Genomic DNA, 241,798 nt, shown 5'->3' with positions numbered 1-241,798 from the left:
ATACTGGAGTAGGTTGCCATGCCCCGCTCCAGGGGATTTTCCTGACTCAGGTATCAAATCCGTGTCTCTTGCATTTCCCACTTTGGCAGGTGGATTCTTTACCACTAAGCCACCTGGGAAGCCTTGGAGATCACGGTAACTTTCTCCAAATCCCTGTAGTTTTTCATTTCTTCATTCCTTCATTTGTTGAACATTTCTGGAGCTTCCATTAAAAAAAAATAATAATATTACAAAGGGACTTCTCTGGTGGTCCAGTGGTTAAGAATCCCCCTGCCAAAGCAGGGGACATGGGGTCAATCCCTGGTCTGGAAAGATTCCACATACAACTAAGGGCAACTAAGCCCCAGTGTCTCAACTACTGAGTCCATGCTCTAGAACCCCTGTGAAGCAACAAGAGAAATTATCGCAATGAGAAGCATGAACACAACTAGAGACTTGCCTATGCACAGCCACGAAGACCCAGCACAACCAAAAATACATAAACTTTAAAAAATAATAATCAAGGAAAAATAGGAAACGGCTCCTTCCCTCAAGGAGACACATCACTACCAGCAGCAGCAGCACCGCCACTGCTACTACTAAGCCTCACACAGGAAGTGTCCTCTGAACTGAATTTCAAAGACTAGGTAGTAGTTCACAGGTGAAGAAGGAGGAGCCAAGGCATTCCAGGCAGAGGGAATAAACTTGGAGGCATAAAGAAGTGTGGATTGAATGTTTGGTATATATAGAGTAACAATAAAGTAATTTGAAGATAGGAAACGATGAGGGAATTTGAAGACAGGTTGTGAAGAACTTTTTATCATGCTTAGGATATTGGAATTTTGTCTTCAAAACAGTGGAAACCTAGATTTTTTTTCTTGTTCAACTATTTATATGTTAATATATTACTATTATATAATAATGTTACAGGCAAAAACCAATTCTGACTCCATGTTGGAACTGTTTCTTTGACTTGCTTTTGTTGATTTTGTTTTTGTTTTTAATTAATTAATTAATTAATTTTAATTGGAGGCTAATTACTTTATATTGTAGTGGTTTTTGCCTTACATTGACATGAATCAGCCATGGTGTACATGTGTTCTGCATCCTGAGTGATTTTGTTATTGTAATTATACCTGATTGTCTGCCTTAGAGAACCATGCCCCTCTACCGGACTGTTAAAGTGCCTTTGTTTAGAACCCTGTCCAACTGTAGATGGCAGGAAGGAAGAAATTAATATACCCCCTGACAGAGGCTTAGGGCTTCCCTTATGGCTCAGATGCTAAAATATCTGCCTGCAATGCAGGAGACCTGGGTTCCATTCCTGGGTCAGGAAGATGCCCTGGAGGAGGGTACAGCGGTATAGCAATCCACTCTAGTATTTTTGCCAGGAGAATTTTATGGACAGAGAAGGCTACTGTCCATGGGATTGCAAACAGTCAGATACAACTTACGGTGTTTTTACTTTGTTTCCTCACCTCCCCACATCTCGGATCTATAAAAGAACCTTTAATCTAGACCCCGACAAGATGGTTATTTTGAGATATTAGCTGTGAAAAGAAGAGAAGCGAAAAGCCAAGGAGAAAAGGAAAGATATAAACATCTGAATGCAGAGTTCCAAAGAATAGCAAGAAGAGATAAGAAAGCCTTCTTCAGCGATCAATGCAAAAAAATAGAGGAAAACAACAGAATGAGAAAGACTAGGGATCTCTTCAAGAAAATCAGAGATACCAAAGGAACATTTCATGCAAAGATGAGCTCGATAAAGGACAGAAATGGTATGGACCTAACATACCATGCCTAACATACCAGGCAGAAGATGTTAAGAAGAGATGGCAAGAATACACAGAAGAACTGTACAAAAAAGATCTTCACGACCCAGATAATCATGATGGTGTGATCACTGACCTAGAGCCAGACATCCTGGAATGTGAAGTCAAGTGGGCCTTAGAAAGCATCACTACGAACAAAGCTAGTGGAGGTGATGGAATTCCAGTTGAGCTATTCCAAATGCTGAAAGATGATGCTGTGAAAGTGCTGCACTCAATATGCCAGCAAATTTGGAAAACTCAGCAGTGGCCAAAGGACTGGAAAAGGTCAGTTTTCATTCCAATCCCTAAGAAAGGCAATGCCAAAGAATGCTCAAACTACCACACAATTGCACTCATCTCACATGCTAGTAAAGTAATGCTCAAAATTCTCCAAGCCAGGCTTCAGCAATATGTGAACCGTGAACTTCCTAATTGCCAACATCCACTGGATCATGGAAAAAGCAAGAGAGTTCCAGAAAAACATCTATTTCTGCTTTATTGACTATGCCAAAGCCTTTGACTGTGTGGATGACAATAAACTGTGAGAAATTCTGAAAGAGATGGGAATACCAGACCACCTGACCTGCCTCTTGAGAAATTTGTATGCAGGTCAGGAAGCAACAGTTAGAACTGGACATGGAACAACAGACTGGTTCCAAATAGGAAAAGGAGTTCGTCAAGGCTGTATATTGTCACCCTGCTTATTTAACTTCTATGCAGAGTACATCATGAGAAACGCTGGACTGGAAGAAACACAAGCTGGAATCAAGATTGCTGGGAGAAATATCAATCACCTCAGATACGCAGATGACACCACCCTTATGGCAGAAAGTGAAAAGGAACTAAAAAGCCTCTTGATGAGAGTGAAAGTGGAGAGTGAAAAAGTTGGCTTAAAGCTCAACATTCAGAAAACGAAGATCATGGCATCTGGTCCCATCACTTCATGGGAAATAGATGGGGAAACAGTGGAAACAGTGTCAGACTTTATTTTTCTGGGCTCCAAAATCACTGCAGATGGTGACTGCAGCCATGAAATTAAAAGACGCTTACTCCTTGGAAGGAAATGACCAATCTAGATAGCATATTCAAAAGCATCTAGATAGCATCCTTATGACCAATCTAGATAGCATATTCAAAAGCATCTAGATAGCATCCTTATGACCAATCTAGATAGCATATTCAAAAGCAGAGACATTACTTTGCCAACAAAGGTTCGTCTAGTCAAGGCTATGGTTTTTCCTGTGGTCATGTATGGATGTGAGAGTTGGACTGTGAAGAAGGCTGAGTGCCGAAGAATTGATGCTTTTGAACTGTGGTGTTGGAGAAGACTCTTGAGAGTCCCTTGGACTGCAAGGAGATCCAACCAGTCCATTCTGAAGGAGATCAGCCCTGGGGTTTCTTTGGAAGGAATGATGCTAAAGCTGAAACTCCAGTACTTTGGCCACCTCATGCGAAGAGTTGACTCATTGGAAAAGACTCTGATGCTGGGAGGGACTGGGGGCAGGAGGAGAAGGTGAAGACAGAGGATGAGATGGCTGGATGGCATCACTGACTCGATGGACGTGAGTCTGAGTGAACTCCGGGAGTTGGTGATGGACAGGGAGGCCTGGCGTGCTGCAATTCATGGGGTCGCAAAGAGCTGGACATGACTGAGCGACTGATCTGATCTGATCTGAGCCTGCCATTTTCTTGCTCAGCCAGATTTCCCAAGTAAAGTCGTATTCCTTGCCTCAACATCTCATCTCTGGGATTTATTGGCCTACCATGCAGGAAGAAGAGCAGGCTTGGACTTGGTAACAATAATCCAAATATAAAAAATAATATTTTGTATGATCCTATATAATAATGTGATAAATTATATAAATATTTAATAATATATTTGTGTAACATTATTATATGAATTTTTTGGTAGTTTGTTATAAAACAAGAAGGAAAATATCTACATACTACTTTTCTGGCCTAAGAAGTATTTTTCATGGAATCGAGCTCTTTGGTTTAGAAATCATGACTCCCTTGAAAACAACGTGTTGAACAAAAGCAGCACAAACTCAGCTCAGTCATTTCAGTAACTGCTTGTTTTTGGAATGCTGCTCAGAACACTTCAAGGAGAGATGGCTCTAACAAGACCTCCTGTATGCACAATGGCAAGACATAGGCAAAATGCTTTTTACTTAGTAAAGTTCATGAAAAAAAATTTTCTTTTTCAGAGGAATGTTCAGTATTTCAAGTCCATTGGTACCATGTTTTGTAGATTTACTTGAACCTTAAACCATTGTTTTATTTTCTTTATTTAAAAATTAAAAAACAATTTATTTGGCTGTGTTGAGTTGGTTGCAGCACAGGTGATCTTTGTTGTGTCATACAGGATCTCCTGTTGAGGAGGTGCAGGGACTTTCTAGTTGTTACTCTCAGGCTTGGTTGCTCCACAGCAGGTGGCATCTTAGTTCCCTGACCAGGGATCGAACCTGTGTCCCCTGCATTGCTTCCCTGGTCGCTTAGATGGTGACGAAATCTGCCTGCAGTTCGGGAGACAGGGTTCAATCCCTGGGTTAGGAAGATCCCTGGAGAAGGAAATGGCAACCCACTCCAGTATTCTTGCCTGGAGAATGAGGAGCCTGGCAGGCTTTCATGGGGTGTTGCAAAGAGTCGGACATGACTGAGCAACCATCACTTCCTCCCTGCATTGCAAGGTGGATTCTTAACCACTGGACCACCAGGGAAGTCCCAAACTGTTCTTTTAAAATACTGTTATTAGAGTCAGGTTTTGTTATTATTTATTTTTAATTAAAGGCTAATTGCTTTACAATATTGTGTTGGTTTCTGCCATACATCATGTTTTTATTTTTATTCAGCTGGCTTCCCAAGCATTGCTCTTGAGAATCCTGCACCTTCATTAGACAATTATTCCCTGGAGTATGCACATAAAGTTGTCTGTGCAAGAAATATCTCAATGGAAAAGTCCACCCCTGGAATTTGGAAGATCTATCCTTGTGACTTTTGACTTGGGTGACCATTTGGAACCATCGTGAACACTTTGAGGGGCTCACACTGTCTAAATTGGGAGGGTATTTCTTGCCAGGCTTTCCCTGCTCGTCTGTCTGCACCTCAGTTTCAGCTGCTTTCAGAAATACTTGTCTCTCTTTTTGATATTCTCCCTAGGGCCATCCAAAGTAAATTTTAGGGTTGCCACATATTTCAAGTCAGGCTTACTCCAGACAAACCTCCCAAATTTGGCAAAAATCAACTCAACCATAGTTGCTCAGTAACAGAAAAGTAGAAGCATGAGTTATAAATTTATTTTCACTAATAAAAAAGAACAACAATAATATAAATTTACCTTCCTTAACAACTGGTAACAGAAGAACAACAACAACGAAAAGACAAAGAGAAACCTGAAAACAGAAGAGGGGCAGGGTAGAAGGGGAGACAGCTACGGCAATGGTGTGAGAGATGCTCAGGCCCGAAGGACGGTGATTTGGATGGGTTTGTGTTCTTGTTACAGAGTGAGATGAGCACAGCCCTTAGCAGGCAACCACTGCTGGCCGCATTACTTCGCACCCTGTTACTAGGCAACAAGCCTTGCTCAGCGCCACAGTGGACCCTGTCCACAAGCAACCAGCTGTCAGTGAGTGACCGTTAGTTGTCCTGCTCAGCTATTGGTCAGTGCTGCAGTGGGCCCTGTCAACAAGTAATGAGGGACCATCAGGGAAGTGCTTCAGCCAAGGGTCAGTGGTGTGGTGGTCATCAGGTGGAGAGTGAGGTAAGAGGCAGATTCAGGCCTTCTCCTGGAGGCCCTCCAGCTCACGCAGTCTTGGGCCAGCAGAAGAACTGGAGGGCCCAGGGATCAGACTAGGGCTACATCCTGCAGGCCTGCAGGGCCCTCACTAAGGCCTTCCTCTAGCTTTGGCCTACGCCTTGAGGAGTGGTGAACCTCTCCCCCATCCCTGTCTCTTTGACCTAGTAGCAATGGCCGACTGCCTGAGTTGCAGTCTGTGAGACCTGGTCTCTCCCATTTAGGTGGCCTGAGGAGACTGAGGGACAGTTGGGTTGGATGCCTGGCTCCCTCAGGGATAACAGCTGGGCAGGGTGTGGGAACCTGCCCCTGAAGGAGCTGCCTCCTCTTAACCAGGACTGCGACCTCGGAGGGGGAAAGTTGGGCCTTGGACCTTTGCCCTTTCTTTTCAGGACACAGAATAACAGGCAGAGATTTGCAGGAACATTGTTACCTGACCATGACCCAACCTCAAGAGCAAAGGATCTGACACCAAGAAGGCTGCAACAACTAACCACACGCCTCCCTTAGCTTCTGCTTTTAAAGAGGCTTGCTGAAAGCTTTCAGTAACTTTCAGATGGGAGCGCATGAGCCTCCCATCTCCTGTATGAACCTGTAATAAACCTTTCTCTGTCCAAAACGCTAATGTTTTAGTATTGATTGGCCTCAACTGTGCGTCGGGCACATGGACTTGCAATTTGGTAACATTCCCAAATTGGTCCTATAGACCTCAACTTGGGCTCTGGCCCAGCCAAAGTCCCTTGCCTTAGTGGGGAGGGTTCTTTTTCTATTTGGATTCACATGACTAATAACAAAACTGATGCTGAGACTGAAACAGCACATGCTTTAATCAATGGCCAGAGAATGAGAAACAGGAACTTGGCTTGAGACTCAGCTTCTCAATCTACCTGAGATACCATATATATAGGAGGGTTGAGGTCAAAGGAGGGGACTGAGTAAAGAAGAATAGGAGGATTTCGCTGGTGGTCCTGTGGTTAAGACTCCCCCCTTACACTGCATTGGGTATGGGTTGTTGGGATCTAAGGTCCTGCAAGCATGGCCAGAAAAAAAAAAAAAAAAAGAGAGGGAAGAATATTTATGACGTATCTGAGAACAGGGATGTGCTATGCTTGGGAAGACAGCAGTCTTTTTATAACACTGGATTTCAGTCCTTCAGTGGGCTTGCTTGGCTGTTGCCACAGCAACTGTCAACTGTTGGATGTGTTATCAGGCAAATATATTACCATGAACATAATAAGGAGGGTCTACTGGAGGCTTTCTACCATCTTGGACCTAGTTGGTTCTAACAGATTTTGGTGGGCTCTTCTTCTTTTCTGGTGGCTTCCTGTAAGATAACACTTCCCTGCAGCTTAGTTCTCTCAGTGAAGGGGGAGGATTATAGGTGAAGGCTAACAGCCTTGGTAACATTTGGAGAGGGGAAAGGGCAGATGTGTAGGAAATATAGGGTGCAGAACTGGCAAGTTAAATGACTTATTAGTTATCAGAAAGAAAAAAAAGAGGGAAGAGATTATTAATAGTAAGCACTTAGCTATGCTGGGCATTGAAGTAGCCTCTTTATATACATAAACACATTTAATGCGCCCACAGATCTCTTACTTGGCCTCTCTGTACACTGATGCTGAATCAAATCTTGGAAGACAGTTTTGGGTGAAGTAGAAAGTTATAGTTGCTCAGTTGTGTCTGAATCTTTGCAACCCCATGAACTTTAGTAAGTCACTCCCCTGTCCATGGAATCCTCCAGGCAAGAATATTGGAGTGGGCTGCCATTTCCTCCTCCAGGGATCTTCCTGATTCAGGGATCGAACCTGGGTCTCCTGCACTGCAGGCAGATTCTTTACCATCTGAGCCACCAGAAAAACCCAAGAAGAAAAGGATAGCTTTATTACTTTGTAGGCAAAGGGAGATACTCCAGGTTTTTGACTTGAAAAACTATGTTTCAACCCCAGAGAACTTAATGAGGCTTTTTATAAAAGTGGGTCAAAGGTGGGGTCTCGAGACTTCCCTGGTGTTCCAGTGGTTAAGAATCTGCCTGGCAATGCAGGAGACATGGGTTCAATCCCAGACTGGGGAACTAAGATCCCACATGCCTCGAAGCAACTAAGCCTGCTCACTCTGGAGCTCACCTGCCACAACTAGAGATCCCACATGACAATGACGCATGATGTCAAGATCCCGCATGCTGCAACTAAGACCTAATACAGCCAAATAAATATTAACCCCTCTGGCGGCCACCACCTGCTTCCCCCCCCCCCCCCCCACCCCGTCTCTGACAAGATTATAGTCTTCCCTGGTGGCTCAGCAGCAAAGAATCCTCCTATAGTGCAGGAGATACAGGAGATGAGGGTTTGATCCCTGGATCTGGAAGATCCCCTGAAGAGGGAAATGGCTACCCACTCCATTCTTGCCTGGGAAATCCTATTGACAGAGGAGCCTGGCAGGCTATAGTTCTTGGGGCAAAACTTTGAGCCTAAACCACCTGACAAGATTGGGGTGTGAACAGGGCTCCCTATGCCCTTAATCTTCAGGTGGTTTGTTTCCTAATCTTGAAGATCTTCTCTAGGCTCTTTAGTCTTGCCTCAGGTGATTTCTTGGCTGCCCCTCCCTTGATTGGCAACTGCTCTAATCTGCCCTTTGGATCTCAGGGAAGGTCATAATGGCTGGAGTCTGCCTACCAGAAATGAGAAACAGAAAGGCCTCTATCCCTGGGAGATCCACAGGGCCCTACTTGGTTTCAGATCTGAGAGACAGACACTCTATTTTACAGTTGGGGAAGTAGGTGTAGGTAGGGCCTGGTGCTATTTCCCTACATGAGGGAGGCCGAGCCATTTGCAGTTAATGTGAGCAAATTTTGTGATAAAATCTAGGACACAAAAGCTGTACTTGCTTTCAGCATAATAAGGCCAAAGTTATTAGATGAATTGAATAAGATCAAAGTCACATTGGGCTTCCCAGGTGGCACAGGGGTAAAGAATCCACCTGCCAATGCAGGAGACACAAGAGATGCAGGTTCTATCCCTGGGTCGGGAAGATCCCCTGGAGGAGGAAATGGCAACCCACCCCAGTATTCTTGCCTAGGAAATCCTATTGACAGAGGAGCCTGGCAGGCTATAGGAGTTGCAAAGAGTTGGACATGACAGAGCGACTAAGCACACATGCAAAGTCACAGTATCAGAAGGGCATGTTTTCCTTGAGTGCCAGAGGAGTTGGTCTGCAGAAGGAAATTAATTTTCAGGGTAGTGAATTATGGTAGACATTAGGCACATCAGGCCCAAACCAACAATATCTCATCTTTGGGCTCCTATCCATGTCCATGACATGGCCCAGACCTCTGTTCTGACAGGGGTCAGCAGAAACAAAGTTGAGACGAAATCTTTTAACACTCGGAGCAGGCTGGCAAAGGGAAAAATTTGCAAGCCTAAAGAATGGATTAGAGGGCTGGGTCTTCATTGTTCTGGGAGGGGAGGTAGGGTTTGCGGAAGGCGGGGGAGGGGCCATGGAAAGACGTGAAGGAGAGGATCTCCGCTGGAGGAACAGGTCTTTTTAGAAAACTAGGGTAACCAGTTAGGAAACCTTAGGAAATCTTAAGCAATGCGGTTGAGCTCCTCTGATGGTCCACGGGTGCACATTATCCAAACCAAGGGCAGAAATGTCAGTATCTTCATTACTGCATGTGATTTTGGGCTTCTCCTCTGGGCCTCCGGTGAAGAGTTGCTGGGTCTGGAAATGGCTGCGGCAGTGGTGGACTTGGGGTTAAGGATAACCCCCCTCCTTGGTCAGTGGATGGGCAGTGGTCCAGACCTCTACTGTGGACAGCAGGACATCGAAGGCACCGACCGGCAGATGAGACCCAGACGGAAGCGACTGTAAGGCTCAGTCCCTTTTCTCCATTTCCAAGAGTGGCTAGAGAAGTAGACGGACACAAGGGGCTGTAGGTTTGGGGAAGGGCTGGCAGAGTTACTATTTGCTGATGAGGTCCTGAGATTCTGACTAGAGTTTGTAATTTCACAGCCTTCCCACTGTTTCTGGCGGGTGACTGACATTTCAGAATTGGGTTTGCGAGGGTGCAGGGAAGGAGGCGGGAAAAGAAAAAAAAATTGTGTCGTGGTGATGTACTACACTGTTCTGAGACTTGATGCCAATGTTTCTCTAATCTTGGTGGCCAGAACCTGGGAGAAGCTGCTATTCTAAAGCGGCTTGCAATTTTCTGACTTGTGTTTTAATGAAGACCGCTCTTTGGTGTTGGAGAATTCCTTCCCTGAACTTGAGGGGGTCTTTTTGGTTTGGCAATAGTAAAGACCAACTTCTTTAGTGGAATGTACAGTTGGGACACAGCTGAACTGCCCTGCAGAATAATGCCGATGGTAATCTCCTTTTAAGTTAACTTGAGAGTCCCCCTGAAATGAGTTGGGGTAGAAGGGCAATTATCTTTTGTTGGTGACATGTAGAAATTGCTGAGAAGAGTGGAGAGATGAAATTTTGGGAGACAGTAGGCTTTAGATGCTGTACTTTTTTTTTTTTTACTGCACCGTGGGGCGTGCAAGATCTTAGTTCCCCAACTAGGTAAGAAATCTGTGCCCCCCTGCACTGGAAGCAGAGTCTTGATCTCTGGATGGGGAAGTCCCTAAATGTTGTACCTTGTAATGCTGCTACTGCTGCTGCTAAGTCGCTTCAGTTGTGTCCGACTCTGTGCGACCCCATAGACGGCAGCCCACGAGGCTCCCCCATCCCTGGGATTCTCCAGGCAAGAACACTGGAGTGGGTTGCCATTTCCTTCTCCATAGCCATTTCTAAATCTTTTCAGCTTTGCAATTCTCCTTTTATTCCCACATTATCTGTAACAGCCAGGTGTTAGCTATATTTTAGGGCATTGAAGGAGGAGCCCATGTTCACACTTAGAATTTGCTTCTAGCCTCTAGAAACTGCCTCCATCTCCCCTGACCAGTGTGAAGGTAGCCACTGGAGGGTACCTGGGACTCTAGGGGGTGGCTTGCAGCAGAATCCAGGAACAGTGTTTATCGAGCAAAGGATGAAGCTGTACTGAGGAGTGCCTGTGTTGAAGTTCAAGCAAGTTTGAAGTATGACCTTAATTGAGGATGAGATTAAGGATCAGGTGCATACAGAGAGGATTTTTGTAGGGCATAAAAACTTTTGAGGATTCTCAGGAGTGTTGGGGGAGGGGACTGGATTTGGGACTGGATTTTCCATTAAAAAGGATGGGTCATTTTCTGTTGTAGATAATTAACCAGAACTAGGACCTCTAAAAAAGAGAGGGAGAGTAATTAGCACTCCCTGCCAGCTCTAGGCGGAGAAGGCAATGGCACCCCACTTCAGTACTCTTGCCTGGCAAATCCCATGGACGGAGGAGCCTGGTAGGCTTCAGTCCATGGAGTCGCTAGGAGTCGGACACTACTGAAGCGACTTAGCAGCAGCAGCAGCAGCCAGCTCTAGGGAGACTAGCAGGCCGCAGGTAACTTTTCATCCTTAAGTTTCTGTGAAGCCTTCCTTGAGTTCTGTCCTTCACTTCCCTAGCCGACTGTTTTCCTTTCTCTGGTTCCTACTGCACTTTGTACCCACCTTTATTACAGCAGCCAATTATCTTTTTAAAAATTAATTGAAGTGTAGTTTACTTACACCCAATTAGCCTGTATTGTAATTTGTAATCATATCTCTCCCAGTAGACCTCAAGGGCGAGGGACTGGCGCTGGTACACAGATCGCGGTTCAAATTCCAGCTATGCCACTAGCTACCTCTTTGACTTTAGGTAATTACTTAATCGCTGTATGCCTCGATTTCCTTATTATTTAGGCACAAAAAGTAAAAAATTGAAACGGGCACAAAGCTCCGCATCGCCTGCGGTTGCTGGGAGAAATGAAGGTGACTGCGTGTAAAATACCAGGCACAAAGTATGTGCAAAACAAAGGGCGCCTAGTAGGGTAAATTAGAAAGGGAAAGGCTACCCACTCCAGTATTCTGGCCTAGAGAATTCCGTGGACTGTATAGTCCATGGGGTCACAAAGAGCCGGACACGACTGAACGACTTTCACTTTCAGTAGGGTAAACATTTGTTAATTAACGTGCACTCAAATATTTACTGATAAACCACCCAGGTTTCAGGCCTGGAAGCACTCCCTCTCTCTTGGAGAGCCCTCACGTGCGGTCTGTGGGCCTTGTCCCGCGGGCAGCCTCAGGACTGGCTCTGCGGAAGAGAAAACCCCTCCCACAGCCCTTACGGTCTCGTGAGCCATTGGGCCAGGACCAGGCTTTCAGGTTGCTAGGCTAGGGAGGTGGAGATCTAGACTGCGCCTGCGCAGACTGAGGGCTAAGATGCTTTCCGGTCGGGCGGGAGGAGGTGACGTCAGAAGCGGGGGCCCGCGGGGGCCGCCTGTAGCCCTGGGGACGTTGTATCTCTGGGCCCTAGGATCGCGTCACAAGTCGGCGACTGAGCTTTGGCGGCGGTGGCCGAGGCAGCGAAGGCGGCAGCGGCGGCGACAGCTCTGGGGTTTGCGTCTCGGGGTGTGTCGGCCGCCGCTGCTGCTTGGGCCTGGTATGTACAAATGGCTGATTAGGATTCTCGGCACCATTTTCCGTTTCTGTGACCGGCCGGTGCCCTCTGCCAGGGCCCTCCTGAAGAGGCGGCGCTCGAACAGGTGAGAGGAGAGGGGGCCGAGCCACGGCCTGGCTCTCCCCCTCCCCCACCCCGGATTCGGCTGGCGTAGCGTGATCCAGCCAGGCAGGCCCCGCTCGGCAGAAACAGGTAGCTGGGCGGAGGCGTTAGAGGTGCGGGTCGCGGGTGTCCCGGTGACGTAGTCGCTCCTCGGCGCTGTGCAGATGCGACTCCTGATGATGAAAGGGACTAGTGGTCGGTGATGTGAATATCTTCATTTTTAGAGTCCAAGCTGGTTTCTATCAACAAATGGGGTTTTTTAAATCATATTTTGCTGCTCTTAGGATGAAAACTTAAAATTGAAGGAATACTGTGTTTGTGTGGCTCATTGTTTACAAAACACACTCCCAAGTGTCATCTCTGCGCAATAAGTGTAGTTAAGGGAAGTGAACTTCATAGTTTGCGCAAAGCTGTTTTGACTACACTTTCTGTTCTCTTAGCACCAAGACGCAGTAGCTGTCTTGTTTGGAAGGCAGCTGTCAAACTTTGCGTTTGTGTGTGTGTGTGTGTGTGTGTTTTGCTGGGGAGGGAGGGAGAGTGATCCTGTGCTTTAGCATTGCTGCTGCTGCTGCGAAGTCGCTTCAGTGTTGTCCGACTCTGTGCGACCCCAGAGACGGCAGCCCACCAGGCTCCCCCGTCCCTGGGATTCTCCAGGCAAGAACACTGGAATGGGTTGCCATTTCCTTCTAAAAGATCACTAATCTGTACTCTAAAATTAAGTTAAAATTTGGGGGAAACTAAAAGTTGTTCTTAGCATTTGCCTGTTGGTTTGTCCAGTTTCCTAGTGTCTACCACCTTCTTTAAGAATTAATCTAGAGAATAAAATACCATACCAATTCTATACATAATCCCCCCAACTTTTAATGATCAAATGTTAATTTCATTTATTAAGCCTCAAGATCGTCAGAGGGTGGTTTCTTGGAGCTTGAGAGAGCAAGGTGATTATTTACTATGTGAGTCTAAGAATGCAGGTCATTGATGAATTAGTTGTGGACTAAAAATTCCATCATGTGTTCCGGAGAGGGCAAGGTTTCAACATATTCTTTCTACCTTTCTGCAGGGTTGATATAGGCATCATTTGAGAACAAGTTGTAAAGTGCCTAAAATGATGCTTAGGGTGTGTAAGGGTAGTGTTTATGTATTTTGTCCCAAGGGCCTTGTGCAGAGGCTCATGTGGATAGGCACTTGCTACTTATTTATTGAATAGAGAAATGTTAATTTCCTCTCCCTCGTCCTTTATTATTTTTACTATGAACCTCTACTGGTCAGGAAAACAGTGGTTTGTATATCAAAATCCTGTTCTTTACCACACATCCTTAATCTCAAATAACTTTTAAATGTAGACCATTTTTAGGTCCATCTTTAGAAAGATGATTATACCATGAACTTTTAACTTTCTTGAAGCATAGGCCCCAAAATTTTCTTGGATTTCCAAATTCTTGTTATCACTAGTAATATAGTTTCCATGATAAAAATGTAGTTAAATATAACACCTTTTTCTGGCTGAGAACTATCTTTTACGGCGTCCTGTCATCTTGTGTTTCCTATTTCTATGTGAAGTAGAAAATGACTTTCTCTTGTGGGGAGTGTCATCTTTCAAAAGGAAATTATTCTTAAGTCATTTCTGTAAAGAAAAGAAATAACATACTCCTAAGCTTTTACGTGTATTCCTTTACTAGGTAAGTGATATCTGGTTGGTTTCATGTTTGTATTTTAGCCAGACTACAGGTTATTATATAATAGGGAGTTTTGGATCTCTCTCATGTAGTTGAACCATAGTGTTACATCCTCAAATACTAGAGGCCTACTATATTGTAAACATCAGTTGGATCTCTTGACAAAGTGAATGGAAGATGGTGTATTGTATGAATAGTAAGCTTACTTATAGAAATGCATATGTGTGGATATGCATATATACATATAAATCTCTCTTTTCTCTTTTTTTCAGCACTCTGTTTTCTACAGTGGACGCTGATGAAATACCAGCCAAAAGACCAAGATTAGGTATTAAATATTAATTTTAAAAGTTAGTTTTTTAAGTAAGAAAAATATATGTGTGGACAAATTCAAAAGATAAAAAGTACATACAGTGAAATGTAAGTCTCTTTCCTCTCCCTCTTCTACTCAGTTATCCTCTCTAGAGGTAACCAGCATTACCAGAGACTTAAGTATCTTTCCAGATAAATCTGTGTGTTGAAAGTACGCTTCAAAATTCCTAATCTTCCTATAAAGTAAAGGTGCTGAGATAGCTGAATGAGTCAGTCTAAGCTGCTGCCTCAAATTGTTTCCTTCTCTATGTCTGAAGGACTAGACATCATTTGGTAAATGATGTAGATAAGAGGGAAAAGGCATAGGGGACCTACTATAGTAATATTTTCCTCTTTCTCAAAAATGCATGTTAATTGAATCTACCTCCAGATGAGGTAAAGAGTGGCCCTGTCTGTGTTAAGATTTCATTTAAATCCAATGAGTGGTTATTGAGCCTGTCTTACTGTTAAGCAATGTGTTGGGTTCCACAGGAAATATAAAAATGAGTATGACAGGGTCTCTATTTTATGGACCTTAAAATTGTAGGAGGTGTCTGATTATTTAGTGGGGGGTTTTAAGACAAGTGTTATAAATAATACTAATGTCCATGAGGATATGATAAATGATAACAAGAAAGGAAGTAACGAAATACTGTCCAGTTTTCTTCTGGTTAAGAGTCTCAATAAATATTTGATGAAGGAGCTAATATGTGAGATGAGTCTTGAAGGAAAGATGGGATATCAACAGAGAACAATAGGAAGGAAAAGCATTCTAGGCAGAGGGAACAGTATGGGAAAGTTGTGCAATTCAGGAAATAGCAAATAAAACTTAGGGAAAAAGTTGACAAAAGAGAGAGTTCAAAATATAGAGGGACTTTGACAGGAATTTATACTGAATTCATTAGGACAGTATTCCCAAAACATAGGATAGCTAATAATTCACAAAATGATTGTAGGAGATCCAACATTCATAGCATTAAGTAACATCTGAATTATGTTATAAACTATTCATATTAATAAAAATATTGCATCTTTTTTCAGTTATTTTAATTTCTGATTATTTTAAGCAGAAAACATGTTAATTTAATGCTACCATGTATTTAAAACTTGGGTAATACATGTTGCATGCGTGCCAAGTTGCTTGAGTCATATCTGACTCTTTTTGACCCTATATCTGTAGCCCACCAGGCTTTTCTGTCCAAGGGATTTTCCAGGCAAGAATACTGGAGTGGGTTGCCAAGACTTCCTCCAGGGGATCTTCCCCTCAGGGGTCTCCTGCATTGGCAGGCGAGTTCTTTACCACTGCTGCTGCTGCTGCTGCTAAGTCGCTTCAGTCCTTGTCCGTCTCTGTGCGACCCCATAGACAGCAGCCCACCAGGCTCCCCCGTCTCTGGGATTCTAGCGCCACCTAATTGTCTCTTTTTTAACAGGCCCATCTAGAACTTAATATTGTGTTTTCATTTCCTCATAAGGCAAGTGAGGTTTCTTTACATTAATGGTAGCAATATAAAGTAACCTTTTATAAATATATTTGTTTAGCCAAAGAAAAGAAAGAATCAGTTTTGTTTAGCCAAAAAAAAAAAGTCAATTTTATAGAAAAATATAAATAAACAACTGTATATGGTTAAAGATTTGATAGTGATATAGAGAAGGTTCCTGCAATAATTTTGGCAGTTATCTTGGACTTCTATGTTAAAGTTCCCTCCTTCCTTGATTTCCACAAAATATAAAGATTTCTAACTAGAAACTATAGAAGGGAACTTCCCAAGGGGGAAGCAGTGGATAACAGAGACAATACTTACTGGCACAGCTTGGAAAGGTCTCTAGCAGTCCTGGCCACTCTCTGCATTGATGGCTATTAAGCACCTCAAGTGGGGCTATGCAACTGAGGAACTGACTCAGTTTTAATTGAATTTAAACTTAGGTAGCCACTTGTGGATACTGGCTACTATATCAGACAGTATGAATCTATTGGTTGCTTTGGAGAGAAGAAAAGGAAGGATGAAAATAAGGAGGAGCTTAGAATTGCAGACTCGATCTTACAGTTGAAAGGGATTCAAAGAGGTCTATGTAGTGTAGTCTCAGCAAAATAAGATGGTCTCATCTTCATTTTACAGATGAAGTGGACCTTCTAACCTTGTTCTCTTTTTTTTTAATATATGAAATCTTTTGATATAATTTTGGAGTACATTCAGATTTTGACAAAATTTGTAGGAAAATACAACAGTACATTTTGTGCCCACTATTTATGTTAAGAGTACCTCCTGCCCTTTGAGGTCTGGATGGTAAGTGCCAATTCCTGAAGTCCTTTTTCTCCCACTTAAAGCTCAGGAGAGTGTGTTATCCCTCAACATTATTAGAGGGTTAACCTGAAATTCTTTCCTATTCCTAAAATGAGAAGACATTTGCAAAATTTGGTACTTCTAACTATTCTGTAGTGACAGATTACTTAAAATTGGATTCTGCTTTACCCATTTAGCACACCTTTCCTGTTGTTTAAATTATTCATTTATTTTTCTGGAAAGTGTTTTATATCTTGTATGTTCTGGAGTGCTTGATGCTTAAAAGCCACCGTTTCACTTTCAGGCTGTTTTCCTGTGAAGCAGAATGTGGTTCTAAAGCACTCAGGCTAGTGCTTTAGAACACCATTAATTAGGAAATAGAAAAGGAACTGTAAAAAACAAGTCAGCAGTGTAGGAGGTGAGAAAGGGATAGTGAGCTAAAGGGAGGAAGTGGGGAAAGCATTGAAATCTATCCCCTCCACCCTTATTTATTTACTTAGTTTGTAATCTTTATTTTTGGTGACAAGGAGGGATGAGTCTGAGGTCTTTCAACACATCTTCTCCAGTATAGGCTAGCCTTGTTTCCATCATGGATGTCTAGGAACCACATATCTTATACTTCACTAAGTTCTATCCTGAATGTAGCCAAGATAAAATAGGCACTAGGTAAGTTGTTGTTTAGGTCAGCTGTATTGGTACTTGCCTGAAAAGTAAGGACAAATCAGTGAGTTAATGGTAGTGCTTCCTGTAGAATTCTGCTATACCTAGTAGCTATATGCTCCACCTTGTCTAACTTAGACCCTTATCTCTCTAGGAAAGATTTATTTTACAGTATATATTCTGGGGAACTCATTGCTTGAAAGTTGTCATTTATGGCCTTTATTGTGTGTGTGAATTGGTATGTAATTTGCTAGGTGGTGATTTCATGCTTTTGTAGCCTCCCAGATACTTTACTTAAAAACTCCAAAGTCACAATGCTGAAATTGCAGATATTCAGATATGAGAAAAATTATTTTTGCAGTTACTTTTTTCTCTCAGTGGTTGAAGACAGGACTACTAATAAAAATTGAGAGAGGCCTTTTCTAAGATATAATTTTTCTTTTGCTTGAAGCTTAATTACTCTATAGTTACATGTATATGTAATCTATATTACACTTTCCAGATTGCTTTATTCATCAAGTGAAAACCAGTCTGTACAATGCTGCCAGCTTGTTTGGATTTCCATTCCAGCTGACCACAAAGCCCATGGTAACTTCTGCTTGTAATGGAACACGGAATGTGGTCCCTTCAGGAGAGGTCAGTGAGGATAAGGTTTCATTGGAGCTACTAGTCTTTGTACTTAATCATTGAAGTTAAATTTTAGAAATATTCTCTTTTTAGGAATTAATGTGTAGAATGACTTCTTTCTGAAATGTTCATGTCTTAATTAGCCTTTATATAGAAATGAAATAATTAAAGGTTAAGAGATTATAGATCTAAAAAATATTTATAAAGAGCCTAATTACTAATAGAGTTGACCCCTGAAGAATGCTTGGGTTATGGGCCCCACCTCTCCACATAGTCAAAAATTCAGTAGTTGGCCTTCCAGATCCATGGTTCTGCCATATCTAAAGTCTCGCATCCATGGATTACCAACTGGTAATCATGTAATGCTTTAGTATTTACTATTGAAAAAATCCGCATTTAATTGTATCCACACAGTTCAGACTCTGTTGACCAAGGGTCAACTCTACATCTGCTTTTTCATTTAAGTATGTGTGAAGAATCTTCAGTTGTTAGTTTTTATGTCATTTTGTGAGTCTTGACAAATTAAACTTTTGGTATAATTGATGAAATTTCTTCTGTGAGGTAACTAAATCATTACCAGCAGAGTGATTTTTTTTTTTCATATGAAAACTTATTTAAATTCTAAGAGTTATTACAGAGGTGATTTTTTTGATTTCAAGGTGTTTTCAAACTCTTCATCTTCTGAACTGAACGATTCTGGATCCTGGAACAACATGCTAAAACTGGGTAAGGTGGTCAAAAATATTTCTGTTTCCCCTTCCTCCTCCCACTTCTTTTCTCTGAGTTTTGGGAATATGAAAGGAAAACACTGATTTGGCTTTGGATGAAAGCATAGACATAGTCTCTACCATTCTAAAAAGCCAATAGCTTTCCTTTAGTATTGTCTTTGAATTTACTGTTATGATTCCTATTTGCTTTATCAGTGTCTTTAATGTGACTTAGATCAGGGCTTATTCATTAAAAAGAAAAAACAAAACAAAAACAATGTTACCTGAGCGCTTACTTTATGTTAGGCACTCTGCTAAATTATCAGGAATAACAAAATAATAAAACCTTTAGTAACAAAATAACAATAGTAAAACTTTAATAGCAAAGTAACAAAACAACAATAAAATAGCAAAATAATAAAACCTTGCCTTTGAGGGACATCATCTGATTGGGGAGTAACCTGAGGTTCCCAGTTCTCATAGTTTTGTGGATTAGGAATCTCTGTATCATTCTGAGACCCCCAAACTGAATTGTAATTATTTTATATATGATATAAAATTCCCTGACAGGAAAAAATAGGAAGACAGAGTCCTGAAGATGACTGTGATCTGTGCTACACAGATAGGCTTGAACAGTTTGAAAGAAAGAGGGAAAAAGCTTTTAGAGAAATTGTGCATTCAGAAAATTGACATATAGAGGAGATACCAGATTTACCTCGTGTCTGAAGTACTAGCACTATGTTTCTGTGGGTATGCAGAGCCTATTGAGAGAAGCACAGGTATTCCTAGAGCAGATTTCTTTCGTAAAGAAATCCACAGTCTCTAATCTGTAACTCTTGGACGTGTTTTTGGGAATTTTTTCTTTTTCTTTTTTTTCTTTTTATTTTTTCTTTGTTTATTTAATATTTAAAGAATCCCAACAACTCCGCCTACAATGCGGGACATCTGGGTTGGATCCCTGGGTTGGGAAGATCCCCTGGAGGAGGGCATGGCAACCCACTCCAGTGTTCTTGCCTGGTGAATCCTGAGCCCGGCAGGCTATAGTCCATGGGGTCACAAAGAGTCAGACATGCCTGAGCCACTAAGCACACACACAGAACCCCACAGGATTGAACACCGATTCAAGTCAGGCTTTCCAAACAAATGAATGCAGGTCAGTTTAAGTTTTGCTGCTACTGACTTAAACAAGTTCAGCTTTAATCTCTTTGCACTCCAAGGCCCTGTAGTAGCTCCAGCAGAAAATGTGGCTGAAGTATAGTGACCATCGCACAGGTATTGGAAACTTCTGGTAAATGTAGTAACATAGCAGATTTTCATTTAAAAATACTTCTGTTTTCTTGAGAAGAAGAAACAATTTAAAAAATTTACTCAATTTGACTAGATTACAAAGAGTTTATAATCTTTAAGTTCCTCATGCCTCTTGTTAGCCCCAGCAAGCAAAACTAGTAAAGCTTTCCTGTGAATTATTACTGCCTACCTGAGAGCAAAGACAGATTAAACGCTATTGCTTTTCCTTTAACTTTTACAGAATTTGTGCTAGATAATAACAGAATTTGAAAAAAAAAATTATTTAGTTCTACTGTATAGACTGCTTATGGATTTTCTTTTCTAATGCATACTGTTCACAGGTTTCTTTGTGTTTTTCTTTTACAATTACAAATGGTTTTTAAAAATAGGTAATAAATCTCCTAATGGAATAAGTGACTATCCAAAGATCAGAGTGACAGTAACTCGAGATCAGCCACGCAGAGTCCTGCCTTCCTTAGGGTAAGCATTAATTCTGCCCTTCTGTAAATGGAAACTTGGTAATTTTTAAGTGCTCATTCTTGCTGGGCATTTTCGCTTTTATTCTATTGTGTAATCTTAGTAAATAAGTACTTTGTGGTTAGTAACTTGCCAAATAATCATATAGCTGATGAGAGACTTGTACTCAAGTACAGGTTACTCTTTTCTACTGTATCATATGCTTATATACTTTTGAAAAACTTTTTTTTTAAATTATTTTAATTTTTATTTGTGGGCATGCTGTGCAGCTTGTGGGACCTTAGTTCCCCAACCAGGGCTCAAACCCAGGCCCTCGACAGTGAAAGCACGGCATCTTAATCACTGGACTGTCAGGGAATTCCCCTTTTAAAAAGAATTGTCACTCATAAACTTTTTTTGAAGAATAATAAGCATACAGAACAGTGCAGAAATCATGTATGCTATGAACTATTATTATTTTATTAGTAATTTTCTTCTCCTTTTTATGTTCTGACTTTCTAGAATTTCTGTTGCTTGGATATTGGACCTCCTGGATTGATATAATTTTTCTATATATTCTCTTTTGTTGTTATCCTTGCCCTTTTAAAAAAGATCTTTTATTTAAAAATATATACATATGTATATACATATACATATATGCGTATATATATTTTTGGCTTCATAGTTTTTAATTTGTAAGCATCCTCCCCCTCCGTACTCCCCATGACTTTTTCTTTCTCCAAGCATTGGGTTCTTATTACAGAGATGCAGTAACTTTTATCTTTTTAAGCTGTTCATTATTTTACAATTACTTCTCCTTGTTTTGCCTGCTTCCTTTGAATTCCTCCTTTGGTTTATTTTGGTCTTACCTTTTCTTATTCAAATACTTGATAATCCCTGGCTATCCACTCATGTTTGAAAATGAGACACTAACTTTAAAAAGTAAGGCTCCCTGGACTTGGATAAATGGCTAATTATAGGGTTAGGAGGCTTCCCTAGTGGCTCAGATGGTAAAGCATCTGCCTGCAGTGAAGGAGACCCAGGTTTGATACCTGGGTCTGTTAGGAAAGATAGTAAAAAATGATCATGGAACATCTTGTGCTAGCAATTAAAGGATGCTTCAAAATTTAGGGACAGTTAAACATCAAATTTTATTCATTTCATCTTTATTCGACAGGAATATAGATGTGTTAATAAATAAATACATAATGTGAGAGGAAAAGACCTTTAAGTTGGATGCTAACTATTAAGGATAGAAGGAATGATGGAATTAGAAAATCACCATCTTGTAACTATCACAGTAATAACTGATTTATACAGGGATCATCAGTTGAGCTGGAAGTAGTAAGTAAAAGTTCGATGGAGAAACCTGCCTGACACCACAACCAAAAGAACAAAGTTTAAATCACCTACTGTGGGCAGACTGACGTCTTGGCCTCCAGATACATTGCACTGAGCAAGACATCATCACCTACTGTAGTATTCCTGCAAAGATCAATAATCTGAATGTAATTACAAGAAAACTGGTTAAGCTGAAATTAAAGTTAATTCTACAAAACAGCAGGCCTATACTCCTCATTTTACTCTTCATTTGTACTCTTCCTCTTTAACCTGTGATTATTTAGAAGTTTAAAAGTTTAATTATTTAGAATTGTTTAATTTCCACATGTTTGGGCCTTTTCAGATATTTTCTGTTATTGATTTCTAGCATAATTTCATATGGTCAGAGAATATACTTAGTATGATGTCAGTTCTCTTAAATGTTTTAACATTTGGGACTTCCCTGACAGTCCAGTGATTAAAACTCTGTACTTCCACTGCAGGCGGCATGGGTTCAATCCCTGGTTGGGAAACTAAGATCCTGCATGCTGTACAGTGCAGCCAAAATATGAACAATAAAAATAAATTTGTTAACATTTGTTTATGTACAAGAGTATGTAGTTTGGGTGTTATTCAGTGTGCATTGAGAAGAATGTGTATTGTGCTACTGTTGGTGGAGTGTTCTATAAATATCAGTTATTTGCTGATAATGTTTACTGATTTTCTGTCTACTTTTTTGATGATTGATGAATATAGTGTTGATGTTTTGTGCTGTAATTGTGGACTTGATTATTTCTCCTATCCAGTTATGTTAGTTTTAGCTTCATGTATTCTGAAACTCTGTAGGTGAATAGATTTGACCTAGACCCACCAGTTGTTACCATTCTGCCAGTTTGCTTTATCATTCTGTGTTATATGTACATAATGTTTTTTGCTGATTCATTTGAGAGTACATCTTAGACTCACACCCCTTTAATCATAAGTACTTGACTGTTTATTTCTAAGAATGAGGACATTCACTTATATAATCCTAGATTACCAAAATCAGAAAATTTAACATTGATGTAATACTATTATATAATCTTATTTAAATTTCTCTATTACAGAGATTATTTTTTCTGGCCCACAATTCAGGGCAGGATCATGTATTATATTTAATTTTCATGTCTCTTTGATCTCCTTTAATCTAGAACAACCCCTCGTCTCACTTTGTAATAGCATGAATATTTTTAAAGTGTACAAAGCGACATTTTCTCATGATTTGTTTAAGATCATGCAAATTTTTTTGGTAAAGATACTGCCTACGTGATATAGTGTCCTTTCTTTTTTTTTGGCCCTGCCATCAAGCATGTGGGATCTTAGTTCCCCATCCAGGGATCAAGCCTACGCCCCTTGCAGTGGGAGCTCGGTGTCTTAACCATTGGACTGCCAAGGAGGTCCTTGTGTCCTTTGTTAAATACCATATCAGGAGTGACATGATGTCAGTTTGTTCCGTTATTGGTAATGTCAGGAGAGGCAAGCAGCAACAGTGACTAGGTGGGGGTTTCATGGCTTCTGATTCTTTAGCATTTATTAATTTATTGTTCATTAGTTTGCTATTCAGCAGACACTGATGGAGTGCCTTTTGACTTAGCTCAGGTACCAGGATACAGTGGTGAAAGGATGAAATCTCTGTCTTCATGGAGTTTAAACTTGAGTGTGGGTTGCAGACATTAAACAATCACACCAATACTTAATTGCAGTGGTGCCAAATGACTATAGGAAAAGTGCAGTACCAGAGGAGGGTAGTGTAATAGGGAGCTGAAGCCAGATTTGGAGTTGGAAAACTGGGCATGAGGAAGAGGGCAGAGGCTTTCATGTGGCAGCCCTGGTGGTTCATCTTAGTTTTAGTAGACATTTACATTTAATAGATATTCTATCACAGAATTTTGTGGTGCCCTCTACTCCAGAGACCTGATTTTTGTGAATGGTAGTTGTCAGGAGCAAGCTTAACCTGAGTCAGCTTAATCACAGGATGGCCTGGAGCTTAAACTCCAGTAATTTAAGCAGCTTGGGAGTAACTGTTTTTTCTTTTCTTATTTTTCTCAGTTTTGCTTTGAGCTCAGAAGGCTATACTAGAAGACCAGGTGGCCGTCGCCACAACAAAGGCAATCCAGAGAGTTCTTTAATGTGGAGGCCTCAGGAGCAGGTTGTAACAGAGATGATTTCTGAAGAGGGTGGCAAGGGTCTGAGGCGTCCTCATTGTACTGTGGAGGAGGTAAGCCCTTTTAGCGTGATCTCGCTAAAGTAATTTTAGGAATTGGGGGTCGGTGGCAATAAATAATATATATTCTGTGGTACAAAATTCAAAAGATAATAAGGATCCATTCAAAAGGATGTACAGGGACTGTAAATTTCCCACTCTCCCTCCTGTATCTGGCTTCTGTTTGATACTTCTATGTATCTTTCTAGAGATATTCTATACGTATTGTAATTTAGTCAGTTTTCAGGTAAAAGAAAGGAAAAGTAATCATGTTAGGAAAAGATATGATTATAGATTTCTTTGTTTTAGATGCCTGAATTATTCTAACTTGTTTCTTTCATAAGCTGTAATAACTGTGATTAAGTAAGGAATGTAAATGGTGTACATGTCTGTTTTGTCCTTAGGTTTTCAGGGCACTTAGTGTGATGTGTTCATCAGCAATCTTCCTTTCCTTCTCGAAGTCTTCACTTACTTTGGGAGAATTTAGAACTATTCCTGTCTCTGGCATTTCCCCTAGACCATTACCTATTGTAATTTGCTAAATGGTTTTCTCAACCACTTAATTTAGTTCATCAAAGAAATACTTACTTGGGTCCCAGCAGTTCAAAATTGAATAAAATATTGTCTCTGTTCTCTAGGAGCTTATACATTAAATTGTATAATGTAGTCAGAAAAAATGTAGGCAGCAAAAGCAATGGACTGCAGCCCTGGAGGGGGTTTTAAGGAAAGGTATTAAAGTGCTTTAATATCTCCTCCTGGTGGGCTGCCGTCTGTGGGGTCGCACAGAGTCAGACACGATTGAAGCGATGCAGCAGCAGCAGCAGCAGATGAGAATTCGGGGACTGAGAAGATATATATGGGGATATACAGGCTGTATTCTAGAAATATTGCGAGGTAATATTATCAAGAACTTATTTACTGGTTAAGTGTGATATAAGTTTAGATGGAAGAACCTGAGTCCCAGATTTCAATCTTGGATAAGTTTATGCCAAGATACCCTAGGTATTTAGGGGAAGATGATCACTTCAGTTTTGGAAGTTTAAAGTGCTTGTGAAACATGCAAGCAGACATATCCCTTAGACTCCTGGATATGCGTGATGGGAGTTTTGAGAAGGCGGCAGGGCTAGGGACACATTTATGAATCTTCTGCATATTGGTGTTGGATAAATCAAGGGAGTTGAAGAGATTACTCAGAGAATGTAGTGTGAGAAGAGATAATCTGCAGAACCATCAACAGTTAAAGGCAGGAAGAAGAAATAATCTTTACTGGAGACTGAAAAGATAGTCTTCAAGAGATCAGGAGAATTTATTGTCCAGGAAGGCAAGGTGAGGGTGGCAAGGTGAAGAGCTGGAGAGGTCAAGTGACAGAAGGGCTGAAAGAGTGTCTGTTAGATCTGGCCATAGAGGGTCAGTGGTGTCTTTGGTAAGACCAGTTCCATTTTGGAAGTTGAATGTTCTGAATGTGCAAGTGGATTATTTGTGCTGAGTTTTTTTTTATGGTTAACCTAGTTCCACTGTCAAAAACTCACATGCTATCAGGGTCCAGCAAATAATATAAATGAGTGAAATGGGCTGAAGTGAATAGCTCACCAACAGTTCCCATTTGTTAATACAGTGTTTCAAAAGGGGCCAGATTTTGGGGGGCTTTCTCTTTTCAAGTTATAAAATTGGTAAGTAAAATCAAAGGAGTTAAAAGAACACTGAGATAAAAAAAGGAATGTGCTGGTGAATGAAACATTCATAAGCTGTGTTTGACCTCTTAGTCTTTGTTTATGATTTAATTATAGGTTTGATGTGCTAGTAGTTACCTAAATGCTTTGTTTTACTTAGGGTGTTCAAAAAGAAGAAAGAGAGAAATACCAGAGGTTATTGGAGCGACTTAAAGAAGGTGGTCATGGAAATTGTGTTTCTCCTATAACTTCAACTCATCAAAGGTAAAGATGAGCTAACAAGATAAATGCTTTGCCAGACAACTTTTTTTCTTATTTTTGTAGAGGGGATTGTTGGGAAAGGCTTGTTGAAAAAAGAGATTAATACTGAAAGCAGGAGCCCTATAATTTGAACATTGTATCTAGTGATGGATTATATAGAACAGTGGTTTTACAAAATATAATTTTCTGTTTCCTTTAGAGTCCTTTGTTCAAGTGAACTGTTACATGAAACTCTGATATAGAAAAGTGAAATCATTGGTTGAAGTTGGATTCCCAGGGAGCAGAGTGTTTTTTCAGCCTCCCTAACACACACATTTCTCACAATCTCTGTCTTCCTTTCTCCTCCTCTTCTCCCCTGCCTTTTCCTCCCTTACCTCCCCTTATTCCTCCCACCACTGCCTCTAAAGACACATTGTCCCTAAGGCATCTTAGTGGATGGATCTTAGCACAGTTGGAAACTCTCTACTCTACAGATAAGATTAAAGTCACCCCAAGTCATAAGAAATGTTCCTTGTAAGACTACATGTTACTTAAATGTGCTGAGTCCACAAAATAGTTGAGAATGGTACAAGGAATTGATGTCTGGCCTTTTATTTCTCTGTAGAAAGGGGACAAAGATTATGTGAGCTCAGGATTGAGGTCTACTTGATAATTCTAGTAAGTGGTGTGAGAATACACAGAGGGGGATCCCAGAGATTATGTAACAATAAGTTGAAAAAGTCACAAGACTATCTAGCTTGTTGATTGCAGAAATAACAAGGGATTATTTGGAAATTTTAACTTTAGTTGTGAACTTCAAAACAATGCTCAGTTTAGTCAGTCAAAATGTTCCTGTTTTTTTCCATTTTGACTACCCACTGTTGGAAGCAGCAGGATGAACTATTGGTTTTGTCATTCGGCTTTTAATGTGTTGTTTTGGGATGCATTTCAGTATATCATTTAAAATCTTTCATTTTTTAACTTGGGTATTATCATTCTGAGATTTTTCAGTCAAGGTGGCTTTGGGAATTGAAAACATCCAGTTTTATGGTAGAGAAACTGGAGGTTAGGTATCTTGGCTGGAATATTAGAATCAGGATCAGACTCCTTTTATCCTGGTCTCAGATGATACTATATTGTGATCTCTCTCTTGTGAGTTGACATTTCAGGGTAATCAGTAACTCTTGTCTAGAGAAGTTTGCCAGGTAGAGACAGTGAATACTTACGATAGATTTTCCTTTTATATCTGATCTTCACTTTTTGTGTTTCTAAGTTCTCAAAGAAGTCAGATGGACACATTAAAGACCAAAGGCTGGGGGGAAGAGCAAAGTCATGGAGTCAAAACAACTCAGTTTGTTCCAAAGCAATGTGAGTTCCCAGATTTAGCCCTATCTTAATACCCTTAATATGTTGAACTTAGTTCAAAAGCATATAAAATTGAAAAATGTAATACTATTGAAAGATGGTGTACCAAACTTTAAAACATTGTCAGACCCCAGGCTGTTGACTTACCCAGTACTAGTAATTTAGTAAGAAAACTATTTCAAGTTAAAGCTGATCTATAAAATAACCTCTTATTTTTCCTAGCTCCTATATTGTAGCATATATTTTGTGAGCCTAAAATTAGTTTTGTTGTATTCCTATATTAATATCCTTGTTTTTTTCCACTTGCTATTCACTAAATAACACTAAGTGATAGCTTACTAAATAAGCAGATGTTAGCCGGTTTACACTAAAGATTATATGTAAAGGAGAAAGAGATTTATGCAGCATTTTTTAGCAACTTAATTTGTATAAACACTAATCTCTTTGGAATCCATTTTAGCATTTCAGTGTAAATGAGTATTTTCATACTTTGGAGACTAAGGTGAAATGCTAGCTATATGATTGATTAACAAAGGAAACACTTTTTTTTTTTTTACCATTCTCACAGATAGAGTTGTTGAAACAAGGGGACCTCTGTGTTCAGTGAGAAGTGAAAAGAGGTACACCGTTCGGTTTATTCTAACTTCTCTTTTGACATATTTTCTTTCTTTCTTTTTTTGGCCGCACTGCTCGGCTTGTGGGATCTTACTTCCCCACCCAGGTATTGAACCCGTGACCCCTTCAGTGGAAGCGTGGAGTCTTAACCACTGGACTGCAAGGAAAGTCCCTGACATTATTTTCTTACTTTATAAACTGTATTTAAGAGTAACCACATCTGTGAAACTGTGAACTCTCCTCAGCTCTGGCAATCAGTCAGCATATGTGGGTATATAGGTAGCTCTTGTGTAAGATGCCCACCCTAGCTTGGGAGGGTGCCCTTCTCTCCTAGACGTTAGGGGTTGGGAGGCATCAGTGAGTGCTGCTGAGATAAGACTGTGAGTGTGGTGGGTAGTTCTAGTGACCTAGTGATCAGCATCTCAAGTATATGAACAGTGAAGGCAGTTCTCTGTGCCTTAGGATTTTAGTTGCTGGTCCATTTATAGCAGAGTATGGTAAACTGTGGCCCATGGACCAAATCTGGTCTACCTGTTTGTAAGTACATTTTTATTGGACACAGTCATGCTCATTCATTTACATGCTACGTAGGGCTGCTTGAAAACAACAAAGTTGAGATGATATGACAGAAACCAAAAGACCTGCAAAGCCTAAGATACTTATGAGCTGATCCTTTTTAGAAAAATTTTGCTAACTTTTGGTTTAGAGGACTGTATAAACTCAAGGCAATATTTGTTACTAATTATTAAATCTTATTTCTAAAACTAGTTTAATGTGTACCAGATTAAAATCATCCAGTCTGTAATTTCTCAGTTTTTTTCCTCAGGTGTTCAAAGGGGAAAATTTCTGATACAGAAAAGACAGTTGGAATCAGACTAGAAAATGAATGTGTAAGTAGAAACCTCAGTTAAATTTTATGCCTTTGCTTCTTTCACGTGACTTACATTAAAATTTTGGTGCCCATGAAAAATAAGAAAGATGATATTTGTTACTTTAATTTCTAATTCCATTATTTTGCTTGAAAAAGCAGCAAGCATTGAAGATACACACCTTTGGCTTTCTTCTAAGTTGCCAGATTTTTATCTCTGTGCAGTAGCCACCTTTGTGAGAGAGACCAGCTTGGCTCCATCTCAGCCCTTATCTGTGTTGCCTGGCTTCTTTTGGAGATTTTTTTTAAAACCGTACATCTTTGTGCTGTGTGCACTAAGTTGCTTCAGTCATGTCCGCGTCTTTGCGACCCCATGGACTGTAGCCCACCAGGCTCCCCTGTTCATGGGATTCTCCAGGCAGGAATACTGGAGTGGGTTGTCATGCCCTCCTCCAGGGGATCTTCTGGACCCAGGGATTGAATCTGCGTCTCTTATGTCTCCTGCATGGCAGGCAAGTTCTTTATCACTAGCGCCACCTGGGAGGGAAGCCCATACATCTTTAGGGAAAATATTTGTTTAGGACTTTTCAGATTCAAGATTTCATATTTACTTGAAACTATTACAAATCTTCTTACAAATGTTGAGTTTTAAGCCAGCTTTTTCACTCTGCTCTTTCACCTTCAAGAGGCTCTTCAGTTCCTCCTCACTTTCTGCCATAAGGGTGGTGTCATCTGCATAACTGAGGTTATTGATATTTCTCCCTGCAAAAACTTGATTCCAGCTTATGCTTCATCGAGCCCAGCATTTCACACGTACTCTGCATATAAGTTAAATAAGCAGGGTGACAATATACAGCCTTAACATACTCCTTTCCCAGTTTTGAACCAGTCCACTGTTTTTATACTAAGAACAAGTTTACCTAGTATAAAAATAGCAGTGGTTTATTTTTATTTATTTATTTATTTTAATATACAATTTTTATTATTTATTTTTAGCTGTGCTATGTCTTCATTGCTGTGTGTGGGCTTTCTCTAGATGTAATGAGCGGGGCCTACTCTAGTTCTGGTGCTCTGGTGTGCAGGCTTCTTATTGTGGTGGCTTCTCTGTTGCCGAGCAAGGCTCTAGGGTGCTTGGGCTTCAGTAGTTGTGGCTCACAGGCTCTGGAGCATGGGCTCAGTAGTTGTGGCACAGGGGCTTAGCTGCCCTGAGGTATGTGGGATCTTCCTGAACCAGAATTCGAACCCATGTCCCACGCATTGGCAGATGGATTCTTAAAACCACTGGATCACCACGGAAGTCCACCCGTGGTTTATTTTGAGTGATAGGATTAAGGGTCATATATTTTGCTTTTTTAAAGTTTTTCAATATATCTTTTGACTATATTATTTTTAGTTGAGATAAGTGAAAATAATTTTCTTGCTGCTGCTGTGGCTAAGGTGCTTCAGTCGTATCTGACTCTGCGACCCCATAGACAGCAGCCCACCAGGCTCCTCTGTCCCTGGAATTCTCTAGGCAAGAACACTGGAGTGGGTTGCCATTTCCTTCTCCAGTGCATGAAAGTGAAAAGTGAAAGTGAAGTCTCTCAGTTGTGTCCGACTCTTAGCGACCCCATGGACTGCAGCCTACCAGGCTCCTCCATCCATGAGATTTTCCAGGCAAGAGTACTGGAGTGGTTGCCATTGCCTTCTCCAAATTTTCTTGCTACCTCCTGGGAAAATGATGAATGTTCTGTTTCATGGTTTATAATTGAGGTGTCTTGTTTGTGAACCTTAGGTCTTGAAGTTTTTATTTCCTCTTGTAGGGACAGGCAGATAACGCTTTTTGTACTTTACTCATTTGGGGATTTACTAATTCTCTTTTCTTTCAAAATAATGGTGCTGTTTTATATTTCATGTTTTATGTATGTGTATATATACAAATATCAAACATGTCAGTAGAATATGGGAATTTTTTTTAACCAGAGGAGGGGACTTCAGCTGGAACCCGACCTGTCTGAAGAAGTGTCAGCCCGACTCCGCCTGGGTAGTGGAAGCAATGGCTTACTCAGGAGGAAAATGTCAATACTTGAGACAAAAGAAAAAAATTGCTCAAACAAAGAGAGGGATAAAAGGACAGATGATCTTCTTGAACTTACAGAGGTAGTGTTTCTTATGTTAATCAAATAAGAGGCATGTTTTTAAATAACCTTAGTTATTCAAGGCTTGAGTGCATGTTTTGTTTTGAGGAGTTTCTCCAGGCTAGGGAATGTATGTGTGAAGGAAATCAGGCCCAAGGGCAGGTCGATACACTGATCATTCAGTTCAGTTCAGTCGCTCAGTCGTGTCCGACTCTTTGGGACCCCGTGAATCGCAGCACGCCAGGCCTCTCTGTCCATCACCAACTCCCGGAGTTCACTCAGACTCATGTCCATCGAGTCACTGATGCCACCCAGCCATCTCATCCTCTGTCGTCTCCCCTTCTCCTCCTGCCCCCAATCCCTCCCAGCATCAGAGTCTTTTCCAATGAGTCAACTCTTCGCATGACGTGGCCAAAGTACTGGAGTTTCAGCTTTAGCATCTTGATCTGTAAAAGTGGCCTAAGGGATTAGATTAATTTCAGCAAATGTGAGTGGACAGAATTATCACATATCTTGGAATATAATGGATTCTTTGTAGATTCTTTTTCTAAGCTTAAAGTATTTTGAGTTATGTAGTATGAGTTTGACATTACAAAGAGATTTGTTGCAGTTTTTTTGTTTTTGTCTTTTTAACATTTTATTTTATTTACTTATTTTTGGCCGTGCTGCACAGCTTATGGGATACCAGTTCCCCAACCAGGGTTGGAACTGAGACTCTGGTAGTTAAAGTGCTGAGTTCAAACCACTGGACTGCCAGGGAACTCCCCTTCATTGCAATGTTTGCTAAGTGATTATGGTTCTCTAAAATGCCCCTTTGATTGATCATTGTACAACAAATAAGTAAAAACTTGTAGAAAACAAGGAAATGAAGGTAGTTAAAAATTCTCATTTTAAAAGTGAGCCCATATTTTGTCTCCTCCATTGTTGTCTTAGCATATGTCCAATTAGGTGATTATCTATTGAGCACTTTTTATGTATTGGGCATGCAGGTGGAGAGAAAGATCCATAAAGTTGCAAAATTGTGTAGAGTGGTAGAGAAAGCAGAAGTGAAAATATTTGGATGAAAGTTTCTAGTTGGTTTGTAGATTCAGGCTTATAGCATAAATTTATGTTTATCTGTGTAGTTCTTTAGAAAAATGATGCCATCTATTCAATAAGGACTCAGTTGCCAGACTGCTGCCTAGTTTTCTAGTTTCTGCTTATTCTCTTCACATCAGAAATGGATAGAATGATCTCTTTGATGCCCTAATTTTATTACTTTGATTTTTTAAAATCAAGGTTCAGGAGATAGTTAGGGAAAGTATGAAAATGCTTTTATAGTGTTGTGAAATGAGAACAAAGTTCAGGAGTTAGACACTTCCTGGTTCAAATCTTGGCTCTGTTTTTTAATCATCATATGACTCTGCATGTAACCAAAATTCTCTGAGGTTTACCTCTTCTATAATGGTAATGGTGACATTACCAAATGGTGACATTACTATTATTGGTGTCACCAATAATGGTGATAGTACTTTCCCCACAGATAGGGATCAATGATGCACTTCAAGCATCTGGTACGTGCTTGGCTCATGGTGCTCAATAAATGGTAGTAGGATAACTGAGACTATACTTCAAACACTTTTACCCAATAACTTTTTCTAGCAGCTAATAATTGGGCTAGCATTTCTTATAACCATTAGTAAGACTGCTTTGTGGTCCTGAATTAAAATCTTTTTATCCTTTAATTTAGTAGGTCTTCGATAGTTTTTCTTAAGGGTCAAGTATTACAGAGATGAAAAGCTTTTTTCAATCTCAGACTTTCAGAATCTGATAATGGTTCTTTATTAAAGTAACAACCTCTGGACTTTATAATTCAGGACATGGAAAAGGAAATCAGTAATGCTCTAGGGCATGGCCCACAGGATGAGATCCTAAGTAGTGCTTTCAAATTACGAATCACTCGAGGAGATATCCAGACCTTGAGGAACTATCACTGGCTCAATGATGAAGTAAGTTGTCTTTTTTTTTTTTAACCCCTTGGACTATCATTATGCTTAACTCTTTTCTACCTGCAACATCGTGGTTTCTACACAGAAGGGATTGGTAAGGCAGCTTTAGTTTACCTAAAACAAACACATCTTAAACCTTGAAAAGATAGTTAATTCTGATTGTTTGCTGCCTTTAATTAGCAATGTTTCCCTCTTCTGCCTCTGCTTTGTTTCATCTACATCTTCATTTATTAGTGACATTTTTATGAACCCTGGGTGCAACTGATAAATGGAAGGAAGCAGACAAGTGATCATTTATTTTAGATGAATTCTTACACGAGCCATATGTGTTTCTTTATTTCATTTGAGTGATAAGTATAAAAATTTGCCTAATTGTCTTGTATTGTTACATCTTCACCTAAAGCTAGGTGTTAGTTCTTACCAGTTTTCTGGTTGATCCTTTACCCAGCTGTGCAGCCCCCTGCATTTTCTCCCTTTGCCTTCCTTTCCTCTTGCCATGACTCATGGCATATAAACACATTCTTGTAGAAGTAGAACATTTCTGTTTCATATTATAAATGCAATATGTTTATTATAAAAAATTTAGAAAATATAGGAAAAGTGAAGGAACAATATTATCATTCAAAAGTGGCACAGCTCTCTTGTAATAATCTATAATGGAAAAGAATCTGAAAAAGAATATATGTAGAATTGAATCACTTTGCTATACATCTGAAATATTGTAAATCAACTATATTTCAATTAAAAATGATTAAAAGTACATATTTCTATGAAAACAAAAAATGGCACAACTCAAAAGCAAACAAAATAACTATTGTTTTGGTGTATTTCTTTCCAATGAGTTTTTAAAAATTGAGGTATAATTTATGTAAAATTCACTTTCAGTTAATATTTCTGCATGTTTTATGTGTGGTGTAGTTACATACACCTTTTAGTTGTTGCAGAATTTCTCCTTGAGTTCTTTCTCTTGGCTCTCTTACTCATATGCCTCAGAAGTACAATCTCATTCCTTCTTAATCCATCCCATTTTACACTGATCATTTTTTGCTTTCCATCTTCTGTCATAGATAGCCCTTTTATCTTCTGTCCCTTCCCTTAGTGTCTTATTTCTAATTCATCCTACTCAGGTAGAAATCGAGTTTTGATAATATACTTGCCATATTCCAATGTTTACTCTCTTCGTATTATAGGTCATTAATTTTTACATGAATCTCCTGGTGGAAAGAAATAAAAGGCAAGGGTATCCAGCACTTTATGCATTCAGTACTTTCTTCTATCCGAAATTAAAGTCTGGGGGTTACCAAGCAGTGAAAAGATGGACCAAAGGGGTCAGTCTCTTTGAACAGGAACTAATTCTGGTGCCTATTCATCGGAAGGTACATTGGAGCCTGGTGGTAAGTTGAGAGGCTTAACTGTTGGAGTTTGGATAATGACTGTTTTGTTAAAAGCAGGAATACCTCAGTAATATTCCAGTCTTGGTTACGGGCCACCACTGTAAAGTAAATATCTCAGTAAAGTGAGTCACATCAATTTCTTGGTTTCCCAGTGCTTATAAAAGTTAAGTTTACACTGTAGTCTGTTAAGTCTGCAGTAGGATCGTATCTAAAAACCAATGCATATAGCTTAATTAAAAAATACTTTATCAATTAATACTTTTTATGCTAACCATCACCTGAGCCTTCAGTGAGTTGTAATCCTTTCACAATAGTAGCATCAAAGACCACTGTTCACAGATCACTGTAACAAGTATAGCAGTGATGAAAAGTTTGAAATATTTTGAAGAATTACCACGATATGACACACAGACGTGAAGTGAGCAAATAAACACTTCCTGTTAACACTTCAGTGTTAGAAAAATGACACTGATAGACTCGCTCAATGCAGGATTGCCACCAGCCTTCAATTTGTGAGAACTACAGTATCTGCCAAATACAATAAAATGAAGTGTGCCCGTAATGAAGGTGACTCTTTTCTGTCCACTGAGAGTCCAGTAGTATATGTTAAAGGCATACTCTGTAGAGTCGTATCTTAGTTCTTTAATTGAACAGTTTTGAAAGCTAGAAGAGTCTGTGTAGTGGAGGAGCTTTCAGTTTTAGTAGAAAAGAGTGTGAGTACACATGGGTTATTTTGTTACTTTTGTTTAGAAGATGATAACAGGTTTATTGTACAAGTATAAAGAAAAAGGCAAAAAACCCTAAAAACCCCAGAATGCAGCTCATCACTCTGAGAGGACCACTAATGTTTTGGGGAATAAGTTTCTAGGCCTTTCTGTAGGAATAGAAAAATATAATTTTATATGCCTGGAGCTCATGTCATCTGTGATGTTTTATGAACAATGTGTCTTAGAAATCCACTCATGTTGGTACATATATTGATGTTTAAAAGATGCTTTTCTTTTTAGAAATAAAATTCTCCTTGTTATGGTTGTTTCTGGATGTTGCATTTTTCCGTTATAGGCTATAGACCTAAGAAAAAGGTGTCTTAAATATCTGGATTCTATGGGACAAAAAGGCCACAGGATCTGTGAGATTCTCCTGTAAGTAAAGGCTGAAAGCTTCACTGTTGCCTCAGTATACCCTTCGTTATGTGGTCTTTCTTCTGTTTAATCCTTGGAAGCTCTGGTGTACTGTAGTCTAATGTGTAGTGAGGGCTGTCTTCTCCGTTGTTCAGGACTTGACTTGTATCTGTCTTTTTGTCTAAAAATAACCCCCAAATCAGATCTTTACTGAGAAATCTTATATAATTGCATCATTGAAAACAAATTTGTCATATGTAAAATGTATCCTGTTAGAATCCTGTGATTTGAATTAGATTTCTCTGGGGTTCATACACTATTCTGAATGTTGTAAAGAGCTGTCAGCTGGGGAGAATTAGTTCTGTCAATTTCTTAAGCCCATTCATTCATGTCCCTGTGCTTTCCATGAAAGTTGGGTTCATCTCTTAGAATCTGGAGGTAATTTTTAAGTTAAACATATGGTTTGTAGGCAGCTATTTCAATAATAATTGCTAGAAACCTGCCTTTAAAGCATAGCCACCTATTAGCTGTGTAAAGAAGAAGATAAGAATTTCACAGGGAGGAGGCAAAGCAGTGAAATGAGTCTATTTTGAACCCCTTATGGTCACTGGAAGCAAATGCAGGTTCCAGGTTTTAATTTTAATAAGGATACTTGAGTAGGGAACTTGTTAAATGAATGATATGAAGAAAAGTTGTTAACAGTAATCAGTTCTTGGTTATATTATTTAGTATAAAGATCCTTGTTATATATGGGTGTTGAATAAAATACCCATAAGAATAAAAAATGTAGGGAAGTTTAAAAAATTTTTTAAATCGTAAGATACACCAAATTGTCTATAAAGCAGTTATTTCCTTCTAGTCTTTTCTGCTTAAGATGTATGTAAATTGTGTATACATACATACATGTGCACATACATGTACACACATATTATCACATACTTAAAAATGTTTTCATTGGATTCATATGCAGAATTTTATATGTTGCTTATAACAGGATACAAAAAAGACCTTTCTTTTATAACATTCATACTTTTGTTTCCCCTCTGTCTTTTTTTTAATATATAAAGAGTTTAGCTTCTTTGGGCATCTGAAGCCCTCTCCCTTTCCTGATGCCTTTAGTCCAACTTCTCTATTTTTTTCATTAACACCTCCCCACTCCAAATTTTTAAAAAATTTTTCCATGACAATAGAAAATAATGAATAGCCTTTTTTGGTTTTTGGGTTAAGCTTTAGATTGCTACCTTCTCAGAACCAGTTTCCACCTCTTTGGGAGTGATATTGGTGCTCCCATGTAGAGCACATGCCCTGTTAGCACTTACCTCTTAGATGCAGGTTAGCATGAGAACAGAGATGCCTAGGTTAAATTTGATATCCCTTTGGCGATTTGGATAAAATTAATTACTCTCAGTACTTAAGTGTATAGTCACCTAGGAATGAGGAAATTCTCTTACATAACCGCATGCCATTATCACACTTCAGAAGATTGACAATCACTAACGTGTAATATGAACTCCCAGGTGGCGCAGTGGTAAAGAAGCTGCCCGCCAGTGCAAGAGATGCGGAACATGCGGATTTGATTCCTGGGTTGGGAAGATCCCCTGGAGAAGGAAATTAGCAACCCACTCCAGTATTCTTGCCTGGAAAAATCCCATGGACAGGGATTTTTCCTGTCCACGGGGCCACAGAAAGTTGGGCATGACTGAGCTGGGGGGCTTTGGTCCTTGGGGTCACAGAGGGTTGGACATGACTGAGCACACATGCACACACACATGCACACACATGATGTGTAACATAGATTCATGCTGTGACACCATCAGATACTACAGCTTTTGCCCCATAATCCAGGAAGTCAGTCAGGATTCATGCCCATACTTAATGTCTCTTTAGTCTCCTTTAGTTTAGCCTTCCTTTTTTTTTTTCCCTATGGCAGTGCCCTTTTTTTTTTTCTTTTAAAGCCTCCAGGCTAGTTGTTTTAATGTATCTATTATTAGTGAGTAAAAATAAATGAAGTACTTTTTTCTTTCATTAGAATAAAATGTGTGCTTTAAAACGGAGTGGAGGAGAGAACTAGAAGACAAACAGCAAATCATTAATAAAAAATATTTCCAGAGTGGTTATTATGAGGTCTTTTACATTTTACACACTTTGTTTTAACTTTTAAAATATAACCTTGTATAATTTTTATAATCAGAAACAAAGTAAAATGTAAAAAGCCAAAAACAATCATATTTTAAAAATCTAACAGGTGGATTTGAGAATGGCACTCTGTTAAACATCACAGTGTCTTTATAATTAGAATACTAAGTGTCCACAGGGATTCATCAATATATGTCTTTGCTGTTTTTTCAGTCAGTATTTACAGGATGAAAGTAAGACCAAAAGAAATATTGACCTGAATCTTTTAGAGTGGACCCACTACAGCATGAAGCCACAGGTGAATGATGATCTTTGTATTTCAAATACTTTGTTGCATTTCCTGTCAGTAACATATTATTTTGACTTGGCTTTCTTCCTCCCCTTATTCATCCTTATGCATTCATTCTCCTGGGGTGTATGTCCTAAAAATGATCTAAATCTTTAGAAATTCACTTAACCAAGATGTTTGCTTTTAAGCCTTGATCTTGTTTCTTAAATTATAAAGGTTAAATATCTGCTAGCATGACTCAAAAATTGAAGAAGATAAAAAAAAAGATTCAAGTCAGATACTTTTCTTGGTTGGCATTAATGGGATCTTCAAGTTCTTGTTCAAAACTTATCTGAGAAATTTGTATATTTATATCTTAAGGGTTCCATTCTGTGAGTCCTCAACAATCAGGCGTGTTTTTTGTGAATGTGCTTTGAATCTTGTCAGATTTGAATCTCATTCCAGGTTTAAAACTGCATACGTTGTTCAGTCCTAATGGCTCCTTTTTAAAGGAAGCTACATGAGTTCAATTTTAGCCCTAATCTATGTGAAATGGCTCAGTTCTTTTTATCCAAAAGCAGTTTCATTTCTAAGTTGAATAATTAGAAGAGTAAGTACTGAAATTTCCTGAGGAGAGCACAGAAAAGAGTTTGTTAGGATGAATAATTGTGTTCTGGAATGGAAAATGTAATAAAACAAATGCTCTGTAGTGGAATCTATAGTTCTCTGCATTTGGATAGTGGAATCTGTAGTTCTCTGCATTCTGTGAGAGATGCTGGGCTCAGGAGAAAAGTTTGAGGTACCTACCATATGTATGCATTTTCAGTCTTTTCCTTTTTACAATAATAATTTGTGTTTCTTTAAATCTAAATTGAGTTGTCATCTAATATGTTTTCCCGCAGTGGAATTAGACTCACTTATACTCTTATTCTTCTTATGCTTATACTCTTGTGCTCCTTATAATTGACAAAGTGTGTAAGGGGCTGGCCAGCATTAGGGCAACACGAATTTGGGAATGTGTGAGTTTGCTTCACCTGGCTTGGAATCCAGCACCTTTGGTTTATGATGCCCTTGAGTTGTGCTTGCAAGCAGTAAGCTCTTTTGTTTTTTCAGGACAGAACTGTGCTCTTAAGACAAGATTTCCTGATTGGTTAAAGCCTTTCAAGAGGCTTTTTCTTTCTCCTGCTTGCAGCTGTGGGGGTCCAAAGCAGTTCAGTTCAGTTCGGTCACTCAGTCATGTTCGACTCTTTGCAACACCATGGACTGCAGCACGCCAGGCCTCCTTGTCCATCACCAACTCCCAGGGTTTACTCAAGCTCATGTCCATTGAGTCGGTGATGCCATCCAACCATCTCATCCTCTGTCGCCCCCGTCTCCTACCTTTAATCTTTCCCAGCATCAGGCTCTTTTCTAGTGAGGCAGCTCTTCGCATCAGGTGGCCAAAGTATTGGAGTTTCAGCTTCAACATCAGTCCTTCCAATGAATATTAAGGGCTCATTTCCTTTAGAATGGACTGGTTGGATCTCCTTGCAGTCCAAGGGACTCTCAAGAGTCTTCTCCAACACCACAGTTCAAAAGCATCAATTCTTTGGCGCTCAGCTTTCTTTATAGTCCAACTCTCACATCATACATGACTACTGGAAAAACCATAGCCTTGACTAGACAGACCTTTGTTGACAAAGTAACATCTCTGCTTTTTAATATGTTGTCTAGGTTGGTCATAACTTTCCGTCCAAGGAGTAAGCATCTTTTAACTTCATAGCTGCAGTCACCATCTGCAGTGATTTTGGAGCCCCCCAAAATAAAGTCTGCCACTGTTTCCACTGTTTCCCCATCTATTTGCCATGAAGTGATGGGACCAGATGCCATGATCTTTGTTTTCTGAATGTTTAGGTTTAAGACAACTTTTTCACTCTCCTCTTTCACTTTGATCAAGAGGCTCTTTAGTTCTTCACTTTCTGCCATAAGGGTGGTGTCATCTGCATATCTGAGGTTATTGATATTTCTCGTGGCAATCTTGATTCCAGCTTGTGCTTCTTCCAGCCCAGCGTTTCTCATGATGTACTCTGCATAGAAGTTAAGTAAGCACGGTGATGATATACAGCCTTGACATACTCCTTTTCCTATTTGGAACCAGTCTGTTGTTCCATGTCCAGTTCTAACTGTTGCTTCCTGACCTGCATACAAATTTCTCAAGAGGCAGGTCAGGTGGTCTGGTATTCCCATCTCCTTCAGAATTTTCCACAGTTTATTGTAATCCACACAGTCAAAGGCTTTGGCATAGTCAGGAAAGCAGAAATAGATGCTTTTCTGGAAATTTCTTGCTTTTTCCATGATCCAGCGGATGTTGGCAATTTGGTCTCTGGTTCCTCTGCCTTTTCTAAATCCAGCTTGAACATCTGGGAGTTCATAGTTGACATACTGTTGGAGCCTGGCTTGGAGAATTTTGAGCATTACTTAACTAGTGTGTGAGATGAGTGCAATTGTGTGGTAGTTTGAGCATTCTTTGGCATTGCCTTTCTTAGGGATTGGAATGAAAACTATGTTTTCCAGTCCTGTGACCACTGCTGAGTTTTCCAAATTTGCTGGTATACTGAGTGCAGCACTTTCACAGCATCATCTTTTAGGGTTTGAAAGAGCTCAACTGGAATTCCATCACCTCCACTAGCTTTGTTTGTAGTGATGCTTCCTAAGGCCCACTTGACTTTACATTCCGGGATGTCTGGCTCTAAGTGAGTAATCACACCATTGTGATTATTTGTGTCATTAAGATCCTTTTTTATATAGTTCTTCTGTGTATTCCTGCTACTCTTCTTAATATCTTCTGCTTCTGTTAGGTCCATACCATTTCTGTCCTTTATTGAGCCCATCTTTGCATAAAATGTCCCTTGGTATCTCTAATTTTCTTGAAGAGATCTCTAGTCTTTCTCATTCTATTGTTTTCCTCTATTTCTTTGCACCGATCACTGAGGAAGTCTTTCTTAATCTCTCCTTGCTATTCTTTGGAACTCTGCATTCAAATGGGTGTATCTTTCCTTTTCTGCTTTGCTTTTTGCTTCTCTTTTTTTCACAGCTATTTGTAAGACCTCCTCAGACAGCCATTTTGCTTTTTTGCATTTCTTTTCCATGGGGATGGTCTTGCTCCCTGTCTCCTGTACAGTGTCATGAACCTCCATCCATAGTTCATCAGGCACTCTGTGTATCAGATCTAGTCCCTGAAATCTATTTCTCACTTCCACTGTATAAACATTAGGGGTTTGATTTAGGTCATACCTGAATGGTCTTGTGGTTTTCCCTACTTTCGTCAATTTAAGTCTGAATTTGGCAGTACGAGTTCATGATCTGAGCCACAGTCAGCTCCCAGTCTTGTTTTTGTTGACTGTATAGAGCTTTTCCATCTTTGGCTGCAAAGAATATAATCAGTCTGATTTCGGTGTTGACCATCTGGTGATGTCCATGTGTAGAGTCTTCTCCTGTGTTGTTGGAAGAGGGTGTTTGCTATATCCAGTGTGTTCTCTTGGCAAAACTGTATTAGCCTTTGCCCTGCTTCATTCTGTACTCCAAGGCCAAATTTGCCTGTTACTCCAGGTGTTTCTTGACTTTCTACTTTTGCATTCCAGTCCTGTATAATAAAAAGGACATCTTTTTTGGATGTTAGTTCTAGAAGGTCTTGTAGGTCTTCATAGAACTGTTTAACTTCAGCTTCTTCAGCATTACTGGTTGGGGCATAGACTTGGATTACTGTGATATTGAATGGTTTGCTATAGAAACAAAGAGATCATTCTGTCATTTTTGAGATCGCATCCAAGTACTGCATTTCGGACTCTTGTTGACCATGATGGCTACTCCATTTCTTATAAGGGATTCCTGCCCACACTAGTAGATATAATGGTCATCTGAGTTAAATTCACCCATTCCAGTCCATTTTAGTTTGCTGATTCCTAAAATGTTGATGTTCATTCTTGCCATCTCCTGTTTGATCACTTCCAATTTGCCTTGATTTAGGGACCTAACATTCTAGGTTCCTATGCAGTATTGCTCTTTACTGCATCAGACCTTGCTTCCATGACCAGTCACATCCACAACTGGGTGTTGTTTTTGCTTTGACTCTGTCTCTTCATTCTTTCTGGAGTTATTTTTCCACTGATCTCCAGTAGCATTATTGGGCACCTACCGATCTGGGGAGTTCCTCTTTCAGTGTCCTGCCTTTCTGCCTTTTCATACTGTTCATGGGGTTCTCAAGGCAAGAATACTGAAGTGGTTTGCCATTCCCTTCTCCAGTGGACCACATTTTGTCAGAACTCTCCACTATGACCTGTCCATCTTGGGTGGCCCCACACAGCATGACTCATAGTTTCATTGAGTTGGACAAGGCTGTGGTCCATGTGATCAGATTGGTTAGTTTTCTGTGATTGTGGTTTTCAGTCTGTCTGTAAACATTCTCCCTCTGATGGAGAAGGATAAGAGGCTTATGGAGGCTTCCTGATGGGATAGACTGACTGAGTAGTAGTCTTAGTTTTCTGGCTAGGAAAGAAAAGTCAAACTCTGCAGTGTTGAAATAGGTTAGTTGTATTGTAAGCATATTTCAGCAGTGGCCACAGGACTGGAAAAGGTCAGTTTTCATTCTAATCCCAAAGAAAGGCAATGCCAAAGAATGCTCAAACTACCGCACAATTGCACTCATCTCACACGCTAGTAAAGTGATGCTCAAAATTCTCCAAGCCAGGCTTCAGCAATATGTGAACCGTGAACTTTCAGATGTTCAGACTGTTTTTAGAAAAGGCAGAAGAACCAGAGATCAAATTGCCAACATCCACTGGATCATGGAAAAAACAAGAGAGTTCCAGAAAAACATCTATTTCTGCTTTATTGACTATGCCAAAGCCTTTGACTGTGTGGATCACAATAAACTGTGGAAAATTCTTCAAGAGATGGGAATACCAGACCACCTGATCTGCCTCTTGAGAAATCTGTATGCAGGTCAGGAAGCAACAGTTAGAACTGGACATGGAACAACAGACTGGTTCCAAATAGGAAAAGGAGTACATCAAGGCTGTATATTGTCACCCTGCTTATTTAACTTATATGCAGAGTACATCATGAGAAACGCTGGACTGGAAGAAACACAAGCTGGAATCAAGATTGCCGGGAGAAATCTCAATAACCTCAGATATGCAGATGACACCACCCTTATGGCAGAAAGTGAAGAGGAACTCAAAAGCCTCTTGATGAAAGTGAAAGTGGAGAGTGAAAAAGTTGGCTTAAAGCTCAACATTCAGAAAACAAAGATCATGGCATCTGGTCCCATCACTTCATGGGAAATAGATGGGGAAACAGTGGAAACAGTGTTATTTTGGGGGGCTCCAAAATCACTACAGATAGTGACTGTAGCCATGAAATTAAAAGACGCTTACTCCTTGGAAGGAAAGTTATGACCAACTTAGATAGCATATTCAAAAGCAGAGACATTACTTTGCCAACAAAGGTTCATCTAGTCAAGGCTATGGTTTTTCCTGTGGTCATGTATGGATGTGAGAGTTGGACTGTGAAGAAGGCTGAGCGCCGAAGAATTGATGCTTTTGAACTGTGGTGTTGGAGAAGACTCTTGAGAGTCCCTTGGACTGCAAGGAGATCCAACCAGTGCATTCTGAAGGAAATAAGCCCTGGGTTTTCTTTGGAAGGAATGATGCTAAAGCTGAAACTCCAGTACTTTGGCCACCTCATGCGAAGAGTTGACTCATTGGAAAAGACTCTGATGCTGGGAGGGATTGGGGGCAAGAGGAGAAGGGGACGACAGAGGATGAGATGGCTGGATGGCATCACTGACTCAATGGGCGTGAGTCTGAGTGAACTCCGGGAGTTGGTGATGGACAGGGAGGCCTGGCGTGCTGCAATTCATGGGGTCGCAAAGAGTCGGACACGACTGAGCGACTGATCTGATCTGATCTGATTTGAAGCATATTTCTAGTTGAGCCACCCTTAGCTCTTTTCAATATTTATAAATTCCCCTGAAACAGTTCTGACTAGAATTCCTATTCCTGGTAATAAACCTTCTTTCACTTCAGTTTATATGAGAGGTGAGAGATGGAAATCTCACTTTGCTTTTCTCTTTCCTTCTAAAAAAACATTTTCTATGTGGGTCACATACACCATGTTGTGGGTTGAGTTTTTATACCACATAAAGACTAATTGTGTTTCTGTGTGTGTCTTTGTGTTTGTATAATAGCAGATTGAACATTTACCTTTATAATACTGTTTATCCACAGTAATGTTTTGGAAAAGTCAAAGGAGTCTGATGAAATTTCACCCCTTTCTCTCTTCTTTTTTTGTAATTATAGGAGATTCCTCAACAGTTGAATGGGAGTGATTGTGGAATGTTTACTTGTAAATATGCAGATTATATCTCCAGGGATAAACCTATCACATTTACTCAGGTAAGTGAAGCCCCCTCCTTATCCATTTACTTATTACTAAACAAGGTAAACTCAGAGCATGTTACCTATGCTTGGCTTACATTAAACTCTTAATCATGGTAGCTGTGCTGCTATTCTTGCTGTAAACCTTGGCCGTAGTCCTGCTCTTGCTAACATCAGGTTTGTCACTGTATGTTTTCTCTTTTATCCTAGTCGTTGGTGACCGTTGGGACAATTTTCATATCTCTGAACTCCAGTGTTGACTGGTTCTTGAGTATTACTGATAGTTTTACCCAAAGAAGGAGGCATGTTAGAATATTTAATAGCATGGAGAAATCAGGCCTCATGAGAACCTAAGTTGCAGGTGTAAGACAGAGCTATGAATGCTTATTTTCCCTTCTGTTCTGATAATTTTTGGTTCTCCATAAATTATGGAGAACTCTGCATTTGAGTGGAAATTCAAATATGTTGGGAACTGTTGAGAATTTATGTTAGTAATAGTGGATTCTCAGTCTTTTTCCAACTAAGGGTAACCTCCTTTAAAAAATAGCTTGCTTTAACAGACCTCATTTTGATAGCTACCACATTGTACATATTGGATAATAGGACTAATATTAATCCCATTCCAGTTTTTTGAACAGAATGCACTAAGGATCCCATGCTGAATTGATAAAATTGGTTAACGTCAGCAGTTTTACTACGAATAAATGTGCAATATTTTTACTACATGTTTTGAGCTATTACAATAATTTTCAAATCCATGTGTTAAGACTTTTTAGGCCTCTCCATACTATTTTATAGGAAAATGGTATATCCAGATACTTAAAATGAAACACTGGGAGTACCTCAAGGGTATAGACTTCTGATTTCATCAGAAGAGTCATAGGTGATTTTGGATTTGTTTTGCTTGTTTTTGCTTTGAAAGTTGGCCCATGTGATGATTATCAGTTAAAGCAGAATATTAAGCAAAGGATTTCATTTTTTGATGCTTCTAAAGAGATCTTCCCGACCCAGGGATTGAACCCGGGTCTCCCTCATTGTAGGCAGACACTTTACCATCTGAGCTACCAGGAAGTCCTCTAAGTAACAAGGAGTTATTTATTATTTGACTTAAGATTTGAAGGAGAGAAGTTGCTATTTGAACAGAATTTGCAATGGAAAACATTTGATATAGCAGAAACTTGTAGGCTTATTTTTTCTGTATTTAAATAGAGTTCATGTTTTTCTCATAAGAAAGCAAAAAACGTCCATTTTAGAATGGTTTGAAAATACAGATAAGTAAAGAAGTTACTTTTTGTGCTACCACTTAGCTGTTTCCCTTTTTGGTACACATTTTTGTTACAAAGCTGTTATTGGACTCTTATATAATTCTGCATCCTGCTTTGATTTTCCTTAACATGTAAAAATGCTTATGATGCATACAATAGTACATATTATAAACATTCTTTTTTTATGGCTTTATAAATCTGTACCATGGGGTAGCATAGTCAAGGCTTACATAAAGAACACAGTCATCCTACTTTATTTACATGCTACACCTAATGGTTGTTGATGCCCTGGCACTTTCACATGTGATGGATATGTTGCTTGTGGATTGTCTGCAGCACCAGATGCCTCTGTTCCGGAAGAAAATGGTGTGGGAAATCCTTCATCAGCAGTTGCTGTGAGAATGCCCCGCCCCGCCTCTCCAGCTGCTGGTGGTTCTTTCATGGACGGACGTTTCCATATACCTCATGCATTGTGGGTTAAGAAGTCCCTGCATCACCTCTGTTCTCTCACAGGTACTGAGCTGTCAGAAGTGCATGAAGGCCTCTCTCTGCACCCTGGTCCTGACTTGGTGTGCAGCGGGCTACTTGGAACCCTGTTTATAAGGCTGTGCCTGCTCAGAGCCCTGGACTATCAACCCACACAAGAACATATGCTAATTAATACTTTTTTTTTTTTTTTGAGATTTTTTTTTTCCCTATGAACGTGGGAAGTGCAGAATTTATTTTATGATTTTTCTTTGTGTTTGTTCACGTATATTCATTCACTCATTTGCAAACATGATGGGCAGTGGCTGTTTTCTGCTGTTCTTTTTAAAGTTAACTCTAAATTACTTGTTTGAACTATTTATTTCTGAAAGGAATGTTGATCAAGCTGCCGTTCCCTGCTAAAGATCCTGAGGGAAGTCAGTGGGGGGAGGAAAGAAGAGTTAATTAACCTCTACCGGCTAGACAGTAACTGCCGACTTGAAGCAGAAGGTCTTCTTTCTTTTGAGGCTTGACAGTGCCAGGAGAGGCGCCGTGGTGTAGGGCTCTGGTTGCCTTTCAGAGGAAGTCCACACTACAGCATTGACATGGTGTCGTGGAAAAGTGGAACTATGGCCCAGGAACTCTGGCTATCTAAGTGTCTTCAGAAGAATATTGGAGTCATCCTAAAGAGACTTCCCTTTCTGGAAATGAGGTGACTTGGCTACTCTTAAAACTGGATTTGAAGTAACTGTAAACCCTAAATCTTCATTTTGATCCCAAATCTGGTTGTATATTAACCTCAGATATGTAAGGGCTGGCCTGAGCTGTTGATTTCAAAGATACTATTCAATTTAAAGCTGTTTTTTCTCAACGTTTTTTTTTTTTCCTTTATATGAAGTTGAAATTAAGTTTTATACTCATTAGCATTTACATCTCCCCATTCCACCCCTACGGATTTCTGTGCGAGAAAATTTAGTACTTGGTTCAGAGGTTGCCAGTTCTACAGTAATCTATTTTGCATATGAAAGTTTGTATTTAACTGTTTTGTTCATTAAAAACCTTACAGTGGTTATGCATATTTAATTTCAGGAAATTTAGAGTTGGTCAGAACATATTTTGCAAAATCTAGTGCCTAGTGTTGCTTTTTTGATGTAATAAAAGGTTGTCTGGCAGAACCTGGAAAGTATACGCTGAAATGATTTCTAACCCTTTCCCTACTTCCCACATTTGACCTAGTTCACAAAAGGAAGAGGTCAAACCGGAAAAATTGGGTGCCAGTTGTCGCAGAGGCAGACTCTTGCAGGTCGTTTACCCTGAGATGTGTAAAAGTCTTGGTATAGGACGTGGGGCCGGTGGTACGGATTGAAACTGCTGTGCCTACCTGGTGGTCAAACTAGAGGATGTGTGCTTAGGGGATGATGAAAGAGGAAGCCAGTTGGGCTGTCTCTCTCAAGCTGTGGCTGTTCAGAGAAACCTTCTTGCAGCCTCCATTCCTTTCCTGAGGCTGCTGGAACTGTGTCAGTGAGAATTAGGATCAGGCAGCTGACACAGCGAAAAAAGGCCAGGGAGGTACTGGGTGAGCAATACGCTGAACACTTGGTTCCCACTTGACACTAGTAGGTTTCACCTGGGAATTTAGAGCCTTGGTTAAGATTTGCTCCATGTGGGGTAAATCCTGTTAGGAATGGCAGCCCAAATGAGTGATGCTGGGGGCTAATGTATTTGTATTACAAGTATTTGGAGTGGCTTCTTAGAGCAATATTCACTGATATTTCCATTAATATGATTCTTGAGGATAGCTCTTAATCTCCCAGGACATAAAGAAATTGATGAGAACAGAGTCAAGTTGAAGAATGCCATTCTACTTAACCCTGAGTTTCTGAATTTAATAGGAGATACCACAAGCCATGCCCCTCTAGACACTGACATTTCTCTCAGTATGGAAACTTGTAGGTAATAGAATTCTGTTATTTTCTTTTCTTTTTTGGCTGCACCGTGCATTATGTGGTACCTTACTTAGTTCCCCAACCACGGATCAAATCTGTATCCCCTGCGTTGCAAGTGTGGAGTTTTAACTATTGGACTCCAGGGAAGTCCTGGGAATAATATCTAAACAGTTTGAGGAAAGCAGCCAGCTAATTATCAGTACCACATTATTAGCATTAAAATCAGTGAGATGGATATATATGTGTGTGTGTGTGTGTGTGTGTGTGTATTTATTTATTTATTCCAGCAGCTTGGGGGTCTGAAAGAAAGGTGGAGTGAAACATTGTTTTTGTTTTGGCATGCCATGTGGCTTGCAGGATCTTAGTTTCCCAACCAGGGGTTGAATCCGTGCCCCCTGCAGTGGAAGCATGGAATTATAATCACTGGATCACCAGGGAATTCCCACGGTTGTTCTTTTTTTAGTAGGCAGTCTCTCCTAAAGATTAATAAACAAGGGAAAAAAACAACCACTGGTGAACAAATGTCTTTGACCTTTGACCTAAAAGGAGAGTGGGGACATGTGGAAGATGTTTGGAAAGCCCCATATTCTACCTCAATTACCTGAGGATATTAGAGCTCATCTTTCTGTCCTCAGATCCTAAGCACAATGTGGGGGAAGCCATGTTGAATGGTGGATGTTTGCCTGCACTGTGAGGAGTTATTTTGTGCTCAGACCAAGGTGTGGGTGCAGGGAGAATGTATCCTTGGAGTTACACTGAACCTCAGATACAAATAAATACGATGGAGAAATTTAGGTTTGTAATAACCTTAGTACTATAGTTAAGCTACTGTTTAAACTGGCTTTTGTGAACTAGTTGGGAACTTAATCTCTTTAGGATAGTTTAAGAAAAGCGCTGCTGCTGCTGCTGCTGCTGCTAAGTCGCTTCAGTCTTGTCCGACTCTGTGTGACCCCATAGATGGCAGCCCACCAGGCTCCCCCGTCCCTGGGATTCTCCAGGCAAGAACACTGGAGTGGGTTGCCATTTCCTTCTCCAATGCATGAAAGTGAAAAGTGAAAGTGAAGTCGCTCAGTCGTGTCCGACTCTTAGCGACCCCATGGACTGCAGCCTACCAGGCTCCTCCGTCCATGGGATTTTCTAGGCAAAAGTACTGGAGTGGGGCGCCATTGCCTTCTCTGAAGAAAAGCTCTAGGTACCCAGTATTCAAACGGATTTTTGGTACTTGTTTGTAAGTTGGGGATCTATGTGGCAGTATTGCTTTGATTTTTTAAAAATTTACCTAATATATACAAGAAGGGTTTGGGTGTTTGAAATATGTTCTGACTTTATCTGTTTATCAATAAGTTCATCTCATTAATTCAGTGAGTTTCAAAATATTTTGATTGCAACCCATAGCAATAAATGTATTTTATATTGTGACCAATACACACATGCATATATTTTGTGTGGTTATATATGGACACAAAAGTTTTATAAAAAATATTATCTTTACTACATGATAGTTTTCTTTTTTATTAGTTTGTTAATTTATTTTTTGCTGCACTGGGTCTTTGTTGCTGTGCATAAGTTGCAGCAAGTGGGGACTACTCTCGAGCTGTCGCGCACGGGCTTCTCATTGTGGTGGCTTCTCTTGTAGAGCATAGGCTCTAAGGCATGTGGGCTTCAGTAGTTGTCACGTGGGCTCCACAGTGAGGGATCTTCCTGGACCAGGGGTCCAACGCATGTCCCCTACATTAGCAGTCAGATTCTTGACCAGTAGACAACCAGGGAAGTCCCTGATAGTTTTCTTTAAAAATTAAAAAAAAACAAAACTTTTTTTAATGTGGGTTGTATCTATCACATTGATTTCTCAATCCATTAGTGAATAGAAATCCAGTTTGAAAAACACTGCTGTAAAATGAACTGACAGCAAGATGCAAATTATATTTAAAACTATAAAGCTTGAGACCACAAAAAATACGAAAAATATGGGGTAGTTTTGAGATGAATCCATCTAAATCTAGGGAAACAGGCTAGTTTTCAGACTCTCAGTGGAAATATGTGGTGTAAGCAATCCTTGTTCGTCCAAGTTTTTACATTGGAATTCATAAAATACTTTTCAGTAGACGTCCTATTGAGTCTATGTAGGTTGTTAAACAAAGGTTCTATGGCTCAGTGAATGAGTGTGCCATATCTTTTTCTCCTGGGGATGCAGAGCAAATGTAACAAAGTAAGATCTTAACCTAGTGTGTCTGAAAACTTAGACATTGATCCTTCTCTGTGTGACACTTGTGGAACTCTCTTGTGGAATACAGTTTGGCAACTGCCAGAGAAGCGACGTAGAGTTCTTGGAATCACATGCTTCAGATGTGCACCCAGTACCCCATCTCCCCATTGCACCCCCCAGCCCCATGCCCCTACCAAGCACCCAAGTTTGTGTGTGCTTCCTTAAGGGCATGTGGTGATCATAGTCTGTGGTACCACTTACAGTTTTCTTTATCTGTCATAGGTGTTCATAGTAGAAAAATAAGCTGCTGATAAAAGGTAAAGAATAAGAGTTCTGCAAACTCACCACCCAGAGTGAGTAACTCTTAACATCTGGTGTATATAACATTTGGTATATACTCCTTCATGTTTGTATGAATAAATGTGTGTTGAACACGCTTGTGCAAGTAGATTTTTTTTGGTTGTTAACAAATACGGAATCATACTATATACGTGGCTATATAACCCCCTTTCCATAGTTGCTGTGTAGTGTTCCAGTAAATGGTTATAACATAATCTATTTAATTGGTATTGTTAGATATACCATCTTGCAGTGTTTTGATTATTCTCTAAAGAGAAATTCTTTGAATTCTAAATTAAAATTGCATATATTTTTTAAAAAATCAGAGATAAAAATTACCCATTGGTATTTTGACTTTTTTTCTAGCATAGGCTGATAACTTGTATCTGCATTGATTTTAATTTTGTAATATTTTTTATTGTGTAGGTCTGGCTAAGTTCATTCTGAGGGATTTCATGTCTCATTTTAGTGGACAATTTTATCTTTTTTCAACTGGTTTACAAAAAAAAATTTATTATGAAAATTTTAAGACACAATCATCACCACTTTTCAGCAGTTAATAAAATGTGTGGCTAATCTTGATTTACTTTTTTTTTTCCCATGGAAGGGGGAGGGTCTTTAAAGCAAACATGTCTTTCTACCAAAATACTGATGTCTCCCTAACATATAATAACTTAAAAAAAACCTTTGTAATTTTCACATCTAACAAAATTAGTAAGAATTTGCTAATAGCATTAATAGTTCATATTCAAGTTTCCCTGATGATTAAAACTGTTTCATTATATTCTTCTAATCAGGACATATAGTTGGATGAATGTGACCTCCCCAAAACATTTGTCCACATCCTTATTCTGGGAACCTGTGAATATTACCTTCTGTAGCAAAAGATGTGATTAAAGATCTTGAGAAAAAGAGTTTATCCTGGATTGTCTGAATAGACCCTAAGTGCAATCACTTGCCTTATAGGAAAGAAGTAGGCAGTTTTGAGATGAATAAGGGAGGCATTGAAATGGGCCTTGGCGGTGTTCATTTTTATACCTATTTTTAGGTGTAAACAAAATCTAGAAAAAGATACCTGAGACTTAATGGTTGGCTGGACAGGCTATGTTGTTTTCTAATTTATAAACTTGTGTTTGGAGTGTTTTTTTGTTTTTTTTTTAAAAGAAGAAACAGTAACACTACAGAACAGAGACTGGAGTGGTGCTCCTGCAAGCCTAGGAAGCCTGGAGCCACCACAGCGGGAAGAGCCTTCAGAGGGAACCTGGCCCTGATGACACCTTCACTTCAGACTTCTGGCTCCAAAACTGAGAGAATCAATTTCTGCTGTTTAATCATCCATCAAATCTTTGGTAGTTAGAGCAGTCTCAGAGCACTAATATGGGATCCAGTAAAAAGTACACATTGCCGTTGGTTATTCTCTCTCTTGAGTCTTTTTCAGTCAGTAGTAATCCCTTTCCTTGTGCTGTTAGTTATTAGAGAAACTGAGTGTTTCTGTGGAAAATTCCACTTCTAGATTTGGCTTATAGCGCCTTGGTGGTGGTTAACGGTTTCCTCTGTCTCTTGTATTTCATATCAACTGGTAGGCTTGATCTAGAGGCTTGATCAGCTTCAGGTTGAATTTATTTCGCAAGGGTCCTTCATTATTTGTCTTACTGTCTTGCATCACATGCATCCACTTACTGGTGCTAAGGTCTCTAATTCAGGCTATAAGAGTGCCTATTCATCTTTCTCCTCTTGGTCTTAAGTTTTTTTTAAACATAATTGATGCTCTTTTATTAACAGGTACAAAATGGTGATTTTCTAATTCTGACATCCCTCTATGGTTAATTACTTTGAATTCTTCTATAAAGTAAAATCTAATCAGCTAATTTGGTTACCCTGAAATGTACTTCATCTAGGAAAAATATGGTTTTAAAACATTTCTTTATTAATATAAAATATTAGCTATATTCCCTGTGCTATACAATGTATCTATTCATTAGGTTGTCTTTTTTTTTTTTAAGGCTTTTTTGTTGTTATTGATGGTTTCCTTTGCTGTTTTTAATGTTTTAAGTTTAGTTAGATCCTATTTGTTTATTTTTGCTTTTGTTTCCTTTGCTTTAGGAGGCAGATCCAAAATAACGTTGGCTCTGTTTTATGTCCAAGAGTGTTCTGTCTATATTTTCTTTTAGGAGTTTATGGTTTCTAGTTTTACATGTAGGGCTTGAGTTAATTTTTAGTTTATTTTTATATATCATTTGAGAAAATGTTCTAATTTCATGCTTTTACATACAACTGTCCAGTTTTCTCAGCACCACTTATTGAAGAGATCATCTTTTCTCCATTGTGTATTCTTGCCTCCTTTGTTGTAAACTAACTATAGGTGTGTAGATTTATTTCTGGGCTCTTTTTGTTCCACTGATCTATGTGTCTGTTGTATCAATACATTCCCTGGTAGCTCAGATGGTAAAGAATCTGCCTGCAGTGCAGGAGACCTGGGTTTGATTCCTGGGTTGGGAAGATCCTCTAGAGAAGGGAATGGCAACCCACTCCAGTATTCTTGCCTGGAAAATCCTATGGACAGAGGAACCTGGTGGGCTGTAATCCATGAGGTCACAAAGAGTCAGACATGACTGAGTGACTAACAACTTGATTACTGTAGCTTTGTGTATAGTCTGAAGTCAAGGAGCAAGATACCTCTGACTCTGTTCTTCCTTTTCAAGATTGGTAGGGATTGCACTGAATCCATGGATTGTCTTGGATACTATGGTCATTTTGACAATACAGTAAGTCCACTGCATACGAACCTTCAAGTGCGAGCTTTCGAAGTTGTGAACATGGGTTCTCGGCCATCAGGCGTGAGTGAGATTGCAGCTTGCCCTCCACCGTCTATTGCTGACCGGCCCTCAGCTCTACTGTCTCCCGCCTCCTCCCTGTCCTCCAGTCTTGACTGTTTACTCAGTGCCAGCTCCTGTGTGCCAGCTGTTGTACTGCACTACTGTACTTTTCAAGGTACTGTACTGTCAGATTAAAAAGGTTTAGTTTTGTATTTTTATGTACATTTTGTTTAAAACTTCTGACGTTTTTGGAGGGGGTGGGGTGGACTGCACAGCCTGTTGGATCTTAGTTCCCTGACCAGGGATCGAACCCAAGCCCCAGCAGTGATGGTGTCAAGTCTTAACCACTGGACCACCAGGGAATTCCCCAAAACGTCTAACTTCTCCCTTTGTTCATCCATTCTTCTCCTTTGATCATCTTTGGTAGGGCCATGTCATGTGGCTGGCTACAGAACCCCGAGGAGCCCTGGGCTAGTGGTGGCTCTTGGGCAGAGCCGGGTTTAGCAGGGTTGGTTGCAGAGTCAGTGTTCCTAAATATCGTGCTGGCTGGTGGGTGGAGCCAGTCCCTTGGCTTGTTTTGGGTTCTGGGGTGTCTCAGGGCTAGTGCTGACCCACTAGGGTGCAGGATTGGATTCTAGAGTAGCTGGCTGAGTAGTCCATGGTGTCTCAGAGGTGGTGTTGGCCATCTGATGGAAAGGGCTAGTGCTTGGGCCTCCTGGGCCTGTGCTCCCTGCTGGTGTGTTGTCTCGTTCCTGACAAGGCAGGCTGTGGGGCCCTGTGGTTCTGATCCTGCCGTCCACCCACTGGTGGTGGGGTCAGGATCCCAGAGATACTGTGCTGGTGCCCACCCACCAGGGCATGAAACTGGATCCTGGAGTTAGTGTTGGCCCACTGGTGGGCAGAGCTGGGTCCCGTGTCTCTGCCTGCAGGGTCTTGAGTCTCGTACCTGTGTACTGGGTGTCCGGGGCCAGGTCCTGGGTCCTCTGGTGGACAGGGCTGTGTCCAGGGGCAACTGTGGGCTAAGGGGGTCTTAAGGCAGCCTGGCTGCCCGTGGGTGGGGCTGTGTCCCCACCTGGCTAGTCACTTGACCTGAAGTGTCCCAGTACTTGTGTCTACAGACTGGTGGGCGGGGGTGGGGCTGGCTCCTGAGGCTGATAAGCTAGAATGAGGATTCCAAAATGGCACTTGCCAGCACCAGTGACCCCATGGTAGAAGGCACATGCAAAGACGGCTGCTGCCAGTGTCTGTCCCCAGGGTGAGCTGCCGTTGCTCCTGGCGTCTCCAGGAGACTCCAGGTTCAGCAGATGGGTGTGACCCAGGCTCCTTTTTAGATTACTGCTTCTGCCCTGGGTCTTGGAGCGTGTGATTTTGTGTGTGCCCTTCAAGAGTGTAGAGCTCCCCAAAGTAAGCCCCACTAACCTTCAGTGCCAGACATCCTGGGGGCTCATCTCAGTGTACCAGTGTTGTTGAGCTTGATGTGGGGCTCAGACCTCTTGCTCCTTGGGGAGAACCTCTGCAGTTGTAATTAACCTCCCATTTGTGCATCACCTGCCCAGGGGTATGGGTCTTGATATATTGCAGCTCTGCTCCTCCTGTCTCGTGGTTCCTTCCTTGTATCCTTAGTTGTAAATCTTTTCTGCTAGACTTCTGGTTCTTGTCATTCATAATTGCTCTGTAAATTGTAATTTTGCAGTGCCGGTGAGAGGAGGTGAGCCCAGTCTTCCTAGTCCTCCTTGGCCAAGCCCTATGATGTTTTGATTCATTTTATTCTCTTTGATGTTCAAATTACCCCATTTTAAGTTACAGTGTCCCTTTGACAGAACCCCACAAGTCTGATTTTGAACACTTCCTGCTTAATTGGTATGATAAAGGCCCATCTTACACATTTCCTGTCCTAGACCTGGAGCTGGCCATTTAGTAAAGGGTTTATTTTAGTGAGAAATTTTAGAGATCAGAATTTGGGCACTATTAATGCTGATTATCATTGGATTATTGGTCTTTCTAGGCCTTTACAACAGATTAGGGAATACTTGTTTTACTGATTTTAAGTTCATATTAAGATTTTAAGGTTTTTTATTTTACATTGTAACATTAAAAGTTTTGTTAACATCAACATAATTATTCATTTTACCCTGTGAAATACAATAATTCAAAACATTAATACCAGGATAACAAATAATAAGGCCACTAAATACAATTTGTTTCCTTTGTAATTCTTTTTAAACAATATTCCACTAGAGAATCACAGTGAAAATCACTCTAATTTTTAAGATCACTTGACAGTTTTCTCCTGAGGGATTATGCCATCAAGTTGATACACAGTTGGATTTATTTGCTTTTGCTGTTTATGGATTTGCTTCTTGCTTATGTTTTAAAATTATGTAAGATGTAAACATTAGTCCAAGAGCAAAAGTGTGGAATAAAGAACGTTCAGTTTTGCCTTTCTCTTTCTCTATGTAGATAATTTTATTTTAGCTTCTAACTGTCCCCTTTTAGGGGGAAAAATACATATACATACATACATACACACACACACACATATTTCTTTTTTAACACTAAAAATAGCATATTAAAACTACTTAGGCTTCTTGATTTTTTAAAAAAATTTATTCCTGATGTTACTCCTCATTCTTCTGCTCCTTTTACAACTTCCTAATAATCCATTGTTTGAGGGTGCTATGGTTCATTACTGGTCCCCTCACGATGGATGTTGAGGCTCTCAGTCTGCTACACGTAATGCTGCATTGCATGTGCCTTGTTCATGTCACTTTCTGTTTCTGCTAACACGTCATCTTTGGGATAGCTTCCTAGAAGTGGGACTGCTGGGACAAATATCTAACATATGTAGTTTGCCAAATTTTCCTCCCCAGGAGTAGCATCATTTTATATCACGCAAAGCCTAAAATATTTACTCTTACTGTTGATAGAAAAGGGTTGTCAACCCCTGCCTGACAGCATTACACTCCTTAGCGTCCAGCCACTGTCTGGAGAGCATGGAAAGGGCAATGGGCTGGGCCAGGAGCGGCAGAGGCCACTTCAGCTCCCGTCCCTTTGGCCAGAACTCAGCCTCACGTACCGCTTGGGTAAAGCGGGACACAGTCCGGGTGGGGCTCAGTAAAGGGGACGGGTTTCTGCTGGCTGCTAGCACAGCGCTCCTGGTAGCAGCTTTTGTTGTGTTTATGACTCTTCATTCTCCCCTCCCCACCCCCGCCGCCCCCCAACAGTGTCCTCATATACATTTCACACGTTTGATCTTTGTTAACAAAATATGTATTTTGGAACTTTATGATGATAACTATTTTGCTTCCTCTCCAAGGATAATTTTTGGTATTTAAATTCAGTTTTAAATGGAGTTGTAATTCAGCTCTAAATTTATATTTACAACAACTTAAATATTTAATTGGTTTCATTGCTCACATCTAGTTTAAACATGAGTTTTATTTGGCTTCATTTTTAGTTAGAAACATTTTCATATACTTATTTACAAGAGAAATACAGAGTACTCTTATCTGAATCCTTGCATATAGGAATTCTTCTGAAGTTTTCACACATGGAGAACTTGACTGGGTATAAAAATTCTTGAGTCATGGCCCTTTTTCTCCTCAAAACTTGCTCTCTGGCTTTTGGTAGTGGAACAGAGATATATGAAACTAGCTTTATTTCTGTTTGTTGTTTTGTAAGTAACTTTTTGGGAGGGAAGGGGGTCTGTATCCAATTAGAATTTTAGTTCTATCCAAAAGATATGCCAAATCTAGATCTTTAGTTTTTGCATGGTTGTATTAAGAGGTTAGTTTGTTGCTATAACAAAGGCCATATTAACAGTGGCTTAAGAAAGATCAGATTTTCTGTCTCACGTACATGATTATGAGAACTTTCCTTGGCACTTGGCTTTTGTGTCTTGAGATGCTGTCCCAGCTCCAGCATGGCTCTCACCTCCACATCTGCATCCATCCAGTGGGAAGGGGAAGTGGTGGTGCATCTTGGAGATGGCAAATATGCATTTTCCTGTCGTTTTAAAAAGTGATTCTGTCAAACTAGACCATGCTGTGTATTGAAGGTTTCCCATTCTAATTCTGTAAAGCTTATAATTATTGTTGATTTCCCTTGCTTTTTGGTGTTCAGTTGTTTTTGTTGAGTCTGTTTTATTCTTTCTTGATGTTTAATGAGAAATAGAGGCCATTTTTGACTTGGAAGTCTATTCTTATACATCAGTTAGAATCAGAGACTTTGTTGTGTTCAAACATTTATTTTAGATGAGGAGACAGGCCTCCAAGAGGCTATGAGGTGTACAAAGTTATGTAGCTAGTGTACTGGGCAAGCAGGGAGCAAATATCTGGGCCTGGGCTCTCTTTCTCCTGATGAGAAGGTGAGACCTGTAAAGATCAGGTACAAGGTAAGGGGCACCCATTTCTGCTTCAGTCTGCCCCAGAGCAGAGCCGAGCTGCACCCTAGTTAGCTTTCTTCACAGCCTCTTGCTCTGTTTGCTGAGCAAGGCCTACCATGCTAATCGGCAGTTGCTGTGGCTTTCGAGGGCGTAGGATGAAGGAGCTGGGGGCTGTATTCCTTCACATGATTTTTCAGAGCTGAGAAAGCAAGTCCTAGAGATGAAGGATGACTGAAGGAAGTGAGAGAAGGGAGGGCAAGGCAGCTGTCTCCAGGCATTAGGGGGCTGTCCTAAGCAATGTGGAGCAGGTTCGGCACGTGATGGTTGTAGGGTGAGATTTCCTACCAGGAGAAGACAGATCTACGAAGCTAGGCTGTGTGGCGACGTAACTGTCTGCCTTAGAAGTCATGGTTCCCCTCACTGGTGGGTGACTGAGCACTGCAAAGAGTTTAAAGGACACTACTCCTTATTAGGAAAGTGGATCAAATTACCCCAATAGTCCTTTCCCAGTACTGCTGTGCTGTGAATGTAGAGTTGAGAATAGGTTTTGCCAGATTCAGTGAGGGTGACTGGAAGTAGTTTTATGGCTGTTGGAGGGTCAGGGACATTCAGGAGTCACAGAAGTCAGGCAATCTTTCATATTGGAAATGGTTGAACTGGGATAGGGATCAGATTGAGTTTGGTTTTATGGAGTTTGCCCTGATCATCAGAAGTTTTTGGAGGCAAATGGGGATATTCTTCACTGTTTATTGTCAGCCACATCCCAGAGAGAAGATTAGATCCTAAAATGGGAGCAAACCAAGGACCCTGGATCCCTGCTTTTACAAGAGAATACCAGAAGGATCAAGGTCAAGTTAGAATATTGTTTTGTTCCATGAGATTTCAATCCTTGCCGGCCACATCAGTCAGAACAAGAGCACTCGTTGCTTCTAGAAAGACAGTGACTTTATGTGGCTGATGTGAACTAGAAGAGAAAATTAACTCGCATATGGTAAAGTCTCAAGTTTTTAATTCACCAACACTTTAAGGGGAATGTAGAGAGGAAATAAAAGGCAGCAACTGACAGTAAACATCAGGGGACTCAGTGGCAGTGTTGTTAAATATTAGCAGGTCAAAGAAATCTCCATTAGGCTTTAAGACAGTGAAAGATTTCCATGCATGTACAGTTTAGGTTCTGGGCTTCTCGCATCATCGTTCACATGAATGTCCCTCCCCAGGGTGCATGAATAAGACTATGCCAAATGCTTTCCATACTCCTTAAGTCCTTACCCAACCTCTGTCTACTCAGTCACCGAGTCATTTACATCCTAGTTGATGCCAGGTTATCCGCTTTCCCTGCTTCCCTTAGAAGTCCAGTGTTTCCACCCTTGCTTCCTGTCCTGTCAAAATGCCTTGTCTATAGCATATCATTTCCTTTGTTGAAACCTCTCCAAACATCTAACTATTCTACTGATCCTTTTTCCTATATTCTTAAGCTCTCCCTCTGTGCTGGAGTCCTCTTCTAATTTGCAAACAGCCTCTGCCATCCTTCCTTTCCATGGCTCCGTGTTGGAGGAAGCGAGATTCTCCAGAGAGAATAGGCAGAGTAGGAGAGAAGCTGAGCAGGATGGAAGGGATGTTCAGGCCTACACACCCCATCTCCTGAAATCCGTAACACGGGGCTTCTGTGGAGGGGTGGGGTGAAGCAAGTACCTTGTCCTTTCCGTTGCCAGGCATGTTGTCTCTCTTCTTTTCCCTCACACAAAAATAAGCTCTTTGCCTGGCCAGGCTTAAAAGTTTCTTTAAGATAGGAGTTGGCCTTACATAGTTACTACACAGTCAGTATCCAGCCCTCTAGTCCTGTGGTTCTCAAACTTCAGTGCACACTGGAGTCACCCAGAGAGCTCCCTGAAACACCCACTGTCCACCCTCAGAATTTCTGGCTCAAGGTGGACCCCGAGAGTCTGCATTTCCAAGTTCCCAGGTGAGACTGATGCTGCTGGCCTGAGGAGCACAGTCTGACCACCACTGACCTCGTGTAGCTGCTCCCTGAGACAGGCCCGGAGAAGCCGGCCTCCCCAGTGCAGTTTCCCTGGCCTGACGGCACATGCGCCCCCCCCCCCCCCCCCCCGTTTCCCCACAGTCCCCTCAGGCAGGACTCAGCTGATGCCTAGGGGTGGGCGATACTTAGTAAAATAAGAGACTGAGACACCAGGATCTGGTTAGCTGGATATATTTCTTTTTTTTTGTTTTTGTTTTTGTCACAGAACACTGTTTGCAGTAGAGGAAACTGGCATTGCAGTCTGGTGGTAAAATGGCTTGTTCACATAAACCAGTACATGTTCATCCTTTAGCGCAAAAAGCCCTAATGGCGCGTACCCTATTGAAATTCAGGACATCTCCAATATTTTCTCTCTCTGTTTTTCTTTGTCATCTATTTTTTTTTTTTTAATAAACAATTTCAAGGTTTGTCCAAAAGAAGGCCATATAGGTTCTTGGCTAGCGGAAGACAATTCAGAACAGTTGTTGCACACTTGGACTGTCACCTTCTCCAGGCTGGCAGTTGATTTTTTTTTTCCAACTCATTTTTATTAAAAAAATAAAAAAATGCTCCAACTATCAGTTTTACAAAATCTCTAAGGGAAACACAAGAGCAAGGTGCTGAGGTAAAAAACACCTGAGGTAGCTTTTTTTGTGTGTTTTTCTCGTTAAAAAAATCTGTAAATTTAACGCCCTGGGCCAACGACCTCGTGTAAATTGCTATTTTCCTCCATACTTTTTTTAAAAAGAAAGAAATCATTTCGCTGAATATTGATGGCTTATACACCAAAATGTAAAAAGACAAAATACATTCTTTCTTTGTGGAATTTTTCTTTTGTTTGGTTGGTTGGTTTGATGGGTTCCTGTTTTCCTCTTCCAAAATGCTAGGACAAGTACCATTGACTCTTGTTCTTTTGAGTAACCAAGTGTAAGTTGAGGCTGGTTTGTGTGTTTCGCTTTTGTTCCTTTGTGTGATGTGATACTCAGAGCACTGCTTTGCCTGGGGGGTGCGTAGATATGGGAATTGAGACAGAGGGATGAGGGAATTAAAAAGAATGGGGATGGAGAAGACAGGGAGGGAGAGGGGACGGGGGGAGAGATAAACAGAGAGAGACAGAATTATATAGCAGTATGCAAAAACCAGTTTAAAACCTGTGAAGCAAAGAGAAATGGGTGTGAGAGTTAGGGATGAAGAGAGACAGAGTTTCCTCTTCAGTGAGACGGTATCCCTTCTGTTGACATACACAGGTGATCCAGAACTGCTGTGAGTGTCCTTTCAGTGAGATTTCCCTCCAGGTGAATTTTGTGTGGGTGGCCTTGAAGTTCCTTACTAAACCATTAGACCTCCCAAAGGATGACTTTATTCTTTAAAGTCTAGAAAAGCCTGCTTTCTCTTGAAAAAGAAAAAAGAATTAATAATTGATTTTAAAAAATTGGAGTTAGTTGAGTTATTTGATATATTATTTCTAAAATATATTAACGCCGCAGGCACCCTGTGTAACCCACAGGCCACATATCTTAACATCTTTCCCTTCTAATATGTACATACATGTACAGAGACAATTTTCCACAAAAGAAAAGGGTGTGAATTTTGCTTTGATTTGAACGCGTTCACCTATGTTAGTTCAACTAAAAGGGATAGCGTGGTGGGCGTTGAGATCCGAGTGGATGGTGAAGTGGATGGCTGCGAAGCCTGCAGAGGCCCCGGGGGAGGCGGGAGGCTGGGCCTCGACACAGTGCCCTCCCGCCTCCCTTCCTGCCCCCCGGATCCTCAGGGCCTCTGCAGAGCCCCTGGCGCCTCCGCAGACTTCTCATTCCTCAGGATGGTCTTTGGTTTGCTCCCGATCTGGCTGGCTGTGTTTGGTCTCATTCTGTCAGGTGTTGGAAGGGCTACATTCATCCGTTGTTTGCTGGTGCCTGTGGGAGCCTCACTTGCTGCGCTGTGAGGCGACTCCCTGAGGATATTTCTGCTCCTGCTGCTTCACCTGCTGTACAATTTCCCTGATCTTGCGCTGTGCAGTCTGCAGCAAGGGAGAGGAAGGGGATGGGGGGAGAAAAGGAACCCAGATCTGAGGACAGGCAGAGGGGAGTGGGGGAGTGGGCTTGGGACTTGGGGGGAGGAGGTGGTAACCTCAGAGAAGTGTCATCTGGACTCTATTTCAGTAAAATGGCAGAGTTCCCCACCCCTACTCCAAGGCTGCTAGGTGGAAGGTAAGAAAATGGGATCCCAGGAACCACAACCAGGGCATCAGTGACTCAGGACCCTGCAGAGGTCAGACAGCATCGTCTCTCCCAGCTACACTCACTCCAGTGTCCAATGCTGCCCCCCCAACATCCCCCCCGCCTTCCTAGAGTGTGGTATATAGTGGGGATATGACAGTCAGTGGCATGGGGAGAAAGTGAGAAACTGGCCCAGATACTAACTCCACCCTGAACAAGTGGAGAAAACACATGAACCCACACCTGCCCCCTCACCCACCCCGGTGCTCCTTTTGCAAGGAGAGCCCTGCCATTGAGACCTGTGCCCAGGGCTGGGAGGGGACAGCCACAGGGGTGGCGTGGCCGGGCTCTGACTGTAGGGAGTCTCAGGGTGCCTGTGGGTCATGGGGCTGCAGCAGCATCACAGGGCCTGGCAAAGCATGGCGTTGGGAACGTGGGCTAACAACCCAGACACACCTGCCGTGTCAGTGGAGACCGCCTCTGCTCCTTCAGGATTGGGACTGGACGGCTTTATCCCACCCCCACCCCATCCATAACAAAGCATTAGAAAGAACCAGGTCACGTGATGCTGAGGGGCTGGCCCTTCTGCCTGGACGAGCAGCAGCTGTGTGGAGCTCTGAGTCCTAATGAGGGGTGTCGTGCAGCAGAGGAGAGGAAAGAGAAACACGGGTCTCCTGGGATGAGTGTTTAACCTGTAATAGTGTCATTGTGGCACCCAGGCTGGTCCTCAGGGTCCAAGGGTGACCTTGGACTTCCTGGTAAGTGACTCCAGGCAGGGAAAGGCTGTGACTGAGGCCTGGTCAGGAGGATGAGGGAACGCAAGAGCTCGCAGTCCAGCATTTGAGAGGCTGAACTGTACTCGCTTGATTCCAAAGCTCTGCGCCCTTCCTCAGCCTGCTCTAGCAGAGCTAGGAGAGCAGCAGTAAGCTGAGGAGTGGTCGCCCCTGCCCCGTTCCATCTGTGCATGGGGGTCAGGGCAGGGGCGTGCGCAGGGCCTGGGGCCACCCGACAGGTCACCAAGAGCTTAGAGACTTGAAAAGAGATTAGCAGGAGAGACTGGACGCTCACAGCACAGGTACCTGACTGGCAAAGAAATGCCCGATAATTCTGACAATCACTTCCTCATTTTCATCTGGTGTTTGGTCACGAGGCACGATGACTTCTGCACTGGTTAAGTTCTGCAGTTCATTCACCTGTGGAGGAAGACGTGTGACTCACTTCATTGCAGTCTCCAAGGCATGTCCGAGGACCTGGGTGGAACTCTGCTCCCTACTCTTTCCCGCTGCTGTGTGTGTGGGTTTACAGGGGCAGGAGGTGGCTCCCTGTCTTCACTTCCCAGCGTGTAGCCTAGATGCAGCGTGTCTGGACTCAGGACCCTGGTTTCTCGGGGTCTGGCTCAGCACTGTGGATCTGAGGCCCTCAGCTTGGGATGATGCAGATTACATTTTTGTCCCAGGAGAGTCAGGGGTGCCAGTCTGAGGGAAGTCAGGCCAGGAGATGAAGCCAGCTCAGAGCACACTCACGGTTTTGCCGCCCTTGCCGATCACACGGCCGGCTGTAGAGGAGGGCACTCGGATGTGGGCTTCCAGCTTCACCTCCTCTTTGGGGTTAAAGAAGTTTTCTTCTTTTAGTTTCCCAAAGATCCGCCCCTGGGCCTGAGAGAGCAAGACATGTCAACCTGCTTTAGCAGCACTGCTGTGGGAACTGGTGAGTCCAAGGCATGGCACAACCCCGGCCCCATGCTCACCAGGGCCCGCTCTGCTGGCTCAGACCCGGTGGGCACATGCCTTCCACACCCAACAAGTGCACCCTGCAGACATGCATAGACACTCCTGTGTCTTCAGGTTTGCACACGATCGCACAGGGAGCTTTCTGTGTGCAGGGACAGGGTGGAACTACCTGTAGTCTTTGTATCCTGAGCACCTATAAATATTTGCTTGAATGAATTTGTTCAGGGAATTGTTAACTTCCTCCCACCCATAGTATGTTCATAAGTCTGTTATTAAAGGATGGAGGCAAGGGTGGTGGTGACAGGATTTGCTTTCTGATACCTAACTCCAGAGGTAGTGTAGCCAAGAGCTTATTGTTCTGGTTAAAATTTGAAGAACTTAAAAAGTATTTATTTATTTAATGGCTGCACTGCTCAGCATATGAGATTTGTTTCCTGACCAGGGGTCAAACCTGTGCCCCATGCAGTGGTAACACAGAGTCTTAACCATTGGACTGCCAGGGAAACCCCTAAAAGGATTTAAAAAAAAAAACTGAGATAGAACTTACATAACCTAAAATTCTGCCCTTTCAAGTGTACACTCCAGTGGTTTTTAGGACGTTCATTACGTTGTGCAACCACCACCACTATTCAGAATGTTTCTATCCCATTCCCCCAGATAAAACTCGTGCCTATTGGCAGACAGTCCCAGTTCCTCCTCTCTAGTCCCTGGCAACCATTAAAGTACTTCTATCTGCACGGATTTGCCTTTTCTGATGTTTCACATAAATGGAATATACCATATGTGGCCCGCTGTGTCTTCCTTCTCTCACTGGATGGAATGTTTTCTAGGCTCACCTATGATGTAGTGCGCATCAGAATTTCACTCTTTTCATGGCTGACTGATATCCTATTACGTCGTTATACCACATTTTGTTTATCCATTATGAGTTGAAGGACTATTGTTCTTGAACATTTATACATGTGTTAATTTTTTTCTCAGACACATTTTAAATATTTTTAATATGAATTATATTTTATAAATATGTTTCTTTTAGAAAACTCAATTTGTAATTTTTCTAGGGGTGAAAAGGTAAAAACAAAATACTGCAGGAGAAGGGAGACAGCTGAGAGAGTAGTAACAGAAGGACTTGAGCTCACCTCCTCTCACGAAAACACCAAAATCACAACCAACTGCTGAACAACCATCAACAAAAAGACTGGAACCTTTCCAAAAAGATAATCTGCATCCGAAAACAAAGAAGCCACAACAAGATGGCAGGAAGGGTGCTGTCACGATATAACCAAATCCCATACCCACCAGGCCACCCACAAACTGGAAACTCATTATACTGCAGAGGTTCTCCCAGAGGAGTGAGAGTTCTGAGCCCCACGCCAGGCTCCCCAGATGGGCGTCTGGCATCCTGAGGAGGAGTCTCGAGAGCATTTGGCTTTGAAGGGCCAGAGGCACTTGAGTGCAGGAGCTCCACAGGACTGAGGGAAGCAGAGACTCCACTCTTGGAGGGTGCACACGAGGCTTCATGTGCCCTGGGACCCAAGGCAAAGCAGTGACTCCACAGGAGCCCCAGTTAGACCTACCTGTAGGTTTTGGAGAGTCTCCTGGAGAGGCAGGGATTGGCTGTGGCCCACTGTGGGGCAAGGACACTGGTAGTGGAGGCCCCAGGGAATATTCCTCAATGTGAGCTCTCCTGGAGGTCACCATTTGGTACTGAGACCTGGCCGCACCCAATAGCCTGCAAGCTCCAGTGCTTCAGGCCAACCAACAGGCTGGGAACACAGCCTCAGCAATCAACCGACACAATGCCTAAAGCTGTCCTGAGTCCACAGGCACCTCAAGACATGCCCTTTGACATGGCCCTGCCCACAAGAGGGACAAGAGCCAGCCCCATCCCCCAGCTGGCAGGCACCAGTCACTACCACCAGGAAGCCTGTACAAACCCCTGAACCAACCTCACCCGTCAGGGGGCAGACATGAGAAGCAAGAACTACAATCCAGCAGCCTACAGAAGGGAGACCACAAATACACAATGAGACAGCAGAGAAGTATGTTCCAGAAGAAGGAACAAGATAAAACCCAAGAACAACAACTAAATGAAATCGAGACAGGCAATCTACCTGAAGGTAGAGAAGACTCTCCACATGGACATCACCACATGGTCAATACCGAAATCAGATTGATAGTATTCTTTGTAGCCAAAGGTGGAGAAACTATATACAGTCAGCAAAAACAAACTGACTGTGGCTCAGATCCTGAACGTATTGCCAAGTTCAGACTTAAATTGAAGAAAGTAGGGAAAACCACCAGACCATTCAGGTAACTAAATCAGATCCCTTGTGACTATACGGTGTAAATGAGAAATAGATTCAAGAGATTAGATCTGATAGAGTGCCTGAAGAACTATGGACAGAGGTTCATAACATTGTACAGGAGGCAGGGATCAAGACCATCCCCAAGAAAAAGAAGTGCAAAAAGGCAAAATGGTTGTCTGAGGAGGACTTAAAAATAGCTGTGAAAAGAAGAGAAGTGAAAGGCAAAGGAGAAAAGGAAAGATATACCCATTTGAATGCAGAGTTCCAAAGAATAGCAAGGAGAGATAAGAAAGCCTTCCTCAGTAATCAGTGCAAATAAATAGAGGAAAACAACAGAATGAGAAAGACTAGAGATCTCTTCAAGAAAATCAGAGATACCAAGGGAACATTTCATGCAAAGATTGGCTCGATAAAGGACAGAAATGGTATGGACCTAACAGAAGCAGAAGATATTAAGAAGAGGTGGCAGGAATACACAGAAGAACTATACGAAAAAGATCTTCATGACCCAGATAACCACAATGATGTGATCACTCACCTAGAGCCAGATAGCCTGGAATGTGAAGTCAAGTGGGCCTTAGGAAGCATCACTATGAACAAAGCTAGTGGAGGTGATAGAATTCCAGTTGAGCTATTTCAAACCCTAAAAGATGATGCTGTGAAAGTGCTGCACTCAATATGCCAGCAAATTTGGAAAATTCAACAGTGGCTACAGGACTGGAAAAGGTCAATTTTCATTCCAATCCCTAAGAAAGGCAATGCCAAAGAATGCTCAAACTACCACACAATTGCCCTCATCTCACACACTAGTAAAGTAATGCTCAAAATTCTCCAAGCAAGGCTTCAACAGTATGAGAACTGTGAACTTCCAAATGTTCAAGCTGGATTTAGAAAAGGCAGAGGAACCAGAGATCAAATTGTCAACATCCGTTGGATCATTAAAAAAGCGAGAGAGTTCCAGAAAAACATCTATTTCTGCTTCATTGTCTATGCCAAAGCCTTTGACTGTGTGGATCACAACAAACTGTGGAAAATTCTGAAAGAGATGGGAATACCAGACTGCCTGACCTGCCTCCTGAGAAATCTGTATGCAGATCAAGAAGCAACAGTTAGACTTGGACATGGAACAACAGACTGGTTCCAAATTGGGAAAGGAGTACATCAAGGCTGTATATTGTCACCCTGCTTATTTAACTTATATGCAGAGTACATCATGAGAAACGCTGGACTGGATGAAGCACAGCTGGAATCAAGATTGCTGGGAGGAATATCAATAACCTCATATGCAGATGACACTACACTCATGGCAGAAAGTGAAGAACTAAAGAGTCTCTTGATGAAAGTGAAAGAGAAGATTGAAAAAGTTGGCTTAAAACTCAACATTCAGAAAACTAAGATCATGGCATCTGGTCTGATCATTTTATGGCAAATAGATGGGGAGATAATGGAAATAGTGACAGGCTTTATTTTGAGGGGCTCCAAAATCACTGCAGATGGTGACTGCAGCCATGAAATTAAAAGACACTTTCTCCTTGGAAGAAAAGTTATGACCAACTTAGACAGCATATTAAAAAGCAGAGACATTACTTTGCCAACAAAGGTCCATTTAGTCAAAGCTTTGGTTTTTCCAGTGGTCATGTATGGATGTGAGGCCTGGACTATAAAAAAAAGCTGAGCACCAAAGAATTGATTCTTTTGAACTGTGGTGTTGGAGAAGACTCTTGAGAGTCCCTTGGACTGCAAGGAGATCCAGCCAGTCCATCCTAAAGGAAATCAGTCCTGAATATTCATTGGAAGGACTGATGCTGAAGAATGAATAAGTGAGTTGGGAGACTGGTGAAAATCACACTGTGGAACAGAATAAAGAATGAAAAGAAATGAGCAAGCCTAAGAGACCTCTGAGGCAACGCTAAGTGTACCAGCATTCACTTTATAGGGGTTCTAGAAGAAGATGAGAGAGAGAAAGGGCCTGAGAAAATGAAGTGATGAAAGGGAAAAACCTACAACAAAGGATAGCCAGCAAGGCTCTCATTCAGAATCAATGAATAAGTCAAAAGCTTTACAGATAAGCAAAAGCTAAAAGAATTCACTACTTTATAACAAATGCTAAAGGAACTTCTTTAGGTGGAAAAGCCCACAACTAGAAACAAGAAAATTATGAATGGGCAAGTTCACCAGTAAAGACAAACATAGAGTAAAGGTGGGAAACCATTCATACACAAATACAGCATCAAAAGCAGTCATCACGAGGAGAGCACAAATGCAGGACATTGGAAAGGCATTTGAAATTAGATCAGCAACTTTATTAAACAGTGTTGTGTATATAAAGACTGCTATGTAAAAACCAAAAAATCTATAATAGATACACAAAAAAGAAAAAGCAGTCCAAACGCAACACTAAAGATAGTCATCAATTGTGAGAGAACAAAAGAGGAAGGGAAGAAAAAAGACTTACAGAAACAAACCCGAAACAATTAACAAAATGGCAATAAGAACATACATATTGATAATTACCTTAAATGTAGAAGGATTAAATGCTCCAACCAAAAGTGATGCACATACACACACACACACAGTGGGATGTTACTCAGCCCATTTACAAAAGAATAAATACCACTGGCAGTAACATGGATGGACCTAGAGATGATCATATTAAGTGAAGTAAACCAGAGACAAATATATGATATCACTTATATGTGGAATCTAAAAAAGTGATACAAGTAAACTTATTTACAAAACAAGGAAACAGGCTCACGGACAACAAACATGGTTACCAAGGGAGGAATTAGGGGTGGGGAGATAAATTAGGAGTTTGGGATTATCATATGTCAACAAAGACCTACTGTATAGCACAAGGAACTCTGCTCAACATTATGTAATAACCTACGTGGGAAAACCACCTGAGAAAGAATGGATACATGCATGTGTGTAACTGAACACCTGAGACTAACACAGCATTGGAAAACTGTCCTCCAGTATGAAATAAAGGAACGCACGCCTCCACACACTTCCAACAAGCTGCTGTTTCCCCTCACACCCTGTGTTTATGCTCCATCTTCAAAACCATGGCCAAGGGATCAGAGATGTTCCTGCGGGGGTGCTATCTGAACTGGGCACTAACAGTCCACTTTTCACAGGAGAGAAGGGAAGGAGGGCTCCATGTAGAGGGCACAGCCTGGAGGCGGGGAAGACAGGGTGGGTCAGAGACTACTGCAGGAAGGGAAATGAAGATAGGATGGAGCCTCCAAAGAAGAGCCTGAAGCTGCCTCTGGGGCAGCTGCACTTGCTAAAGGTCCTCAGCGCCCCTAACAGGCAGCCCTGCGCTAAGGACTGAGGGGGTTCTTGGCACTGACCTTGAACTGAGCTTCAGGTGGGCCGGTGATGATGACCATCCTTTCACTGACGTCTGGGCCTTCTGCTGGGGCGATCTGCAGTTCACAAAGCAAGAGGGAGATGCTGCTGCTTGGTGCTGTTCCCTGCGCCCCTTCTCCTCGTTTAAGTGGGTGGCACCCCTACTAGCAAGAGATTACGGGACTCCTGCCTTTGCACCCGGGACTCTGAGCCTGCTGCTTCCACCCTGGGTCTTAGGAGAAATGACATTAGTACCCAGGATCAAATTCAGGTGGGAAGCAGGTTACTAGTTACTGCCTATCCCTGCCCCCAACCCCAGCAGTGACCAACCTCTTCAACAAGAAGCCCTCTAGCCCACCCAGGGCCCAGAGGCGAGGAAGGGCTGGTCAACAGAGTTGTTCAGTCGAGCCAGTCTGCAGGAAAGGGCCTCTTGGCTCTCTTTCTTGGCTGCTGGTGGCAACTGAACTAGAGCAGGCGTGCCTAGGACTGTGATGGTGCCTGAGCAAGCATGAGGACACCCGGGTCCAGGGTGCTCTGCACACCCACCTCTCCCCACAGGTGGAACCTGGTTGAACCTGGCAAGCTGGAAACCTAGCGCTCTGTCTCAGTCTGACATTAACACAACTCAAGATGGACCAAGTACACATTTTTTGGTTATAACCTCTTTATATATTCCCCATTGTAGCAAAATTAGTTACTTTTATTTATTTAGGTCATACTGCATAGTTTTCAGATCTCAGTTCCCCATCAGGGGCCGAACACATGTCCCTTGCAGTAGAAGCTTAGGATCCTAACCACTGGACCACCAGGGAACTCCTGTAAAGTTACTTTAAACTGAGTTAAAAGTACACTGGGTGTTTAGGATGAGCCAGGTTAGTACACAAATGCACCTCATGAGGTTGTATGCACGGTCCAGAGACACCATCCCCAAGACTGACCTGAACTGTTCAGCATGAATGTGATGCACCACTAACGGGGTGTGTCTGAAGTCACCGTCTCTGAACCACTGTGTCTGAGTCTCAAGCTGCCTTCAAAAGACCTCCGCCTCCACAGGGTTTAATTTACTTTTCTCTCTACACGTCCTAAGCCAGGCTGCATCTGCAGGCCTCAGGGTCCCGTGTCACTTTTCCAGCTTTGCTGTGAAGACAGAGCCAAGGCCTGCTCTGACCTGTGCCCACTCTGGAAGGGGAGACCCTTCTCGAGGCCTCAAGGAGGATCTGGCCCTGACTACTTAGTGGTATGAGGGTGAACGTGAGACACTCGTCACCCATCAGAGCTTCTTGGAGGATCTTCCCTCTGCTGCGGGCAGACTGCCTGCCAGCCTCCAACCTCAGGGCTGCAGCCTCAGCTAAAAAACGCAGATGTGTCCAGGGGACTGAGAGCTTCCAGCAGGCCGTAGCACAGATCACTGGTGAGGGGGCAGTCCAGTGGTTAAGATTTCACCTTCCAGTGCAGGGGTGCAGGTTCAGTCCCTGGTCAGGGAGCTGATCCCACATGCCTTGTGGTCAAAAGACCAAAACATAAAGCAGAAGCAACATTGGAACAAGTTCAATAAAGGCTTTAAAAATGGTCCACATCAAAAAAAGAAAAAAAATCTTAAAAAAAAAAAAAAAAGATCACTGGCAGGAACCCGTGTCTCTACTTCTAGATCCACAGTGGAGTGAAGTCGCTCAGTTGTGTCCGACTCTTTGTGACCCTGTGGACTGTAACCTACCAGGCTCCTCTGTCCATGGGATTCTCCAGGCAAGAATACTGGAGTGGGTTGCCATTTCGTTTTCCAGGGGATCTTCCCGACCCAGGGATTGAACCCAGGTCTCCCGCCTTGCAGGCAGACGCTTTAACCTCTGAGCCACCAGGGAAGCCCATAGATCCATAGGTGGCATTAAATCCGCTCCTTGTGTGCAAGGGTGAATGAGAGTGACAAAGCATGGGCACAGTGGTTCCCAGCTCTTATCCACCCAAACTGAGAAAGGCTAATTCCCCCATCGTGTTGACCCGATCAGTTCTCACAGCCACCTTGCTCCAATTCTGAAAGAAAGTCATCTGTCCTCTATCCGGCATTCCCAGCCCAGCCTGGCACTGAGAGCCACACGTGTGCAGCTGCACTTCTGGAATGGCACTCTGCAGGCAAACACCCCAGAGGCTCTGTGATGAGGACCCCATTCTATGACTGAAGCAGATGAGACACAGAAAGATGGGGTGATCATCAAGATCACGGGTGAGCAGGGCTGGAGTGGGGACTGGGAGTTGTGTGTGACATTCTTAAACCCGCCATCAAGAGGCTCCGCAGGCTGTGCAGGTGATGAGGTCTCCGCTCTCGCCTGTGACGGAAGCATCTCTTACGTGTACCACACGGTCCCAACTCAGCCCACCACCTTCCAGCACTGTGCTCCCACACGTTAGTGTAAGGCTGGCCCCTGCCCCGGCAGCATCGATGTGCCTCTAGGCGTGGCCTCAAGACCAGCAGGGCAGGATGGGAGTGGTTCTCCAGAGCAGGCGAGATCATCACCTTTAGAGACATGCTGTCAGAGACCCGTCAAGATAAAACTAGCAAAAACCAGATCAATTTTAAGAAGTAGGAAATATGTCTCGCAAATGCTTGGCTTCCCTGGTTTCTTCTCTCTCCTGCTGCTCTAGAGAGCCAGAGCCCATTCTGTTCCTGGCCCAGCCCCGTGGTCTCTGTCCAGCACAGAAGTCACACTACCACTCAATGCTGCTGGGATACCGAGCGACTATGGGGAGGCTCAGGGGAAGTCCAAGGGGTCGATCCTTCTCTACTTTCCTGAAGGCTTGCTGGAATGACTGATCGAGCATTCAGAGTGCTATAGTGAGAAAACACTGGACCAGAGACAGGAGAGCCTGGTCCAATCTCGGCTCTCATAGGCTTTAGCTTTGTGGCCGTCGACATGTCAACCAAACACTGGGCCCTGGTTCCTTAGGGGCAAGGGCAAGTGGAGAGTCATTGCTGCAGTCAGCCCCAGGAGGTGCCCCGTAGCCTACAAGTCAGCAGAGCTGCTATCTAAGCCTTGCTGTGGCCTGTTCCCTCTTTCCAACTCACTTTTCTCAGTGGAAATAGGATTTAATGAGACAGTTCTTCAAGTCCCTTCTAGTTGAAATTGTTTCTGTCTCTTGCACTGCATCTCAGACCACAGGGCCCGACCTCTCAGTATGCAGCCAGCACAGTGGCTGTCCACACCCTACCTGTCCCACATGGAGGGTGGGCCCAGCACAGCCTGTGCTACCTGGGCTGGGTCTCACCTGCAACAAGCCTGCTGGGTGCAAAGGCTCTAGCTGCTCTGCTACTGGTCACCCCCCACCCTCGGGCTGTCCTCCAGTCTGTGCACTTCGTGGGTGAGACCGACAGGGCCGTGAGGGAAAATGCTTTACCTACATAACATTCTGTCACAGTCTCACTGCAGTCCTTGTTCTGTACCACTCAAGGTTTTTTCTTCCTTCAGCACACTTGCTGTGGGAGAAATTCCAGCTCTTCTTGGGGAGAAAGTGTAAGCATTCTTTCTCTCCAAGTCATGAGACTTCTTGTTCGGAATTCCGGGTTGTCCCATGGCAGCGAATTATTTTACGTAACAACGGAAACTCTGTTTCCGAAAGTGTTTCATGAGGCTTGGGACGTGCTCAGCATTCTGCCCGTGAGTCAGCGCTGATAGCCGGGCTTGGAGCAGGACCAGGGCCGAATAATCCTCCCCTTTCAGTTTCTCTGACGACTCTTCCCGTTATGCTCTGGGAGGCAGGATGTGGGTATGGAACTGCAGCGACCTCGGAGCTCGGGCGCTGCGTGAATCAAGGGGCCTTCCTCCCTGACCCCTCTGCTCAGTGTCCAGGCTGCATCTCAGGCTTTGTCACCAGCTTTTGTCTATGGTTTCATCACTGCTTTTCAAAGAGCTTTTCATTCAAACTGTTTTGTTTCAAAGTTCAGGGGTTTCTGAAGTGGAGACTAACTAAGGCATCAAAGCACTGACTGCTGCTGCTGCTAAGTGGCCTCAGTCGTGTCCGACTCTGTGCGACCCCAGAGACGGCAGCCCACCAGGCTCCCCCGTCCCTGGGATTCTCCAGGCAAGAACACTGGAGTGGGTTGCCATTGCCTTCTCCAATGCACGAAAGTGAAAAGTGAAAGTGAAGTTGCTCAGTTGTGTCCGACTCTTAACGACCCCATGGACTGCAGCCTTCCAGGCTCCTCCGTCCATGGGATTTTCCAGGCAAGAGTACTGGAGTGGGGTGCCAATGCCAAGCAATGACAACTGCTGAGTATAAATGATCATTTCCCTCAGGCCCACAGTCCCTTCAATTGGGAGAATCCTCTGCTTCATCTTGAGGAGAGGAGGACAGTGGTAGCCCAAGGAAGACTAGGTTGGCTTATGTATTACTAGTATTTTTTTTTCCTAATTCATTTGTTAGTTGAACAAAAAAAGGAGAGAGGAAAACATGAGTACATATGGAAACAGTGCTGCAGGCAGGTTCCAGGATTCTGCAGATGGTGCAAGAGTTCCCCAGGACGGACAGAAGGAATAAGGGACATGGAGTAGGTGGTGGTAGGGGGAGGGGTGGAAGACGGTGGGACACAGACGGCTGTTCAAGAGCAGCTTTACCTTAATGGAGGCCCCGGCGAATCTGGCCAGCTGTTTAATGTGCGCTCCTTTCTTCCCGATAATGGCCCCCACGGCCTGGGTTGGGATGAACAGATTGACAATCTCCTGCTCCGGATACTGGAAGGACAAGACAAGACAGATGCCATCATTCCCCTGTGGGCTGCCTCCCCAGACCAGTGGCGGGGTGCAACATGGGATTCTTTGTTGCCTGGGGCACTGCAGGTGGGAAGCTGGAGGGATGAACCTGAACAGTGGCCGTACTATTAATAACTACCCTACAACCAGAGTGCAAGTTTCTTTCGAGCATCTCTGAATTTGCTGGTCCCAGCAAGCTGCCTGTTCACAGGCTTTCTGTGAAGTTCAAACGTGAGTATCCCTTCTGTGTCTTCTTCCAAGGAATCAACAGCTCATAAGCATACCGCGCCTGAGGCACTTTGTGGGTGGGAATGCAGAGCTGCCCTCCCCATCCTTGGCAGGAGCAGATGTTGCAGGGGCGATGGTTCACAATGAGACTGATTAAACCTGTTCTGACTGGGCTGCACAGGACAACCTAGAGAGACATGGGCAAGGGCGTTGGGGGCCCTTGCAGTCCCTGTCCTTGGAGGCCTGTGGGAATGACACAGCCCACCTGCTAGACTTTGTTAAAGAACTTTGGAGACTGTTCTTTAGCCCAGCCTCACCTCCTAATGGGACTGCTGATCACCTCCCCGCCCTTCCCCACACCAGCTTCCAGCCACCTGTGGGGTCTGTGAGCACAAACGGGATGCTGACGGGGCATCCTCCCGTGCGCTCAAGTGCCGGGTCGTCCTGTGCTGGTACTCTGTGACGTGTCGCTCCCAGGACAGCCTGCAACCGCGGGGCACAGCATGTGCACCGTGAGCATGCCTGGTCAGTCTGCCAAGGACTGCGTGGCACTGGCTACAGGAGAGGGACGAGTGGCGGATGGAACTAAACTGTGGGCACTTACAGAGTGATGATGCGGGAACGGGCCAAACTGGTGAGGGGGGTACAAGCTGGAGAAATATCCGGAGTGGGTCTGCAGCAGGAGAGAAACATTCAGTCAGTGGGGCCCGCGAGGCCGCTCACCAAACTCAGGGAGGCAAGACGCCCACACGTACCCTGGCTCCCAGCACACCGCTGCGCAGCCCTGAAGGCACATCCCTCTGCAGCTCAGATCTCTGCTGCTTTCCCTGGCGGAGCCAAGCTCTGGGCTTCCCAGGAACCCACCAGGGTAGGGAGCATGCACTCACACTTTCTAACCTAACCTCAGGCAGAGAGGGAGGGCCAGTGGCTTCTCTTTGCTGAGGAATTATGAACCGTGGATTAAAGGCCTAGAGGGTGCCAGGCCAAGTCCAAGAGTTAGTCCAAACAAGCAAAGGTGTTCCTGGGGAAGTCAGATCACTGAGCTCCCAGAGAATCTTAGAAGGAATGGAGTGATGGAGAATAGAGGAGTTAAAACAAAATTAAGACAGGAGAGAAAATGAATGAATATATATATATATATATTGGGGGAGGGGGAAGCAGGGAACAGGAAGGCAGATGTGGTAGAAAAACAGAGTTGTTAAGAAAACAGCATTCATTTTAAAAGTAGCTGCTTTTTATTCAAGGCCTGTGTCCCAGGCATTGTGGTAGATCCTTTATTCATAAACTCTCTCAATCCTCCTAATAGTCCTGCGAGACAGGAATGCATCTGCTTTTATATATTTTATGGGTAGAACGTTAAGCAGAGTCAGCAGAGTCTAGTTCACTGTGCTTTACACATAAGGCCAAGTATAATAAATGCTGACCTGCCTGGTACAGGAAGGAAGGTGGACACATGGCCCTGACAGGAAGGGAGATGGACAGCTCTGGGACCAACCCTCAAGAGCCTGTCTGTCTGGCAGTTGTCAGACACGATGAGGCTTGGAGTTAGTGGACCTAACTTCCATTTGAGGACCCTTGAACAGATCTCCTGGTGTTCTCTGTTCCCTGAATATCCAACTGGCTTCTCTGTTCCAGAGCACAGCACTGCCTTAGGAATCAAAATGCAGCTATTCCTCTTTTTGAGTTTGGGCAGTGGACTTCTGACCTCAGGGGAAAAAGAGATATGAACACGGTGGGGAGCTTCCTCCAAGGGTGTTTGGGGTGTCCACAGCACCTGCAGGAGACAGAAGCTCTGCCAAAGGAAGGGAGTTCAGTTCAGTCGCTCGGTCATGGCCGACTCTTTGTGACCCCATGAATCGCAGCACGCCAGGCCTCCCTGTCCATCACCAACTCCCAGAGTTTACTCAAACTCATGTCCGTTGTGTTGGTGAGCCATCCAACCATCTCATCCTTTGTCGTCCCCTTCTCCTCCTGCCTTCAATCTTTCCCAGCATCAGGGTCTTTTCCAATGAGTCAGTTCTTTGCATCAGGTGGCGAAAGTATTGGAGTTTCAGCTTCAGCATCAGTCCTTCCAATGAATATTCAGGACTGATTTCCTTTAGGATGGACTGGTTGGATCTCCTTGCTGTCCAAGGGACACTCAAGAGTCTTCTCCAACACCACAGTTCAAAAGCATAAATTCTTCAGGATTCAGCTTTCTTTATAGTCCAACTCTCACATCCATACATGACCACTGGAAAAACCATAGCTTTGACTAGACGGACCTTTGTTGGCAACCATGCTGTAAAAGCCAGCCTCTACTTTCATAACGTGGAAAGAGGCTGCAGTGACACCTCATGGCCACAAGAGGGGGCTATGAGATCAGTGTTCTCCTGGCAAACTCCACTTTTGAAAGGAAGCGTTGAGTGAAGATACTTGGCTTACTTGGTCCTGCCTCTTTCTTGAAGAACACCAACTCCAGACTCTACTCAGCGCAGGTCCCAGTTCTGGGCCATGGAGGGTCAGGAGAGAATTCCAGCAGCTTTTCTGCCCAGACAAATCCTTGGGGAAAGGATGCGTCTGTCCTCCTCTCACCTGGAAAGTTTTTCCTTCAGCCCTCAGCAGAAATAATTCTTTTGAATTGTGATTTGACCCCAAAAGAAACAAACCACAAGGGTAGCTCTGTTTTAGGTTTAAATACTCCCAAGACAAATACGGTATCATATTTAGATCTACCACTTGGGCTGGGGAGGGAATGAACTGTAAAAGGCTAAAGAGAACGGATTCCTCAGTCCCCTTTTTGTTCATGAGTTACAGCTGGAAAACCACTGTGGAGAAAGAGCCCTGAACACAGCAATCAGGAGCCTACTTCTGGCTGAGGCTCTGTCATTAGCTTCTGTGTCTGTAGGATGGTTTTTGGAGTCAGAAGGCCCCGAAGACTTGAGTCTCAATCACTAGCTGTATACAACTGGGGATAATTTACTCAACTTTTCTGAACCTCATCCACAAAAGGATTTAAAAAGTATCTAGAGCTTATAATACTATTGTGGGAGTTCATTCAACTGTTTATTCATTCATGCATAAGATATTTGAGCAAAAGCACTGTTCTAGGTGCTGGGGACACAGATACTAAGAGAGAAAAGGGTCACTGCCACCATGGAACTTAGGTTCTACTGGGGGGGCAGACAGTATATGAAAAAAATGAACAGGAGGACACGAGGAGGGGTAGCTGCTGAGATAAGCAGTGGGCTGGTGGTTTCACCTGGAGGGGTCTGGGAGGACTCGGAGGAGGTAACTTATGAGTGGGGACCCACAGAGGATATGGAGCCCCGCGTAAGGCGCTAGATAGGAAACATTCTAAAGAGAGTTCTTTGAGATACAGAGCTAGGAAAGGGCTTGGCCTGTTTGGAAAACAGGAGAGGCCAGGATGGCAAAAATAACTGAGACAGAATGAGATACGATGGAGAGGCAGGCAGTGTGAGGTCACGCAGAGCTGGGCCTGGGTCTGGACGTGGGTTTGACCCTACGTACGAGAGATGCCCCTGAAGTACACCACGTGGCACTCAATGAGGTCACCGGCATGGAGACTCCATCACTGGGGACCGTATGGCCTTTACTATTGGTAAATGAGCACTCATTTATCACACTTCCCATTCCCTCTACCCTTACACTTACAGGAGAGGCCACAACCTCAAATGGAAGAGGTGCTTACGCTTAATGATCAAAAAGTAACCTGTTGAATAAATGTTCTCTTTAATGGGAAAGCAGGGTGTAGCCATCTGACAAACTGGGGCCCCAGAGTGGGACAGGTGGTATGGAACCCTAACTCTAAAATGGCAGTTGAGCTTACTGTCTCAGTTTGAAGGTCCTCAGCTATTTCATTGGAGAAGGCAATGGCAACCCACTCCAGTACTCCTGCCTGGAAAATCCCAAGGGAGGAGCCTGGTAGGCTACAGTCCATGGGGTCGCTAAGAGTCGGACACGACTGAGCGGCTTCACTTTCACTTTCCTGCATTGGAGAAGGAAATGGCAACCCACTCCAGTGTTCTTGCCTGGAGAATCCCAGGGACGGGGGAGCCTGGTGGGCTGCCGTCTATGGGGTCGCACAGAGTCGGACACGACTGAAGCGACTTAGCAGAGCAGCAGCTATTTCATGAGGGAGAAGCTACTTTACTTTAGATGTTTCAGAAGAATTACAATTTCAGATATGGGGGGGGAAGAGATAATGCTGAAGGTGCTCCTGAAAGATGTGACCCCCAAAAAGAGAGGCCACAAGGGTGGGGGCATCACTATTATCCACTGGTTAATTTCAAATTCTCGGTTTGAGGGAAATTAGTGTCATCTTCTATGCTTGACCATGCTGGGGTAGTAGTGGGGTAGATATCAAACTTTGGCCACCGGATGTGAAGACGTGACTCATTGGAAAATAAAAGACCCTGATGCTGGGAGAGACTGAAGACAAAAGAAGCGGGTGGCAGAGGATGAGACGGTTGGATGGCATCACTGATTCAATGGACATGAGTTTTAGCAAATTCCGAGAGAGAGTGAAGGACAGGGAAGCTTGAGGTACTGCAGTTCATGGGGTCACAAAGAGTTGGACATGACTTAGTGACTGACCACCAACAAAAACATATCAAACACACTCAAGAACATTTAGAATGAAATTAAAGCTGGGTCTGCTTTTCCTAGAAGAACTACAGGGTCCTTAGTTCCAAGCTGTTGGGTATGACCATTTGATGCATCATTTAGGTGATATTCTGAATCATAAAGAAATCACGGAGCAGGAAGAGAGAGGAGTGTGCAAGGGTCGTAAAAAGGCAAGGGTCAGGCATACAAAATATTTTCAGATATATAAATAGCTTTAGTGTGATGACAGAGTGCTGTTACAAAGATGGCAGGTGCTCCTCCCTGGAACCAGGGACATGGACGTGGGGCAAGGGAATGGACTTAGGCAGAGGGGTCAGAGTCATGGGTAGAGCTGTTCAAGGTTCAGAAGGCACACATGCTACCCCGGCTTGTCCAGTGCCTCCTACCAGAGGCAGAGGGGTCAGAGTCATGGGTAGAGCTGTTCAAGGTTCAGAAGGCACACATGCTACCCCGGCTTGTCCAGTGCCTCCTACCAGCCTTGTGTGCTCTCAGAGGACCACCTCAGGAGCTGATGGGGACCAGAAGTTGGTAAGCTAGAAAGAAGTGGAGCCAAGATTCGAGCACAGATCCTCTGTCTGACTCTGTGTCTCTAGATCTTAACCCAATGCTGCCCTCACATGGAACATTCCAAATTCACTGGTTTATAGGTGGGACCCACAGTGTATGTTATGATAAGGCTGCCCAAAGGGTTCTAATATGCCTTTTGCTGAGTTTAAGTACATGAATGAACAATTAAAACTCACTGGACATATGCAGAGAACCAGCAGCATGAAAGAGAGAAGCAAAGCTAAGCAAGGCAAGCACATGACCTTGGTAAATTAATTTAGCAAAGAGGGAGAACTTTTTTAAAAAGTCTGCTTTGATTTCTCAGTGAGATTCAAGAGGGCAGTGCTTTAATGTGAGTAGACTGCTATGAGGAAAGCCAATCAGAGAACTGGATCATCAATCTTAGAAATTAAAAATGAGCAGAGTAAAAACTCAATGGAAACCACGTAAATAGAAGCATGGACACTCTTGAAAAGGCAGTCAGTGCACAAGAAGGTTAACTCACACAAAACAAAAGGAGGGACTCAGAAAGACATGGCAAGTAGAGGGAAAGGACTGCTCTCTCTCCAGAAAGTATAAACTCCAGAAGCCAAAAACAGAGGGAAGAGAAACATACCAAAATTAATAATACAGACCCAGAAGGTTTCCTGAACCAGTGAAAAACCTTCTGAACAGTCAGACTGAAGGGCTGACTTACATTTCTGATTTCCCAGGGTGAAGGTGAAACGCTACAAAAAGCAAAAAACTTACAGGAAAATGAAAAAAAAAAAAGTTTCTTACTGGTAGCAACTTATCTGAAAAGCAAAATGCTACAAGTATTGCTTTAAGAGTTCTAAAGGAACTATGACCCTAGAATCTCTAACCATCCAGTTGAACTTTCATTCATGTGTGAAAGGCAAAAAAGGCATTTTCAGATAAACAAAGGCTTAGAAATTATACTATTTATGTGCTATTCCTGAAAAAAAAGTTATTTAAGGAAGTACTCCAGAAAAAGAAACAAAAACAAATAACTCAAGAAATGAGAAGATATGGAACACAAGGAACCACTTACAGTGAGCAGAGACCAGTAAAATTTAGCTAATTCTAAATAACTCTGAATTACGAGATTATGTACTAAGAAAGAAAATTTAATAATTTGGACTAAAGTTCCAGATTATTTCTAGAGTAATTATAAAAATACATTAAACAAATATTAGAAATAAAGAATTTTAAAAAGTCATAATCATAGTGAGAACAGTAAACTGCTCTCAAAATGTAATGTCATAGAGATAAAAAATAATTATATAGAGGATACAAGTCATCAATTAAAGTTTGATTTTACAGTCGTCAACACAACTTTTAGTCCATTAGAGAAGGTATATCTTTCCAAGATCCATGGTTTCCAAAATTTGATCATGCATGAGCAAGACCACAAAACCCAGAACTGTTTCAATAACATTCTCTGAGAGGAAAGTACAGGAAACTGTTGTAAGATAACAAAAAGGGAACCCTGAACTACTAAAAAATTAAAAGAAAACTCCCTAATAACTTTGATTAAGGAAAGAGAAAACACAGTATGTGATGTTAGGAATGAAAAGAGACATTCTAATAGATTGCTTTGTACCACTTTGTGTCACTAAGTATGAAAAGAGAGATGAACACTTTTACAGGAGAACATAAATCAACAAAACCAGCTCAGGAACAGGTAAGAACTGGAAAGGTATAAATGATCTTTCTCCAAACACAAGTGCTAGGCCCAGAGGTTTTATGGATGGATTGCATTAAATCTTCAAGGGACAGAAAATTCCTATATATTCTCAATTTTCCCAAGTATAGTATAAGTTGACTATCCTTTCAATTCAGTCTTTTGAGGAAAAAAATAACCCTGGTGTTGACACTGTCAAAGATAGTATAAAACTATAGTAACTGCAGTGTAGACAGAAAGATGAACAGAACAGAGCCCAGGAACAAGATTCAGTGGGAGTCCGGCATACAACAAAGCTGACATTTCAAACTGAGTGATGCAGTGGGAAAAAAATAACACTGGATCCCTAGCTCAACGTACAAGTCAAGATAAACTGCCTATGAATTATAAGCAATAGTCCCCCCAAACCAACAACTAAGAATGACGTAAGAAAACCTGGAAGGATATTCTATACTCTTAGATAGCAGGCAGCTTTTTCTTAGCATAACATCAAAGGCCAGAAGTCCATAAAGGAAAACAACACTGATCTAACTATCTTAATTCTTAAAATTTCTGCATTAATTCTGTTGAAGGAAAATGTGAAAATTTTAAAGAAAAACGCATTCCCTTTTGATGTAATAATTGCAGTCTTAGAATTTACTTCTAGATCTGCTCACACTCTTATGTTTAAGGACATTCATTTTGACACTATTGGTAGCAGAGAAAGCCTAGAGAAAACCCAAATGTTGAAAAACAGCATGCTCAGTAGAAAAATTATAGTAATTTCATACAATGGAATTAAAAAGCCATTAAAGAGAATCAACTCTAGATATGGAAAGATGCTCATAATAAGTGAAAAATAAAACAACAGTAATTCACTATATGTGGCATGATTCCATTTGCTTTTGAATAAAATCTATATATGCTCATAAAACATTTTAAAACATAACAATACTATACTTCTGGGGAGTGGTAGTTGGGTAAAATTTGGGTAAGAGAAGGAAGGCTAAAGGGAAACATTTCCTATTTACTTCATATAGTAGTTCACTTGTTCAAAAAAACCCTATTTTAAATTACTATGGCACAAGACACCACAAATAAAGCAAAGAGAAATGACAAGCTAGTGAAACATATTTTCAACATGACAAATGGTTAACAGCCTTAATATGTAATTAGCTGTTACAAATCATTAAGAAAAAGATGGGGGGAAATGACAATAGCAACTAAGATTTATATGGCAATTACTGTGTACGGATTTTTACTTATTTAATTACCCTGACAACAACTGCATGAAACAGAGGACATGGAAATGCAAAGAGGCTAAGTCTCTTGCCCAAGTTTGCTAAAAATAACAAGTGATATAGTGCAGAGATTCAAACACAGGTTGTTTGACTCCAGAATCTATACTGCCTCTCCACAGATTGATAGGCAAGGGATATAAAAAGACAATTAATTAGAGAGGGAGAAAAATGTCCAGTAAGCCCCAAAGTGCTTATTACAAGTAAAAGATACTCATAATAGTATCTTTTAAAGGATCAGACTGCAGGGCTTCCTTGGTGGCTCAGTGGTAAAGAATCTGCCTCCCAATGCAGGAGACACAGGTTAGGTCCCTGATCCAGAAGATCCCACATGTCGTTGCGCAACTAGGCTCATGCGCCAGAACTATCGAGCCTGAGCTCTGGAGCCTGGAAGCTGCAGCTACTGAGCCCACACGCTCCAAGTACTGAAGCCCGTGTGCCCCAGAGACTGCTCTGCAACAAAGAAGTCACCACAACGAGAAGCCCACACAGCAACGAAGACCCAGCACAGCCCAAAATAAACCAATAAAAAAAGTTATTGTTAAGAAAGTACCAGATTGCAAGGAATAATTACATTGGTAGTGAGAGTACAGAAGGAAAAAAAAGCCTCTGTGTCACATATCAGATAAGAAGGAATAACAGTACATTCTTTATGTATCAAAATTTATATGCTAATAAATATAAAAATATCAACATTTATATTTTTATATACTTATACATTCTTTGGCTCAGCAATTCTATTTCTAGGAATTTATTCTGAGAAAATAACTGGATAAAAGAATCATGATATATATACAGGAATTTCCATTGTAGAGTGAAGATTTGGAATATATATCATCTATATACTTAATATATACCCACACACAAATAAATAGAAACACTAGTTATTTCGAGATTAAGAAAAAACTTGCACTTGTACCATTTGCTTCTTAAATACTATGCATGTATTACTTTTATAACCAGAAAATGAAAAAATGGTAATTTTCATATATACATGCATACATAAAAAGCTTCCAGCATTGGTACCCCAATTCATGCATGTGTGAGCCACCTATAAACAGATGCACAGATCTCCTGACCCTCGGATGTTGACAGCAAAAGCACTAGAGGTTTGTGACGTATAAAAGCAACCAAGAGATACCCTAATTCCTTGAAATTTGAATGTCTAAGTGACAGGAAAGCAGTAATATTTTATGAATGAAGGCTCCCCACCACTCCACCCTCCTCTGTCCTTCTCAGGAGGCGTGGGTCCACCTGGGAAGCCCTCAAGCCTCCAATTCAGGGCCTAGACCCTGCACAGGTGGGTAGCGATGCCCACCTCTATGCCCTCCCTGTCTTCTGTAGCTGTCAGAGAGAGAGGTCTGCAGGAGCTGTACTGTTGCAGAGTTGGGGCAACTGTGTGTTTTAGATTAGAAACTAATCTTGATCTAAGGGCTCAAGATCAGAACTACATGGCTTTTAACTTGAAAATATTTTATTTAAAAGCTGTTTTATAGAGAACAGAAACTATTTTTGTAAAAATCATTATTCTACTGTTTTAGTAAAAAAATCTCAGATGTACAGGATGTAAAGGAAGCTTCCCAACTAGCAAAACCTATTTTCAAGTTTAGAAATATTCTGTTATCATATGAAAAGTTCTCATTTTTCAGTTCAGGGATCTGCAAATTTTTCTGCACAGAGCCAAATAAATATTTTAGGCTTTGCATATCTCAGGGCTCTACTACATCTACGCAACTCTGCCATCACAGCAGAAAAGCAGACAGACAATGCGTTTAATAAACATTCATAGCTGTATATATACACAAAAATAAGTGGTGGGCTGGATCTGGCCTCAGACGGTCATTTGCTGAGTTCTCTTTTAGATGATCAATTTTAGAAGAATTTTATACTGTATTACATCTTTTTTCTCCCACCATTTATGTTACTTAGATTGACAGAGTAGCGTGACTTTCAAAGTTATCATTGGTGGAGCAGTACCTATAATCTTTCTTTCAAGAAATGCCACATGTCTAAGGCCAGTTCACCATCCTGGGCTCAGTCATTCTCACATCTCAGCAAAGATGGGGACACACACTTCTCAAAGCTGTTCTCCCCGCTTAGAGTACCTACATGACTGTGACAGCTGCCAGTTCCCTCCTGCCATATTCCCAGCTCCCTCTAACACTAAGACAGACAGACAGACACACACACACACAGCTCAATATTGGACGCTATCCTTTAAAGGAAAATGTATATAATTCTAAAGAAATGGTATGGAGAGAAGCTGTATATAAACACCATGACAGAATGTGCATGTCCTTGTGACTAAAGATGTGGGTGTCAGTTCATTTCCCTATTTTTTTTGGCAAAACAGCACACTGAGTTCACCCTGTCTCTACAGCTAACCCAAAGAGTTACTCAGAATTCTGACACTGTGAAGCCTACGATACCAGAGACCACCTCTCAAAAGAAAGAGGTGGTTAAGCTAATGTTCTCCAACCTGATTCTTCCCATTTAAACAATATGAACATTGGGAGAAAATTAGTTTTCTTAAAAAATAAGTAGTATGTGTGGAGAATTAGGAATGAATTAAAAAAAAAAAAGCTGTCAAGTATCCTGAGCCCTAATTTGGTAACATGTTGATCTTGAATGATGCTTGTGGATGGGGACAAGTAGAAAACACATAACGTTCATGTTTCTTCTGCTGCTATTAATTATGATTCAAACAATAAATACTTACTGAGAATCTACTAAATGCCAGGCATTGTGCTAAGTGTCTAGGAATAAACACTGTGTGTGCTATTTTCTTTTAAAGAACTATTAATAAAATATAATGTACTTGAATCGTAGACCCAGGTTAGAATTTTATACATGAGTCATCTAGGTACGAAAATATATTTTAGTAAGTGAACAACACTCATGAAGGTTCTTATTTGCGCTAACAAATCCTTTTTCACATTGAACAGGCTTCTAGCTAATGAATTTGCTAGCAGTCTCTTTCTTTCCCAGATATGATATATACTATGTTTAAGAGCACATATTTAGAGGATGGTTTTAATCTGTCCATTAGGAAGAAGTCCTAAGAACTGTTGAATTCAGCCCTTATGAGCACGGCCTCCAAATGAAAGCTTTGGCTCTGATTCAACACAGCGAGAAATGCCGCTGCCTAGAGGAGTATGAGCGAACCCCTGAAAGCTGAGCTACTTACAGCGAAAGGGTGGTAGGGGGGAGCGGGGGGAGCTCCTCGGGGCCCTGCTGGTGGAGGCAGCACGGAAAGTCCTGTTGAAAAGATGCCAAGTGCGCTCAGGTTCAACCCCGGGATCAGATTGGCTTGTTGCTGAGAATAAAAATGGAGAAAAAGTTGAGGGGAGGAGACCAGAGAGGCCCAGCTTGCCTGGGTCAACCTCCATCTCTTGTCTGGATGGCATCAGCGTCTCCTACTCAGCTCACTCAGGCCCCGTGGACCTCTTCCTCACCCTGCTGCCGGGGCGGGCTCTCCAGGCCTCAACCTGATGGTGGCGCTCCTTTCAGAGCTTCTCTGCTGCTTCGAGTGTCTACACATCTTAACACAGCAATGAGGCTCTTCCTGGGGGCCCAGGCCACCTTGCCAGCCTCTCCTGCTAACCTTCACTCACACCCTGCCCAGTCCTGCTCCTCTCTCCCCTCTGGATCCCCCGCATACACTGTCTGCTTTGCGAGAACTGTTGCTTGTCTCCGTCCTTGGCTGGCTACACCCTACTCATCGTGCGGGTTTCACCTGACCTTAGGTGTCCGCTCCTCAAGGAACCTTCTTTCATCCCAAAGGCCTCAGCTCAGGTGCCCTTTCTGTGCCCTAACACACTCATGTTCCCCTAAAACAGCAGGCATCACATAGTATTTGAATGGCCTGTGTAGCTGCCTCTTCGCCTTTCAGACAACAATTTCCTCATGGACAGAAACTGTCTTGTTTAGTGCTGTGAGCTCAGTGCCTGGTACATAGTAAGTACTCAATAAATATTTGCTGAATGAATATGATTAAAACATGTTGGCTGAATAGTTCTTCCTAACTCTATCCAGGGAAAAATCAGACCCCTCATTAAGATACCACATGTGTAAACTCTTATCCATGTTTGGAATGGTCCACAACTTTGGCTTGTTTACCATTTAGCTGACAGTTTTGTGATCATCTCGCTTGCTTATTTCACATTTAAACACGGGGATGCTCACACAGGCTGCCCTTCAGAGGCAGAGGGATAATGTATCTCCCACCCTGGTCTGTAACCAACCTGCCTCCTGGTCCTACCACTGCCTCCCCGACCACTGAGCAAATCTCTAACATTTTCTCTTTGCTCATCTGTGGCTCTAGGGTCACCCAGTAGCTTGCCTTCTTTTAGAAGGTCTGGAACGGGAGAGTTAGGATCTTAGCCTTTATCCCATTCATGTGTGAGATCTAGTGATTTTGTTATTCACCTATCAATGCATGACTTCAGCACAGACATGAATGAACCTAAGTGATGCACATGCTCAGGGGAAGATGTTTGGAACACCCAGAGCCTTTGCAGCATTTCTGGGTGTTCAGAGAAAGAGTTTATCATAGGACATCAAGATCCCCAAAGAAGAAAACGAGATCAGTGGATGATACTTTGACAGACAAATACACACAAATGGGGGGAGGGAAGGTCACACTGCAGTTGTCTCCTCACCATGCTCACCATGTCCCATGTAATTATCATGTGGGCCGCTAAGGTGGGACTTGGGGTGAGGCAGGAAGGCAGTACTGACCTGACTAAGAAGGTCCTATGCCAAGTGCTGCAGTGAGGGAGCTGGGGCTGCATTTCACCCACCTAGTCCCTTCTCAACATTTAGTCCTCTGTGAAATGTTACAAAGTCTGGGATTTTCTTCCAAGTCATCCAAGTGGGAGTGGGGACGTGGATGAAGGTTCAAATGAAGCAGAACAGGCCATGAACGGATAACTGCTGAAGCCAGATTAGGGCATGAGAGCTTATCATAGTATCCTTTCCTGTTTTGTGTACGTTAAAAAGATCATTATCATAAAAAAATGAAAAAAATTTACTCCTCTGAGCTGAGTTTGTGCTTTTGATTAAAAGGACAAATATTTTTAAGATTTCTGAATGAATTTCAGGATGGTGTCTCCCCATTATCAAGTTGAAACCAGGTAGTAATAACAGGAAGGACAAACCCAAATCAGTCTGCTAGAATTATTAGAGTCGAGGTGGATGACAACAGTTATCGGACAATCTGAAAGGACAGATCAGTGAGAGGTGAACATCAGAAATTTTTTTAAAACTGGAAAGTAGAGGGGGGAAAAAATCTCACTTTTCTAACATAACAGCTGTCTTGATTTTTATATGCAGCCTTCTAGTCATTTTGACTCATATTTTATGTAATTAAAACCTTAGTTACATACACTTTTATATTAATATATTTTCTTAATTAACAATATATCATAAGCAATTTGATTTAAAAATCTTCCAAGCTGTGATTTTAATGACTTCACACTATTTGTCGAGTGTACTTAGCATATTTTACTAGTTCGTCTCCTGATTATTCTAATGCCCTTGCCCCCAAGGAGAAAGGTGTAACTCTGTACTCCTAAAGTGCTTCTTTACTTTCCGAACGACAATTATTCTTAGAGAGGCTTGGGTCCTGCCTGACAACATATGTGAAAACCAGTGGAGAAGAAAGCAGTCAGCACTTACATTAACAGCCAGCATATCATTTTCAAAGGCCTCACGCAGCTTCTTCATAATCTCTATTTCGGCATTGGCACAGGCCTCAACTGTGCCCTTCACAGTGATGGTTCTTTCAGGGTTGTATATGCTCAAATCCTGCAAGCTGGCCACCAGGAAAAAGAGAAAAATTTCCTTTTTTCAAAAGGAAAAATAAAATCCCAGAAGGGTCACACTCACGTCTTGGTGGAAGAGGCAGGGATGGATACCCTCACCTCACACTGTGGCAGAGAACATCTGCCATCTTATCTCAACTCTTTGCAGTGACTTAGATGATATCAGTAGAGAAGGTCTGAGTGGGAACTACTTATGCATCTGTTTTGACAGTGCTGAAGATAATTATATGATTATCTTATGATTACATTCCCATTATAAGGAAAAGCAGATGAACGAGCTGGACATATCACAATGCTCACAGTCTCCATTACTGGGCACAGTTAATTGGAACAAGTGGCTTACGATGAGATTGTTATCTTGGTCCCTGTCTCATGTTCAATTTTCTTCAAATTTCTGCCTTCTTTTCCAATCAGTCTTCCAACCAAGCCATTGTGGGCCAAGATCTTCAGAGGAATCTCTTCAGCTCTGAAAGAGACCAGCAACAATTTGACATTTAAGTTGAACACAGTGATTGACTTAAGAGCTATAGTTGTTGTTTAGTAGCTAAGTCATGTCCAACTCTTTTGCAACCCCACAGACTGTAGCCCGCCAGGTTTCTCTGTCCATGGGATTAAGAGCTATTACCCTCCTTATTTCTTACAAATAGAAGCTGTTTCTGTTCAGCTACCAAGTGGCCACGGGCTTTAGGAGAAGCGGGGTTTCTCACTAACCCTAGTGCATGAATTCTGATGAACACAAGCCAAATCATGTTAATTTTACTCCCTTGTTGTGACTGGTTGGAAATAGGTCCATGAGAAAGACTGACCAACGAGGTATCAGAAGAGGTCTGTAGGGTGGCTTTAGGAAGGTTTTCCTTGCTCTTAAAAAAAGCACAAGGGATAATGACATCAGTCAGATGGTAGACTAGGAACAACAGGCCCTCCTATCCCTACAGAGACACCAAGTTGACAACAAAAGATAGGCTAAAATCTCTGAGAACTCTAGAGGTCAGGGGAGAAGCTATACCACCCAGGCTTTTATAAAACTGAAAAGGGATTCCAGCAAAAGGAGTAAGAAGTTTTGTGGCATCTGGCATGCCTTTCCTGCTCCTTCCCCTACACAACATAGCAAGGGCACACTGGGAGGAAATCCTCCTCACCAAGGCCCCTCCCCGGGACAGAAACAAAGGCCTGGACAATGAGTCCAACGTTCTATTCTGGCTTGCCTGGGGGCTGCCTGAGAGAGAAGTTTCTGTCTCTCCTAACTTAGGGAGCTGCCAAGCCTGGTGCCCGGGTCTGGAAGCTGCTGAAAACAGAGGTGTATAGTATGTTAGAGCTGCAGTTCCACAGTCAGAAGCCAGGAGGAGAAAGAAATCAGAAATGGTTTGAGAGGTCCTAAAACCTCCAGCCAGGCTGACTAGTGAAGGTCTTCCCCTGAATAAAGCCAGTATGCAAAGATTCTGAGAGGTGATTGCTTTTTCTGATGCCCAAATTCCAGCAAAAAAATTATAAGCCATAGAAAGAAATAGAAACATGGTCTAATCAAAAGATCAAAATAAAACTCCAGAAACTGACCCTAAAGAAATACAGATCTATGAGCTACTTGACAGACTTTAAAATAATGATCACAGAGATGCTCAATGACCTAAATGAGAATACAAACAACTAAATGAAATCAGGAAGGTGATGCATGAACAAAGTGAGAATACCAACAAAGAAAAAGAAACTATTCAAAAACAACCTAACAGAAATAATAGAGCTGAAAAATACAACTGAAATATTAAAGGGATTCAAAAGCAGATATGATCAGGCAGAAGACAGATTCAGAAAACTTGAATATCAGTCATGTGAAATCATCAAGTGAAGGGAGAAAACAGAATTTTAAAAAAAGTACAGACAGGATAATGGGCTTTTGGAACACTATCAAATCAATCAAGAAACATGTCATTGGAATCACAGAAGGATAGAGAAAGAAACAAGGGAAAGAGCTTATTCAAAGAAAATAGGCAGAAAACTTGCCAAATCTGAGAAAAGAAATGGACACACAGATTTAAGAAGCTCCAAGAATATCCAGCTGGGATAAACCAAGAGAGAATCACACTGAGACACATTATAACCCAGGTGTCTAAACTCAAAGAGAAAATCTTGAAAGCAGCATGAGCAAAGTGATTAGTAACATACAAGAAAGTTTTCCTAAGATTACAGATGGATTTCTAAGCAGAAATCTGCAGGACAGAAGGGAATGGGATGACATACTCAAAGCACAGAAAGAAAAAACTACCAACCAAGAATACTGTATCTAGCAAAACTGTCTGTGAAAATGATAGGAAAATTAAGACTATTCCAGATAAACAAAAGTCAAAGGAGTTCATTACTCCTAGACCAGTTCTACCAGAAATGCTAAAGGAGTCTTTTAAGTTGAAATGAAAAGATGGTTCAACATACAAAAATTAATATAATATACTATATTAACAGAATGAAGGGCAAAACCCACATGATCACCTCAATTGATAAAAGAAAAGGCATATCAGATACACTGAAGAAAGTAAAACAGAAAGAAAAGTCATGGGCCTTTAAGGCTATGATTCAACTGACCCTGCAGTCATTCTCACAGAGTAAGGACTTCTAATTATGTGACATCAAAACTGTTTCTTATTACTTAAGCCATTTGCCACGTTTTCTGTTACTTGAGACCAAAACCATCTAACAGATGCACTACAACAGCCTCAAAATAAAGGGATGTTTGAAGAAGCTCCGTTAGAATGTGACTTACAGAGGGCAGGATTTTTCGTCTGCTTTGTTCACTGAGACACAGAACAGTGTCTGGCACATAGTACGTACTCAATGAATATTTGGTAAATGAATGGCTAAGTGGCAAAGAATCTGGCCGCAATGCAGGAGACGTGGGTTCAATCTCTGGGTCAGGAAGATCCTCTGGAGGAGGAAATGGCAACCTACTCCAGTATGCCTGCTGGAAAAATCCATGAACAGAGAGGAGGCTGGCAGGCTATAGTCCATGGGGTTGCAGAGAGTCAGACAAGACCAAACATGCACATAAATGAATAAAAGGAAAGTTTAGGATCTCTCTTCTCCATCCTCCACCTCCTACTCATCTTCCTCAGGGATCAGATGAAATGTCACTTACATAGGAAAGCTTTCTCTGAAATCCCTACATCTCTTTCTGTCTCTCTAGAGCCTTGATTATGGCCTTCAGTTACCTGCAGTTGTTTTCCACTATAGCACGTATCATAGCCGTGCTTAATTACTTACTGGTGTAACTGTTTGTTTAGCAGATGTCTCACACTGGATTAAAAGAAAAAGGAACTGGACCTTGTTCAGAGTTGTAGCCTAAGCCCCTAGCACAGTGCTCAGCATGGTGCCTCATTTAAAAAAAAAACATATTTCAAAGATATTCAAACTCTATCTTGGCTCTACATAAATACTTTAAAAATCCAATTTATTTAGCAGTCTTTTTGATTCTTTAAAATATTGTAAGATGATGACACCTAATTCAAAGGGCCAAGGAGGGTAACATTTATAAAGTTCTCAATAATTTGGATGAGAGAGGGGCTTCTTTAAATTAAGTCACAGCATTTGGGGGATTCCAAAAGTCCCAAATAGTAAGTAATTCGTAAGTAAAATGTTAGAGTTCCTCATGAAGCCTAAGAATTTGCAATGTTTTTCTTTTAAGAACTACTCTCATCTCCTTGGTTTTGGAACACTATTATTTGACACTGTTTGAATATAAATTAGTTTTATATTCAATTCATCCCTCACTGCTTCTTTATAAAACTGCCACAATCCATGCTTATAAGTGGATTTTGCCAGACTTACATAGAGCCTTTTTTATTATATTATCTATTCTATTACCATTAATTTGTTTATAATACAAATTAATAAATTTGTATTACTAAATTATACAAGTTACTATGAACTGTATTTGTCATTCAAATTGGTACAACAGGAATCCTAAGCAATATTTTGTGAAAGAAACGGACAAAGGAGATAAAAGAAAAAAGAATAAAATAGCCACTCAGATACCAGTTTCTACTATTTAAGGAAACATAATCCAAGCTTAAGAGTCCAAGGGGCTTAGGAGCAAAACCCGTTTGATGGTTTTGGTGCAAATGTACTTTTTGAATCTGCCCCGTCCAATATGATGGCCACTAGCCATACACGTGACTACTTAAATCTGAATGGATCAAGTTAAAATATTCAGTACCTCCACTGCACTTGTCACATTTCAAGCACTCAACAGCAACATTTGGCTAGTGGTTATTATAGTGAACAGTGCAAATATAGAACATTTCCATTAGCACACACGTTGGACAACACGGTTATGTTCCCATCAATAATTATTGCCAATGAGTGACGGAAGCATTAGGATCACCAAGAGAAACGTGCAAGTAGAGAAATAGCCACGTTGTAAACATAAAAGATCTATTTCCCATTGTAGTCTCTATGGAACAAATACCTGAAAATTAATCCTTCCCCCGCTCCCTTTAACTGAGAAATAGATTTACAGCTCTTTGAAAACTTTCCTGGGTTAAATGAATGAGAACCTAATCTTCTTTTCTGTTGAGCGGTCTGTGCATTGCATGCAAACTTACAGTTTGGTCTCATCAGCCTCTTTCTGCATGATTTCAAGAATCATGCGGCATGCTTCAGAGGTTCCCTCTGGGGTGGCATGGATGGTGACGGGCTTCTCTGCAGCCCCAGAGTTCTCCTTTCTATGGATGTCTACCCTGCAGGAAAAGAATCAGGAGCCATAGCACAACGTCATCTGGCACTGGACCCTAGTCCAAGGAAGTGTTGCGCTGGCCAATGTACAGCAAGGACACAGACAGACAATAAGTGTCATTAGCACATTTGCAACCAATGCCATTCTCCAAGAAGGCAGCAAGCAGTGCAGAAGGTCTTGGGCCAAACCTGAATTCTTTGCAGCTCCACTTAGAAAGGAATATTTCTTACAGGAGTGCTATTGGACAAAGGCACCAAGCCAATGTGGTAATGAAGCCAGTTTGGTAAATGAAGTATTTTGTGTAGTCTTTCAAATGATCTTACAAGTGAGCAGGATAATACTGCACATTGGCACAGTGCCAGTCTCTGAACTGATTGCAGCTTTTAAAAGCCATATGTTAATCCAACTCTAAACACCAAATTCAAGCAAGCTTTATATATCTGAGTGTGGATAGAAAACAGAGGCATGCCCTTTCTCTGCCTAAGTTTTTGGTTTCCTTGCCACTGGCAGCCTGCCTTCTTCCAGACTCTTAAAACTAATGGCTCCAAAGCTTGATGACTTTATCAGACTTCTTTGGGTAGTTGTGGCTCTACTTGTTTTTGTTAACTTTCAAAATCACATAATTAATTGTATCCCTTTTTACTTTGGTTGTTAGAAGTCCAAATCCAAGTTTGGGGCCTATTTCTAAAAAAGTAGGCACACACTTTGAGAATTAACTTCACTTCTATTTAAACTTGCTACATTTATAAAGCCACTTCAAATAATATTTGGAACAAAAAGACATACAAATAAAAATCACTTTCTCAGGGAAGCAGACTTACAGGAATAAAAGGGGACTGATTTTAAAACAAAAGAAACATCAATAGTACTTCCTCTGACTACTATCTTATCACTTCACTCCTATGATTATAAACCCTGGGATTCACATAATTGTCCACTTTTTGGAAATAACTCAGACACTTTGAAGAAAACAGTTTTTCCTCTTTCAGGTTATAAAACCCTCAATAACCTGAGAAAAATGCATTAGGAATATAAATAACTAATACTTGTAATTTGGTGCTTTGTAATTTAAGTGCTTTCACAATAATTATTTCATTCAATCTGTCTGACTGTCCTAATTCTCACACTACTCCTAGAGTATAGAAGAATCTGTTGATGCTCAGAAAGCTTAAATTTTTCTAAGCTTATATAGCTATTAAGTGGGAAAATGTGAACAAGGGTCTTTGTTTTCAAGTCCTGTGCTTTGTTCATTTTATCATGCTGTGGTCTTAGGAACATACAAAAATCAACAACCTCACAAGTTACTTTATCCACTACAACTCCTACTACCAAGTCAGTCTCCTTAAGCAGACAGAAGACTAAACATAAGGCTAATAATGTACTTTCTTTCTTACTCAATGTAGCAGTGACTCACCCGTTGCCTTTATGAAGCTGTTTCTGAGACTCCCTAGGTGGTCTCAAAGAATGACTATCACCCTGGGCTCTGACTCAGGAGAGGAGGCGAGAGCTAAGGTAAGTGGGTTCTAGGATCCCATAAAGTTCAGCCCCATACCTCTGTTGTTTTAAAAATATGTAGATGTATTCACAGGCATCAGAGAGCTTAGGAGAACAATTCATGACTGTGAGGTCATTAGTACCTTTTTTTATGAATTATTAGTGTTTCAGGTATGACCTTTAGGACACTGGCACAAAAGCTCATGAAGGCCCTGGGTTCTGTGTTAGTCTGTTAGTAGTTCTGTTTAAAGAAGCCACTGTCCCATCCAGCACAGCCCCCCACTGCTGATGCAAGCAATAGCAACCTGGGAATGGCCGGGACCCACCAGCACTCAGGGGACCCCTCAGAAGGAAGCAAAGGAAGCCCCGGAGGCACGTACCGGGACTGGGTCTGCTTAGTGATGTTCTTTATGGTCAAGCCCTCCTTTCCGATGATGGCACCAACAAACTGGGTGGGGACCAGGATCCGCAGCGGGAAATCAATCTGTCTGGCCTGAGAAGAGCCCCCAGGGGCATGGCCTTGCTCCCGGGAAGAGTGGTCCCCACGCTGGGCTCGCTGAGGGGGCGAAGGGGAGCTCACCTCTTCATCCGGGATGTAGGAAATCTTGAAGGAGTAGTTCTCAAACTGATGCCCGCTTAGCTTCTCGATGGCTCTGAAATGCAGCAGGGGATTTGTTAGAGACCCACAGTCCAGGGTCAGTGGACCAGTTCACTCACCCTCCTTTGCTAACTGCCTACGAGGGTGCCATCCTCAGCACTGAGGATGCAGCGTGAGCAAAACACACACCATCTCTGCTCTTTCACAGAGGGTGGTTAGCAAGTAATCACCAAGTATAGGTCTGGCCTGATATACAATGTGTTGTCCTGCTTTCTTTTTTAACCACTTAAGGCTGTATCAGAAACTCTGTAAATATCGGCATAAAATTGACTCAAAAATTTTAACTGTAATATAGTTATTGCTGAAAATCCAGCAGTAGATAAGCACAAATGAGAAAACCATCCTAGTCCATCCTATGTCTTTCTTAAATATATTATTATTTATACAAATGGATTAATACCAAACATACTACTTTATAACCTTTAAAAATAGTTAATACTCTAGTTTTCTAAGTGATTAAATATCCTGAAATTTAATTTTTACTGGTTAACATTCTATTGATTTGCCATCATTTTTGCAACATATTCTCTATTGTTTTATATATATATATACACACACTCCTAATCGTTTACTATTCCAATAGTGTTGTTATGGGTATCTCTGCAACTACAACTTTACACACAGGACAAATTCCTAATGGAATTTCCTAATGGAGAGCAGGCAGAATTCTAACATCTTAAGTACTGCTCAGAGTCCTTCTGGAAAGGTTTCAACATTTACTATCCCATAGCAGTTCAGAGAGCATTTGTTTCCTTGATGTCTCAGAAATACAACTTATTATTTTAAAAGATTTATCAATTTGATAAACAGTTATCTTAAAAACGATACGTGAAGCGGAGCAATTTTTTCCACGTTTTGGGCAGTATGTGAAAAAAATTAACCATATTCTGTAAGGTTAATATTTAGGGTTTGCAATTTTTTAAATATTTATTTATTTGCACCAGGTCCTGGTTGAGGCATGTAGGATCTTGAGTCTTTAGTTGCTGCATGTGAACTCTTAGTTGTGGCGTGCAAACCCTCAGTTGTGACATGTGAGATCTAGTTCCTTGACCAGGGACAGAACCTGGGCCCCCTGTATTAGGAGTGCGGCGTCCTAGCCACTGGGCCACCAGAGAGTCCATAGGGTTTGCAAATTTATTACAAAGCAGCACTTTGTGAATTCAATAAAAGCAGCAAAGTAGTATCATGTACAGAGAAGGCAATGGCACCCCATTCCAGTACTCTTGCCTGGAAAATCCCATGGATGGAGGAGCCTGGTAGGCTGCAGTCCATGGGGTCGCTAAGAGTTAGACACAACTGAGCGATTTCACTTTCATGCATTGGAGAAGGAAATGGCAACCCACTCCAGTGTTCTAGCCTGGAGAATCCCAGGGATGGGGGAGCCTGTTGGGCTGCCGTCTCTGGGGTCGCACAGAGTCGGACACGACTGAAGCGACTTAGCAGTAGCAGCATCATGTACAAAAGTCCTACCTAAGTAGCAGCTGGACAAAAACTGTAAAGGTGAGTTGTTAGTAAATGTGTCCTGCTTAAATCCATGTGCAAAAGTCAATAGCAGGGCTTCCCTGGTGGCTCAGAGGTAAAGAATCTGCCTGCCAATGCAGGAGACATGGGTTTGAGCCCTGATTGGGGAAGACCCACATGCTGCGGAGCAACTAAACCCAGGCACCACAACTACTGAACCTGTGATTTAGAGCCTGGGAGCCACAACTACTGAAGCTTGAGTGCCCTAGTGTCTGTGCTCTGCAACAAAAGAAGCCACTGCAAAAAGAAGCTGGCACACCACAACTATAGAGCAGCCCCCACTTGCCACAACTAGAGGGAAAAAATTGTGCAGCAATGAAGACCTAGCACAGCCAAAAGAATATATAAAATAAAATTTTAAAATGTTTAAAAAGTCAACAGCAAATGACTGTTGCCTTTTTCAATGCAAAATTAACATTTTGAAAACCAGTGGTACGAGAACGGGTTAAATACGTATTCATGGATGTGGAAACCCTGGAAAAAAACACTAATTCTGGGATGTATAACCAATATGAATATTATGCCACCTCCATTAAGCATGACCACGTGTGACCATAATTCTAGTTATGATGACCTGACAGGCACTTCATGGGCCTTCTACAAAAAGGAACTTGTTTTTGTTGTTGTTTTTAAAATATTCAATCCCATGTGTGTTAATAGCCAAGCTCACAATTAACCATCACTGAAGCAATGTCGCCATGAGTGGGGTCAGGAGGTGAATGTGAACAGGAAGAAGAGCCGGAGCCAGGCACTCTTTGATGAACCACTCCAAGATGACAGTGCTCCCTTGGGCTGATGTCACAGAGGTGAACCCCTCCCCCCTTCTAATATTCATAGAGGGAAAAGGAAGTTTCAGCATTCATCCAATGAGTGTGGACAGAAACAGGCTTGGGTTTCTTCCTCATGGTGCATGGAGAAAGCTCCAGATGAAAGTGGCTTCCAGTTGTCAAAGCAGACTCTAGGGGACACAGTGTCAGAGACATGGCATCCTCTACTCCTGACTGTTTCAAGATACAGCTCCCACCTTGGTTTTGATGCCAAGGCTCAACATTTTTCAAGATAAAAAATCTCTGTACAGTCAACAAACAGATACCCTGGTATAAATTCCCTGGGGCTGTATGGATATGTCAAAGATCTGCATTCCCTGGTGGCTCAGATGGTAAAGAATCCACCTGCAACGTGAGAGACCTGGGTTCAATCCCTGTGTCGGGAAGATCCCCTGGAGAAGGGAATGGCAATCCACTCCAGTATCCTTGCCTGGAGAATCCCAAGGACAGAGGAGCCTAGCGGGCTACAGCCCATGGGGTCGCATGGAGTTGGACGTGGCTCAGCGACTACACTACTACTACTGATGCATCAACGATCTGCATCTTTTCAGAAAAGGTTTATAAACACAGGATTCAATGGAATCCAAAGACAAGCTCCCTTGGCATTCCCCAGCCCAGATTTAAAGGGAAATAAGCTAAATCCACTTACGTTTTAGCTTCTTCTCTTGTTGCATATGTGACGTTGACAACGGCAGTTTCTGTGTCTGTGTTGACTAGGAAAGAAGCAAAAACTACATTGTCACAGAAAAAAAAAAAGTCGTAGCCCTCTGGCTCAATGTAAATAGACTTAGAGAAAAATGCACAAAAATCTCATTGTTCAAACTTAAGAGTTATTTGAATTCTATCTTTATTCATGTGCACTCACAGTAATTTACAATCAGTTGTATATACATATTTGTAGTCAATTGTATATATAATTCAAAGCAGTATTTTCCATATTTTATCAACACTTCTGCATGTGTATATGTATATGCACAGTTTCTTTGGATTTTCATTTTTAATGTCTACATAAAATTGCAGCAAGCAAATGGGCCATGATTTTTGCCTAACCATTCCTTAATTGTTGACAAATGGTTGTTCTCAGTATTTGCTACCCTGAAGACTGTTGATAAAAAATCACTACTGTTGCAAATGCCACTTGATTTGTGTTCTTCTGAATTATTTTTAGTGTCATTTAGAAGAAAAATAATTGGGTCAAAAGAACATAACGCTTTTTAATGATTGTTTTCAAATTACTCTCCAAGAAGTTTGCATTAATTTACTGTACCACTATCAGTTTTATCTGCTATAATTTTTGGATAATTGGATATATATATATAAAATAATAAGAAAGCATTTTAATTTTAATTGTTTGTTCATGGATAAGGTTGAACTATTACAACATTTGTTCCGCTTTGACTGAATTCGGCTGTGTGAGTTAAATCTAGTAACAGTGTACAATGAATCAAGAAAACTGGCAATTCCAACCCACTTGGCCAAAGAGGAGAACATATAAACTCTAAGAGTGGCTAACAAGGTATCACTGTTGTGAGTTGGCTTATCTTGATTAATAATTGATACATCTTCTTCCAAAGTCAGGTGTTAAAAATGAATTCAAAAGACAGGACAAAACTTTCTCCATCCAAGTCAGTAAACTTAGACCAAAAGTATATTGGTTTCCCCAAAACCAACAGACATGACTAACTCAAAATCTTCTCCATTAAAACATTTAAGCTATTAGGAGACTTGGAAGTAACGGCATTAAGCAGAGCATAATTCAAGAAAACCACACTAGAGCTGCTTTCCAAAGTAATAGTAAAAGCCTCTAGTGCAAGGATTTTTAATTTTGAACCCATGTTAGAGCTTCAGGAATTCTATACTCACCCTCCCCACTTCCCTGAAAATATTCAAATCTGTGGGGACATGGATTTTTCTAATAATTTCCATACGATTTCCCAAAACGTTAATGGTCACTGTTATCCAATAACTTCAAAGCAGCTGTGGCCCTTATGGGGAGGGGTGCATACTCCTCAGGAAGGAACTGCCATTGAGACATACAGGCCACCAACACTGAAGCCAGTCCTGGCCTCGGCCTCGGAGTGTTCGTGTTGCTCTCTAACACAGAGGTCCTCACAGGACTGCACCTCTCAGTGCAAAATAGGGCGTGTGCACCCACAACCACCCTCTCTCAGTGCTGATACCCTGAATGCTACTAGGTCTCATAGTTACACTTTGGAGTGCAACAGATGAGGCTGTAGACCCAAAAAAGAAGAAGGGGCTGGGTTTGAACCTCCTGAATAAAGCTACCCACTAAAAGTCTCAGATTCATTCTTATTTATATTCTTTGTTCTTCAAAGACATCTGTCTTCAGGAAATCAGACCTGTGATTCTAGGAGGAACTGAACTAACTCCATTCAAATACTTTATTTCATTGGACATGAACACTCTATAAAGATTCTTAAAATTCTCCTGCAGAATGCTTTCCTGCTGAATCAGGAATTACCTATGAAACAGAACAAAACAACAGCCCAACACTTATACCCTACAGTCATGAGGCAGCTAGAAACTGGGTGCTTTCAAGGGCACAGGTGCTCCTGGAGCTGTGGACTGCCCCAGGGGCCTGGAGTATTGCTTCCTTGCATGGCACTGTCCTGAGTTTATAACATGGTCTTAGCCAGTAACTTGTACAGGTTCATGTCTGAAAAGTCATCTTGCCTACAACAGCCAATTCTTACTAAAATGTCTTGCATTTGAGGGAAATAACAAGAACTGAGAAAACAGAATCCTTATAAATCATGTCTTCTTTCCAGGCTCTTTCCCTTTACCTTGGTGGGCCTACCTCCCAACTTGGGGATGGGCAGTCAGCAGCATGAAACTGAATAATAATATTTTTAATATTCATGGAGTATAGAGCATCTGAATAGTTACTGCTTTAAAAACTATTACATTAACTATACTAGCAGATAGACTGCATATGAGAAAATGCATTTTCTGTGATTTTTTCCTAAGTGAATATTAAGTTATGTATGACTTCACAGTCTGTAAAGGTAAATGTTTTAGAAGGTAAAAATAAAGTGGCAGGAAAAAGAATATACATTTTCTGGGGATTTACAACACTGTTCCCAGGACAGAGGCTCTCAAATGAGTACACAGAAAAATCACTTGGAAGTGACTGTTTAAAATACAGTTTCATGACTTCTTCCCCCAGAGAGTCCTACTTTGTAAATCTGTCTATGGTGAGCCCCAGGAAACTGCATTTTCCCAAGTGCTCCAGGTGATAATGGTGTAGGAGTCCTACACCTTGAGAAACAGTCCAAGATATCAGGGATATGTTGTTCTTAATCAGGAAGAGGAAAGTTGTCACGATATAAATACAGTTACTTCCAAATGAATTAAGCTTCCCCCATCCTGACAGCAATTTGTCCAGTGCTTGAGTACATTACAGAGTATAAGAAAAATAGTCTGAAAACCATTCTTTGAAAAAATAGATATGGATAGACAGATACAGACATTTCTTACATACATGCAGATATACAAACATATACTCTAGGAAGCTTGCTTCAATGGAATTTAAACTTGTTATTTGTCCTTGGATTTGACCCAACCTTCAGAAGTAACAGGCAATATTCCTCTCAAAATTCAACAGGCTAATTTCAGCACTTATTACCTTGCTCCACGTTCTCCACTGTCCCACACTGAGCCAAAAGTCCATCCAACACCTGAAAAAGAAGCTTCACTGTCAGAATTTCAGGTCTTCATAAAAACAGCTAGAAATGAATAGATACACAGAGCTTTCATTTGCTTATTGGCTCCCGAGTAGTCTGTTCACTGAGGAAGCACAGCAGTGTTCTTAGTAATTGTTAACAATCATGTTCATGATGGTTGGAGCCCATTTGCTTTTGAAATGAGAAGCAGACTAATGTACAAAAAGCACTTCTCCTTTCTGAAAGATTTAACCATTCTTCCATCAGATTTCCTTTAGGGATCTCCTTATTTTATGAAGCAATGAGATATGTATATGCTCAAAGTTTTCCACAATAAAAAGTGTTTTTTTTCCCCTTAAAGTAACAAAAATGTTAGCCAAAACATTCTATTTCCTTTAAGTCTATTTTGATTCCATTTGAGTTGGGGAACATGGGGCAGTGTGTCTTTGAGGCAATAAGGCTACTCCTCATATTCTATCTTATTTCAATGTAACAATCTTGTAAGAAGTTTTACAACTCTGAAAATATGTCTTAACTGTTATTCACAACAATTAATTCAAAATAAACAAAACACTTGCCCAAACTAACAGAGAACCTTAGATTCTTATTGATTTTCAATTTATTTTATTTCCTCCCACATCATAATTTAGAAAGGTAAAAATCTTTTCTAAAATCATGGAATAAAAATCACAAGCAAGGCATTTATTTTGTTTAGTTTGTCTGCTGGTGCTTGGTTCCCGAGAAGACAGAACATAAGGGATCAAAGTGTATATCCAGCACAACAAAAGGGACGACTCTGACCCCAAACTCAGGGCAGATCATTCCCATTAGGGTGCTGAAGAAGGTGAAGTCTGAGGACCTCTAATTCCTAAACGTGAAAGGGAACTATAACAAAGGGACAAAATGCCCTGTTACTCCATCAGCAAGTGAAGACAGAGAGCAGGAAGATAATAAATACAGAAATGACATTGGCCTACCTCCCACTGCAGGTGAGGAGGGATGTTTCGAATCTGAATTTTCCTGCTCCTGTAGAAAATAAAAGCAAAGACATAACAAACAGGCTTAATACCACACTTTCTCATGTGTTAACCAAGGCCTCGGCAAGGGGTTTTGATTGTGAATCAAGAACATCTTGTTTTAAGCTAATCATCAATTTTGCCCTTTATGTTTGTTAGTATTTGCTTTATATATTTAGGTGATCCTATATTGGGAGCATGTATGTTAATAAGTATGATATCCTCTTGTTTTAGTCCCTTTATCATTATATAATGTTCTACTGTATAGCATAGGGAATCATACCTGACATCTTGTAATAAGCTACAATGGAAAATAATCTGAAAAAAAACTCACATGCAAAAAAACTGAATCACTATGCTGTACACCTGAAACTAATGTAATATTGTAAATCAGCTATAGTTCATTAAAAATTAAAAAACAAAAAAAAGAGCATCTTGTTTTAAAGTTTTCAATTACTTTGAAGAAAAAAATTAAGAACAAACCTAAGAAGTCTGAACAAGCTAAAGAAATAGTTTAGATGCAAATCTACCATTTCAATTTCCTATCAAAATAGGTAGAATTTAAATTGCCATATGTGTTATAATTACAGATTATTCCCCTTCTTCTCAAAATACATGGTCCTGCAACTGACCCTACCCTAAAAGGTACCTATGAGAAGTAAAGTCACATATACAGTGGGTTCAAACAAGATCTTTGCTAACACCTCAGAATTTCCTTTTAAAAAATTATTTTTTATTTCTGAGTAGGTAATACAGTCCTAATTCAAAAATTAGGACACTTTAAAGAGGCATTCCACGAACAGTCTTACTCATTGCTTGTGTAACCTTCAGTTTCCTTATGCAAATACTAGTAAATCCAAATATACATTCCTGTTTTCCCCTTTTCTTGGAGAAATATTTGCATATTCTACACACTCACTGCATCTTGGTTTTTTTTTTCACCCAACAGTAATATCTTTCTATTGATACACTGGCAAGAGAGAGCATGCTCATTCTATTTTACACAAGTTGGACCCACCAAAGTGCACTCGTGTGTGTGATAAGTTGCTTTAGTCATGTCTGACTCTTTGCGACCCTATGGACTGTAGCCTGCCAGGCTCCTCTGTCCGTGGGATTCTCCAGGCAAGAAGAGTGGAGTGGGTTGCCATGCCCTCCTCCAAGGGATCTTCCCAACCCAGGGATCAAACCCTCATCTCTTATGTCTCCTGTATTGGCAGGTGGGTTGTTTACCACTAGCGCCACCTAGCCCAACCCTATTGGACCTTCTGCCTTTTTTTTTTAGGCCTTGATGCATGTGGGATCTTAGTTCTCTGACTAGAGTTTGAACCCACACCCCCTGCACTGGAAACACTGGACCACCAGGGAAATCCTTCTCCTGCCTTTTTATTCAGAAGATCTTTCTCTTTTTCCAAGACATCTTACTGGTCTAATAACTCTGATTTAGATCATTTCTTATTTTTACCTAAGCTTTAAAATTAGATAGAAAAAAGAAAAGAAACAAGAAGATAAGAATTTTTCTGTCTTTGAACTACACGTTAGATCTTGGAAGGAAAACACAAATCACATTTCAATATTGGCGAGGTCATTTCACTGGAAGGATTTGGCATTGAGATCCCATAAAAATCCCCTTTGGGGGCTGCAAGAGTGGAGATGCAGCAGCCAAAGCATGCCCCCGTTACTTTTCCTCTCCTTTGTATCAGAGGTACCAAATAGTTGCTCTATGAAGTCATAAATTTCTCCACCGCTTTAATCTGGGCAACAGCCACAGAAAGCAATGTTACAATTCACGCAGAGAGAAAAAGGAGAGAGAGAGAGAAGTACATAGGCAGAGGAAATAAGAAACAAACAATAAAAGATCTGAGGGGCTCCTGTTTTCTCAGATTGTTTTTATTAAATTAAGGGAGGGCCATCCCTCTCTTCCAGATCCCATATCCTAATTCCATCTTATTTTTTAAAAATAAGAATGCATTCATGCTTTACCAGAGCTGCTTAAATGACTATACTATATAAGCCACTCTGTAGAATCTCTATAATCTTGTGTCAGGATAGGAAGGAGAAAAAAGAATCAAGAACTAATTTCTACTTCTGTGTTATGAAGGCTCATTTCTGACACTGCCTTTGGCAAGAGTTTATAATAAAATTGCTGACACCATCCCATACAGTGGCTCCATGGAATGCTCCACAAAGGATGTCACAAGCCTAACTATTTATAGAAAAGGCAGCATAATTTGCAGGAAAAATTGAGTATTTCTAAGAAAAATACTTTTGTTATCTCCAAGTATAAATAAACATTGACTCCAACTACTAACCAAGAATTCAACAGAAATCCTATTGGAAGAAACTTGTGCACAGACACAAAGATTTGAATAAAGACAGATACTAATGCTTTGTTCTGACAAAGAATGAAAATCATCTGAATATCCACCATTAGGGAGATAAATAAGTAAATCGTAGTACAGCTATAATATGGAACATTATACAGCTGTCCAAAAGAATGAAGTAGACATATGTTTGTGGTCATAGGACACTCATCTTAGAATACTGTAAGATGAGAGCTAGTTACAGATTAGGCTGATCCTATTTTACAAGAGTGCAAAACAAAACTACATGTCATTAGATGTGTGTATATGTAAAGAAAAAGGTAGCTACAAACATTTAGTTGGCAAAATGAGACATGTACTTTTTATTTTAGTTCTGGTTTGTTCACTTTTTGTAAAAATGAGAATACGTTCCTGTCTTATTGGTTTAAAAAATTAACAATTAAAAAAAATAAAATAAAATAAAGAAAATAAAAATAAAAAATTAACAATTAAAACTTCTACTAGGGCTGCTTTCATGAATTGACAAGATTCATTTTTTTTAAAGTATCCTGGAATCTGATTAAAAAATAAAGAAAACCCAAACACCTTACTTTCTACATGATTACATTAGGCATCCTTCTTGGAATCTTATTTAACAGAGGATTAATTTATCTGGCAAACTCCTTTGTTCACAGTGTATAAATAATCAAATTCCACCCAGTCCAGATGATCCCAAATCCTAACTGAATGGGTCTAAAATAATGACACTTCATAATATGTCACGTCAGGACTGCACATCAGGCAATCAGCTGAGTAAGTGGAATGTTCATTAAGCAGGGTTCTGGGAGAAAGCATCTCTAAAAAGTTAGTGCGTCTCATCTCTAACCTTAGACCAGGATGGAAAGAAGAAGAACTGAGAATTGATAAGGGGAAATGGAGCTCACTGTAGTAGAACCTGCTCACCTGGAGCTCAGTCAGGTCACCTGGGAAAACACCCTGAGAGACTGTTTCCAGATCAGGAGTGACCAGGATCTTTGGGATCCGCTAACTCCCATGGCATCATCTAGACACTGGTCATCTCGTCAGGGTACCTGGAATGCCCTACTCCTTTTCCCTTGGGAGGGATTTCTGTGTGCCCTTCAAAACCCAGCTCACATCTGCAGACAATTCCAGGGCATCTCCAGAAAAGAGTGGTTTCCATGCACTTTTAAGTTTTTATAACAGTTCCCTCTATGCTGTAATTACTTATCTGCTGGCACTGTCCCCTCTCTGGACTGGAGATTTCCTCAAGGACAGGCTTCTTGTTTACTGGTCTCCTGTCCAGCCAGGGGCCAAGCACACAGCAGAGAAGGAGGACAGGGAGCTCCAGGGGCTGTGAAAGCACTGCTGTTGCTGGTTGTAGTCTACTTACGATGCTGTGGGCCTTCCAGCCCCACAGGTTCTTTCCTTCATTGTCAGGGAGTAAAGAGGAGAGGGAAGACCTCATTCCCCTCTTTTCTTTAGAGAAGAAACCCAGCATTTGGCTCCATCTTGAACAACATACGTGGATCTTTCTCCCTTGAAATCCATAAAAACGTGCCCTGCTCGCAAACAAGCCAAATTTATACAATAACTTAGGAAAGTGATTGAAGAACAAAGTTTTTTAATCCTTTTTTCAAAAAAGGAATAATATCATAGTTCCATTATACTATAAATCAAGCTTCTCTACATATACATAATTGACATATCTTCTCATCCTCGCCACCCCCCAGAACACTTACAGCCAGCTACTAGCTGCCTGCTGGCCATCTCACGTTTCTCTCCTCTCCCGTCCACCCCACATTCGGCCACCAGTGACTTTCTGAAACAGAAACAGGACTGGTTGCTTCTGTCTTCTTTGAACGACTGTCACCATGTCCAAATTCCCACTCATGACCCTGTTCCTGCCCTGTTCTCCATCTCCGTATCTTTAAAATCTCTTGCCCCAGGAAATGCTCTAACTTTGGGCTCTTACCCTTCCACCCAAAATAATTTGTCACACCTGTAGTTTATATGTGTGCCAGGTCTGAGTCTTCAACACGCCCAGTCTTCCTTAAAAACAAGAGTAAACAAAGGCGGTAAGGAACATGAGTTTGATTTTTTAAAAATTTTAACTGAAAGCAGAATAAGACCTGCAGGTAAACCATCAATACAGACAAACAGGCTCTTTCCCCAAGGCTTTAGGATTCAGGAACTCAGCATTTCCCACTTTTATATTCAAGTAAGTCAAGTGTCTTACGTGCTTCTATTTTTTCTTCTCTACTCAGGCAAGAAGCTCAGCCTCTACAACATCCAGGAAAAGAATAATATCGCCCTACAACGCTCCTGTTTGGCCAGGGAACTGTCCACTTTGATGGATTCTATATTCTAGGTGATTGGTGACAACAGTAAAAACACAAGTAGACAATCAAATCTTAACTAAACAAAGAAACTTAAATGCAGCTCTTCTAAGGCTCTTCAACATATAAGTGAAGCAGGATACTTTTTATGAATATGTTATTATCTTTGTGCTGTAGATGCCTAGAGGAAATAGAAAGCTCTGAGTGAATTTGAGATAAAACTAGATGTCCATTATTACAAATTTCAAGGACCTGTCAGGAATTATTTTGTATGGTAAAATCTATTGCTTAAAATAGCTGGGCAATCAGCTGGAGAAGTAAAATCATATTTAATTGTCAAGGTGTCTCTGTGATTTTGAAGAACCACCCCAAACCTCTGTGTGTGTGTGTGTGTGTGTGTGTGTAACGCCTGCTTGCATGTGAAGTGGATAGTGCTGTAGTTTTTAGTTGGTCAATTAACCACAAGTCTGATCAACCACACTGGGAACTCTAGCGCATGCCTTAACCATGCGGAGGGGCCACAGTAGAGAAGAAAGTTAACATATATTGTGGAAACTCACCTCACAGGATCTCAGATTCCATTTGAAAATTAGGTGAGCTAAGGATCAGAAGATCTTGGGAAAACTGTAGGCAAGAGAAGCAACAGAGGAAGCAAAAAGGATCCTATAAGAGTGCTTAGGGGGTTCAATGACAGATACTACCCAATGAGGTCCCATCTGTTTCCTAGCAATTTTGAGCTCCATCAGATGACACATGGTCCTCATCTTGGAAGGAATCCAAAGCACCATGGAATGTGCATTATCTAGAGGCAGGTGTGCTAACCGACTCCAAGGACAGCGGCAGCGCCAAGACTGAAACCACCAGCGCTCTCGGCCACGCCTCCTTCTCTAGTGCTATGTCAGATTCCTCGGCATCCCCTGCCCTCATTAGTGTTTGAGGCACTTTATCTCCTTCCCATTCCTCATTAGTTCTGAAAGTTCTCCTTAAAACCTCTGGACATTTTGTACAAGGGACATCCTGTGCTAACTTGAACTAGGACCTAGGCTAGGAATGAATCAGGGAAGCAAATGAATCACCGGTGATAGCCATGTCCAATCTCCTACACAGCACTCAGCTGTCTTTTAAAGTAACCCCCACCCCAAACACACACACACACACAGGGCACAGGGCAAGATTTTAAAAAGTCAGTAGAACTGTTAAAGTCACTTTGTTACTAAATTATTAAGAACAATTGCCTCTGTCTCTATGGAATCTTAAAATAAACATAAGTTATTAGAAAACCAAAGGCTTTCAAAATAAAAACTGTTAAAAAGTGAAAAAGGCTTTGGGGTTTTTTTTTGTTATGGAGAAAAAAACGTGATCAGAGTAAAGTCCCTGTGAATATTAGCAGTATTATGGGCCAAATCATAAAAGGATTAAGTCAGGTATTTTTGTGGTGCAAAGGGTTTTGAGCCAGAAGAACTGCAGTTACAAACCAGTAAATTCCCTTGGTCTATAAACTTATGTCCACCAAACCATAAACCCCCAAGTGGCCCAAATACACTCATGCTTCATGAGAATTCACAGAAAGGACCTCCTGAAAGTCCACTACTTGAACGACACAGAAAAGAAATCAGGGACTATGATTAGCAATAGTTTGAGACCTTGTAACTTATTCATTTACCTCCCAAAGAGGCCTTGACTTTTCAAGAGGTTGCCAACACAATTCTAGACTTCCCCATTGAGAAAAACATCAAGGATTCTTCATTGTTCTTGAAAGAGGTAGAAGGAGAAAAGAAAAGAGTCAGTGCAATGATTAGATGATGATATGTTGGTGAGAAGACAGGTCAGGCTGCTACTCCTGGGCAAGGAGTGAAGGAGTCCCCCTAGTGGGTCAGGTACAACCAGTACCACCTGCATTAAACGACCACTGAGTTTCACTCCACCAGCAGGGTTCTACAAACCTTTCAGGAAGATCAAAATCATCTTCTGTTAAAAGGAATCAGTATGCTTGACTGTGACTGAAACCGCCATATACTGTTCTGGTGAAGAAGATAATCACATTCCTCAGAGGCTCACTATTTTAGTTCTTTAAAAAGGAAGTCAATATCTAAAATCTCTTTTTTGATTCATATTCAGTTTTTGTAAAGGGGGCTTCTTTTACTGAGGTAGTGGTAAATAGAAATATTTGAACTGAAGGAAGACCAAAAATCTTACTTATTCAGAGAAAATACTTATTTTTCTTTATCAAAGACATCTTTAGTAAATTAAAGCAAAAGCAAGCAAGCAAACAAAAACAAAAACCGCAAACCAAAAAACTTGACATAGAAAAACTGTGACCAGTTTTATCAAAGTTTGTGTACAATTCCCTACAGATAATACCACCTTTCCCACCTACCAAACCACCTCATTAACTCATTTTGTGACGATACAGAGAAACAATTTTAGCTCTAGCTTTACCAGAATTTCTCCATGGGCTTCATGGAACACTTGCCCATTCTCCAAATTATATTATTTGATGAGTTTATTAATGTTTCAGAGATATACCCAACATGTTCATCACTGTTTTTAGCAGAAGCTTTCCCTTAAACCACCACTACTTATGCCGTGTGTGTGTGTGTGCGCGTGTGCTCAGTCGATTCGGTTGTGTCCCCATGGATCATGGTCCACCAGGCTCCTCTGTCCATGGAATTTTCCCAGGAAGAATACTGGAGTGGGTTGCCATGCCTTCCTCCAGGGAATCTTCCTGACCCAGGGATGAGACCCATGTCTCCTGTGTCTCCTGCATTGCAGGCAGAATCTTTACTGCTTGAGCCATGGGTGCTGAGCATTCCATTTAAGCCTCACCACTCCCCTGTGAAGTACAGATTGGTATCCTCATTTTCAGATAAGTAAACTGAGGTACTGAGGAATCCCTTGCTCAGTCTCACAGCTGGGGAGCAATATTTTTGACTATGGTCTATAAGTTTAAGTCTTTGCTCTTAAAATGTCACTCTGGTATTGTTAAACCACCAATAACAAAACTTAAATTTCACGTATATATTTCAGTTCAACAAATCTTGGACAAGATATGCCAACTCAAGCAAATCCTGGGAAAATGAGTCTTAGGAACAGATTTCTAGGTTCTCCCTCTCACTGTCCACCTCAAACTTCAATATAGTGGCTCATTCTCTGGAGCCTATTATACAGAGTGAAGTAAGCCAGAAGGAAAAACATAAATACAGTATACTAACGCATATATATGGAATTTAGAAAGATGGTAACGATAACCCTGTATACGAGACAGCAAAAGAGACACTGATGTATAGAACAGTCTTATGGACTCTGTGGGAGAGGGAGAGGGTGGGAAGATTTGGGAGAATGGCATTGAAACATGTGAAATGTCATGTATGAAACGAGATGCCAGTCCAGGTTCAGTGCACGATGCTGGATGCTTGGGGCTGGTACGCTGGGACGGCCCAGGGGGATGGTATGGGGAGGGGAGAGGGAGGAGGTTTCAGAAATTAATAATTTAAAAAAATAAATAAATAAATAAATTAATTAAAAAAAAAAATATAGTGACTCATTCTTTGCTTCTTGAGCCTGGAAGGCTACAGTCTATGGGGTCCCAAAGAATAGGACATGACTTAGCAATTGACTAAACAGCAGCAGCAGCAGCTTTGCTTCTCAGAAGAATCTGCTGAATATAAATGCCCCCTAGAGAGGGCACTAAAAGTATTAACTACGGACTCCTTCACAGGATCAGCTGACCCCTGGTTGATAGCTCTCCTGGTGCAGGACTGGGAGCTGTGCACACCTGCAAGCCTAGCAGGCCTTTGCTCATTATCACTGGCCCCAGTCAGTGCTGTGCCGAACCTCACAGATAAGAGTTTGAGAACCCTCCCTGAAATATGGATTGCTGAATGGAATCTCAGAAGTAAAGGACATTCTTCACATGTGACCAAGTATAAACATGAATCTGGATTCAGGAGGATGAGATCTTGAAGGGTAAGACTGAGTGAAAGATCTCAAAGCCAGCTTATAGCTTTTCATGCAAGAAGTGAAAGAACTGTGCTGTGATGAATATTCCAGTTAACAAAACCAAGCTGTGTTTCTAATGAAGTGATTAGTTACCCTTATAAGGCCCTCAATTTATTATCTGTAATTAAGAATAACTGGGTAAAACCAAATACTTACACATCATATTTTGAGCCCAGGTTAATATATATATATATTATATATATATATATATATAATATATATATATACACCTGATGCAAGACAAATTACAATCTGCATGTATAAATGTTATCCTTGTGTGGCGCAGGGTAAATACAAAACCATCTTTATAAAGGCAAAGGGAGCCACATGCCTCATCACCAACACCTGTGCCATCCTTTCAGCATCTCTTCAATTCACTGTCAATTGATTTCCTGAGTTCTCCAAACAGCACTCAAATCTGTCCTCTTCCTTCCTTTACCTGCATCTTTTTTCCTGTGTCCATTTCCTGGAACAGAGCAGGTACTCAGCATCAGTGAATTCACCAGGAGTGTGTGTTGCTGACAGCTGGCTTCTTTTTCCTGGCCCTCTCCACCCCATAGTCTGTGTTCCAACTAGAAGAACAACATGTGATTCATGGAGACACTGACTGGTCTTCAACCAAGTCAATTTTCTCTCACTCTAGTCTATGCTTATCAGCCCAGGGCAACAGGCTGTTGACGGGAAAACACCAGGGAAGGTTGTTCCCGGCACAGTGGCCACTGCAAACCCTTCCTGTGATTGGACTAGAGTGACTCATATGGAGGTGGTGTCTCTTCCCTGAAGACAAGCACAATGGCGTGCCTTGACACACTGATGAGACAGTTTCACAACTAAAAAAAACTCAAGCCAGAAGCTGTGAGTCCTCAATGCCTGGGAATGAGTGATAAACCAACAGTCATTTTACTTCTGAAAAGAAGGAACTACTCACAGCAGTTATGATAGACTTTGATCTTATTCATTATGCTCAGGATGACTAAGAAAAATTCAGTGAATCTCTAATATAGCTCTAAATCCCAAGTAAGCAGAGAAAGGAGGGAAGGGTCCTCCCTTGTGAAGGAGCTTCTCCACACCGTGTACATCAATAGCATCCACCATCTCACACAAAAGGAACATGCCACCCATGCTGAGGGTTAGGTACCACGAGCAATCCATACCACCATACCCACATGTTCTGACTGGAAGTTAAATACTGGACATTTTATCTGACTTGGGGGAATAGGATGATTTCTAAGATTAAATAAAAAACTGTTTCATATTCATTTAACAGATGTTCACTAAGCATCTATTACTATAGCCAAACACTTGTTTTAGGTTCTGGGGTACAGTGGGGAAAAAAACAAAAATGCCCTTATTCCGCTTATATTCTAGGGAGCAAACAAAGACAACACTGACCTCCTACCCTAGAACTCTCTAATTAATTTCAATAAAACACGTAGTTTACCATGTCTAATTGGTCCCTTGATCCAATTAAATCCTCAAGGAAAAAGGCCATTCCTGCCTTTTCCTCATCATATTCTTGGGTTTTAGCTAGACATGAACCCAATGTCCTTTAACGCCTGTTTCTGCACAGTATCCTTATACAGTACTTGCGGCTAGTAAAGAGCATCACACGATCCTTGTTTCTAAGCGCGTGGGGAAGTTAAAGCTGAGGCAGGAGTTTCTGTGCAGAACGGCAGTGGGACACAGGCGCTGCCACAAACGGGTGCCTTTCCTTCTCAGCCAGCACGGCCCCTTAGTACCTAATCCTTGAGATTTCTTCCCCTTCTCAAAGGGGAGCTCCGGAGAAAATAAGATCAGAGGGAAAGTTCTGTCTCAAAATTGGGAGGAGTCAGAAAAAACTTCTCACACAACACTAACAAAAAAATAAAATCAGTTCATAGCATACAAAGAATAACAAATCTGTGAAGGTCTTCAATATCTCATAAAATGCTGATATAAAAAGGAAAATCATTAGCTCTTAGAGCTAGTATTACATGATTTAATATAATGAAACTTTTAAAAGAACTTTAACAGCCAACTTTCTTTTATTTTTTTTTTTTAGGCCATGCCAAGCAGCTTATGGAATCGTAGCTCCTAGACCAGGGATTGAACCTGGGCCCTCAGCAGTGAAAGCACAGGGTCCTAACTACTGGACTGCAAGAGAATTCTCCTTTTAAAATTCATTTTTATTTTATTGTCAAACAGCTAACTTTAAAAACAGATGAATGAACTGGGAAAGATAGCATATAAATTCAGTTCAGTTCAGTCGCTCAGTCCTGTCCGACTCTTTGTGACTCCATGAATCGCAGCACACCAGGCCTCCCTGTCCATCACCAACTCCCGGAGTTCACCCAGACTCACGTCCATCGAGTCAGTGATGCCATCCAGCCATCTCATCCTCTGTCATCCCCTTCTCCTCCTTCCCTCAATCCCTCCCAGCATCAGAGTCTTTTCCAATGAGTCAACTCTTCGCATGACGTGGCCAAAGTACTGGAGTTTCAGCTGTAGCATCATTCCTTCCAAAGAAATCCCAGGGCTGATCTCCTTCAGAATGGACTGGTTGGATCTCCTTGCAGTCCAAGGGACTCTCAAGAGTCTTCTCCAACACCACAGTTCAAAAGCATCAATTCTTCGGCGCTCAGCCTTCTTCACAGTCCAACTCTCACATCCATACATGACCACAGGAAAAACCATAGCCTTGACTAGACGAACCTTTGTTGGCAAAGTAATGTCTCTGCTTTTGAATATGCTATCTAGGTTGGACATAACTTTCCTTCCAAGGAGTAAGCGTCTTTTAATTTCATGGCTTCAGTCACTATCTGCAGTGATTTTGGAGCCCAAAAAAATAAAGTCTGACACTGTTTCCACTGTTCCCCCATCTATTTCCCATGAAGTGATGGGACCAGACGCCATGATCTTCATTTTCTGAATGTTGAGCTTTAAGCCAAATTTTTCACTCTCCACTTTCACTTTCATCAAGAAGCTATTTAGTTCCTCTTCACTTTCGGCCATAAGGGTGGTGTCATCTGCATATCTGAGGTGATTGATATTTCTCTCGGCAATCTTGATTCCAGCTTGTGTTTCTTCCAGTCCAGCGTTTCTCATGATGTACTCTGCATATAAGTTAAATAACCAGGGTGACAATACACAGCCTTGACGTACTCCTTTTCCTATTTCGAACCAGTCTGTTGTTCCATGTCCACTTCTAACTGTTGCTTCCTGACCTACATATAGGGTTCTCAAGAGGCAGGTCAGGTGGTCTGGTATTCCCATCTCTTGAAGAATTTTCCACAGTTTATTGTGATCCACACAGTCAAAGGCTTTGGCATAGTCAATAAAGCAGAAATAGATGTTTTTCTGGAACTCTCTTGCTTTTTCCATGATCCAGCGGATGTTGGCAACTTGATCTCTGGTTCCTCTGCCTTTTCTAAAACCAGCTTGAACATCAGGAAGTTCACAGTTCACATATTGCTGAAGCCTGGCTTGGAGAATTTTGAGCATTATTTTACTAGCATGTGAGATGAGTGCAGTTGTGCGGTAGTTTGAGCAGTCTTTGGCATTGCCTTTCTTTGGGATTGGAATGAAAAACTGACCTTTTCCAGTCCTGTGGCCACTGCTGAGTTTTCCAAATTTGCTGGCATATTGAGTGCAGCACTTTCACAGCATCTACTTTCAGGATTTGAAATAGCTCAACTGGAATTCCATCACCTCCACTAGCTTTGTTCGTAGTGATGCTTTCTAAGGCCCACTTGACTTTACATTCCAGGATGTCTGGCTCTAGGTCAGTGATCACACTACTCTTATTTTTAAAAGGATTCATTATCTTAATGAGGATTCACCTTAAGATCTCTTAACATCAATTCTGAAATAAGACAAACTAGTAGGGCGATAACTGCAAAAATATACAAATTTATAACCAGTTTTGAAAGACCAGACTTTTGCCTAGAGAAAAATTTCTAGTGTTGCTGACAGAAATGCAAGATTCCTTAGCTGTATCCTTCCCAAATTATGCACACCCTATCCCTACCCCCTGCAGATCCACAGCTCTTGACAGGTGACAAGGACACAGCAGTCACTCAGGAAATCTGAGGAATGAATGAACGTGCACAACAGGGCTAACATCTCTGACACTTAAACAGAGAATTCTTTCCAGCTGCTGATTCATGTTCTCTTCTGAGTTCCCTGTCTCACAAAGATAGTAAACAGAGCATCTGTCTCACTTGGTTCCAGACTTTTCATCACTTCCTCAAACCAGCATTATTATGGGTGGGTCCCAGCAGGACTCATCCATGGGAAACCGCCTGTAGCAGTCAACACCAGACACGAATAAAAGTGAACAGTCTGCCTGGCTCTGCAGGTGACCCTGGGAGGGCCTGCTCCCACAGCTCCAAGTTTCTTTTCCTCTCTCTCCTCCCTTCCCTGGAAGCAGTGCACAGTTGCCCCCTATGTCGACCCTGTTGCTTTCTTTGCTGGGAACTCAGTCTTCTACAGCGTGAGTGAGGAGGGAAGAGAGTTCAGTCCGTGCCCTCCCTCTAACTTCACGGAGTCCCAGCCTTCTTAGGACTGTGATCAGCGCCTGCCCTCTCTGCCCCTCTGTCCCTCACTGAATCCCAGGGAATTATGAGAAAGTGCTCCATAGACTGTGCTGCACCCTACACGTGAAGGCATTAGGCTGATGTTGACAGAAGCACAGCACCCTCAGATTCATTTCCCCAGTTTGGGTCCTGATGTGCCCAGGAGAGCCAGTGCCTGGTTCTCCTGAGAAATGTGAGTGGCTCTGACTTCACCTGATGAGTCACAACCAAATAACCAATCAGAAGGCGTCGCAGAGAGCCAGCACTGAACTAGGAGAACTCTGAAGTGATGTCACCTGTGGATTCAGGCTCAAAAGGTCCCATTTCAGGAAAATTTTGGAAGCTAAGACATACAACTGGCAAACCGACGGATTATTCTTCTCCATTTAAAAGCACCTTGTTTATTGTGCTGAAGTACGAGTGCTTGTGTTCCTTGGTGGGAAATACAAAGTTTGTAATAGTTAAGCACAGATACTGGTGGAAATGCAAACAATTTTATTTACTAATGTCCATGAGGTCTTGATTTCTTTTTTTTTGGCTGCACCATACAGCATGTGGGATCTTAGTTTCCCAACCAGGGATCAAACTGGCACCTTCTACATCCCCGCGTGGGAAACTCAGAGTCTTAACCACTGGACCACCAGGGACATCCCCATGAGGCCTTGATTTCTTAGAGGAGAACAATGATTAAAGAAGAAATATAAATTTAAATATATTCCCTGGGTTGTCTCACCTAATAATTGCTACCAGCTCTAGTAAAATATTTCATTGCTACCAAAGGCCACCATTATTTTGACACTGCAAGCAGCAGATGGAGATGTGCTGAGATGGCAACAGAAGACCACGGTTTGAATCCTGGCTCTGCCCTGGCAAGCTAACGGACAGATACTGGGCCAGTCACTGAACCTCTCTGGTTAATGCCTCAGACAGGAGGCAGCTGGGACAAGATTATAGGTAGACAAGCTTCTTTTCAAACCCAAGATTCATTTATTTTGGCAGCAAAACAAAACTATCACAAAGAGAAGGGAATGAGCAGAAAGAAGTGTCTCCTTAGGCTACAAACAGACACTGAATTTTAAAAAAACCATCCCAATAAATCATGCATTTTGTTTGCATCACAATTTTTAACAACCCAATAGATAAGTTAGCTGAATCTCCACAGTATTTTATAAACAGAATGGCTTACAATCCAAAAAAGTGGATCTGTGACTCTACCTGTATCACAACCCACCCCTACAAGCCACAGTTTATCCCGTTTCTTCTCTTTTCTACCTTATTGGAGAAAGCCTTATGTTTGTATTTTCACTAGTACCAGGATTACTCTTGTATAATCTCTGGTGTCTGGATTTTGAAGGTACAATGTTATTTCCTGAAATTTACTATGAAGGTATAGTGTTATTTCCTAAAATTTACTATGAATTTGCCAATATCTGTTGGATCACAGAAAAAGCAAGAGAGTTCCAGAAAAACATCTATTTTTGCTTTATTGACTATGCCAAAGCCTTTGACTGTGTGGATCACAATAAACTGTGGAAAATTCTTCAAGAGATGGGAATACCAGACCACCTGACCTGCCTCTTGAGAACCCTATATGTAGGTCAGGAAGCAACAGTTAGAAGTGGACATGGAACAACAGACTGGTTCGAAATAGGAAAAGGAGTACATCAAGGCTGTGTATTGTCACCCTGCTTATTTAACTTATATGCAGAGTACATCATGAGAAACGCTGGACTGGAAGAAACACAAGCTGGAATCAAGATTGCCGGGAGAAATATCAATCACCTCAGATATGCAGATGACACCACCCTTATGGCCGAAAGTGAAGAGGAACTAAACAGCCTCTTGATGAAAGTGAAAGTGGAGAGCGAAAAATTTGGCTTAAAGCTCAACATTCAGAAAATGAAGATCATGGCATCCGGTCCCATCACTTCATGGGAAATAGATGGGGAAACAGTGGAAACAGTATCAGACTTTATTTTTTTGGGCTCCAAAATCACTGCAGATAGTGACTGAAGCCATGAAATTAAAAGACGCTTACTCCTTGGAAGGAAAGTTATGTCCAACCTAGATAGCATATTCAAAAGCAGAGACATTACTTTGCCAACAAAGGTTCGTCTAATCAAGGCTATGGTTTTTCCTGTGGTCATGTATGGATGTGAGAGTTGGACCGTGAAGAAGGCTGAGTGCCGAAGAATTGATGCTTTTGAACTGTGGTGTTGGAGAAGACTCTTGAGAGTCCCTTGGACTGCAAGGAGATCCAACCAGTCCATTCTGAAGGAGATCAGCCCTGGGATTTCTTTGGAAGGAATGATGCTACAGCTGAAACTCCAGTACTTTGGCCACGTCATGCGAAGAGTTGACTCATTGGAAAAGACTCTGATGCTGGGAAGGATTGAGGGAAGGAGGAGAAGGGGATGACAGAGGATGAGATGGCTGGATGGCATCACTGACTCGATGGACGTGAGTCTGGGTGAACTCCGGGAGTTGGTTATGGACAGGGAGGCTTGACGTGCTGCGATTCATGGGGTCGCAAAGAGTTGGACAGGACTGAGCGACTGAACTGAACGTCATGTGAAATGTCAGGATGGATGAAGCACAAGCTGGAATCAAGATTGCTGGGATAAATATCATAACCTCAGATATGCAGATGATACCACCCTTATGACAGAAAGTGAAGAGGAACTGAAGAGCCTCTTGATGAAAGTGAAAGAGGAGAGTGAAAAGCTGGCTCAACATTCAGAAAACTAAGATCATGGCATCTGGTCCCATCACTTCATGGCAAGTAGATGGGAAAACAATGGAAGCAGTGACAGACTTTATTTTCTTGGGCTCCAAAATCATTGCAGATGGTGACTGCAGCCATGAAGTTAAAAGACGCTTGCTCCTTAGAAGAAAAGCTATGACCAACCTAAATAGCATATTAAGAAGCAGACACATTACTTTTCTGACAAAGGTCCATCTAGTCAAAGCTATGGGTTTTCCAGTAGTCATATATGGATATGACAGTTGGATCATAAAGAAAGGTGAGTGCTGAAGAACTGATGCTTTTGAACTGTGGTGTTGGAAAAGACTTTTGAGAGTCCTTTGGACTGAAAGGGGATCAAACCATTCAATTCTAAAGGAAATCAGTCCTGAATATTCATTGGAAGGACTGATGCTGAAGCTGAAGCTCCAATACTTTGGCCACCTGATGTGAAGAACTGACTCCTTGGAAAAGACCCTGATGCTGGGAGGGACTGGGGGCAGGAGGAGAAGAGGACAACAGGGGATGAGATGGTCAGATGGCATCACCGACTCGATGGACATGAGTTTGAGCAAGCTCCAGGAGTTGGTGATGGACAGGGAGGCCTGGCGTGCTGCAGTCTATGGGGTTGCAAAGAGTTGGACACTACTGAGCGACTGAAATGACTGACTATGAATGGAGTGTGAAAGTGTTAGTTGCTCAGTCGTGTCTGACTCTTTGTGACCCAAGAAATGTAGACCCCCAGGCTCCTCTGTATGTGGGATTCTCCAGGCAACAATACTGGAGTGGGTTGCTATTTCCTTCTCCAGGGGATCCTCGTGACCCAGGGATTGAACCCAGGTGTCCTGAATTGCAGATGATTCTTCACCATCTGAGCTACCAGGGAATGAATGGAGTGTAGGGCACAGCTAAGTAGGAGCTTGTCCGTTTCCTATAGATGTATATAGGTCTGTGAATGAGGAGACTATAATTGCCTCCAAGGAATTCCACTGATGTTATAAGCCACCAGATCAAAGCTCATGTTTCTACTACAAAGAAACAGAGCTCTGGCTCATAATTCAGATTCTGGTTAATTAGTATCGTACTGATATTCTGCTCATTATCGCAGCTTTGATCTAGACAGCTGTGAAAGCCTATATTCATATTTTTAAAGTAACACACTTTAGCAGCAGGTGAGAGAAAATTAAGACAAGGTACATGTATTGGAAAAGCAGCAGTGTTAGCTTGATTTAAAGAAAATACCACTAGATAATTGTCCAAGGCTCTTTCCAACTCCAATGGTCTAGGCAACAAGTGAGTCAGATTTCAAAGGCAAAGGGGACAGGTTGGGGTGATCTATGGTGAGACGTCAGGATGGAAAGTGTTTATATTACATGAAGCTTTTCCTGGTGAGTTTTATATAGTGATTCTGTAGACCTCAGCAAATCTGGACACATATTTATCACTCAACTAGTTGAAAACAAACTACGTTTTTAGAAATAAGTGTGACACAGTTCAAAAGGTACCAAAGCAGAAAAAACATAGTAGAAAAATTTATCCTTCAGGCCTCTAGTGATTAAAAAATCACTCCATAGTATTCTATACAAAAGCATATATGTATACAGTAGAACCTTGAACACTGCGGAGTTAAGAGCACTTATCACGCCACCCCACCCACTCTAACGCAGCTGAAAATCTGCCTATAATTTTTTATTCCCACCAAACTTCTATAGCCTACTGCTGACCAGAAGCGTTACTAATAACATAAACACATATTTTGTGTATGTATATTTTATGCATTCATGACATACCTTTTTCTTAAACTTTTTTGTATTTCTAGGATATACAGTTCATCTGTGAGGTTTCTTTTTTCAAATTGTCCCAAATCTCCTAAAAATTTTCCAATATACTTATTGAAAAAAATCCACACAGAAGTGAACCCACGCAATTCACATCTGTGTTGTTCAAGGGTCAACGGTGTATTCTTTTTACCCTGAAACAAATTATTAGTACTCTGAATATGTTTTTTTCACTTGGAGATTGTGTCATATCCATACTTGGAGCTGTTCTTTTTGATAGCCGTGTAACACTGAACTTTAAGACTATATCATAATTTATTCAACTGGTCTCCTATTGATGGACACAAAATGTTTCTAACCTTTTGCTCTTTCCAAAAAACCAAAAATGTTGTAGCGAATAACCTATCTAATTTTACACAAGTGTGATGTATCTTGGAAGATAAGCTCCTAAAAGTGGAGGGCTGTTCATTTGTAATGTCTACACACAAATGCAACGTTGTTTCTTCACACATGAAAACACAGCTATCTCATTTTTTATTTCTGCCCTTTCACAGGTGAAAAATACTATCTTTTTCTACATTTTAATTATGAATGAAGTTGACTGTTGGAAACTCCACAGAATTCATCCCTGCTCTTCACTGATATTCTGACAGGGGACTCCTGATTTGATTAAATTCATTAACTTCATTTATTCAGCAGACCCTCCCTGAGCATTTACTGTGTTGACACCAGAAAGACAGGTGAAAGGCCTCCTCCCCACCATGAGGAACTCACCATCTGGTGGGCGGATAGCCAGTATGCCCTGCACACTGCTGCTAAGAGACATGCCTGTGGCTTGTTGGACGTGCCGAGTGGCTGGACAGACAGGAGGACCGGGCAGGGCCCCGGGGAAGGTGTTGCCTCAGCTGCATCCTGAGCAGTTAAGAGGCAGGAGACAAAGGGGAGGGAGAGCGCAGAGGGGTCTGGAGGGCCTTTCAAATCAAGGGAATGAGGGGCACAAGGGCAGGGCAACAAGGACACTTGGTCTGAGAGGAGCAGAGAATGCTTCCAGGGACCATGAAGGGGATAAACCTTTTGCCAAGACCCAGAAGCTGGAAGATAATGTAAACACAGCCATCAGCATTAACTTTCTCTTCAGAAGCTATTTTCTTCTTAACTGACTCCCTTCCTCGGAGAAGACAGCCCTGTGGCCCTGAGAATTTGGGTGCAAGTATGATCCCATCCTTTCTTCTAGCTGTGTGCAGCCCGCCACCAGAGCAGCCTATTGATAATTCCTCACTTCCCTTTGACATGGGGCTGCCAGATACACTTAACCAACAAATTAAGTGCCTCTAGCTGAAGATAAAAGCATCTTGCCAACTACCACGATAATATTCTTCTGCTTCCAGCAGGTATTTACCATACCTCTTGAGAGTGTAACGAACAGATCTATTAAATATATTAGGAGTGTTTTAGGTTAGTTAGTGGAAGGTATGATTAAATACCACAATTGATTTTTTAAGTGAACACATTAGAGCTTCTATTTTTTAAATTCATATGAATGTCTCCATCACAGTTAGACTATTTACTTATTCTAATGATTCCTCTGCCCAACATTTTTTTACTTCTTTTATTAATATTTTCTACAACATCTATCCAATAAACACTGACAACTGAGTTGCCTTAGTCTGTAGTGCAATCTTACAAATATGCTGAGTAAGAATCTCCCTCTTTTCCTTCCGTATCGTCCTCTTATACTTAACAGAAAACAAAACTCAGAGGCCTCTCCTCTGCCTTCTCTAATAGCAAAGAGCACAGCTCTCTGGGGAGTAGGCTGCCTTAGTTTTAATGCCAGGCCTACTGGGTTGGCCACCATATACCCATGTCACCAACCCATCCTTATCAGGGGCTTACCTCCCACTTTGTTTTTGAGGGTGGTGGTAGAGAGGAACAGTGCAGCGGGAACATCACCCTTGGCTGCTCAAGCTCCCTTGGTCTGGTTAAGGAGGGGGTATTTACTCAGGATCATGGTGGCGCACAGGGAAGCCAACCCCATCTGTGTTGGCTGATCATCAGAATGGGGACAAAGGGATATTCTTCATTTCTGAGTCATGTCTGGTTAACATTAGGTGCTAGGCTCAAACTTTCACCTTAACTGAGGGGCAGCTGCCCAAGTTAGTGCTCCTGTGGCCCTGGGCTAGTGTCTTCTTCATTGCATTTATCACAACCCGCCATTTACATCTCTGCTGCCAGTCAGACTCTGCCCACTGTGCTGTGTTCATCCTACCATCCAGCACTTTTCTCTTCAAGGGATGATTATACACAAGTGAATAGACAGCAGGCACGGTTGCCCTTTAAGCCCGTGTAATCAGGCCTGTCATTTCAACTCACTATGGTCAGGTCACGTCATCTGAATGCAAAAGGGCTGCTCTGTCTCTGACCAGGATTCTTGCAACCCTTTGATGGCCATCCCTTGTGGCTCAGCTGGTCAAGAATCTGCCTGTAGAGCAGGAGACCTGGGTTCGATCCCTGGGTTGGGAAGATCCCCTGAGAAGGGAAACGCTACCCACTTCAGTATTCTGGCCTAGAGAATTCCATGGACTGTACAGTCCATGGCGTCACAAAGAGTCAGACATGACTGAGTAACTTTCACTTTTGATGGCGATGGGGCTCTCAGAGGGAGCTCATTCCTGGGTGCTTGAGACCCAGTCTATTGGGTGCTTGAGACCCAGTCATGGGCAGAAAGTTAGACTAGGCATTAGGATTGCTGAGTGTGGGGGCCACCACCTAGATATGTTACTGTGGCAAGTTATGTCATTTCTCTGGAGACTGATGGCCTCTTTCTACAGTCCTCCTCAGGAGAGTAGAGATGCCTCTTATTCTCATAGAAAAGTATACAAGAACTAAGTTGTCCAAGCAAAAAAAAAAAAAAAAAAAGACTGTTGGAAGAATTTCTGTGTTGCGAGTACTGTGAGAAAAGGACTCAGAAAAGTCTTAGAAATCTTCACTCAGTGACACAGATAGATAGACTTTAATCTGTGAGCCAAGAAAAATGGTTTGTAAAGGCTAGAAGAAAAGAACCCCATGGCTAAGAACTTGTAAAAACATCTACAACAAACAAGAGTTCTAAGGGAAAGACTATGAATCAGCAGGATCACAGGAGGTGGAGAGGGAGCTGAAATGGCAGAGAGCTAACCAGCTAAAGGGCAAACGGTGCAGAATGCCACTGCAGGAGGTGGCACAGGAATCCTGGCAGCACCTGGAGTCAACAGAGGACAAGCAGACACATCTTCATCCCAGGCCTGACCGATGGGGACAGCCTAGCCTACTAGGCTGGTATTTTCTGGATGGGAAGTAGGCGCTAATGAGATTCCTTAGTTTATAAAGCCCAAAACTCCACTCTTGGGAGGCAGAGGAGAGAAGGAAATGAGAATGAACAGGAATGACATTTTCCACATTTTTCATTCCCTTCACAGACAGGTTTGCACAAGCTGCAAATGCAAAGGGGAACGTAGACAGGAGCCCACCATCACGGTCTCTGCCCCCCAGGGAAAGCGGAAGTGTTAGTTGCTCAGATCTTCTTACTCTTTGCAACCCCGGACTGCAGCCCACCAGACTCTTCTGTCCATGGGATTCTCCAGGCAAGAATACTGGAGTGGGTGGCCATTTCCTCCTCCAGGGGATCTTTCCAACCCAGGAATGGAACACGGGTCTCCCACATTACAGGCAGATTCTTTACCACATGAGACACCAGGGGAGCCCCAAAGTGAGGAAGGCAGGTCAATAAAACCCACCACCCAACGTGCTGCCAATGACAAAACTGGTGCAGACCTTACCATCACAAAGCATTTTACACACGTCATCTCATTTAATTCTGATGCTGGTCAGTGAGCCAGAAGAGAACTTAAGCAACTTGCCTGAGGTCACTCAGCTGTGATGCAATAGGACCCATTACAGAAATTTCACTGGTACTTTTATAAGAACTGTAAGAAGGAGTCTGAATTTACAGGGGTCCCAAGGACAACAGTGCCCATTCCAGGGACAGGTCTGATGTTAGGTGCTTTACCAATATCACTCCAGTGCCTAAAAGAGCCCCACACTGGTGCCCAGCCAGGCCCAGAAAGGCAATACCTGACTTTTAATGAATGAAGCTGGGATTTCTACTTTGCAGTTGAGGAATCTAAGGTGAAGTCAGGAATATGAACACAGGTCTGTCTGATGCCCAAGTGATTAGTCCTTTCATCTTGGCAGTTTTTAGGTGGGATACGAGACACAGAGTTCCATGTCTGCAGGAGGTGAGCAAATACAGCAATAAAAGCAATGCATCACATTTCATTTATTTTCTAAATTTCATTTTATATCAAGGAAAAACTCTCAGTCTGAGGCTGGAAGTTTTTAACGCCTCTCCAATACTAATCCTCCTGCTTCTTAAAAAATATGTTAGGCTCTGAACCTTTCAACAAGCAACAGTCGCTAGAATTTAAAAACACCACATTGTTTTCAGTATACTGCAATTTTATTTTGTGTTTTTGTTTTTTGACCATTCTGTGTAGCATGTGGGATCTTCAAACCCATGCCCCCTGTACTGGGAGCATGGAGTCTTAACCACAGGACCACTGAGGAAGTCCTGTCAGTATATTTCATTTTTATGGTTACTTTCTATTTACTGCAAATGGTACTGTTTTTTCAAGTATATAAATAATACAAAGTTTAAGAGTAAACTTTGTTGTTGCTGCTGTTTCAATCACTCACTCATGCCTCACGCTTTTCGATGTCATGGACTGTGGCCCTCCAGGCTTCTCTGTCCAGTGGACTTCCCAGGCAAGAATGCTGGAGTGGGTTGCCATTTCCTTCTCCAGGGATCTTTCTAACCCAGGAATTGAACCTGTATCTGCATTGGCAGGAAGATTCTTTACCACTGAGTTACCTGGGAAGCCCAAAGTAAACTTTTAGGTTACGTTTTTTCTAAGGGAGACTACTTCAAAAGAACATTAAGTAGTTAACAGTGCAGAGGGTAGAGCCAGCAGCAGAAGACATGAAGGCAGGACACAAATGGCTAGGATTCGGGAAGCGCTGCTCTGTGTTATCCCAGCCTCTGAACACAAGTGCTTCCAACCCATTGTGAATCAGCGCTCCTTTGTGGGTAAAGTAAATGTGACAAGAATGTTCCTGGAGCCTTAACTCAGGCTTCAGGACTCCCAGCTGTGCATGTCCCAGACATGATCTCCCACACGAGCTACACTAGTGAGTATCACATATTCAGGCTGGCAGACAGTTTTATGAACAGGTGTCAGGAGTGGCTATTAACAAGCAGGGGTGTTTGACTAGGGCAGGGGTCAGCAAATATGCCTGGTGGGCTATACATCCAGCCCAAAGCTTATTTTTGTTAAGTAAAGTTTTATTGAGACTCTAGTTTGGTTATATACTGTCTATGGCTACTTTTCCACTAGAATGGCAGAGTTGAGAAGTTGTGACAGAGACCACACAGACCACAAAACTTAATATATTTACTATCCTGATCTTTATCCACCACCACCCCCAAAAATACTGCCCACTGGACTACAAGTGCCAGGGTAACACCAGAGATAATGATCTTGCATCTTTTGAAGTCAAGAGCCACCCTTATGGGGAGCTATTCTGGGTCTCCCAGTCCTTTGAAACTTATTGGCCTTTGAAGCTTAAGGGAGCCACGTTCTTGGGAAACCAGGGTTTCCAGTCATGCCTTGCAGGTGGTATCAATGTGGACCATGATAGGATTGTGATGGTCAGATGAGCTTGGGTGGGGAGAGGAAATAACAGACTGTGTTTGGTTAAGGGAAAAATAGGGCATATCTCCTGGGGGGGACTGATGAATACTAAGTTGGAACAACTGCAGAGGTCTTATTTTTTAATAGGGCAAGGAGTTTGTGCTAACAGAGTAGGCTATGGGAGATAACTGTAGGCATTTGAGCAGGGCAGTCGTTCATAATTCCACTTATTCATGAGGCAGAGATAGTGGGGTCTGACAAAGCTCTACAAAACTATAAGATACTACCTATCTTTGACTAACAATAGTATAAAAGACAAATAGATGGGCTTTACTAGAATAAAGTATTTTAAAAGTGGCTGTCGCTAGTGGTCTAAGAATTCGCTGCAGCTACAGGCTCAACACCACCTATGCCAGCCCTTCTTTCACATGCTTCCCCTCAACCGCACAGACAGTTCTACAGGTTAGGAAGAAAGAAGGCAGGAATGATCTTGAAGTGACCAAGAGTGCTAACTCGGTGAAGGCTGGAGTATAAAGAAAGGAGGTTTAAATTTTTTTTTTTTTTTTAACTTTTGCTGTGTTAAGTTTCAGTTGTAGCACGCAGACTCCAAAGTGTGCATGCTCAGTAACTGTGGCGTGTGGGTTTAGCTGGCCCATGGCATGTGGGATCTTAGTTTTCTGACCAGGGACTGAACCTGAGTCCCCTGCACTGGAAGGAAGATTCTTAACCACTGGACCACCAGGTAAGTCCCAGAAGTGAGCTTTGATAGAGACCAATTCAAATGAGAGGAGTAAGATGTACTGGATCCCAGGGCCACTGATATATACGTAAAGGTAGTGGTGCAGGCGGGGGGCAATGTATAGTTTTTGTTAATTTCCATGCTATGCTATGCTATGCTAAGTCACTTCAGTCATGTCCAACTCTGTGTGACCCCATAGACGGTAGCCTACCAGGTTCCCCGTCCCTGGGATTCTCCAGGCAAGAACACTGGAGTGGGTTGCCATTTCCTTCTCCAATGCATGAAAGTGAAAAGTGAAAGTGAAGTCGCTCAGTCCTGTCCGACTCTTAGCGACCCCATGGACTGCAGCCTACCAGGCTCCTCCATCCATGGGACTTTCCAGGCAAGAGTACTGGAGTGGGGTGCCATTGCCTACCCTCACCATAGCTAATTTAAATCTACTAAGTGATGTCACCAAACAAAAGCTGCCAAGAGATGCACACAGTTGGTCCTCCAGCAACCACTGGGAGCCAAGCATGTTGCTCCAAGCAGCTCTGACCTGGACAATGCGGGAGGTGCTGGCAGGTCACTCTGATGTCCCGCTGCTGCAGCCACTCCTCCCATCCAGTTACCAAGGGGCCGAGACCTCACAGCCGACGTTCTCAAAAGGTTCTGGAAGAATCTCAGTTTCAGATAACAACTTCATTCTGCAGATAAGAAAACTGAGGCTCAGAGCTTTAGAACTGCTCACCTGGGGCTACATGGCAGGGCTGGGGCTGTACTTTGTACAACCAAAAACAATTTCTGAAACCAAACAGAGTGTAACTGTAGTGTGAAAAGGTAGTCTGCAAACAGTCAAGCCACATCAAAGTGCAGCTGATACAGGGCTAGTAAATTACTCCGAGGACAGTCTGGGCAAAGGAGAAGAAAGGTCACCAGGAAAGCATTGAAACGTGTGTGTGTGTGTATCTGTGTGTGTGTCCGTGTGACCGTGACGGTGTATGTGTGTGTGTACAGGACCATGCCCACATGCACATGTGAATCAGGAGATATCACAAAGCACTACCCATTGTCATCTCCTGTGTACTGTCAACAGAACAAGATGCCCCAGGCATCTTGTGAAATAACAAAAAATTAGTGTGTGAATTTTAGCCAGTTAATGTCACACATTAAGAGGAAAATTCATATGCTTTTCTCCTTTCAAGTAAGTTTTTTTCCTCTCCTTATTTATTTATATTTCTTGGCCACAGCATGCAGCCTGTGGGGCCTTAGCTCCCCGACCAAGGATTGAACCCACGCCCTTGGCAGTGAAAGCATACCACTGGACCACCAGGGAACTCCCCTGAATTTTGTTTTTAGGGTTAAAACCTTTCATTTTGCTACATGCTCACCCTAGCAAACTTTATTGGCAATCAACTCCTCTAAAAACTAGTTTCCTTCAGACCAATAACATGCTGCTGATCAACCGAGACCTCAAGCAAGTCTCTCGTGCACCTGTCTTCCTCCTTTCTGCCCCCCACCGCCTCACTTCACCTGGAAAGACATGAACACCCACCAAGCAAGTTCCCTCTGACATCAGGACCCACAGACCCAGGGGGAAGTTCGCCCATGTTAGCTTTTCCCTGACTGCTCCTGCTTACAAAGAATGCTCCTTTGGCAAGTCAGGGCAGCCTTGTGGTCTGTCTGTGAGGCGCTTTTCTTCTGGGCGGCAGATAATGTCTTCTATTTACCAACCGTTCACTCTGCCTCCTTGGCAGCCTCTGGAAACTTCCAGGTGGCAGTGTTTCAATCCCATTTTGTTGGGGGTGAAACTGAGGCACAAGAAGACACTGTTAGGACATACTACAGGAGCACAACACCAGATGAAAGCTTTGTGGCTTATTTTTAAAAACGAAAGTGACGCCAACAAGAACGGAATCACACCTTTTAGACAGCACTGCCTTTCTTCACACCTCCTTCACCAGCCAACTGTGAAGTGAACCTCTGCTGAGGGGCAACACTGGCAAATTTAAGCTTTCGATTTTGTCATTCTGCGCTTTCTGGAGGAGGGAGAGTGAGCTGAGAAATAGGTGACAGAGTGGGAGAGTGGAGACAGGGAAGTAAAGTGAGAGGCTTGTATGATCCAGGCTGAGATAATTAAACTAAGAAGAATCAACCTGGTGGAAGCTGCATGGAGACTCCAGAAATGACCCTCAGCTGTGCTCATAGCTCACTGCAAGACCACAGGAGTGACCTCGGGTCTGGCAGGTAGAAAACTCAGACTGTATAATTACATAAATACACACACAGATACATAAACACATATACACATGTTTACATACATATACATAAAAATATATATACATTATTATATTTAATTATGTAATTATAATTGAGTTACAAGAACCTACTATGTTAGGATGTTTTCAAGATCAGACCTCATTATATGGGAAAACTGTTAGCCATAAAAATTGTTTCATCTTGCCCCCAAAGGGATATGGCACTCTGTCTTTCTTTTGCTAATTAAGAGTTGAAAATTGTTGAAATGTTTCTTGTTGGCTAAACTGGAGAGAAGGCAATAAAATCCAGTGGAGACTTTGAGAATTAGGATCCATTGAGGTTTATGTGGGAAGGAGAAAGGCTTTATGGACTGTGGCCATGTTTATGATTCCATCAAATCTAGTCAGCCACAGCCTACCACCAGGGCATAGTCAAAATTGTGCAAATAACCAAATTTCTATCCCAAATGATAACGTTGGGTCATATTTTCAATAGACAGAATTCACTGCTTAGCTCCATGGCAGTCTATATTCCAAAGCTTATCAGTGAAAATTATCTTCACATGGTATTAGTACTGGGCAGGTCCTTAAGGAAACCCCTTCATCTCATAAATAGAGGACGCTGCATTCCAGAGAAGTGATTTGTCCAACGTTTTCTGGATGAGAAGCCACATCTTCTGCGTCTCAAGATCCCTAAGTCTTCTTCCCACCCTCATGTCTCTGTTGGCAGCATCCAACTCAGTCAACGCATTAACAGACATAAAAAGCACTGCTGTTCCAGGCAGCACGCCAGCCTCCTGAGGAGGATCTGAGGGTCTTTGATATGCCCAACTCTTAACAGGCACCAAGGGCTCCAAGATGAATGACGCACAGTTTCTTCCCGGCTGGAGCTCCCAGACTTGCAAGGGTAACATGGAACTAAACAGCAGACAAATACAGAGTGGGACAAAAACCATTCCAGAAGAATGTACGAGAAACTGTGGGAGCTCAGAGGAGGGGCCAAAATCTGCCTTGAGGATGGTGGGTAGGAACCCGAGCTGAAAAGGCTGAAAAGAGAGTCAGCACCATCAGGTAGAGAAGGGGGACCAATGACATCCACCCTGCAGAGAACGCTGCATAAGCGAGGGTGGGAGGCAGCCCAGGTAAGCATGTTCAGGCCAGACACCCCAGGGAAGCCAGAGGAGCCAAATCCAGAAAGAAGCCGAACTACGCAAAGACAAACATCTGTGACTGTAAGCAAGGCTGCAGTGAGTATTAGGTCCAAGCAGACCTGGGCTGGAGCTGAGGAATCCTGAGTGGGTGCTGGAACCAGATAGGAACCAACAGATCAGAAGAAAATAGATGAAGAGGGCCTCCCTCGGAGCCCAGCCCAAGCCTGCAGAGGCAGACAGAGAGTCACGAGATCACCCCCTTGGCTTGTCCTGTCCACTGGGGCCATCTGACATCTGAGCACCAAACTGGCTGGAGTCATTGGCTAATGAGACTCTGGCTTCCTTGAGTTGTGAGCCCTCCAGGATGGAACTGGACAAGTGGGGAGGTCAGAGTCTAAACTGAATCTCATTCCTGGCAAGGTTTCTTAATTCCTATCCTCTTTTCCCTCTCTCCCTCCATCTGGGCACCCTGATAGAAGTGGAGATAGGACAGCCTGGAGGTTAAGACTGGCAACGCAGGTTCTGCATTCAAACCCCACCTGGGTGACCCTTGACAAAGCTGCGTTAAGCTTCTTCATTCAGTTCCCTCATCTACAGTCATAATTGTTAGATTAGAAGAGAACACATAGGAAGTCGTTTGACACCTAGGAAGTGTCCTGTAAATGGCAGGTGCTCTCGTATTTAAAAGGTAAGTGGGCTACTATAAATAAAACAGGTGTGACAAGCAACAAGGACTTATAGTATAGTACAGGGAATTATATTCAGTATCTTATAATAACCTATAACAGAATATAATCTGAAAAATAACTGAATCACTTTGGTGTACACCTGAGACACAGTACTGCACATGGACTATACTTCAATTTAAAACAACCAGGTAAGCTGGGCCCTCTTTTAAAGGAATTCCCATAGCAGGCTAGACTTTGTGATAGATTCCATTTTTCAAAGATGACAGCAACAAAATCACTCACATGCTTTTCTTATGATGTGATTCCCTCCTCCCACAAGATACGGGGTTCTACGTTCCCTTCCCGTGAATCCAGACAGGCTCATGGCCACAATGAAAGGACAGTGTATGGCTTCTGAAGCTGGATCACACTCTGCCTCTCTTAGGAATGCACGCTCTTGGAACCCAGCCACCATACAGTAAGGACACACAAGCAACCACATGGACAGACCACCATTCCAGCTGACAGCTCCAGCTGAAGTCCCAGGAGACAGCGGCATCACATCGCTGAAGATGTGACCAAGTAAGCCCTCAGATGTCAAGTCACTCCAACCTTTGAACCTTCCCAGCAGAGGCCCCAGACATCACACAGCAGAGACAAAGCCAACTCATTGAGCCCTTTCCAAATTTCTGACCCACAGAATCTACGAACCTAAAACAGTGGTGGCTGTTTTATGCCACTTAGTTTGGGTTTGCTACATGGCAACAGATAATCACAACGATTGTTTTAAGGCAACAGGCGCCCATGGAAAATTTATGAGTGATGAAAAGGCAATACAAAGGTTTCCATAAAATTAACCTGACTGTAGTGAGTTGAGATTGGTGGCAGGGAGCCCTAGTAGGAGACCAATGATACAATATCGCAGGCTTTAAGGGCTTCCCTTAGAGAATAGCCCAATGGGTTAACCACTAAGCCATCATCCCTGGTGGCTCAGCGGGACAGAATCCGCCTGCAATGCAGTAGATGTGGGTTCAATCCCTGAGTCAGGAGAAGGAAATGGCAACCCACTCTAGTATTTTTGCCTGGGAAATCCCATGGACAAGGAGCCTGGTGGGCTATAGTCCATGGGGTTGCAAAAAAGTAGAACACAACTTAGTGGCTCAACAACATAATACAAATCTGAATATTGTGTGTCGGGGGGTGTTTAGAGGAAACATTAAATGTGAGGGTTCAAGGAAAGAGACTCCAAGGTTGGAACTAATGGTGGAACCTCTAACAGAATTAGGCTAATCCAGAAGGGGGCTAATTTTTTTCCTGGTGGGCAGAAATATACTGAATCTGCCTGATGTTAGGATAATCAAAGAGGAAGTACCAAGCATGAAGTTAGAAATTTAGGGCTAGAAGTTGAACACTAGCTTTGGTGAAAATCTTTAAGAGAGATGAGAATTATCTCCGAGATTATGCCGAGAATCGGTCTTATCCTCAGCCTGTGTTTAGAGGAGTGAGAGACGACTGGGATCAGGTTTGGTCAGTCACAGAGGCAGGATCCTGGAGGTGGAACATCACAACCACACTTTGGAAAGGTGTGATGACTGCTGATGCCAGATGCAGAGAGGGAGTCAAAGGGACAAAATAGTGAGGGAAAAAGTGGGAACCGAAAAGGAAATTAGGAAGGGACCCAGAGTCAGGGGACAGCATCTCTGCTCCAACCAGACGTGGAATCAGGCGCACACAGTGAGGACCGAAACGGCCTGAGCTTGAGTCAGATGCACACACTGAAGACCAAAACGACGCGAGCTTGCTCAGCGCGTCAGAAAGACAATTTCCTGTGAGTCTGCAAGGGAAATGGATGGGGACTGTCAAAATGAGACGGTGAGGTGCACAGTTCTAAGGGTATAAAGTGGGTACTGGAGCACCTCCACAACCTTACAAAGATAAAGCAGAGATTAGATTACCGTAACACGTTTTGAGTCCCCTGGCATCACGCATCTGACACCTATCTTTCAGCCTTTCAGAGGAACTGTTCTTAGCATTTGTTGAACTCCACAACATTCCTGCAAGGTAGATATTATCACTGGGTGAGGAAACAAAGGCCACACAGCAAGTCAAAAGCGGAGGCAAGATGAGAACAGGACCTGCCTTCCATGTGGGGAAGGCCAGTTGGCTGGCTTCCTTTTGTGTCAGTAATAGGTTCTTTGATCTGTAACACGGAAGACGCTTGTTTCTGGGGAGGTTGTAAAAATAGACTCATTAACAACCATAAGGTACTCTGAAACTCACAGAGGGGGATATAGGGGGAAAAAGTGCAGCCACCCAGATTCTAGAAACAATAAAAGAAATTCCAGGGACAGTGGGGATTCTAAGAACTTTGAGGGAGATCTGGGCACTGAGGAAGTCAGTGTGGCAGTAACCAGGAGGGAACGGCTGCATAGGGAGGAACCTTGGAGTGGTGGCCCTGCACCAGCTGCTCCTCACACATCTTTCTTCTGCCTTTTCACTTCGGGCAGACGTAGCATGAGAGTGACTGGACTCGACTGAGACTCTTGGCCTCACAGACAGAGTAGCTGGGAGACTCCCAGGCTGAGCTGTTGAACAAACGGGCAGGGTTTCCCAGGTGGCTCCGTGGTCAAGAATCTGCCTGCCAATGCAGGAGACGCAGGTCCAATCCCTGGGCTGGGAAGATCTCCTATAGAAGGAAATGACTACCCACTCCAGCGTTCTCGCCTAGAAATCCTATGGACAGAGGAGGCTGATGGGCTACAGTCCATGAGGTCACAAAAGAGCTGGACACAACTTAGCAACAACAACAAGAACATGGGGCAGAGGGGTGCTCGATCAGAGCACCCCAGGGGTCCACAGACGCAGCAAAGAGGAGGGGTTATGGTTTTGTGAATTGTTACTTGAAATCTCTGGATGAGAAGCAGCATCACAGCTCTTCCAGTACCACATCTAACTTTTCCTAAAAACTTGAGTTTCCTAATAAAAGTAAAAAAGCAACGATGACATGGCTTGACTAGTAGTTAAGTCCTTATTCTAAATGAACAGTGACGGAATTCAAGATAACTGAAGGGGAAGGTAAGAGATATTTACTGAGTGCCTACCATCAGCTATCTCACTTAATATTTACACCCCACAAGAGGTACTAGCAGCCCCATTTTACAGAGATGAAACAGAGGCTGAGAAAGGTTCAATCCTTTGCCCAAGGCCATAGTGCGGGTTCATGACAGAGCCAGCATTTGAGCCCTGACATGCCTCATTGCAGAGCTCATGGTCTCCTCCATGCACTGCTCTGTCTACCTCCCAACAGTTACACGTTCACCATTAGTCAGGTCTGAACTAATGAGATTAATTGTACCGCCCAGAGATGGTTGCACCTCAGAACAGGAGAATGTGTAGGGAGGGGCACTTACATAATGTGTGCCTGGACTAAGCTGGTGATTCACAAAAGCAAGAAGAGACCAGGACCGATTCCAGGGTATGAGACTTTGTGTCATTCCTTCCTGCCCCAAAGAACCCTCACTCAGAACTCCCCGCCTGTGTTCTACCTACACTGCAGCTGTCTCAAGGCCCCCTCACTGCTCCTGGACCTCCCCCACCACTGTCACTCCATCCAGCACTATCCTTCTCCACTCTTTCCGAGTCTTGACTCAGTTGGCAAAGCTGCCAGTCTCTGCAAAGTTGTTAGTTAACACACTGCCACCTCTAGCACACAGGTTTTCACTCAGGTAATATGTACTTTACCACCATAAGGCTATAAAGGAGGAATTACAATGGTGGCCATCTCAGGCATCCTGGAAGACTGACAAAGGAGACAATTTCTGCACAAACCTTACCTCTATTTCCCCAGATAATCAACCTATTAACTAACTAGGTATTACATTTTACCAACACCTACCAACAGGTTAACTATTAGGCAGGTTACCCAATCTAATCAGGCTGGTACTATTATTACACCCATTTTACAGGGACCAAACAGTCACAGGCTCAGCATCCTCCCAAAGTCACACAGCTGAACAGCCACAGAAGCAGGACTCAAAGGCAGGCCATCTAGACCCTGTGTCATGCTCTTCACCACTAACTCATATAGTTCTCAAAGTGTGATTTGCAAAGACTCTTTCAGGGGCTCCACAAGGCTAAAACTCTTCCTAACAATACCAAGATGTCATTTGCCTTTTCGTTGTGTTAATATTTGCAGAGATGGTGCAAAAGCAATGGTGAGTAAAGCTGAACCTTTAACACAAATCAAGGCAGTGGCACCAAACTGTACTAATAATCATTGTATTTTCACTGTTATGTACAGTTATTTATATTAACATAGACTTCCTTGGTGGCTCAGATGGTAAAGCGTCTGCCTACAGTGCGGGAGACCCAGGTTCAATCCCTGGGTTGGGAAGATCCTCTGGAGAAGGAAATGGCATCCCACTCCAGTACTCTTGCCTGGAAAATCCCATGGACAGAGGAGCGTAGTAGGCTACAGTCCATGGGGTGGCAAAGAGTCAGACACGATTGAGCGACTTCACTTTCTTTCACTTTATGATTACTTTATTACTGTTTAAAGAGAACTAATAAATACATTCAAACTTTCTTAACTTCAGATATGGGAAATATCAAAAGCTCTTCAGCATCCTCAATGATTAAAAAAATTTTTTTTTTAATTGGAGGATAATTGCTTTACAATGTTGTGTTGGTTTCTACCATACATCAAAATGAATCAGCCATAGGCATACATACGCTTCTTCTCTCTTGAACCTCCCTCCAACCCATCCCACCCATCTCTCTCCTATTCTGGGAAACTCCTCCTCTCCTTGAAGGAGTCATGTTGCAGTAGGTACTCACCTCTGCTCTCTGCCTCCAAGGTGGGCTGTCACAGAGCACCAGGTTGAGCTCCCTGTGTCATACAGCAACTTCTCGTCAGCTACCTCTTTTATACATTGTATATATACCACTGCTACTCTCTCAACTCATCCCACCCTTTCCTGCCCCAGCTGCATCCATATCTGTTCTCTACATTGGCGTCTCTATTACTGCCCTGCAAATAGGTTCACCAGGACCATTTTTCTAGATTCCATATATATGTGTTAATATACGATATTTGTTTCTCTCCTTCTGACTTACTTCACTCTGTGTAACAGGCTCTAGCCTTACCCACCTCAGCAGAACTGAGAGTCTTCAATAATTTGTAAGAGCACAAAGGGACCCAGAAACCAAACGTTTGAAAAATCACTGTTGTACAGCATGAGATCTAGAAGCAAAGAAGCCAAAAGAATAGACCATGCAGCTGCATCTCTCTTCAGGTGAAAGGGCCCCATAGGCCCCATCATGAATGTCATGGACTTTTCAGCGAGTAAGTTTCAAGGATCCAATTTCTCATTAGGCTTTACGGCTTAATGAGCATTAAAGATCGCTCTCAATTCCTTGCAGTTCCCAGAGTATACTTGTTCTCTCTCCTGTCATGGGAAACTCCTACTTTCCTTGAAGGAGTCATATTGCAGTAGGTACTTACCTCGGCTCTCTGCCTCCAAGCACCCTCTATACCTTCTTCTAAGCACTAGGCTCGTGGTTCAGATGTTTGCTTATGTGGCTCTCTGAGGCCTTGAAAGCTAAACTTTTGACTTAATTCCAGCACTCTACTCAGTACTTGGCACACAGAGTGAAACTTAAAAAAAGATCTGTTCAATGAATGAAGCCAATGAACTCCCCACCATGCACCAAGCAATCTTCCAAACGCAACCTGACTTTCTCAGGGGAAGGCAGCTGCTGGCCAGCCAAGAGGAATAATGCAGGTTTTCTGAGTGATTCTCAGTATGTTATTCAACTGACACTCTGACTCACTAGCAAGTCTCCTGTTAGTTACATCGCCGTAAATTGTACAACTGAGACGAAATCCAAGGAAAGCTCCCCCTGCATCCTGCCCACACCGAAGGGCCCTTTCTCTGCAGAGTCTGGCCTCCCTTTGTGACACCAGTGACACAGCTCTCTAAAACCGACAAAACGCTTTTAATCTGCCAGGTTCGAAGAAGCAATTTTTAGTAAAATGAAGAACATATAACGCCAATTAGAAAATCATCGCTATAGCCTGAACTGCTACATGATCAGAGACTTCATAACTCAATTAGAGAAAAAGATTTTCCCCCCAAATTTTAATATAAGCAATGTGTGGGAATAAAGGATGTTGAGTCAGATAATCCCCTGTGAGAATTACACACAATACAATGTGTATAAGTTATGAAAAATGTCCGCATAACTCAGGATGTTGCAGCCTCTCTCTGGAATGCAGCTACTGTCCTGTTAACCCCCCTCGCCGCCTCCTCAACTCCCAGAGTTCTCTTATCCTGTTGTTCATCCTGCCTCTTCTCTCTCTGTTGCTCTCCCGAGTTCAGCTGCTTCCTCACTCTACTTACCTAGGAACTGAGGCTATGACACAGCTCACAGACATAAGACACGTCACAGCCTTCATAGGCTCTGCCAAATTAGGTGACCTCCTTACTTCATCATTCCTACAGTGCCAGAATGCTGGACATCACCTATTCTCATCCCTTTATTTTACGTAAGGGGAAACTGAGAAGAACGATGTTAAAGGACTGACATGTCATACTTCCTCAATTTATTTATGTATGTTTCAGGAAAACTGATGCCAAGGAAAAGGTGGGTGCCCAAGGGTAAAAGGAGGAAAGGGACTGAGGCATGGTTAAGACTGTCAGTATCCATTCAACACTACTTATCGAGCATTTACTCTCTGTTGGGTGCCAGAGGCTCTGTGTCAGCACAAGCAACAGAGAAAGCCCTAACCGTGTATTAAAATTTTAACAGATGTTAAATCAGAGGGGAAAAAAGTAAACATAAATAGCACAAAGGAAAACAAAATAAATACAGTAACCTAGGAAAATAGAAAATCTAGGAAGGCTCTCCATGGATGGAATAGGAAAGAAACGGAGGAAGCATAATACATATATTCAGATTGGAGAAAAAAGTTCTATCATCTTTCAATGCAAGGAAAACTGAATAAAAGACTAAGCAATTCATTCACATTGCAATTTAAGGATTTGCTGTCAAAGATTACATGCATTCACTACTGCGAAAGAATTTCTGGTGACAATTTTTAAAATCCCAAGGTAATAAAATACAAGTACTTTTCATAAAACTCCCTTAACCCCCTCAATTCACCACAAGAGGGTGCACGATTCCTTATTAATAAAGTAACGAAGGGAAACCCTCAAGTTCCTCCACAGAGCTGCCCACCTCTGCTCGGGGACCTCTCTCCCCTTCCCCTGAGCCTCAGGAGTAAAGAATATCTGTATGGACTTGCGTAGGTTAAACCCCTTTCGCCCACATCATCTCATGTAATTCTAACACCATTTCTATCTGGGTGGGCAAAGTGAAAAGTACCAACTCTACTTTAAAGTCACTTTTAAGTCACTCAGAGGCAAAGTGACTTGGCCAAGGGCAGGGTAATAATAATCTCAGAGCCCAAACTCAAACTAATGTCCCCTGATTCCCAAATCCTATATACATGCCCCTTATTTCTCTGTAAGAGCATAATCCAAATCCATGCCTCACTCATTTCATGCCTCTATCAACCCATTCTACTTTTTCTGAGAAAGAATCATACACTAGGCAGATCAGGAAGTCTTGCTCACCTTTGCAGTTTTAAAGCTCTTTTTTTTAAAGTGTATATTAACACCTGGCAATTACTTTTATGGGTTTCCAATGAGGTGAGAAGTGCGCTGACACTTGTCTACAGTATTCCAGGCAGCATTAACACGGACCAGAATAATTTTAAGTGTTGGTTACAACAGGAAAATTAACTATAATCTCAAATGTCTTTGGCCAGATCTTAAGAGATTCAGACTAAATAATTCCAAAATGCCCTCTCTCATAAGAAACACTATATAGTGAAGGATTTGGGCTTGGCAGCCAGACTGAGTTCAAGGCCAAGTCCTGCCACTTACTCTGTGACCTTGGCCAAGTACTCCCATCCGATGCATGTCAGTCTCCTCTCCGTTCTAGAGAGAGAGGCACCCACGTCACAGTTTAATAGTGAAGCTGCAGCCGCCACAAGGAACAGCACCCAACACAGTAAACTATGAAAGGCAGTCCTTGTTTCAAAAGGACAGATAAAATGATTAATTATAGTAATTATGAAAACATTAATTTTTATGTGCTTTGTCACAGTAGAACTATATTTTATAATATGTATATTCAAAATTACATGTAAATCATAAGTATGTATAATATATATATTTTAGAAAATTTACAAATTTTTCCCTAACTAAAAAATTTGACATTTTGATTCTTTTTTTTACTTAGTATGAATAGAGTGCTATTTCTAATTTTAAAGATAGATATGCAACAAGCAACAAAGGTTTATTGTATAATACACTGTATAGTCAATATCTTGTAATAACCTATAACGGAAAATAGTTTCAAAAATAATATATGTATGTGTGTATATATATATATATATAACTGAATCACCTTGCTGTGCACCTTAAACATTTTAAGTCAACTATACTTCAATAAAAAATGTACTTTAGGAAAAAAATACATGTAAATCCCTTAATAATCTATGTGCACAGCAAATTATATCTTGAAGAATTTAGAGCATAAATATAAGTTATTAAGGAGCATACAGTTTCTTACCTCTGCTTTTATGCCACTGTGTATAATATCTGTGGTTAATTCAATGTCAAGTCTTTGGTCGGGAAAGAAAAGATAAACTACAGAGTTCCTTTGGGAGGAGATGAAAATCTTCACACACCAGAGACAGAGGAAACCTGAAGACTCAGGCTGTAGTCACACCTCTGCCACGAAGCAGCATCCTCCTAATTCTACACCCACAGCTCCTAAATACCTCAAAACATCCACCATTTTCTCTTCATTCCTATTACCAAAAACAATGACTCATCCCTTATCATCATGGGCTCCTAACTGAACATGAGAGGGGGTCTCAAGAAGTTAGTTAAATAAGTGAATAAATGGGGCTGGGAAGAGTGACACTAAAGGAAAAGACTGCAAAAGAGGGGAGAGGGGGAATTAGTTCACAGACTACATACCTCCACTTTGCTTTTTATGTATTTACTTTTAAAGTTTTTATTGAATTTGTTACAATATTGCTTCTATTTTATGTTTTGGATTTTTTTTGGCCATATGTTTTGGCCATAAGGCATGTGGGATCTTAGCCACCCAACCAGGGATTGAATTCATGCCCCCTGCACTGGAATCTTAACCACTGGACCACCAGGGAAGTCCCCAAAGCTCTACTTTGTTAATGCAAGTCTTAGCTCAGCTGACATGGTAAGACGGTGGGCTACTCTCAGAAGGTTTTCTTGGTGGTAGTGTCACAGGACCCTTAGGGACCCCAGATCACCTTTTCCAGTCTTGTTCAGTTTGCCAGATAAAATTCAGCAGAACATTAAGGCTGGTGGCTCCTCAGTTCAGTTCAGTTCAGTCACTCAGTTGTATCCGACTCTTTGCGACCCCAGGAATCACAGCACACCAGGCCTCCCTGTCCATCACCAACTCCCTGAGTTCACTCAAACTCATGTGTATCCAGTCAGTGATGCCATCCAGCCATCTCATCCTCTGTCGTCCCCTTCTCCTCCTGCCCCCAGTCGCTCCCAGCATCAAGGTCTTTTCCAATTAGTCAACTCTTTGCATGAGGCAGCCAAAGTATTGGAGTTTCAGCCTCAGCATCAGTCCTTCCAAAGAACACCCAAACTGATCTCCTTGCAGTCCAAGGGACTCGCAAGAGTCTTCTCCAGCACCACAGTTCAAAAGCATCAATTCTTCGGTGCTCAGCTTTTTTCACAGTCCAACTCTCACATCCATACATGACCACTGGAAAAACCATAGCCTTGACTAGATGGACCTTTGTTGGCAAAGTGATGTTTCTGCTTTTTAATATGCTATCTAGGTGGCTCCTACACCTGGCTAAAGTCACTCTGGCCCCTCTAAGCCTAAGAAGGCACTGGGCCTAGCCTCAGTAGAGGTCATGTGGGCTTGCAGGTAGGGTGGCTCCTTTCAAGGGCCCCACAGACCTCTGATCCACTCCCATTCCAAACCATCACCCTCCTTTTTTAGGCTCTACCTCTAAATTCCTGTTTAGTTTGGATACCTCTCTTGCCTGATGCCTGTGCAGAGAGAATTCCATGGCTCAGTTCAGTCAGTTCAGTCCCTTGCTCAGTTGTGTCTGAATCTTTGCAACCCCATGGACTGCAGAACATCAGCCTTCCCTGTCCATCACCAACTCCTGGAGGTTGCTCAAACTCATGTCCATTGAGTTGGTGATGCCATCCAACCATCTCATCCTCCGTAGTCCCCTTCTCCTCCTGCCTTTAATCTTTCCCAGCATCCAGGTCTTTTCCAAGGAGTCAGTTCTTTGCATCAGGTGGCCAAGGCATTGGAGCTTCAGCTTCAGCATCAGTCCTTCCAATGAATATTCAGGACTGATTGCCTTTTGGATGGACTGGTTTGATCTCCCTGCAGTTCAAGGGACTCTCAAGAGTCTTCTCCAACACCACAGTTCAAAAGCATCAATTCTTCGGTGCTCAGCTTTATTTATGGTCCAACTCTCACATCCATACATGACTACTAGAAAAACCATAGCTTTGACTAGATGGACCTTTGTTGGCAAAGTAATGTCTCTGCTTTTTAATATTCTGTCTATGTTGGTCATAGCTTTTCTTCCAAGGAGCAAGCATCTCTTAATTTCATGGCTGCAGTCACCATCTGCAGTGATTCTGGAGCCCAAGAAAATAAAGTCTGTCATTGTTTCCATTGTTTCTCCATCTATTTGCCAAGAATTAATGGGGACAGATGCCATGATCTTAATTTTTTGAATGCTGAGTTTTAAGCCAGCTTTTTCACTACCATAATACCAATTCCACAGCTACATCCCAATGAAAGGTGACTACCTTTTATGCTTTGACCTGAGATTCTATTTGATGTCCCATGGGCTCCTGCACCCTTGTGGGGGACACAGTTTCATACACACACACACACACACACACACTACATGCAAGATCATTCTCCATCTGTGTAATGGCAATGTCTTACTGCATCTGCAGACAAAGGACTGCCCTACCCCCTTGGCTCCCTCAAGAATGTTCTTGCTTACTCAATAAGGCTATTCATTTTACAGTAGAGAGGCACCTCTGTCTATCTTGCTCACAACCTGCAGGGGGCACCATGGAGGGAGGAATCAGTCACCTGACAGCAGAGTTAATCAGCTAAACTCTGGGTTTTAATTTAGGTTGCAGGCACAGTCTCTACAGGGTTGGAGTGCATGATGTTGGGGATGTGCCTGAGTTTGGCTTCTACAAGACTGTAACAAGACTCTTTCTTTTGACCCCGATATGCAAAACTGTGCAATCAGAACTGGGTAACAAATCCATGCTAGGAAGGGCCATGATCTCAGTCATCAAAATTAGAACTGGAAAAGCCCTCTCCAAATGTAGGCAGGATAACTCAGTCATAAATGCCTCCTATACAGGGGCTTTAGATACTTCTCTTGGGATTCAAATTTACACGCTAACAAGTCTTCCCATGAAAACAGCTTTTTGTGATGTTTAGCATTAATTTTTATTTCTTTTTATATACTGCTTTGATTGGTTCTAAACACATTTTCTCTTTCCATGATGTTTACATCCTTCACATTCTTAGAGACTGTTATCATATCCCCTTTAATCATCCTTTGGCCAAGCTATACATATTTAGCTCCTTTCATCTCTCCTATGTCCTTCTTTCCAACAGTGTTGGCTCCTCTTTAAATTCCTTCTAATCTGTCAACATCTTTCTGGAACTGATGCACACTCTCCCTTAATAAACATTCTAGGTACTTCTGGTTTCCTAAGAGTTCTCCAAAATCCCCTTGACACACAGAATATTGGAGCAGAAGTAAGTAGTGGCAGCACTAATCCTGGTTCCCCTCCAATCTTCAGTAGTCTTTTCAATAAAATAAATGAGAGTAAGACCTCTTCTGGTTTGATCAAAAGAACTCAAAATATAAAATCACTTTGCAGATTTTAAATTACTGTGCATGAAGAATATGTGCATGTATTATTTAAAAATTTTAAATAATTTAAAAAGCACAAATAAAAATGAATAGGCTTGGAGATAAGGGCATCAAATAAATCTGGTGGTATCAGAGTAAGGCTACATTATTCAATGTATATGGTGCTTTTTGCTTCAATTTAAGAAATTCATTTATTCACTGAAGTATTTACTGAACATGTACCATATGCAAGACAACAGCCTGCATGACTTGGGAGAAAATAAAATGAGGACTTTAAGAAATTATCATTATTATCCCAAGTTCTTAGGAACTCCGTTCTTGGTTTGGATCACATAAAATATGAAAGTGGTTGCTGCTGTATCTTTTTTTTTGGAAACATAATTGACATATAACCTCTGTAACTTTATGTTACAATGTTGGGATGATTTCTTCGTTATTTCTTTAGAATACATTATAAGGAACAGAATTACTAGGTCAAAGTGTGTGCCCATATTTAAGCCTCAAATTTCCAAATGGTGTGCCAGAAACAGTGTGCCAATTATACTCTCATCAGCAATGTATGAGTGTCTCTTACCACACCATTGCCAATACTGGGTGTTACCTTTTTTGCCCAATCTAATGGGCTGCTTTTACAAATTTGAAACAAAAACATAAGCAAATCTACACTGCATTTCTGCCAACACAAAATATCTCTACTTGGCATATATTCTGGTGTTGCCTTACAGTACTTAAGGGTTCAGTAGAATCTTTGAGTGCTTATTACTTTCCAGGCAATACTGGGGGTTAGACAAAGGTAAAACAGACCTGGATCCTGCCTTCAGAGGTCTCATCGTGCAGTGAAAAAGACAAACACCAACAATTACAGACACTGTGAGAAGTGTGCCTTTCTTGCCAAGTACGTGTAAAGTACAAAAGCAACCCAGAAACGGAAACCAGAAGCAGGGAGAAGAGTCAGGGAGATGTCAGAAGAAGTGGTGACATCTCAGAAGGATGAGGAGGTCTGGACCACAGAAGGAAAAACAAAGGACAGTAATTCACACAGAGGAGCCTACTGTTGGCCTTTGCACCCATTATCATCTCCCAGAAAATGTTTTATTATATAAAGTTTTAGCAATTCAGATTTAAGACTATGGGTAGTTTTTTTTTTTCCATCTATGTCATCTGCAGCTATATTTTGGTCCATGGAAAAAGCAATCTTCCTGCTACTTCATCTAACAACAGAGGGTGTAAGATTACCATATTTCCTTCACAGATGACTTGACTTTATTAAAAATGGGTAGAAAACCATTTTGCTGAATACAAACTTTAAAAATTAGACTGTCAACTATAAGACATTAATGAAAGAAACTGAAGAAGACACAAATAAATGGAAAGATACTCCACACTCATGGATTGAAAGACTTAATATCATTAAAATGTCCATACTACCTGAAGCAATATACAGATTCGATACAATCTGAATCACAATTCCAGTGGCATTGCTGCTGAGTCACTTCAGTCGTGTCCGACTCTCTGCAACCCCATAGACGGCAGCCCACCAGGATGTCCCATCCCTGGGACTCTCCAGACAAGAACACTGGAGTGGGTTGCCATTACCCTCTCCAATGCATGAGAGTGAAAAGTCAAAGTGAAGTCGCTCAGTCATGTCTGACCCTCAGCGACCCCATGGACTGCAGCCTTCCAGGCTCCTCCATCCATGGGATTTTCCAGGCAAGAGTACTGGAGTGGGGTGCCATTGCCTTCTCCGTCCAGTGGCACTGCATTGCAACTAAAGATTATGCCAATACTGTACTGTTTTGATTTCTATGGCTTTGTAATATAATTTGAAATCAGGAATGTGATGCCTCCAGCTTTGTTCTTCTTTCTTAAGATTACTTTGACTATTCAGGTTCTTTTGTGACACCATATGAATTTCAGGGTTGTTTGTTCTATTTCTGTGAAAAATGCCATTGCAATTTTAAAAAAAATATTTCTGTTTATTTGTCTGCACTGGGTCTTAATTGCAGCATGTGGGATCTTTGATCTTCATTGCAACATGTGTAATCTTAGATCAAAGATCCCACATGCTGCAATTAAGACCCTGTGCAGACAAATAAATATTCTTAAAAATTCCAATGGCATTTTTTCACAGAAACAGAACAAACAACCCTGAAATTCACATGGAGTCACAAAAGAACCTGAATAGTCAAAGTTATCTTAAGAAAGAAGAACAAAGCTGGAGGCATCACATTCCTGATTTCAAATTATATTACAAAGCCATAGAAATCAAAACAGTACAGTATTGGCATAAAAACAGAAGCATAGACCAATGGAACAGAATAGAGAACCTAGAAATAAGTCTACACAGATATGGTCAATTACTTTACAACAAAGAAGCCAAGAATATATAACAGGGAACAAACAGTCTCTGCAAGTCTCTTCAATAAATCATGTTGGGGAAACTGGATGATCAAATGCAGAAAAATGAAACAACCATATCTTACACCACACACAAAAATTAACTCAAAATAGACTAAAGACTTGAACGTAAAACCTGAAACCATAAAACTCCTAGAAGAAAACATGGGCAGTATGCTCTTTGACATTGGTCCTGTTGATAACCTTAGATCTCACACCAAAATAAAAAATAAACAAGGGGGACTACATCAAACTAAAGAGCTTCTGCACAGCAAATGAATCCATCAACATAATGAAAAGGCAACCAAATGAATGGGAAAAAACACCTGCAAATTGTACATGTGAAGAGGGATTAATATACAAAATATATAAAGAACTCATACAACTCAATAACAAAAAATCCAAACAATTCTATTAAAATATGGGACAGAGGATCTGAACATTTTTCCAAAAATATACAGATCATCAACAGGCACACAAAAAGAACATCTTTTCTGTTAATGATGTTATGATAAACCCAACATATATCATTATAGAAATCCAGATCAAAACCATAATGAGATATCACCTCTTACTTGTTTGAATGTCTATTATCTAAAGACAAGAAGCAAATGTTGGAAAAGGGAACTCTCAAGCCCTGTTGGTTGGAATGTAAACTGGTGCAACCACTATGGACAACATAAAGTACATATGATCTAGTAATTTCATTTCTGTGTGTTTGCTAAAGAAAATAAAAACATTAATTTGAAAAGTCATCTGTACCCCTGTGTTCACCCCTATGTTCATATCTTGACTGTGTACGATAGTCAAGACACAGAAACAACCTAGGTGTCCACCAACAGATGAACAGATCAAGACAATATGGTATAAACACACACACACACACACACACATGATGGAGTATTACTCAGCCATAGAAAAGAAAGAAACCTTCCCATTTGCAATAATATGGATGGAACTTGAGGGCATCATGCTAAGTAAACTTAGTCAGACAAAGACAAATACCATATGATTTCATTTATATGTGGCATTTAAAAAAACAAAACAGAAAACCAAGATCATAGATACAGGGAACAGACTGATGGTTACCAAAGCGGGGAGGTGAGCAAAATGGGTGAAAGGGATCAAAAGCTATGAACTTCCACTCATAAAATAAGTAAGTCGTGGGGATGTAATGTATATAGTATGGTGACCACAATTCATAATACTGTATTACATATTTGAAATTTGCCAAGAAAGTAAATCTTAAAAGTTCTCATCACAAGATTTTAAAAAATTTTGTAATTACATATGGTGCTGGATATTAACTATACTTGTGGTGATCATTTCACAGTACACTACTACTGCAGATGGTGATTGCAGCCATGAAATTGAAAGATGCTTACTCCTTGGAAGGAAAGTTATGACCAACCTAGACAGCATATTAAAAAGCAGAGATATTACTTTGTGAACAGAAGTCCATCTAGTCAAGGCTATGGTTTTTCCAGTGGTCATATATGGACGTGAGAGTTGGACTATAAAGAAAGCTGAGCGCCGAAGAATTGATGCTTTTGAATTGTGTTGGAGAAGACTCTTGAGAGTCCCTTGGACAGCAAGGAGATTCAACCAGTCCATCCTAAAGGAGATCAGTCCTGGGTGTTCATTGGTAGGACTGATGTTGAAGCTGAAACTCCAATACTTTGGCCTCCTGATGCGAAAAGCTGACTCACTGGAAAAGACCCTGATGCTGGGAAAGATTGAGGGCAGGAGGAGAAGGGGGCAACAGAGGATGAGATGGCTGGATGGCATCACCGACTCAATGGACGTGAGTCTGGGTGAACTCCGGGAGTTGGTGATGGACAGGGAGGCCTGGCGTGCTGCAGTTCACGGGGTCACAAAGAGTCGGACATGACTGAGTGACTGAACTGAACTGAACCCCTACATACGAACCTTCAAGTTGTAAACTTTCAAAGAGGCAAACGTGCTTTTGCACGTCCAATCACGTAAGGCGTGAGTAACTGCAGCTTGCTCTCCATTTACTATTGCTGATGACCCCTCAGCTCTACCATCTCCCACCTCCTCTCTCTCCTCCAGTCTCTCTCCTCCTTCTTGCCTGTTCACTTGATGCCAGCCCCTGTATGTCAGCTGTTGTACTGTACTACTGTACTTTTCAAGATACTATAAGATTAAAAATGTTTTATTCTTTGTGTTTGCTTTTTATGTATCATTTGTGTGAAAAGTATGTTATAAACCTATGATGAGACAGTACTATATCACCAATTGTGTTAGTTGAGTACCTAGGTTAACTCTGTTGTACTTATGAACAAACTGGACTGACGAACACATTCTCAGAATGGAACTCATTATTAGTATGTAGGGGACTTACTGCATATATAAATATCAAATTCATCATTGTACAAATATCATTGTGTACTTGAAATTAATATAATGCTATGTCAGTTATACCACAATTTAAAAAGCAAATGTAAGATTTAAGAGGATCTTTAATCCTTCCCTGTTGTTGTTTAGTCACTAAGCTGTATCCAACTCTTTCTACCTCGTGGACTGTAGCATGCCAGGGTCCTCTGTCCTCCACTAACTCCCAGAGTTTGCTCAGATTCATGTCCATTAAGTCAGTGACCCTATCTTATCATCTTATCCTCTGTCACCCCCTTCTCCTCCTGCTCTCAATCTTTCCCAGCATTAGGGTCTTTTCCAATGAGTCGGCTCTTCACATCAGGTAGCCCGAGTGTTGGAGCTCCATCTTCAGCACCAGCCCTTTCAATGAATATTCAGGGTATATTTCCTTTAGGCTTGACTGATTTGATCTCCTTGCAGTCCAAGGGACTCTCAAGAGTCTTCTCCAGCACCACAGTTCAGAAGCATCAGTTCTTCAGCCCTTGGATCAATTCTCACATCCATACATGACTACTGGAAAAACCATGGCTTTGACTATACAGACCTTTGTCTGCAAAGTGATGTCTCTGCTTTTTAATACACTGTTTAGGTTTGTCATAGCTTTCCTTTCAAGGAGAAAGCGTCTTTAATTTCATGGCTGCACTCACCACAGTGATTTTGGAGCCCAAGAAAATAAAATCCGTCACTGCTTCCACTTTTTCTATTTGCCATGAATGATGGGACTGGATGCCATGATCTTAATTTTTTAATGTTGAGCTTCAAACCAGCTTTTTCACTCTCCTCTTTCACCCTCATCAAGAGGCTCTTTAATTTCTCTTCACTTTCTGCCATTAGAATGGTGTCATCTGCATATCTGAAGTTGTTGATATTTCTCCCAGCAATCCTGATTCTAGCTTGTGATTCATCCAGCCTGGCATTTTGGATGATGTACTTTGCATGTGAGTTAAATAAGCAGGGTGACAATATACAGCCTTGTTGTACTCCTTCCTAATTTGGAACCAGTCTGCTGTTCGATGTCTATTTCTAACTGTTGCTTCTTGACCCTCATACAAGTTTCTCTTTAATCCTTAAAGGTCCTTAAATAGTTTATCAAGTAAAGTGGGAGGGTATACAAATGAGATAAATAACTTTCTTTTCTATTCCCACAAAAGCAAATCAACTGGATCTACACAAAATCCAGCTTAAAAACAGTATAAGAATTTATTAATGGCATCAAATAATTTTCAAATAATAATAAAAAACACATAAAAGCTGCCCTTTAATGTGCTTTCACATGTCATTAATGGCAGATATACTCATGTCTGGGATTTAACGGTTCTGAAAAACATACTTATGTGGAATATGGATTTCAGCAGTGCACTTTAAAGTGGGGGCGGGGGAAATTGAAACTGTACTAGTTAAAAGCCTCTGCTGCTGCTGTCGTTTAAGTCGTGTCCAACTCTGTGCAACCCCATAGACAGCAGCCCACCAGGCTCCCCTGTCCCTGGGATTCTCCAGGCAAGAATACTGGAGTGGGCTTCCATTTTCTTCTCCAAAGCTTCTAAGTTATACCCAAATTTTCAAAGCCCAAAACATATCTCCAGGTCACTAATCATCTGGTGTTTAAATTACAGAGCAGAAAAGCACATACAAAGGGGCTCCTAGTCCCTTATAACTTACAGAAAATGCCTTACAAATTACTTCATTGATTATTTTCTTTTACATTCAAGCCTTTCAAATTGTGCTTATGGCTCAAATATCTTCCTAAAAGCTTTGTTATCAAAGACAAACAGATCTTTCCCTGAACCTAAACGACAGCCTGGCTTTCTCTACCACCTGCTGGAATGCACCTGAGCTTGGCTTCATCTCTGATGCCGCGCCCGTGATGGACACAGCTTCTCCAGCCAGGGAGCTGTAGGGGAAGGCTCTGACCCGAGCCCGGGTAAGCAACCACATGGAGCTTCAATTTCTGTCCAGCCCCACGTCGTAGCCCAAATCCCAGCTGAGGTGCCAGGCCATCTGCCACTGAGCCCAGGATTCACTGGTTAAACCTATGTTCAGACATGGAAAATGACCAATTGCCCCATCTTTATTAAAAAGCTTTTCTCTACCTTTTTCTCCCCCCAGTTGTAGGAATCAAATGGGATAGTCACACACAAATAACCACATATGCCTGCACTATTTCTACTGACTTAAAAAATAGACCTCGTTTTTTTTTTTTTGTAAATTTAGAAGGATAAAAGTCACATAAGGTAAAAAAATAAAATATGTACCTATTAATAAGTTCACAGTTTAATCAACAAGCACCTACTATGTGCTGATCTAAGGCTACAGAAATGAATGACACATAGTTACTGTTTCACAACATAGTCCAGTACAGACTGGCACCATTTTCTTCTTTGTATTTAATTTCTATCTGTTGGGTTTCCAATAGAACTAGACTAGGCTATTTATTAATCTGATAATTTATTTCATATCAGAGTTATTCATCTTTTAATTACAAGCATAGTCATTTGAAGTCTTTTTTTTTAGTTACATACTAATAAGCATAATAGGTTAAAATTGAATACCTAGTCTGTGTCAAACATCAAACTAAACCATTTCCTGTATATTATGAAGAACAATCCTTTGAGCTAGCTGTTTTTAGCATAGTCTCTTCACAGGTGAGGAAGGCAAGCCCAGAGCTTCAGGTGACCCGCCCCCACCCCTCCCAGTCCTACACCTACTAAGAGGCAGTGGGTGTCAGTCACTCAGTCGTGTCCAACTCTGTGACCCCATGGCCTAAAGCTCACCAGGCTCCTCTGTCCATGAGATTCTCCAGGCCAGAAAACTGCAGTGGGTTACCATGCCCTCCTCCAGGGGATCTTCCTGATCAGGGATGGAACCCACATCTTTTATGTCTCCTGCATTGACAGGTGGGTTCTTTACCACTAGCACCACCTGGGAAGGTCAGTAAGAGGCAGAGCAGATATAAACTCAGGTCTGCCTCACCAGAGCTCAGGCTCTTAAGTGGCAGATTTTGTGGTCTCCACTTACTCTCTGTCAAGATCAGTTACAAATAGAATTTTTGAATATTTTCTGAGGAAACATTCTATCAAAGGCAAAAGGGCAAAATACTCCAATTGCCTCTTGGAGATAAGTTCAGAAAACTGTTGGTTTGCAAACATCTTACCAGCCCACTGAGTTTATAAACCTAACAGTAACATATGCCAACAGAAATACAATTGTGAATGTACTAATTATAAATTTCATTAAACTTAAATCACAAAATCCTTTACTTATTTTTAAATTGAAGTATATAATTAATTTACAGTGTTGTGGCAATCTCTGATGTACAGCAAAGTGACTCAGTTCCAAGATCCTGGACTCACAGACTCAGCTTTAATTCTTTCCTATTCAGGCTCCATGGGCTAATATGTCTGATAAACACATAAAGAAAGGATGAATTGGTATCAATAGCGAGTGGCACTTTTATACCATGAATAACTATTTGTTTGAGCCTAGAATTCACCCTGGACAGAATCCTGGGCCCCATGAAACTGCAGATAAGGAGGACTCATAACCTAGAATAGAAAGCCATGGGAAGATTTTCAAGAACCCAATCATTAGGATTACAAAGATAACAATCGTTAGGTCTGGCTTTATGGGATGCTACCTATACAGTCACACAGGTCCTAGGCTCAGAAGGGCCCTCCAATATTTCATTTAATGCTCTCCTGTTACCATGCAGAAATTCTTAATATCTTGTCTTTGAATCTGCATTTTGTAAGTAAAGTCAATTAACAATGGAGCACGTGTGAGCAGAAGGGATACATGTAATGTGTGTGTTGCCACTCCTTGTGCCCCTCTTTACACTGACCAGTTGTGATGCCCTTCAAGCAGAGAATTCTGGTGGGCCCACCAGACGTGGGAGTTAGGCAAGACTCAGAGCAAGTACAAGGCAAGCACACGATGTCTACAACTGAGTAGTAGATGTGAAGCCTCAAGAAGTCACATTTTCCATTGCAACCAGAACTTGCTTGGAACACAGAAAGAAGCAATGGCATTTGAAGAAACAAATGACCAGTGGATCCTAAGGTATTACTTTCTTATGCAAATCAAGCACTTACACTGAAAGTATGTGTCTGATGTAAAAAGAAAGGAAAAAATAGGGCAATCCATAGTCCCTTGTCTATTAATCCTACTATCAGTTAGCCAAAGGAAGAGCACTGGTAGAATGCAAAATAAACACAGCTTCAGCTCATTGGTTTGGTGCAGCACTTCCACTGTTCTAGTGAGAGCAATGTATGAGCTACAAAATATGAACTGTGCAATTCTGGTGATTTCACATATGAGTCGAATGCTCTTAAATTTGCATTTTAAACCTGCACTGCATGATATTAGAGTGAACAGTAAAATTCATAATTATGAAAATCTTTAATTTTCCTTTACTTAGAATGATATTAAGAGGCAAATAAAATATACCATGACAAGCCAAAATAGAGAACATGGAAGAAAGGATAAAGCTTTATATTTTTGTACTTTTAATGACACTTTTTCTGTGTTTTTTTTTTTTTTTTGATCAGGAGATCCTATACTTTCATTCTGCACTTGGCTCTACAAATTATATACCAGCCATGACAATAGTTAACAGGTGAAAGGATTAAATTATGATTAATTCATTGCCTGCTTCCAACTGAACTTCAAGAGGTGAAAGACTAGGTAATTCAATAATAAAGCTAAAAAAAAATAGAGTAAGTATTACTGCTTGGAATTCTGAGTTTGGTGAAATCAACTCATCAACACATACACACAACCTCCTTTCACCATATGCAGCAACCCAGAATATTCAGCCTGGAACGGAGGAAAGAGGTTTTTACATTAAGTCACCAGTACTTCTCCCAGGGCCCAAGACGGTGCCTCAGGGCTTTCCGGCAACGGAAAAGCATGTAGATAGGACAAGCGGTATAAATGACACATTTTCAGTGCAAATCTCTGTATGACACAAGCAGCCTCGGACCTCAGCAATGACTTACCGCTCATGTGCACCTGTCATACTTGGCACCTCAGAGCAGAGAGAGAACCCCTTATGCTCGATGGATGTTTTAAGATTTAATAAGCACAAGCACTTTCATATATAGTCTTATTTTATTCTTATCATAGCCATGTGAAGAACTCAGGAAAAGAAGATTTTTAATAACATTTTTATTGTCAGTGTGTCAATGACAAAAGTAATGTTGTTTTTAATGTTCCTGACCTGGGTACCGATGACATGGGTGTATTCACTTTAGACTCATTCTTTAAACTTATTTAGTGTGTTTTACGTACTTTTGGGTATGATAAGAGTCTTCAACAACAACTGAAAGGTAATAAATATTCAGTGCAGGAAATTAGAAAAGATGGCTAAAAATCTCCCACAATTCCATCAAAGGAAACTATTAACAATTTGATGCTTTCCTTTGTTTTCATAAAATTGAAATCCTGTTTTTCCCTGACGTCTCTTTTTCAACATACTGTATCTTCACATAGCATTAATGATTCAACATAGTATTTCTTAGCAAAGATAAACCCTATACATTTAACCAATTTCCTACTGTTGGATTTTCAGGTTGTATCTAACTTATTTCCAGAATTACTGGAGGGCACTCATCTCTCTCTCGGGGAAAAGGAACAGCTTGTGGAGGCTGACAACCTTACCACCGCTGTGCGCAAAGGCAAGAGGAGCTCACCAGATCAGAGTCTTGCTCCTCTCCACAAGCTGCTATGGACATCCTCTGATCAGGGGGTTTATCTTGACAAACCACAGGGGATAACAGTGAAAGGTGGTCAGTCTGACCTTTCCCATGAACTCTCTTCCACTAAAATGGGGCTCAGTCCACCAAGTTGAGGGTTAAGATCATGAGGGGTGCATTTCTGTGGTGTCTGGTCTGAGATGAAGGGCCCCATCACTGTCCTTCTGAGGTGTACTGCTCAGGTCCAAACAGTTCCTTGGGAGGCCAGGCAGGGAGAACAAACTTTTCAAAGGTACAAGGTTGCAGGGTTCGAGGTTAGTAGGGAGGTTCTATAAATATTTACTGAACAAAACTCTGCCTGTTAACTGGTGACACAGAGCAAGGTGTGGTTTTCCTTCCCACCCCCGGAGGCGGCTGGGAAAGCTGGTCTGACAAACCAGTGGGAAGCACTGCCCGGCCACGATGGAACCCAGAGACACAAGAATGCTGAATATGACTCAGGAAATGAAGTGAGCCCAACCATCTTCTGCCCGCCTTCTCCTCTGAGCCCCCACAACTCCCACTCCTAGTCACTGAAGCCGGAAACCATAGAGGAGAAGACACTCATAAACAAAACACTGGCCACAAAAATGAGAGCCTGGAGGAGCTGACCAAACAAATAGCTCTGGTTGCAGTACACAGTTTAGCTGTTTCCCAACAGGTTGAAATATCACTGGCACCATTTAATACTGCAAATGCCACTGGGTGGCAATAAAAATCATGAGCTGTGGGAGGCTGCACAGAGAAAAAAAGTTTTAGCCTACCTCCGGTTTGGTGGGTGGTCTGAAAGTTTTCTTTTTGGCAAGGCCGTGTCCATTCCTTTAGAATCCTAGCTAGCTGAAGCAGCCAAGAACTGAGGTTTAGGAAGATGACCTTCCTTCAGGTAGAACCACAACTAGATTGTCTAGACCTAAGACAATCTTTCCTATCACCTAGGGATTCCTGAGACAGTGATTCTAGAATCTACTCAAAAACACAAGCTGTTTAGCTACAGTTTACTAGGAAATCCACCTATCACCCCCAGTCAATTCTAATCTACTCTTTGATTCTAAAAGAAAATTAGCCCATTTTTCACATAACATAAAATGTAGTCTATGTGGCACAATAAATTTTGCTTGGGGACATCCTGAGGCAGCGAGGGCCTTCAAAGGGATAGGAAGCTATCTTCCAGATCTGTTGAAGCCAATGTGCACACATTACTCACAGCAACTGTGGACATACAACCTGCTGGCTCCAGATATCAGTAAACTCAAAGGTAAGTGCTCCCAGTGACAGAGCAGTGCTGTGCTGTGGGGCTGCTTCTCACATGAGCAACTCCACATCCCCCAGCATCAGCAGAGAGTGATCAGAGTAATGATGACTCTTATTGTCCTGAACTCCTGGGAAGTTCAGCTAGAGTACAATTCAGAAGGATTAGCCTTTTTAGCACTGAAACCCAAGGTCAAACTGAATGTCTCTCTCTTCTGGACCAAAAAAAGAGCCAGCTCTCACAAACATGGGTATGAGGCATGATTTGATTTATAAGCTTTGTGGGCCTCTATCCAGGTTTCCTAGGTGGCTCAGTGGTAAAGAATTCACCTGCCAATGTAGGAGATGCAGGAGACGTGGATTCAATCCCTGGGTCGGGATGATCCCCTGGAGTAGGAAATGGCAACCTATTCCAGTTTTCTTGCCTGGGAAATCCCATGGACAGAGACACTGGTGGGCTGCAGTCCATGGGATTGCAAAGAGTCAGACATGACTGAGCACACATGCACACATGGGCATCTATGAGGAAGACTGTATATGGGAGTGGAGTGGAAGTGGGATATAGCCAGCAAAAAGCATGTAACATACCATGCAAGTGGGACTTCCCTGGTGGTCCAGTGGCTAAGACTCTGTGCTGCCAAAGCAGGGGGCCTAGGTTCGATCCCTGCTCAGGGAACTAGATCCCACATGCCCCAACTAAGATTCTGAATGTCACAACTAAAGATCTCGAATGCTGCAATTAAAGACCCAGGGCAGCCAAATAAATACACAAATATTTTTTAAAATATTATGCAAGCAAGATACCTATTTATTGATAACTTTTCTTTAGATTTTCACATTATGCAAGCAAGATACCTATTTATTGATAACTTTTCTTTAGATTTTCACTTAAATGATAGATTCTCAAGCTAGGGACTCCTGTAGAAATTACCTGAATTATTTTGAGAGAAGAGAAAATACTCTGATGTTTGGAAGCAGAGCCAGAAAAAGAATCTCTTTGATGCTTTAAGTTGAAGAGTTAGGTCCATAAAGATCTAGGTATCCAAATGTGGTCAGGCTAAATTTGAGTGTGGGCTGTTTCTCATTCCTGGCCTGCCTTCTTTTGGACATGTGATTGGGCAAAAAGCAAAATCAAAAATAAACAAAAGCAAAAACCAGGTAAAACACAGAAATAAGTCAGAGACCTAGAAAACTCCAACATTAATAATTTCCAAATCACTAGGAGTTAGGGATAATTATCCAGCTATGTATCAATGGGATCACTATGTTTTAACATTCTATGATTCTCATGGTTCCAAAAGTATCTGCTTACTTGTAGCTTCTAAATTACTATTTATAAATAGGTACCCTTTTTCTGCTTTGAAGAAATTTTGAGATGCTAACATTTATGTTTTGGTGCAGTCACCATCTTAGAGATCTTTGCTATTTACAGCCTAGGTGCTCTGTTCTTTCAAACTGAAAAAAAATCTATGGCCAACTTTAGTTTAACAGGTTGGGAGTGTTCCAAATGTAATCATGAAAGTTTGCTTCCTGTCGCTGTTTCAGGGAGTCCTACTCAGCCTGCTCTTAGCAGCAGCAAAAAAGGCAGAGGAAGGAACAATGGGCTGGTGTTGGGGGCCAGAGTGAGGTACTCCGCCCGTGACAAAGGTCATGAGGAAGGAGGCTCGACATACGCAAAGGCGGGATCGAGCCTCAGGAGTCCCCCTGGAACTCCTCGAGCATCTACCCCCATAACCAGAGCCTGCCTACTTTACTACTTTGTGCTCACCTACACCTCTGACTTTACGGGGGGCTGTCCCCCACCACCTCTTTTGGAGAAGGAGTTAATTTAGAGCTCCAGTTTATAATAATTCCTGGGCGTGATAAGAGTGTTTTAACCTACAAACTCCTCTGAAGGTTCTCTAGCCTGCCTGACAGGCTCGTCCGGCCACATGTGATTGCTCACAGCCTCCCAACCGTGAGAGGCACAAGATGCTTTAAACCCTCTAAAAACGGGTTCTTTAGAGAAGTTAGAAAACTATTAGTATAAGTATAACGGGCTGATTAGAAATTGTATTGGTGAAGGGTTTTTCATTTGTTGAGCCAATGTTTGTTGCTAAGTCTCCACATCCCCTGCCCTTACACACATTAATGAATATATAGAAGAAATAAGTATTAACCTTTGATATTAATCACGTTAGACCTTAGGCTAAGTAAATTCTTTCCTTAGCTAAAACCCACTACACCCTCACCCTGTAGGAATGTAACTTTACTTGGGTGGCGTCTGTTTTGAGAATAATCAGCCCTGGAGAAATAAGTGTCCTGATTGACTGACCGCTGTCACAAGGAGAGGGTCGTAAATTGTCAGCAGGCCCCCCTGGCCAGAAGATGATGTAACACCCCTAAGACCTCTGTATACATTTGTATGAAGCACCTGACTTTGATAAAAGTCAGGACTGCTGACCCCACGTGACTTTTGCATAACATCTCAGTGTATAAAAGTAGACCATGGAAAATAAAGAATTGGGATCAGTTTCTCGAAATACTGGTCTCCCCATGTCGCTCTCTCTCTCACTCTGGTTGAGTCTCCATCTGGAGCGCGGAACCCACCATGCTTACTAATTATGCCTGGGCTTCTAAGATCCGACCGGGGAGGCCTCAGTGTCTCCTCTCCTTCGGGAGAACGGAAGGACGCCTGCGGCCTACGTAAGTGGTGCAAACTTCTTGTCTTGAAGTTTTATTGGTCTCCCGCGTAAACCAAGCTACTCAGCCTCTTTTCTCCACTGAATTTTCCTACTGAGCTATCCTCATCCTATTACTCTTTATATCTTTGATAAAATATTTAAATAAATAGGTCGCCGACGCCGTCCCCGCTTCGAATACCCTGGATCAGCCGGGGCAGGTCCCCGGCAGGCTGGCATAATGGAGACGCTGTTAAATGCATGATGTCCTGTCTGCCTGTCTCGAGGTGTCTGTAAACGACAACTGTTGTGCTTTAACACAAGAGGCAGCAACAGGCAAATAGAAAAATACACCACAAAGCCTGCTGCTCTCACTATTATGAGCAAGCAGCAACCTTGTCAAGGATCAGTTTTCTACCCAACTCCCCTCAATAATAGGTTATATAGAAGCTCTCTTCCAAGTTATAGAATTTATTTCTAAAAATTCCCAACCAGAAAATTCTAGATGGGCAGTAGGAACTGGAAAGGCATAATGTGTAACAATCACAAGAGGCAGAACTCCCCAACTCTTGATTTAGGCATACGACCGCCACCCCACCCCACGTCCCCACTCAGCCTGCCCTGTGACAACCCTGTTCCAAAAGTGCTGCCACCTCCACACACTTCAACATCCAGCCCCAGGTGTCCCCCTGCCCCCTGAGTTCTTGACACACAGAACTCCAATGTCACTGATAACCTTGGAAATTCAAACACTTCTCTTACCTCTCTTCACCGTGAAAATTATTTTAAAATACGTACAGTAATTCAAGAACTTCTCCCTTTTCCTGCCTGACTATACTGAGAAAGGTATTTAACCTAAACACATACATACCAAGGCTGTGTTGTAAAGGCTAATTACCTATTAGTTTATTTATTAGACTCTTGGCATTAAAAATAAATGTTAGGAGTGAAAAAAAAACAACAAGAAATTGGGGTCAATACGTGAAGACTCAACCCAGAGAAATAAAGACATATATCCAATTACTGATTAGATACTAATGATAATAATGCATGCTGTAGTCCCTACTTCAAATAAGCAATTATCATTGATGTAAGAAGTATAAACAGTTAATGAATGGGCTAATTACTTTTCTGATTGGAGACTGGCCTCTGTTTCTCACACAGACTCTGTGACAATCTATCTAGAATCTCTATGGGTAACTCCTGGGCCACTTCCTCCCAGGCATATTGAAAATCTCTGAAAACTAGTAAAACTCTGAATACAGATTTATCTTTCAGGACCATCACTTCTTCCTCTGGGTAACTCTGAGAAAAAACTTCAAGATGTTTTACTAAGTGTGAAAAAAAAAATTGAACTTACAATTGGGCTTGGAATTAGCCAGGATATGATCTCTCATTGAAAGGCAAAGGCACTACAACAATTAGCAAAGTTGCAGCGTGTTAAAAAGGTCCCTGACATCAAGCCAAGAACATGAATTAGCTTGGCTCAGAGAGAAAAGAGCCTGTTCCTGAGATAAATCGGCAAGCACGCATCTTTAACAAAAATTCAAAGGACACCAAAACCACAATGGCATCTTGGCTTTTATCCCTCTTGCTGATTTAATAGGTGACTCTAAACTCTTCAAAAGAGGGGACTACATCTTAGCTCTGTTCCTTCGTCAGAATCCCCAGGAGAACTTGTTAACATAGGACCCACCTACAGAGTTTCTGAAGCAATAGATCTGAGGTAGGCCTAAGAATCTGTAGTTCCAACAAAGTTCCTAGTTGATGGTTAAGGGGGCTACACTTTGAGAGGCATGCCCTGGCTTCTCTATTACATGGGGTGTAGAAAGGAGAGAGGATGTTCACCTTTCTGTGGAGAATATCCCCTCAACAGCACTGGAGGGCTGCACTGGGAAAGGGTCCTTCAGGAAATGCCCACATAGGCCCACACTTTGCCTTTTATATTGGGAATGTATTACCTGTTGGTCTTTAGTCTAGGTATTATAAGCCTCTCTGGACTTAGAGACCTTCCAAAGCAAAGGAGAGCAACTCCCACAGCCTAGGAACCATCTCACCTGGGATGACATGCAGCCCATCCCCTGACTAAGAGGCACATGGGTTCAAATCCTGGCTCTTTCACTTACTACAGTGTGAGCCCCTGAGCAAGATAAATAAATCTTTGAGCCACTGCCACCTTATCTATAAAATGGGAATCAAAACAACAATACCTATAACTCAGAGCAAAGCTGGAAGATTTTGATGAAATAATACAGTAAAAAACATCTTCACGACCCAGATAATCACAATGGTGTGATCACTCACTTAGACCCAGACATCCTTGAATATGAAGTCAAGTGGGCCTTAGGAAGCATCACTACGAACAAGGCTAGTGGAGGTGATGGAACGCCAGTTGAGCTATTTCAGATCCTGAAAGATGAGGCTGTGAAAGTGCTGCACTCAATATGCCAGCAATTTGGAAAACTAAGTGGCCACAGGACTAGAAAAGGTCAGTTTTCATTCCAATCCCAAAGAAAGGCAATGCCAAAGAATGCTCAAACTACAGCACAATAGCACTCATCTCACACGATGTAAAGTGATGCTTCAAATTCTCCAAGTCAGGCCTTCAGCAATATGTGAATCTTGAACTTCTAGATGTTCAAGCTGGTTTTAGAAAAGGCAGAGGAACCAGAGATCAAATTGCCAACATCCGCTGGATCATGGAAAAAGCAAGAGAGTTCTAGAAAAACATCTATTTCTGCTTTATTGACTATGCCAAAGCCTTTGACTGTGTGGATCACAATAAACTCTGGAAAATTCTTAGAGATGGGAATACCAGACCACCTGACCTGCCCCTTGAGAGATCTGTATGCAGGTCAGGAAGCAAGTTAGAACTGGACATGCAACAACAGCCTGGTTCCAAATAGGAACATACTTGTAACGTACTCCTGTATGTCAAGGCTGTATATTGTCACCCTACTTATTTAACTTATAGGCAGAGTACCTCATGAGAAATGCTGGGCTGGAGGAAGCACAAGCTGGAATCAAGATTGCTGGGAGAAATATCAATAACTGCAGATATGCAGATGAGACCACCCTTATGGCGGAAAGTGAAGAAGAACTAAAGAGTCTCTTGATGAAAGTGAAAGAGGAGAGTGAAAAAGTTGGCTTAATGCTCAACATTCAGAAAACCAATATCATGGCATCTGGTCCCATCACTTCATGGCAAATGGATGGGGAAACAGTGGAAACAGTAGCTGACTTTATTTTTTTGGGCTCCAAAATCACTGCAGATGGTGACTGCAGTCATAAAATTAAAGGACGCTTACTCCTTGGAAGGAAAGTTATGACCAACCTAGACAGCATATTAAAAAGCAGAGACATCACTTTGCCAACAAAGGTACGTCTAGTCAAGGCTATGGTTTTTCCAGTGATCATGTATGGATGTGAGAGCTGGACTATAAAGAAAGCTGAGTGCAGAATTGATGCTTTTGAACTGTGGTATTGGAGAAGACTCTCGAGAGTCCCTTGGACTGCAAGGAGATCCAACCAGTCCATCCTAAAGGAGATCAGTCCTGGGTGTTCATTGGAAGGAATGATGTTGAAGCTGAAACTCCAATACTTTGGCCACCTAATGCGAAGAGCTGACTCACTGGAAAAGACCCTGATGTTGGGAAAGATTGAGGGCAGGAGGAGAAGGGGATGACAGAGGATGAGATGGCTGGATGGCATCACCGACTCAATGGACATGGGTTTGGGTGGACTCTGGGAGTTGGTGATGGACAGGAAGGCCTGGTGTGCTGTGGTTCATGGGGTCACAAAGAGTTAGACACGACTGAGAGAGTGAATTGAACTGAACTAAAGCTCTTAGACAAAAGACTAAGGCAGAGAAAACTCAGTCTCAATGCTATCACACCTAGTTTTACTGAGGATATCTAGAGTTCTCTACCCAGATCACTGTAACCCAGGAGCTGTTCTTCTACTGATAACTGCCACCTACCCAGACTTTTCAACATGATGCCAAGACAGGAGAGAGATATTTTTCCCAAGGAAACATCACGCACAGTCCTTTTGGATCCCCTGGTCCTCCTGCCAAAGTTGTATCTTTGCTCCAACCCAGACCCTCCGTAAATGCCAGTGTAAGAAGTCTATCTGGAGTACTTTTACCTGAAGTCCACTAGGTGCCCTAAATGAATTCACCACTCTTCAAAAACCAGGCTTTCTGAATAAGAGAAAGGTGTGGGCCATCATAAGTTCAGCCAATCAAAGATAAATCACCATAGCATCTGAACACATGTACTTCCTTTAAAAATTATGGAATTCAGTGCACATTCTCTTTTACAAACTTTGTTTCATTTTTCAAACGTTTTTACTATAAAAGCAATACGAATAGAAAAGAAATTGGAAAATTAAGACTAGTGATTTTATCACAAGATAACCACAACTGATGTATGTTACTACAGTTATGTATTTATGAAAATGTATTTATGAAAATATTTTATATTTTATATATATAAAAATTTATTATTTGTTATTGTTATGTGATCTTTCTCACTATATTGTATGTTTTTAAATTATACGATTTTCATTTTTTATTGAAGTATAGTTGATTTACAATGTTGTGTTAGTTTATGATGCACAGCAATATGATTCAGCTACACATATATTTTTCCTCTTTCAGATTATATTCCATTATAGGTCATTACCAGATACTGAGTATAGCTCCCTGTGCTGCACATTAGTACCATGATGCTTTTCTATTTTATATATAGGAGTTTGTATCTGTTCATTCCAAACTCCTAAGGTATCCCTCTCCCCTTTGGTAATCTTAAATTCGCTCTCTAAGTCCGTGAGTCTGTTTCTGTTTTGTACAAGTTTTTTAATATTCTTCTATAACAGGAGTTCTAATGGCTGCAAAGGGTGTCATGACGTGGTTTGGCAATAACTGACTTAACCCCTTGGTGTCTTTTCTCCCACAAAGGCCGTGTGTGTGCTGAGGGCCCAGCAGGGAGAATGTACGTACTCACCGCCCCCCATCACTGGGCCATGAGCAAGGACAGAACTGCTGGACTCATAAAGCGAAAGGAATCTTGCAAACTGACTTAATCAAAGAAAACCATTTAAATTAAAAATACTTCTATTAGTTTTCTACACATTCTAATACGGGAGAGCCGGTGGCCCACAAATTCCTTCCCTTTTTATACTCCAGTGTAGCTCATTTTCCCCCATTTTTGTTTTGATGAGAAATTTTGTCAATGAAATTAAATCAGAATATACTTTATATATATTCCCCAGGGTCTGAGCAGTTAAACTTTTTTTTTTTTTTTTTAATAAAAAAGAGGGGAAATCAAGGCATGTAAGCTATTTACTATGCTTCAATCCCAGAGAAGGCAATGGCACCCCACTCCAGTACTTTTGCCTGGAAAATCCCATGGATGGAGGAGCCTGGTAGGCTGCAGTCCATGGGGTTGCTAGAGTCGGATACGACTGAGTGACTTCACTTTCACTTTTCACTTTCAGGCATTGGAGAAGGAAATGGCAACCCACTCCAGTGTTCTTGCCTGGAGAATCCCAGTGAAGGGGGAGCCTGGTGGGCTGCCGTCTATGGGGTCGCACAGAGTCGGACACGACTGAAGCGATGCAGCAGCAGCAGCAGCAGCATGCTTCAATCCTGTATTCACTAGAGGGAGAATGCAGGGGGCCGAGACTGGTGGGGCAGATAAATTTAAATCTTACACTGTACATTCTAACTAATTAATGCTGTTAAAGAATCAAAGATCCTGACTCTTTGATTCAGGGAAGTCCAACTCTTGCTGTTTACACTATGCCTCTCAAAGGCTTCCGTAAAACTGATGACTGTGAGTGTAGGGCTCACGTAGCAATCACCTCAGGAAACACCTATAGCCATGGCCTCCACGGTGTCTTTATTTTTTTACTCCTTTAACACTCCTGTCATAGTGTCAGGCATGTCACCAAATGCTCAGTAAATCTTTGCTGACTGATTTTTGACTAGTACTTATAGATGCAATCTACCTACACACATACCCCTTGACCTGCCTGTGACAGCAGTCATTTATACATCCAAGTAAAAGGCTCATATCTGGAGAGGCTAATCTTTGTTAACACTATGCTCCAAAACCAACAGGGCTAACTGGTCACTTGACCAAGAACAATAATTTTCCTTCCCATAGAGAATGCAAGCAGTTTGCCTTAGGCATTGAGCACACTTTGTAAAATCCTGATGCAACAGCAAAATGCACCCTTTTGAATGGGACAGGAGATGGTACAGGTGGTCTCTGCCTTTGCACGTCTAGGCAACAGAACACAGGTTTGGTCAAAGATTCTCATTCATAGATGCCTTTGATAGTCCCGACAGACTCATAACCATTTCATCTCATATAAATTTAGGAGATATGCAAAAGATCTGTCAAGCATCCAAAATATGCATCAATTCAGCCAATATTTACCAAACACCAAGAAGAGGCAACACACTTTACAGGGAAAAGCATGGGCTTTGGAATTAAGAAAACCTGGTTTTGATTCCTAGATTTACCACTAACTAGTTGTGTAGAAAGAAAACTGACCTTGCTCAGCTTCAGTTTCCTTCTCTGTAAAACAAGGTTAAGGTCACCTACCTCACAGGGTTGCTATGAGGATTAAATGAGATAATGCATGCAAAGTACTTGGCACCAATAGGTTCATAGGTAGAAAGTTGTTGGTATGGTCAAAGGAGAAAAATAGAGCAATGGTGGTATTTAAAGCACTGGGCTTCGTGCTTAATTTGCACTGCTGTGTATTCAACAAGACAAGCTCAAAGACAACCTGACTTAGTGACATAAATAAGATAAATACAAATATATAAGATACATTAACTTATACCCTGGGACTATGGGTCTGTCTTTAAAGTAGTTTCTTTTAAAAAAAATAATTTTACTTTTCATTTATTTTTGGCTGTGCTGGGCCTTCATTGCTGTGCAGGCTTTTCTCTAGTAATAGCAACTGGGGGCTCTTCTATAGTTGTGGTATGCAAACTTCTCATTACAGTAGCTTCTCTTGTCAGAGTATGGGCTCTAGAGACTGCAGGCTTCAGTAGTTGCAGCATGTGGGCTCAGTAGCTATGGTTCCTGGGCTCTAGAGCACAGGCTCAATAGTTTTGGTGCACGGGCTCAGCTGCTCCACAGCATGTGGAATCTTTCTGGACCAGGGATCGAACCCATGTCTACTGCATTGGCCGGCAGATTCTTCACCACTGAGCCATCAGGGAAGCCCCTGTCTTTAAAGTCTCAAGTAATGTGCAATTTAGGTGTTTCATGGATATCAAAAGTTATGCCAAAGTATTTAATGAAGTGAAACACTCTCCAACTACTATCATGGCATAATCACTTAGCGCTTTCAATTCAAACTGTTTTGGGGGATGTAAGTCAGTGGTAGAACACTCGTGTGTGTGCTCAGTCATTCAGTCATTTCTGACTCTTTGTGATCCCATGGACTGTGGCCAGCCAGGCTCCTCTGTCCATGGAATTTTCCCAGCAAGAATACCAGAGTGGGTTGCCCATTTTCTCCTCCAGGGGATCTTCCTGACCCAAAGATCAAACCCACATCTCTTGCGTCTCCTGCATTGGCAGGTGGATTCTTTGCCACTGTGCCACCTGGGAAGCCCGGTAGAAGATCTGACTGCACTTCAAAGTTCTTTCACCTGTTTTACCTTGGGCTAAATGGCTTGTACACTCCTAGAAAGTCACGTTGGTTCCAAAAGCCAAAGTTGTTTCTTCAGGGAAGATAACACTAGGGATCCAAAACTATTCTAAGAACTCAACTTCAGGGCTGCTGCTGCTGCTAAGTCACTTCAGTTGTGTCCAACTCTGTGCAACCCCATAGACAGCAGCCCACCAGGCTCCCCCATCCCTGGGCTTCTCCAGGCAAGAACACTGGAGTGGGTTGCCATTTCCTTCTCCAATGCAGGAAAGTGAAAAGTGAAAGTGAAGTCGCTCAGTCGTGTCTGACTCTTAGCGACCCCATGGACTGCAGCCTTCCAGGCTCTTCCGTCCATGGGATTTTCCAGGCAAGAGTGCTGGAGTGGGGTGCCACTGCCTTCTCAACTTCAGGGCAGGCCCCCGCAGAGAGGACACACCTATCTACCATACAATAGCCACACAAATGTGTGCTGAACCTAAGAATGAGTTTCAGTTACGGTGAACCTGTACCTTCAGTGTAATGTAACACCTGAGATACCAATGCAGTAAATGTTTCTATAAAAGAGAATTCCAAACTTGAGAATCAGGGAAGGAAATACAAATGCCCAGTTTCAATCTCCCGTGAGAACAGAGTACTGGGGGAAAAAGTACTGAAAGAGAAGCTGATGTTCATTCACAAACATGTATCACTGTTAATGTGACCTCCTTTACACACCCCTTTTTCAGCCTCAGAGATGAGTTTGTACATGGTTTCATTTGTGGGTTTCCAGTTCATACAGGAAGTCAAGGATAAATGTTATTCTTTAGCATCTTGCTAAAAAATTTAGCTCTCTACCTAAGAAGATATTACATCAAGTACTTCTGCACTCAAATCCCAAATTAGGAGACAAAGAAATCTGAAAGGGGAAACTACCCTTTAGAGAAAAGGAATAAAGAGTTCTCCTCCGCCTTTCTGAAGAGTGGCAGCTATTCCTTCCACCACTCCACGTCACAGTATCTGAGAAGCACAGGGAAGGCTGAAAAAGCTGTGGATGACCTTACTAGAATTTCATGCTTACTTATACGTGTGACTTCAAGCCAGTACCCAAGCTTCCAATCTCTCAGAAGTCACCCATAAATCAGCAAATGAGACAAGTGCTGCAAATAGCATAATTTCTCATGAGCAAGAACCGTGGCTATGTTGCTAGTTTTTTTTTTTTTGGTAGGTAACAGAGAATGGTAAAACTGTTTTAAATTTCATCATGAGAAAATCTGAAACTTACACAAGAGTAAAGAGATAGTATAATGAATCCAGCTTTAACAGTTATCAATATATAGCCATTCTTGTTTTATCTACAGCCTATCCAATGGATTTTTAAGCCAGAATTCATAGCATTTTTTAGAAATACTTCAGTATGCATCTCTAAAAGATAAGACTTTAAAAAATCACTATAATGTCATTATCATACATAATTCCTTTACAGCATCAAATATGTTCAAATACACTCCAATTATCCCATAACCTCATTATCTTTTTTACAGTTCATTAAAAACTGAATGTTCACAATGGAAAGAAACTTAGAGATTGCACTATCCAATTCTACCCAACATGGTCCCACTTTCCACCCACCCTTAAAGCAGTATCTCAGCTGTGTGACACTGCCCTGGAGAAGAAATGTGTGCATTTTGCAGAAGACATAAATCTTAAACTCATGAGCTGGTTTTTTTTTCCCCAGCATGTTATACTACCATCTTTTATCACAATTTAAAAAATTTAGAAGAATAGCTTTGTTCAGATATAATTCACATACCACGTAATTTACCCATTTGAAGTGTACAGTTCAATGGTTTTGAATATATTCACAGGGTTACACAAGTATTACCACTATCTTTAGAACATTTCCACCACTCTAAAAAGAAACCCCACATACTTTAGTGGTCATTCACCATCTCCCCTTCCCCAGTCCCTGGAAACCACCAGTCTGCTTTCTGTTTCTGTGGATTCTGCCTTTTCTGCACATTTTTACTCTATACTATGCTGTTTTAAAATTGCTTGGGGGGTCTGCCTGCCCCTCAAGCAAGAACTGTTCTGGAAGGTACTCGGGGTACCTGACACTCATGGAACAAGATTCCTTAGCTGGGGGCTCTCCCTTTTCCCCCTAATTTGGGATCTGAGGATCAGCTGTTTCTTTTCATTTTGGCTGTCAGAAAGCCCAGAGGTGAATTTGTGGCCCAACTTTTAAACCATGCAGCATATTATCATAAACATTTCTCTGAACAATCTTTCCCTCCAACCTGAATTTTCCGTTTGTTTTGTTCATATGTTTTTACTTATATTTTAAGAATTTTTGTACTTTATCTCAAATACACCTTTGAAACAAGGAAAGATTTAAATGCATTACATTTCTTTTCAGATATTCTTATAATAATCTACCATATCTTAAAAGTCGAGGAAAATCTCTCCCATTTGGCTATGATTATTTTCTTTCGATGACGGATGCTTCGGCTGGCATTTTCCAAAAATACTGTTCTAGGACTCCTAATAAAGGAGAAAAAAGGCAGAAAAGGTGACGTGAGTGAGAAAGGTTAATCCTGTACATACAAAAAGAGGTGTAGGGTGTGGGGGCAGTTCTATAAAGAAAAAGTTGGTGATTAAATGGTTTAGAGAACTAAACGTAACAGTTTGATGGTCAGGGGAAACAGAGAGAAAGAAAAAAAGAGACATGGCAGGTATCACCCTCTCCTGGGATTACAGCATTTACTAAGAGGAAGGGGCGTGTCTCTGTAGTTAAGAGACCAAGAACTGAAGGTTTACTTCTAGACATATGATGCACTCGTCCCAATTTCAAGTGCTGGATATTCAGCACATTTTACTTGATGGTATTGACTGTTTTGCTCTTGCCAAAAGAAAAATAATCTGGACCAAGTTAACATTAAAATCCAGGCTTTCTGGGACTTCCCTGGTGGTCCAGTGGTTAAGAATTGGCCTTGCAATGCTGGGAGCTAGGATCCCACATGCTGTGGAGCAACTAAGCCTGAGTGTTCGCAATGAAGATCCCATGTGCTGCAACTAAGATCCGAAAAAGAAATACTAAAAAAAAAAGAAAAGAAAATTCAGGTTTTCCCAAGGAAAAGTTGCCTGGAAGGATCTCACAGGCAAAAGACATTAATCCTTCCCTTCATAGAGTTCAACAAAATCCTTTCTGCACACAGGATGCAATGATGAATCAACTAATTTCGACCCCAGTTTTGTTTATATGTTCCAACCATAAACATTAATTGAAATATTTCCCTTGCAGCAGTATCACGCTGGTTTAAACACTGCTGCGTAACAAAATGTAAGCATGTTTCAGAACATGAAAGTACAACCTGACAAAGCAACGTTACCTGTATTAAAAATCCCAGGGGACACACAATAGAAAATGTGTTATTCCAGGCTGCACAGCTACTTGACAGCTAGAGCGAGGGACTAGGGCTTCCTTTTTCATGTGAGAAACTACAACAGATATTCCACCTAACTTTGTAGTTTTAGAACAGTTTGCATGAAGACAAATCTGCTTGCTGGTGTCTCTCTGCTGTGTGGGAATTTAGGTTTAACATGTGAAACAGAGACACACATGTGAAAAATACCAGGTCTAAGAGTTACACATGTTTTTGATAGTATTTAAATAGGGGTCAAGTCCTTTGAAGAAGCTTTGCTATAATAACAGAGGTGAACAGGATAACAGAACTAGTCTGGGCTGTATTCTATTTCAGTTACTGCTCTAGGGGACAGCAGCCTTTAAGAGGGGGAAAAATGACTGGGCAATTTGAGATGTACAAAGGCTATTTTTAAAATAAAAGCTAACAGGTAAAGTTTATCCAAATGTTTTAAAGTACGTATAGCACAGACTGATCTGTACCAGTTCTTCTCATCAGCAGAACTCTCCCATCTTTAAAGATGACAACCTCCTAGGTTCTTCAACAATGTTGTAGCAAGAAATTTATAATTTCTAATTTCTAATTTAAAATTTCTTTATTTCTAAAGAAAGGCTAAGAAAATTTCTTAGCCTAGATTGTGGATTCTCAATCCTAGATGCACATTAGACTCACCTAGATGGCTTTTTCAAACAGCTAACCTACCCACCCCCACCACCCAAATTCTATTTTTTTCTCTTTCTTATTTTTTAAAGTATGAAAACATAACACATTTATGGGAGACTTGGAAAATAAAGAACAAAGTTACATATAGTTATACTATTCAGTTCAGTTCAGTCGCTCAGTCATGTCCGACTCTTTGCAACCCCATGAATCGCAACATGCCAGGCCTCCCTGTCCATCACCAACTCCTTCAGTTCACCCAGACTCAACGTCCATCGAGTCAGTGATGCCATCCAGCCATCTCATCCTCTGTCGTCCCCTTCTCCTCCTGCCCCCAATCCCTCCCAGCATCAGAGTCTTTTCCAATGAGTCAACTCCTCGCATGAGGTGGCCAAAGTACTGGAGTTTCAGCTTTAGCATCATTCCTTCCAAAGAAATCCCAGGGTTGATCTCCTTCAGAATGGACTGGTTGGATCTCCTTGCAGTCCAAGGGACTCTCAAGAGTCTTTTCCAACACCACATTTCAAAAGCATCAATTCTTCAGTGCTCAGCCTTCTTCACAGTCCAACTCTCGCATCCATACATGACCACAGGAAAAACCATAGCCTTGACTAGATGGATCTTTGTTGGCAAAGTAATGTCTCTGCTTTTGAAGATGCTATCTAGGTTGGTCATAACTTTCCTTCCAAGGAGTAAGTGTCTTTTAATTTCATGGCTGCAGTCACCATCTGCAGTGATTTGGGAGCCCAGAAAAATAAAGTCTGACACTGTTTCCACTGTTTCCCCATCTATTTCCCATGAAGTGATGGGACCGGATGCCATGATCTTCATTTTCTGAATGTTGAGCTTTAAGCCAACTTTTTCACTCTCCACTTTCACTTTCATCAAGAGGCTTTTTCGTTCCTCTTCACTATCTGCCATAAGGGTGGTGTCATCTGCATATCTGAGGTGATTGATATTTCTCCCGGCAATCTTGATTCCAGCTTGTTTGTTCCAGCCCAGCGTTTCTCATGATGTGCTTCTAACAGAATTCTGCAGTGACATTAGATTCTGTGTGATTTCAGTACCTTTAGATGATGAAATTTTTGCACCTTGTTTTATGTCCCTGTTTATGTTCCAGTGTCTTCTAGTTTATAGTCTCTGGGAACTTGAATAGAATTTGTATCCTACTGTTGTGTGAAAATTGTATAAATATTAATTATGTTGATCTGATCTGATCTGATGTTGAATTGGTTCATGGTGTGTCTCAGGTCTATTATATCCTTCTGTTTTTCTGTATATTCATTCTACTTTTGAGAGTTTGATATTGAAACTCCAACTAAAAATCTTAATTTAGCGATTTAAAAAATAATTGTAATATATATATACTATATATATAGTATATATTAGTATATATATAGTATATAATATAGTATAATTATTTTTTAAATTGCTAAATAATTGTAATATATATATACTATATATTACAATTATTTTTTAAATCGCTAAATTAAGATTTTTAGTTGGAGTTTCAATATCAAACTCTCAAAAGTAGAATGAATATACAGAAAAACAGAAGGATATAATAGACCTGAGACACACCATGAACCAATTCAACATCAGATCAGATCAACATAATTAATATTTATACAATTTTCACACAACAGTAGGATACAAATTCTATTCAAGTTCCCAGAGACTATAAACTAGAAGACACTGGAACATAAACAGGGACATAAAACAAGGTGCAAAAATTTCATCATCTAAAGGTACTGAAATCACACAGAATCTAATGTCACTGCAGAATTCTGTTAGAAATCAGTATCAAAAGATATTTGAAAATAACCCACATATTTTCAAGTGCAGTTTGACATTTACCAATGGAGATCTTTGACTAAGCCACTGAAAGCCTCAATAAAGTTAGAAGACTGAAAAAACACAGAGGTGATTGCAGAGAAGAAAACATTTAAATGAGAAACTAGTATCAAGGATACTTAAATCCCACGTACTTGGAAATTAAATGTCCACCTTTAAATGATGGGTGTACCTAAGAAGCCATAAGAAGGAAAATTAGAAAATATATGTAACAGAATAAAAATGAAAAGAGTTCACCAGAATTTGTTGCATGCAGCTGAAGCTTCTCAGTGCAATTAAATACAATGTGGAACCAAGATTCTAATTTAAATGGTTTGGGATTGAGCCCAGGCATTTGTATTTTTTACAAGTTCCCCAGTGATTCCAACATGAGCCAGTGTTGAGAGTCAATGGTCTACAGAGATGCTTCAAATAAGCTTTTGCTTCCTTCAAGGCTGAATTTTCTCCATGCAATATACCAAAAAGGTTCTACTTCAGTAGACCCTAGTCATTTAATCATTCTAGATATACCTTCAATATTAGGGCTTTTGCATTTTTCCTGCAACCTAGTTATTTATGGATATATGCAGCATTGTATTCACAATGTAACCATCATATTTGTGGTTATGTTACTATGTTATCATATTTGTTACTATGTTACATGCTTAAGGCTCCATGCTTGTATTTATCACCCTCACTTATTAGGTGATATTAGACAGCTTTAGTCACTGTGCTCAAAGCCTGTGGAAGCTGCAAAGATAAAAAGTCACTCTTGTAGCTATACCTGCAGTCAAGGACCTTAAAATCCAGAATGGAGATAAGACAGGTATGAGTAACAATATGAGTTAGAATATGAAGTCTATAACAGACATCCAAGATGTGCTAGACTATGCTTGCTCAACTGCAGAACTCAAAAATATTTCTGAAAGATGTATATGAAAATGATAACTGAAGTCATCTCTAGGAAGTGACAATAAAGATTTTGTTGTTTGTGGTTTTCTGTTTTTCCAAGACTTTTACAGGATTACTTGATGAAAAATACAATCCGTTGGGTCACAAAGAGATGCGACTGAGCATGCACGCACACACACTCTCTAAAGGTGAAATCAGTTTGAAAAATGGAAAATCCATAGGTAGAAAGGGCCATAAGAAAGACAAAGCGCCAGATGCATTTGGTAACATGAGTGGCTCTGTTTGCTGTAACTTGGAGTGTAGGGCAGAAAGAAGAGGAGGTAAGATGGGAGAGGTTGGAGTAACATCACAGAAGCCTTGAATGTCAGGGTGAGGGAATTTATTAGCAAGTGGGAGCCATGGAAGGTTTTTAAATGGTACTTTTTATCATTATAAAAATATGCTATGCCAAGTCACTTCAGTCGTTTCCGACTCTGTGCGACCCCATAGACGGCAGCCCAACAGGCTCCCCTGTCCCTGGGATTCTCCAAGCAAGAACACTGGAGTGGGTTGCCATTTCCTTCTCCAATGCATGAAAGTGAAGAGTGAAAGTAAGTCGCTCAGTCGTGTCTGACTCTTGACCCCATGGATTGCAGCCTAATGGGCTCCCCCGTCCATGGGATTTTCCAAGCAAGAGTACTGGAGTGGGGTGCCATTGCCTTCTCCGTTATAAAAATAACATTTTCTTTAAAAAAAAAAAAAAACAAACACAGTATTATATCTTTTTTCTCTTTTTTAAATTATTTTTTAATTGAAAGATAATTGTTTTACAGAATTTTGTTGTTTTCTGTCAAACCTCAACATGAATCAACCATAGGTATACATATATGCCTGCCCTTTTGAACCTCCTTCCCATCTCCCTCCTAATCCCACCCCTCTAGGTTGATACAGAACCCCTGTTTGAGTTTCCTGAATCATACAGCAAATTCCCATTGGCTATCTATTTTACATATGATAATGTAAGTTTCCATGTTACTCAAACTCATCACTGACAGATGAATGGATAAAGAAGTTGTGGTAAATATACACAATGGAATATTCAGTTCAGTTCAGTTCAGTCACTCAGTCGTGTCGAACTCTTTGCGACCCCATGAATCACAGCACGCCAGGCCTCCCTGTCCATTTCCCGGAGTTCACTCAAACTCATTTCCATTGAGTCGGTGATGCCATATTACTCAGGCATAAAAAGGAACACATTTGAGTCAGTTCTAATGAGGTAGATGAATCTAGAGCCTATTATACAGGGTGAAAAGTAAGTCAGAAAGATAAACATCATATTCTAACGCATATATACAGAATCTAGAAAAATGGTACTGAAGAATTTATTTACAGGGCAGCAATGGAGAAACAGACATAGAGAACAGACTTATGGACATGGGGAGAGGGGAGGAGAGGGTGAGATGTATGGAACCAGTATTATACCTTTATTGTAAAAATGACTGGCCAAGACCCCCAAAGTAAATAAAAATCACCAGGAAGCAGCTCATCACCAGGAGAAAACCACTGTTAATATTTTGGAACACTTCCTTTCTACCTTTTCACCATGTATATAGCTCTAGAATATTTGTAGCAGGAATGTGACATCAGCAGGGCTGTGCTCTAGGGAGGCTGGGTTACCAGGTAGCTTACATACAAAGAGCACTTTCTGGGAATGCAAGTGACCAGCTGAGGCTTCCAAGCACATATTCACTGTTTTCCCTTGCTTGTATTTCTGTAGCCACACAAGTCAGAAGAGAGTCTGGCTATTTAGGGCAGACCCACAAACACGTCCTGTAGAGCAGCTTCCCGAGAGGGAAGCCCAGGGTGAAAGCCTAGGGGTGAGCACCCGTAACAGCATTCAGCAAAGCAGAAAAGACCTCAACGGGGATGGAGAGAATGTTCTTCAAAGTATCCTCAGGATTCCAGGAAAGGAGGTCTTTATCACAGGAAGAACGAAGAGAACTTTCCTAGAGACCATCCTCACCATGCACGCTTCCCAGTAGGGAAATGCCTAAAAATAGGTGATTACCGCATCTAGTATGTGATAATCACATTACGATAAAACAGCTCATGGTATGACAGCTACTGCCTATTAGTCAGAATTCATGTTGGCTCTGAGATCACAGCTTCCAGAAGAAGTTGACCTGTGTCAAAATTCACTGACAGGCGTTAACTGGCCAACCCAGTTCTCATAGCTCTCAGCCTTGCCCCCTCCTCAGAGAAACAGGGCTCTGAGTAGCAGCAGAGGCCAAAAACGGGAAGGAAATTTGCATGCCACTTCTACCCCCTTGAGGTGTTTATTATTTTGCTTCCAAATAGGCCGTGTCCAATGCTTTATTCCTCCCCCTTCTTCCCTTTGCTAATTTTAACTCAATTTCAAATTAATATTTTTCAAGCGATAACTTACTAAATTCCCAGTCCCTCCTACCCCTGTTTATGACTGAGGAATGAATGTAAGCACAAAACATCTTGTGATGGCCTCAAAATAGAAAGCAGGTTTAAAGTTTTATTTTTCTGTCCCAAAGCTGCCAAAGCTCTGGGTGTTTTAACTTCTGCTCTACACACTGTTTTCTCCCTCTCTCCCACCCAGCTATATTTAGTAAAGCCCAAATAAAAGGGATACAGGCAAAGCAAAATTAAATATAGTTTCTTGAATCAGTAAACCCCAGGGTTAGTCTATACGGCCACAGCTAAGAAAGCAAGGCTCATATCAACACACGTATACTCATGATGCGCACTGTCCTTCAAAGGTGACCACAGTCTCACCCGTTTCACCAAGTGGCAGGTGCACCCAGGAAGGTAAACACACCTCCTCCCTGCCTTGATCTCCAACCGCTCCCTTGCCTTCCTCCCTGCCATCTCCCTACCCCCACCTTCACTGCCACCCCCATCAACATATCTGCACCACCCTCTACTTTCTGCCCACACCTAGAAGGAAGGAGGAAAATCGAGAAGGGTACATTTAAATGAATGAAAGCACAGAGAAGTACTTGGGGGACCGAGAACTTCTAAACGAAGCTGGCTCAGACACTCGCTGCTATAACTGTTGTAACACCATGCATTTTTACCTCATTTGATTTACTTAAAACCCATCTCAGGCTTTTGTTGATTTAAGGAAATTCTATGGGACTTGTGAACAAGGGCAACATTCTGTTTCCCAATACAAAGAATGAGCCTATAACAGTAAGATTTGGGGGAGTCACTTCCCATCCACAAGGCAGCAAACCTAAAAATCTAAATGTAGAATATTCCACAGAAGGGAAGAGGATGGGTTTTAGGAGCAAGGTCTGTGAAATGGAAGGGTAATGGCATCAAATGCAATTTTAGCTTTTTCCATAAAAGTACCTATCTGCCCTCTGCCTTTCCCCAAACCAAAGGCACAGGACAAGAAAGAAGTGCAGAGATTCTAAGAAACACCTAATGGCTGGGTAGCAAATTCGCCCATCACAATGTTCTCACTTTCCAAGTCCAATCTGAAAAGCAATAAAGATAGTACACTATCTAGACAATATGATCAAAGAAAGCCTGTATTTATTTGCTACTATATTAAGGGGAAAAAACTCACAACCGTACATTTTAAAAGATTTTAAGGGACTTCCCTGGTGGTCAGTGGTTCAGATCCTGTGCTTATCACTGCAGGGGGCATGGGTTTGATCCCTGGTCAGGGAATGAATATCTTGCATGCCACGTGGTGGCAAAATACATATATTGGTTGTTCAGTTGCTAAGTCGTGTCTGACTCTTTGTGACCCCATGAACTGCAGCACGCTAGACTTCCCTGTCCTTCACTATCTAGTGGAGTTTGCTCAAGCTTGTGTCCATTGAGTCGGTGATACCATTCAACCATCTCATCCTCTGTTCTCTTCTCCTCCAGTCCTCAATCTTTTCCAGGATCAGAGTCCTTTCCAGGAAGTCGGTTCTTCACATGAGGTGGCCAAAGCATTGGAGCTTCAGCTTCAGTCCTTCCAGTGAATATGCAGGGTTGATTTCCTTTAGGACTGACTGGTTTGATCTCCTTGCTGTCATACTGTTGCTAAGTTGTGTCTGACTCTTTGTGACCCCAGGGACTGCAGCACGCCAGGCTCCTCTGTTCTCTGCTATCTCCTGGAATTTGCTCAAATTTATGTCCATTGAGTCAGTGATGCTATCTAACCATCTCCCACCCTGTCACCCCTTTCTCCTATTGCCTTCAATCTTTCCCAACGTTAGGGTCTTTCCAATAAGTCGGCTCTTCCCATCATGTAGCCAAAATATAGGAGCTTCAGCTTCATATTATTCTTAAAATATGTATTTATATTTTAAGTATAAAATCATAGAACAAGAGTTAGCAAATTATGGCCCATAGGCCAAATTCAGCCTGCTACCTGTTTTTATACAGCCTGTAAGCTAAGAATGTTTTTCATTTTTTAAATGGTTGAAAAAAATCAAAAGAATATCATTCTATGACATGTGAAAACTATATGAAATTCAAATTTTGGTCCATAAGTAACGTTTTATTGGAACACAGCCACATTCATTCACTTACATATTGTCTGTGGCTGCTTTTGCAGAGTTAGACAGGTATGAAACTATATAGCCTGTAAGCCAAAAACACTTACTATCTTTGTTGTTGTTCAGTTGCTAAGTCACATCTGACTCTGTGCAATCCCATGGACTGTAGCATGCCAGCCTTCTCTGTCCTTCACTATCTCCCACTGTTTGCTCAAACTTATGTTCATTGAGTCAGTGATGCCATCTAACCATCTCATCCTCTGTCGACCCCTTCTCCTGCCCTCAATCTTTTCCAGCATCAGGTCTTTTCCAATGAGTCAGGTCTTTTACTATCTTGCCCTTTCTATAAAAATTTTTGCCAGCCACTGGTCTAAAGATATATCTGGGGTGTGAAAATACCTTTCACTTATATCATACTTGATAGTTTTTCCAGGTACATTCGCACTCATTACTTTTATCTTTACTCCAAGCCTTTGAGTTGAATAAGCAGGAACTACTATCTCCTCTCTAGAGATGAGAACACAAAAGTTTGAATTTACCCAAGGTCATATTGCTGCTAAGTGGTTAGGCCAGAGCTAGACTCCAATTTTCTGACCCTCGTCCAGAGGTGTTCACATTACACAACTCTGTCCTCTTGGATGTCTGCCAACCGTGGCTAACCAAACTCTTTTAAAACATTCTCTCCATATTTGAGAGTTCACCATAGTGTAAAATCCTTCCTTCCTAAAATAGATCCCAATCACTACACTTCTTAGCACCACTTCCTGCTAGAGTAGAGACATATGAACGTGGACTCAGTGGTTTCCCGTCTTGGCAGAGGCAGCTCTGGAGGAAGTATAGTGATGGTGGCCGCAGATCCTGTGGCAGACCAATTCAGTGGAATTCCTGGAAGCTCAACCTGGAGTTTGTTTCTTCATCTTGCCCAACAATTCCATGCTCTATTTACACACCTCAGTACCTTCTTTTATGCCTAATCAAGCTCCTACAGTTTCTGTTTTCCAGAACTAAGATCATGAGCCAATACAATTTAGAAGAAATCTTTATAATACTATTGGTGATGTTGTTCAGTTGCTAAGTCACGTCCAACTCTTTTGTGACCCTATGTACTGTAGCCTACCAGGCTCTTCTGTCCATGGGATTCTCCAGGCAAGAATCCTGGAGTAAGCTGCCATTTCCTTCTACAGGGGATCTTCCCAACCCAGAGATTGAACCCACGTCTCCTGCATTGGCAGGTAGATTCTCTAATGCTGAGCCACCAGGGAAGCACTTATAATACTACAGTGAGTCCTAAAAACTTCTGGGACAACTTCCATCTTCACCATCTTCCAAAATACAATCTTATTTCTGTAAGATATTACCAAATGTAACTCTTAAAAACGGATTCTGTGGTGGTCTTCTCTGGTGATCCAGTGGTTAAGAATCCACTTCGCAATGCAGAGAATGTGGGTTTGATTCCTGGTCAGCGATCTAAGATCCCACATGCCATGGAGAAACCACTGAGCCCACACACTCTGGAGCCTGTGTGCCACAACTAGAGAATTCACGCACTGCAATGAAGATTCCACACGCCACAACTAAGACCCGACCCGGCCAAATAAATAAATAAAGGGATTCTTTAGTTAAATAAAATTGGAAAATACCAATTAACAGATTTCTTTTTCTAATTTTTATTATTTAAAAAAATTTTTACACACTTTTTATTCCTATGTGTACATGCTCAGTTGCAAAGTCATGTCCAACTCTCTGTGACCCCATGGGCTGTAGCCTGCCAGACTCCTCTGTCTGTGGGATTTCCCAGGCAAAAAATACTGAAGTGGGTTGCCATTTCCTTCTCCATAAACTGATTTCTTTATTGCAGGACTTGTCAGAGCCTTGATATACATGTACATTTCACAAACCTCCAAGAAAGAAACAAGTATACAACATTTGGAAAATTTATTGGCCCACTGAACTATTTTTAAATATAATACCTCACCTGGATAGTAATACATTTTGGGAAATACTAGTCAATTGTTATCCTCTACCTAGAAAAAAACTATAGTTCTAAAATATAAAAAATAAGCCCTCTGAAATGAGAAATCCGGCTCCAGAGGGTGTTAAGAGTAAAAAAAATACTTTCATACACTGCTGGGGGCTGGTATGTATTAGCGTTAACATTTTTAGAGAGCAACTTTACAATAACTAGCAACAGTCCCAATATTTATACTTTCAACTCAGTAATTTCACTTCTATAACTTATCCTAAAAAAATAACCTGAAAGGCAGACAAATCTCAGGTCCTCAGTTCTTATTTATGCCTCTGATACTTTATGAAAAAGAAAAACATGCTCTGATTTGAAAAAACACAAAAGAGGGCTGCTTCATTTTTCTACTCAGGTGATAGAAAAAAGGATTTCCTCCTTATAATTGAGGGAAGAGACAAAAGTGCTTTTATATTCTTAGTTGCATTATGACACTATATAAACATTTATTTAGCCTCTACCTTCTGCAGAAAAAGGAAGAAGTTGAAAGTTTAAAACTTTCCCAAGAATATCTCTATTGTTAATTTAAACATCCTAGACCAGATGCACAGCATCCCCATAAATGGGGCAGGAAGAAGAAACCTGGGTGACATAGATATGTAGTTAAGATATGCTAAGATGCTGAGCTAACCTTAAGGTTGATGACAAACCACAAATCTTTGGGACAGATTTGTTTACTCTAGGATTGAGATTAACTTGGTAAAGATCAAGAAAATGACGACAAAGAACTGTATGTTAAATATTTGTTTGTTATGTTAACCTAAATACTCTTTCAAAGATTATTTAATGTTATTTAATGGGCTTCCCAGGTGATTCAGGGGTTAAGAATCCACCTGTCAAGCAGGAGACTCGGGTTCGATCCCTGGGTTGGGAAGAATCCCCTGGAAGGAAATGGCAACTCGCTCCAGTATTCTTGCCTGAAAATTCCATGGAAAGAGGAGCCTGGAGGGCTGCAGTCCATGGGGTTGCAGAGTTAGACACAACTTCCCAACTAAATAACAACAATGTTACTTAATTCATTTATTAATTATATTTTGTAGTATTGTTTATATTTAGCATATATAAATATATGACTACCAGTTTTATTTATTGTTATTTTTAATATTTATTTGGCTGCATCAGGTCTTAATTGAGGCATGAGGGATCTACGTTGTGTGATGCAGAATCTTACATTCCAAAGCATGGATGCAAAGCTATGGCGCCAGCTTGGGAGTTGTGGCACGTGGGCTCCCTGGTTGCAGCAAGTGGGCTGCTGTGTGTGGGCTTAATTGCTCCATGGCATGTGGTATCTTAGTTCCCAAACCAGGGATCGAACCAATGTCTCCTGCATTGCAAGGTGGATTCTTAACCACTGGACCACCAGGGAAGTACCAGAACTAGAAATTTTAAGTGGAGGATTAAAAAAACCTCAAATTCAGCAATTTGTAGGTTCAGATCATGTGACTAAGGCAGCAATGCCCCCTAGTGGTGGAGCACCACACTTTCACTTTGAGGCTTTTGACAGATGAATAAGCATCTTTAAAAGGTCAAATCCACAAAAATAAAGGTATGAGGACTCAGCAAACATTTCTAAGAACTGATAACTCCTAATTGGTGAATGCCATGACCAAACAAGGGTATATTCAGTTTTAAAGCCATTCCTTGATTTGCTCTAAAGTCCATTTTACAGATAGAGAAACCATGGCCTCGAAAGATTAGGAATGACTTTGTTTCAGTCACAAAACCACACGAACCAAGATGGCTACGTATGTCTCTGCCATGCTTACTGCCTATTAGGCAAAATCCACAAAGTAAGGATGAATGAACCAGCTTTTCTTATTTTATCTCTAACAAAATGTCAGTAGCAGCTGCTACATTTTTCTTTCCAAATTCAGCCCCTGTGGGCCTACACAAACTGCCTAAGGTCCAGGTACCCCCCCAAGAAGGAAAGTGATCCCCTTTCTCCATGTCCTTCAGTAAGTTCAAAAGGGAGACTGTCTCCTGCTTAGGCTCAGATGCCACGGGATCTGTGTCTCACAAGAGGGGAGGCAGTGGTAGGTATATAATTGGTATCAGAAAAGGAAGCCTGTATCTTCACTCTGCAGGAATACAACCATAGGTTAGAAGTCAGGACTGGTCAAGGAGGCCAGCCAACCCCAGGAACATATCTGGTAATTTATGGGAAACTCTCTAGTTCTCTCAGGGAAAGTGGGATGTGGTAAGAGAGGCAAAACCAGGGAACAGAGACCATCATGATGGCCTGTGAAGTAGTAGTGGTCTATATTTGCAGAGTATTTAATATGTTCCAAAGTATTTTCACAAGTATCTTATTTGTTCCTTTAGTTATGACCCTATAGAGAAAGTCCCATTTATTCCAAGGCTACAGATTAAGAAGAGATGACTCTGAGAAGCTGAGTGGCTTGTTTGTATAACCTGGCAAGTTAGCAAACTCAAGACTCACCCTGAGGTCTACTGTTTCCCACAGCACCGGTCACATCCAAGTGAAGGTGGCTTAATTAGCAGTGAATATAAATTATGAGGGAGGGGAGCTCCAACAGGCAGTCACAGAGCAGGAAAAAGACACTAGTGACACATGATATTGTGGAAAGGTTTTCAAAGTCCAAGAAATAGTCACAGAAATTAAAAAGCAAGGAAGCCAGAGACCATTTGGAATAGGGAAAAACAAACCTCCCTAAGTTGAAAAGAGACTAAGGTAACCACTATATTACAATTAAAATACATTCCTTATACTCTCTGTAATAAGCAGGAAAATGAGAAATCCATTTTTAGAAAGACTGCTATCCGAAACTGCTACAACATTTCCTTAAGGAGGCAAACTTTCCCCTTTCCAAAAACCTTCTGGATGACCAAGGTTCGGGCTAAAGTCTTCTCAATAATCTCAACCAATGGGTTAATCTCTTTCTGTTCTTCCTGTGCTCCCATTTTTCCTTCATTTACTTACATTCGAAGTAGTCTCGTATTTGGAGTTTTTAAGATGGCATATTTCAAATCTTATGAGCTAATTTGCATTGCAAACCCCACTCTTCACAATGAAAGAAAACAATGGAACTGAAAAGCCACCTATAATAGACACGTAATAGCCTATGGTAGTTTCTGAGACACTTGGCAGCTCACACTGCACCCCACACCTTCAGGAACCGCTTCTTCATCTCAGGGGTGGGCTCTTGGAGGCCAACCTTATATCCTGGAACCCTGTCTCTGTGACCATACCCGACTGATTAGGAGTAGAATTCTGTCCCAAACAGCCAATCATAAACGTCTCCAGAGCAATTCCTTTTGCTTAAGCTAGCCTGATTCTGTTTCTATGACTTGGAACCAATGGTTCTAAATCACACATTCCATGGATTTACTTTCTGCTTCCCTATGTTGAACTGTTTGCTCAGTGTCTAAAATAATGCTTGCTGTGCTGTACTTAGTCGCTCAGTCGTGTCCAGCTCTTTGCGACCCCATGGACCTTAGCCCATATTAAATACTCAAAAAGTTTGCAAAGTAATGCCTATTGTGAAACATTCTTGGTTTTTCCCATTCTAAGTTTTATTCAGTGTACACTCTATTTGCTTAAGGGAAGTCTCAGTCCTGCAGAGTCTGGTCTTTACCACATTTCCATACAGTATCTGAAAGATTTTCGATTTCATCCCTTCCCAAGTATCTATTCTCCCTGCTTCTGTTGCTGAGTCTCATCTTCCCTTTGTACATGAGCACTTCACTACTATCTCTGTTGTATAGAGTGCACTGTGTTACTATCATCACAATAGGATAATCTCTTCATTTCTCTTTCTTCCCTTCTCTTTTATCCTTCCAAATGTCTGCTCTCAATAATGTCACTGCCCAGGCCATCTATTAATGAATGGGCAGAAGACCTTGTTCCTGCTTTACTAGCTCCAGGATTTAAATGATGTCAGCAAGGGAATAAAGAGGTGCTCTGGGAAGCCTGATGACTCCATTATGGACCAATCACATTCCCAAGAGCAGCAAAGCATGTGAGTGATACCCAGGAGGCCAAACAATGTCATATACCTCCAAATCCCTTTACAGAAATTAAAAGGCAAAGACCAGAGAAGCATACAAACTGCAAAAGACAGCTGATCAAATCTTTATGCATCCTGGATACCGTTTCAGCTCCTGTAACTGAGCCATTTAACTGCTCTGTGTGGAGATCAGTAAAAAACCATTGGTCCTGCTTCTCTATATTGTTAAGGGAGAACAATCACTACTGTAACACCTAGATTATAGAGGTTGAGTTTCTGGTTAAGATACAATGATCTATTCGACTTTGAAGTGACTTAAAAATGCTAAATAAATACCAATTATTCCTATATAAAATCCAAGTCCAAATCACAGATTTAAATGGAAACATGATTTTTTAAAAAAGGTAAATTTTTTGAAGTAGAACATTTTCCCAAATATATGGCACTACAATTCAGTGTTTATGTCTAAAACCACTTAGTTTAAAAAAAAAAAAGAATAAAACAAAATAGACTTTAAATAAATTTAAATTCCCAACATAAAAACTAAGTTTGGGAAGCCAAGGAGAAGCTTATGTATAAGGTGGAAAGAACCACCATCACAAGTAGATAAATGAGCAACTGGCCTTGTCTCTATGGTTTCTTACAATTCCTTTTATCACCTCTTCTTTTCATGCCACGTTCTCTTTCTTGGTTTAATTTCTCAGTGTAATTCCTTAGGCTTACATACTTAAACTTTTTTTTTTTGTATTGTGGAACTCTTAGCTTAATCTTACTTTCGTGCAGTCTGAATAGTATTTTTAAAAAGTGTTCCACAAGTCCTTGTGTCACAGTTTTAACGTGTTGAGCACACTCATGTAGGTGATCTGACAAAGGCAAATGCTTTTTCGGCTCTCAATCACCAGCTCGGAATTCTTCTCACTTCTGGTCCTCTTTTCCAGGAAGTCCTGACTTTGCTGATTAAGGGGAGAAACAAATCTCTTTGGATGGGCTGGGGTGAGAGCTGCCTGCCACTCTCTACCTCTCCTTAATACAGTGCTAAACAGTTTCCTGGAGGAGCTCCAGAATGTGTGTTTTCTAGAAGAGTAAAGAACTGTAGCAGCATCTTTATTCCAGTTCTCGCAGCTGGAAGAGTGTGGAGGGTTCAGAGCAGAAGGGAGGGAGCTTGTGATACAGAGCTTACATGATACCACTGACATTCACCAGGTTTCAAATGTCCTCTTTTTTTCCTCCACTTCTGCAAAATCACAGACTAAGACAGTAAAAGTGACTTCAAGAAATAACTCCTGGGCAAAGCTCTGCCTTCCCACAGATAAACAAGTAAGTCTCACAGACAGTGTTATGTGATGATGAAGAGAGAGCCTGGGTTTAAAGCTTGGCTTCACTACTTACTGGGAAACTCTAGAAGTTACTTAAGCTCTGTGCCTCAGTTTCTTCATTTGTAAAACAAGGATAATAACAGAACTGACTGTACAGGATTATGCAGATGTTTCATGAGATAAAACACATAAAGCATCGAGAACAGTACCTGGCACGTAAAAGCTCACGTAAATGATGGCAGTAATAGCTGTTGACGTGATTACTATCACTACTGTTGTTTTCTAAAAGAATTCCAAGAATTGCAATGCCTTCATTCAGCAAACATTTTAATGAGAACCTACCATGTGTGCCACGTATATGGTGCTCAGTACTGGAGACTGAGACTCGAAAGGTGCCAATTCAGATCTTCAAACAACATTCAAGTGTGACAATATATTACAGAGTGGTTATGACAGATAGCAGTATAGGATCTTAAGAAGAAAGAAGCCTGGAGAGGTTTGAGAAAGGCAGAAGGAACCAAACCTTAAGAGGCTGACTGGAGGGGACCAAAGGAAGTGGAGAGGGAAGATCATTTTGGGCAATGGCAAAACACAGGACTAATAAGCTTAGCAAAGGCAAGTGTATGAAAGGCTTAAGTAACCTGAACCTTAGCCTGAAGATAAATGTGGATCCTTGACTTTAGGACAAAGGATCGGCTGGAATGGGATGAATACGTGGGGAAAGAGACTGGGTGGCGATTACTCCAAAAATAAATGCCCCTAAGTGGACAAGGATATATTTAAAAAACTCAAAGTATCTTACAGAAAGGATGGAGCAGAGAGAGTAAACTCCCCAAACATTTAGCAGTTAAAACGGCTGACCTTACTGATTAGATGTAGAGGATTCAAGAATGGGAAGAGTTAAAAATCAACCAGCACAAAATTATTGATTGGGGTAATGGGGGAATGGTGGTGCAACTGGAATCCAGGCAGAGAGGGTTTTGGGGAGATTATGCCGAGCTTCATCTCAGCAAAAGACTGAAGGCAGAAGGAGAAGGGGGTGACAGGATGAGATGGGTTGGATGGCATTACCGATTCAATGCACATGAACCTGGGCAAACACTGGGAGATGGTGAGGGACAAGGAAGCCTGGCATGCTACAGTCCATGGGGATGCAGAGTCAGACATGACTTAACGACTGAACAACAGCAGCAATGCCAAGCTTGTTTTTGAAGATGCTCAACTGAGGTACTTGTGGGACACTCAAGTGGTGCCATGTGGTATGAGGAAGTCAGAAACACAGGTGTGCATCTGTGAAACCGGGTAAGGGTGGAGATAGAGATGAGCCACTACTGCTCAGGGTGCAGCCAAAGCCATGGAGAAAGAGAGAGGGGTGGAGGTGACCAAGATGGATGGGTCAGGAAGATGAGAGGACGGGGGGGAAAGAAAGAGCAGAACAGACTCAAAAGCTGCAATCCAGACCTTCAAACATCATCCAATCAAATGTGATGATATATCACCAACATTTTCAGAGAACCGTAGCACTATTTTCATCCTCATCAATCTTGTCAATAACAACTTTTTCAAACATTCCAGTGTTCTTTATTTATATACCATCTGTTTCACAAATATTTGAGGCAACTTAAGGTAAAGACATACAATAAAATAGTGAAATAAAAATGAAGCAAATCAAAGCAAAGAAATACGGTATTAGATTAGAAGATCCTACAGAGGCAGATTGGGGGAGAAAATGGGATTAGAATACAATTATGCAAGTCAATGGTGACTACAAAGTTGTTACAGTAAAGGTGCAAGGTTGGCCCTGAGCTTCCTAGTGGCCAGAGTAAGAAAAGAAATAGTTACCTTCATAAGAAGAAACTATACCCTTCCTCAAGAGTACCTGATTTGCCCGACTGCCCAGTTAAAAGGCAAATGGCTCCTACTCCACCAAGTTGTTCCAACATGCAAATACTCTTCCACATAGTTAGATTCTCATTATCAGGGTGGAAAGATATAGGATTGGCCAAAAAGTTCGTCTGGGTTTTTCCATAAGATATTAGTGGAAATCATATTTCCATTACTATAAATCATATTTCCATAAGATTTAATATCTTATGGAAAAACCTGAATGAACCCTTTGGCCAACCCAATAGAAAGGGGACTGGACTAGAAATCAGGATACCCAGTTATTTATAATACTAGTTCTGTTAATCGCCAATCCAATCGCCAATTGCAGATCATTTAAATTCTTTGTTCCTCTTTTCTCATCTATAAAGCAGGTGCTTTCACTGAGCTAGGGTCAACCAACATTATAGCTTCTGTGCTACATTCTCCAATCCAGCGTATCTTGACAGACATCACTAACTGATCACAGAACTTTTTTCTGCTGAAGCCTCAACAGACCTCAAAAATCCTGCTCAACAGTGTTCCAAGTTCCCACCAATGAATCAACACAGGCATTCTGACCCTAGAGCTGCTTTGAAGTGCCTCCAGTGTGTTATGCCATCAGACACACTATCATGTAATAAGCATGATCTCTATCATATTTTGTGGCATCTTCTCTGAATGGGAAAGGCTAAGGGCAGGGGTTGACTGCAGCTGCTAAGGTAGGCAGATATGGAACAAAACTCTTTTTGGAGCTATTTTTAAACTTCTAAAAATACTCTGATATATTAAAATTAAAACTCACACAAGTCAAAATACACCACTGATTAAAATAAAATACTTCCAAATGATTCACCAAAGGAAATCTACCAAAGATGTAATAGCATGTACTAAATGAAAATCTTTAGAAGTAGCTCAAATTTCAAAGAATCTTTATTTTGTTCTCTTTCAGAATTTGTATAATGAGCATTTTTGCAAAACGCTCTACAAAAGAAGAGCAAATAGTACAACAAATCTGTGTGCAGCACCACTCAGTTTCTACAATCATCAACATTTTGCCATAGGATTTAACCTTAAAAGTCAAGCCTTGGGTTTCCCTGGTAGCTCAGTGGTGAAGAATCCACCTGCCAATGCGGGAGACAGTTTCAATCCCTGATCCAGGAAAATCCCACATGCCATAGAGCAAATAAGCCCGTGCACCACAACTACAGAGCCCATGTGCCGAAATTACAGAAGCAGGCGTGCCCTAGAGACTATGCTGCACAACAAGAGAAGCCACCACAGTGAAAAGCCCACACACTGCAATGAAGAGCAGCCCCTGCTTGCTCAACTAGAAAAAAGCCTGCGCAGCAACGAAGACCCAGCACGGCCAAAAATACATGACTGCTTCCTCCAGAAACATACCCAGGTATATGCATTAAGGCATGAACACACACATTCATTACAAACAACAACTTTCAGACAATATGGGCAAACATGCTAGAGTGATATCTGTCCTCTAGATTCCTGCTTCTCAAAGTGCGGTCCCTGATCAGCAACATCAATATCATCTGAGAGTTAGTTAGAAATGCAAAATCTCAGACCACATTTCAAATTTACTGAGTCATAGTTTGCATTTTAATAAAACCCCCAGGTAATCTGTACAATATGGCTTAAGAAGCACTGGTCTACTCTAGACCACCATAACTGTCCTCTGCAAAGCTTTTCTTAATTAAGTGACTTCAGAGGAGCTGGGCAAGAAACCAAACCATGAAAAATAGTGTCCATTTCACTTGGGAGGGCAATTTGCCATTAACTACTCAAATTTAAAGGTATAGTCTATCCTAAAGGCGATCAGTCCTGGGTGTTCATTGGAAGGACTGATGCTGAAGCTGAAACTCCAATACTTTGGCCACCTCATGTGAAGAGTTGACTCATTGGAAAAGACCCTGATGCTGGGAGGGATTGGGGGCAGGAGGAGAAGGGGACGACAAAGGATGAGATGGCCGGATGGCATCACCAACTCGATGGACATGAGTTTGGGTAAACTCCGGGAGTTGGTGATGGACAGGGAGGCCTAGCGTGCTGCGATTCATGGGGTCGCAAAGAGTTGGACACGACTGAGCGACTGAACTGAACTGAATTTATGACCTGGTAATTCCAATTCTCAATACCTTTACTAGAGAAACAGTCACCCATATGGTTTAAATAAGATGTCAATCATAGCATTTTGGGGGGATTGAAAACAACCTAACTGCCCACTAGGTGAATGGTGAAACAAATCAGTACAGAACAGTCAGCAGAGGTTCAAGTGAATGAACCAGACCACAAAAAATTCTCCTAGTCATGTTGAGTGAAAAAAGCAAGTTGCAGACTATTCCACTTAGTGTAACAACATTTGTTTAAAACAAAAGAAAAACAAATGTTTCATTATGTGTTTTCTCTGGATACATATATGCATATGTAAAGGAAGAGGAAAGAAATCTGGAATGACAGATATCAAAAGGGAACAGAGGCTACATGTGCAAAGAGACGAAGAAAAGTGGGATGAGGGGTGGAAAGTTAAAGGAGGATTATAATATTTCATCTATTTTCTTATTTTCTTAAAGAGAATGCATTCATGTAACTATCTACTTGTGAGACAAATATTTTATAAGTGGCTATGTGATTTCTTACACCAAATGAGTTTATGTAGAGAAAATGAGGTCAGATAGGGTATAGAAAGACGGATAGAAAATATAAAGACATTTGACAAACTACAGGTTTTTAGAAATGAGTTTTGTTTGCATGGGCCATTTTCTCTGTTTTCTACAATACATGCATACAGCTGGTATTGAGCTTAGTTTGCGCTATTCAAAAATGTCTTCAAAAGTGGTATGTTCATTTTTCTCTGTATTTTTGTATTTCCTTCATTTGTCTACGATCTATTTGAGAGAAAGTTATATATGTGATTGTTTCTATTGATGCATATTCCAGGTTCCTGGTTCAACAGACAATGATGCACACCAGTTAAATGAATAACTCACAAGCCTATGAATAATAGGTTTAAAAAATCCTAAGAAGTAGGCAAAGCACATCTCGTCCTGAATTTACAGCTGAAGAAACAGGCTCGGAAAGGTTGGGTAATGTGCCCAAGGACCCTCTAGCTAGTGGGTGGCAGAGCTGAACCTTGGCTCCCACTTGGTGATTCCAAGCCCTCTGTCCTTTCAGCTACACCATATTTGTCATGCCACCATTCTTAAATATGATGCTTAGGTACACTTCTAGGCAGTTTTTTTAGATAACTTCATGTTGAAAATTCTCCTGAGAAATATTAGAATTCAGTATGTACACTTTGGGGGTCTTACATCTGATTATTTGAGTTTCTTTCCCAATATCTTGCCTTGACAAGCCCAAGGAGATAAGACTGAAAAACGTACTACCATACTATTCCCATCATGAAGTAGAAAAAGGATGAATTCTAACCACTCTGAGTTTAAAAACCCATCTGTTCTAATTTATAAGGGGAAAAAATAGTATAAAAGTAGACAGATACTATACACCCATCATCTTTAAAGATTATCAGAGTCCACGAGGAAAATCCTAAAGAGAGTGTAAACAGTGTTACAGAGTAGAAGGGAAAGGGAGAATCTAGTTCTCTATCCTTAATAAAGTGAAAATCTCTCAGTCATGTCCAACTCTTTGTGTCCCCAAGGACGATATATACTATACAGTCCATGGAATTCTCCACGGAGTGGGTAGCCCTTCCCTTCTCCAGGGGAATCTTCCCAACCCAGGGATCGAACCCACGTCTCCCACATTGCAGGCAGATTCTTTACCAGCTGAGCCACCAGGGAAACCCAAGAATACTGGAGTGGGTAGGCTATCCCTTCTCCAGGGGATCTTCCTGACCCAGGAATCAAATTGGGGTCTCCTGCAATTCTTTATCAACTTAGCTATTAGGGAAACTCCTCCTTAATAAAGGAAAGTGACCAAATACCTAAAAGCTTTTCATGGGAAATAGTCGCAATCTAATTGGCTTTGTGAAGTTAAATTTCTTTTTTAAAGTGTAAAGTTAACAAGGTTAAAAGCTCATACTGGACTTTAGATAACAAGATAATACAACTGACTTCTTGATCTTCTTAAGCACTGTGGCTAGAGAGGAGCTACTCTGGACACACATGCATGCCTCTATTTATAGCCGCGAGCACCAAGTCTGATGGGAAAAGCTCCTAAACCATTTAAAAATCAAACTATTTTAAGTATCTCACAACTTTCTAAGAATTTATTTTTGTTTGTCTTAATATTGTTCCCAAAAGCTGGATCATAAATTGTATGTGTGTGCTTCTGCACGCATGTGTATGTTTACTTTTGAGAAATGTGCAAAACGAGGTTAGTGGGTTTGAAGCATTAAAGGCTCTATGGAAAGGCTCTAACCAGAGCTGCGTTTGTGGGATAAGGTCCTGGGGGCTCATGGTATGACTAAGAAATGAATTCACTGCCCAAAAAGTACTTAAGAAAAAAAAAAAAAGAATCAGGCAGAATTTAAATACTGTTAAAAAACATGAATCAAGTACAGTTGATTTCAAATATTAGGCATATTTCCCATAACCATTTAAAACATATACATACTGACTCTGGGAACTTGCTAAATTTAAACCCTGACTCAGTAGAGAAAGACAAGTCCTTCCTTTTTCTTTTGTGGAGGAAAGAATGGGAGAGATTGCCCCAGTAGAGAGGACTTTTAAAAACACCCTCTATGTGCCAAGAACTTCACATGCCAGGAACTTTTTAATTACGTAGAGAATTACTAGCCCTACGCATTTTCTTTTGAACACGTAAAAACCAGTTGAAGACATTTAAGACCTGCTTGGGATCACAACTAATTTCCCACATTGGTCTGTTTGCCTATCCCTTCTTTCTACTACACTGACACTCCACTAGGCCAGTGGCACCATTTGTTTGCATTGGACAGTCCTAAGAGGTTTTACTGACCATCTCATCTCTGCTTGGAATTAATCTTTTGATCATGTCTTTCTCTAATGTGCCATGTTTTTAAAGGTCACACTCATTTATACAGAAAGTTATATTACCACCCACTAATTTTGAAAAAGAACCCTTGAAAAGGGCTTTCCACCCCACCATGGCACTTACAAGGTGGTCATCAAAAAATGGTTATTCCTAGTAATTTTATTCCATCACTGGGAGCTCAGAATGTAAATTAATGGGCACAGCTACACTGGTCTTGTCTGAAAATAGCTACATGACTAACTGTGTCCACACAGTGACTAGAGTAAGTTAAAATACAAGACTCATGGGTTGCAGAAACTCTGTACAGGGAGCCTCCATAAAGGTTGACCAGGACCCCAGGCTGAGGCCTGGGAGGTAGAGGTCACTGGCTTTCTAGTTCGGTCACCAATAGCACCCATCTGAGATTTCTACCACCAATCTTATTGTGATTATTGTTTTAAATTCTATCTTAAGGAACACATACGAAGAAGTTATGCAGTAGGAATTAACCACCTGTCAGCTGTGGGCCTTGTGTTATCAACTGGCAGGCTTGACTCAATTAGTAATTGTAATTAATTACATAACTTTTAGTTCACATTTAATTCCACTAAAATGCCATGGTGAAACTAGGCCATTTATGAAGGTTTATGCATAAAAGAACAATGATCAGGTTAAAGGTTATTATACATTTGATTCAGATTTGAGATACATAAGATACTTATAACAAACTAAGAGTGGACCTTCTTGCTCCATGAACAGCAATAAAAATTAAGTGTGCCCTTCACATATATAGGTTCGGAACATTTGGATTCTTACTGAAAACAGACTGATGCCTTTGCTCTGGGAAGGCCATGAAAGGCCTAATTCCACCCCAGCCTCAGGAGGGAGAACGTGATAGGTTTTTCCAAGACTACAGGGAGCCCTGTGGAGGTGAAGAGCTTACAGTGGTGGGAAGCCTCAGGGCCGCTGAGATTGCCACCATCAGCAAGTGGAGTTCTCATCCTTGAGGGCAGGACAGAGGGTTCTCAGAGAGCCCAAGCTCGTCATTGATTACAAACTCAGGGACATGAACCAGGGCTGTCACTTTGTCACTATAACCACAGGCCACTGCCTCTGCACCTGGTTCTTGGTTTACATCACTTTATGTGGAAATATCTCAGTTTCAAGATTTGATTGGCCAAAGTGGCTAACACCTGTCTGTCAACAGCTCAGCCCTGCTTCTCCATCTATGATATAAGTCATCCCAGCAAATCAGAGTAGTGGGCTCAGGGTACAGGATGAATGTAGTTCATTCTTGTGGAATGTCAATTCCATGTAAAGTTTTCAAACATTTTTGATATGTTTATACTAAAGCAAACTCATATATAGTGGGGTCACATCACCAGAAACAGAAATGTTTTTAAAAAAAATACAAGAAGGGACAAGTTTTGTGTTCACAGAGATGACTTTGGTGGCTACCTCCCCATCCCCCTGGGGAATGTTGGTAGAGACAACCAACAATGTTGAGGAACACTGGCCGGCTGGATCGCTACACTGCTTCTTCAGCGTCTAGGCTGGAATGGAAGCTCCCTCTCCCCAGACACTTTCAGCTCCCAGCCCAGCAGGAGGCATGAATCCTTGGCACTGCCTCTTTCATTATCCTCCACCACACTATGCTCACACCACACCACAGGGCTGGGCATGACTACATCAGTACTGGCTAGGTTGTGAAGACTGTCCAGGGCACCAAATGGTGTATAAACAGCCCCTTGTTACCTATCATCATCAAACCTTGCAACAGTGGTAGAAAAGCAAAGTGGTACTCGGGATCAAGGTGAGACATGGGGAACTGTTTCTACAGGAGTGAGTGTGTGAGTGAGAACAGCTGGGACGAGGAAAACTAATAGAAAAAACAGAAAAATATGAGGCATGTGCAGAAATAGCAGCAGTACAGCCAGCACCAGAAACAGTCACTAATCACCCCATCACATGCTAGGCACTGGAGACACAGGATACATAAGTCGCAGCCCTTGCCTGTGAGGTAAGATCAGGATGACTTAAGTCTCTGACATTTCAGTGGCTGCTATCAAAATCTGTATATTATAAATCCAACTTTATTTTTCAGGTAATATAATGATGTATCTGTGCTTTCTTTCCAATTTACAGCTGGCTTAATGGTAAGGAGCCCATCCCCATGGAGATGGGGATTAGAGGTCTTTACACTCCAACACCTATATTCGTTTTATTGTGTCAATAACAAACATTAAGAAAAAATAAAAATAATAAGAATTTTAGTCTAATAAGCAAGAAGCATCTGTCTTCTATAAGAGAGATTAATCATTTGACAAACTTCTTAAAGGTTAAAGAGTTTTCTTTTTGATTTCCAGTGCTGTAGGGTTTGCTGTGAATGCAATTTCTGGACTGAATGGGTCACTGAACTGGATCAGAAGTTTCATTCATTCAACTACGCTGTAACAAGTTAAACGGATTGAAGAAAATGTTCTAGATCCTCTGCTAAATGCTAGAATTCTCAGAGGCTAGTAAGACATATGTCCTGTCTTCCAGAATCCAGGCTCAGGCAGTGTTTCACAAACCTTTTTTCATTACTGTTCCTTTATTGAGCCTAACTGTGTTGACATTTGCTCTCACTGCTCCTCCCTGCCTCCCCTCCCCCAAGAAATGTTAATGTCACAGATACACTATACATCTGTTTATATATTGTGGTTCTTTGAAAAGCTGCAAATTATATAGTATCTAAGATTTCTCACCCTCCAAAGACCAATATCACCCAAATTAGGAGCAACATAGCCCCATTCAGAATTCCTGATCTAGGATAGATGTTTACATACCCTCCATAAGATATGTGAAAGGGTATACACACACACATTTTAAAATGAAACTACTGGAGGACTCCATGATTTTAAAAAAAGGATATGGGATCTAAAGAAAGTGAAAGTGAAGTCGCTCAGTCATGTCCGACTCTTTGCGACCCCATGGACTACAGCCCGCCAGGCTCCTCTGTCCATGGGATTCTCCAGGCAAGAATACTGGAGTGGGTTGCCACTTCCTCCTCCAGGGAATCTTCCCAACCAAGGGACCGAACCCAGGTCTCCTGCATTGCAGGCAGACGCTTTATCCTCTGAGCCACCAGGGAAGCCCCATGGGATCTAAAACAGGGGTCAAAAAACTTGTTCTATTAAGAACCAGATTGTAAATATGTATTTTAGTTTTTGGGGGCTAAATACTGTCTTTGTGGCATATTCTTCATTTTGTTTTTGTTTGATTTGATTTTATAACCCTTTAGAAATATAAAAACTTTCCTTAATTCAAGGACCCTACCAAAACAGGCTACCGGCCAAATCCGGCCTGTGGGCTAGAGTTGCTGACTCCTGATGTACAGGGATAACAGCTAACATTTTTTGAGATCCTACCATTTACTAAAAAGTAACTGTTTGTAGTATGGTGGTTGCCAGGAGCTAGAAGGAGAGGGAAATGGGGAGTTATTGTTTAATGGGTATAGAGTTTCAGTTTTGCAAGATGAAAAGAGTTCTGGAGATGGATGGTGATGACTGGTTGCACAATACTATGGATGTATTTAATACCACTGAATTGTACACATAAAAATGGTTAAGAGAATAAATTTTACATTGTGTTTATTTTACCGCAATTAAAAAAACGGTGATTTTTTTCTTAAAAAGTTTAACTTTCATGTAATACTCACCCTAAAACCATATAAAATAGATATCTTCATTTTATAGTTAAAAAATATGAGGCTAAAAGAGCTCTGACAACTTGCCCAAGTTACAAAGCTGGCAACTGGAGTGCTGAGGTTTGAATCCTTGCCTGTCAGTTTAAAAGACTGAGCTCTTAGTCATTCTCACCATCAAGTACTCCTTTTATTTATTTTCTCCAACAGATGCCATATTTCAAAAGATTTTATCTGCTAAACAAACATCATTTACTAATAATTTGTTTTGTTTCTTAAACAGTTCTCCTAAAATACATATCTGACAATCAGAGCTTTAGATCCATTCAAGGATCAGTCCATTCTTAAAAGAGAAGCTCTAAAGTGATATGATTTTATCCAAAACTCAAAGAAATTTGTTGCTCTAGTTAGCCTGCTAGATTGTCCCTTAAATTATAAATATAAAGTTCATGAGGGGATTTTCCTTCTCTCTCTGTTTCACGCCACCATCCTCAGTTCCTGATACCGGGCGCAATATTTACAAATTCAAAGAAATGCTCACACTTCCTTACATCTGGGTCCTTTGCATTTAGGAGACCTCGCGATGTACATGAAACAACAGAAGGCAGATGGAATCAAGAATCCCTTTCAGTGCTCAAGTTTTATGATTCCAAGCCTCAATATAGATATATCGGCCGTATTCATTTAGTCAGTCAACCATAATTCTCGAGAACACACTATAGCACACAGTGCTAGTCTGTGAAAACACAGAATAAAATGGAAGAGAAACCTAAAGTTCATTTGGGTATAAAGTCCAGAACTGGACAAAAACAACAGAAGAAAGACTTTAAAAGATTTTCAATGAATTATGGAAAGAATTTTCCCAGTTGTTGAAACTGAGTCCCACATGAACTGAAAAAGCAAAACACCGCTATGGCTGCCTGTCTATAACAATCCTCTCACGCCGGTGTCTGTGCGGCCTCCCTGGGCAAGTGACACAAGCCTACCTTGTCTGTCCTCTTGGCTGTCTGAACTCTCCCAGACATATACTCTACGTCAGGCCAATCAGAAATCTTCCCTGGGGGAAAGGGATTCTGTTTCTTCCCAATCCTAGGCTGTAAAGACATCTATAGATTGGCCTTGACCAGGGTACCACCTTCCATGCAGAGGAAGCCCATCTGCAGTAAGAAAAAAATGAAGCCAACATTAAAAGACAGAGACAAAAGGTGGAGAGAAAGCATGGAGGAGGTAGAGATAGATACTCAGCTGTGTTCAAGTCCCTGGTTCTCCAGGTCCTTAAAACCCACTTTATCCAGCTCATCCTGCAGTGTGGTTGGGTAGGCAAAACACTTCACTTCATCTAGCTTAAGCAAGTTTCTGTTACCTGCAACCAGGAATCTTAATGCATGGGCTGAGGAGGCTGCCTGACCTGGAGGGACCAAGTGCGTCATCCCGGAGAAAGTAGGCTAGAGGTAGCCAGCTCCTTGGCCACCCTGGGCTGTTCCTCATCCTTCCTCCACCTGGAGTTTTCAGCTGAGAAACTAGGTTAAACCTCTTTGCTACCAGGTGTGCTCAAATCTCTTAAACAGGCAGATCTGACATAACGTACTGTAAGTATTTTTGTTTTTCGACAGAAACGAGTAACCCAAAAATCCTCAAACAGAATTATTTTTATCTTGAAAGCCCCTTTACATTTTACAGAGCAACCAGAAACAAGTGTGAAAAAAGGCTTCAGGCTATACATAATAAAGAGCTTTCAGGGAACTGTTAAGAACATAATCCCTCCAAATAGCTCATGTAAATTATATAATCTGTGGAAAGAAATCTTGCACCACAAAGAGGATGACAAGAAAAGTTTCATTTTCTTCCAACCCAGCCACCAGCCCAATCACCCTTTATTTTGCTGATTTTATAGTATTATCATTTTCCATATCTTTCCTTCTCAACTTTGTTTTTGTCCCCATATGAAACTAGATGAAACTATTCACCAGTAAATACTCTCAATTTTACCTAAGATTGGGGACCTATGAATAAAAACAATATGCAACTAACTTAATCACCAGGCACAAGGAAAAGCGATCTGTCGCCCTAATAGAAAACTGAGAAATAATTTATTAGTAGAATATTCGGAAAAGGGTTTTTTTTAGTATCTCAGATTACTACTTTAAGAGTTTAATAGAGGGTAACTAAGAATCACTCTCTAATCAAAGACTATGTAAAAGCAAACTGCCCACATCATGTTTTTCACTAGTTTAAGGACAATTCTGAATAATTGTAAAACTGACTTTCATCACTGATATTCAGTGTAAGAAAAGAGATTTTGCCACCAGAAACACAGGCTATTCCAAAGTCAGTCTATGCATTGCTAGAATAGCAGCAGTTTACAGAAAACAGTCCCACCAGACCCAGTGAAGTGGCCTTCTGACAATGGTCAGATTATAAGCTCTGAGAGAGCAGGCCGTGAAATTGCATTGGTCCACTGCTCTGGTAGCACCTGGCACATAGCAGGTGGTCAACACATGTTTAGTGAATAAGTAAATAAAGGGATCAGTAAGTAAATTCAAATTCCAGCGCTAATAAAGAGCTCAATATAAGAAAGTTGTTAAGCAACTGACAAAGATGAAAACAGAATGTAAAAGTTTCTCTCTTAAATTCAACCTAATTCATCAAGTACTGAGGGGCAGGTCCTCTGTGCCAGGCACTGGACTAGCAACTGCTGACGCACAGATAAAGAACTGAGCCAATGCAGGTCAGAGTGAGCTGACATCACTGAGAGGCCCAACTTTTACAGGACCTATCAGCTTACGAGGAGGTTCACCTTTAGTAGGACTGTCAAGCTGGGAAGAAGGGAGAAAATACCATAAGAAACTGACGTGATCTTTACATAAACTTAAGTATCCTAACTAGCCATTACAATGTAAGCCCTAAAAGCATACAGTATCACACAACCTATTTCCATAACATCATTTCTATAGAATGATACATTTCAACAGGGATACTATAGTTCCAGAAACAAGTTCCACATTCCTAATTCTTCTCCTTTCCTCCCACTAGAGCTTTGCTCAGGCAGAGGTGCAGGGAAAGAGAAGGAATAAAAGGCAGCTTTAACAATGAGAATTTTTCTAGAAGGGGAAAATGAAAGAAGGAAAGATGGGGGAGGCTGTAATATTCCTATATACGTATATATAATACAGCTCATCTGTGCGTCTGAAGATGGGAGTGGCTACACCTTTAATCCTGAATCTCACTATAACCAGGCGAGCTTTCTCACACTGAATTCCACCTACTAAATTTATTACTATTATTGCCATCTGTTTGAATGAATGATCACATGGACAAAATCACTCATAAATTATTACAAATCCTGTTAAAAAGCAGATCATCACTTTATTGGTTTCAGTTTAGTTGTTCAGTCGTGTCCAACTCTTTGCAACCCCATGAACCACAGCATGCCAGGCCTCCCTGTCCATCACCAACTCCTGGAGCTCACTCAAACTCACGTCCATGAAGTCGGTGATGCCATCCAGCCATCTAATCTTCTGTCGTCCCCTTCTCCTCCTGCCCCCAATCCCTCCTAGCATCAGAGTCTTTTCTAGTGAGTCAACTCTTTGCATGAGGCAGCCAAAGTATTGGAGTTTCAGCATTAGCATCAGTCCTTCCAATGAACATCCAGGACTGATTTCCTTTAAAATGGACTGGTTGGATCTCCTTGCAGTCCAAGGGACTCTCAAGAGTCTTCTCCAACACCACAGTTCAAAAGCATCAATTCTTCAGTGCTCAGCTTTCTTCACAGCCCAACTCTCACATCCATACATGACCACTGGAAAAACCATAGCCTTGACTAGACAAACCTTTGTTGGCAAAGTAATGTCTCTGCTTTTGAAGATGCTATCTAAGTTGGTCATAACTTCCCTTCCAAGGAGTAAGCGTCTTTTAATTTCATGGCTGCAATCACCATCTGAAGTGATTTTGGAGCCCCAAAAATAAAGTCTGACACTGTTTCCACTGTTTCCCCATCTATTTCCCATGAAGTGATGGGACCGGATGCCATGATCTTCGTTTTCTGAATGTTGAGCTTTAAGCCAACTTTTTCACTCTCCTCTTTCACTTTCATCAAGAGGCTTTTTAGTTCCTCTTCACTTTCTCCCATAAGGGTGGTGTCATCTGCATATCTGAAGTTAGTGATATTTCTCCCGGCAATCTTGATTCCAGCTTGTGCTTCTTCCAGCCCAGCATTTTCATAATGTACTCTGCATTTAAATTAAATGAGCAAGGTGACAATATACAGCCTTGACGTACTCCTTTTCCTATTGGGAACCAGTCTGTTGTTCCATGTCCAGTTCTAACTGCTGCTTCCTGACCTGCATAAAGGTTTCTCAAGAGGCAGGTCAGGTTGTCTGGTATTCCCATCTCTTTCAGGATTTTCCACAGTTTATTGTGATCCACACAGTCAAAGGCTTTGGCATAGTCAATAAAGCAGAAATAGATCTTTTTCTGGAACTTGCTTGCTTTTTCCATGATCCAGCAGATGTTGGCAATTTGATCTGTGGTTCCTCTGCCTTTTCTAAAACCAGCTTGAACATCTGGAAGTTCACGGTTCACGTGTTGCTGAAGCCTGGCTTGGAGAATTTTGAGCATTACTTTATTAGCATGTGAGATGAGTACAATTGTGCGGTAGTTTGAGCATTCTTTGGCATTGCCTTTCTTTGGGATTGGAATGAAAACTGACCTTTTCCAGTCCTGTGGCCACTGCTGAGTTTTCCAAATTGCTGGCATATTGAGTGCAGCACTTTCACAGCATCATCTTTCAGGATTTGAAAGAGCTCAACTGGAATTCCATCACCTCCACTAGCTTTGTTTGTAATGATGCTTTCTAAGGCCCACTTGACTTCACACTCCAGGATGTCTGGCTCTAGTTGAGTGATCACACCACCATGATTATCTGGGTCATGAAGATCTTTTTTGTACAGTTCTTCTGTGTATTCTTCTTACCACCTCTTCTTAATATCTTCTGCTTCTGTTAGGTCCATACCATTTCTGTCCTTTATCGAGCCCAGCTTTGCATGAAATGTTCCCTTGGTATCTCTAACTTTCTTGAAGAGATCTCTAGTCTTTCCCATTCTGTTGTTTTCCTCTATTTCTTTGCATTGATGACTGAAGAAGGCTTTCTTATCTCTCCTTGCTATTCTTTAGAACTCTGCATTCAGATGCTTATATCTTTCCTTTTCTCCTTTGGTTTTCACTTCTCTTCTCTTCACAGCTATTTGTAAGGCCTCCCCAGACAGCCATTTTGCTTTTCTGCATTTCTTTTCCATGGGGATGGTCTTGATCCCTGTCTCAGATACCATCTATGACGCGTCCAAACACACCAGATATACAGAATATCCAGCTAATTTTGGAACTGAGTATCAGCCTGTCCTTCCAATACCAAAGGTAAAAAAAGAGACATTATATTCATTTAACACAGATGTTATCAAAGTTATAAACAATGATTCTCTAAAAACTGCAAGCTCTTTCTTCTATCCATCCATTTACCGATGGGACACCAGTTATGGGTCATTTACCGTATTAGTCTAAGGAAAAAATATGGGGCTGGGGCAGAAGGGAGGGACACACAAAGGGATACACCCTCAACTAATAGTATCAAGTGGTATTCTTTCTATTTCTTATCTTAACTTGTTAACGTCTAACTGAATGACTAATGAGTACTCAGGAATGGGAAGAGGAAGATAAATGCCAAGTCCTATCCCATAATAAATTACAATAGAAGTTAAAAGTAGATTAAGAGACACTATTACTTATAAATACACAAGTACAAACAAAATGAGAAGAGTATCTGTCACACCTTAGGCATTCCTGAAAAACCATAAATCGACCTACAAAGAACTATTCAGTTCAATTCAGTTGCTCAGTCATGTCCGACTCTTTGTGACTCCATGGACTGCAGCACGCCAGGCCTCCCTGTCCATCACCAACTCCCAGAGCTTGCTCAAACTCATGTCCATAGAGTCAGTGATACCATCCAACCATCTCATCCTCTGTCATCCACTTCTCCTTCTGCTTTCAATCTTTCCCAGCATCCGGCATCCAGGTCTTTTCCAAGGAGTCAGTTCTTTGCATCAGATGGCCAAAGTATTGGAGTTTCAGCATCAGCATCAGTCCTTTCAAGGAATACTCAGAACTGATTTCCTTAAGGATAGACTGGTTGGATCTCCTTGCAGTCCAAGGGACTCTCAAGAGTCTTCTCCAACACCACAGTTCAAAAGCATCAATTCTTCAGCACTCAGCTTTCTTTATAGTCCAACTCTCACATCCATACATGACTACTGGAAAAACCAAAGCTCTGACTAGACAGACCTTTATCAGCAAAGTAATGTCTCTGCTTTCTAGTACCTGTCTAGGTTGGTCATAGCTTTTCTTCCAAGGAGCAAGCTTCTTTTAATTTCATGGCTGTAGTCAACATCTGCAGCGATTTTGGAGCCCAAGAAAATAAAGTCTGTCACTGTTTCCATTGTTTCCCCATCTATTTGCCATGAAGTGATGGGAACAGATGCCATGATCTTAGTTTTTTGAATGTTGAGTTTTAAGCCAGCTTCTCACTCTCCTCTTTCAGTTTCATCAAGAGGTTCTTCAGTTCCTCTTCACTTTCTGCCATAAGGGTGGTGTCATCTCCGTATCTGAGGTTATTGGTATTTCTCCCAGAAATCTTGATTCCAGCTTGTGCTTCATCCAGCCTTGCATTTCACATGACGTACTCTGCATATAAGTTAAATAAGCAGGGTGACAATATACAGCCTTGACGTACTTCTTTCCCAACTTGGAACCAGTCAGTTGTTCCATGTTCAGTTCTAACTGTTACTTCTTGATCTGCATATAGATTTCTTAGGAGGCAGGTCAGGTGGTCTGGTATTCCCATCTCTTTCAGAATTTTCCACATTTGTTGTGATCCACACAGTCAAAGGCTTTAGTGTAGTCAATGAAGCAGAAGTAGATGTTTTTCTAGAATTCTCTTGCTTTTTCTATGATCCAACAGATGTTGGCAATTTGATCTCTGGCTCCTCTGCCTTTTCTAAATCCAGCTTGAATATCTGGAAGTTCACAGTTCATGTACTGTTGAAGCCTGGCTTGGAGAATTTTGAGCATTACTTAGCTAACATGTGAGTTGAGTGTAATTGTGCAGTACTTTGAACATTCTTTGGCATTGCCTTTGGGATTGGAGTGAAAACTGACCTTTTCCAGTCCTGTGGCCACTGCTGAGTTTTCCAAATTTGCTAGCATATTGTGTGCAGCACTTTCACAGCATCATCTTTTAGGGTTTGAAAGAGCTCAACTGGAATTCCATCACCTCCACTAGCTTTGTTTGTAGTGATGCTTCCTAAGGCCCACTTGACTTCACACTCCAGGATGTCTGGCTCTAGGTGAGTGAGCACACCATCAAGGTTATCTGGGTTGTGAAGATCTTTTTTGTATAGTTCTTCTGCCACTCTTAATATCCTCTGCTTCTGTTAGGTCCATACCATTTCTGTTGTTTATTGTGCCCATCTTTGCATGAAATGTTCCCTTGGTATCTCCAATTTCCCATTAGAACTATTAGGTTGGTGCAAAAGCAATTGCGGTTTCACATTGTTGATTTCTGCCATCTGATACTGGAATACAACAGTCCATGGGGTTGCAAAGAGTAAGACACAACTGAGTGATTGACACTTTCACTTTTTTACTGGAATACATTCTTAAATAAATGTGGTTATGTTATATATCATTTTAATGCGCATTTTTCACTTTATGCTTTTTTGCTGACTTATTACTTGCTGTTTATTTTATATTTACTTTAGACTATAGAAATTATTCCGTCCCCCCCCAAAAAAAAAAGAAAACAGTGACAGACTTTATTTTCTTGGGCTCCAAAATCACTGTGAGTGGTGACTGTAGCCATGAAATTAAAGGACACTTGTTCCTTGGAAGAAAAGCTACCACAAACCTAGACAGTGTATTAAAAAAACGAGACATCACTTTGCTGACAAGGGTCCATATAGTCAAAGCTATGGTTTTTCCAGCAGTCATGTATGGATGTGAGAGTTGGACCACTAAAGAAGGCTGAGCACTGACGAACTGATGCTTTCAAAGCTGGAGAAGACTCCTGAGAGTCCCTTGGATAGCAAGGAGATCAAACCAGTCATTCCTAAAGGAAATTAATCCTGAATATTCATTGGAAGGACTGATGCTGAAGCTCCAATAGCTTTGGCCACCTGATGCAAAGAGCTGACTCACTGGAAAAGACCCTGACACTGGGAAAAATTGAGGGCAGGAGGAGAAGGGGTCAACAGAGGATGAGATAGTTGGATGGCATCTATCTAGTTGGACTGACTCAATGGACATGAGTTTGAGCAAACTAGGAAATAATGAAGGACAGGGAAGCCTGGTGTGCTGCAGTCCATGGGTCATAAAGAGTCAGACACGACTTAGCAACTGAACAATAACAACAAAGAAATGATGCTAGACAAAAGCAAATTCGAGTGATATTCTTATTCGAGCTCAAAACGAGTCATAAAGCAGAGGAGACAACTCACAACATCAACAACGCATTTGGCCCAGGAATTGCTAATGAACGTACAGTGCAGTAGTGGTTAAGGAAGTTTTGCAAAGGAGATGAGAGCCTTGAAGATAAGGAGCATCAGTCAGTTCAGTGACTCAGTTGTGTCTGACTCTTTGTGACCCCGTGGACTGCAGTATACCAGGCTTCCCTGTCCATCACCAACTCCCAGAGCTTGCTCAAACTCATGTCCATCGAGTCAGTGATGCCATCCTACCATCTCATCCTCTGTCATCCCCTTCTCCTCCTGCCTTCAATCCTTCCCAGTATCAGGGTCTTTTCCAATGAGTCAGTTCTTCACATCAAGTGGCCAAAGCACTGGAGCTTCAGTGTAGTAGCTGACTACTGGATGTTGATAAAGACCAACTGAGAGCAATTACCAAAGCTGATCCTCTTTCAACTATACAAGAAGCTGCCGAAGAACTTAATGTCGACCATTCTAGCATCCGGAGAAGGCAATGGCACCCCACTCCAGTACTCTTGCCTGGAAAATCCCACAGATGGAGAAGTCTAGTGGGCTGCAGTCCATGGGGTCACTAAGAGTCGGACACGACTGAGCGACTTCCCTTTCACTTTTCACTTTCATGCATTGGAGAAGGAAATGGCAACCCACTCTAGTGTTCTTGCCTGGAGAATCCCAGGGACGGGGCAGCCTGGTGGGCTGCCGTCTCTGGAGTTGCACAGAGTCGGACATGACTGAGCAACTTAGCAGCAGCAGCAGCATTCTAGCATCATTCAGCATTTGAGGAAAACTGGAAAGGTGAAAAAACTCAATAAGTAAATGCCTCATAAGCTTACCTCTAATAAAAAAAAATAATTGTTTTGAAGTGTCTTCTCTTACTTTATGTAACAACATGAACCATTTCTCAACTGGATTGTGACATGTGACAAAAAGTGGATTTTATACAAATGGTGATGACCAGCTCAGCGGTTAGACCTAGAAGACGTGCCTAATGCTAATGCTAAGTCGCTTCAGTCGTGTCCGACTCTGTGCGACCCCATAGACGGCAGCCCACCAGGCTCCGCCATCCCTGGGATTCTCCAGGCAAGAGTACTGGAGTGGGGTGTCATTGCCTAAGCACTTCCTAAAGTCAAACATGCATCAAAAAAAGGATCATGGTCACCGTTTGGTGGTCTGCTGCCTGTCTGGTCCACTATATCTTTCTTAATCTGGTGAAATCATTACATCTGAGAAGTACACTCAGCAAATAATGCACTGAAACCTGCAATGCCTGAAGCTGGTACTGGTCAAGAGAAAGGGCCTAATTCTTCTCCACAACAACAGCAAATCGCACATCACACAACCAATGCTTCAAAAGTTGAACAAATTGAGCTATGAAGTTTTGCCTCATCTGCCATACTCAACCTGACCTCTCACCAATCGACTATCACTTCTTCAAGCATCTTGACAACTTTTTGCAGAGAAAACACTTCCACAACCAGCAGGAGGCAGAAAATGCTTTCCAAGAGTTCACTGAATCCTGAAGAACAGATTTTTATGCTACAGGAATAAACAAACATTTCTTGTTTATTTATTGCAAGCAACAAAAATGTGTTGCTTGCAATGGTTCCTATTTTTATTAAAAAGATATGTTCTGAGTCTCATTATATGATTTAAAATTCGTGATCTGAAACCACAATTACTTTTGTATCAACCTAATAGTAGTATTAGACTCTTGTGATAGTTCCTGAACCACCTAAGACCATCTTACAAGCGGCCTATCGCTCTTCCTCCTCTATCCCAGCTAGAATACTCTGCTGTTTTAACACATAAAGCCACTGAGGAATTGTTCTACTCTTTGTAATGGTTGTCACAAACATGGCTCAATCGTCACAAAACTGTTTCGATCTCAGATTTACAGAGAGGAAAATTACAAACAGGGCCAGCGAGTGGTTCTACGACTGCCTTCTTGAGTTGGAGATAATCTTTCAGTCTAAGTTACTAAATAAATAGCACAGTTATATGCCCTCCTGTATGAAGAAGTATGGTACAGCAGAAAGTCTATAGGCTTTGCAGTCAGATCTAAGTTCAGATCTAAGGTTTCTTGCTGGTGGCCTTGGGAGAGTGACAGTCTCCCTGAAGCCCAGTCTCCTCTTCTGAGGAATAAAGTTGCCATCACTTGCTCCACAACACTGTGGAAAGATGAACGATAATTCACATAAGCAACTAGCCCAGTCCATTACCTCTATTTTTCATGCCAGGCTATCTACACCTCCGCCCACTGAACACATCCACAAGCTCACACACGTGGCACTCAGAGAGTGTTTGTTAAAGTTAAGTTTCAGCCCGTCATGTAGTCTGTGTGTGCTAATAAAAGCAAAGCTCCAGTCTATGTAAAACCTAAGGGGGAAGATGAACTTGGTACCAAACTATATACTCCAAAGCCAAAAAGAAAAACTCAGCCTCTGACAAATACCATTCTACCTTCTATCTCTACAAATCTGACTGCTCTAAGTGCCTCATATAAGTGGAATCATACAGCATTTGTCCTTTTGTGACTGGCTTATTTCAGTCACATAATGTCTTTAAAGCTCATCCATGTTGTAGCATGTTTCAGAATTCCCTTTTTAAGGCTAAATAATATTCCACAGTATGGATATACCACATTTTGTTTACCCAGTCATACATCAATGGACACTCAAGTATGAGAGAACCTTTTCCACAGATTACTGAAAATAAAGACAGATTGGAAGGAATGGCCCCCATCTTGAAGGCAGTGGTAAAGAAATTGATTTCTGATGCCACAAGGGCTGAGTCAAAAGCACTAAGAGAAATAGCCCTAAACTCTTGGCTGGTGTCAAAGCAAGTACAGGACCCCAAGATATAGCTCTGGAATCTGACAGTCTGTGGAGTTCTGGTCCTGATTATAGAACAGTGAGGCAAAATGGACCAATTAAAATATTTACTGGATTTTCAAACATGCCTGAGACAAGGGTTGTCCAGAACGAGCTCTGGAGAACTGGTCTGCCCTCATACCGCAGGTGTACCAGGCTCCTTATCTTCATAAGCAGTTGTTCCTAAACAAGCATTTCTTTGCTAAGGACCTGAACACTCACAGAGTCCCAGAGCAGGCAAGAAGGCTGGAGACGGACCAGCCTACAGCCTCACTTTACTAATGAGAAAACTAATGGCCAGATGAGAAAGTCACAGAGCTGAGTAACAACAGACAGAGAACTAGGCAAAACCCAGTTCAGCTTTCCTCCCACCAGACTCATCTCATTCAGGTTTCAATGAACAGCCAGAGTTCCCTTCCTATCAATGTTTGCCTGTTTTTAAAGCTTTTCAAAGGCTTGACTTTGTTTAGAAGTCACCTCCTTTTTTTTTTCCCCAGCCCATTTTTTATTGTGATAAAATATTCATAACATAAAACTTACCATTTTAAATGATACAATTCAGCAATATTACAACTGTAATACAATCACATTGTTCTGCACCCACCATCACCATCCATCTCCAGAACTTCCCATTTTCCCAAATAGAAACTCTATCCATTAAACAGTAATTCCTCAGCCTGTGGAAACTACCATTCTATTTTCTGTCTCTATGAATCTGACTACTCTAGGGGCCTCACATAAGTGGAATCACAGTATTTGTCCTTTTGGATTGGCTTACTCCACTCAGTGCATCTTCATTCACCTATGTTGTAGCATATGTCAGGACTTCTTTCCTTTTTAAGGCTGAATAATATTCCATTATATAGCAATACATTGTACATACAGATGCACATTTTATCTTTTCATCTGTCAATGGAGACCTGAGTTGTTTCCAGCTCTTGACGTTTGTGAATATTTAATGCTGTTATGAGCGTGAGTGTATCTGTTCAAATCCCTGATTTCAATTATTTGGAGCATATACCCAGTAGTGAAATGCTGGAACATATGGTACATCAGTGCTATTTTGAAATGTGGTCTCTCTCAAAGGAGACCAAGTAGAGACTAAATCATCTTGGTTGGTGAACTTTTTTAAGAAAATGAAAAAGTATTGAATATTTTGTTCCTGAACTTAGCTTTACTTAAAAAAACTTTTTATGAGAAAACTTTTGGGGTTATGTGAGCTAGAGGAAAAAGCACAGCAATGATAGTGAGGAGAATGTCCAATGTAACATTTTAGACCTTTCTGAGCATGAATTTCCACAAAGGAAAGAGTGGCCTAGATAATCCCTAAGGCCTATGGATTCTGTGAGTTCTATGAATCCGTGGAAAAACTTACTTAGAGGATTACTATATTTCTTAATCATTTTTAAGTTTTCCTTCAGTTTTCTTTGAATTCCTAAGTGTATTAGAGCTTAAAGCACTGTTTCGAGTTCAGAATTTAGTGTATTCTTGAGACGAGACAGGAGTTCCAAGGGCAGTGAGTAGAATAATTCTGAGCTACAAAAAAAAAAAAGAGACTAATTTAATATAATAGGCAATAATTTTCTCTAGCAGTACATTTATTTGATAATTGCCTTAGAATTTCTTGAGTACAGTACCTGTATAACCTGCGTCACTGTGACTTAATTTGAGTTACTGTGAACCTGCAGTTATTTTATAGTAGTTGATATAAAACTATCAACGCATACCAAGTTCAGTATCAACAGGGCATACCTGCCAAGAAAAGTTTGCTACAATAGTTTGGCCAAAACAACAGTTCAGTTACTGAGCAACCTATCATTACCAAGATATCCCTAATTCACAATGCATTAAATGTATTCTGAGTCAAAATGTAGACCTGGCTGCAGGTAGGACACCAACAACATGCTTCAAATCCCATCCATTCTTGGTTCTTGCATCATGACCCAGACTGTAAACTTTTTCTTTCCCTGGGAAAGACTTGCAGAGTGAGAAATGTATTCCACCACCACTTTCCCCAGACTCCCAGAACGATCTGCTTGAGCATTCACCATGAAGCAGGTTTTCTATTCCAGTGGCAAGAAGGCAAGATGCAGATAGGATTCCTCATGGCTGTTTCAACTACTTAAAATAACTTTCATGGAAAGCTTACTGGGTACAATTACTATATTAACCTATTCAATCCTTCCAATCCTGTGAGTTAGGTGTGTTCATGTCACATTGCAGGAAAAGGAGATGGCCGCTCAGCGAAGTGGCCTGTTGCGAGCCACAGGGGCAATAAGGAGCCAGCCAGGTTGGACTGGGTCTTCTGGCACCAAGTTCAGTACTATTTTCCACCAAACGTCTGCCCAGACTCTCACAAACCTGTGCCAACCCAAAGAGGACATCTGAAGTGCCTCTCTTAAAAAGCAGGCCCTAATGACTGAACAATGAATTTGCGGCTTTTTGGTCAAATGTGAAGTGTACTGATCACATCACTACTCTCTTCCCCACTTTTCTGCTAACAGCAGAACTGTGAGGGAACTAAGGTCAAGAGGAGAAACCCTGAATCAGTCCTTTCATGAAAAAATGCTTTTTGGGGATAGAAACATTCAGGTTCTCACCACCTGCAGCAGCAGCACACACTGCTGACTCCAGGGAAGGCTACTGGAGGAAAAGGCATCCATTCAAGACTTCCTGGGACATCTTTAGAGGCAGGTTATCCAAATCTTTCCTCCCTAAATTCTAAATGCGCACACAAATAGTGCTCATATTTACTACATAATAGTCAGGAAAATGCAAGTCTTACAACGCCATGCATTTTTCTATAGCACCAAGATCCCAGGGGTGATGCTAGGTTGTGTACTGATGCTGATTTTATTGGACTTGGAGCATAATTTTATTATTTTAAATGACCACAGAGGCTTATAATTATTGTATTGTTGATTTTATGACACATTATTGGTCCCATCTATGATTTATTTATGCCAGGGCTTTGATCAGGAAGTTAACACCCAACTATGACATTGTTCCTGTGGGAAAACACCACTGGCTTTAAAACAACTGCTTGAATGTGGGAGTTTTTACTAATGCCATGCCATGAAAAGTGGGGACAACCTGCTCAATAAAACCCTGACAAAGCAAAATATAACTAAGTTTTTCTTTATCCAACTTCTAGGAGAAAGAAGCATTACTTTGGATTTATGTTTTAAGCAAGCTGCAGAGGCTAATATGGGCTTCCCAGGTGGCACAGTGGTGAAGAATCAGCCTGCCAATGCAGGAGATGCAAGAGACATGGGTTCAATCCCTGGGTCAGGAAAATCCCCTGGAGAAGGAAATGGTAATCCACTCCAGTATTCTTGCCTGGAAAATCCCACGGACAGAGAAGCCTGGCAGGAGTAAATTCCAAATTCCAAATTTCTGCTCTATGCCCTACATCGGTGGTTCTCAACTCTGGCTACACATCAGTATCACATGGGGGCACTTAAAAAAAAATTATGCTAATCCCCACAACAGACCAACTGAATCAAAATTTCTGGAGGTGGGCTAAGGTACTATATTGTTAAAACATGAGTGTCCAGAATTCAGAACAGTTGCCCTGTACCAGTGGCTCTCAAACTTGAAAAGGCATCACAATCACCTGACAGCCTTATTAAATCACAGGTTGTTGGGCTCCACCTGGGAACTTCTGATTCAGCAGGTCTGGAGTGGGATGGAAACTGTGCATTTCTAACAAGTCCCCACAAGATGGTCCAAGGGCTGTACTGAGAATCACTGCCCTATACTTTCTCCAGTTGAACAATATGAACAGTTATTCTAAATTAATTTTATTATAAAGATAGAAAATTTTGGAAAGATTTTCAACAGTATAAGCCAAAGAAAATTATTTTCTGTTTAACCATCAAATAAAACAGGTAACAGATTATCAGAATTCACTGTTACCTGAGAATTTTAGTTACTGAAGTTAAACCAGGATAAAATCAGACCCAGTTCCATTCAACCATGTGTAAGCACCTTCCATGTGGTGACTGGGTACACACCATGAGTAAGTCATTTCTTCCTTCCTAGAGCAGTGAACAGACTATCAAACAGGACTGCTGTGCACACAGCTATACACTCACACACTAACAGCTGAAGTGATAGTGAGACAGATCATTTCACAATGACTCGGGGGAGCTATACCCAGAAGGGGGCCTTTTAAAAAGCTGAATCTTTAAGGGGATCATCCACCTGCCAGTTTTCCACTGCCCATAACACATTTTACATTACTGGGGCACTGAAATCCCTGCCCTAAAAGAGAGAATTTAGACTTTGTCCCCAGGCATTATAGGAGTGATTAGGAACTAAAGGCTAATTTTACTTTCAAGCTGAAGGCAGGTTCTGTGGTTTATCTACCTTTGTACTTTTTTTAACAATTAGCGTAGCATCTCATACATAGGTGTTACTGAATACCTGGAAGTAAGTGACTTAAAAAATGTAATCTGGAAAACAAACCTAAAGATCCCCAGGGGTACATACAGGTAGAGAGGGGAGGAGGTTCAGACCACCAGTCTCTACTTAGCATCCTCATTCCAGGCTTAACACATCACAGGCATTTAAAAAGTCTTAACCAAAAATACTGTATTATGTTAATGTATTAACATACATTAAGCTAGCATTAGAATGGTTTGTTTCTACAGATTTGGAAAGAATAAGAGGAGAAGACTTCTCAGAGTGTAACTCACTAATGAAGGGACTGAGGGCTGGCTTCTTTTGTACCCTACGCTCTATGTACTGCATAGTGACTAAAATACATAGCTTTTTTAGTTAAAGTGAAGCTCTTCCGAGATGAAAAAATTTGAATTCCTAGTGAGACTCAAAAACATTTTTTAAATTAGCCAGACACTATTTGATGATCAGCAGTTGATTCAGCTGAGCTAATTGAGAGCTGAAAGGCAGTCAGTTTCAAAACCCATATGCAACCTCACCAACTAGGCACAGAATATTACCTATATACCCACCAACCAGACAAGCACTGTTAATGAAGTTTAAGTCTCTAAAGACCCCTGACAGAGAAAATCTCCAGAAATAGAAGCTTTTCTCAAGATAAAAACACTTTTTGTTATTGTTGTAAGAAGAACTGAAATAAGTGAAATTAAATGCTGAAAGTAATGACAAACCTAGATACGGTATTAAAAAGCAGAGACATCAGTTTGCCTACAAAGGTCCATATAGTCAAAGCTATGGTTTTTCCAGTAGTCATGTACGGATATGAGAGCTGGACAATAAAAAAGGCTGAGTGCTGAAGAACTGATGTCTTTGAACTGTGGTGCTGGAGAAAGCTCTTGAGAGTTCCTTGGACAGCAAGGAGATCAAATCTGTCATTCCAAAAGGAAATCGACCCTGAATATTCACTGGGAAGGACTGAGGCTGAAGCTCAAGCTCCAACAATTTGGCCACTTGAAATGAAGAGGCGACTCACCAGAAAGACTCTGCTGCTGGGAAAGACTGAAAGCAGGAGGAGTAGGGGACAACAGTGGATGAGATGGTTGGATGGCATCACCAATTCAATGGACATGAGTCTGAGCAAACTCCAGGAGATGGTGAAGGACAGGAAGCCTGGCGTGCTGCAGTCCATGGGGTGACAAAGAGTCAGACACAACTGACTGACTAAACAACAATATGCTGAAAGTACCCTTTGGAATGCCAATGTAGTAGGGGTCAGCAGACCCAGGCTGGCTGTATCCCACTAGAACACAGCTCCCAGGCAGCCTCTTCCACTAACAGCTGACTACTGGAGGTTATCACTCTACTTCAGACAAATGCAGCTTGACAGGCTCAATCTTAGAACTCTTCCACAATACCTTAAAAAAAAAAAAAACTAAAATGTATTTACATTTTACCTTTAAAGGATAGTACAGAATCAAATGGCAAATGATCAAATGTAAAATAGCCCCCAGTTAAGTACCACTGGTTATTGAATTCTTGTTGGAGAATATTTCCCAAATGAAAAAAATCCAAAAAGAGGTACTTCCTTCAATTTTTCTAATACTGGACTGCCATGATTCAAACTGAATGCTTTCTTTTGAATGGATAGATTTCAGCCACTTTCTATTATGTGAAAGTTATGAAGGCATCATCCTAAATTCTTCCAGAATAAGGTAGTACCCACATATTAACTATCTGCATCCCAAGGGCATTGAAAACCTAAAAAAAAAAAAAAAATCAAGATTTCAGCTCACTGAATAGTGAAATATTATTACTGCTCATCAAATAGTGAAATATCATTACTTCTAATTGTAATAGGACAGAACTAGAATTTATCTTTTCTTTAAAAAATAATAAAAGACTAAAAAAAACTAAAAAAGAAGAAAGGAGTGCTTACTTAACGAAAGAATCAATGTAAAAAAAAAACAGAATCAATGTAAACAAAATCATAACAGGTAAATTTAAACTACTCAAGAGAATAAGCTGTTTAAACACATTTTGAAAGTATTTATATGTAATTGATATCATGAATATAATTTTCCCTATTCAATAAGAAGGTCTAGTAGGACTGCTCTTCAGCAACATTTTGTTAATTTACTCAGGTTACAATTCTTAATTGAAAGTAATATAATTTTTAAAAATCTGCCTATTCCAACATTCTATGAATAATCATTCATCTTTCCTTTACCTGAATGAGTCTGAATCGATGGGGCCTCAATACATTTAATTCTAACCATAATCTCAGGTCAAGAATTGAACAGCATCAACCAAATTCAGAACAACTGATAGTGCTGATGTTTTCAGAAAGGAGGATCTGATGTGTTTAGTTATGGAAAATGCCCGACCACATCCATGCTACACTGCATGGCTCCATGGCTCCAGGCTGTAAGATACATCCATGAATGTCTAAGGTCAAATGCCAACTGCAATGGCCCATAAGCATTTCTGAAAATCTAGGAAACATGTATGTTTCCACCCTCAAAAGCTTCTCCATGCACCCAGGACCACTCAGAGGAGTGGGGTCCTAACTGAACTCTGGACAGCTCCTGTGGTGAGATGTTCTGTAGGCAGCGACCCCTGTGTATCTCTGTGAAATGGCATCACCAAACAGGACCATCTTTCCCAAATGCTGCTTTTCTTAACTTGAAAAACAAATCAACCGGAAGGCAAATTAAGAAGGAAAAGCCAAGATTATCTGAGACCTGAGTGAGTCACCTGAGGGGGAAGGGGTTCAGCCTGCTGAATGGCTTCTGCTCCCTGTCCCCCAGGACGGGATTATAACAAGAAGTCACTGAGGAAGAATGAGAAAAAAATACATTTCTTTGGGTACATATCCACAGGAAGTCAAATTATTAAGAAAATCAACAATAATAAGAGAGTAGATTTACATGTCATAGTTGCTCCTCTGAGCTCACAGAATTCATGTTCAGGCTCACCTTTAACCTTCTAACACTTGAAAATGATAAAAATCTGAAACAAATCTTAAACTCAGTCTCTCCACTGAGGATAGTTGGGGTGTTCTCTCGTAGCTCTTTAAGAAAAAAAAAAAGTTTAACACTAAAATCATGTGACTATTTTATGGAAAAAAAAAAGTATTGAGATTTTTAACTATGAAGAGGAAAACAACTCAGAGCATAAAAAAGGAAGCAAAGTAGGCAAAGGATAATAATAAATTTTGATGGACTGGTATATATAACCTGTGTAGAAAATGTTGTATTATATTTACTACTAGTGGTTCTTTAAAACAATATAGAAAGCACATATTTTTCCTAAAAAGCAGATATTCCCAAAGGACTGTGATATTCCATAAGCCTCAGTTTGTCCAAGTTCATAAGGAAACAACCAACATAACTTATCTTTTTTATTCCAAATTAATTCTATCAAGTTTTGAATGTTTTGAGATTTTACATTGTTAAATATGATTTTTTGTTTTTTCAAAAATAGAATTAAAAATTTTGTATTCACATATAGTTGATTTACAATATTGAGTTGGTATCAGGTAAACAGCAAAGTGATTCAGTTGTATATATATGCTTTTTTCAGATTATTTTCCATTATAGGTTACTGAATATTTTCCTTTGTTTTATACAATAAATCCTCAAAATAAATTTTCACTTCACATTAACTATCATGTTATCAAGACCTTTAAGAGAAAAGATTGAATGTTTTATGGGAAGTATATGCAAGTAAAGTCAGCATACGGAAGTAAAGTAAGCACTGAGATTCAATAAAAATTTAAAGACATGACTATTCAACAAATTTCTTCAAGAAATAAATGTATAACAAAGGCAGGTACCAAAGATCAGAGGGCCTGCTGTTTTGCATTTTTAGTGGGGAAGAGAACTAGCTTGTCTGGTATCAAAGTGACCACTGCATTTTGCCTGAGAAAGATTTTCTCAGATTTGGTATAGTAAATAGCATATTTCTTAGAAAACCAACGATTTTAAAGAAGGGTAAATATATTTTCCTCTTGTAGACCATGGCTAACCACAGCATGGCACAATTTTGGAGAAATAAGACCTCACCCAGTTACAAAAATAGCAAAAAGGACTCTTGCTTCTGGCAGAAAAGTGACATCTTTATTGATACTACAAGAAGAGTGTTTTAAACTTCTCAATTTGGCTTTTTTTTTTAATCAACTCTTTTAGATTAAATTGAAAGGGGAAATTAAATTGTGTTTTAGAAAATGTAAGTAACTGAAATCATTCTTCAGGAGAAAGAAAAGAAAGAGCCACAAAACAAAAAGAAAAGGAAACAACTCAAGTTAAATACTGAATAAGTGACCCTGTCTTAAGTACTCTGAACAATCTGGGCCTCAGTTTTCTAATCTAAGAAATGAATAGAGTAGTAGTATCTGCCTTTCTCATCCTACAAGGTGCTGTGAAAATTAAATAAGGAGTATAAAAGGCATCGATAAACTGTAACTGTTATTACTGCTGTTTTATAAGGAATTCTAGTTTTATTCCAAAAGGAGTTAATCATAAATATTAATACAAGGGGATTATTCTTTTCAGTATAAGTGCCAAAGCAACCAAGTCTCTCTTTGACTTGCTGACTTTTCCTGATTGACTTAATTCAACCCTAAATGATCCCTGATGATCTCTAATTCTTGGTATTCACCTTTTGAGTAATCCCTTCCCTTTGAGTGTGGACAGAACTACAGTCTTGTATCTAACAAACAAATAAGGCAGAAGTGACAACGTGCAATGCAGTGACTAGGCCATAAAAGGCTGTGTGGTGTCACTCTTTCTCGGATTACTCACTCAGGGAAGCCTGCTGTCGTGCTGTGCACAGACCCACGGAGAAGCCCATGTTGTGGGGAACAGAGCCCTCCAGCCCACAGGCAGAAAGACACTGAGGCCTGCCAACAGCCCCAGGAGTGAGCCTCGCAGCAGATCTTCCAGGCCAGCTGAGTCTTCGGATAACTACAGACCCGGGTGGCAACTTGACTGCTATTCCGTGAGAGACGCTGAGCTAGAACAACCCAGCTAAAATGCTGCATGTTTCTGACCCTCAGAAAACGTGTGAGATGATAAACATTGGTTGTTTCAAACTGCTAAATTTGGGGGTAATTTGTATGCAGCGACAGGTTACTAATACAGAGCATTTGACAGCATCTTGCTCTGCAACTAACATTTAAGATCAGTCGCTACCTTGGCTATGGATTATCTTGCCCATTGGTAAACCTGTCATTTTTGTACTTGTCAGTTTATTCCACAATAACTTTTGAGCCTGACGGCTTAAACTGATATTTGATTTACTACATAAAAAAACACACCTTAAGTTTGATTCTTGTATCCACTTATTATCTTGCAACAGAAGGACAGCTGCTTCTGTTTTTATCAAATAGGTTTTTCTGTGAGTCTCAGCAGATTTTTAATACAATTTGGGTTATACAGAGAAATATCTACAGGGAAAATTATATTTTCATGTAATCATACTGAATTTAAGATTAAACCTATTTTTATTTTTTTTTTAACTGATATGCAAAACTTATTCTGGTTCCACCAAATCCAAATCTTTGCTTTCCAATATTTATTTTGTATCTTTGTGCAACTGCTCTTTTACAGCTCAACTCAGTTTAAAAAGATTTCATACCTAAAATGCCCATGAAGGTTTCATTCTAATTAAGCCAAAGAGTAAGTCAAAAGTTTGAAAATCCCCCTCACAAACAAGCAAAATCTCTGAACTACTATTTTCCCCACCCTGTTTGAAAATAAAGAAGGGGGAAAAAGGAGGGGGAAAAAAAAAGTAAATTATTAATGATCTTATTATGACTTTAATTTTAATTAATTCATTCAAAAATAATTAATGAGCAGCTGTTTCCAGTATTCAAGGCATTCAAGATGCAACAGTGCAAATAAAAAATAAGACCAGATCTCATGGTACTTCAAATTTTTAAAATTCAAAAGACCAGCCCCCAAAAAATACTTAGCTATTTTTGGGGAACTGATGACTGTTTAGATCCATCACAAACAAGGAGAGTCACTTAAAACCCTGAATTCCCAGATCCTGTATGGGTTACACAGATGACTTGCTAACTTTTTTTTTGGAGTGAGGCATTTATTTCCAGTACAAATTTAAGGTGAATAAATGGAGAGACACAATATTTGTAATTTTTTCTGTGTCAGGCATGTTAATACATTGTAATATAAACTACATAGTAACATTAATTATTTAGTATTAGAATCCCATTTGACAGCTGAAAGTTAGGCTCTAAGATAAGATACTAGTAAGCAACATGGTTGGGGTCTAAATTCAGTCAATTTTGATTCCAAAGTCCATGTTCCACCCACCCCTTGATGAGTTGCATTTTAAGCTCCAATAAATCCTAAGATCAACAGCATCTACAAAATTGCCTATAAGGAAAAAAAAATCTCCTATTAAAACTATACTTTAATAATTACTTCTAACTTAAATTTCAGTCTGGCATCATGTAGCTGCTTTCAGAGTATCTCCACTTGCATATCTCATATGACATCAAACTCAATACACCCAAAACTTGATTTCCCTCTTAAAAGCTATTCTCCCCCCAAGGTTCTTTTTACCATGGCATCACTTTTCCTATCACCTCACAATTCAATCAACTGACCTGTTACCAAGCTGCCCACGCCACTATAAGATGCGCATGCTCGGTAGCTTCAGTCGTGCCCCACTCTATGTGACCCTGTGGGCCACAGCCAGCCAGGCTCTCTGGTCATGGGATTCTCCAGGCAACAATACTGCAGTGGGTTGCCATGCCCTTCTCTAGGGGATCTTCCTGACCCAGGGATTGAAGAGGCATCTCTTAGGTCTACTTGCGTTGGCGGACAGGTTCTTTACCACTAGCACCACTTGGGAAGCCCTCGCTCCATTATGCCTGACCATAAATGACTGACTTACAACGTTCTCCAAAACAAGTGCTTTACCTAACTTGGTGATCACTAAAGAGCTATTTCATTATGCACGTAAATTACAGAACAAAAAGATACATTTGAAAAATGCTAATTCCAACTGTCAGAGTAGTTTTTTGTTTTTCATTTTTTTTAAAGGTCCCTTAGGCAATTGGCAGTTTTCATTTAGTCTGGCCTTAATGAGTATTTACCATACCTAGAGCCCAGAAACAGAATCCATATGGCCTTCAATTTCCTCAACTTAAATACCAGAAAGTGCAAGAGTCACCAAAACATTTCTCAAACATATTTAAAAACAAAGTTTTTTCACCACCAAATTTTCCTACCAAGTACGCTCTATGCTTTTAAAACTACATGTCTTATATCAGATGTTGGCTTATAGGCAGAACTCAAGTTCTTATTTTTAAAAAAGTTTGCTGGGTATACAAGAACCGTATTTTCTTAGGAAATGGTTTAAACCATTATCTATAGTTTGCCTAGTGTTTAATTGGAGAAGAATTCTGACTGATGTGGAAACATGTTCCTCCAGTTACATGAGAAAATAGAGGTTTATTTTTTTTTATTAATGTGTACTCCGAAATACTATACAAACTTACGAGTGTCACATATTCAGCATATGTACATTCTGTATTTACCAAAGGACTTTAGATGGCTAAATATAACAGAAACAAAATAAGATCACTACATAAAGATAAACACTATAGGGTACTCCATATAATGGAGAACATATTTATTCCAGAAAAATAAACTAAGGATGGTTACTCTGAGACCTAATTTTAGTTTTGAGCTTTCAAATAGCTATCATCATTAGATAAGAGACATACAAGTTTATCCAGTTTATCAAGAGAAGTACTTTTCCCTCTCACTCACAGAGAACCTTAAGGGTAAGAGATACTAAACATAATGAAGTGTCCTCAGCAATACTTTTGCAGAAGATGCAGATTTTCATGTGGCAGAAACTGCAAACTGGCAACCCACGAGCCAGATTAACCTGCTCTCTTCTCTGACTCACAGTGTCTCCAAAACTTTTTCAATGGTCGAAAATTTTAAATATTTAAAATAAGAACTCTGACTTTTGACTGTAGCTGACTAAAGCTATGCCTCCTATACCCCATTAGGCCTCTTATACTCCACAGAACCCCTCCATGCTACCACTTATGTCATTTACAGATATCTGAATGTGGACCCTCATAAATACAGTCTTAGAACAGTCTTGACTATAAAACTTGAGTGAATATGAAATCATCAGTCTTTCAAGACCAGCCTACAAGAAGCCAGAGTGATGAAGCACAGGGGCATGGAGGAAGAGCTCAGAGGGTAGTGTCCCAGTCCTTCCTTCAAGACTATAAGGACTCGGCCCAAGAGTCTTTGGCCACAGGTTAAGAAATCACTGAAATAAATAAATAAATATATATATATATATTTTTCAGTAATACCTTGTTTTTTGAACAAGAATCCTACATGCTGGACTGACTTGTGTGTGTGTGTATTAGAGTATAATGGCTCATGTCCCTTCTGATTTTCTGGGCATCCATTCTGAAAAGTGAAAGTGTTATTCGCTCAGTCCCCTCTGACTCTTTACTACTCTATGGATTGTAGCCCACGAGGCTCCTCTGTCCACAGACTTCTCCAGGCAAGAATACGGGAGTGGGTAGCCAAGTCCTTCCCCGGGGGATTTCCCCAATTCAGGGATCAAACCCGGGTCTCCCGCATTGTAAGCAGATTCTTTATTGTCTGAGCCACCAGGGAAGTCCAATTCTAATCAAATGAAAGTATTTTGATGATCACCTCTGAGTTCATGGAACCCAAACATGTAACAGATAAAAGTAGAGCTGCTCTGCTTGAAAAAGGGATATAAAGGCCATCCCGTTTGGACCTCCCAAAGTAGAAACTTGTTCTTGATGAATGAGTGGGTCCCATGCCACCGGACCCTTCACTCTTCAAAAGTCATTTGACACTAATGACTCTGCCAAGAGCTAGAGTACAACCATCGCCCAAGGAGCTCTCTGCAAAGTTCCTGAAGGGCAAACAATCTGTGCTGTTGATTGTAGAAAAATCCATAGATTTAGTAGTCTGGCATGTAGTTGGCAAAGCAAACATTTGTTACTAAAGCGAAAGTGACAGGAGATGGAAGGCCATGCCACAGGATTCAGAAGTAAGGGAGGCAGAGTCTAAACTTCCTCAGGAGAGAGCTTTGCATCTGCTAAGACTACCTGATCAAGGAATGAATGGACTCAAACCCCAGAATTACATACTATAGGGCAGATACTTCTGAAGTGTTTCTTCAAAGCAGCAAACCCCTCTTCTAAGCCAAATTCCAGACCAAACTCAAATATGTAAAAAAGCAATGAATGCAGCTGTCTCCTGATTGAAAGGTGGGTAAGAAGCCAGAATCCCCCAGGTACATATGTCTACCCCCTTTTCCCATAAATTTGGCATCTCCTTAGAATCCTAAGGCTCTGTGGAACACACAGTTAAAAGCACTACTGTGGGGAATAAAATTTGTGACTTGGGCCTGGAAATTTTTAAGGCAGGTATTAACACCTTGGGGCTTCCCTGATGGCTCAGTGGTAAAGAATCTGCCTGCCAATGCAGGAGATGTGGGTTTGAGCCCTGGGCCGGGAAGATTCCCCCTGGAGGAAGAAATCCCATGGACAGAGGAGCCTGGCAGGCTACACAGTCCCCAGGGTGGCAGAGAGTCGGACGCAATGGAGCACACATGCACACGTTAACACCTTGACCATGATTATAATAAGTGAACTAAAGCCACAAACCATTTTCAATATCAAAATGACTGTTTTGAAATCACTATTGAAATAGATACATGCAGCAAATCATTAACACAAAAATCAATGAACCAAAGAGATAATTCTTCCCTGGCAAACCTCTTAAGATGTATCAAGAATTACGTAAGAACCAGCCACCTGTGCTCAGTCCTTTATAACCCTTAACAGAATCCCTTTTTAACTTATCTACTTCATACACCTAAATCCCAGTCTTCTTTTCAAATAATGGAGCCACCAGCACCTTTGTCATTTCAAATCTTTTGTGAAGGAAAAAAAAGTATCTAAATAAATAATAATAAATCTGAAAAAATAAATTAAGCAACCAAAAAAAATATTAACCAATAGCAGTTTGTTCTTTATTCCTTAAAAAGGAGATTAAATCCTACATTAAGAAAAAAAATCTGAACTTAAAATCTAGTTTCTAAAGATCCTTGATTTTCATCATCTTTAGCAGAGACACAATTCAGGGAGTTTTAAAGCAGTTAGTTTATAAATTCAGTGTCCACGATTTGAAGACATCACTATCAGTTTGAAGAGAAGAGGGAAAAGAGTGTAGTTGGATGCAGGAGAAAGACCATTTATGGTCTTTACGGTTATTTATGCATCCATATATTTTTTTCTTTCTGTTCTTCAGTGGTGGTGGTTGTTGTTAACAGATCTTTTTCTTTACAAAGAATAAATACAAATATACCTGGTCGGGGGGGGGAGTAGCCTAAACTTTCAGCACTGAGAAATCCCTTCCCAAGTTTCCAACCCCTCACAAAAGCCTACAAGGACTGACCCCCACGACCACTGAGACCCTGGAGGAGCCAGTCTGTGGCACACTCCCAGGAAGCATGAGCCACAGAGCCCATACATTCCAGCATTTTGAGCAAGCATGCACACGCCTCCCCACTTCCCCAGACTCCGCCAGTGAGGGGCACCAGGCTGGAGGCAGGCCGCACACCAGGCACCTTCCAGCCCTGGCCCAGCCATCCCCAAGGGCCCGGCCATCCCCAAGGAAATGTAAAAGGGAAGGAGAATGCGAGAGAGGGAGAAGTGGCCAGTACAGGGCCTCAAAGAAAGAAATGTAAGACCTTTTGTGGGGCAGACCAAACACATACTCTGAGAGGTTTTTAAACGTCAAAGATCAACTTGTGTGAGACTCAGCCCTGCTAGCACCCAGTGGAGTCCCTTAGTCTCCCACCCACCATCAGTACTAGTCTTTGCCACGTGCTCTGAAATCCAGAAAGAGTGTACAAGCTGCACGACAAAGTTCTGTCATCTATGTTTCCATGGCTGCCTGTATACTTTCTCCCTTCCTTCTCTCTCCCCCTTCCTCATCCCGCTTTCCCTCCTTCCTTCTTCCATCCCTCCCTTTTTTCTCTCTTAATAATTGAAGAAGTTAAACTCTATTTTTTCAGCCTTAAACTGTTTCATCATCTACCTCCAACTCTCATATAAAGATGCACAAACACTTTTACTCCAAAACCCTATCCACACAATGATGAGACAAAACATCCACTTTTCAAAAATTCATTGTTAAAATCACAAAGATCAGGAGGGACTAAAGTAAACAGTTCCACATTAACAAAAACTATATAGCCTATTCTCACATGAAGTTTTTTGAAATATCCTCTATTTATGAGTTGGTTTAAGGTTAAACTGTCCATGGAACCACACCTCATTGAATATATTTTGCTTTATTTTCTAAGAGAAAGCACAAAAGTGAAGATATAAACATGGTATTGAAAATTTTTCTGATAATATTTGATTGATAAAAGCCATTATTTTTTTACCTCATAATGAATTTTTTTCATAAAATTATATTCTTATCAAAAAAGCACCACCTGTGTATCTAGAAAGCAGAATTCTTATTTATCTCATTGCATTGGTAGTATAATTGTATCTCAAGTCCTATATACTTAAAAGTCATGAATGCATAATATATTTAAATAGTGTATCAAAAAGAACATATAACTCTTTCTACTCCCTGTGCTTTCACTTTTTCATTGTCAAAAAGGTTTAAAATTTTTTCATGTTAGTAAGATGAAAAACTTTATAGAAGACAATTTGCAAGAATACTGTATTTCCTTCTCCAAATCATAGATAATTTTTAAATATACAGATAAAAAATGAAAGCAGGCCACACTTTGTATAACACTCTAGGTCCTACACTAAAGAGTCTGAGTGTTTTTTTTCAGGATTTAAAAAAGGTATCTGAGTCAGAGGATATAAGTATAGACCCTCTTTCCCCCTCCTCCCCACTGCATACATAGTATGCTTTTTACACTTAACTTTCAGCCACAATGGGTTTTTTTTTATTTTTTTATCTTTACGTAATTACTAATGCCTCTACTACAGGACCACCTCGGGAAAGTTTCTTCAAATTATGACCTAATACTTTTAGTTGTTTTTCAGTTACATTAAATTAAAACTATACTAAAGATCAGTCCTTTATCTTCCTCAGCATATCTGCTGTATACATGTAAATTTTGTCTCTAATTCTGATTTAGGAAATACATCCAAAGTTACTCTATAACCTATACACACATGACAACTTTCTACTTTATTGCTAGGCTATTGTTACTGTATACAAATTAAATAAAGGTGAGCAAGGGTAAGACAGCCACTGCTGCTTTGAAGCAGTTTTGGGTTGGGTGGAAAGAGGAGTTGCTGGGGAGTTAAAGTTTTACAGCCCTATCTGTAAAAGGTATGAAAATCAGATCTCTCTTGGCTGTATACAGTAAGATACGAAGAAGGCCTAGTCCAATGCCTAGCATACCAACTACTCAGTATTAGTTACCTTCTTCCTTTTCCCCATCTTCTGAGTCAGGATTCCACAGAATATGCAACACCCAACCCTGGACTCTACTAAGTTAAAGAAATGAAAAGCCTGAGGAGTTGGAAATCATCTTCCTTCATTTACTTTTTTCTTGATAATTCCTTCGTCCCTCCACCACCACCACAAATATGATAGTGCACAAAAGTTAAAGGTAGCAAGAGGATAATGCAGGTAAAGTTTACTGCTAAGGGGAAATGGACTATTCTTCCTATGCTTAGTTATTTAGTATGTTTTTGAGTGATATATCATTAATGAGGAACTCGGGGACTTTACAGATGCTATTCTATTAACGTTCATTTCACCCCCACAGGAAAGGCCAAAGGCCACAGTCTGTACAGAAAGAAAAGCAGAGACAGACACCAAATATCAGGAAAGACTTGGCAGCTACCAGGAAAACACTTCACCAAAAGCAGTCCTGCCCTCTAGCAATGGGTTGGCTGAAACCCGGGAAGAACCCACCCAAGTGGTTCCTTGAGCCTGACTTTCCTTTACCATGTGGCACAGAGTCTTGACCAGACCGTATGGCTCAGCTGCTGAAATCTCTTTCTCAGCAATGTCCTGTTTCATAACACAAGGAATGCAACCACTGAAAAAAGCAATGTAACAACAACATCAAAATCCAACCTGCTTGGTTAGGCATACCCCACTTCTGTCTACGGGCAACCACAGTGATGCTGCTAATAATGTTAAAATGACTTCTGTTTCTAATTTTTCCTAAAAACTGTAACAAAGTACAGATCATTTTGGATTGATATAAGAATAAGATCATTGCAAAGGGTGATTCACAAATAAAATCTATATTTATATCTTTCCTTCCCTCTTGAATGGCAACCTCTGAACCTATCAGTAATAACACTTTCAGACAACTTTTAATTAAACAAAGTGAATGGAGATGAAGCACAGTGGACTGAGAATCAGAAGTTCTAACCCTAGCTTTACTATTTAATAGCCATGTGACTTTAGGCAAATTATTAAATTTCTCTGTGACTAAGTTTTTTCATCTAAAAAATGGAATAATATTAACTGCTCTTCTTCAGATAATTATTCTTTAGAATAAATGAAATAATGTTTTGAAGAGCCTGGGTTATCATCAGTATTATATGAATGGAAGATACAGGCACATAAGTAAACATCCATCTAGTATTATTTACATGTCCATACATGGAATCATGAAATTACCTTTCTGATCACATTTAAAACAAAAATTAAAGTCTAAGCATCACCCGCTAAGGCAAATCCTCACATACTGGTACACAATAATTATATAATAAGAAAAACCAAAAATATCATTCACATTGCAATGGTCCCATACAGATTTCCCTGGTCATTATTAGGTATAACATTTTCTTATAACATAGATAGATAAAAGAAAGTCTAAAACATGCATCAGAACTCTGAATTTTCATTTACTGGACTTACTGAAATACCTAGTTTATTAAATATTCCTGATAATAAGCAGAATGGGAAAATTATAACTAAATCTTCACATTTTAAGAAATAAAGCATAGAATAAACAACCAAGAAACCCAAGAATAAACAAATAAAATGTATCTCCAAAATGTAAGCTTATTATTTAGTGAGAACCAGAGACTTGGAGAAGAAGCATATCTATCAAATAGTAGTTATCACTTTGGACTTGACCGCCTGCTATTAATGCAAAAGTACCCTTTTTCTCTGGATTATTCAACACCTCAACATGCCATCAAATGGTAAACCAAATTAAGGAAACAGTAATTATATTCTCCCTCCTCTTTGGAAGCCAAAGTAACAAAATCTGAATTTTCCTGTAAGAGAAAATAATTTTTCTTCACTATTTTATGGAAATACCAGACTAAAGTACATTATCAAAACAGGAAAAGAAAAACCTTAAAAATAATGCTCTGAGCACTCTGCAATTTTGCTGCCCAAAATAGAACCCATACAGTCTATGCCACCAAATGAAAATTACAAGTTTGTAAGCATGAAGTCAAATTATAAAGTAAAAGGTCTTTAAAAATATTTTATAATGATAAGTGAAATACTGTTATATTTACTGGTAGGTGTTTGCTCTTTATTTGCTATTATGTTTTCTTCAATGATATTGTTTTGAATGACTATCCAAACTAATTTGAGCTTGAATTTGAATATAAAAAGGACAAATCTTGACTAATAAATTATTTGGACATGTTTTGTTAAACAGAACTGTCCCATTCTTCAAATTAAGAAGCTAATCATAACTTTTAAGAAATTATGCTTCTGACTAAAATTTTTAGAAAATTAGTTTAAAAACTGGCTTAGCCAACCCCACCCCTCTCTTCTCCAATACCAAAGGACACTGAAGACATTTTGCTGATATTTAAATAGAATTTTTAAAAACATAATTTTGAAATCTACAATTCAACCTTTTAACAGCCTCCAAAGAAACCAGTTCAATGCCATGCTTCTAATGAAACTGATTCAGAGTACTTTTGTTGCACAAAAAAATACATTGCCTTCCACAGTATAGAATTTCTAAATGAAAATACATATTCAGATCTTGAATTTTCTACAGAAAATCAAAGCCTACATAGAATCACTTGCTAACTCTCTTACTGAGAGGGGACATCTGAGCAAAAGTGAAGGAGAGAATATTTTGCATAGGACGGTCCTTCCAGCAGCATGCTCACTAAAGAAGCCACTTCAGGTGACTGTGCCCCCGCTTCCACAGGTTAACCACCTGCAAGAGCTATAGATCATGCAAGCACACATCACTGCACTTGACTCCATTCACCACAAGGTTCAGACATCTAACAATTTTCCTGTGCCTTGTCAGGAATGAATAGCAGAACATTTGTTGCTCAATTAAAGATTTCTTCTTCTTCCCTCTTGATACCATCTCTGTCTGAAACTACTGTCTCCCATAACACACACACACACACACCCATGTGCACACACCCCACTGAATCACAGAGATGATACACTTAAACTCAAATAATGTCCTGTGACAATGCTGATCAATTGCTCATCTACTTTTGAGGATTTCATTACCAGACTTGGAAGAGTGATTCAGCAATCGACAGCAAATATTTAGAAAGTTGAAAGTATCAAATATGTATAAATAGTTCTTATAGAAATCTGATTTTCATAGCTTTACTGACTTCTAATGAATGTGCTCAAATTACTATCCTGTATGTACATTTCAATGTCATTTACATTCACCCATTAAAAATTGGAATAATCGCACAAAATAAAAACATTTACTCAAAATAATAGTGAAATGTTAATTTTGATATCTATTGGTTCTAAATCTTCAGTGTTCTTTAAAATTTTTCTTTCTAAAGAAAATATATTGTACTTTAGATCATTACATATAAAAGGTGTTATACAAATATTATTAATCTTCTCACCTTCTCTATATAAATGATAATCTCAGGTTAACATAATAAGAAAACAAAACTCTGAGACCATCCCTTACCAGTGTCTTATATCCAGTCATAAGTACAAAGAAACACTATTATTTAAGAAAACACAATTTGGCAAATGTATTACATATCACAAAATCGTCTTTTAGAACTAATGTTTATGTCTTTAGCCATTCAGCACTTTTATAAATTACTACAATATAATTTAAAATTGATATAAATTTGGCAAATTGGAAAATCAAGCAGTATATAACATCTATTTTGATTTGTAGATTTCAATGGTTTTTAATATTTAACCAAATAATGTAAAAATATTAAATGACCAGTCTTTTAAAAACACAAACTAGAGTTTTAAACCTGAATTATTAAGTAATTTTTTCTTTATTGCTTCTATTTTAATTTCAATGCTTATCTTCGCAAAGGTCACAGAAATGCATAATTTTATATGGCATGACCTAGAAGTGTATGAAAAAATTACTAGCCTTTTTTTAAAATGAGAAGCTAAATGTCGAACTCAAAAACAAATCATAAGTAACCTTTGAGTCTTATATATATATATAAAATATATATATTTTAATATACATTACACACATGTAATCTATACAATTAAATCCAGGCATTAACTTCTAATTCAACAAATTCTTGAAATGAAATAGGGTAACATGTGATTTTAACCTAATGAAGTCTTTTCTGTTGCTACAAAATTAAAAATTGATCCATCAAAAGCCTTTGTTGCAGGGAGGGCTTGAGGTTGGGTGGTTGGTTTTTTTTTCTTTTTGGTATTTAATTCAACTAAATACAATGTAGTACATACAAGCAAAATACAATTGAGATACTGTTTTCTTTAACATTCCTATAGGAGACCAAATTCATTTGCATTGGAGAGAACACAATTACTGATTTTTAACTCATGAAAGACAAATTCATAGCTTTTTCCTACACTACCTCATAGTATTCTCACCATCTCAGTGAAAGCATGTCTAGCACCACTTAGTTACTTCCTAGAAGTGGGCAGAAATTGCATTTTTAAAAGTTTTGTTTCTCACAGAATCATTCAACTTTAGTTACAAAGCACATTCAGGTTAGCGTAAGTCTTAGCTCAAAACAATTTATGCAATATGTGTGTGTGTCTGTGTGCATGTGTGTAGATATAAACAGCATATAAAATTTTTTAAACTAAACTCTCATCAACATCAAAAATGAAATTTCTATCAAGGACATTTCCACAACTTTTAAAACCCTTTGTCAGTTTTTTCTTCTTTAAGAAATCTTTGATTCTTATATACTACCAAGAAATATGAATAGAGAAAAAAGAATCGAAGATTTTTATTCAACAGAGCCCGAAGCCAACTTAGAAAGTTAAGAAAAATAGATGGTTTGTACATGGTTTACTTTACAGTAATTTACATTTAATAAGAATGAAGCACATGTGGCAAAAGAAAAGAGTTTTCTACTTCTGAGTGACCCTGAGAAAATAATAGTATCTAGTCTGTCCACAATAACAGCACATATAAAATGATGCTAGAATGATATTTAACAAAAGATCCAATTGGTAAGCAAATGGCATGCCAATATTTTCATAACTTAAGATAAAAAACATCCCCTCCCAAGTATCATTAGCTTAAAAAAATCTATCTGGAATGTAGATGTTAAAAATGATTCCTGAGAACAGAAAGAAATCAGAACAATATAAAGAAAAGGAGCACTCAATGGCAGAATGGTTCTTTAAGTAAGCAAGCAATGAGGATGAACTGTTTTCTTCACATTTTCACTTCTACCAACACAAAAACCACATATAGAACTGACTTGACGCCGACAAATGTACTTTTAACTTGTTAATTTTCATGGAAGTGCAACAAAAGAACACCAAAATAGTCACCATATAACATAAAAGCTTTGGTTTCAAATGTCACAGTACCCTGTTTTTGAGAGTCCCCACCGTGGTGGAGCCCTGTACATGAGCACACACAGCTGCCTCCTCCCAGGAGTCTGAGCTCAGTACACAACACCAGTCATTAGTTATCTCTCCCTTAGCCTGCAGTACCAGTAACTAATTTCTGCATTTTAAACTAATAAAGGAAAGAAAAAAAAGATTCAAGCCGTCCAATCAGAAATGAAGCAACCCTCTACAGCAGCAGCTTATGCATACATTTGGTATGTCAGACGTCTTCAGTGTAGTGAATCACACACAGCGCATTGTAATCTACCTCCTAGGTATTTCATATCACCCACAATGTTCAAAGAAATCATGTCCCAATAGGGCTGTAAAAGTCCTAGATTGCTCTTTAATTAATACTAAAAATTTGGGACAAGTTTTTAATTCTAAACTCTTTTATAAACACAACAAAATCATTTAAATGACCCTCTAGCTAACAGCAAATAACCTCTGCATTTTGAAAGAAAAAAGTTAAAAAATAGTATATTTGTGACAAGTTTCAAGAGATGTTAATAACTGTAGATAAACTAGTATTTCACTTACATTGCCACATTAAATAATGCTCTTTGCAACATGAAATGAGACACCAACTAACCAAAGTTAAAATTCTACTGATTTTTCACTAACTATAACTCCAAAAAAGAACTCAAAACAACTATACAGTCAATAGAATTAGATATTTACAGAAACACAACCCATCAAATATTTTGGGTGGTTCTTTTAAACCTTGTTTAATATATTCATCCAATATTCAAATGTTATGAGTAATTCTAACTTACAATAAATAGTTAATATATCAGAAAGCTTGAACTTAGATTTATCAAGCCAAAAAAAATTTTTTTAAGTATACAAATTTAAAATTCTTAATTGAAAAACCTATCAGTTGCACATTACATCTCTTCCTAGAGAGAACTAGCTTAACGTTACACATGAAACTGCAAATCATAACTTTTGCCTCTTTTTTTTAAAGGTATTGAGTAGTTTTCTGATACGCCACTGGAATCATTGGTAAACAAAAGATATTTTGTTGCCTAGTTAAAACATACCTGGAAATTTGCACACATTTTTAGAAACCCCTTAACAAAACATCTATGTGTTTAAAAAGTAGAATAGTTTGTTTTAAAATCTATTCAATTTTGGCAAAAATCAAGTAAATGGTTACACTGTTGAGAATTACAAATTGTAAAGGTGGTAAGTCACAGACTTCACTTAGAGTCTCCAATTCAGCTACTTAATGACTAATGGTGAAGAAATGTATGTGAATGGGATATAAACTAAGTTACGACACATAGAAAAAAATTCTAGAATGAGTAATAAAGGGCCCAAATTTAAAGTCCACAATAAACTTTAAACAAAGATGTTCTCCCTCAATCTCTCCTCATAGACATTCTCATGTAAGCAAATCACTGTGGAGAAATCCAGCCTCCACAAAACTTTTTACTTCTTCATTAACAACAGTGCACTTAAATATAATTATAAATTTCACAGTGATATTTGTTTAGCCTCAAATGTATCTTAAAAGCAACAACAACAACAACACGCTCAGAAGCAATATTCAGTAGTTTCAGGGACTAAAAAAGTCTGGCTTTTAACCGCCATCCAATCCAAACAACCTTCTTGTTTAAAACGCTATGTAAAATATCGACCCTTAACTGAATTATTTTATTATTCAACATTTAAGCTATCTAAAAAAGAAAACTAATTAATCGCGAAGTTTAGTTAAGCAATTTAGCTGACACAGTAAATATTTACTCTTAACATCTCACAGGAAGTCTTGACAAGCATTTGCTGCCATTGTGCTGGGGGTTAGGGTGGGAGTGGGGGGGGCGGGGAGGCAAGTTTTCATAAACAAGTTAAATGGTCCCAGCAAATTTAACACAACTAGTGTTCGTCACCCCCACCCCCAATAGGCACCAGATATTTTCCAAGTACAGTAAACACCTTATATAATGAAAGTAAAAAATGTAACTTTCTAAACTATTTTATCTCCACTGACAAAACAAACAAAAGCCTCTTAAAAACTATACAAGCACATTAAAAAAAACTGAATGTATTTTTATTTATATGTGAGACCAATCAAAAAAACTAAGCAAAATATATTTACCTGAGCTTTTTGGAGACTGAGTAATCAACTTCCATGATTTTCCCATGCAATTCCACTTTACCTTTAAAACAGAAATTAAAGCACTCAGAACCTTGCTGTGATGAAACTGGCGGGGGTCTAGGAGGGGCACGCACAGAACTCCACGCTCCGGTTCCGCCTTCAGGCGCCCTCCAGGGGTCTCTTAACCGGCTCGAACTGGGCAAACTTGCTTCCCGGTGGGAAAAAAAAGGTGGGCGCCGCGTTTCGCCTCGTTCCCCGGGGATGAGGTGGGAAGGGTGCGAGCCCGGATCCCGACCCCAGGTAGAGCTGTGGGTGGCATTACCGGAAAAACAAATTTAATAAAGAGCGGCGCCAATTTGAAAGGATGAGCTCATTTGAAACTCAAGCTGCAGGGCTGGCGCGGCCCCGCTCCTCTCCGGGCCCCCACCTCTCCATTCCGCTAACCCGGGCCCCGAAGGCTCCGCTGCGCTCCCCTCCCTGCCCTTTTCTCCCGGTGGCCCCGGAGAGATGCGCCGAAGACCCCCGGGGTCCGCTTCGGCGAGAGCCGGGTCCCCGCCGGCTTCTGATCACCTTGGCCTCGCCGCCGCCCCGCCCCCACCCCGCGCGCTGGTGGGGAAGGGGCTACGGCCGCGGGCAGAGGCTCGGGGGGCGCAGGCTCGTGGCCTGGGGGCGAGCGCGGCTCCGAGCGGTGCGTGTGCGAGAGGAGAGTTGGTGAGTGCGCGCGCGCGCGAGTGTGTGTGTGTGTCGCTCTCCGTCTCCCGTCTGGGCTCCAGCGCTCTCGCGGGCCCCCCGGTCGCCTCTTTCTCGGTCCTCAGCCCGGGCCCCCACCGAGTTGAGACAGGGCACCTCGTAAAAAGGTGCTTCTGGCCGAGCGGGAGGCGGGGGGACAGGCGGCGGAAAGCCCCCAGCCCCGAGTTCTTCTCAATAAAATCGGACAAAAAATTCAGAGAAAAATAGGAGCGCTTGAGAGACGAGCGAGAAGGGAGTGAGGTTCGGGAGAGGACCGAGAGAGATGTGCCGTCGTGCAAGGGCTGGGGTCGGGGGACTCCCCGAAGTCTCGAAGGGGATCGTCAGGGTGGCGCCGAGGGGGTGCCGAAAGTGGGGGACAGCGGGGCGACCTGGGGAGGGGGGGCTCTAAAGGAGAGTGCGGCTCAGGGGACGCCAGAGGGCGAGAAGTCCTGGGCACGAGGCACGGGAAGGGGTAAGGTCCGGTCAAGGGAGAAGGAGATGGAGGGGTGTTTTTTTTTGGGGGGGGGGTCCCTGACAAAGGGGGTGACGGGAAGGTCAGGGAAGAAGGGGAGACGGGGGGCTCTCTAAAGATGGGGGTGGGGGAATTCTGGAGAGCAGCTCGGGGAGCCGGGAAACTGGGGGTCCCCGAGAGAGCGAGCGAGCCTCGGGAACCCTCGGGGCGGCACGGGGGTCGCCCCAGGACTGCGGCTGGGAGGGCAAGGGGTGAGTCCAGAGCGGGGGGGGGAGGGGAGCGGGCCGTCCCAGGAGCGGGCCGGCGGTGAGAGTTGAAGGTCTGGTGCGTGGAAGTGAACGTGAACGCCGGAGCCCCCGCCGGGCGCCGCCCGCAGGGCTCGGCCTCCCTCCGGGCGCCGTCCCGGCCTGAGCAGGGCGAGGCGGGGGGAGGGGGACAGCGCCGACTGCTCACCCGAAAGGGTCTCGATGGCGCGGATGGCCCAGTTCTGGTCGGGGTAGTCCACGAAGGCGTAGCCGGACTTGAGCAGGACCTGTCCCGCCAGGGGCAGCTTCCTGTCCCCGAAGAGCTGCCGGAGGTCGTCGGCGGTGACGGCGGGGCTCAGGTTCCCGATGTAAAGCTTGTTCATCATCCGTCTCTTCCCCGAGAGCCCGCGGCTCCCCCGGCCCGGTACCCGGCGCTCCTCGCCTCCTCCGCTGCCCTCGTCTCCCCTGCTCCTCCTCCGCCCCCCCTCCCCGCCCTCCGCCCGCCCGCCACCCACCCCCACCCTCAGCCTGGCTCCCCCCACCGCGGCCGGCCGGGCCCGCCCGGGGGCAGAGGCGGAGGCGGGGACTCTGTGCGGCTGCCTCCTCGGGGCAGAGTCCCGGGCCGGGCGGCGGCGCGCGGACAAAGCGCTCTCTCTGCCTCCCTCTCTCTCCCTCTCTCTCTCCCTCTCAAGGCGGTGGCGGGAGGAGGAGCAGCGGCGGGCGGCGGCAGCGCACCCCGCGTGTGTCTGTGTGAGAGTTTGTACGGGCGTGTGCGCAGCCTAGAGTGAGCGAGCGAGCGAGCGCCCCCTCCCCGCCCCGCGCCGCTGCGCCCCTCGCCTCGCGCCCCCCGCGCTCCGAGGCTCCGCGCTGGCTACCCCGGCTTCTGCCCCGCGCCGGGCGGGCGGAAGCGGGTCGCGGCCCGGGGCTGGGGCTCCCGGACGCCAGAACCCCGGGGCGGGCGCGGCGCTGAGGCCGGGCGAGCGGCGGGGCGGGGAAGGCGCGCCCCGGGCGCGGGTGGGAGTGCGCGATGGGGAGCGGCTGGAGCCGCAAGGCGTGGGAGGGCGAGGGGCTGCGGGAGAGAGTGGAAGGGGGTGTGCGCAAGGTGGACCGGATGTGAGGGCGCGGCTGCCGGGCCGGCGGGAAGGTGTGTCTCGGAGGTGAGAAGCGAGGGCAGGCTGGGAGACCACAACTTTCGCGGCGAGTTGGCCGAGTCCGGTTCTCCGCGCGTTCCCCGGCGGAGCGCTCGCTCGGAGACCCGCTCCCCGCCCTGCTCTCCCGGGCGACCGGGCGGCGCGTGTGGTCGAGGGAGCGCGGACGGGAGTCTGGACGCTTGGGGGCCCGGGACTGGCCGGGCCCATACGAACCTTGCACCCCGGGGAAGTTGCTCCAGCCCCGGGCCTCAGTTTCCCGGACGGCGAGGGGAGAAGGCAGGCCAAAGCGGAGCCACGTCCCCTCCGCCCGCACCCGGTGCGCCCGGAACCCCGCGGCCGGCGGCAGCCTGACGTTGGCAGCTGCTCTCTATTCTGGGAAGTGCCTAGGGCTTCCCGAGCGGCCGCTGCGAAGCCAGGTGGCGGGTGGGGAGGGGGCAGGGGCTGCGGCCGGGAGGACCGACGCTCGCTGCTATGCTTCGAGGCCGGGTTCAGTCCCCCCCAACTCCCGCTGGGATGGTGGGAGGCGAGGGTGACTGGAAGCGGAGGCACGCAGGCGGTGGAGGAGTTCCCCAAGCTTTGGGAAGGTCCTTCCAAGCGGAGGAAACAACGTGACGGACGGAAGAGGCTGGGTTGGGATGAGAGCAGCCCGAGTCGAGGGGCTACGGAAGGAGCCAGACAGACTAGAGACCGGTTGCTCGTTCCGGGGCCCGCCTGGAAGTCTGGTGGTTAGAACCTGGTCCCAGCCAGGAAATGAAATTCTACAGAAAAGAAAAAAAAATTGGCAGGATTCAGAGGCGAAGGGGCGAATAGACGATTCCAAGATCGGCACTACTGGGGGCCTTGGGCGAGGTGATGGTTTGACCAGAGAAATGTGCATTTTAAAAAATTTATGTTGAGAACGTTAAGGGTTTCCTGATGGAGAAACCACAAATGTAGGGATAGTCTCCTGGCTGGGTCGTGAAGTACTGTCTTTCTCAAGCTCTCCTGTTGACCAAGTGGATGGGGAGGCAGCAGGGCTTCTTAAAAGAAAACAAAAAACACGTCCCTGGCCCCTTCCTTTGAAGACTGACTGTGAGCCTCAATTTTGTGTTTTCCTTAAGTAATCCCAGGTGATTCGTGTCTGGGAAACACCGGCCGGTGAAGGCCTTTTTGGATTAGGATGCAGACCTCATCTGTGTGACCTGTATGTAAGTGTTCCAGCAAATCTGAGCCTAGATTTCTTCAAGGATGAAGAGAGGATACAGGGACCAACTCTTGGCTGTTGTGTTATCCTACACAAAGGATAACTGAATAGTGTGAAGACACAGTGGACACACACTTAATGCTTGTTTCTTTTCTTTCCCCTGGAACTCCCAAGCTTTCAAATACTTCCTTGTTGGGAAACATCTCTTTAAATAGTTGTCTAGAGTAGAAAATGTAGTCTTTCTAACCTAGGTATCTGCAGTTATTTGAATTCTGGCTTTGGTCTCAAATATTCACATATTTCCTCTTTCTAGAAAAGGAATTGGATTTTACCGCTCCTGGAGTTAGGAATGGACTTTGCTATTGTTTCTCAAACTAATAGATAAGTTAGGTATGGATGCTTCCCTACTAAAATGTACTGGAGAATCACAAACGAAAACTCCTGTGTGTGTAGAAATCTCAGCAGACCAGAAATTAATGATCGTCTGATTATTTACACAAATATCCCTAATTGGTATCATCACCTTCATGCTATTTGCTTTATTTTACTTCCAGTATTTCAAAACTGCCCTTTCTAAAGGAGAAACAAGAGTGGTAGGGATAATTGGTCTCTTAAAGGTTAGTAAAACTTTTGTTGTATAATATTTTCAGACATTGTGAATTCCTTGGACCTACTGCAAACCTGCAAACAATGTAGCATGGATTCTCTAGTGGGTAGCAAGTATCTAAAGATTCTTCTGCATTTTGTTATTATCCGTAAGTGCTCTCAGGTGATTCTTGTCTAGGACCCACTGGCAGGTAGAAGGACTTTTCCTATTAGGATTAGGACCTCAGCTGCATGTCCTGTAGTGTTCCAGCATCTCTGAGCCTAAGTTTCATTATCCACAAAGACAGGATAAAGCAACCAACTCTTGACTGTTGTGAAGGCTACACAAAGGATAATAGCAAGTATCTATAGAGGTGGCTTCTGATGAACTCTTTTACCCTGTTTCATGAGATCACTTTCATTTTTTTTTCCTGAAAAATAACTGGTCTTTGCTATAATTTGTGTGTTCTGTCCTGCTGGTGATTTGTAGACATGGTGCTAGAGAAGAGCTTGAATGGTAAGTGTGGTGTCAGATGTGTTATCACCACACCTCTGATTTGTAGCCCCTGCAGTTCGTTATCCTACAAGGTAGAGTTGCTTTTTCACGTGATGGAGAAGGGAACAGCCTCCGAATGCAAAACGGAAATCCAAAAATCATTGCAACTGCCTGACAAAACTCATTTTCTATCTTTTTTCTCGGAGTTCCTGTAGCTCCTCGCTTCCCAGAGAGGTGAACTGGAGATTGATCCGGGCTGAATTTAAGCTTAATGAGCAAAGATTTTATGAATGTTTCACTGAGGTCAGAAGTTTGGAGAAATTCTTATATTAGGCATATTCTAAAAGCATGTATTGAACTTTTCCTCAAGAATTTCAAAACAGTAACAGATCCCCATGGTTTTCCAGTAGTTCTTTTGGGCAGGATGGTGGTAAGGTGGTTGGGACAAGATTTCTTAATGTCACTTTGCAGGCAGGAAAACTGAGGCCTACGAAAATAGACTTTTTTTTCATCGTCATACTGAGAGCTTGAAACATGATTAGCAAACACATATTAGCCTAACAAAGAGCTCATGAAGTATTAAGGTTTCGTCTTGACTTTCATGACAAATATTTTGTTCATGGACAGAGCACCTTCTTATAGCATCGCTGTGATGGTCTTGACCTTTGGAGTCTTAAAAAAAAAAAAAAAAAAAAAGCCACAGTGGAAATGTGTTTGTTCAACTAATGCTGGAGATCACCATGGCCAATGGTTCTAGGTAATCCAAGGATTTGGAAGAGAAAAGGAAGCCTCTTTGCTGGAAGGCTGGTGGATTGCTGGAGGAAATTCAGTGTTTGATAATACAGTTTTGGTGGGGTCAGCACCTGCCTGCTTGTTGGGAATGGTTTGGTGATGGGGAAACATTGTTTAGATACTTTCTGCTGAGTTGGCAGAAGAGAAATTGTTTGACCTTAGTTGAGTTAATTCACCTCTCTGAACTTCAGATTCCTCATTTGTAAAATAGCCCAGCCTACTTTCTCACCATAAACTCTAGCTCCCCTGTCCTTTTCATATTTTCCAAATCCTGGGCCATTTCGAAGCTCTGCTCCTTTGTGCATACTGCTCCCTTTCCCTGGACTGTATTTCTTCCCCTGATTTTCTCTTCTGCCTTGACCCCAGGATATACATAACACTGCCTTTATACAGATAAAAAAAAGTCTAGTGGTGATACCCCTGAGGTGTACATTTTAAACAGGTGGATTTTATTGTTTGTGAATTACATATCAACTGTAAAAAATTGTATGAGAAAAAAAGTCTTTATGAGATCTTAGTTTTTCATCCTATCACTGGGATCAAACCTGGCACATAATAGGAACCTAAAAGGTAATATTTGTTGCATAAACAGTTATCTGAGATTTGCTGTAAGGATTAAGTAAAAATGCATTAAGATGGTACCTATCTTGCACAGCACTTGGCATATAGCAGGGAGAAATGTTCACTTTTCACCCCTTATTGAATTCATTCATTTATTCATGGCATTACACAATCTTAGGCGCTAAGGTCCAGAAATGGATAAATATCATCCTGCTCAAGGAGTTTATCATCATGGAAGAAGCAGATGTATAAACAGATTATAGTCTGGCATTAGAGATGCCCCAAAAGACTGTGAGCATAGAGAAGAGTCCATGTCATTCAGCCTAAGGTCAGAGAGGGAATCACCATGGAAGAATGGAATTTGGAAGTGTATTTTGAAGGATAAGTAAGGATTTTTGAGGAATGGGAGAGAAATTGGCCTCTAGATAGAAGGAATAACATATGCAAAGGCACAGAGACAAAAAAGCATCTGCCCCACACCTAAAATCAAATGCTGATTTAGAAGAAGTTTGAGAAAAGAACAGAGAAAATAATGCCAGAAAAACAACAGAAATGAGAAACTTCCAGAATTAAATACATGGAACTCCAGATTGAAGGGGTTTACTGAAGTCCCAGCACAAAAGATCCAGAACAAAATCACATTGTAAAACTTAGAACCCACTCAAATTATGAAAGCATCTGTGAGTAAAGAGGTCACATAAAAAGGATTTGGAAAGAGAATGGAAATGTATTTCTAAAACAAAGGACTCTAGGAGGCAGTAGAGCAATGCCTTCAAAACCTAACTGAAATGATTTCCAGTCTAGAATTCTAAACCTAGTTAGACCATCAATTGAAAAGACATGCAAAGATTCAGACACGCCTCCATCTGAAGGGAAGCTACTGGAGGTTAAGTGCCAGCAACACCATGAAAGAGGAAGACATGGGATCTGGGAAATAAGGAATCCAACCCAAGAGATTGAATAGAAAATCCAGAATGCCAGCAATGCTGCAATCAGAGAGCAATCAACATAGGCTGGAGCAAGAGAACTGGTGGATTGGAAAGTGAGGACTTCAAGGAACAAAGAATGGAACTCATGTATGAAAAGTGTGTTAGTCACTCTTTTGTGACCCATGGACTGTAGCCTCTGTCCATGGAGTTCTCTGGGCAAGAATATAGATTGCGTTGCCATTTCCGTCTCCAGTGAGTACATAGTAATAATTTCTGATAGAATGGCAGACACATTGGAGCATTTGGAAAAAATCACAGGTATATGGAAAACTAGGTAAATGGAAAAACAAGGAAATTATTAACTCTAGGAAAACACATGGTTATACTAGAAAGGATCAGTGGTCATAGGCTCAACAATGAAAATATTTGTACAGTCGTAATTTAAACACACTGTATTATCCAGACTGCAAAAGAGAACTTGAGAATCAATCAGAAAAAGACAGCCATTAAGAAAATAGAAAGGAACATGAATGAGCTAATTCAAAGAAGAAGCTCAAATGAACAGTAAGCTCAACTCATGAGTAACTGGGAGAAATTGAAACACTTCACAAATAACAAATTGACAAAAAATGTAAAGTTATGATGAGACAAGGTACTGGTGAAGGTTAGGAGCATCAGAAACAACCATCTGCTGCTGGCAAGAGTATACATTGATACAATTACTCAGAAGAACAGTTTGTCAATATCTAGTAAAGCTGAAGATATAGGCCCTTAGCACTCCCTGGCAGTCATTCTTCTAGATGGCTTTCTCTTGTATCATCTCTCTTCACACTCTCCATTGCTCTTCATCCACTCTAGATCTCGGCAGGTAACCTTGCTTTTTACTTCACTGAGAAAATAGAAGCAATCAGAAGAGCGCTTCAACAAATTCCCAGTATGTCTGTCTACATACCTATACCCGTGCCCATAGATTCTGCCTTCTCTCCTGTTACTATGGATGACTGTGCACAAAGAGGGAAAGACTGATGACTTCCAAGAAAATGAACAAATGTGCATGTCCTTTGACCAAGCAATTTCTCCTCTGAAGGACTACGTGCCAACAAGAAAATATACAAGGTTTGTTGTAGCACTGGGATAGTGAAAACTCAAATGTCCAGCAGAAGGAAATGGGTTTTTTAAAAAACGGGGGTATAGTCATAAATTGAATATTACACATCAAGCCAAAGGGTATGCATGTTATTTGTTTCCCCTGGAATCACTGGTTTTTCCCTCTCTCCTGGATGAAGTAGGCTACCTGTATCAGTTAAAACCCACTCCAGTCTTCTTGCATGGAGAAAGGAGCCTGACAGGCTACAGTCCATGGGATTACAAAGAGTTGAACCCGACTGAGTGACTAGTATATACACTGCTGCTGCTAAGTCGCTTCAGTCGTGTCCGACTCTGTGCGATCCCATAGACATCAGCCCATCAGACTCCCCTGCCCCTTAGATTCTCCAGGCAAGAACACTGGAGTGGGTTGCCATTTCCTTCTCCAATGCATGAAAGTGAAAACTGAAAGTGAAGTCGCTCTCTTAGCGACCCCATGGACCGCAGCCTACCAGGCTCCTCCATCCATGGGATTTTCCAGGCAAGAGTACTGGAGTGGGGTGCCATTGCCTTCTCCACCTCAGTTAAAAACCAAAACATATCATGCTGAATGAAAAGATTTTGCAGAAGAAAGTATTTATGATACCATTTCTAAAGTTTGAAAATGTGATAAACCAGTTCATAGCTGATATGGATATATTTGTATAGTATAAATGTATAAAGTATGCACGAGAATGACAAAGTTTAAATATGACATAATGATTATCTTTGGGGAAGCTCCAAACTTGGAATAATAATCACTTCTTGGAGGATAGAAAGGGGACTAGGAGATGGAGGGGCACACATGGAATTTTCATTACAACTGGTTTTTGTTTTTTAAAGCTGGGTGGTAGGTAAATGGATGTTTATCATTTTTTGCCTCTTCAGTAACAAAATTTTTGTTACTCTTATCTGGCCCAGAATGATTCTCAAACCAAGTTAAGCATGATAATCTCAGAAGAACTTTTAAAATACAGATTCCCAAGAGACACCACTCAGACTCCAAAATGAAAATTTCAAAGCTGGAATCCAGGGATCTACATTTTTTAAAACTGAAAGTTTTTTTTGGTTTATACATACATATACTTATGTATTTGTGTACACACATATATAGATTTATATTAGGTTGGTACAAAAGTAATCGTGGTTTTTCATTGTTGAACTTTGCCATTTGATACTGGAGTACATCCTTAAATAAATGTGGTTATATTATACATCATTTTAATGCACATTTCTCTCTTTGTATTTTTGCTAGTGACCTATTACTTCCTGTTTGTTTTGTATGTATTTTAGACTATAGAAATGATGTTAGAAAAAAGGCAAATTTGAGCGATTTTTTGAGTTTAAAATGGGTCATCAAGTAGCAGAGACAACTTGTAACATCAACGACACGTTTGTCCCAGGAACTGCTATGAACAGTGCAGTGGTGGTTCAAGAAGTTTTGCAAAGGAGACGAGAGCCTTCAATATGAGGGGTGTAGTGGCCAGCCATTGGAAGTTGACAAAGACCAGTGGAGAGCCATCATTGAAGCTAATCCTCTTACAATTTCATCAGAAGTTGCTAAAGAACTCACTGTCAACCATTATATGGTCATTTGGCATTTGAAGCAAATTGAAAAGTGAAGAAGCTCAATAAATGGGTGGCTCATGAGCTAACCACAAATCAAAAAACTGGTTGTTTTGAAGTGTCTTATTCTACACAACAACAACAAACCATTTCTTGATCAGGTTGTGATGTGTGGTGAAAAGTGGATTTTATATGACAACTGGCGATGACCTGCTCAGTGGTTGGACCAAGAAGGAGCTCCAAAGCACTTCCCAAAGCCAAACTTCTACCAGAAAAAAGTCATGGTCACTATTTGGTGGTCTGCTGCCTGTCTGATCCACTACAACTTTCTGAGTCCCAACAAAACCATTACATCGGAGAAGCCTGCTCAGCAAATCGATGAGATGCACTGAAAACTGCAGCGCCTGCAGCCGGCAGAGGTTAAAAGAAAGGGCCTAATTCTTCTCACACGTCCCGCAACCAACACTTGAGAAGTTGAAGGAATTGGGCTACGAAGCTTTGCCTCATCCCCATGTTCACCTGACCTCTCACCAACGGACTACCACTTCTTCAAGCATATCAACAACATTTTGCAGGGAAAACGCTTCCACAACCATCAGGAGGCAGAAAATGCTTTCCAAGAGTTCATCGAATCCTGAAGCACAGATTTTTATACCCTACAGAAATAAACTTATTGTCATGGTTCCTATTTTGATTAATAAAAATATATTTGAGCCTAGGGCTTCCCTAGTAGCTCAGATGGTAAAGAATCCACCTGCAAGGTGGGAGACCTGGGTTTGATCCCTGGGTTGGGAAGATTCCCTGGAGGAGGGCATGGCAACCCACTCCAGTATTATTGCCTGTAGAATCCCCATGAACAGAGGAGCCTGGTGGGCTACAGTCCATGAGTTTGCGAAGAGTTGGGTATGACCAAGCAACTAAGCATAGCACAGCATTTTTGAGCCTAGTTATAATGATTTAAAATTCACAGTCCAAAACCACAATTACTTTTGTACCAACCTAATATATAAACATATATATAATGTTGAACTTATAGAAAATTTGCAAGAATAGTACAAAGTAGTCCTGTAAAGCATTTATGCAGATTTCTCAAATGTTAATGTTTTACTATATTTCTTTAATCCTTTTCTGTGTTTCTCTGAACCATTTGGGAGTAAACTGCAGACAGGATGTCCCTTTTTGTCTAAGTAATTTCAGTTTATATCTACTTAAAGAACAGTCTTTATATAACCCCAGTGTAATGATCAAAACCAGGAAATAATACTCTTATCTACAAACCTTATTCAGATTTTACCAGTTGTATCAATAATGTCTGTTACAGCAAAAGAAAATCCCAAATTGTTTGTTGCATTTGGCTGTTTTGTCTTTTTACTCTCCTTTAATGTGTGCAGTTCCTCAGTCATTCCTTGTTTTTCATAACATTGACTTTGTTGATAGAAACAGGCTACTTATTTTGTAGTCAGTCAATGTTAGTGGCACAGTCGTGTCCAACTCTTTGCACCCCATGGACTGTAGCCCGTCAGGCTCCTCTGTCCATGCGATGTCCCATGCAAGAATACTGGAGTGGGTTGCCATTCCCTTCTGCAGGGGATCTTCCCACCCCAGGAATCAAACCCGGGTCTCCCACATTACTGGTGGATTCTTTACCGCCTGAGTCTCCAGGGAAGCTGGAGCATCTTCCTCAATTTGAGTTTTTCTGATGTTTCCTCGTGATTAGATTCAATAGATTTTCTTGCAGGAATACAGAAGTGATATTGTGTATTGTATCAGGAGGTGCACAGTGCTGATTTGTCCCATTATTAACTTTGGTGATATTAACTTTGCTCATTTGCTGAAGGTAGTGTGTGTATGTTCCCTGTTACATGTTATTAAGTATCTCTTGGGACAATGCTTTGAAACTATACAAATACTCTGTTGCTTAAAGTTTTGTATTGCTGATTCTTGACTAGGTTAAGGATTTTTGTTATGGTTGCCAAATGGTGATTCTAATATCATTCCTTTTTATTAGTTGGCTTTCTACTGTAAAGAAGAGCTTTTCTTTTCCCTCCTCCACCCCAAACTAATATATTCTTATTTTATTCAAGGTATTATAAACTTACTGTGATAACAGATGTATTTTGTATTATTTGTAAGTATTTTGATGCTTAGACTGTCCCAGATTTGACCAGTGAGAGCCTCTTCAAGCTGGCTCATGGCAGCTTCTGACATTGTTCCATGTTTGTACTTTCTCTGTTCAGTCGTACAATCAGCCACTTACCAAGGAGCTTTGTATTCCTCTAGCAAAGAACAGTGTTGAGAAACCAAGATCTGCATGCCAGATACACTCATTGCTACTAGAATATTGGTGATTTTAGACCCTGACAGCCAAAAGAGCTAGGAAATAGATTATGTATGTAAACACACACACAGGTTGATCTATATCTGCCTATATTTACCTGTTTATATTTACCTATCTATCACTGTGTGTATTAAAAAATCACAAGTTCACACTAATACCTCTGATTCCAGTGAAACACTGCAGACTTCATTTTTTCCTCCTTCCCACTTTTCTTGTTTGTAGCTCTTCTTTAACTGTGAGAAACCTGGCTCCCATTATCCACAATATATTTACTTACTTGATCAATCCTAGAATAAACAGAATTGCTAACCCACACTTCTGAAGGGGGGGAAAAAAAGGCTATTAACTAGGCTTCTAACTATTATCTAGTATTAGTTTAGAGTTCTTTTCTGTTTAGCCCGAGAATATG

General features: G+C 41.4%; 2 protein-coding genes across 6 annotated transcripts; one reads left to right on the top strand and one right to left on the bottom strand.

Annotated features, from left to right (window-relative positions):
- The first annotated feature begins 11,923 nt into the window (after positions 1–11,923).
- On the top strand, positions 11,924–46,958 carry SENP2 (SUMO specific peptidase 2). Of its 4 annotated transcripts, none has more exons than NM_001191360.2 (17): positions 11,924–12,230; positions 14,196–14,251; positions 17,719–17,852; positions 18,503–18,569; positions 20,227–20,317; positions 23,702–23,870; positions 25,686–25,789; positions 27,039–27,133; positions 27,699–27,750; positions 28,572–28,635; positions 30,576–30,752; positions 32,587–32,718; positions 33,909–34,112; positions 35,175–35,254; positions 37,583–37,667; positions 43,976–44,071; positions 45,655–46,446. In NM_001191360.2, exons 1-17 carry the CDS (start codon positions 12,130–12,132, stop codon positions 45,715–45,717), a joined length of 1,770 nt encoding a protein of 589 aa, NP_001178289.1. In that variant the 5' UTR covers positions 11,924–12,129; the 3' UTR covers positions 45,718–46,446. The 4 variants fall into 4 exon arrangements, with proteins under 4 accessions (NP_001178289.1, XP_059741910.1, XP_059741912.1 ...); XM_059885927.1 differs by lacking the exon at positions 27,699–27,750 and adding an exon at positions 27,852–27,910 and having other exon boundaries at positions 12,018–12,230; positions 28,573–28,635; positions 45,832–46,958; XM_059885929.1 differs by lacking the exon at positions 27,699–27,750 and adding an exon at positions 27,852–27,910 and having other exon boundaries at positions 12,018–12,230; positions 28,573–28,635; positions 45,655–46,958.
- A 12,712-nt stretch (positions 46,959–59,670) lies between these two features.
- IGF2BP2 (insulin like growth factor 2 mRNA binding protein 2) lies at positions 59,671–231,162 on the bottom strand. 2 transcript variants are annotated; one of them, NM_001192504.2, is made up of 16 exons: positions 230,872–231,120; positions 229,218–229,278; positions 101,909–101,957; positions 100,895–100,946; positions 97,898–97,961; positions 94,623–94,895; positions 92,618–92,752; positions 88,372–88,494; positions 87,883–88,018; positions 85,391–85,519; positions 74,675–74,743; positions 73,708–73,824; positions 69,106–69,180; positions 63,237–63,368; positions 62,793–62,906; positions 61,249–61,514 (listed from the first exon to the last, which is right to left on the bottom strand). In NM_001192504.2, exons 1-16 carry the CDS (start codon positions 231,047–231,049, stop codon positions 61,422–61,424), a joined length of 1,800 nt encoding a protein of 599 aa, NP_001179433.1. In that variant the 5' UTR covers positions 231,050–231,120; the 3' UTR covers positions 61,249–61,421. The 2 variants fall into 2 exon arrangements, with proteins under 2 accessions (XP_005201533.1, NP_001179433.1); XM_005201476.5 differs by lacking the exon at positions 85,391–85,519 and having other exon boundaries at positions 59,671–61,514; positions 230,872–231,162.
- Positions 231,163–241,798: the final 10,636 nt, after the last annotated feature.

This window comes from Bos taurus, chromosome 1 (assembly GCF_002263795.3).
Source record: "Bos taurus isolate L1 Dominette 01449 registration number 42190680 breed Hereford chromosome 1, ARS-UCD2.0, whole genome shotgun sequence".
NCBI classification, from domain to species: domain Eukaryota; kingdom Metazoa; phylum Chordata; class Mammalia; order Artiodactyla; family Bovidae; genus Bos; species Bos taurus.
The sequence above is the reverse complement of the archived record's forward strand: the minus strand, read 5'-3'. Positions and strand labels throughout refer to the sequence as shown.

Excerpts from the sequence above, each read along its gene's own strand:
- SENP2 (XM_059885927.1), top strand. The coding sequence starts at position 12,130 with ATGTACAAATGGCTGATTAGGATTCTCGGCACCATTTTCCGTTTCTGT. Across the intron at positions 34,113-35,174 it reads AGGTACATTGGAGCCTGGTG|GCTATAGACCTAAGAAAAAG; the intron begins GTAAGTTGAGAG and ends TTTCCGTTATAG. Across the intron at positions 44,072-45,831 it reads AACCTATCACATTTACTCAG|GTACTGAGCTGTCAGAAGTG; the intron begins GTAAGTGAAGCC and ends GTTCTCTCACAG.
- IGF2BP2 (NM_001192504.2), bottom strand. The coding sequence starts at position 231,049 with ATGATGAACAAGCTTTACATCGGGAACCTGAGCCCCGCCGTCACCGCC. Across the intron at positions 100,947-101,908 it reads CTCCTCACCTGCAGTGGGAG|GTGTTGGATGGACTTTTGGC; the intron begins GTAGGCCAATGT and ends CTTCTTTTTCAG. Across the intron at positions 63,369-69,105 it reads CACCTGAAGCTCAGTTCAAG|GCCCAGGGGCGGATCTTTGG; the intron begins GTCAGTGCCAAG and ends TTGCTCTCTCAG.